The 268,657-nt window shown below is 42.1% G+C and overlaps 1 protein-coding gene across 3 annotated transcripts; it reads left to right on the forward strand.

Moving 5' to 3' along the window:
* Positions 1-29,755: 29,755 nt before the first annotated feature.
* ASXL2 (ASXL transcriptional regulator 2) lies at positions 29,756-151,522 on the forward strand. Of its 3 annotated transcripts, none has more exons than XM_068130963.2 (13): positions 29,756-29,853; positions 30,178-30,464; positions 38,994-39,073; positions 49,459-49,567; positions 70,252-70,558; positions 81,782-81,900; positions 92,100-92,202; positions 121,857-122,030; positions 132,811-132,974; positions 137,416-137,512; positions 138,493-138,598; positions 141,039-141,567; positions 148,019-151,522. In XM_068130963.2, the coding sequence occupies exons 2-13, from the start codon at positions 30,393-30,395 to the stop codon at positions 149,891-149,893; spliced, it is 3,735 nt and encodes a 1,244-aa protein (XP_067987064.2). In that variant the 5' UTR covers positions 29,756-29,853; positions 30,178-30,392; the 3' UTR covers positions 149,894-151,522. The 3 variants fall into 3 exon arrangements, with proteins under 3 accessions (XP_067987064.2, XP_067987065.2, XP_067987062.2); XM_068130961.2 differs by having other exon boundaries at positions 29,802-30,052; XM_068130964.2 differs by lacking the exon at positions 70,252-70,558 and having other exon boundaries at positions 29,800-30,052.
* Positions 151,523-268,657: the final 117,135 nt, after the last annotated feature.

Consider the following 268,657-nt stretch of genomic DNA (forward strand, 5'->3'; position numbering starts at 1 on the left):
TATAATCCTGTTATTGACTTCTTGCTGCGACAGACAATCAGTGACATGGTTCTTTTAACAAAGAAATCACCGAAGCGTAAAAGAAACTCACCAGATTGATATACCGAGTTCAGAAAGTAAACCCAAGTCAAGAAAAAATAATAATTCCATATTAAATGCCAAGTCTGTATATATATAGATATATATATATATTGTTACGGATCTCAGGGGTCGGCGCTCCCCTTGTCCTTTAAGCTGGCCGTCCCGAGTCCTGGAGCTATGACGTCACTTCCGGTCAGCGCTGAATAGGGTGGTAGGCCGAATTGTTCCTATTACCTAATTACCAGCACCTTCCGGGAAGCGAGGAAATGAGCCCCGCCCGAGCCGCGGCGTTAGTGGACACGCCGAGGGAAGCGAGCCGCGACTCAGGCCGTTAACAATGACTAACCCGATTGTAGCGGTTCCTAATCGTCCCACAGGTACTCAATTGAAAGAAAGGACGGATGCGATCGGATTAGGGAAAACCAAGAAAGAACAAGGTAATTTATTTACAAACCAAAAAGAAAAGGAAAGGAAAGAAATATACAAGAAAGGAAGAAGAAGAAGCAGGACACAGGGCAGTCTTAACTACGCAGTCTTAACTTACGACCCCAGACAAACATACGCACTCACACGGGGATTGTAGCTGGTAGGGTGGAAGGTCCAGGTAGATGGTCCGGGCTCCAGTCGACTCCGTCCAGTGGGCGAAAACCCGGCAGGCAGCTTCGCGTGTATCGCTGGACGCGAGCGGACCTTACATATAGCAGGGGGGCTGGGATGCTTCAGCGTACGTAATAATTGTATGGCTGTGCCAAACGCACCCTCTCCAAGGTTATCTTATAACGCCAGCGAGTGAGTCCTTACGCAATGTGCGCTCCTGGATCAGTCCCGTTACAAAGGTTCTTCTGCGCAGTACCATAGAAAGCAGTCCTTCAACAAGCGACTTTCCCAATACTCCTTTTCAATCAGCCGTCTCCGCGCAGTCCTGTGAAAGAAGTCCTCTTACAAGAGCGCCGCCGTATACCTTCTGTGAAAGGGCTCTGCGTTCGCGCTTTTATAACACGTGCCAAGATTACTACGCGCGCTCCAAAACTACGCCCGCCAGCGATCTTTCCTCAGCCCTGGTTGGCTGGTGGGGGCTTACTGGCCATGCCCTTATGGTGAGTTGACGTGGCCACACCTTTTCCTTGGCGTCCCGCCCCCTTCTTCCTCGAGCCGACCGCATGGTCAATGGCGGCGCCTGAGCGAACGCTAACCAAGGCGCGTAACAGAATTGCTTGGAGAGGGACGTCGCAAAATGAACAGAAGGGCCTACTACTTATTTGATTGATGCAACGCAGATTCAACTATTGGAAACACGGCCTTAACTAAAACACATAATAATGAAATAACTGGAATTTCTAAGGTGGCCTACGTGTTGCTGTGGCCTAACTAAGGGTGCTACCTTTAACCTTTAATGTCATGGGATATTTACAAGTAATTATTTATTTACAACAAGTGTGGGTTCTAAAACTGCAACAATATACTGTATGTGTGTGTATATATATATATATATATATACAGTATATATATATATATATATATATATTTCTAAAAGTAAAGAAACAGGAAATAAAAACTTTTTTTTAATGCAAAATGATGTAGGGATGTTACTCCAAAAATTATGGAAACAAGGTAGGTATAATCACATAAATGACCATGTAAATCCATCCCTATATCTTTCTCTGAATAATGATTGTCCATGGTCTTTTACACCAACTTATTTAACACGTTATATTAGTTTTGTGTCCGTGTTGCACATGTCCTTTATGAGTCCTTAAAAACTACGTTTGCTGTTTGGAATGATTTTCAATTTGTTTGACTGCCAGACAGGCAGATAGATGAAACCAATCACACCTGTGTCCAAAGGAAGTGGTGCAATTTGGTAGTATGTGTCCAATCTATGCAAGTTACAGAAATTTCAGATGCTGACAACGATAGAACCCTTGAGAATTACCTTTTAGAATTACCCTTTAGAACCCATTAGAATTACCCTTTAGAACCCATTAGAATTACCCTTTAGAACCCATTAGAATTACCCTTTAGAACCCATTAGAATTACCCTTTATAATCCTTTAGGACCCTTTAGAATTAACATTGGAATCTCCCACGATGAAGCTAACTCCGAGGGCCTTTCACTCACCCACCGCAGGCAGGTTGGTGGTCTTTCTGTCTTCTACCGACTCCTCTCCGGCCTTGCTCCCCCAGCTCTCTCTGTGCTCTGTCCCCCAAATATTCCTGTAGAATGCACAACATCTGCCAGCAACCCTCTTATGGTGAAACTGCCAAAATCAAGTTTCTCTGCTCACCTTCACTCTTTCATTCCTCTTTTCTTCCACCTCTGGAACAAACTCCCACACTCTCTTCAATGCCACTCCTCCCTCCAGGTCTTTACAACAGCTGTTCACCACCATCTCTTATCTTCCCCCAGCCAAAACGTTGATCTTTTCTACCCCCGCTAAATCACCTCAGATCCACTTTTTTGAAATACCGACTTCTTTCCTGGAGGTCGTAGCAGTGTCCATGTGTTTTCTACCTCTCCCCCCCTTCCCCCAAGCCTTCTCCCTCCCACAGATCTCCCGATGTCCCTGTTCTCTGCTGTTGTACTTGTGTGCTTCCCTCTCTCTCCCCATCCTGTCTGCCGCTCCCTTCATCTTATGTTTTATGTGTCAGTTTGTTTTTATGTGATTAATGTTAACTTTTGCATGAGCCTCGATCTTGTACACACAAAAAACCCCCATTAGAAACCATTATAATTATGTTTAGAACCTTTTATAATCACCCTTTAGAATTACCCTTTACAACCCTTTATAGTTACCCTTTAGAACCCATTAGAATTACCATAAAAATTACTCCCTCCTCTGGTATGATAGACCTGAGCCTCGCCCTGGCAGCGGAGTTGCTCTCTTTATCAAAAACTCTCTTCCTCACTCTCCATACACTGCCCTCACTCCACCCCATCCCCAGGAGTACCTCTGGCTATGGCTTCCCCTCCACTCCCTCTTTTTGTTCAAATGTGTTCTGTACCGTCCTCCAAATAGTGATGACTCAATTTACATCTCACTGTCTGACAACATGGACCAAATTCTATCCACTCATCGCAACTCTCTCTTCCTCATATGTGGCGACTTCAACTGTCATCATGCCAGCTGGCTGGGTGTGGGTTCCCTTTCTCACCAGCCATGGCTCCTCAGCAAAGGACTTCTGTGACTCAATGGGACTGACACAATTTGTCAATTTCCCGACCCGGATCTCAGTCAACGGAGCATCTTCTCTTCTAGACTTGGTTATGACAAACCAGAACACAAATGTCTGCTGCTCGTCTTCTGCTCCTATCGGCTCATCTGATCATGTGCTTGTTAAAGTGGACATCTCTCTGACCATTCTCAGAGAGCCTCCTCAGTGCCGACGAGTCTGGCATTTCACTCAGGCCGACTGGCACGGTCTTCAAGCAGCCATAAATCATCTGGACTGGTCTCCCATCTCTACTGCCTCTAACATCAACTCTTCCTGGGAATTCTTCCAAAGCAAACTGCTCTCTCTCATGCACAGATTCATCCCATCTTGTCTTCAATTGTCATCCCCTTCCTCCCGTCCATGGTACACTGAATCTTGTGGTGAGGCAGTTGGCCTGAAACAAATTGCCTTTGCCTCTTGGAAGGCTAATCCAACTGAAGGCAATCTCAGTTCCTTTCACAAAGCTCGGAACAAGTGTGTGTCGACCCTCAGGAGAGCCAGGAAACAATATCTCTCTAATCTCAAGATTGAACTCTGAAACCTGTTTCCCTCTTCTAAATCATGGTGGAGTCTGGTCAAATCTGTTTCTGGTGTTTGTTCCCCTTCCATCCCCTCCATTACTTCACATGACTACACAGCTGACACTGGATGTGAAAAAGCCAAATGCCTCAACTCTGTGTTTGCCTCAAAATCTTGTGTCCCAAACCCGTCTCTCCCTGTACCCACCTTCACAACCAGCTGCTCCTGGACTCTGTGGCCTTCTCTCCTGACAAGGTGGAGAAGCGGCTGTCAACCTCAACACCAGTACTGCAACCGGACCACACGGCATCAACCCACATGTCCTAAAACCCTGCTCTGCTGCTCTTTAACACCCTCTCTCAATTCTCTTCACCCTCTCTTTTGCTCAAGGTCATCTGCCATTTGTTTGGAAATCAGCCAACATTACCACTTTACACAAAAAGGTGCAAAAACATATCCTTGCAACTACAGACCAATCAGCCTGCGCCCAATAATCAGCAAGGTCATGGAATCGTTCATTGCTTCGGATATCAAATCCTTCCTCTTCTCCAATGGCTTGATCTCTGATCATCAATTTGGGTTCAGACCAGACCACTCTACTTTTGACATGCTGCTTCTACTGTCTCAACGATGGATGGAGGTCCTCCGTGCCAGACAGGAGATCAGAGCCGTCTCTCTTGACATATATTATACGTTTGATGCAGTCTGGCACCCCACACTGCTCACTAAACTTTCCTCTTATGGTATCCATGGCAATCTGCACTCATGGCTCATGGATTTCCTCTCCTGTCATAGTCAAAGTGTGTCTCTAATTGGAATTCTTTCATGTCCTCTTCCTGTCCAGGCTGGAGTTCCTCAAGGCAGTGTTCTGGGCCCTGTGCTTTTCCTGGTTACCCCTCCCCCCCTCCTCACCTCCGCTTCCTTCTCACCCTCCGCCCCCTCTCTTCCTCATTCCTCTTTCTCCTTCCCCTCCCTCTCGCCTTCTCTCGCTTCCACCCCAGTCCTCACACCCACTCTCTCCAGGAGAACACAGTATAGCAACATGTGCTGAGGCTTCGCTCTCCCCTCCTCTTCTCTCTCCTACCTCCCCTCTCTCTCTCTCTTCCATCCCCTTCCTGTCTCTCCCCTCCCCCCTCTCTCTCTCCCTCTGGACCCCAACTGAGTCCTTCCCTCTCCTCTCCCTCTCTCTTCTCCCCCCATTTCTCTATCCTTCCCCCATTTCTCTCTCTCCCACCTCTTTCTGCCCCCACTCTCTTGGAATCAGGGGGGAGGGAAGGGATTGGAAGAGGGAGAGGAAGGAGTGGGTAACAGGAGGAAGGAGGGGGGAGCAGAAAGGAGGGGAAGAGATGGGAGTCTGGAGGGAGGGGTTTGGGTGAGGAGGGAGGGGTAAGTGTGGGTGGGGTGGAAGGAGGAGAGGAAGCGATTGGAGTCTGGAGGGAGGGGTCTGGGGAGGACGGGAGCTCGTGTGGGATGAGGCAGGAGACAGGGTGGGATGAGGGAGGTGTTTCGGTGGGAGGAGGAAGGGGAAGTGGTTGGTGTGGGAGTCCAGAGGGAGGGGATGGGAGGATGTGGAAGGTGCGACGAGGGAGGGGAATTGGTGGGGTGGGAGATCGGAGTGGGTTGTGTGTAAGGAGGTGGGAGGAGGGAAGCGAAGGGGTGGGATTCTGGAGGGGGTGGGGGGGGGGGGTTATGAGGGTGGGAGGAGTGTTATAAAATCAAGTTGAGACCTCTTTTCCAGATATGAGGCTTTATTGAAATCTAATTCCACATACCCTATAACACAGAATATAAAGATACTGTTAGAACTACAGAGAACGAACGTAATAGCATTTACCACTAATCTATAAGCAAGCAAATAACCATTTAGCATTCCTCTTCATACCTTACTCAAGTGTCTGCTCACAGAATACAGAAACGAAGCCAACATTCTCCTCCTTCCTTCAAAGCATTCCTTTATATCCAGTTCTCAATACCATCCCACAACCGGATCATCTTCTTCATATTTCATCACAAGGAGGCAAGGGAAAGGGTGGGATGAGGGAGGGGAATTACTGGGTGGAGGGATGAAACACCAGGTAACTTTGCTATTCAACACTATTTCTTGATTTGAAGAACGAAGCAGTCAAAAAGCAGAAATTATCGTTCTCCTTTTTCTGGAAACAAGGCATACACCCACAGGAAGTGACAATAAATCCCGGTAAAATTGGAATGGCTACACAGATAGTTTTTAAAATGTGGAACACAACAGGTCTTTAAAAAATGGAACATGCACTTTGTTGTATTAATTATTGAAAACTAGAAGTGCTTGTTCCCTTCAAGAGTGGCCAGGGTGCTTATGTTATCCTAATTCAAACGTGTCACTCAAAATACCTCTCGCTACATAATTCAGAACACCTCACTGCACTGGAAGACATGGGAACAGGAAAACGACACTGTACTGTAAAGTGTAAAGGGTGGGGACTTGTAATACCCTCTGTTACCTTGGAGTGGCGCTTCATGATACACATTTACATAGATAATTTGCATCTCCCCTTTCCCCCTTCCCCTACCTGACGCTTTCCCCCTCCCAAGACCACCGACCAAATAAAAACACCCATATACACGAATTGGGGTCATGCTGATTCTATGTAGCAAGTCTGGATGTATTCGGCCAAGAACTGTAGGAGGAGTAGCTCAACAAGCAAACAATCACAGGTCCGTGAATTATAGTACAGTCGTGGCCAAAAATATTGGCACCCTTGCACTTTTTTCAAATAACTCACAATTTTCTCGAAAAATTAAGTTGAAATTGACAAAAGTATTTGGTCTCCACAATTCTTTATTTCACTGTTAATATTACAGAACCTTCGTTTTTGATTCAGAACTTAATATATCCTTTTAAATCAGAAAATAAAAACAAAATGGCGTTGACAAAATTATTGACACCCGAGACTTATTATTTGGTAGCAAATGTAAACATCCTTTGGACAAAATAACTGCAGTCAAGCGCTTCCTATAGCCATGAATAAGCTTCCTCCACCTCTCTACTGGCAGTTTGTCCCACTCTTCTTGTGTAAACTGCTCCAGGTCTCCCATATTTGAAGGGTGCCTTCTCCCAACTGCTGTTTCCAGATCTCCCCACAGGTGTTCAATGGGATTTAGATCTGGACTCATTGCTGGCCACTTCAGAACAGTCCAGCGTTTTGTCTTGAACCATTCCTGGGTGCTTTTTGAAGTGTGTTTGGGGTCTTTGTCCTGCTGCGAGATCCATGACCTTCGACAGAGACCCAGACTTCCTGACACCGAGTTGAACATTGCACTCCAAAATGCTTTGGTAATCTCCTGATTTCATGATGCCATGCACACATTCAAGGTACCCAGTGCCACAGGCAGCACAGCAACCCCAAAACATCACTGAACCTCCTCCATGTTTAACTGTAGGGAAGATGTTCTTTTCTTTGAAGGCTTCATTTTGTTTTCTGTAAACATAGCGATGATATGCTTTATAAAAAAGATCTAATTTGGTCTCATCTATCCACAGGACATTCTCTCAGAAGGATTTTGGCTTGTTCAGGTGTGTTTTGGTAAACTTCAGTGGGGCTTTCTTATGTCTTTCTCTCAGGAGTGGTGTCCGCCTGGATCTCCTACCGTAGAACCACCTTTCATTGAGTTGGTGAGGGATGGTGTGAGTTGAAACTGTTGTACCTTGTGTCTGAAGGTCAGCTTGAATCTGTTTGGCAGTCGATCAAGGTGCTTTCTCCATCATTTGAACAATCCTTCGCTGGAATCTTCGATCAAGTTTTCTCTTGCGGCCACGTCCAGGGAGATTGGCTACAGTGCCATGGGCCTTAAACTTCCTGATAACATTGCGTACGGTGTACACAAGAACATCAAGGTCTCTGGAGGTGGACTTGTAGCCTTGAGATTGTCCATGCTTGGCTACAATCTTGTGTCTGACCTCCTGAGACAATTCTTTGGTTTTCTTTTTTTTCTCCATGCTCATTGCGGTACACACAGTGACACAAAACAGCAGAATGACTACTTTTCACTATTCAAACTGGTTGAAGGAGTGATTTTTATATTGCAGGCACCTGCAACTTACCACAGGTGAGTTGAATTCCAAAGTAAAGGAGAATCACCTGCTTGAAATATAATTATTTCTAACAACTTCTAAAAGGTGCCAATAATATTGTCCGTGCCATTTTAGGATTTCTGTGTGGAATAAGCTAAGATTTAGTAATTTTTCACATTTTTTTGTTTTGTTCCACTTCAAACCAAAGATATACAAATGTGGATAACAAAAGATTTTTTCATTTCAACAATTTTCTGGAGAAAGGGTGCATTATTTGAAAAAAGTGCATGGGTGCCAATACTTTCGACCACGACTGTATAAGGATATCAATGCAAATTTAACTAGAACAGCACTCTGTAGAGAGCACACCTCCACCAAGCTGAGCAGTTTATGTACTAATAGGCCAGATATACACCGCACCAGAACCAAAATCGAATCGACTTGATCTAACCAACTCATCCACCAAATTTGTTACCAGTCATAACTTATCCACAACGTTTAGAGTTATCATGCTACATATTGTTTTTGGCCACATCTCTCAATGGTGAAGAATCGTTTAAAAATTCTCGTTTCCAGATAGGGATCTTCACCAAAATATAATCAAATCATCCTTGTCAAGCAAATAAACAAGAACCACGTGACCTTACAAGAACAATTGGCTTCCAGTGGGAACCTCACTAGAAGCCTAATCTATCTATAATTCCAGCAATCTCTGTGTGTCTGTGTGTCTGTGTGTTTGTCTGTGACCGCTGTTTCTCGACAACCACGGGTCCGATATACTTTAAACTTGCCAGGTATATTGCTGGGGACCCGAGGATGTGCCTTTTCAAGGTTTTAAATTAATCGGAGAAGTACTTACCGAGCTATGTCCAAAAAACGCTTCAACCAATCAGAGAGCAGCGAGCTATCACGTGTGCCGAACGTGGCGATCAGACTCTGCCTCGGACGGCACATTTGAGAGCGTATTCATTTATTTCACGTTGGAACACTATGTTGCCGTTAAACTATGTTTTAAAACGAATTCAAACTGCGATTAAATTAAAACGATTCATCCTAACTGCGATTTGCGACCTTCCGGACAGTGAAGACTTCACTTCCGGCAGCCAATCACAGAACGCTTTGTTGCGTAGGCGTGGCCGATGTGAGAGCGAGCGGAGCTGAGCGCGTTACGAGCTGACCGCCATTACGGTTCGTAATTCGATTTCTTATGCGCATTATTTCTCCCAATTCAGTCAGAGCGAAGGGCGGAAGCGAAGAGCGTTGTTTTTTTTGTTTACGGGCATACGGGCGGGGTAGAGCGTACGGGTAGCGTTTTTTTTTTTTTTGGCAAGGAACGGGCACCCACGTACGGGCAATGCCCTAGTCTATCTATAATTCCACTAATCTCTGTGTGTGTGTGTGTGTGTGTGTGTGTGTGTGTGTCTGTGTGTGTGTGTGTTTGTCTGTGACCGCTGTTTCTCGACAACCACGGGTCCGATATACTTTAAACTTGCCAGGTATATTGCTGGGGACCCGAGGATGTGCCTTTTCAAGGTTTGAAATTAATCGGACAAGTACTTACCGAGCTATGGCGATTTAGCCGTTCGCCGTTCGCTTTGGCGTTGCGAATGGACCAAACCATTGCATGTAAATAGAGGGGGGGGGGGGGGGTTCTGTGGTCGTTGCGAATGGACCAAACCATTCATGTAAATAGAGGGGGGGGGGGGTTCTGTGGTCGTTACTGCCACGTGGTTTCAAAGTTTTTTTTTGTTGTTGTTGTTTGCACGCATGTTTTTTTGCACCCACGTACGGGCACGCCCTAGGATGTTTACACACACACACCCCTACACAATTTTTTTTTTTTTTTTTTTTTGGCAAGGAACGGGCACCCACGTACGGGCACGTCCTAGCTTATATATAGTACGGGCATGCCCTAGTCTATCTATAATTCCACTAATCTCTGTGTGTGTGTGTGTGTGTGTGTGTGTGTGTGTGTGTGTGTGTGTGTCTGTCTGTGTGTGTGTGTGTTTGTCTGTGACCGCTGTTTCTCGACAACCACGGGTCCGATATACTTTAAACTTGCCAGGTATATTGCTGGGGACCCGAGGATGTGCCTTTTCAAGGTTTGAAATTAATCGGACAAGTACTTACCGAGCTATGGCGATTTAGCCGTTCGCCGTTCGCTTTGGCGTTGCGAATGGACCAAACCATTGCATGTAAATAGAGGGGGGGGGGGTTCTGTGGTCGTTACGAATGGACCAAACCATTCATGTAAATAGAGGGGGGGGTTCTGTGGTCGTTACTGCCACGTGGTTTCAAAGTTTTTTTTTGTTGTTGTTGTTTGCACGCATGTTTTTTTGCACCCACGTACGGGCACGCCCTAGGATGTTTACACACACACACCCCTACACAAATTTTTTTTTTTTTTTTTTTTGGCAAGGAACGGGCACCCACGTACGGGCACGTCCTAGCTTATATATAGTACGGGCATGCCCTAGTCTATCTATAATTCCAGTAATCTCTGTGTGTCTGTGTGTGTGTGTGTGTGTGTGTGTGTGTGTTTGTCTGTGACCGCTGTTTCTCGACAACTACCGGTCCGATATACTTGAAACTTGCCAGGTATATTGCTGGGGACCCGAGGATGTGCCTTTTCAAGGTTTGAAATTAATCGGACCAGTGGTTCCCAAGGTATGGTCACCGTACTCGCAAGCCGTTCGCTTTGGCTTTGCGAACGGACCAAACCATTTCATGTAAATAGAGGGGGGGGGGGGGGGGTTCTGTGGTCGTTACTGCCACGTGGTTTCAAAGTTTTTTTTTGTTGTTGTTTGCACGCATGTTTTTTTGCACCCACGTACGGGCACGCCCTAGTAATAATAAACAGAAGAAAACAATAGGGTACCGCAGGCTGTAAGGCTATTGCAACCCTAATAATAGAAGAAAAGCAATAACCCTTTGTTACCCTCGTACCCTTTGTTACCCTCGTACCCTTTGTTACCCTCGTACCCTTTGTTACCCTCGTACCCTTTGTTACCCTCGGCCCATACGTGGAATTCCTTGGTCATTACAGGGAGAAGCGTTTGACGGGTTCATGCCAGGATAGTAAATACCTTGATGGATGACATTGTCATTTGTCAAGCTGAATTATATAGCTCACAGACGAGCAAACAGAGGTGAAAACATAACCGAAGGTGGGCAGAAGGTAACGAAATCAATGCAGCACACAAAAGGGATTGAAATTCGGTCAAAAAGGTGAAAGAGTAAAAAAAAAAAGAAAAAAAAAGTGGGTCCTCAGGTATACTGTACTCTGAAACCTTCTCACTCTAAGCTCATTTTTCTGGGTTGTGTATTTGTGGTTTGTGAGTCACTCCCACTCGAGCACACATTGGATACAGTCATACGTCTGTTAGGCTGTTTAATGCAGTTTTGCCGTGCTCCTCACTTAACCTTTTAGTGCTGCTCAAAAAGAGTGGCGGTGTTTGTCTAGGTTAATGAGGGCCTTATTAAATGTTTGTTAAATGGGAATGTATATTGTGGTTGGGCATCAACACAACACCTAATGTGCATTTTCTAGAGGATTTCAAATACCTCAATCATATTGGAAATTAAACGGTGAGATTCGTGCAACTGTGATGGTGGAAATATGCGCAGGGATAATCTTGCACGTTTGTATTTTACGAGCATTAAAAGGATAGAGCACAGACAATCCCCATCAGTTGGCATCCATGGAGAGGAGGAAATTCCTCCTGAGGAAATGCCCCACTGAGTGTGGTGAGAAAATCTGAGTGCGGCGAGAAAATCTGAGTGCGGCGAGAAAAACTGAGTGCGGCGAGAAAATCTGAGTGCGGCGAGAAAATCTGAGTGCGGCGAGAAAATCTGAGTGCGGCGAGAAAATCTGAGTGCGGCGAGAAAATCTGAGTGTGGCGAGGAAATCTGAGTGCGGCGAGGAAAGCTGAGTGCGGTGAGGAAAGCTGAGTGCGGCGAGGAAAGCTGAGTGCGGTGAGGAAAGCTGAGTGCGGCGAGGAAAGCTGAGTGCGGCGAGGAAAGCTGAGTGCGGCGAGGAAAGCTGAGTGCGGCGAGGAAAGCTGAGTGCGGCGAGGAAATCGGAGTGCGGCGAGGAAATCGGAGTGCGGCGAGGAAATCGGAGTGCGGCGAGGAAATCGGAGTGCGGCGAGGAAATCGGAGTGCGGCGAGGAAATCGGAGTGCGGCGAGGAAATCGGAGTGCGGAGAGGAAATCGGAGTGCGGCGAGGAAATCGGAGTGCGGCGAGGAAATCGGAGTGCGGCGAGGAAATCGGAGTGCGGCGAGGAAAGCGGAGTGCGGCGAGGAAAGCGGAGTGCGGCGAGGAAATCTGAGTGCGGCGAGGAAATCTGAGTGCGGCGAGGAAATCTGAGTGCGGCGAGGAAATCTGAGTGCGGCGAGGAAATCTGAGTGCGGCGAGGAAATCTGAGTGCGGCGAGGAAATCTGAGTGCGGCGAGGAAATCTGAGTGCGGCGAGGAAATCTGTGTGCGGCGAGGAAAGCTGTGTGCGGCGAGGAAAGCTGTGTGCGGCGAGGAAAGCTGAGTGCGGCGAGGAAAGCTGTGTGCGGCGAGAAAAGCTGTGCCATTGTTATAACGTCGCTGGTACTTCGAGTATCACGGAAGTGACCGCAGGGATGGCACTTCCCCCAAGCTCAGTGGCTGTGTTAAGTGTTTACACGAGCTCTTACAATTCTTACAATTATTTTTAGCTCTTACACGAGCCTCGATCTTGTATACAAAAAAGGAAAAGAAAAGTTTGTCTCCTCAGTGTGTGTGTGTGTGTGTGTGTGTGTGTGTGTGTGTGTGTGTGTGTGTGTGTGTGTGTGTGTGTGTGTGTGTGTGTGTATCTGCATGTGTATGTTAGCTCCATTATGAGCCTGAGACCATGTATTCAAAATAAAAAAGGTACCCGGTGTTGCCGGGTAACACAGGTTTCCGACTCTCACCCCATTCCTCCTCCTACTCTCACCCCACCTCTTCCCCTCCCTCCTTCCTCCCCAGCCTCTCCCTCCTCCCACTCCTTCCCCTTCCTCTCCCAACCCCTCCCCCAACCTCTTCTCACCACACTCCTCCCTCCAGACTCACACCCTTCCAAGAGAGGGTGGCAGAGAGAGAGGTGGAGTAGACAGAGGGAGAGGAGAGAGAAGGATTAATTTGGGGTCCAGAGGGGTGGAGAGGGAAGGGGATAGACAGGGCTCATCACATGTCATGATAATGTACACCAGGGGGAGGAGGATGTGTGAGGAGGGGGATGGGAGTGAGAGAAAGGGAGAGTGTGGGGAGAGGCGAAGGGAGGGGAGCAAGGAGGGGTGGTGGAGCCAGGGGGCGAGGATGTGGGGGGTGAGAGAAAGAGGAGGAAGGGAGAGGTGACGCCCAGTTTATCGTCCATCCAAGGTACGTCACACACATTAATGAATCACTCTGCCTGTGAAACACCAGGATGACAGTTTATAGCTGGGTCAGGAGTCAAACCCAGGCTTGACGGCTTAGAGTGAGTGTGCATAATAACGTTTGTAATTTTATTTTCAAAAACGGCGTCCGCTGTGATAAAAAGCCAATTACACCGCTTGCGAGTTGCGACCACATCGCCATGGCTTACAAACATTGGTTGATAAGGAAGGGCTGGCTTTTATGGCATTATTTCACGAAGCTCTATATACGCCACGCGGCCAGACATAACAGCGATGAATGAAAAATCTCTTATGTAATCCATAATACTATATGGATTTCCCACTCTCTTTTTAAAATCATTACATGAAAATTGCATCATGTAATGCATAAAATCGCTCTAATCTCTTAATGTGAAAAGTATAGCACCTGCAAAAGCTATGTATGCAACGATTCGTAGATATGAAGATCAGACATTTGATGATGTGAGTGAGGAAAATGAAAAAATAATTTGGAGTGTTTAATCATGCAGAAACCGTTGCGGCCTGTTCCAAGGCAAGGCGTTTTTGAGCAGGCTGCAACATAAAACCCCTACGAGGGATAGCGGGCTGATCGAGGATAAAGCCTGATTTTGGTATAATTTGAAAGGCCATTTAATTACCTTGAAAAGGGGTGTTTGAATTTACCCAAACACCCGGTTTACGTTCTTGCACACATTTGGAGTTCTGGCATGCCAAGTTTGGGGCTGCTAGGTTTCATGGTTTTGGATTTATGGTAGAGACACACACATTAACTAGCCTGGTGTTGGCTTAGCGGTTAGGGTGCTGGCTTGGGATCCTAGGATCCTGATCCTGAGGTTGAATCCCGGTCAATTGTTGAATTAACGCCAGGGGGTTGACTCGGCCTGTCATCCTTCTGAGGTTGGCAAAATGAGTACCAACTCACTGAGTACTCTCTCAAGGAGGTTGGTGGCAGGATTTGCACTCTGGCTGCTGAAAAAAACACTTCATTCCGTAACACACACATTGGTGTGTGTCGGGATGGTGCTGATATGTCATCCAAGGATGCAGCGACGTACTGATCCAGCGCATGCTCCCATACGAGGACGATGATGACACACATTAACTGACTGACTGAGTGGCACACATTGCATTTTATTATTATACAGTAGTGGAGTACTCGCCCTAGGGGCAACCTTGTTCCAAGCATGCAACACGTTCTTTTATTTAGGCAGTGTATAGCTGACATCAGTGTATAGCAGTGTTTGGGCATAGCAGTATAGCAGTGTATAGTATAGTTTGGGCAGTGTATAGCTGTATAGTGTATTTGGGCTGGTTCAATCGCTCCCCCAAAAAAAAAATTACGTGCAAGAAGCTAAAACATGCCCACTGCTTATAATTCAAAAGACCTCACTGCACTGGAAAACGTGGGGACAGGAATACTGTACTGTAAAGGGGGAGTTGGGGATTTGGTGGGGTGGACTTGTAATACCCGCTCCCACCCGCAGGGGGTGCTATACGATACATATTAACACAGATAATTTGCGTTTCATCCTTCCCCCCCCCCCCCGCCCCCCCTTAACACCACCAGCAAAGGTAAAAACACCTCTATACACTAATTGAGGTCATGCTGATCCTATGTAGCAAGTCTGGATGCAATCGGCCCAGTGCTGTAGGAGTAATGCGCCAAAAACACACCAGTCCGTGAATTATAGTAAAGATATATTTAATGATAGTTTAGAACAGGTGCAGATTGAGAGAAAGATTTAGTGGTCACCCAATTGCACTCAGCAAAAGTTGTGACAGGTTTATCATAAATGTTGAAAATATATTCAACCTGCCTAACTGAGGATTCATTTGAAACTTTTTAATTCTCGAAGCACGTCCACTCTGGGCCAAACTTGCATGAGCTAGCTTGCAAATGATATTGACAGCAGGTACACCATAAAAGAGTTCCTGTAAAAAACAAAACGTCAACCACACAAACTTAAACTTCCTCCAAAACTAAATTTCTACGCACCAAGTGATTTTAACTGCTGTATAATTGTCTCAAAGAACCATATTTCAATTGTGCATCGAACAACCCAAAATGCTGCTTTTGGAACAGCACAGCCATCGTCAGACACAGCCACTGTTATTCAGGAAAATAAAGTGGGACAATATGTACCTGTAGGATAGGTAGGACAACATGTCCCTGCAGGAAAGATGTGGCAAACACCCTGCTGCCCCTGCCTGTATACTTACAACCTCCTCAGTTCTCTTGTTTAATCTAGGCGTTATGAGAGTCGCCAGACGGAAGCCACTCCTGAGAAAAAGGCACATGACAGCAGGTCGCTTCGAAGAAGTATTGACTCAGGGGGTTGAATACTTATGCAAATGAGATATTTCAGCATTTCATTTTTAATTGATTTGTAAAAAATTTGAAAAAAAAAATTCCACTTTGACATTATGGGGTATTTATGTGTATATCAGTGACAAAAAATTTCAAGTTAATTCATTTTAAATTCAGGTTGCAGCATAACAAAATGTGAAAAACGTCAAGGGGTGTGAATACTTTCTGAAGACTATAAATAATGTGGAAAAATAAATTGGGAAGAATGCAATAATTTTTTTAACTCAACTGGACTATGTCCAGCTGAGTTTTTGTCGACACCCAGTGTCCGTCGTCCGTCTGTCGTCTGTCTGTCTGTCATCTGTCTGTCGTCTGTAAACAATTCGACGTCTACGCTCTAAAAGTCACAAATATTGATAACATTAGATGAAACTTGTTATGCAGCATCTTTAAGACATAAACTAGTTTGGTATTGTATTTGGGCGTTGCACGCCCAAAAATGGGCGCGGCAGGGCGGCCATGTTGAAAAATCAATTTTTGTCAAATATTTTTAGCACATATAAAATATATAGTTTCTGGTTCTATTATGCATATTCTAACCATATTGATATAGACCAGTTGAGTTCAGGTTCCTTGGAACCTCTCTATTTTTAATATACTGCACAGTACTGTACCTCATATATTGATAGTTGGTTGGCAGGATAGATTAGAGGTATGTACATTGGCCACTTAGCTATCTAGCCTGGGTTCAAATCTGGACCCGGCTACGAAATGTCATCCTTGTGTTTCTCAGACACAGCAAGGCGTCAATGTGCATGCCAACCATCAGAAGGATGTCAAGCTGGAGGACTTTTTAAAGTGATTTGTCACCATTGAGAGAGAGGGCCAAAAATGGTATATATATCATGATATACATCAGAAGGATGTCAAGTTGGAGGACCCGTCTGCCAGCATTAGTGGCGTTGGTGGATGTTAAAGCTCCCTCATTGTCTTTTGCGAAGAGCGAGTTATCGCCAGCACCCTGAACCAATTACAAATTCCTGCACGGAGCTCACGGGGTTTTTATCCGAAACCCACGAACACAGAAAAATGACACAACAAATAAAAAAAAATGGCACAATAATGATTTAATGAAAGTAAAGCACGGATGGAAAATGAACATGAAGGTAAAATTAAATCCTGATATTTAATTTGAAATGTCTCCACTCAGACATGAAAACAGATAAGGGGAGAGATAATGAAAATAAAATGTTTTAAAGCTGGCCGGCACTCAGCTTTGCTCCAACGAGATCGCCAAATGAAGTCGCAGCGCAAGGCGGCCCGAAGCTGCCTGTGCCGGAAACGCACAAGATGGCACGAAGTTCCTCCCCGCGTCGCCATGAATGTTAGGAGTTTAGTGCGGCCAGTCCTCTTTCGCTCTTTTCTCACTCCGAAACGTGATGCGGCTCCAGCTCCCTCAAAAACTACCACTGGCAAACAACACCCCTGGCTCCAACGTTGCAAAGGTTCTCTGAGCTCCGAACAGTTTTCTTCATGAGTGCACACGAGACACGCAACCACCCCAGCCGAAAGCCAGACGAAGAGAGAGTGATTCTTCCTCGTCCTCTGCTTGAACCTTCTCGCTCTGATGTCAACCTGATGTCACCCCGACCAATCGCCAAGTTCCACTGAATCGCCCCATGGTCGAGCTCGATCAATGATGAACTTCGGGGCGTGGCCTTTTTCCTTGCTTGATTGGTGGGCGGGGTTAATTGTCTATCAAGAACAAATCTCAGGCTCTGCTTGGGAATGTTCTGTCGGCATGCATGTCGGTTATTGTTGTTTAATGGAGCGCTCATTTTTATGGCCGGCTTGTTATAATTGTAAAAACATAGGGAAAATCACAGGAGGCAATCACATACCGGGGAAACTAATCTTAACCCTACCTAGTTAACATAACACCATCCCCCATGTGGTGACACGTAAACGATCTTAAGCTCACAGTTTTTCTACTTAAATACATCGAGATTGGCTTCCTACTCACACGCGGTCCATGCTACCCTACACAGTTCTATCTCCATTATGGTATGTCATCACCTACCCCCACAAACGTAATAGTATTATCGATCATGATAAGTACATTTTATCGACACTTGATACGAAGTGTAATTTTACATGTGTACATCTATGGTAGTTACCTTACCTGTATAATATTCTGTCCTGGTTACATATTCATTATCCTGAACGTCCGCACCAGAAGATTTTCTGGCTGACAGTGCAACAGACAATTATTTTAAAAAGATCACTTTATTTGTGAAATGCTGCAGAGACTGTTGTCCTTTCGTCAGGTTCTCCCATCTCAGCCAAGGAACTCTGTAGTTCTGTCAGAGTGGTCATTGGGTTCTTTGTCACCTCCGTAACCAAGGTCCTTCTTGCCTGGTTGCTCAGTTTGTTCAGACGACCAGCTCTAGGAAGAGTTTGGATAGTTTCATGATCTCCTCCATTTCCTAATGATGGAGCTCACTGTGCTCTTGGGAACTTTCAACACTCTGGAAATTGCTTTATACCCTTCCCCAGATCTATGCCTCCTCACAATTCTATTTCTGAGTTTTACGAACAGTTCCTTGGACTTCATGGTAGAGTTTCTGCTCTGACACGCATTGTTAGCCGTGGGACCTCATAGAGAAAGGTGTGTTTCTTTATAAAGCATGTCTAATCAATTGAATTGGCCACAGGTGGACTCCAATCATATGATTTTTGAATTTTTCTGACTGATATTTTTGAAATACTCCCATACAGTCACACACACACACACACACACACACACACACACACACACACACACACACATACACATACACATACACACACACACACACACACACACACACACACACACACACACACACAATTACATTTTTACTGTGAGGAAACTTGCACAAGCAATTCTGACAACTCCTCAACAAAGACGCCTCAGCCCCCCCTCCACATTGTCCCATCTTTGCTCCCCGCCCCCTCCCCCATACCCAAAGCCTCAACCCCCCCTTCCAAAGCTGTCCCATTTTTACTCTCACCCTCCTCCCACTCATAAAAGCAAACGGGCATTCCCACGTCGAAACAACAGGATATGTAAAGCTTTCTGCTCCCCTCTCATGTTATCACCGACTCCACAGAAACCCATCATAATCTTAAGAGAAAATAGTCGGAAATAATAGCAAACCTACGTAACCTCCACAGTGAAGGTTTTGCTTCAGAGAGAGGGTTCTAAAGGGTAAATGCTAAAGGGTTCTAAGGAGTAATTCTGAAGGGTTCAAAAAGGTAAATTATATGGGGTTCTAAAGGGTAAATTTTAAAGTTATAAAGGGTTCTTAAGGGTAAAATATAGAAATTGTGGGCGGAGTCATGCAAACTGTCCAACCAATGGTGGATCCCTCATGGACGGATGCACACATGGCTCATGTTCATCATGTTGCTGAAAGTTTAAATTGCAACAATATTGTTGTAAAAACCAGAGTTACAACATTGTCTCAGATTTGTGAGTTTAATTCAGAATCGATCTCTAGCAATACCTGTAAGAAAACCAACAAGCAACATATGAATATTCAGCATTCATAGGAATCAGTAATGGATTTGCAACTAGTACAAGCAAGCCTGGAACAAGAGAGTAATACACACCATCTAAGTATGCACAACATTACACAGAATAAATGTCACAGGAATGATCGTAGCGCTGTCTGTCTGAGTTCTTATAACTGCCACGCAGCGGACAGAGGCCGCATAACACCTGGGTTCAACTAAGGCACAATTTCATTACAAATATATTGCTGCCTTTGAATCTTAAAGGTTGAATGGTCTACTCCATATTTAGAGCTGGAAAACCAAAAGAACTTTGACAGAGAGAAAATACACAAATACATACACAAATACACAAATGAACTCAAATTGTAGACATACACAAATTAACTAAAATTGTAGACATACACAAATACACAAATGAACTCAAATTGTAGACATACACAAATGAACTCAAATTGTAGACATACACAAATGAACTCAAATTAAGAAATTAACTGATATCAGTTATTAAAAAACATTGACATGAAAACTAGCAAGCTCGTTCACATTAATAGGTAGAACGTTCAGCCTTATAACGATTTTTCTAAAAAAGGAGTCAGGGTACATTTAACATGATAGGTACATTTATAGGTCTCACCATAAGCCATGCATGACCTCTCGTAGGCCAACTACATAGCAGAGCTGGCCTCCAAAGCCAGCCGCCAACTGGGCATCCTCCGTCGTACAAAGTTCTTCCTTGGCACACCTGAACTCCTATCCACCTGCAAGGCCTTCATCCACAGCTTGATGGAGTACTGCTCTTCCCTCTGGACTAGCTCACTTATTGGCCAGCTTGACACTGGAAACCAAGGCCTTCAAGATCATTGGAATCTCCCACGCTGAAGCTGAGTCTATGGGCCTATCACTTTGCCATCATAGATGGAAAGTTTTCCACATTTACTTTTGGAAAGCACAATGTGATATGCTAGGATCACTTTGAGCCTTGGTGCTTTGAAACAGAGTAGACCAAAAAGCATGACCTTACTCCAAACTTTGTAGAACAACTTTTGGTGGTGGAAATCTACCCTTCCGTCTTCTTTCTGAACACCTCAAGTAAACGACTCAATGGAGGCAAGGGAACTCAACAGGGAATTAAAAAAATATTATTTCAGGTTGGGTAAAGTAATTGAAACCATGATGATGTGGATGAAACCATGAAACCAAACTACGCTGAGCACTGTAGTTATTTTCACTAAGATTTTACGAATTAAATCCAAGATGGCGGCCTGTCGGAAGTCAAGTTTTAAAGCAAACCAGTAACAACCAGAAAAGGGAGCATGAGTGCTGATGTTGACAGACAGAAAAGAGCAATGAAAGGAAGAAAAGACAACAATTGTGGAAGTTGTATCTTGGTGGTAATGTACAATGACATGGTCATTGAATGTGCGTTGTGAAAATACTGCTGCCACTGCTCACGCCAGAATGTATCAAAGAGACGATATGATACCATCAATGAATTTGAAGACTCTGGAGCTTTGCACTGCAATGGTATTGCAGGACATGCAATTCTAATGCTGGGAACATGTTCAAGATTTTATTTTATTTTATGTTTAACACTACAGTCATGGACTATACGCTCCTCATCGAGGCCAGGCCATAAATAAAATAACTGCATTGCTAAATGTGGGGAAAGATAAATAAAAGAGAGACAATGTAAAGGTGAGGAGTGAAAATGAGAAAGAAAAGTGTATGATGAAAAGTATATGATGTTTGTTTGCAAGAAAGAGAGATTGAAGCTAGCCCGGTAGCTGTAGTTTGAGTGAGACAGAAAGTAAGAACAGCGATCCTGACACGGAGAGTGTAAGATGGTTCAGGGTTCCACTTTAGCGCTCCCAAGTCTCAACGGTAGTACTACCCTGCGGGGTTGCTATCGCCAACCTACTACCTAAAAATGTCAATGTCAACATTGCAGACCAAACAATCCAAAACTGAAACCGAGATGAAAGGCTTGAGAAATGAAATTAAAGAATTCAGAGCAGAGTTTGTTGAAAGCCAGTCACAGATAGAGAGGAAACTGGAGGAATTCAGGAAAGAAATACCTGCCAGAGAAGGAGTTTCACCCAGTAAGAATTCTGAGACAAAAGTGGAAAAGCTCATAGCAAAGAAGAACTAGAGGAGAGACAAAAGGAGAAACAACCTCATCTTCTTTGCACTACTGGAATCAATAATCCAGAATCCAGGAAAATGAATGATATGGACACGGTCAAATCAATTTTGATCCAATAACTTGATGTGAAGTTGCAGGAGATCAGTACACTGAGGAGACAGCTACACCACTGAAAGTTGTTATTGGGACTAAGTAGTAATCGCGTTAAAGTATTGAAGAAAACCTGGAGCACCAGACTTGAATTGGTGCAGATTTCCAGAGGTCGGACAAAAACAGAAAGAGAGGATCACAAGAAACTTATGAAGGAACTTAAAGATAGAGAGAGGAGAAAGGAGAGGAGAAAGGAGAGGAAAATCTTACGATATTAATGGAAGAATAATACAGGAGAGTTTTCATCGTGACAAAGGAACTGCCTACAGGAAAGTTACATTTTTAGTGCACATGCACCAGCACTAGACAGCAACAAGCACATAGTAACACACAGTGGATCACACTGAATCACAGAGTGATCAACAGAGTGACACCCACAGTGACGCACCCGATGATGCACACAGCGATATTGTTCGAGCACCAGAGATATATTTTTTGTATACAAGATCAAGGCTCGTGTAAGAGCTAACATTAATCACATAAAAACAAACCGACACAAAAACATATCATAAAGGGAGCGGGAGTCAAGATGGGGAGAGAGAGGGAAGCATCCAAGTACAACAGTAGAGAACAGGTACATCAGGAGATCTGTGGGAGGGAGAGGGCTTGGGGGAGGAGTCATGGGAAGGTGGGGGGGGGGGGGGGGTGGGAGAGGTATAAAACACATGGATACTGCTAGGACTTCAAGGAAAGAATTCGGTATTTCAAAAAAGTCTCTCTGGGGTGAAATTAACAGGGGTAGAAAAGAAGATCAAGGTTTTGGATGGGGGAAGATAAGAGATGGTGGTGAACAGCTGTTTTAAAGACCTGGAGGGAGGAGTGGGATTGAGGAGAGTGAGGGAGTTTGTTCCAAAGGTGGGAGAAAAGAGGAATGAAAGCGTGAAGGTGAGCAGAGAGTCTTGATTTTGGCAGTTTCACCAGAAGAGGGTTGCTGGCAAATCTTGTGCGAGTTGTAGGAATATTTGGGGGATAGAGCACAGACAGAGCTGGGGGAGCTAGGCTGGAGAGGAGTCGGTAGAAGACAGAAAGTCCACCAACCTGCCTGCGGTGAGTGAGTGAAAGGCCCTCAGAGTTAGCTTCATCGCTGGAGATTCCAACGATTCTGAAAGCTTTGGTTTCAACAGCGTGAAGCCGAGCTAGGTGTGAGGCAGGAGCACGAGCCAGAGGTGAGAACAGTATTCCATTGAGCTGCGGATGAAAGCCTTGTATGTGGTGATGAGCTCAGGTGTGCCAAGGAAGGACTTCACACGACGGAGGATACCCAGTTGGCATCTGGCTTTGGAGGCCAGCTTGGAGTGGTTTTCCCAGGAAAGATCATGGCAGATAGTGAGACCCAAAAGCTTGAATGACAGAACTTCTTGGAGAGGATTGTTGAGAAAGTAGATGGGAGGGTTGTCCAGTCGGTCTTTTCGGAGAGACTGTGAGCGTGTGAGATTTGTCTGGATTGAAAGACATGTTCCACTTGTTTGACCAGTCTGTGGTTTTGTCAAGGTCTGCAGAGAGTGAGGAGGCTGCAGACGGCCGATCTGAGGGATGAGGAATGGAGCGGCAGAGAGTGGAGTCATCAGCAAATAGATAGAGAGGATTTTCAAGAGAGTCAGAGAGATCATTGATGAAGACCAGAAAAAGCACAGGGCCCAGAACACTACCTTTGGGTAACTCCAGCTTGAACAGGAAGGGGAGATGAGAGAAATCCATTCAGGGCCACACGATGACTACGACCAGAGAGGAAGTCCGCAAGCCATGTGTGGAGGTTTCCATGGATACCATAAGAGGAGAGTTTGGTGAGCAGAGCAGGGTGCCAGACCGTATCGAAGGCACGTTATATGTCAAGGGAGACGGCTCTAATTTCCTGTTTGGCATTGAGGACCTCCATCCATTGCTGAGACAGCAGAGCAGCATGTCCAGAGTAGAATGACCTCGTCTGAATCCAAATTGATGATCAGAGATCAAGCCATTGGACAAGAGGAAGGATTTGATATCCGAAGCAATGATGAATTCCATGACTTTGCTGATAATTGGGAGAAGGCTGATTGGTCTGTAGTTGCAAGGATCTGTTTTTGCACCTTTTTTGTGTAAAGCGGTGATGTTGGCTGATTTCCAAGCTGATGGCAGATGACCTTGAGAAAAAGAGAGGGTGAAGAGAACAGAGAGAGGGAGTGAAAGAGTTCCAGGGCAGGATTTTAGGACCCATGGGCTGATGCCATCAGGTAAATAGATGACAATGTTGCTGTGTTGACAACGTTGCATATCGATGACAATGTTGCTCAAAGGTCAAGAGAGAGCAAGTCAGCTTTACGTTACCGTACACAAATTGTGATATACTTATAAACAAGGGAGAATAACTCAATGTGAAAATTTCATTTAAAAAACCTGATATAGTGGCACTGACGGAGATTTATCCAAAGAAAATGCAACGAGATCAACAAGTATCTGAGAGAAGGTATTTCGGGCACCTTTAAAGATTTAGATGAAAGTAATTTGAGGAGTCAGTTTGGATACAGATCAGAGAGAGAGAGAGAGAGAGAGACGAGACGAGACGAGACGAGACGAGACGAGACGAGACGAGACGAGACGAGACGAGACGAGACTATTGTGTGAATGAGTGTGCAAGAGTCCCTATGTACTACGGCCAATGACAAAGAGCTATGTGCACTCTTAAATACAGATTGCAGATGGAACTGCACGCATCTAATAGTTGTGGGTGACTTCAATTGCAGAGAAATCAATTGGCAACTGAACCACATCTCTGGATTTGATCCTAAGGACAGCCAATGCTTCCTGGACTGTGTAAATGATCTGTTTCTGTATCAACATATACAATAACCAACTAGATTCAGATAATGTCAGACGCAGAGCATTTAGGACCTGGTTGTTACTTGTGAGGAAGACGTGATCAGTGATATAGACATTGGTCCACCTATTGGCAGGAGTGACCACGTGACATTATCTTTTTACCTGTGACATGTCGCAGGTCTACAAGAGCTTCACCATACTGTAAGAATGCTTGCTGCGGGTCGATTTTTGAATGCTGGGGGTCGAATGTGCACCAATAGGTCGGACGGCCACACCTGTCGCTTAACTACACCCACCATAATACCGAGACAAAATTATATGGCCGCCATCTTGGTTTCCTGGTGGGTCGAACACATTCGGCCTGGAGGCCTCTGCTGATTATACACGTTTGTTGCATCAGATTTCCATTAGCCTTGTTGACGATGAGGGACTTCAGCGTGGAAGGAAAAGACGCCCATCGCGTTCATAATCTGAGTCAATCCTTCATTCCAACCACGACCAACCAAACCTGCTTGTCTCACTTCCGGTTGCACCTGGTTCCGGAAAACCCTCAATCAACCCGAGCGCAAGCATACTTACATATTATAACATGAAAGGCAAAATGATGCGACAACAGGACCCCGAAAAATATAATCATATGTTGAATAATAGTAAGGTTTATAATCACGTCCGTCAGAACTCACAGTAGTACGTAAGAAGGTACGTCAGACCACATGGTGAGGTGTCGAGTTAATTTTTTTATAGCGCATTAAATGTGTGTTTCCTAATTGCGCTGTTCATCTAAGAGTGCTTTATATAAATGCGCGTTTCCCAATTGGCCCAAACTGGATTTTTTTTGCAAGTTGTGATTGTGACCACTGTGCAGTCATTCTTGTTGTATGACAATTTAGTCAAACAAGACTGAGGAGGTACTCACCAGAAGTTACCATCATGCTGATTACAACAACATGAGAAGCAAGCTCAGGGAGACTGACAGTGAACACAAATTGATGAATACCATTGGTACGGAAGATTTTTGAAAGTATTCTGCAGAAATGTATAGAGGATTGCATTCCTATAAGAAGGAAGCAGACAAGGAATAGGCCCCATTGAATGAACAAAAACGTCCTCAAAGCTGTGAAGGTGAAATGTAGATGCATGGACAGATTCTTGGACTACAGAAGCGAAGACATATTGCTGGAATGCGATGAGTGAATTGAAGTGTTTGAGAACAACCTGGCAGAGGAGGTCAAAGACAATGACAAGAGTGCTTGAAAATATATGTGAAAAGTGAAAGTTATGTGAATAGCCAGACTAAGACAAAAACTGGCATTCCAGACCTGCAAATGTCAGATGGAGAATAGGAAAGGAATGACCAAGAGAAGGCAGAAGCTCATAGGTGCTCATAGAGAAGAGGTGCTCATAACAAAAAAGCGTTACCAAAATGGCGGCCCACCATCTTATTCAGCCCACTGTCACATCGCTGGGTTTTTAAGCCGCCATTTTGTTTTGGCCTATTGAAACGTGCCTTGCCTTGCAACCAGGATGACCTCTCATGGACTAATTAAAGCATAAAATCAAAATCTGGTTTCAGATTTGAGGATTGGATCCTGTCGACCAAATAAGTATCGAAATCTGGACTGAAATCTGAACAGTTTACCAACATTTGGGATTCTTCTAAGTGTATATATTTATTTATTTAAGCAAGGCTATCTTCCCTCCTTCTGCTATGTTCGGGTTTTCTTTTCAATCCAATTTTTATAATAATTTTTAACTTAATTAATGCCTCCATAGGATAGGGTGACACTCCACTGTACCTGCGATACTTATTGGAAACCGGAAACCGGAAACCTAACCGTTCCTTATCAATCCTTTCATTGGAGTGCTTGCTTAAGCCTCTTGGCGAGTGTTTTACAATCTGCTTGGTAATGGAACACACTGGTTTCTCACCATTCTCTTACCTTTCCATTTGCTTTATTTGTCGTTTTGCTTAAATATTTGTAACGACTTTGTTGCTCAACTTTGAGTGATATTATTCGATGTTTGTTCGTTTGCACAGGAAGGGGTGGGTTGGGAGTCCAGTCCAACAGGAGGCATGGGAGTGAGTGGGATGAGGGAGGGGATGTAGTGGGATGAGGGAGGGAAGGGATGGGAGCTGTGATTGCAGTTGCAGGTCGAGTCGCATCCATTAAAGGAAGCCCATGTTATAATGTCTTTTAAAATGGTACATGCTGTTTGAAAATGATGAGTAGTTTGCTATTATGTTTTAATGGGATGTCTGCGGAGACGCCCGAGACAGTTACATATTTATAATTAATTTCATCCTTTATCAATTATTTTGTTCTTTTGCGCCTGTTGTTAAGTTTGCCAAACCCTCATATTCTATGACACTGCTTCACGTTGCTGCCTTTACTTTCTTCCCCTCTCGCTGTGTTTGATTCCTTCCTCTCCACCCTTGCTGCTTTCGCTTCCTTCCCCCTGCCGTCTTGCTGCCTTCGCTTTCTTCCCCTCCCCTTTCGCTGTCTTCCCCTCTCCTCACACTACCTTCGCTTCCCCTCACAATGCCTTCCCTTCCCCTCTCCTCATGCTGCCTTCCCTTCCCTTCATGATACCTTTCTTCCCCTCCTCACCCTCTCTATCCTCCTCATTCTTCCCTCCCACCTCTCTCAACCTCCTTCCTCCTTATCCTCACACTCCCACCCTTCCTCTCTCTCTCCTCTTCTCTCCCCCCTCTTCTCCCTCCCCCACCCTCTCTCTTTCCCTAATTCCCACTCCCCTTCCTACTCTCTCGCTGCCTTCACTTTCTTTCCCTACCCTTTTTCTGCCTTCCCCTCTCCTCACACTGCCTTCACTTCCCCTCACACTGCCTCCCCACCCCTCTCGCTGCTTTCACTTCCCCTCACGCTGCCTTCTCTTCCCCTCCCCTCACACTGTCTTCTCTTCCTTCCCCTCTCCTCACACAGCCTTCGCTTCCCTTCATGCTGCCTTCCCTTTCCCTCCCCTCCTCACTCTTCCCTCCACTCTCCTCTTTCTACCTCGTCCCTCCTTATCCTCACACTCCCATCCTCCCCCTCCTACTTCTCCCTCCCCCACCCTCCACTTTCCCTCATTCCCACTCCCCACCTTGCACCACCCCACCATCCCAGAGTGTATACTATAGCGACACATGGTGAGGCTTTGCTCTCCCCCCACTCCATTCTCCCTCTCCTCTCTTCCCCTCCCCCCTCCTCCTTTCTCCCTTTCCTCTCTCTCCCCCACCCACTCTACCGTCTCCCCCCTTCCCTACCTCTTTCCCCCCCGTTCTCTCCCTCTCTTCTCCCTTCTCTTCCCTCTCTTCCCCCCCCCCTTCCCCCTTCCCTTTTCTCTCTCGACCTCCATCTCTGCCCCTTCCCTCCATCTCTCCTCCTTCCCTTCCATCTCCCCCACCCCTCTACCATCTCCCCCCTTCCCTTTTCTCTCTCCACTTCCATCTCTGCCCCTTCCCCTCCTTCCCTCCCCCTTTCCCTCCCTCTCTCCTTTCCCCTCACTCTCTTACTCTCTCTCTCCCCTCACCCCTCCCTCAATCTTCTCTTCCCTCTTCTCTCTCACCCCCCTCTTAATATTCCCGTCACAAAGCGACGGCGTTGCCCGGCAATGCCGGCTACTTTTGTGATGGTAAATAAACAAAGAAACACGGAAGCAATATAAAAAGCAAAGGGGAAATACCCCTGGTGCTCACCTGGTTGTATAAACAGTATACTGCACTGACTAAAGGTATTTTAAACCAATTTGAATGGTTTCTCGAAGACGGGGCAGTATGTAGAATCATACAAACATAATCGTAAGACTTTAAACAAACAAACAAAAAATACCTATTTTGAGGGGCAACCCCTACCCCCCCCACCCCTCCCATCCTGTATACTTCCTGAGACCCCAATTTTTCTAATGCCTTGAACAAACATTGGTACATCAGGGGTGATGAAGGTTGTGGTGAAGTTTCATTTAAATTGTGTATGTCGTTTCAGAGAAAAGAGCAAATACCTATTTTTGGGAGCAACCCCCCCAGTAGACCCCTCATGGCCCGATTTTCTTTTTAATGCCGTGAACAAACTTCGGTACATTACGGGTGATGAAGGTTGTAGAAAAGTTTCATCGAAATAGTTTGTGTAGTTTTAGACGAAAAAGCAAATTCCGATTTTGGGGGTCAAACCTGGACCCACTTTGACCCCAGGTAAACCCCCTTAGACCCCGATCTTTTTTAATGCCGTGAACAAACTTTAGTCACAACACAACAAATACTATTTGTGCCAAATTTGGTCGCAATCCCTTCAGCGGTTTCGGAGAAGAAGTTTCAAGTGTTTACGGACTGACTGACTCATTGACTAACTGAATGACGGGCTGACTGACTGACTGACCAATTGACTAACTGAATGACGGGCCAACGGACGGACTGACTGACTAATTGACTGACTGACTGGCTGACTGACTCATTGACTAACTGACTGACTGATTGATGGACTGACTGACTAATTGACTAACTGACTGATGGACTAATTGACTAACTGGCTGACTGACTAATTGACTAACTGACGGACTGACTGACTAATTGACTGACTGAGTGACTGACTAATTGACTAACTGACGGACTGACTGACTAATTGACTAACTGACGGACTGACTGACTAATTGACTAACTGATGGACTGACTGACATTGACTAACTGACTGACTGACTAATTGACTAACTGACTAACTAATTGACTGACTGACTGACGAATTGACTAACTGACTGACTAACTGATGGACTGATTGACTAATTGACGGACTGACTAATTGACTAACTGACGGACTGACTGACTGACTAATTGACTAACTGATGGACTGAGTGACTAATTGACTAACTAATTGACAGACTGACTGACTAATTGACGAACTGACTGACTAATTGACTAACTGACTGACTAATTGACTAACTGACTGACTAATTGACTAACTGACTGACTAATTGACTAACTGATGGACTGACTGACTAATTGACTAACTGACGGACTGACTAATTGACTAACTGACTAATTGACTAACTGACTGACGAATTGACTAACTGACTGACGGACTGACTGACTAATTGACTGACTGGCTGATTGAATAATTGACTGACTAATTGACTAACTGACTGACTAATTGACTAACTGACTGACTGATTAATTTAATTGACTGACTTGGCTGACTGAATAATTGACTGACTAATTGACTAGCTGACTGACTGACTAATTGACTAACTGACTGACGGGCTGACTAATTGATTGACTGGCTGACTGACTAATTGGCTGACTGACTGACTAATTGACTAACTGACTGACGGGCTGACTGACGGACGACGTGCCATCGCATCAGCTCACCTGAACTTCGTTCCAGGTGAGCTAAAACATAACTGGCCATCACACGTGCTGCGCGGGCGGATGGGCGGATCGGATGAAGAGTGCGTTTAATTGTGTTAACGCTCATTGGCGATTTCCGACCCCGTGGTACAGTCATAGACCTTGAATCGCGTGCCGGGACAATTCTTTGTTCCCTTTTGCTCATGTCAATCAATCAATAAGTCGTACTCACAGAGCGTGGATGTTTTTACGTCATTCATTTAGTCATTCAATCGTGGCATTCATTCATCTGTGAGTATCTTAGTGCGTGAAAAACAACGCTTTATTGTAATAAAGGCTGTTTAATCGAAGAACTATTTCGGATTTACTCAAATTTCCGACTGTGGTTTCCTTCGTTGAGTGACGACCCACGGTACACTCAGTCGCCGGGATCTGAGGTCTCACATCGACACGAGTCGCCGACAAGACCAGTACCTCTATATCCATGGCGGTACAGTAAGCGTTTGCTCAACCGTGGAACGTTTAACTCAACAGTTTTTTTCTCATTGATACCCTCAGCATCTATTTATATTTTTATTTGCATTCACTGACGGAAAGTGTGTATTTTGATCGCAGATGAATTGCCCTTCGCCGGCTCACGGAAGACGTTGAACAAAATGGCGGCCCGTGCGCGGAAGGGGGCGCTGTTCCGGCGATTTACCTGTCAAAACCGTCATGGCTGCCAAAGCTGTTCCGAGCTAGCGGCCGTTGGGCCGATCCTCCTTCCTCCTCTTCCTCCTTGGTCCTCCTCCGGTTTTTGTCCGTGAGAGCGACCCCGCCAGGGTGGCGTGATGAGGGAGCGGCAAAGGAAGAAGAAAAAGAAGAAGAAGAAGGGCCGGACATGGGCCGAGGCGGCTCGGATGGTGAGTTCGTTCTTTTACCATGAAGGATTCCCTTTTGTGGTTTAAGTACAATGTCTACGTGGAGTTGCCGGAAACGATCAATGTTAGTTAGGTAGTTAGTACCGCCCTGGACCGCACCAGCAAGATGGACTTCTTTAATGGTCTGCTTGTCACGCGTCCGGCGAGAGGCGATGTTTACAATTATGTGTACAGTGCCATCCGGCCACCGTGTCACAATTACCCTTCTCTGTCGCACACCTTCCTATTCTCGGTGATACGGTGTGAAAACCTTACCGGTCACGCTGTGTCGAAGGATTGTGAGTTGTCACCCTCCGTCACGTTCCCAGAGCTGTGTTCATGTCCTGACGATTGACGTTGCTTCTTCAACATATTGTGTAATAACTTTGTCCTTAAGGTTGCTCAGGTCGTACATCTTTCTCTGACGATGGGTTAACGTTGTAAATGTCTGCACCTCATAATCCACGCTTGTAGTACATGTTTGGTTAACAAGTTTTCATGATGGAGTCTTGTTTATCTTCTCCACCGATGCAGACCGAGCCTTTTTATACTTCTATATTCTTGATAACTCCTCACTAGTCTTACAATGTTTATTGCCCCCTACAATTTTCCTTGACTCACCGTGTCATTGCCCCATTTTTCCCTGCTACACTGTCACCCCCTGCCTCTCCTTTCCCCGCCACACCGTGTCACCCCCTGCCTCACCTTTCCCCGCCACACCGTGTCACCCCCTGCCTCACCTTTCCCCGCCACACCGTGTCACCCCTGCCTCTCCTTTCCCCGCCACACCGTGTCACCCCCTGCCTCACCTTTCCCCGCCACACCGTGTCACCCCCTGCCTCACCTTTCCCCACCACACCGTGTCACCCCCTGCCTCTCCTTTCCCCGCCACACCGTGTCACCCCCTGCCTCTCCTTTCCCCGCCACACCGTGTCACCCCCTGCCTCACCTTTCCCCGCCACACCGTGTCACCCCCTGCCTCACCTTTCCCCGCCACACCGTGTCACCCCCTGCCTCACCTTTCCCCACCACACCGTGTCACCCCCTGCCTCTCCTTTCCCCGCCACACCGTGTCACCCCCTGCCTCACCTTTCCCTGCCACACCTTGTCACCCCCTGCCTCACCTTTCCCCGCCACACCGTGTCACCCCCTGCCTCACCTTTCCCCGCCACACCGTGTCACCCCTGCCTCTCCTTTCCCTGCCACACCGTGTCACCCCCTGCCTCACCTTTCCCCGCCACACCGTGTCACCCCCTGCCTCACCTTTCCCCACCACACCGTGTCACCCCCTGCCTCTCCTTTCCCCGCCACACCGTGTCACCCCCTGCCTCACCTTTCCCCGCCACACCTTGTCACCCCTTGCCTCACCTTTCCCTGCCACACCTTGTCACCCCCTGCCTCACCTTTCCCCGCCACACCGTGTCACCCCTGCCTCACCTTTCCACGCCACACCGTGTCACCCCTTGCCTCACCTTTCCCCGCCACACCGTGTCACCCCCTGCCTCACCTTTCCCCACCACACCGTATCACCCCCTGCCTCACCTTTCCCCACCACACCGTATCACCCCCTGCCTCACCTTTCCCCGCCACACCATGTCACCCCTTGCCTCACCTTTCCCTGCCACACCTTGTCACCCCCTGCCTCACCTTTCCCCACCACACCGTGTCACCCCTGCCTCACCTTTCCACGCCACACCGTGTCACCCCTTGCCTCACCTTTCCCTGCCACACCGTGTCACCCCCTGCCTCACCTTTCCCCACCACACCGTATCACCCCCTACCTCACCTTTCCCCGCCACACCGTGTCACCCCCTGCCTCACCTTTTCCCGCCACACCATGTCACCCCTTGCCTCACCTTTCCCCGCCACACCGTGTCACCCCTGCACCACATTGCCCTGCTTCACCGTGTCACCCCTGCCCCACATTGCCCTGCTACACCATGTCACCCCTGCCCCACATTGCCCTGCTTCACCATGTCACCCACTGCCTCACTGCGCCCTGCTACACCGTGTCACCCCCTGCTTCACCTTTCCACGCCACACTGTGTCACCCCCTGCCTCACCTTTCTCCTCCACACCGTGTCACCCCTGCCCCACATTGCCCTGCTACACCATGTTACCCACTGCCTCACTGCTCCCTGCTCCCTGCTGCACTGTCACCCATGCCCCATATTGCTCTGCAACACCGTGTCACCCCTGCCCCCACATTGCCCTGCTACACCATGTCACCCACTGCCTCACTGCTCCCTGCTACACCGTATCACCCCTGCCCCACATTGCCCTGCTACACTGTGTCACCCCTGCCCCACATTGCCCTGCTACACTGTGTCACCCCTGCCCCACTTTGCCCTGCTACACCATGTCACCCACTGCCTCACTGCTCCCTGCTACACCGTGTCACCCTTGCCCCACATTGCCCTGCTACACCATGTCACCCACTGCCTCACTGCTCCCTGCTACAGTGCTACACCATGTCACCCTTGCCCCACATTGCCCTGCTACACTGTATCACTCCTGCCCCACATTTCCCTGCTACACCGTGTCACCCCTGCCCCACATTGCCCTGCTACACCATGTCACCCACTGCCTCACTGCTCCCTGCTACACCGTGTCACCCTTGCCCCACATTGCCCTGCTACACCGTATCACCCCTGCCCCACATTGCCCTGCTACACTGTGTCACCCCTTCCCCACTTTTCCCTGCTACATCATGTCACCCACTGCCTCACTGCTCCCTGCTACACCGTGTCACCCTTGCCCCACATTGCCCTGCTACACCGTATCACCCTTGCCCTACATTGCCCTGCTACACTGTCACCCCTTCCCCACTTTGCCCTGCTACATCATGTCACCCACTGCCTCACTGCTCCCTGCTACACTGTGTCACCCTTGCCCCACATTGCCCTGCTACACCATGTTACCCCTGCTCCACATTTACCTGCTACACCATGTCACCCACTGCCTCACTGCTCCCTGCTACACCGTGTCACCCCTGCGCCACATTGCCCTGCTACACCGTATAACCCCTGCCCCACATTGCCCTGCTACACTGTGTCACCCCTTCCCCACTTTGCCCTGCTACATCATGTCACCCACTGCCTCACTGCTCCCTGCTACACTGTGTCACCCTTGCCCCACATTGCCCTGCTACACCATGTCACCTCTGCCCCACATTTACCTGCTACACCATGTCACCCACTGCCTCACTGCTCTCTGCTACACCGTGTCACCCCTGCGCCTCATTGCCCTGCTACACCATGTCACCCCTGCCCCACATTGCCCTGCTACACCGTGTCACCCCTGCGCCACATTGCCCTGCTACACCGTGTCACCCCTGCCCCACATTGCCCTGCTACACCGTGTCACCCCTGCCCCACATTTCCCTGCTACACATTGTCACCACTGCCCCACATTGCCCTGCTACACCATGTCACCCACTGCCTCACTGCTCCCTGCTACACCGTGTCACCCCTGCGCCACATTGCCCTGCTACACCGTGTCACCCCTGCCCCACATTGCCCTGCTACACCATGTCACCCACTGCCTCACTGCTCCCTGCTGCACTGTCACTCATGCCCCATATTTCACTGCTGCACCATGTCACCCCCGTTGCACCACATTTCCCTGCTACACCATGTCACCCGCTGTCTCACTGCCCCTGCTGCACCATGTCACCCCATTCCCCACATTTCACTGCTCCCTGCTGCACCGTGTCACCCCCGTTGCACCACATTTCCTTGCTACACCGTGTCCTCCACTGCCTCACTGCTCCCTGCTGCACTGTCACCCCCTGCCTCATCTTTCCATGCCCCACGTTTTCATGCTGCACCGTGTCATTCCCTGCCCTATCTTTTCCCATCACACCCTGGCACACCCGTTGCACACCTTTCCTGGACACACCATGTCATGCCACCCCCACCTTTTCTCATCTTTTCCAGACACAGTGTGTCAATCTACCCGCCCCCAACCTCTCCCACATATTTTGGCACACCAATTCACCTCCCTCCCCTTTTACTCACCTTTCCTCAACAAATCATATCACCTCTTTTCCTACCTCTCCCAGACATAGAATGTACCCGTCTCCTCCCACACAACCTTTCTTAGACACTGTCACCCCAATCTTACATTTTGTGGACACACTGTTTCATGCCCTTCTCACCTCCCCCACCCCATTTTTTCTGTCCTCACCATGACACAATATTCTGATTGTTACATTACACCGTCATCCTGCACCAATATCACTGAACCATCTGCTGACTCTATTGCCCGGCTACCTGATTCGGAACAATTTATTTATGGCAAAATGTTTTTTCTGATCTTTTTGTTGTTTCAAAATGTTTTTGTTGTGCCCCATTCATGCCCCTTCCCTTTCTTCCATCTCCTCGCAAACTTCTGTTACCTCGAATGACAAAATAAAATAAATGGTCCTTTGTCAGTCTCCCATCCATGAAACACGTTATTTGTTCATAATGTTCTCCATCCTCGTGTCATTTGGTCGTTTGTCAAATGGAACCCAGCACAGGGTTACAGTTGTAGACAACATACAGTTATGCACAATATTTGGGATTTGAATCTGGGATCATCATTATCTTTGTGCCTAAATTGGGATACCAAACAAGGAGACCCCACTTTCCCTCTTTGTTGCTTGGCAAATCGTTCAGTGTTTTTGCGCGTGTCACACGGCCCCAAAAACAACCCGTACGGCCCCAAAAACATCCCAGACATTCTTGACCATCACACCAGCCGAGTACCATTGCCTCTGAGTCTCACTACGCCACATTGAACGTCGCATCCACCCTCTGAATGAGGGTTAATTTACTACAAACCATCTGACAGAATTGTGCAGTTGTGGCTTTCTGGTAGAGAACATCCCGGTTGGGCGGATCCAATCCGAAAGCCAGATGATGAGGAACAAACGGTTGTAATGAAACCCGAACGGAATAATATTCTCTTAAAATCTGGATGAATTTAACAGAGCACTCACCATGAGGTTTGTGTATTGCCAGAGATTATAGTTAGATGTAAAGTGGATTTATTAGTATTCTTATTATTATATAAAGACAAACACGTGACAAAATCGTTTTTTTATGTAATTCATTTCACCCACACAGTATGAAATGAAAATAGCTATTTATCACGTGTGACGTCAGCAGTGTTTCCATCATCAATATTGGATGAAGAAAAATTTATTTTGGTCTGAAAATTTAATGACTTGCTTACAAGCTCGAGGGCCGTCGTTTTATAATTCAAAATGTCCTAAATAATGGTTTTGGCTCGCTGTTTAAAACTGTTGTCATCTTGTTGACCTTTTAACATCACCTGTAATGACGGGAAGACAATTTTTTTTTGTCTAACCGGAGGTTGGTTATGTAAAAATTTGTCCTCATCTTCATCTTGGCCTGGGTACGCGTACGTCGCACACTTGAATCTTGAGTTGCGGTCCTTCCACTTTTCTCCAATCTTCTCCACTCTGTTCCATATCTCGATTGTTCAGTGTGATTGACGTCATCGTTTGGGTTTCAAAAATTACTTTATGATACTATAATATCCATAGATTTGACGTGCTTTGAAGCACCAATCAAATACATCCATACTGTTGTGTGCCTTGATGGAAAAACAATAGGCGGCATCTTGTGTGACAAAAAAACGATGCGCTTGGAGTGGATGTAAAATAGACCACTAGTCATCTTGGAGTGGATGTAAAATAGACGACTAGTCATCTTGGAGTGGATGTAAAATAGACGACTAGTCATCTTGGAGTGGATGTAAAATAGACAACTAGTCATCTTGGAGTGGATGTAAAATAGACGACTAGTCATCTTGGAGTGGATGTAAAATAGACGACTAGTCATCTTGGAGTGGATGTAAAATAGACGACTAGTCATCTTGGAGTGGATGTAAAATAGACGACTAGTCATCTTGGAGTGGATGTAAAATAGACCACTAGTCATCTTGGAGTGGATGTAAAATAGACGACTAGTCATCTTGGAGTGGATGTAAAATAGACGACGTCATCTTGGAGTGGATGTAAAATAGACCACTAGTCATCTTGGAGTGGATGTAAAATAGACGACGTCATCTTGGAGTGGATGTAAAATAGACAACTAGTCATCTTGGAGTGGATGTAAAATAGACCACTAGTCATCTTGGAGTGGATGTAAAATAGACAACTAGTCATCTTGGAGTGGATGTAAAATAGACCACTAGTCATCTTGGAGTGGATGTAAAATAGACGACTAGTCATCTTGGAGTGGATGTAAAATAGACCACTAGTCATCTTGGAGTGGATGTAAAATAGACGACTAGTCATCTTGGAGTGGATGTAAAATAGACCACTAGTCATCTTGGAGTGGATGTAAAATAGACGACTAGTCATCTTGGAGTGGATGTAAAATAGACGACTAGTCATCTTGGAGTGGATGTAAAATAGACGACTAGTCATCTTGGAGTGGATGTAAAATAGACGACTCGTCATCTTGGAGTGGATGTAAAATAGACGACTAGTCATCTTGGAGTGGATGTAAAATAGACCACTAGTCATCTTGGAGTGGATGTAAAATAGATGACGAGTCATCTTGGAGTGGATGTAAAATAGACGACTAGTCATTTTGGAGTGGATGTAAAATAGACCACTAGTCATCTTGGAGTGGATGTAAAATAGACCACCAGTCATCTTGGAGTGGATGTAAAATAGACCACTAGTCATCTTGGAGTGGATGTAAAATAGACCACTAGTCATCTTGGAGTGGATGTAAAATAGACCACTAGTCATCTTGGAGTGGATGTAAAATAGACAACTAGTCATCTTGGAGTGGATGTAAAATAGACCACTAGTCATCTTGGAGTGGATGTAAAATAGACGACTCGTCATCTTGGAGTGGATGTAAAATAGACCACTAGTCATCTTGGAGTGGATGTAAAATAGACCACTAGTCATCTTGGAGTGGATGTAAAATAGACCACTAGTCATCTTGGAGTGGATGTAAAATAGACCACTAGTCATCTTGGAGTGGATGTAAAATAGACCACTAGTCATCTTGGAGTGGATGTAAAATAGACCACTAGTCATCTTGGAGTGGATGTAAAATAGACAACTAGTCATCTTGGAGTGGATGTAAAATAGACCACTAGTCATCTTGGAGTGGATGTAAAATAGACGACTAGTCATCTTGGAGTGGATGTAAAATAGACCACTAGTCATCTTGGAGTGGATGTAAAATAGACGACTAGTCATCTTGGAGTGGATGTAAAATAGACGACTAGTCATCTTGGAGTGGATGTAAAATAGACGACTAGTCATCTTGGAGTGGATGTAAAATAGACGACTAGTCATCTTGGAGTGGATGTAAAATAGACGACTAGTCATCTTGGAGTGGATGTAAAATAGACGACTAGTCATCTTGGAGTGTAGCAAAACCAGGTGGGTTGATTCAGTCAGTCGTACTTCTGAGGTCGGTAAATTGAGGACCAGCTCACTGGAAATGGGGCACAGCATCAGCGGCACAGCAGCGTTCTTAGCGATGATGCAACACGCAGCTACAGGCTGCATACAAAATGCTGACCTGAGAGGATCACCAAGATGGTTACACACATGGTCGTACAGATTAGTACAGGAGACACAACACAGGACGGTTGGACATGACAAACAGAGCAATTGAGCTAGGGGGAATTGCCATCACTTCCCAGGGCACTCTGGGTACCGGCGACATCAAAACAATGGCGCCGCCTTTCTCACTGCACTCAGCAGGGCATTTCCTAAGGAGGAATTTCCTCCTCTCCATGGATGCCAACCTATCGTTGTTTGTCTGTGCTCTTATCCTTTTAAATGCTGAACATCAAGCAAGGAAGCAACACGTACCATTTAAAAAGAAAAATCTTCGGTATGATTCTTAAGGGTCATCTATTGGATTTGTGGATTTTGGTTGGGAAGATAAAGTAATTTGAATTTGGATAACCTGCTAACTCACTCGGTTGTGATGATCCCCGTGGAGCCCCCTGCCTCTCCCATGTAAGAGGAGTATCATAAAAGTCGGATCAAATTGGTGGCATATCAGCGTTGGTATCTTGCTGGTGGAATGTACCTTTGTATCTATCGACCATCAGTTATGACCCTTATGATGACGACATTCAAATGTTAAATACGTATTGATCACCAACATTTCCCACACATGTCAACCCATTCCCATCCCTTCAACTCAAACTTTTCCGTTTTAATTCAAATCCTTTTCACATGACTTCAGTGACTATCTCTCACTTTCTGGTAAGAAGTTCTGTAAAACTTTGTTGACTATTTTGGACAATCTTTCGATGAACTGTTTGTGTCCATCGCTGATCACATGACCATTGCCAATGTGGTATGAGCTAAGGAAATATAAATTTTGGATCTATAAATTGTCTAATGCTTATTTTACAGTAAGAGGTGCATCACTTTTGGTACTTGACTAATCTGAATTCCTTTGCTCTTCGTCTTTGTTTCAAATTGAGTAGAACATATAATACGATATACGTTCTCCGGTGTCTCCCCATGTATAGGTACTGACAAAGTACCCGCACCCTATGAGCCACAAGGAAATCCTGCAGGTGATCAAACGAGAAGGTCTCAAGGAGATCAGGTATTCTTTTTACAGCCCTTCCTTTATCTCGTTTTTATGTTCACGATTCCTAAGAGCCTCATGGGGCCCTTACAATGGTTATACTGTGTGAGCCATTGCTCTATTACTGGGTTTCAACCCCTGTAATTCTGTTGCTAAGAAACGAAATCGAACAAATATTTACAGGATGTAGGTACCTATTTCAAGTTTTTGTGGAAATTTTTAATTGAATTCAGAAGTGTACAAAATTAGTTATGAACTTTGACGTGATTTCCATCATTTTCAAGCAATGTGCATCCTTTCACGATACTCCAAGACCAATTTCTGTCGCATTCTGACAGTAATTTCTCCAAAAGCTGCTTGAATCCGCTCTTTCAGGTCTTGAATGTTCGCTGGTTGAGTTGCATAAACCTTGCCCTTAAGAAAGCCCCACAAGAAGAAATTGCACGGGCTGAGGTCTGGTGAACGAGGGGGCCAGGTGGCAGTTTTGATTTGATGCGATACCTGTAAAAATTGAACTCTGTCATGAGCATTCGACCAACTACCATCCTGCCACTAACTAGCAGTTTCACTTTCCAAATAACTATTTTGAACAAAATTGCATTTACATCTCTCTGATTCCGATGTACAGGGAGTCCCTGCAATAAGTATATGTGCTATCCATCATTTCGCGTCCATGTCCATAATTTACTTTGAAACATTTTCACTATACATCCAACAATTCCCACACCAATATCCATTGGATGGAAGACCAGTCACCAGGTGTCCTACCCACTGCACTGCGTCCAGATTTGCATAGCAGATTCTCAGCATTCCACCCCCCAATGCACTGCGTCTTCTCCCTGTCGGAGTCTATCTCACGATGTGCATTGTTTGACTTGTCATTGCCATGGACTGTGCAGTACTGTACTGTATTTTATCTGTGTATACTGCACCGCAGTAATCATTGAACCATGAGTGGTAAATGAAGTGGTAACGAAAGGGTGAACCTGCCTGTAAGCGGCAATGCAGTAGTTCGACTCTGGATGTCAAATTAGACATAATGAAATGAAATGAGAATGGTGCACGACCAGCTGATGTCACTCACTATCTTGGTTTGCCGACTGCGACTGTTGAAACTATTTTAAAGAACACCGACGAGGGCCATGGAGACGGCATGGTGTGCCAGTTGGGTAACGCAGCAGATTCTGCAGGCATGGACAAAGTGGCCGTTACGGCCGTTGTGGGAGTGGTGACCACGAGAGCTCTTCCTGAGTTCCCGTGTGGACACCACTGGGGATCGCAGCACAAGTGTCGGGATTTGCGGTATGAGTGTGGGTGCTGGCACAACGGCTGGAGCCGAGGTCCGTGGGGGAAACCACGTGGTTTAATGGGAAGGATGATTTAGAGGGTGAAGGACTGATGCAAACAGCTTGACAGAGAGGATTAGAAATGTTCAAGGTGCAAGACTGTTAAATTATCATTATAAAATAGTTAAAGATATGGTGAATGAATGATCATTTTAAGGCCATTTTCCCCGCCAGAGCGGGGGTTAGCCTTGCGGGCCCCATGACAATCATGGTTCCCTGTTTGAGGCAATGTTTTTATGGCCGGATGCCCTTCCTGACGCCAACCCTTGGTCGCGCTCTTACGATGCGCAGGGATACGGTGTACCTATTCTAAACCGGGGTACACACCGGGATCATTCATCCCAGCAAGCTGGTACTCGATTTGCCCACCTCGGAAGGATGACAGGCGGAGTCAACGCCCCTGGTGTTAATTCAGCGATCGACCGGGATTCGAACTCAGGATCCTAGGATCCCAAGCCGGCACCCTAACCGCTAAGCCAACACCAGGCTCAGTTAAAGATATGGTAAGTAAGATAAAAAGATGTTTGAACTTTGGATCTTAAAATCTGTGTTTTTTCGACAAAGTCGCCGGAGGCGTTTTTTTTTGGTCATCCAGTCCATCTGTCCATCCGTGATAGGTTTTTGTGACTGCGATAAATTGAGAATGGCCCAAGGGATCTAAGTCACACTTAGATAAAGGATGTACTATGATATAAAGACCAACTGATTCGATATTTTGGGGTCACGAGGTCAAAGGTCAGAGTCTGCAATAGGTTTGCGTTTCCGCGATAACTTAAGAACGGCTGAAGGGATGGATTCAAGTCAAACTTGGTCCAAGCATGTACGATTATGGCAAGATGAACTGATTCGATTATGGGATCAAGAGGTCAATGGTCAGAGGTGCTGTTCGGTAAAAATGTGTCCATTTTCTTGGTCTTCCTCTGCACCCAAAAGGGAGATTATAATTATGTAATGATTTATTTTCATTCTTCCAACACATCTGAATAAGCATGCAATCAGACAGGATTGAATTAACAATTTACCGCATACCATATTACCATATTACCGTATTGAATTTAACCGCATACCGCAGCAAAACATACCGCATATCACAACATACCAATAACAACAACGGGTACTGCATATCAAAAACATACCGCATATCACACACAACAACATACAACATACATACTGCAAACATACCGCAATTAAAGGCATAACGCATATCACAGAAACCGCAGCAAAATGAAGTGTACTGCACTGGTAAAGGTTTACACTGATGAGTGTCCAATTTGAGGTGTACAGAATGGGTGAGAGAAGAAACACATTGGTAGTGACGGAACACAGAAATTTGAAAGAAATGGAAGAAGGAAAGTGATGCACAGAAATGAGAGGCACACCATTCACGACAGATGTGCACTACCCCCCTGGCACAGATGTGCACTACACAAGAGAGTAGAGAATTAGAAAAGATAACAATTGTGATTGAAAAAATAGAAAGAGCTTGAGAAGATTGATTGATTGAGTGCTCCGCTTGAAGGCAGGTGTTCGGCTGCTTGGCAAAGGTGATACTGGGTGCTTTGCCATTGCCTTCCCAGCAATTTGTAAAGGCAGGAATTTGTGATTTGTTCACGATGCCGGTGATAACTCACCTACTCTTGGCGAAGGACACTGCTGGGTCCTTAACATACACCAACTAATGATAGGGGATGGAACACACACTAATGAATCACCCTGCCTGTGAATCATCGGCATGACAGTATGTCTATCTATCCTTGCCTGGTACTGTGCCGGGGTGTCGGTTATGCCGGCCCAGTGTGCATGTGATTAGCACTGTGGCTCTTGCACTTTATCATCAAACTTTCCCTGAATCTATGATGGTGATGAGATGATTTTAAAAGTTCATTATTCTGTTGATGCAGCATACCATAATATATGTCCACAAAGTCAATTTAGAGTTAGGGAGAGAAAAAGAAATGAAGATGGGCAAAGAAATGCAAGAAATAGAGGGGGAGTGATGAAAGTCAAGTGCTGGATAAACAGATGGAAAAATATTGACAGTGATCATGAGGAACTAGTGCAGAAAATAAATAATTATAAAGAGAAAAATAACAATGAAATAGAGCCAAGACTGCATTTAAATTGTATTTGGCCATCCAGAAAAAGGTCTTTCTCCCATGTTGATGTTTTTATCATATTTTGCCACCAAAACACCATTCAATCATGTCATATTCATTATTTTCTCACAGAATGGAACCGACCGATTTGTGATGAATGGAAACAAAATGGCGTACTCCGCCAACGTGACCAGAATTTCCGGCCACATCATATCGTAATTCTGTATGTGCAGGGACTCTACACACCCCTTCCCCTTCCTCCTCCGACCCCACACTCTGCCTCCTCCCACCCCTCCACCTGCCTCCTCTCACCCTACCCTCCCTCCTTCTAAACTCCCACCCATTACCTTCCCTCATCCCACCCCCCCCTTCTGCCTCCTCCCACCCCTCCACCTGCCTCCTCCCACACTACTCTCCCTCCCTCTGAACTCTCACCCATACCCTCCCTCATCCCACCCCTCCACCTGCCTCCTTCCACCCCACCCCCTCCCTCTGGACTCTCACCCCTTCCTTGCGACAGGCGGTGACCCTTGTGTTTCTAAGTTATGATGAACTATGAGAAAATGACTGTTTAAATCCCCGAGTAAGATGTATCATGGTAAAAAATGTGATCCTATAATGTTTTGGCATGATTATCCTTGGGAGCTCAGAGGAGTAGCGTCACAAACAGACGTCTCATTTGCTTTTAATATGGAAGATAATATTGCTCCAAGCTCCTAATTAAATAACATCCTAAATGAAAGCAGATTGCACAAAAAGGTGAACCAATTCAAACCTGATCTTGACAACTTGGATTGAGTGTTGGCTTAGTGGTTAGGGTGCCGGCTTGGGATCCTCGGATCCTGGGTTCGAATCCCGGTCGATCGCTGAATTAACGCCAGGGGGGTTGACTCAGCCTGTCATCCTTCAGAGGTCGGCAAATTGAGTACCTGTTCACTGATAATTCCCTGTGTGTCGCAAGAGGCGACTAACAGGGTTGGCGGCAGGAAGAGCATCCGGCCACAAAACATTGCTTCAAAAAGGGGACCAAGGTGCCCGAAAAAGGCCAATCCCTGCTCTGCAGGAAAAAATGGCCTCGAAAGGTGGTCTTGACAACTTGGATTGAGTGCGCACTCTAACCTCTCAGCCACCCTGTCGTGGTGTGGGGATTCATTGCTTTGTAGCCACTGAAAACGTTTTTCAATTTCCTCTTGAACTCATAGTTTGTGCTGTTGTTTGACTCATCCTGATCCTCTAATTAGGTTTACTCCATGAAATGGAGGGTAACCTATTATTACTGCTATAGTTTTTCTTATTAGGTTTACTCCATGAAATGGAGGGTAACCTATTATTATTCCCATAGTTTTTCTTATTATTATTCTTCCACCCTATTTTGCACCTCCGAAAACTTTAAAATTAAGTTTCTCAGCAACCGCTGGTCGGATTGACAGGAAATTTTCATCAAATGATCGGCTCGGCTCGTATAATTTTTTAATGCTAATTACGACGTCATAGGTCATGTGGTATTGGCGCCATCTTGAAACACCTTCAACTTTGCCCCTCTATATCTCAAACGGCTCAATGGAAAAATTGGAGTAATGGCTCATTCTAAAGAACTCTGCAATGGGACCAAAAAATGTGTTTATTTAGTATATCAAAAATGCTAACCTTTTAAGAGGTTAGAATTCGTCAAACGCATCTTTGCTCCCACGAAAATTATATATTTTTTCCCAGATCCTTTGTTTAAAAAATCTCTGAATGAAATTTTGTTCGAAGTCATACGTCGAATGGTTCAGCCGCCATATTGTTTTTCGTGAAGAACACGAAAACCCCTTTTTCATCCGCAACGGCTGAACAGATCAAGCCCAAACTTGGCATGCGTAATTGCATACCCATGACGAACAAAAAAGTCAGTGAGCATGACGTCATGCGTCACATGGTTTTGGAGTTATGACGTTTTTAAGCATAAACTAGAAATGCTATCTTCTCCATAATTTGTGAAGATATCGAGTGGAAACTTTACATAAATGTTCCCGGGGGGGGGGGGGGGGGGGGGAGTTTAAATCACACTTGAGACGTTTTGATAAGTCAAGTGGTTTGGCCGCAATAAATTAATTGAAGGAAAATCCTAAAAAGCTTCTAACTCTTGAGCCACTGCATTTATCGACTTGAATTTTTAAAGCAAGGTAGCTCCCATCAAGCGGAACAAGTGTGTAGAATTTCAACATGATTGGTTGTACAGTCTCGAAGCTAGAAGTCTTTATTGTTGAAAGAAGAAGAAACACAACATTTTTTCTTAGCAGGCCATGTGACTCAATGTGCTACTGCCATTTTTCAGAATTATTAGGTTTTCTTTAAAACCATTTTCTCTGCAATAATTGGACCGATTGAGAGCAAATTTTCACCATAGGAGGGACTCGGTCTGTAGAATATTTTAATGGTAATTATGACGTCTTAGGTCACGTGGTTTGGCCGCCATATTGTTTTGAGTGAAAAGTTTAAAAAAAACACTAAAATCCAATTTTCTCCAAAACGCCTGAACAGATCGAGGCCAAACTTTGCAGGCAAAATCGCATACCCATGATGAAAACAAAGTCAGCGAGCATGACGTCATGCATCACATGGTTTCAGAGTTATGACGTTTTAAAGCATGAACCTTTAAAACCTAGCTCCTCCCTCATTTGTGATCCAATCGAGGGGAAACCTCACAGATGTGTTCAGCATATCAGTCTACTAAAATGACCTTTTGGAATTTGCGATAGGTTACGTGGTTTGGCAGATGGCATTGATTAAACGGAAAAAAAAATTATATCTCTTGAGCCGCTTCATTGATCGACGTGAAACTTCATACTATAGTAGAAGTCATGAAGAGTAACAAGTGTGCAAAATTTCAAGATTGGATGTACAGTCTGGAAGCTATAAGTTGTTATTCCGTGAAGAAGAAGAGTCTTCGAGTGTGGGTAATTAATTATTTATCACAAGTACAGACGTAAAGAGGTGCAGGCATCGTTCAACACGATCTCACGGGGTAATTTGAACCTCAAATAAAATTCTAATTCCAGATTTGTCAATGGCTGGGGTATATTAACACACGAATGAAACGGATTTCGCAAAATTCCGACTATTTTTGAGCCGATCGCATTCCACACAGAGAAGCCACAAGGTGTCATTGGGTGAAGATGAAGAAACACTCGCTTGGCCTTCCCAGGCCACATCAATCATTCTGTCTCTGCGATGTTCAGGGTTATGTTCTATAAAAATCGCTTTTTCTGCAGTCATTGCACGGATTGACAGGGAATTTTCACCACAGGTGCGCCTGTGAATTAAGAATGTTTTCAGGATAATTATGATGTCTCATGTCACGTGGTACGGCTGCCATCTTGGGAAAACCGAAAAACTTTACATCTCTATATCTCCAAAAGTCCTGCGTAGAAAAGATTGAGACATATCTCATTGTAAAGAATTATCCATTGAGAATAAGCCTTGTGAATGATGATGTCATATGTGCCTCCATTATGATGTCATAATTCGACAAGTACAAAACTTCATCCGATCAGGATGAAATTTCTTGAGCATCATCAAGGGATAAATTGATGGAGAAAAATAATAATGTGCAAGCGGGGTTGTTATAAAGTATGGGGATGTGTGTGTAATGATGTTTGAGGTTTGTTTGAGGTTTACAATTTATGTTTGAGGTTTACAATTTTATTATGTTTGAGGTTTACAATTTAAATAAAGTTGAATATGGGATGTTGTGAAATTAACATCATTTACAACAATCCTTTAAATTATTTAAGTTTAGGGACAACTGATACTGTACAATTAATTGTGTGTGTGTGTGTGTGTGTGTGTGTGTGTGTGTGTGTGTGTGTGTGTGTGTGTGTGTGTGTGTGTGTGTGTGTGTGTGTGTGTGTGTGTGTGTGTGGGGGGGGGGGGGGGGGGGGGGGGGGATGGATGATATAATTGTGAGGAACAGAAATGAAAAAACGAGGTGTGTGTGTCGGTGGGGGTAGGGAGGGGTGTGTGGGTGTGTGTGTGGGGGGGGGGGGGCGGTGGGGGATGTGTGTGTGTGGGGGGGGAGGGGGTGGAGGATGTGTGGGGGGGGGAGGGGGTTGGGGATGTGTGGTGGTAGGGAGGTGTGGGGGTGGGGGTGGGGGATGTGTGTGTGCGCAGGGGGGGGGGTGTGGTGGGGGATGTGTGTGTGTGTGTTGGGGGGGGGGGGGAGAGGGGGTGTGTGGGGGTGTGTGTGTGTGTGTGTGTGTGTATCGGGGTTGTATCAAAGGGGGGTTGTATAAAAGCATGTCCAATGAAAGTGGGGTTGTATGAAAGCGGGAAGGCGGAGTAAACCGGTCATCACTGCCAGCAGTTGTAAAGTGGCAGTTCTAGTTTGTTTTGCTTTAACTCCATGGATATCCCCACAGGAGCCTTCACCTGCTTAGTTATCTTTGTTGCACTCATTACACTTTTGAAGTTATACTTTTGGAAAAACAGTAGAAAAAGTTTTCATGCTTTGGCAATTTCACATTTTCTTGTGTAAATATGGAGAAGGCAGGAGCACACACAGCCTTGCTTATTGCTAGCAAGATATATGCTTGGATTTAAGATTCGGTAATTTCTTTAAATTTTCAGATTTCACTCCAGATTTTGACACTTTAGTCCACCAGCTTCGATCGTCAAAGCTGAAGACAGATTTTGATTATACACGTACTTTAATTAGTCCATGAGAGGTCATCGTAGTTCCAAGGCAAGGCATTTTAAAAAGCCGAAACAAAATGGTGGATTAAGACTCTGGCGAGGTGAATGCTGGCTGACCAAGGATAAAGCCCGTTTTTGTTTTAATGTAATAAGGCTATTAATTATCTTCAAAAGGTATGTTTAAATCTACCAAAACACGAACCCTTTCCTTGGTATGCAAGCAAAGTTTCGGGTCGTTAGGATTCATTGTTTTAGAGTTATGGATGAGACACGCACACTCACATTTATTATTAGACATAGAGAAAAAATACTTGTCATGTACTTGGAAATTAACTTTGTACGCTGGTTGGTGCAGAGTTTTTGTTATGTTTTCTTTTTTATTTTGCTTAGCTTTTTGTTTGAGAGATGATCACTCATTGCCATTGCATTACTTTCTGAACATGTTTGTGTAGCTATCTTTTTGTATGTGTAAATTAAAAAAAAAAAAATCTTCCCTTTCATTCCCTCAACCCCTTTTAATCTTCTAGGGACCATGTCCATCTAAGCTCAGAGAAGTTTTTTTACTGCGTGGCCCATAGGGCAAAGCCGTCTAGAACAGTGTTTGCTCGTCTGTATGTATGTATGCATGTCCCCTCAAACGTTTACCAATCGGAGCTGAGGATCTGGTCACATGACAGGGTGATGTGATTACATCTGATGTTATTATGGCGGTAAGGCGGCTGACTCTCCACACACCGCCATTTTGATTTATATGCCGTTCATGCCGAACACATCGTCAAATCTGTCATATATCACAATCGCCATGCTCTACCTTTACGTTTTTCATTCTGTGTGAAACAAACAAACTGATTGTTAAAATGACCATCAAATATCGAAAGCATTGGCGTTATGTCTCTTCCAACAAAACGGTACGTACCCAACCCTTGTGGGGTATAATCTAGATTACAGTAGATCTTCCCTCAGTTCTGCAAGTAAAACTTACCTCATGGATGTCTGGATTCCTCCAAATTTCTTTGTTTAATGTTATAAACAGCACCAGCGACTGTTTAAAAAGCTAATCGTGTGTTTGTGGTTTATAATATTTTACAATCCCAGCTGCTCCGCTGTTAGACTTTTGGTCTGGTTTTTGTACCACTTAATTTAATGTTTTAAAAATAATAATTAAGTAATTTGAAAATAAACGGCATAATTAATAGTTGCACTGTTAGGTCGGAGTAATTTACAAATTACAGCGGCTGTTCTCTTCAATGATTACATTGTCTATAGTACAGTTTGTGGGAGGGGTTTTGTACACAAAGTCTAGGTTTATGAATGATCAAGGAAGGAAATCAACTTTTGGTGAAGATCTGTTTGGCATAAATTTTGAAATATTTTGCTTCAAAAATCACACTCTACTCCATTCTAACGTCGCTGTGGCAGCAAGATCTTGGTGCGATCAGAACCATATTCTCATGATGGAAATTGTCTATTGGACAAAAAATGGTACTCGACTCTGGGACAGACATGGAACATACACAAAATATATGCGTGCATGAGTGTGACGAGTGTGAACAGCTATAATAACAGACAAATGCTTTCACAGGCATGGGAGCAAAAAATGTACACGTTTATCTGCAGTTCGTTCATTATAGGAATAAAGGGAGTTCATGACAAAGCAGATTTACTTTTATCCAAAGTTTGGAGCATCACTCTTGTGCATTTAATTTCCACTATCTCCCTCTTCCCTCGAAGTGAAATGGATCACAAATTAAAAAGTACACATGCAAGTCATATGGATGATCGGAAGTAGTTTGCTTGCAAAAAAACCCCCCAAAACATTATTAAATTAAAAAAACACGTGCTACAAACACAAGACTTGCCTTATTCTTCTTCAGATACCCTTGTCTTTCCAAATATCCACCCGTATCCACAGCTATGTCACAGGAGAACTGTCTCACAACTGTCTATGCCCAGCTCACATTCCCTGTTAGTGGGTGAACCATCTCGATAGGCCGAAACAAAATGGCGGCTTAAGAACCCAGCAATGTGACAGTGGGCTTACCAAGATGGCAGACCACCATTTTGGTAAGGCTTTTTTTTTTTGGTTATGAGTACCTCGTTAATCATCTTCAAAAAGAGTGTTTTAACACACCCAAACACTCCCTTGGAGCTTGATGCGTATGCAAACAAAGTTTGGGGCCACTAGGTTTCATGGTTTTGGAGTTATGGAGGACACACGCACACATTGCCCTTTATTATTAGGCAAGATTGAAGTTGTGCATTTTTTTTTTCTTTGTGTCTTTTGCAGTGGTACTTCTCCATTGGCTTGTTTGAATGCTATGCTGCACACAAATTCTCGTGGCAGCAGTGGTATATTCTACAAGGTGCCAGGCCGGATGGGCGTTTATACTCTCAAGGTAACTCACTCATATCCCCCCTGCCCCCACTCCTTCCCCTTTCCTGTGGACTGTGAGGATATCAATCAGAGAGGTATAAGAAATGTGGAGCATATATAGTTGCTGTGCTATTTTGCTTTTTGTGGGGTTTTATTACCGAGGTGAGATACAGGCTAATTGTGACCTGCCAACACGGAATGGGTCAGAACTTGCAAAATATTATTTTTGAGACATCTACATTGTCTAAATCTGCAGAAAATTTGCTTTGAAATGATATTAAGTGAAATGATGAAACCATGTGTGTTTTTTGAGTAATAGGCAGATACGTTGGGAGTTTTCAGAATCTAGAATTAAAAAAAGATAAGCTCTCTGGATTTGAGCAGTCCTTCGTAACGGGCATCTATAACGCGGCTATCGCTATGGAGTTTTGCACAATTGAGACATTCTCTTTCCTCTTAGATTCTATCCAGTTTCATTGGGACGGGTTCCACCATCTATGGCTATGCTATTTCAGTTAATTAATCGTCACAACACACTGACAATTGTGTGTCCCATTTTTGGCTCTTATTTTCAATTTAATAAAAAGTCATTTTAATGAATTGAAATGGGTGGCTTGGGCTCGCATACTGTAAATCATGATTTAAGCAACCTTATCAATTAATCGGCATAATTACCCTGCGCTCGCGAAGCGAAAAGCGGGGTTAAGCATTCAGTTATGTGCGTGTGCCGTGTGCCGTACGTGTCTGCATTTTAAAAATTCATTTTCTCGGCAACCGTTGGTCCGATTGACATGTAATTTTCACCATAGGAGCGCTTCCTCCTGTAGAATATTTTAATGATTATTATGACGTCATAGGTCACGTGGTGCCGGCGCCATCTTGGAAAAACTTCGCACATCTATATCTCTGAAACCACTCCATGGAAACAAATTTGAAACCTGGCTCATTGTCAAGTGCTCCCCATGGGGAATAAGATATGTTAATGATGATGTCATCGGTGCTTTCGTTATGACGTCATAATTCGACAAGTACAACACCTATCCGATCATATCCATTTTTTATCCAGCATCTGTTGGTCTGATGGACACGAAATTTCACCATAGGAGTGCCTCCTCCTTTAGAATATTTTAATGATAATCTTGACGTCATAGGTCATGTGGTACAGGCGCCATCTCGGAAAAACCGAAAAATGTTGTACCTCTATCTCCAACACCGCTGCATGGAAAAATTTGAAACATGGTTCATTGTAAAGAACTCCATATGGGGAATAGGTGTTGTTAACGATGACGTCATTGGTGCCATAATTATGACGCCATAATTCGACAGGGACAATGCTTAGTCTGAGTTTGAAATGTATTGAGCGGTGATCTATGCAACAATTATATTAGAGAATATAAATTTATGATGTCATCGCTCACGTGGTCTGACAGCCATATTGGATCAAAGAAAAAAAAAAAGTTCAAAAACAGAAGAGTTGGCTCGCAACAAGTTGACTGTGCAGGGTAAGTATTCTATGAATACCATCTAGTTGATTAGGCTAACAGTTTCACATTGAGTGACGGCTGCTGCACCGGCAAACATAAGCGTGGTCCTTGGGAGTTACAAACTGCACACAGCAGATTCTTGAACAAAACCTTTTTCATGGCTACTGGCGTTTGCGTCACTCTTGCATCCATTGTCAATACATTAATTTATTTATTTAGCCCACCTGAAAGGAAGAGACTATTTGTACCAATTATGTGTGTGATTCCACATGCAGATCTACTTTAATATAGCACCCGGTGTGTGAAAGAGGTTGCCTAGACAACAACCACAGCGAGGATTTGCATTGTTAAATGCTCCGTTTTGTTTGTATTGTTTTGGAGAATTCACAAAGATCATTGCATTACTTGTAATAAAGAGTGTCACTGTGGTTACCAAAGCGAGAAATAATCCTCCAATGATTTTACATTTGCGCCATCATTTGAACATAAGGTAATCTGATTCTCTTTACTGAGACTTGCCTTTGTTTGACATTTGATCCGTTTTTCATACCGTAAGCATTGACAGGTCCATTCTACATAATGGCCATTAATTACTTTTTTGAGAACTCAAGGTCCGTCTTTAGGAATATTTGATCAAAACACAGGAATTTAAAAAAATGTAGAAACTCGGTGCGACATGAAAATAGTTCACGTAACTAGTGACGTTCACTACAAATTCAAATTATATACCTATGGTTTCTGTAGTTTATGGTGAAGCACATTATTATCCCCACGTTTTTTGGAGAAAAAAACCAGGGTGGAGGGCGGGGGGCTATTGTAATTGGGTCTGTCGGTCACCCATCTCCTCTTAAACGGTTGGGCAGAAATTCATCAAACTTAGTCGTTATGATCGCCACATGGCACGAAGGTGCAAGAGCAGTATAGTTTGCCATATATACGTATAGGTATAGTATACGTTTGCCATAGACGGCGATCAAAGGTGCAAGAGCCCCCTGGAGCAGTGGAGCAGGGTCAAAAGGTCAAATGCCGAAAAATGCAATTACAGGCATATTTTAAAACATTTTCAAAATGAAACTTTGTATATGCAATCAACATTGGAGAACGCATGAGATATGTAACAGTTTTTTGGATTTTACCCCCAGGTTCATATCCCAAGGGGTGGGGATTTTGGGTCTCGGGTCAAAATGGAAAACAAGTTTTTAACTCAAAAGTTGATATTTGGTCATTCCTGGTGGAACTTTTTTTTGCCATTTTTCAACTTTGTTTTAGGTGGGAAGTAGAGATTTGCGATGGCGTGCCATTGAGCACTCTTGGCCTGAATTGTTATTGTAGGAGCATAATCTAAGACTGTTTTGATTGTTGTTTTGATCATGTTTTGATCACCTAGTATGAGTTGTAAGTTGATAATTTTGGCGGTGGCGGTACATCATATACATCATATACAATTTTGGCGGTACATCATATACAGGCACTCCTCGCTATATGCACTCCCAGTTATATGCACTCCCAGTTAATGCATTTCCGCTGATACACAATGAATAAAGTAGGCTTGGTTGGAAGAAACGAGTACCTCGTTGTTTCCTTTGGTCAGAACCAGGAATTGAATACCAAATTCTACTGAGTTGATAACAGAATGCCACGAGTGTGTTCGACAGTTATATCTGCAAAAGATGGCTACTTTGCTGAGTCAAAAATTTAAATTAAATTTTGTTAAACAAAATGATTCTATGATTTCTTTTTTATCTCCAATTGTTTATTTGTTCTATGCTTAATTTCAGAGTACATTGAGACATTAAACTGCGTAAATTTCAATAAAAACTGGAAAAATTGAGGTGTTCTAAAACTTTGACCGACTGGCTTGGCAAGCGCTAGCTAGTTGCTTGGTAACTGAACACACCCCGGGTTTCCTCCCTTTCAGTTTTGTGTTGATCAACAGCGACTGTTTCAAAATGCCGACACAAAAACGGCACATTAGCAGCAGGAAGGGTCATGTTATTAACCCATTTGGAGTATATTGATTACAGTAGATCTTTGCTCAGTTCTGAAAGTAAAATTTTCCTTACGAATGTCGGATTCCTCCAAATTTATTTTAGTTTTGTGTTAAACAGCATTACTGAGTGTTTAAAAAGGTAAACATATGTTTGTGGCGTATAATATTTTTTACTTCTGGAAACCCCATGATAAGCTATTTATAAACGTGCACACGGTATTTGCTCTAAGAGGAAACACTCCTTGAGAAGGGGGAGATATTATTAGTATTAATTTTTTTTTGGAATAACATTAATATTATGCTTTTGTTATTAGAAATGTCCTTGGAAAACGTCACAATAAAGCTATCGTAACACTGATATACACCTCAACATGCAACCCCAATGGTGGGGAAAACCCTCTTGGGGAGGGGGTCAAATGAATTTGCTGCAACCTTCATTGTGTGACCCTTAGTCCTGCCAAGTTTGGTTGAGATTGGATAAGTATCGACCGAATGTATTGTGGTCAAAAATCATCGCAGACAGACACCAAATTGCGTATTATATTATTATTTGTGGTGGGTATTCATATAGTTATGCATTTAGTGATGTTCTGTATTGATTTACCGAGTTATTATCAGCCACCTAGGAACGCATCTTCGATTTCTAACACTATCTCAATGGGAAAATCTTTTTCGCTATGTGCAGTTTTGCGATACACACAACTTTTGTGGAGTGCATCTAATTCATATAGCGAGGAGTTCCTATATATATATTGTTACGGAAACGGAGTACGGCTCTTCCCCTTAGCAAGAGGGGGGTTAATCCCCCTTTTATTTTCACTGGCCGTCTCCGCTTTCCATACACTCCGGACCAGTCATACACCTCACCATTGGTCTTTCACGAACACCCGGGTCTACACCAACACCCAAGCCCACTGAATCTCCCGTCACACTATATACATTTCCGAGAATATCGCCACTCACCTCGGCACCTCGTCTTCGCTCCTCCTCCGCCACCTGCAAACTCTTTATTTGGTCAGTAAGCACATCATCACGATTTGAGCACAGACCTTGCACCAATTCCATCACTGCCTCCTTTATCTCCCTCTGAGTTTCCCTCCGTCTCTTCTTAATTTCACATACCCCCTCTTCCACTTCCTCTAATTTTTGTTTCACCTCTTTTATTTCCCAGTGCACTCCCTCAATTTCTTCCTCTAATGCCACCTTGGTCATTTCTATGTGCGTCCTTACTTCCCGTTCTTTCGTCTCCATTGCCTCTATCACCTCGTCCAACCTCTTTGTCAACCCCTCATGTACCATCTGACATTCCCTCTTTGTCGCTATGAGTTCCTTTTTTATCTCCTTCTGTGTCACCTTCAACCCCCCGATTACCGCAGTGTTCTTCTCCACTTGCTCCCCTAATTCCTTTTGTTCCACCGTCAGCTGCTCTACTCCCCTCGGCAGATCTTCTATGCCCCCCTGTAACCTAGCCGTACTATTTCTCACCTCTTTCTCCATACGCTCCTCACCCCGCTTTACCTCCTCGCGTACCCCCACGACCTCTTCACCCACACCTCGTCTGATCTCCTCCCCCATTTCTCCCATCTCTTTGGTAGATGCTGCCCTCATCTGTTCCAAATCATTCCTCTGGGCATCCAATTTAGTTTCCAACCCGATTTTCACCACCTCTATCTGATCTCCCATTTGTTTAATTTCCCGGGCGGATTGCTCCCCTATTTCCCTCAATTTGCCTTCCATGGTGTTTTCTAACCCCGTTAACCCATTCTTCACCCCTTTCAACCCGTTGTCTAAACCCTCAAATTTACTGTCTAAACCCTCAAATTTATTGTCTAAACCCTCAAATTTATTGTCTAAACCCTCAAATTTGGCTTCTAGCCCCCCAATTTGATTTCCCATGTCAGTTTTCAATCCCCCTATTTTATTTTCTAATCACTCCCCCATTCTGTTTTCCAATCCTACAATTTGGTTTCCCATTTGCTCACTGGTGCCCCTTGCTTCATCCCTCATTGCTCCCATCATTCTGCTTTCCATTTTCTCACTGTCAGCCCTCCTTCTGTCTTCCATTTCTTCACCCACTTAACCATAAGGGCCCTTATTTGTTCCATAAATAGGTTCAACCACATCCTCATTGCTCTCCTCCTCTCTCTCCCCCATATATATTTCCCTGGAGTCCTGGGTCGCTTCTACCCCTTCTATCTCCCCCACCGGCACCCGATCGCCTTGATTATCCATGGCACGATTTAAATTTAGGATGTCAAAATAAAATTTCGACCACTCGTAATTTTGAGTGCGCTAAGCGCACTTCAGGTCCGAATCTCGCTCCTGACACCAATTGTTACGGCCAATAGTACAATTGGTGTCCAAAATTTGGGCTAAATAAATTTAGTCCCAGGTTCGAATCCCACTCCTGACACCAATTGTTACGGAAACGGAGTACGGCTCTTCCCCTTAGCAAGAGGGGGGTTAATCCCCATTTTATTTTCACTGGCCGTCTCCGCTCCTGAAGCCACCCCGCTCCCTCCTGAGAGGCAGGTGGGCAACCTCGTTCGAGACCGCGGACAAGATGTTATTTGCCGAGCGGATTAGCAGCCCGCGGCTCGAACCATTAACAAAAACTAGACCCGATTCTAAACGTTGGCCAAATCGCGCCACAGGTATTCAATGGGGAAATCACAGACGATCGGACGAGCATGAAGAAGAAGACGAAGGTAGGAAATAACAGGATTTATTATTACTAATTATGTACAAAACCAAAGAAACCAAGGAGGAGGAAAGAAACGAAAATAATGACAGAAGGAGAAGACACAGTGCAATTCTACTTATTTATACAGGCTTACTTATACCCCAGGGACAAGACACACAAAACAAACTCACGTACACAAAAGGATGGAATGGCAGGAATGGATGGAGGGATGAGAAGGTTCAGGTCCGTGCAAACGGCAGGGCTGGAGGTGACAGCTCCGACTCCTCGCACTCTGGTTCACAGAACGGGCGACAGGGAGATCCGAAGACCGCGGCACGTCGAGGTTCGCGTGCCCGCACTGGTTGTTCTTCAGAGTGCTGGTTGGTATCGCGAGCAGGACGTGCCGATTCTCATTCGCTTTCCTCTCCAGAACTCACTCTCTCCTCCTCAACTGGGCTCCGGTGGACTCGGTGGGAGGCTCCGGGCGATGGGTTATATAACCACGCCCATGGAACTTTCGCGAACCTCCTCGAACGCGCTCTCTCCGCCCTCTCAGGCCAAACCCCTCATCCTTGGTTGGTTGATCGGGGGCTGGCTCACTCCGCCTCATGACGAGGTGGAGACACGTCTTTCTTCTCCGAGCTGACCGCGTGCGTAATGGAGTTTGGGGTGAAGAAAACCGCCCAATGCACTGGCACTTCGAAGAGATGATTGGGGGAAACTTGAAAAGGGAACTATCTTATGTCATTTGGTGCAATGCAGAGTCAACTAGTGGGAAACAGAGCCTTAAACTAACATATAATAAGAAATAACTATAGAGAGGTCTATGATGGCCTACGCGCTTGTACATGGACTAGCTAAGGGGACGACCTTTGACCTTTACACACAAAACGGAGGTATTTACAAGAATTACTACTAGAGGGTCATATTTACAAACAAAGGATTCTCAAATCCGCAACAATATATATATATATATTTATATATACAGTATATATATATATATATATATATATATATATATATATATATATATATATATATATATATACACATACATACACACACACACAGACTTGGCATTTTTTTTTTTTTTTTTTTTTGTATACAAGATCGAGGCTCGTGAAAGAGCTAACATTAATCACACAAAAAGACAAACCGACACACAAAAAACAAGGGGAGCGGCAGACAGGATGGGGAGAGAGGGGGAAGGACACAAACACAACATTTGAGAGCAGGGACATTGGGGGGAGGTGGGAGAGGAATAAAACATATTGTTACGCAACCGTGATTAACACCACAGTTACGGATGACCGATTTGCGAGACTTTAACTCCCGAGGCGAAAACTCAATGGCGGATTCAAGTTCAACACAAAGTTAAACGCGCGGAATGGCGCACGCAGCAAAGCTCCGCCCGCCGCCTTATCTACTAAAATCAAACACCCAGGAAAACTGCGTTCAGATATATATATAGAAAATAATATAAGGATTTATTATCGAATAGTAATACAGTGAAAAAGCCACGCCGGTAAATCTAATAACTCTAAATCGGGACGTCCCCACACGACTGACAGCAAACACGATACGAGGGAGATTATGAATACAAAAATAACACGTCACGTCGTTCAAATGTACGCGGATGCGGCTTATCTGTCTTTTGGTTGTCTTGGTGGCGGCCGTCCACACCGCTCCTTTTGGCCCGATCGCACACCACCAGGTCCTTCGCTCCAAGCTCCACGAGGCCCCGCTCCAAGCACCACGCGTCCGACGCGTGGCCAGCAGCTTCACACGAGGACGATCTCCACAAGGCCCGTGCACCAATGGTTCAACGGAGGGCTCGACTTGCAACGAACTGCTGCGAACTGCCGCGTGCTCTGTGTGCTTGGTGTTCTAACGAACTCTCCACCAACTGCCTTCGGGGAGCTTTTCCACCAACTGTCTTCGGGGAGCTTTTTCCACCAACTGTGTCTCCGCGTCGACTGTGTGCTCCAACGAACTCCCTGTGTACTCTCTGGACTGCCACGAACTCAACTCAACTCAACTCAACTGAAAAATGGCGTCCGACCGTCGCATATATTGGTGGCCGATCACGTCACATTGGCGCACTCCTCAGCCAATCATAGCCTCCCAACTCGCCCAGGTCACGCCCTCTGCGGCATGCGACTCCTGACATCTCCCGTCCGCGACCCCCCCCGCGGTCGTTTTGTAACACGTAACACGCGAGGTTGGTAGGCCTTTGAGGTGCGAACGGCGGCGGCCAACCGTGGCGGTGTTTTTGGCCTGGTTTCCTGTCTATTTATTACGAAGTCAATGTCAGGGAAAGGGAATTATTTAATGTTGCGCTAAGGACCTAACTAATGTTTATGTGGTTTGCAGTGCCATAATGGACAAAGGTTTGACTACCAGGTGAGACTCACAGGGGCGTTACCTTTAATCCCTCACTATTTAACACTCGGACCTCCAGGTAGATCCACAATCATACATCTTACCCCGACAAACGCCTAAACATCAAGAACTTATTACATGTAGAGTCCCTGTCACGACAGCCGAATACCTACCTATTCAGATCTACCTAGCTCTAGATATTGCTCTACCAAATTCATAACAATATAAACATATAAATAAAACGTATAAACATATAAAAATAAAACATATAAACATACAAATAAACGGATTGCGGTTAGATGTTATTTCGACCGAGCGGTGGTGTATTACCGCGACCTAACAGTTATTCCCCGACTAGACCCCGATTCCACCCAGACGTTGACCAAATCGCGCTATGCTGAATCAATGATGGAAAGGACACAATGACTGGGATAGATGAAACGACGCAAGGGGTACAGTTCTCAAGACCGGAGGAGGAGGATATAATTACAGTGGTGGAGAAAAGGGGTAGATTACAAGGTAGTGAGGTAAAGGCACAGAAGAGATAGGCACTTAATTACAGTCTTATCTTAGCCCAGACAGACCACAGACAAACGGAACAAGGCTGACTTACACAGGGATTGATGGCAGGAAGGGACAGGTAGTCGATAGCACAAGGTGCACCTTGGCTCGGGGACAGGATCAAGCACGGTCCAAGAGATGCAGGGAGGTCTCACTGCGCTCGGAAGGGACGTCTCTCTTGCTTCAAGCTCAGCGCGCATCTGACGTCACCTCCCTCTTCCTGCGCATGCTCAGCGGGGAGTGACACGCCCTCGGCTGGTTGGCTCCGCCCCAGATGGGACCGGTCCGCCGCTCCCATTGGGTGCGGGGGTTACCGGGCTCCGCCCTTGACGAGGAGCTGACAGGGAGCCCCTATTTGGTAACCCCGTCGAGCACATGTTCGATGGCGGCTCGCTGGGAAGGCCTCATGCCCTCCCAACACCCCCTACCAACCAAGCCGGAGTGAGGACGCGCACTCCCTGTGCACGCCGCCGCCGTTGCTGTTGCTGTTGTTGTTGTTGTTGTTGTTGTTGTTGTTGTTGCTGAACCGTGAGGAAGAGCTGCGGGGAGGTATTGGGAGGTCCTAAACTTCCTAACGGTGCCATACAATCACATTCTGGTGCAACGAAGGGTCAGAATTAATGGAAACGAGTCCTTAACTGACATAGACTAAGAATAACTAGCAAGATGTCCTATAGTTGTCTTACATGAGATGCGGTGAACCTGGGCACGACATTTAATGGGGGAAATAGGGGGAGGTCGGGTCTACAGAGTGTTGTTTACAGAAAATGGGACTAGGGAATGGGGGATTGGGGATAGTTGGGAAGTATTGAGGAAATAGGGGAATATTTCAAGCGGATATGGATGGATGCAAATCCCATATCCGCAACATTACCATCCATCGGCACGGTTATCTACCAAACAAAGATTATAGCTGCGGGTGAAGCATACGTATTCCAAATATGGGGCATCTTCCATAAACTGACGAGAGAAAATAATTGAGGGATTTTCAAGCTGGTCCTCACAGAAGGATGAAGTGAGATTATGCGCATTTTTTTTTTTTGTGAGATTGAGTGTGAGATTGAGTGTGAGTGTGAGATTTTTTTTTTTTTTTTTGTATACAAGATCGAGGCTCGTGAAAGAGCTAACATTAATCACACAAAAAGACAAACCGACACACAAAACACAAAAAACAAGGGGAGCGGCAGACAGGATGGCGAGAGAGGGGGAAGGACACAAACACAACATTTGAGAGCAGGGACATTGGGGGGAGGTGGGAGAGGAATAAAATATATGAACACTGCAAGGACTCTGGGGTGAATTACCGGGGGTAGAAAAGATCAAGGTTTTCGGGGAAGATAAGAGATGGTGGTGAACAGCTGTTTTAAAGACCTGGAGGGAGGAGTGGGATTGAAGGGAGTGGGGGAGTTTGTTCCAGAGGTGGGAGAAAAGGGGAATGAAAGAGTGAAGGTGAGCAGAGAGCCTAGACTTTGGCAGTTTAACCATAAGAGGGTTGCAGGCAGATCTTGTGCGACCTGAAGGAATATTGGGGGGACAGAGCACAGAGAGAGCTGGGGGAGCAAGGCCGGAGAGGAGTCGGTAGAAGACAGAAAGACCACCAACCTGCCTGCGGTGAGTGAGTGAAAGGCCCTCGGAGTTGACTACATCGCAGGAGATTCCAATGATTCTGAAAGCTTTGGCCTCAACAGCGTGAAGCCGAGCAAGGTGTGAGGCAGGAGCACCAGCCCAGAGGGGGGAACAGTATTCCATTGAGCTGTGGATGAAAGCCTTGTATGTGGTGAGGAGCTCAGGTGTGCCAAGGAAGGACTTCGCACGATGGAGGATGCCCAGTCGGCGACTGGCTTTGGAGGCCAGCTTGGAAATGTGGTTTTCCCAAGAAAGATCATGGCAGATAGTGAGACCCAAAAGCTTGAGCGACAGAACATCTTGGAGAGGATTGTTGAGAAAGTAGATGGGAGGGTTGTCCAGTCGGTCCTTTCAGAGAGACATTGTAAGAGTGTGAGATTTGTCAGGATTGAAAGACATGTTCCACTTGTTTGACCAGTCTGTGATTTTGTCCAGGTCTGCAGAGAGTGAGGAGGCTGCAGACTGCCGATCTGAGGGATGAGGAATGGAGCGGCAGATAGTGGAGTCATCAGCAAAGAGATAGAGAGGATTTTCCAGAGAGTCGGAGAGGTCATTGATGAAGACCAGAAATAGCACAGGGCCCAGAACACTACCTTGGGGAACTCCAGCCAGAACAGGAAGGGAAGATGAGAGAAATCCATTCAGGGCCACACGTTGCCTACGACTAGAGAGGAAATCCGCAAGCCATGAGTGGAGATTTCCCTGAATACCATAGGAGGTGAGTTTGGTGAGCAGAGCTGGGTGCCAGACCGTATCGAAGGCACGTGATATGTCAAGTGAGACAGCTCTGATTTCCTGTTTGGCATTGAGGACCTCCATCCATTGTTGAGACAGCAGAAGCAACATGTCCAGAGTAGAATGACCTGGTCTGAATCCAAATTGATGGTCAGAGATCAAGCCATTGGAGAAGAGGAAGGATTTGATATCTGAAGCAATGATGGATTCCATGACTTTGCTGATAATTGGGAGCAGGCTGATTGGTCTGTAGTTGCAAGGATCTGTTTTTGCACCTTTTTTGTGTAAAGCGGTAATGTTTGCTGATTTCCAAGATGCTGGCAGATGACCTTGAGCAAAAGAGAGGGTGAAAAGAACAGAGAGAGGGTGAGATAGAGCGGCAGAGCAGGATTTTAGGACCCGAGGGCTGATGCCATCTGGTCCAGTTGCAGAATCAGAGTCGAGGTTTGATAAAAACCTCTCCACCTTGTCAGGAGAGAAGGACACAGAGTCCAGGAGCAGTTGGGTTCGACTGGGAAAGGTGGGAACAGAGAGAGATGGGTTTGGGACACAAGATTTTGAGGCAAACACAGAGTTGAGGCATTCGGCTTTGTCACTTGCGGTGTCAACTGTGTAGCCATTTGAGGTAAGGGAGGGGATGGAGGGGGAACAAACACCAGAAACGGATTTGACAAGACGCCACCAGGATTTGGAGGAAGGAGACAGGTTTGAGAGTTCAATCTTGAGTGTGGAGAGATAGTGCTTCCTGGCACTCCTGAGGGTAGAAACACACTTGTTTCGAGCTTGGTGGAATGGAACTGAGATTGCCTTCAGTTGGATTTGCCTTCCAAGACGCAAAGGCAAGTTGTTTCAGGGCAACTGCCTCACCACAAGATTCAGTGTACCATGGACGGGAGGAAGGGTAAGACAACTGAAGATGAGATGGGATAAATCTGTGCATGAGAGAGAGCAGTTTGCTTTGGAAGAATTCCCAGGAAGAATTGATGTCAGAGGCATTAGAGATGGGAGACCAGTCCAGTTGATTGATGGCTGCTTGCAGACCGTGCCAGTCGGCCTGAGTGAAATGCCAGACTCGTCGGCGCTGAGGAGGCTCTCTGAGAATGGCCAGTGAGATGTCCACTTTAACAAGCACATGATCAGAAGAACCGATTGGAGCAGAAGAAGAGCAGCAGACATTTGCAGGGAAGTTAGTCATAACCAAGTCCAGAAGAGAAGATACTCCATTGACTGAGATCCGGGTCGGGAAATTGACAGATTGTGTCAGTCCCAATGAGTCGCAGAAGTCCTTTGCTGAGGTGCCATGGCTGGTGAGAGATGAACCCACACCCAGCCAGCTGGCATGATGACAGTTGAAGTCGCCACATATGAGGAAGAGAGAGTTTGGATGAGTTGATAGAAGTTGGTCCATGTTGTCCGACAGAGAAATGTAAATGGAGTCATCACTGTTTGGAGGACGGTACAGAACACATATGAACAAAAGGTGGGAGCGGAGAGGAAGCCGTAGCCAGAGGTACTCCTGTGGGTGGGGTGGAGAGAGGGCAGTGCAGGGAGAGTGAGGAAGAGAGTTTTTGATAAAGATAGCCACCCCACCACCAGGACGAGGATCAGGTCTATCGTACCGGAGGAGGGAGTAACCAGGAAGAGATATTAAGGAATCGGAGACATCTTGAAGGAGGAAAGTTTCTGTTAAGCAGATCAAGTCTGGATTTTCAGAAGCAACCTGAATGGAGAGATCAATCAGGTTTGAGTGAAGGCCCCGGATGTTTGAGGTCCATACCGTTAGCGAGGAGAGAGGGGGAGCCTCGGGTGCAGGACAGGGGAGGGGAGGGGTAGGGGTCAGATGAAGGGTGAGAGGGGGATGTAGGAAGAGCAGTTGATAGTGTGTCAGAGATTACAGAAGAGTTACAAGAAAGGGAAGGATGAGGAGGACGAAAGGTTTGATGGTGATGGAATGAGGCACAGTGAGAGTTTGTTTGAGGGGGGGCAGAGGAAATTAGAAGGTTGGGGGAGGTGGAGGTATGACATAGGAGGGAGAGGAAGTGGGGAGGAGGCAGCTTTGAGAAGGAGGTGGGAGGAGGGAGAATTTGGGAGGGATGGTTGGGGGGGAGATTTGAAGGGGAGGGGCAAGGGGGGAGTTTAGAAAGTGGATGATTAATGAAAGATGAACATATATAACAAATTGGGTTTGTTGTGATTTTCAAGTTAGCGATTCGTTTAAGAACGATGGAGGAGGGATGGAATGAATGAGAATTTAGAGCATGGAGTGATTTGGAATCATAAGAGATTGAATATTTTTTTGAAATGGAATGAGTTGAAGAGGAAATTGAAAGGAGCCTTTTAAATAAGAAGAAAAACAGCGTGTTGTAATAAACCACTGAATAAAACACTGAAGGGGATAGTTGAAACATATTTAAACAGAACTGTGAAGAACAATCTTATATTCACAAAAATACCAATGGGGAGAGGAAGCCTAGAGCGACGACCATGAGTCACTTGAACAGGGCAAAAGGTGGAAGGCAAGGGGAAAATGGGGGCGGGGCGAGACAGCGCACGTGGGCAGAGGCAAAAGCACACGAAGAGAAAGGGAAATAAAAGTTTTTTTTTGTTTGTTTTTTTGTTTGTTTTTGGGGGGGGGCGGGGGTGTGGGGGTTACAACGTTAGACAAATAGTAGATGTTTGGTGAAGCTTGGTGGAGAAGGGGAAATCAAAAAAGGTAGCAAAACAGCGAAGGAAGGAACAACCTTCGACGGGGGAAGCCTGAGGCTGCAAGGCCTTGCTCACGACGAGGCAAACAAACGATTAATTTATGAAAGATAAACACCGAGAAACTTCCAAGGGGGACACTATAAGTTCACACACCGAACGATAAATACAGTTTCGACAAAATACAATTGTGAACAGACTTAACTTTGAAAAACGTGGAGACCGTGTGGACCGTCGAAAACCCCTGCCACCGTCTCCAAGATCTCGCGAGATCTCCCCATTTAATATGGAATTTTTTTTTTTCTTGACTTGGGTTTACTTTCTGAACTCGGTATATCAATCTGGTGAGTTTCTTTTACGCTTTGGTGATTTCTTTGTTAAAAGAATCATGTCACTGATTGTCTGTCGCAGCAAGAAGTCAATAACAGGATTATATCACAGGTGGCATGACAAAATGTACGGACAGGTACATTTGACGATTGGCTTCACAATCGGGTATATAAGGGTTGTTGCGTTCTGTATTTGTGGAAAACAACTGCTGCACGTCGACAAAAGTTATTGCTGCTTCCCCTGGAGATGGTACGTCAACTCAACAATGCTGTTTGTCATTTAGTGGTGGCTTTACGAAATTCCGGCATGGAACAGCGTGCTATTGCTCGGCAGTATGGCATCACTCGAGGTCATGTGTCAAAGATCCTGAAACGAAATGCTCAGAGGGGTGGCCCTACTCCAATACCGAGGTCAGGACTTCCCCGCAGAACCACAGGGAGGGATGATCGCCAGCTGCACCGGTTAGTCCGCAATGGCCGTACCAAGTCAGCTAATCGGCTTAGGGCTGAGTGGCAGCAACTGACAAATGTGCCTGTATCCAGAAGGCTAGTCAACCAACAACTGGTTCAAGCAGGCTATCATGCCAGGCGTCCCCTGAGAAAGCCACGTCTGACCAGACAACACCGCCAGCGCCGATTGCAGTGGGCCAGAGAGCACCGTCAATGGCAGCTAGGACACTGGAATCACGTGACCTTCAGTGACGAGTCTAGATTTCTGGTCTATCATCAATATGGCCGTGTCCGAGTGCGCAGACAAGTGCATGAAGCCTACAACGAAGATTGTATAGTGCCAAGAGTCCAAGCTGTAGGTGGTGGGGTGACCGTTTGGGCTGCTTTTCATGCAGGGGGCAAAACTGACCTGGTTGTTCTGAATGGAAACCTGAACCAGTTCAAGCACAGGGCCATTCTGGAAGAAACATTGCTTCCATTTGTTCGTGCAGCCTTTCGAGGAAACTTTGTCTTCCAAGAAGACAATGCACGGCCTCATCGTGCTCGCATGATCCAACACTTTCTTGCTGACCGTGGTGTGGAGCATATGGAGTGGCCTGCCATGTCTCCGGATATGAATCCGATAGAGAACTTGTGGGCAGAATTAACGCATCAAATCGACAACTTGGACCAGCAGCCTGCCTCTGTGCGTGAATTGCAGCAGGCTATAGTCACTGCATGGCAAGCGATTCCTGTCCAAACCTTGGCAAATCTCGTGAACAGCATGCCTCAACGTGTACGTGCTCTCCTGAATGCTCGTGGGGGTTACACGAAGTACTGAACTGTAATTTTACTGTCCGTAATCCCAGTCGTAATTTAACTTTTGTTTTTGTTAAAAATTTTTTTTGCCTAATGTAAAAAATAGAGATACTTCTGGAAAACGCACAGAAGTTTAACACAGTACTGTCCGTGAATTGAGTTCGATATCAGTTTACATCACTTCCAAGGATCAATTTATTTGCTTCGAAATGTCAAATGTGGTTTTTGTTTCTTTTAAAGGTCACATAAACAAAATCTAGAAGAATTTCAACATAATTCCAATGAACTTTTGCTTCTCAGCCATCTTGAAAAGTAAGTTCACCCCCACAAAAAAAATATTCCATATTAAATGCCAAGTCTGTATATATATATATATATATATATATATATATATTGTTGCGGATATGGGATTTGGCCTCCATATCCGCTTGTAAATATTCCCCTATTTCCCCAATACTCCCCAACTATCCCCAATCCCCCATTCCCTAGTCCCATTGTCTGTAAACAACACTCAGTAGAACCGACCTTCCCCTTTTTCCCCCATTAAATGTCGTGCCCAGGTTCACCGCATCTCACGTAGACAACTTTCGGACATCTTGCTAGTTATTCTTAGTCTATGTCAGTTAAGGACTCGTTTCCATTAATTCTGACTTCGTTGCACCAGAATGTGATTGTATGGCACCAGTAGTGAGTTTAGGACCTCCCCATACCTCCTCCCATCTTCCTCATGAAACAACAACAACAACAACAACAACAACAACTACAACAACAGCGCGCGGGGAGTGTGCGTCCTCACTCCGGCTCGGTTAGCCGCCATTGCCCATGTGCTCCAGGTTACCTCCAGGTTACAGGGTTACCACGAAGGGGCTGGCTGTCAGCTCCTCGTCAAGGGCGGAGCCCGGTAACCCCCAGCACCCAATAAGAAGCGGCGGGCCGATTCCATCTGGGGCGGAGCTAACGAGCCGAGGGCGTGTCACTCCCCGCCGGATATACGCAGCGACTTACCGGACGTGACGTCAGATGCGCCCCCAGCTTGGAAAGACAAGTCGCCACCTCCGAGCGCTGAGAGACCTCCCGCATCTCTGGACCGGACCGTGTCGATTCTGCCCCTGAGCCAAGGTGCACCTTGAGCCTCGACTACCTGCCCTTCCTTGCCATCAATCCCGGTGTGAGTCAGTCTTGTCCTGTTTATCTGTGGTCTGTCGGGGTTACTATAAGACCGTGATTAAGTGCCTACCTTCCTATGCTGTCCCTCTTGTCCTTGTAATCTCAACGTTCCGAAATATTATAACCTCCTCCGGAGGTCTTGAGAACTGTACCCCTGGTGTCGTGTCATTTAACCCAGCCGTTGTGTCCTTTCCTCAATTGATTTAGCGTAGCGCGACTCGGCCAACGTTCGAGTATAATCGGGTAAACTGTGCAGACGCGGTCATACCAAGCCGCTCGGTAAACCAACATCCACAACCGCGTCTGTAACAATATATATATATATATATATATATATATATATATATATATATATATATATATATATATATATATATATATATATACATATACACACACACATATACATACATACAATACAGTTCCCGACCTACGGCGGGGTTACGTTCCGTCGGAAGTCGGACCCCCTTTTGTGGACCTGTATTTTTTCAGGTAGTAGTTAGGTCATAGCTCCAAAGTACGTGTACTATCATAGTATCATGTGTTAGTCTTATGACGTTAATTACATGGGACATGTATTTCAAGTTAGTATTATGTCTTGAATTACAGGTACCTATTATTGGCTTGAATTACATGTACCTATTCATATACGTGTACAAGTACGTATTCATGGATTATTTGGGACATTTTTCACGTCCGTTTTCCATCATACGAGTTTGGAATGGAATGTGAGATTTAGGCCAACGGCAAGGCACTGGGACCTATAGGGTCATTCAGCGCCGATATGACTTTATTATGTACCATGTATTGATACGTATTCAAGTACGTATCCGGGCATGGCTTTGCTTCTTGGTGGATGTACGTTCGCTCAGGCATCCTCTTCCAATAAAGTCCAGTTTCGTCGACGTTGAAGATTTGTCTGGTAGGTATCCTTTTTCAACGATCAACTTGTCGAATACCTCCCGGAACCTTGCAGCTGCACCTGCATCTGCACGTGCAGCTTCGCCGCTTACTCTCAAGTTATGCAGGTTATTTCGTCTCTTAAAACGACTAAACCAGCCTTTGCTGGCGGTAAACGTTTCCGTGTAGTCGGTGCCAGCCCGCACCTTCAAAACATCGAAGAGACTCTTTGCCTTAGCCTGTATCGTCATCAAGCTAAGAGGCACACATTTTTGCAGCTGGTCTTCCATCCACGTCATCAGCATCTTCTCCATTTCTTCAATAGGTCGTTTTCTCTTCTTGGTGATGATAGTAGCGCCCATGGGCGCCGCTTCCCTCACAGATTCTCGGATGCGAGTCTTGTCCTTGATGATGGTAGACACCGTTGAGTGGGAGAAGCCAAGGTCACGTGAGATGGCGGTAACGCTTTTACCGTTCTCATGCTGCACAATCATTTTGAGCTTGACTTCAAGATTGATTGCCTTCCTCTTCTTCTTATCGGCACCAGCCATGGGGAGACGTCTCTTGCTAGACATGATGCTTGCAGTAGGGTATAAACAGCGAAGAACTAGTAGGGCAGTAGTAGTAGTAGAGTAATCGTTGGTTTGGCTGAGTTACGGAGCGTAAGGGATGTTGCCAGTGTGAAACACAGAGCTACTAACTGAGACGCTGCCTCGTGTGGGAGAAGCTGCCTGGAGAGCGATGACGTCATAGCGTCTCTCGCCACCATGCTTTCTCACTCGCTTCTTCTTCTTTCCTTTTTTTTTTTTTTTAACGTATTATTTTTTTTCCCGTCGTCGTACGTCCGGGTCGTCGTAAATCGCGTACGTCGTAGGTCGGGAACTATCTGTATATATATATATATATATATATATATATATATATATATATATATATATATATATATATATATATATATATATATATATACTAGCTTGGCTCGGCGAGCGCGTCGTTAATGAGGAACGGGCTTATTTTAGCTGAGGCTAGTGACTGTACCTGAGTTGCTGTGTTGTCATGATTTACACCAATCATAATACAAACAATTACTTTGCACAAATGTATTTGTTGTGTTTGTGATATTACATTTTTATAGGCAATTTAGGTTGAAGATATAGGTTGAATGTTTTTTTTTCAAGAAAGAACCCGTCAGCGCACACATAGGGGAGGGGTAGGTGCAGACTGGAAGTTTGGGACGATTACACCTCACCACCACGTAATTCAAAACACCTCACCACCAAGTAATTCAAAACACCTCACCACCAAGTAATTTAAAACACTTCACAGCCATAAAACATGTAATAAAAACACCTCACCACCACAAAATTAAAAACACCTCACCACCACGAAATTGAAAACACCTCACAGCCATCAAACACGTATAAAAACACCTCACCACCACAAAATTAAAAACACCTCAGCCATAAAACACGTAATAAAAACACACTACCACAAAATTAAAAACACCTCACAGCCATAAAACACGTAATAAAAACACCTCACAGCCATAAAACACGTAATAAAAACACCTCACAGCCATAAAACACGTAATAAAAATACCTCACCACCACAAAATTAAAAACACCTCACAGCCATAAAACACGTAATAAAAACACCTCACAGCCATAAAACACGTAATAAAAACACCTCACAGCCATAAAACACGTAATAAAAACACCTCACAGCCATAAAACACGTAATAAAAATACCTCACCACCACAAAATTAAAAACACCTCACAGCCATAAAACACGTAATAAAAACACACGACCACAAAATTAAAAACACCTCACAGCCATAAAACACGTAATAAAAACACCTCACAGCCATAAAACACGTAAAAAACACCTCACAGCCACGAAATTAAAAACACCTCACCACCACATCATTTAAAAACACCTCACCACCAAGTAATTCAAAACACCTCACCACCAAGTAATTCAAAACACTTCACCATCACGTAATTCAAAATACCTCATCACCAACTAATTCAAAACACCTCACCACCACATAATTAAAAACACCTCACCACCACATAATTATAAATACTTCACCACCACGTAATTCAAAACACCTCACCACCATGTGATTTAAAAACACCTCACCGCCACGTCATTTAAAAACACCTCACCACCACATAATTCAAAATACCTCACCACCACGTGATTCAAAACCACCACGTGATTCAAAACCACCACAACGTTATTAAAAACACTTCACAACCACGGAAACAAAAGTTTGATGGAGTCGTCAAGTGACAACACAGACACTGCCCAGATGTGTAGATATATAGATAAATGCCTGTACCCGAGTTGCCGTTTTGTCATGGTTTAAACCAATCGTAATTCAAACAATTATTTTGCACAAATGTATTTGTAAATATACGTGATATCACATTTTATAAACAATTGAAGTTAAAAAAAAAATGTTTCCGGAAAAAAATTCCCACCCCCAAAAAAAACAAATTGGAAAAATTTTCAAAAACAATATCCTTAGGACATACCGACGGGAGAGATATGTGCATACCAGAAGTTTGGTACGATTTCACAAAAGTTTGAGAAAGTAGTTCAGTGACAAGACAAGACAACACAACACAGGACAGACGCTGCACAGATATATATATAGATATATATTAGACACACACACAGACACACTGGTTTTGTTGCAATGTACTTTCCCTTGGGTTTTCAAAAGTTTTCTTCATTGTATAGATCACAGTATTTGAAAGGATGTTCAGTCAACACTTCAAGCCAAACCCACCCCCCCCCCCCCTTCAAAAAAAATACCCCAATTTATTTGAACGTTTTAGTGCTCCATAATTGATCTTTAAGTCATTTAATAAACTCTTGTGCGTATTTAGACAGATTCGGCTGGTGTAGTTCCATTGGAAGAGGGCGACTGCGACCTGGAAGACGACGGCGACCTGGAGGAGGACGACGACGACGAAGAAGGAAGTGTAGAAGAAGAAGATGAGGAAGATGATGATGAAGAAGAAATTGAGGATGAAGAAGAGGGGTGTGAGGAACTTGATTTAGAGATGGAAATCGAGGAGGAGGAAGAAGTGAATGAAGATGAAGATGAAGATTGTGAGAGAGAGGATTTGGATCGAGGGAGTGAAAAGGATGAATCGAATGGCTCATCTTCTTCAGAGACAAACAGGAGTAAAGGTAAGTTAATTCTAAATATTTAAAGATTATTGGTGAGATTTTAATGAAGTATTTGGAAGTGGAAATTCAAGCAAATATGTTTCGGGAGATGTTGATTTAGATTACCTTTAGTGTGATAAAAATAAAAGGTGTCGCTACATTGGAAGGGAATAAATAAATATATGGTCTTTATTCTCATCACCACTCACATTAATTTTGTCCCGCTGCTCACAAAGTTTAGGACGTGGGCTCTCGGCCTGAAACGTGACTAGAAATTGATTCTTGTGACGCACCCAGGGAGACTACTTGAAATTAATTTTTCTACACCATTTCGACCTGTAGAATCCGAATCTGCTTGTTGTCATGTCGAAATCTTGCACATTACGTAGCAAGCATATAAGGCATTTAGCTATTAGCTATATATTCAGCTATAAGGCATTTTGGGTCAAAATAACCCATTTCTTAAATCGGCCTCTAATCCGATAAAATTGTTAATAGCGTCCAAGATACTGCTCATGAGGCCTTCAAACGTGGTCTGCTATACACAAACAACAACAACATGCATTTTAAAGGCCATTTTCCCTGCTAGAGCGGGGGTTAGCCTTGCGGTCCCCATGACAATCTTCTCCATTTTGCCCTATTTTCTGCATCTCTCCTTGTTAACCCCCTTGGCTGCATTTCTTCTTCCACCATCTTTAGCCAAGTCTTTCTCGGTCTTCCCCGTCCTCTGCTTCCTTCTACATTCATTTCCATCACTCTTCTCAACCAGTCACTTTCATCCTTCCTCAACACACGACCAAACCATCTCAACCTGTTCCTCTTCACAGCATCAATCACAGGCTCTATTCCCATCATCTTTCGCAATTCATCATTTGTCTTCCTCTCTCTCAACGATACTCTGCACATCCGTCGAACCATTCGCATTTCCACCCTTTCCAACCTTCGTTGCTGCTCTACGTTCATTACCCATGTCTCGCTCCCATAAATCATAACACTTCTCACACATGCAGCATACACCTTTCCCTTCAGCTTCAACGACACTCCCCTCATCATCAGCACGCCACTCAGTTCCCGAAACTTCTTCCATGCACATCTCACTCGAGCAACCGTTGCCGAGTCTGATCCACCTTCTCCATTCAGCATGTCTCCGAGGTAGCAAAATGTTTTCACACCTTCCAGCTTCACGCCGTCTCCAAGATCCAACTCAACATTTCCTCCATCTGCAGCTCCCTCTGTGCACACCTTACATTTGAATGTAGCTGCCACACTGGTTAATGACCCTCTCAGACCACTACATTTTTGATGAACCCACTCAGCGCACATTGTACATTGAATGGAGTTCACTCCGACACCCTTCCTACACACAGCACAGGGCCACTTCCCAGTTCTTTCCACCTCACCACATGCTTTACCACTTGCCATCACCTTCGTCTTTCCGATATTCACCTTTAGACCTTTTGTCTCCATACATTCCTTCCACGTGTTCATCTTTTCCTTCAGTCCATCCATACTTTCCGCAATCGACACCAGATCATCTGCATACAACAACTCCCACGGTAAACGCTCCTTTACGTTCTGAGCCAGCACCTCCATCACAGCTACAAATAGTAGTGGACTTAGTACCGACCCCTGATGCACTCCCACCTTCACCTCAAACTCACCACTGTTCCCGTCCTTCGTCCTTACAGCTGTGCGCGCTCTTTTGTACATTGCCATCACTACTCTGATCAACCATTCCTCCACTCCTAACTTCCTCAATGCCCATGTCAATACTTTGCGTGGAACCCGATCAAATGCTTTCTCCAGATCAACAAACCCAAGAAACAACTTCTTCCTCTTCTCCATGTACTTCTCCTGCAACTGCCTCACAATGAAAAGCGCGTCTGTCGTTCCTTTTCCTGGCATGAATCCAAACTGCATTTCGTCGATCTTCACTTTCTTCCTTATCCTCCTCTCCAACACCCTTTCCAATACCTTCATTCCATGCTCCAATAACTTTATCGCTCGGTACGAGCCACACTCCAGAGGGTCACCTTTCCCCTTGTATAGAGGGACGAGGGTACTCAGTTCCCAATCCACTGGAATGCGGCCTTCTTTCACCACCAGATTACAGATCTCTGTCATTCTCTTCACACCCCAACTTCCTGCTGCCTTCAACATATCTCCCACAACTCCCGTCGGCCCTCCCGCTTTTCTACCCTTCATTGCTTTTATCGCTTCCTCAACTTCCTTCTCAGTTATCTTCTCTGCCGCTCCTAAAACTGGGTTACTCTCTATGTTGCCATCCCATTCATTCTCTGTATTCAACAGCATTTCCATATATCTTTTCCATCTTCCTTTAATTCCATCTGGGTCGACAACGATTTGTCCCACTTCATCCTTCAAGCAACTCACCCCCATCACATCACACCTCTCTTTCGCTATCTGCTTTGCAATCCTGAATACTGCTTTCTGACCCTCTTCCGAATCCAAGCGTTCTCCGAACATTTTCCTACATGCCTCCTGCGCCTTTGCTACCTCTTTCTTTGCAGCCTTCCTGGCTGCCTTATAACTTTCATGCTCTGCTGTTTCTGCTCCCGTACCCTTCGCCTTCTGCCACTCCTTGAACTTCTTCCTCTTCTCGTCAATCCTCTTTCCAACTTCATCATCCCACCACCATGTTTCCGAGTGCCTCGGTGGTCCTTTTGTCCATCCACATACCTCACCAACGGCTCCCAACAGACTAGCTTTCATCGACATCCAACCACTTTCAAGCTCAACCACATCATCCTCGACCCTACTCAGCCTCTCTTTTAATGCCTCCCTTACTATCACCTCTTTCAACCTCCACACCTTCATTCTCGGTTGGTACTTCACCCGCCGAGCTCTCCTCGCACCTTTCACCCTTACGTCGCAGACAACCAAGTGGTGCTGTGAAACAGCCTCCTCCCCCGGGATCACCTTTGTGTCCCGGAGGTGCCCCCTATCTCGCCTACGCACCATCAGGTAGTCGACGGTTGTCGTCGACCCACCTGACGTGTATGTTACAAGCTTATTATCCTCTTTCTGGAACTGAGTATTACAAATCAACAAATCAGCTCCATCAGCAAACTCCAAAATCCTTTCACCTTCTCCATTTCTCACACCATATCCGTAACCCCCATGAACTCCCTCAAAACCATCCATACTCCTTCCCACATGTCCATTTAGGTCTCCTCCTACCACAACAACTTCCTCATCTTTCACGTTTTCCATCAGCTTCTCTATCGCACACCAGAACTTGGCCTTTTCTTCATCGCTTCGACCAACCTGTGGAGCATATCCCGAGATGACGTTCATCAAGAGCTTTCCACTCATCATTTTCACCATCATCAACCTATCACTCACTCTCGTCACACTCACCACACTGTCTACAAACTCCTCAGAAAACAGGACACCAACACCATTCACGCCCTCCAGGCACCCTTGCCACACAAACTTGTATTTCTGTCCCTGCCTACCCTTCACCATTCTCACACCACTTCCCTTCCATCTCGTCTCTTGCACACAACCTCTGTCCACTCTTCTTCTGACCAATACTTCCACCACTTCTCCTGATCTCCCTGTCATTGTCCCTACATTCCATGTCCCAAACCTCAGAAACCGATCTCCACTTCGGGCTGTACCCTGCCCATATGTAGTTGTAATTGTCATGGTTCCCTTTTTGAGGCAATGTTTTTATGGCCGGATGCCCTTCCTGACGCCAACCCTCATAGTCGTCTTTTACGACACGCAGGGATACGGTGTCCCTATTCTTATCCAGGGTACACACCGGGAAACGTTTAAAACATGGAAATTCTGGGGGGTGGGGTGGGGGGGGGGGGGGGGCGGCGTCAAGGGAAATATAAAATGAAAATAAACCCCTTCAGCCGGCACTTAGCTTGGCGTCCCAAAGAGTACTTTCAGGAGCTTGGCGGCTGTTGAAACTGGGGTAGCCACTCATGCGGGAAGTGGTCCAAAATGGCGGTGTAGAACACCGCGCGTCGAAGACACAACAAGCGTGAGGCGAGCAGATTAGACGGCCTCCTTTCGATTCTCTACCGTCAAGTCCAATGCGGCCTTCAGCTTCCAAGAGCCCAGCAGTTGTCCAAAACCTCGTGTGGGGAAATGTGGTATCTGTCCGTCGTCTTGTCCACCGTCCACACGTGGCTCCAAGCTCCGGCGCGAGGAAGCCCTCCATCCGCCCGCACGCTTCGGCAGGCCCCGATGCTTTATACGACTTGCTTTATACGCATTGTTAAAAGTAAATAATGACAGATGTTTTCTTTCACAATCTTGCGAGATTTCCAGAACTCCTCGGCGTCAAGGGAAAGATAAAATGAAAATAAACCCCTTCAGCCGGCACTTAGCTTGGCGTCCCAAAGAGTACTTTCAGGAGCTTGGCGGCTGTTGAAACTGGGTTAGCCACTCATGCTATGAGCTATGAGCTAATATATTCAGCTAGATGACAAAAAGGCAACACCTGTGCTAATTGTCGGTTTCAATGAGTGAAAATACGTTTTTTTGAAGAAAATGGCAAATTTCGTGATTTAAAAAAAAAATTTAATTTTAATTTTTTTAATTCAGAAAATGTACAGAATACAATGGTATGTTGCTTACTTTTTCCGCATGGAAATTTCTTTACCATCACTTATCAGTTATCACAGTATGAAGCATGGTCATGTCAAATTCAATATTGAATATAGGAAGCTTCAAAATATTGCTTGTAGGACCTTAAAACCTGGCAAACATCAAACCAAAGCATGTACTCCGACCCACCCATGGGTGTTTCTAACACAAAAAAAACCCAATTGCTCCCGTCTCTTTGGGGGCGCTGGATAGAGAATCGCAAAATCGGAAAACAAAGGATGGTTTAATCAGTTCTATACAGGGTGTTTATACAGTCGCTATCTATTTAGTCACCGGTTATTTCTCCGAAATAGATCTAGAGACTTTATAAACACCCTGCATATCAGAATCACTATTAGACTGATTGTCCATGAGGGACTGTTCTGGGAGTGTAGCAATGATGTTGAGGCAGTCACAGCAGTCACATAAATCTGTGCCTGATATGCTACTAGTGTGACAGGATCTGTTGTTCTGGCAGCGATTTTTGTTACACTTACTTGACACATGCTCAAGCAGGTCATTGGAATAGGCTCTTTATGGTGACCCATTAGATTTTTAAGCCATTTGCACCCTGCAGTCCATCCATGGCCAACAGGACTTGGAGCCTCAATAAACTGATTGATTCATGGCTCGACAATGCATAGCTGCCTGGTAATTAAATCTGTCAGAATGGAGTCAAAGAATATCGGACAAGGTTCGGCGATATATCGATTATACTGGTTGTACCGGTATAATTTTTCATTTCAAAACGAACGAGTGGATTCAGGTATAATTCATGTAATTTATAACGAAAAAAATCGGAACATTCATAAAAATATCAGTATATCACCAACAAATAGAAAGAAAGGTGTTTACAACCCTTAAATACCATACAATCCCTGTCTGGCACCCCGCTCTGCTCACCAAACTCTCTTATGGTATTCATGATAACCTCCACGCATGGATTGCGGACTTCTTCTCCGGTTGCAGTTGTCGAAGTTCGATGTCCGCTGTCCAACAAGAACTTTGGACGACGTCTGAGAATATAAGCCTTTTTATTATGGAGCCGTACAACACGTGCGGGAGATCGGAGGGCACAAATCTGGCCGGGCCTTTCTCAAAATAATGGTCAGCGCGCTCCGGTTATATACCCGGAGGTTCGCGCAGAAAAACAAGACACATCTCCGCTGAGAGCTTGCCCAGAGGGGTTGGTCACGTACCCATAGCACCGCACCACCCTCCTCAGAGCATCACCCTTATCAGTGTGCGAAGGTCATCATTTGAAAAGGGAGGGAAAGACATGCATTCTTGCGTTCAGTTTTACAATGAGGAGAGCAATAAAAAAAACCCAGCTGTAACAGCTCGGGAGAGAAAAGGGAGTACAATAATATTCGGAGAGAACACAGACTGAGAGACTGCGTCCTCAAAGGCTGCAAGGCCAGACACATGGTTATAATCCAATTTAAGTGGAAGAAAGAAATGAGTTATATAATCCTTTAAATATATTGTTGCAGTTTTGTGAAGCCCGTTCCCTTACCAAGGGGAGATTAAGCCCCTTGTTCTCCTTGGGTCTTCGAATCGCGAGACTGAGTCGCCACTTCCGGTCAGGCGCGGGAAAGGGTTTCGGGACAATTTTCGCACGTACCTAAGTACCCACACCGCTGCGGAAGTGGGGTTCGCGTCTTGCACGAACCATGCGTAATTGAGTACACCCGAGCGGATGGCGTACCACGTGGTCCGTGCCGTTACCTTGCTATTGGAACCCGATCAGAGCGATATAATTCGTACCATGCTAAGTCAATGATGGAGAGACGAAAGCGGTCGAATCAAAGGAATAACAGGTTTAATTATTATTTACACAATGTACACTGGTAGAAGAAGCAGAGACACAGGGCAGTCTTAAGCAGTCTTAACTTATTCCCCAGACAATGGGCGCACTCAGGGAGATGAAGGAAGAAATGTTCATGCGCCGAACGTGCCGGCTTTGGTCCTCCAGGAACAGCTCACCCGGCGTGGCCCTCTGGCGGTCACCGCACGTATCCCAGCAAAGGCGGGCAGGCAGGTGGGAAAATCCTCGCGGCACGTGTATTGGCAAAGGCAGGCAGTAGGAAATATACGCGTGTCTCTGGCCCGGCACGGCTCTTTCACAGCGCGATTAATACAACTGCGCGCTTTCACTCTCGTAACTGACACAGCGCAACTCGTCTGCCTCCTCGGGGATATGACTCCAGCTCAACTCCACTCATAACTCATTTGCCCCGTAAGTCAACTCTGCGCTTTCACTCTCATAACTGAACTCAGCGCAACTTGCCCTCCAACTCATAACTCGTAACTCAACAGAGGACTGAACACAGCGCATCCCTTTTCATAACTCATGGGCTCCTCTCTCATAACTGAGGTGGGGGCTCTGGGCACAGGGTTATATTGCCCCCACCCTAACCCGCATCGAATGTTCCAAACCCCGCCTTTTGCCGCAGTGGTAAGTCACTCCCCTCGAGCCCTGATTGGCGGCTCATGCTTACCGGTCACTCCCACTCCTCCTGACCTGCCTTCCTTCGGCCTTGATCGACTTGTTCAGGCCGGCCTCGTGGTATTTTGCGCCAAAACCCAAAGCATCGAGGCATCGTAAAGGACCTAACTCTCCTTGTCCTACTCAACGCAAAACTAAATACAGGAAAGGTCTACGCTTACATTTACGAAGAAATAACTGAGCTTTAACGATGCTACATGTTGTAGTGTAACTAAACTATGAGGGGAAATTAACCTTTATTGTAAAAACACAAAACTGCAACACTATGTATACTCAGACACAGTCAACGTGTGGCCCTGAATGGAATTCTCTCATCTCCCCTTTCTGTCCAGTCGAGTTCCTCAAGGCAGTGTTCTGGGCCCTGTACTTTTTCTCGTCTTCATTAATCTCTCCGATTCAGGAAAATCCTCTCTATCTCTTTGCTGATGACTCCACTCTCTGCCGCTCCATATCTCAACCCTCAGATTGGCAGCCTGCAGCCTCTTCACTCTCTGCAGACCTGGAAGAAATCACAAACTGCTCAAACACGTGGAACATGTCATTCAATCTTGACAAAACTCGCACTCTTTCTTTGTCATTCCGCAAAGACCGTCTGGAAAACCCTCCCATCTTTCTCAACAATCCTCTCGAAGAAGTTCTGTCATTCAAGCTCTTGGGTCTCACTATCTGCCATGATCTTTCCTGGGAAAACCACATTTCCAATTTGGCCTCCAAAGTCAGTCGCCGACTGGGCATCCTCCATCGTGTGAAGTCCTTTCTGGGCACTTCTCAGCTCCTCACCACATACAAAGCTTTCATCCGTAGCTCAATGGAATACTGCTCTCCCCTCTGAGCTGGTCCTCCTGCCTCACACTTAGCTCGGCTTCACGCTATGGAATCCAAAGCTTTCAGAATTGTTGGTGTCTCCTGCGATGAAGCTGATTCTGAGGGCCTTTCACTCGCTCACCGCAGGCAGGTTGGTGGGCTTTCTGTCTTCTACCGACTACTCTCCGGCTAAGCTCCCCCTGCTCTGTCTGCACTCTGTACCCCAAATATTTCTGCGGGACGCACAAGATCTGCCAGAAACCCTCTTCTGGTGAAACTACCAAAATCAAGACTCACTGCTCACCTTCACTTTTTCATTCCTCTTTTTTTTCCCCACCTCTGAAACAAACTCCCACACTCTCCTCAATCCCTCTCCTCCCTCCAGGTCTTCAAAACAGCTGTTCACCACCATCTCTTATCTTCCCCTATCCAAAACCTTGGTCTTTTCTACCCCCGTTAAAACACAGCAAATCCACCTTTCAATCTCCGACTTCATTCCTGAAATTCCTAGTAGTGTTCATTTGCTTTATACCGTGTACCCCTCCCCCCTCCCCCCAGCCCTTATCCCCGCCCCCACTCCCCCCTCCCCCCACAACCCTCTCCCTTCCACAGATCTACCGACGCCCCTGTTCTCTACTGTTGTGCTTATATGCTTTCCTCTCTCTCCCCCTCGTGTCTCCCACTCCCTTTATTGTATGTTTTATGTGTCCCTGCATGTTTTCATGTTTAATGTGTAAGCTCTTACACGAGCCTGGATTCTGTATCCCAAAAAAAAAATACATTTTTTTTCTGAACATGATTTTAAAAGTTTTGATGCACTCTGTTACACCTGGAACAGTGGAACATAGCAAGACGTCGGTCATGGTAAACACCCCCGGAGATGCCTGGAGACATGTTTTGAGCAAATTAACCCTTTTCTGGCATTCGGAATTGCTGCTGAGCTCAATTCTGCAGTTTAAATTTTGAAATTCGGTTCAGGTTAAGAGTTTGTAGAGCGTATCGCATTTAGTTGATAACTGTGCAAAAATTAAATGAAGTTACGAACACTGCCCGAAGAGCTGTATGAGGGTGGAGGGGGGGAGATCAGAGGGAAGGTTTTGGAGGGGATATGGGGACACAGCACCATAGAATGAGAGTTTGGTAAACCTAACAACTATTTTATCTCTGAACTTTGTCTGTCCTGATTACTAGTACGGCTATCCGCGACGGTGATACCGGTACAGTGATCCGCAATGGCGATACCGGTAAGGTGATCTGCGATAGCGATACCGGTAGGGCAAATCACAATAGTAATAGCGATACCGGTACGGTGATCCACGACGGTGATCTGCGATAGTGATACCGGTACAGTGATCCACAATGGCGATACCGGTACGGCGATCCACGATAGTAATAGTGATCCTGGTACGGCGATCTACGACGGCAATACTGGTATGGTGATCCGTGATAGCGACACCAGTACGGCAATCAGCGATAGTAATAGCGATACTGCGGTGATCCCCGATGGCAATACTGGAATGGTGATCCACGATCGCTATACCGGTGCGACGATCTGCGATACCGATACCTGTGCGACGATCTGCGACAGCGATACCGGTGCGACGATCTGCGATAGCGATACCAGTACGGCGATCCACGATAGTAATAGCGATACCGGTACGGCGATCCGCGATGGTGATACTGGTACGGTGATCCAAGATAGCGACGCCGGTGCGGTGATCTGCGATTGCGATACTGGTACGGCGATCTGTGATGGTGATACTGGTACGACAATAGCGGTACCAGTATGGTGATAGCGATACTGGTGTGGTGATCCGCGATACCGTTACAGCGATCCATGATGGCTATTCCGGTACGACGATTGCGACAGCGGTACCGGTACGGCAATCCGTGATGGTGATACCCATACGGCGATGGCGACAGCGATACTGGTACGGTGATCCGCGATAGCGATACCAGAAGGGCCAATCACAATTGTAATAGCGATCCCGGTACGTCAATCCGCGATAGTAATAGCGATACTACGGCGTTCCGTGATGGCAATACTGGTATGGTGATACGTGATAGCGACACCGGTGCGACGATCTGTGATAGCGATACCGGTGCGACGATCTGCGATAGCGATACCGGTGTGACGATCTGCGATAGCGATACCGGTGCGGCGATCTGCGGTAGCGATACCGGAGCGACGATCTGCGATAGTGATACCGGTGCGACGATGTGCGAGAGCGATACCGGTGCAACGATCTGCGATAGCGATACTGGTGCGACGATCTGCGATAGTAATAGCGATACTGGTACGGCGATCCAATATAGCGATACTGAAACGGCGATCTGTGATGGTGATACTGGTACGATGATAGCGGTACCAGTATGGTGATAGCGATACTGGTGTGGTGATCTGCGATAGTAATAGCAATACTGTTACAGCGATCCGTGATGGCGATCCCTGTACGGCGATAGCAACAGCTGTACCGGTACAGCGATCCATGATGGCGATACCAATACGGCGATTCATGATGGCGATACCGGTCGAGATATATCAAAATAAATTATCTGATAGTTAGGGCCTGCTTTCTTTTTCATTATTGTTTTGGGGAGAGGGGATGTTAAACAAAACATATTATTCCAACTTGACCCACGGCGGGAGTATGCGCTCTACTGAGTGGCGTTCCAGTTTTTGTTTTGTTTTTGAAGATATTTTTTCTGACAAAATGTGATGATGAACTGCTATATAACGAACATGTGCCAAAAATAAATGTGGATGTGCGGAGCAAGCTGGAAACGACGATGTGTCACTTGATGAATGGCACAGGGTGCACTGTACATCGCACACTCAGAGTGTATAGAGCAATAACATACACAAATGTGCGTAATATGTTATGTTGGTGATCATCCATCCCATGCAGCAATCGAGAGCCAGTTCGCATGCAAACAGACTTACTGGAAATCAAATTACCTTTCAGTGAGTGACTCAGGTTGACTGGTTGGGATTTCCTACTTGAGCCACCAACAAGCTACGAAAGGGGATACTGGGTAAATGAGCAGCTGGCCATTGACTCTTTTTGTACCTTGCCTCATCCATAGCCCTTTGCAAGGTTGACCGTGACCTTACCCTTTTGTGCTCACTTGGTCATGGCTTGACCTGGTTTGTTATATGCAGTACTTTGCAACAATGACCTATGCCTCGTGAATTAGGAAGGATTTTTAGAGGCTTGAGTGTATTCTATTTTTGTGTTGCACGGACGTTTTATTTTGCATAAATATGTCCGGCTAAGTCACTTTTTTTGGTAATTCTCTTACAGAGGGTAGCCAGGAGCTGTCTAGGCATCAATCCCCGCCATCATCTCCTGTATCGCATGCATTGAATCCAAGGAAGCCGGTGCCGCCTTGGCAAAGGCAAAGCAAAAGGACACTCAGACAGGTATGTTCCTATTGTAAGCTCTATTTCCGCATTCTGTGATCTAGATCGTGATACCACATCAGCTTGTTAACTCAACTGGACTACTGTCCAGTTGAGTTCATCACATACTGGTCCATCGTCGTCTGTCGTCTGTCGTCTGTCGTCTGCCGTCTGCCGTCTGTCGTCTGTCGTCCGTTAACTTTTCGACGTTAACACTCCAGCGTCCACAAATATCAACCGATTCTGATCAAACTTGACATGCAGCATCCTTACACGAAGGACCAGGTTGGTATTACATTTCAGCCCGATCCGTTGAAAAATGGCGGACTTAGGCGACCATTTTGTTTTTGGTCATGAAAACGACGTTAAATTAACACTCTAGCGTCCACAAATATTAACAGATTTTGATCAAACTTAGAATGTTTAACCCTTACCACACAAGGTAGGTTGCTATTGCATTCCAACCCGATCCGTCACAAAATGGCCGCCAAAGGCCGGCATATACAAGTATAAGGATACAAGGACCTTAAAATTATTACACAAGGTTGTTGGCTTTTCATTTAAGTCAAATCTAGTACAGACAACTGACCTACTTTAAAGTTGTCCAGTCAGTTCAGTTGAGTTCTGCTTCCCTGGAAGCTCTAGTTTCACTTGAGATATTGACATTATATCAAACAAATAAGCTGTAATTACCCCACACACACACAAAGCAAAAAAAGGGTTAAGCAATAATTGGTTCACTCTGTCTGTCTGCAAACATCAAATTATGATCTAGGAACAACTTTATTTCAATTGAATGTTATATTTTCAACACTAATCAGAAAACAAACCTGTAGTTTAGCAGTACAGTGGCTCTAAATTTATCCCGATCACACATACACAGAGAGGAGTGAGATGATATTTGTACTCTTTCTGTCTGTCTGGCAGTCAAACAAAATTGAAAATCATTCCAAACTGGAAACTTACTGTTTTTATGGACTATGTAAAGGACACGAAAACAGGCATGAAGAACTGATTTGACATGTGGTATCAACCGATTCTGATCAAACTTGACATGCAGCATCCTTACACGAAGGACCAGGTTGGTATTACAGTGGTAGTGGAAAGGTAGTGGAAATTATGCTGCATCAACGGCGGTAATCTTCTGAATTTCCTTTTCTTTTCTATGATCTTTAACTCGAACTGCATGGGGGTGAAGGGGCAATATAATTACACAATAATTGGACAAATTAATATATTGTTAGGTGTGTGGGGGTAGGTAATGAAATACCTTCGTCCAGATAGAATTGTGTCGGTTTAGAATGCTCTGATGACGCAGCCCACCTTCATGTAACTAAGTAGGGAACCCGTTTGGCCGAATGTCCGTGTAAGCGTTTGTGTGTCTCCATACAAGGGGTGGAGCTATTTTAATTAGGTAGGGCTTAAGAATAATCCCCAGTGTGTAATTGCCCTTGTGATTTTTCGCTTTGTTCTTATAACACTCACTCGGCAAGCCATGCAATTGGCACATAATTACAACCACCATAATCGCCGACAGTACCCAGACATTACGACCCCGCCCAGCCGAACATTCTCGATGGGCATCAAGAATGGCTGTGAGGTCACGCTCCGAATGAGGATTGGCTGAGGAGCGATGGGGTGATTGGAGCGAGCATGACGTCAGAGGGATCCTTCGAGAACGGGGGAAGAAAAAGCGAACGTCCTGCCATTTTCTCTCTCTGGTGCTGGCTGCTTGGTAGACGGTCGCATATTGCTCTCCCTTTGGTGGTTGCATTTTCCTGGCTGGTGTGCGCTCGGGTGCGCTTGTGAAAGAAAAGGTTGGGCAAGAGCGGTTCGGGGCAATTCGTGCCATCTTGTGCGCTCCCTTGCGGAGACTGGGACCATCCGTGCTTGTCATCGTTGGAGCAGGCTGAGTATCGACCACCTCACCGCACCATTCTCTTTTATTTTATTTCTCCCTGTGTCTGCATATGAGTCCGTCTGGAGGGTCCCTCATTTAGAAAGTTTAGTTTACTCTGCATTCATTTTTATTGCCTGCATTATTTTCATTAAACCCATTATTTATTGCATTTCTTTGTCGTGCCTGTCTTGTACGTTTATTTGTTCGTGGGTTCGGATAAGCCCCCGTCGCATCCGTCTGTGCAGTATTGTGGACCTCGGTATCCCTACCCCACGCGTGCCAGAGAGATAACACCGCCACATTTTGCGGTATACGCCTCGGAGTTAAAGCTCGTTTAGGCCATCCATCACCCTGAGGTCTTCACTACAGGGTAGACGTGACAATATTATGGAAAAAAATAATTTTACCATTGGTTCAATTCATGATGATCGATGCGTGTGTAAATGTTCAAGTTCGTCAGACCATCGACGGCCGAGATCAGTCAGGGAAAGCTCAAAATCACACCGTTCAGTTAGGGTTAAAACCTATATTTTATTTCAATTGAATTATATACTTGAACACTGTAGAACAGAAATCACCTTTTTGGTGCTTTCAAAACCCTTCCGTTTAGTCCCACTCCTCCCTCTGGACTCCCATCCTTTCACTGCGACAGGAGGTGGCTCGTGTGTTTACAAGTTATGAATTGTGAGAAAATTACTGTGCTAAAAGCCCTATTAAGGTGTATCGTGGTTTAAAAATGTGATCCTCTAGAGTTTCTTTGCGATTAACCTTGGGAGCTCAAAGAAGGCAGCCATTACCAAGCAGCTTCTAGAACTCTCGCCAAGTGGCTTAAGCATTCCAATGAACGGTTGATAAGGAATGGCTGATCGTGTATTTGTAAGATATTTGCGACAATCACTGTATCCAGCAGACAGAAAGTTACTGCGTTTGACATCCTAAAATGTGGCGCGGCTTTGTGTGATTACTGGCAGTTGGGTTTCTGGGCCGTTGGAGAGAAAGGCGTTTAAAAACAAGACCGGAAGTCTAACAGCGGCATAGCTGGGCTTGTAAAATATTATAAACCACAAGCACATATGATTAGCTTTTTAAACTGTCGTTAATTCTGTTTATAACATTTACAAAGAGATTTGGAGGAATCCCGACATCCGTGAGGTAAGTTTTACTTGCAGAACTGAGCGAAGATCTCCTGTAATCTATATACCCCACAAGGAATGGGTAAATAACACATGCCCCTTCCTGCATCTAAATGGGCGTTTTTCGTAGCGGCCTTTTGAAACCCACCAATTAAGGTTTTGTTTTGAAAACTACAAATGAAACCCACTTTTCTTGCTGTTTAACACGAAACTGAAATGGAGGAATACCGGGGTGTGCTCATTTAATAATAATAATAATAATAATAATTCATTTATTTTGTATAGCGCTTTTCATGAAGCCCAAAGGCGCTTTGACAGAGTGAAAAACATAATGCATAACAAAACATGAAAACAACAAGTGCAAAAAGACAAGAATCAATAGGGAAATATTTAAAGCAAAAGGAGGGAGAAGGAGAAGTGATATATAACCACCTTTAGAGGCCATTTTTCCCCGCAAAGCGGGGGTTGGCCTTTTTCGGGAACCGTGGTTGTTGTTTTTCGGTCCCCTATTTGAAGCAATGTTTTACGGCCGGATGCCCTTCCTGACGCCAACCCTTTTTGCCGCCTTTAACGACAAACAGGGAATTACCAGTGAACTGGTACTCAATTAGCCGACCTCGGAAGGATGACAGGCTGAGTCAACCCCCCTGGCGTTAATTCAGCGATCGACCGGGATTCGAACCCGGGATCCTTGGATCCTAAGCCGGCACCCTAGCCGATAGCCCAACACCAGGGATGAAGTGATAGTCAGTGATAGTCAGAAGGAGAAGTGATAAAAAAAAACAAAAAACCTTTAGAGGCCATTTTTTCCCCGCAAGCGGGGGTTGGCCTTTTTCGGGAACTGTGGTTGTTGTTGTTTTTCGGTCCCCTTTTTGAAGCAATGTTTTATGGCCGGATGCCCTTCCTGACGCCAACCCTTTTTGCCGCCTTTAACGACAAGCAGGGAATTACCAGTGAACTGGTACTCAATTTGCCGACCTCGGAAGGATGACAGGCTGAGTCAACCCCCCTGGCGTTAATTCAGCAATTGACCGGGATTCGAACCCAGGATCCTAGGATCCTAAGCCGGCACCCTAGCCGCTAGCCCAACACCAGGGACTCATAGGGGTTAAATAGGGGTCATAAGATAGTCAGGGGTTAAATGCTGTGGGTTGAATGTTGAATGCAGTGCTGAACAGGTGGGACTTGAGTGATGTTTTGAATGTGGTGAGTGAGGAGGAGTCTCTGATGGTGTGAGGTAGTGAGTTCCAGAGGGTGGGAGCAGCGATGGAGAAGGCCCTGTCCCCCCAGGATCTGAATTTGGTCCGGATGGTGGGGGGGGGGGGGGGGGGGGGGGGTCAGGAGGTTTGTACCAGCAGAGCGGAGGTTGTGGGTGGGAGTGTGTCTGGAGAGGAGGTCAGCCAGGTAGGATGGGGCCAGGTTATGGAGGGCTTTGTAGGTCAAGAGGAGGATTTTGTACTGGATTCTCTGGGAGATGGGGAGCCATTGAAGCTTGTAAAGGACGGGGGTGATGTGGTCACGGGTCCGGGAATGGGTGAGTAGACGGGCAGCGGAGTTCTGAATGTATTGGAGTTTATTGGTGATTGTTGAGGGTGAACCATAGAGGAGGCTATTGCAGTAGTCTAGACGGGAGGTGATGAAGGCGTGGATGAGGGTTTCTGCAGCCGTGGAGGAGAGGGATGAGTGGAGACGGGCGATGTTTTTCAGGTGAAAGAAGGCTGTCTTTGTGATCTGTTTAGTGTATTTGTCGAAGGAGAGGGTTTGGTCAAAGATGACGCCAAGATTCCGGATGAGAGGGGAGGTGGATACTGGGATACCGTCGATGTTGAGGGCAAAGTTATGGGTGTATTTTGTGAGCGTTTTTGGGCCAATGATGATTATTTCAGATTTATCACAGTTAAGTTTGAGGAAGTTGATTTGAAGCCAGGATTTTATTTCAGAGATGCAGTTTGTCAGGATAGAGTGGGTGTCGGTGGAGACGGACTTGGTGGAGATGAAAAGCTGGATGTCATCGGCGAAGCAGTGGAATTGGAGACCATGACGGCGGATTAAGTGACCGAGGGGGGACAGGTAAAGGATGAAGAGGAGGGGCCAAGAACTGAACCTTGGGGGACACCTTGGGGGAGGGGAGCAGTGGGGGATTTGCAGTTATTGATGGAGATGAACTGGCGTCTGTCAGAGAGGTATGATTTAATCCAAGAGAGGGCAGTGCCGGTAATATTAAAGGTGGATTCAAGTCGGGTGAGGAGGATGGTGTGATTGATGGTGTCAAAGGCAGCGCTGAGGTCGAGGAGGACGAGAATGTTGAGGTTGCCAGCGTCAGAGGAGAGGAGAAGGTCGTTGGTGATTTTGAGGAGAGCAGTTTCAGTACTGTGGTTGGAGCGGAATCCGGATTGGAATGTTTCATACAGGTTATTGGCAGAGAGGTGATGTTTGAGTTGAGTGGCTACAGCGCGTTCCAAAACTTTCGACAGAAAGGGTAGGTTGGAGATGGGTCTGAAGTTGTTTAGGGTGTCAGGGTTTAGACCAGGTTTTTTTAGAATGGGGGTAACAGCAGCAATTTTGAGGGATGGTGGGACGATTCCTGTAGACAGGGAGGAGTTTATTGTTGCAATGATAAGTGGAGAGAGAGCAGGGAGGGAGGCCTTGACAAAGCTGGAGGGGATGGGGTCAAGAGTGCAGGTGGCAGTTTTCATTCCTATGAGTTCAGAGAGGTCAGTAGGGGAGACCGGGGAGAATTGAGACAGGGGAAGGCAGGATAAGGGGGGGCAGGTGGTTGGAGGGGGAGCGGGTGCGGCGGTGGTCAAGCTGTTGTAGATGTTGTCAATTTTGTGTTGGAAGAAAGAAAGGAAGGAGATGCAGTTGTCTACTGTGAATGACTGGGTGGTGGTGGTGTCCAGGGGGCGGAGGAGTTTGTTTATTGTCGAGAAGAGTGCTTTTGGGTTTCCGGAGCCAGAGTGGATAATTTGAGAGTAGTAGGCGGAGCGGGCGTGGGAGAGGGCATCTTTGTAGTGTTGTAGGTGGTCCTTGTAGGCTTGGGAGTGAACTGTGAGACCTGTTTTATTGCGGAGTCTTTCAAGTTGGCGAGCACGAGTTTTCATCAGGCGGAGTTCAGGGGTAAACCAGGGAGCAGAATGGGTGAAAGAAACTGTTTTGGTTTTTACAGGTGCAATCTGGTCAAGGCAGGAGGAGAGAGTGTGGTTGTAGTAGTCAGTGAGGTCGGAAGGGGTGTGGAGGTCAATGAAGGGAGAAGTGGACATTTTTTCAGAGAGGGTGGATGAGAATGAGGTAGGTGAAAGAGCGTTTAGCTTACGGAAGTTGATAGTGCGATAATGTCTTGGTGTTGGGGTGGGGATGTTGATGGTCATAGTGATGGCTAAGTGGTCAGAGAGGGTGAGGTCGGAGCCAGGGCGATGGTGCAAAATTAATCCAGTGGAGCAGACAAGGTCCAGAATGTGACCACGGATATGCGTAGGAAAGTTGACATGTTGAGTGAGGTTAAAGCAGGTGAGTAAATCAGTGAAGTCAGTGGTTATTGTGGAGTCAGTGGAGTCCATGTGGATATTGAAATCACCAAGGAGGAGGATTGAGGGGGAGAGGGAACATAGCTGGGTCAGAAAGTAGGAGAAGTCAGACAGGAATAATGGGTGTGGTTTGGGAGGGCGGTAGACGACAGCCATGACTGACTGCGTGCGACCAGAGAGTTTAAAAGCCAGGTGTTCAAAGGATGAGGATGAGGCGATGGGGATGAGGCTGGTCCTGATGTCTTGACGGTGGATAACGGCAATTCCACCACCTCGGCCCTCCGAGCGTGGTTTATTGACGTAGGAATATCCATTGGGTGTGGTGAGGTTGAGCGTGTAGTAGTCAAGTGGTTGTTGCCAGGTTTCGGTGAGACAGAGAAAGTCCAGTTTGTTATCCAGGATGTATTCGTTCAGGATGAGGCATTTGTTGTTGAGGGACCGGGTGTTGAACAGGGTGAGCCTGATGTTGTTTTGAACAGCGGGGATGAATTCAGGTGATTTAGCCAGGGTTCGCAGGCAGGAGGTGCGATTTTGTGCGTTGCCGTGACTAGGTGCGCTGGGACGATGAGTGGGAGTGCGCTGAGCCGACCAGAGGACGGGGATGGAGTGACCTGATTGTACATATACAAACTTACGACCGGAGCCACGGTGAATGTACCTGGGTCGTCGGAGGAGTCCATTTGATTTGATGGCAGAGATGCATGATGGGGTGGAGCGGGTATTGAGCAGAAGGAGCCTTGCGGCGGAGTACCGCAGAGCCATGCCAGGCAGGAGCGGAGAGGCGAGCACGAGACCAAGGTTGAGGAGGTGAAACAATGGTCCCAATGCACGGGAGCAGGCCCAAGGAAACGAAGGAGACTAAGGAGCCAGGTAGGTGAAGCCAGGAGCAGAGTCCGGACCAAGCAGAGGGCAGACAGGAGCAAAGAGACGATCACGAGGCCAAGGTTGATCACGGCAAAGCGGGAAATGCAGCGGCAATCAACCGCCGCCGCTACAAATCAAGATCACGGCGGGAAAACCACCGCCACACCGCTGCGAAGGACACAACCCACGAGAGCGTGCCCGAGGAAACAGCGAGCAGGCGAAGGAGCCGGGTAGGCGAAGCAGGGAGCAGAGCCGGGACTATGCGGAGGGCAGACTCAATGGCCAAAAAATCCGCACGACCACCAAAAAAGCAAGCCACAGACAGTGGCCCAGTCGAAGAAGCGGCGAGCATGTGACGCCTGCGTCCTCTTCAGACCGGACCGGAAGCGGAAGCCAAGCCAGCCATTCCTTAATGGTTTTGAATGGAGTGCTTGCTCGAATGCTTAAACCACTTGACGATCTCTCCACAAGAAACTTGGTAAATGAACACACCCAATGTTCTTGAGACCCGACCATAGATCGACTGTAATCTATATACCCCAAAGAGGAATGACCCTTCCTGACGCTCCTGTAGTGAGCGGGTGTACTAATAAATTAAAATGTCGGTCGATGGAGTCAGCCGTCGTAATGACATCAAAGACGTAATGACGTAGCATGACGGCCGGACACAAAACTTCCGCTACTTTAATATATAGAAGATGATATATTTTAACCTCCAGTAACTTAGTGTTATGATTTATGATTAGATTTATGATATGATTTGATTAGAAGTAGTGTTATGATGAGATTTACTATAATATTAACGTTACGTTATCATTATTATGAAAATGATATTACGAAAAAAAACCGAGGTGAATTCCTTACTTCCACCTTACTTCCAACGCTCATCATTGATTCATGAACCATACACAGCTTCAATCTCGAAACTTTGCAATCACGACAAAGGGCTTGCAGTGTTACGATTATATTTACTATATTATCTATATAATAATAGCGTAAGGACTCGAGTTTGTTATCCCTTTTACGCCGCACCCAGTGACCCGATGCCCACGGCACTAATGGATTTACGATCTACGAACCGCGCTCTTTGTTTATCACGTACAGCCATACTCGAAAAATCTGAATTAGCCGACGTTGGGGCCCAAAAGCATCCGATTAACTGCCGATACGACGCCATCTTACGACGCCATCGTATTGGCGTCTGCTGGGCGAAGGCGAAGCGAGCCGTCCGCTGATTGGACAGTCGAGTGGTGTGAACATGGGTGGTGTGAACCAAATGGTCTTTTTATTCCCTTGAACATTTTAAATTAGGATATATAAGGAAACGTCTTTATCATCATTTTAATAAAGTTAAATGGAGTGACGTTGCGATACTCGGGGTGCGTTGCATAGATACTCGTAACTCAGAGAGGTGTAGCAGGTGGCGAGACGTAAGGAAGCTTAAAGATAACGAGCTGAAACAGACGAACGATATGTCAATCCCTTTCTACACCGAACGGCAATAAAAGTATGAGAGCGGGAAGGCATGGCCTGAGCACTTCGAGCATAGAGAAGGACTGATTGGACTTAACTTAAAGAGAAAAAATTGGAGCTTAACGGAAGAAGAAGATCCCATGAGCGCTCCCCTATGCCATCCATAATAGTACACTCTATCCATACACCACATCCTCCCTTCCGTGGATGTTCCACTGGTTTCACGTCTTTATCGTCATTTTAATAAAGTTAAATGGAGTGACGTTGCGATACTCGGGGTGCGTTGCATAAATCCTCGTAACTCAGAGAGGTGTTGCAGGTGGCGAGACGTAAGGAAGCTTAAAGATAACGAGCTGAAAACAGATGAACGATATGTCAATCTCTTTCTACACCGAACGGAAATAAAAGTAAGAGCGGGAAGGCATGGCCTGAGCACTTCGAGCAGAGAGGACTGATTGGACTTAACTTAAAGAGAGAAAATTGGAGGTAAACGGAAGAAGAAGATCCCATGAGCGCTCCCCTATGCCATCCATAATGGTACACTCTATCCATACACCACATCCTCCCTTCCGTGGATGTTCCACGGGTTTCGGCTAGTTATATATTATTATTACTTTATTATTATTATTATTATTTATTATATATGTATTTATTATTATTACTTGTATTAGTAATAACACTATTATCATTATTACAAAAACAACACTACTGTATTAAGAAACCTGGGATAATTTGTCTGAAGCGGCCTGAAGGTGAGTCATGAAGGCATGAAGCCTAAGGCCTGTACGTACTGTATTGTTGGAAGTGAAAATGCTTTCGATATTTGATGGTCATTTTAACAATAGGTTTGTTTGTGTTTCACACTGAATAAAAAGCGTAAAGGTAGAGCATGGCGATTGTGATATATGACAGGTTCGACGATATGTTCGGCCTGAATGACATTGGAATCAAAATGCCGGAGTGTGGAGTCGGCCATTGTACACCGTAATGACAATCAGACGTAATCACATCGCCCTGTCATGTGACCAGATCCTCAGCTCTGATTGGTATACGTTTGAGGGGACATACATGCATGCATACATACATACATGCATACATACATGCATACTTACAGACGGACAAACACTGTTCTGGACTGCTTTGCCCTATGGGCTACGCCGTAAAAATATCAACTTTGCTGCTCATAGCGAGAGGACTTTTTGCATCTTTTAATTATTATCAAGGAACATAGAAGACTGATGTGCATGGAAAAACCTCAAACATATCCAACTTCGATCGATCCGAAGATGATTAATTACTTTTTGTTTTACTAACCTCCATGCACAGGGTCGATCCTGCTCTGTCCTTGCTAGCAACGCAGCAAAGAGTGTTCCTCGCATTATTCTCAAGCCACTACAGACACCAGCAAACTTGGAGGAACATGGAGTAGGTAAGACTAGGATAAATTGTGTTTAGGTTTGTCTTAAAAATGTTTTTCAAATTGGTATTTCCAACCTTTTCATTTGTTTTGCATCAGCATATTGCAAGTGTCCGTATGTTCCGGGAAATTTATTCTTTGAAAAGTCTTGTCACTTTACTCATGTGTCAAGTTGTGCGATTGCTTGGCTGCACAAATAATGTAATTAAATGTTTAGTTATCCGAAGCTGAGATTGTACAACACCTCTTCAATGTGAGTGCAGGAACAACTTAAATTTTTAGTGGAATTTATATTTTTATACCAATGCTCTCCAATTGGAATAAAACGTTTTTGCCACAATAAATAAGGAGCAATGAGTAGGAGGAAGATTATTCAGGCAAAATCAAAGCAGAGCTTTTTAAGTCTTGGTTTAATTCTGCATTAGTTCCAGCTTCATGTGTGCAGGTATAACTAGAAGGGCACTCGGTAGAGCACATACCTCCACCAGGCTAAACAGTTTATGGTTTCTATCCCACTGATAGGCCGAATCTGGATTTGGACCTGAACCAAAATCGAATCGGCTTGTTCTTGTGACCTAACCAACTCGTCCACAACTTTAAAAAATATGTTGTTTATCGCTTTTCGCCCAGTCTCTCAATGGTGAAGAATCACTTCAAAAATTAAATAATCCTTGTATCCGAATCCATGTTCAGATCTTCCCCAAAATCGAATCTATTCGGTCTTGTCACACACCCAATCTGTCCACCAAGTTTCATCCAATCTGTCCATAACTTTTTGAGATATCGTGCTATGTATTGGTTTTAGCCCCTATCTCTCAATGGTGAAGAATCACTTTAATAATTGTAGTAGCCGGATCCGAATCTGGAACTTCACCAAAATCGAATAATGTTGTCCTTGTCACATACGCTACTTCTCTGCCAAATTTCATCCGAATCCTTCCACAACTTTTTGAGATATCTTGTTCACAAACAGACAGACAGGTGTGAAAACATAACCTCCACCCACCTTTCGTGGCGGAGATAATAAAAATCTCAGGAACATTGAGGAGGAGGAAGGCAAAAATTTGCATTCAGCTTTAGTGTAACCGATGATTGAACTTGATTCCTTGTCACATTTGTGTTGTGTATCGTCACAGATTTGAGTACACAGGAGACCTCTCTCTCGTCGTTCTTTGACTGGCCTTTACTTTTTAAAACCTCTCCCAGTGTATGCGAGTTATCACCAGCACACTGAAAAAGTACCAGAACTCCTGCCCTAATCTGCAGGGGCACTACATTTGAAGCACACAACCCCCAGAAATGACACAACCAGAAGCCAAATGCTGCACAATATTCGGAGCGAATTCTCTTTGTGGTATCGGATGTAATAAAAATTGACATTTCAAAGAGTTCCAAGTTGTTCATTTCGGATCATTTGAATTGGGTTGACCTGGTTGTTGTTGCCATCTGAGGACTCACTTCATGTGTAATGACCTAAATTCAAATCCCATGTGCTGTGTAATCATCGAAACTCTCAAACCCCACGATTTCTTTCCAAAGGACATACGTTTGACCACCTGAAGGTCTCAGACAGCTTGTGCCACATTTTGTATATATGCCACAGAGATGCCTGATTTTACATTTTATCCCTAGCACCTCTGCAAATTTAGTTTGTGCTTCTGAAATGAAGATGTTTCAAATGTCAGCGTTCTATTTAAAATGTGAAAGCATTATATTATGAAAGCCATTTGTGGCACGTTACTTGCTCATTCATTTTGCAATGATGAGCTCTGTAGTTGTGATTATTCTCCTTGTTTTAAAGTATTGTTACGGATTCGGAGCGGCACTCCCGTTACCAAGAGTGGGGGGGGGGGGGGGGGGGTTAGTCACCTTGTCCTTTAAGCTGGCCGTCTCCGTTCCTGGAAACTATAACGCTCCTTTGCGGGCGAGATTGGCCAGGGTGATTGGTCAATGGGTTCCCAAATACCTTTGCCAATCCCTCCGCAAAGCAGGGATATAATTCCCTGCTCGGACCCGGACAAGATGGAGTTTGCCGAGCGGTTAGCAGTCCAAAATCCGAGCCATTAGCAAACACTAACCCGATCCTGAGTGTTAGCCAAATCGTGCCACGTATATTCAATTGAAGGAAACAGACTAAGGCGATCGAATGGAGAAGAAACCAAAGTGAAAGGAAGAACACAGAATTTATTATACAATACCAGAAGAGGAGATGAAAGGTAATGTACAGTTGAAGAGGAAGAAGCAGTAATACAGGGCAGCCTTATACAGTCTTATTTAACACTCCCAAGACAACACAAACAGACTCACACTTAGAGGGAATGGATGGCAGGCAGGGAAGGTCCAATGCAGGGCACCGCGTGGCTCCGATCTTTCCCCAGGCTTTGGTTCACGGCGCCCGGCAGGCGGCACTGGTCGTAGCGCTGAACCGCGATCGGACCTTATCAAAAGGGGATTCGTATATCGGGGAGGGAGGTTGACAGTGTTCTGGACTCTGATAAACAGCAGGTGTCCTTGGGCAGCTTGCCTCAGCTCGTAGCAGCTCTCAAAGTTCAACTCCCCGTCTCCTCTCGCAACCACGCTTCTTCGGTCATCTGCCTCCTCTCCCCCGTCTCTCGTCTGCCAAAAGTAGTACGCCACGGCATTTATATGACGTTGGTACAAATCAATACGTGTACTCTTGGGCACGCCTACCGGTGAATATCACTTGGCCCTGATTGGTCGCGAGGACACGCTGATGGAGCCACGCCTTGGTTCCTGGGCTCCTCCCCCTTCTTCTCCAAACTGACCGTGTGTTCAATGGCGGCTTTCCAAAGGAAAACGTCGCCGCCGATGCTTGAATGGGGATGCTTTCGGGGCCTATGTTATTTTATTAATACAACGCAGATTCAAACTATTGGGAACAGATCCTTAACTGAAACATAGACTAATGAAATAACTAGAGAGGTTTCTGCGGTGTCCTACGTGTTGTACATGGCCTAACTAGGGTGCAACCTTTACAAAGGGGGATATTTACAGGGAATTATTTACAAGGCTTATTATTTTACAAGTGTGAAGGTTCTAAAAACCGCAACAGTATGTCTAATTTGGTTACGCATGGAAGGTTCAGCTTTGTAAAGCTAAATGAATAGTCTATACCAAAAACGATTTAATGCTGAGATCGCTCACGATGCTGGGATGACACGGCACAATTTTCCTGAAATTGTTCCTGATGCTGAATTTTGATACTGAAATGCTGGAAAAAAAAGATGGCATCTGTCTTTCAGTTTCCCACAGAGGGCAAGTGGAGGGAGGGTGGGGGGTAGGTGGTGTAAGTGCATGTCTTCAACAGTCCTATGGAACCCATATTTTTGTGAGTGAAACTGTAGTCAAATTGACCTTTGAACTTTGGCTCGTAATATCTCATCCAAACGCTACTTAAATGTGTGATAATATTGACCTCATTACCTTTGACTTTGGTCAAAATAACCTCCTGTCTTGTATTGTTGATTGTTCATTGTCGTAAGGCTGACGAGGGGCATTGTGACTTGATTTTGAGCTTTTAATCTAATGCTTGCTTTTAAGTTGATGAAATATTTAAAAACTTGAATGCGATAAATCAGACTATGTTGATCTTGTTGCCATGAAACAACTCTTGGGAAGAGCATTTTTTGTGGGTGACATCTTCATTAGCCAAAACAGAGTTACCAGGAAGATTCGAGCTAGCTGTTATTTTTGTACTTTAATGAAAAGCATCTGTAAGAAGTATCTGAGGATGTAATTTTCAAGCTAAACTACACTTCATGTTATTTTTCCCTCTTGAAAATGGAAGGACTTACTGCCATTGCCAGGGTGTCCATTTGTGCGATTGCTTGTCTGCACAAGCAATTGCTGTATATTGGTTTTTATTTTTTTGGTATACAGGAGTTGTAGTTTATTTTCCTTATTTCAAACAAATGGTAAAATAATGTTTTCATGTTAAACAGTGAAGAAAGGTGATGAAAAAGAAAAGGTCAAATAATGCTAGCAAGTCATACACAAAAACAGATACAAATCGTTACACAATTCATTTCATACATTATCATGCAGAGGAATCTAATAAAAAGCAAGCTTGTAGATTTTGTCCCTGATACAATTCTTAATTAATCACTGAAAACAATCAGACATGGGAAAGAGAAAATGACAAAGAAAAAAGGTGGAAAAAGTGCAGACGCATCACATTATTTCACGCACAGTAATTACCCCGTGCACGCGAAGCAAAGAGCAGGGTTAAACAATTTGGTTAATGTCCACCCGTCTGTCTGGCTTATCCGTATTATTAAACAGAAGTGGAAAATTATTCATATTATTAAACAGATCCATATTATTAAACAGAAGAAGTAGGAAATTTAATAAATTCCTCAATTAAATTACGATTTTGAAATCGACTCGATACGAACCTGCCCTGAATCCAGAAGTGGACAGATGACAGCAATGAGCTGGTTTGATTATATCTCAATACAATCGTCATTTAACACAGTATTGTGTTATCTTACTATAATTCACCAAATGTCCATCCGTCTGTCTGTTCGAAGGTACCGTAAAAACTGCTGAACCGATCTCAACGATATTTTGGGTGGATAATCCTGGGATCTCCAGGAGTAAAATAGGCTATTTAGTTTTCCCAATTTCAGCTTTAGTCTCGAGCATTCTCAGGTTTGGACTCACGCATAACATTCGCGTTCGCATAACGTTCATTGTTCTCATTGTGACGATGTTGTTTTCCCGGGTGCCGCACAAATGGCTGCACCGATCGCTGCACGGCTGCACCGATCGCTGCACGGCTGCACCGATCGAACTCGGTGACCTAGGACAAAGACCTTTTATAAGGACACGGGTTGAATCCCTGCTTGAGAGAATTCTAACCCATTTCAACTGAAGGAAACACGTATCGGGAGGACATACGACATAGCGATTGTGAACACGATTAGTTTAATCTCCACATGAGAGAATTCCACATCGCTATTTGGGTGGTGAATACACTAACAGATCGCTGTCTCCATCGATCTTGCCAAGGCCGTAACAGCTATCGGCTCAAAATCCTTTTAACTGTTGATTTGGAAGTTTTTACAATGAAGGAAACACGTATCGGGAGTACATACGACATCGGGAGGACTAACTGCACGCGTCTTCAGTATCAAGCTTAAATCTGTCATGGCGGATCTGAAGAGCGGAATGCTTGGAGAAGTGGTGGGCTACTTCGGCATGAAGGAGGATCAGAAACGTGGACTCCCACACTGCCACATCCTGCTGATACTTGCTCCCGCTTGACGTTATTTACCCGGGTGCCGCACAAACGGCTGCACCGATCGAGATTTAACCGATGTTTATATAAATCGTTTAAAAGAAAAAAAAAGCCTTCAATTTCTGATATTTAGCCTTTTCATTTGGGCCTCCCAATTGAAGCCCCGCCCATAGGGCGGGTACCGTTGCTAGTTGTATCAATTTATGATTGGAATGACATTTGGAATTGAGTGAATACAATTGTGATTTTGAATTTCCAACCGTACAGAACTACTCCATATCCGGATGTAACATCAGCATGGATTTAAATATTTTTTGTTATGTCATGAGTGTTCGTGAACATTTATTTTTTATATCGATGCTATTTAATTTGTGATTGGAGATATGCTGTTTGGAATGAAAATAGAGATATTGCGTTCAAATGAATGAGGAAATGCCGTGAGGGTTTCTACTTTCTAACCGTGACGATCACGGATTCACCATATGCAGATTCACCATTGACTGGGTATCGAACCTTTCAAACAGGTACGTTTTTCATGCAAGTCCTTCACGAACCTGCTGTCCATGCTTGATGTTCGACTACAGGTGGCACAGGAATGTGGAATTTATTGGTTCCATGCTTTAGCATTCAACATTTCCGCATTGTTTGTTTGCCTTCGGCTCCCGGCCCATGCAATCAGTTTATAATTTAGGAAAAACTTATTAAAATTGAATGTTATATTTTGGACAAGAATCGAAACGTGCATAGGAAGACAAGTTCAACATTTTGCCGTACTTTGCCTTTGAATTTGTCCCGACCGCAACATGCACAGAGAGGAGTGAGATAATGTTTTTACTCTGTCTACCTGACAGTCAAACAAAATTGAAAGTGCTTCCAGACAGGAAATATACTGTTTTTAGGGATGTTATAAAGGACACAAACCAACAGGCACGAATAACTAATGTAACATGTTAGATAGTGATGTAATAGACACTGGGTGAAACGGCAGTAAATCCCGGAATCAATTTATTTATATGCCTTTAAACTTCTTTAAACCTTTATTTAAATTGAATTTGACACTTAAGCACTTGAACACAAATCGCCTTCATAATACTTCTAAGAACTATGCAATGTATGTGGCGTGGCATACGAGAGGGTACAGTATCAGGGTGAAGAAGAGGCTGCTGATATGTCTATTTACAATTCCCATTGACACTGCATTCTATGATGATCAATAAAGCCTCCATCTCCTAAACTGTTATTCAACGTCGTCTTATTACAGTGTATGAGGATGATGTAAAAGACTGCTTCAGCAGCACTAAACTTCTGGATCTTTAAAATCATTATTTTATTAAAATTGAAGTACAGTATATACCTGGACACTGTGCGGAGTATCATCTTCACTGAACTCTGTAGTTGTGCTATATTTTAAATATGCATGTAAAAGATGAGGTAGGGAGTGAATTATATCGTTTCAATAACCCAGTGCTTACTAATTGAGTAGACAATATTAACTAAGGCTTTGACCGTGTTGGTGAACACAGAAAAAAATATATAAATGTGTGCAAAAATCTGTAAATTTGGACACATTCCGTTGCTAATCCATACTATAAAAGGAGCCGGCCTCTAAATCCAGTCTCCATGCATCTGTCCGTTCAGGGGGCAGTTATGCCACCAGCCTATCAGATTGGTTCCCTCAAGTGCTGGGTGGGATGAAGAGAGGCAAGACCTGCAAATATTTTTTTTATTGTTATGTGTCACCTGCAAATGTTATTTATATACGTTTTTTTCATTAATAATAATAATACATTTATTTTATATAGCGCTTTTCAAGAAGCCCAAAGACGCTTTGACAGAGTACAAAAAACAAGTGCAAAAAGACAAAAATCAATAGGTAAATAATCAAAGCAAAAGGAAGTGGAAGGAGAAGAGATAGTCAGGGGTTAAATGCTGTGGGTTAAATGTTGAATGCAGTGTTGAATATGTGGGTCTTGAGTGATGTTTTGAATGTGGTGAGTGAGGAGGAGTCTCTGATGGTGTGAGGTAGTGAGTTCCAGAGGGTGGGAGCAGCGATGGAGAAGGCCCTGTCCCCCCAGGATCTGAATTTGGTCCAGATGGGGGGGTGGGGGGGGGGGGAGGGGGGGAGGGGGGTTGTGGTTGGCAGGAGGTTGGTACCAGCAGAGCGGAGGTTGCGGGTGGGAGTGTGTCCGGAGAGGGGGTCAGCCTGGAGAGGTCATTCACATGTTGGTGCTGTTTTATGTTTAAAGATATATTGTTGGCTGTTTAGGGTTAAGTTACTTTGATTTTAATCAAAAATTGATGTCTTTTAAACAGACTGAAAGTAATATGAAATAAACTAGATGGTATTCAAAGAATACCCGGTGTGTACCCTGGTGAGAATAGGGACACCGTATCCCTGCGTGTCGTAAGAGACGACTAAGGGGGTTGGCGTCGGGAAGGGCATCCGGCCATAAAAACATTGCCTCAAAAAGAGAACCATGACAATTACAACTACATATGGGCAGGGTACAGCCCGAAGTGGAGATCGGTTTCTGAGGTTTGGGACATGGAATGTAGGGACAATGACAGGGAGATCAGAAGTGGTGGAAGTATTGGTTAGAAGAAGAGTGGACATATGTTGTGTGCATGAGACAAGATGGAAGGGAAGTGGTGTGAGAATGGTGAAGGGTAGGCAGGGACAGAAATACAAGTTTGTGTGGCAAGGGTGCCCGGAGGGCGTGAATGGTGTTGGTGTCCTGTTTTCTGAGGAGTTTGTAGACAGTGTGGTGAGTGTGACTCGAGTGAGTGATAGGTTGATGATGGTGAAAATGATGATTGGAAAGCTCTTGGTGAACGTCATCTCGGGATATGCTCCGCAGGTTGGTCGGAGCGATGAAGAGAAGGACAAGTTCTGGTGTGCGATAGGGAAGCTGATGGAAAACGTGAAAGATGAGGAAGTTGTTGTGGTAGGAGGAGACCTAAATGGACGTGTGGGAAGGAGTATGGACGGTTTTGAGGGAGTTCATGGGGGTTACGGATATGGTGTGAGAAATGGAGAAGGTGAAAGGATTTTGGAGTTTGCTGATGGAGCTGATTTGTCGATTTGTAATACTCAGTTCCAGAAAGAGGATAATAAGCTTGTTACATACACGTCAGGTGGGTCGACCACAACCGTTGACTACCTGATGGTGCGTAGGCGAGATAGGGGGCACCTCCGGGACACAAAGGTGATCCCGGGGGAGGAGGCTGTTTCACAGCACCACTTGGTTGTCTGCGACATAAGGGTGAAAGGTGCGAGGAGAGCTCGGCGGGTGAAGTACCAATCGAGAATGAAGGTGTGGAGGTTGAAAGAGGTGACAGTAAGGGAGGCATTAAAAGAGAGGCTGAGTAGGATAGAGGATGATGTGGTTGAGCTTGAACGTGGTTGGATGTCAATGAAAGATAGTCTCTTGGGAGCCGTTGGTGAGGTACGTGGATGGACAAAAGGACCACCGAGGCACTCGGAAACATGGTGGTGGGATGATGAAGTTGGAAAGAGGATTGACGAGAAGAGGAAGAAGTTCAAGGAGTGGCAGAAGGCGAAGGGTACGGGAGCAGAAAAAGCAGAGCATGAAAGTTATAAGGCAGCCAAGAAGGCTGCAAAGAAAGAGGTAGCAAAGGCGCAGGAGGCATGTAGGAAAATGTTCGGAGAACGCTTGGATTCCGAAGAGGGTCAGAGAGCGGTATTCAGGATTGCAAAGCAGATAGCGAAAGAGAGGTGTGGTGTGATGGGGGTGAGTTGCTTGAAGGATGAAGTGGGACAAATCGTTGTGGACCCAGATGGAATTAAAGGAAGATGGAAAAGATATATGGAAGTGCTGTTGAATACAGAGAATGAATGGGATGGCAACATAGAGAGTAACCCAGTTTTAGGACCGGCAGAGAAAATAACTGCGAAGGAAGTTGAGGAAGCGATAAAAGCAATACAACAACACAACAACATGCATTTTAAAAGGCCATTTTCCCTGCTAGAGCGGGGGTTAGCCTTGCGGTCCCCATGACAATCTTCTCCATTTTGCCCTATTTTCTGCATCTCTCCTTGTTAACCCCCTTGCCCGCATTTCTTCTTCCACCATCTTTAGCCAAGTCTTTCTCGGTCTTCCCCGTCTTCTACTTCCTTCTACATTCATTTCCATCACTCTTCTCAACCAGTCACTTTCATCCTTCCTCAACACATGACCAAACCATCTCAACCTGTGCCTCTTCACAGCATCAATCACAGGCTCTATTCCCATCATCTTTCGCAATTCATCATTTGTCTTTGTCATCATCATTCATTTCGCAGCGATAAAAGCAATGAAGAGTAGAAAAGCGGGAGGGCCGACGGGAGGTGTGGGAGATATGTTGAAGGCAGCAGGAAGTTTTGGTGTGAAGAGAATGACAGAGATTTGTGATCTGGTGGTGAAAGAAGGCCGCATTCCAGTGGATTGGGAACTGAGTACCTTCGTCCCTCTATACAAGGGGAAAGGTGACCCTCTGGAGTGTGGCTCATACCGAGCGATAAAGTTATTGGAGCATGGAATGAAGGTATTGGAAAGGGTGTTGGAGAGGAGGATAAGGAAGAAGGTGAAGATCAACGAAATGCAGTTTGGATTTATGCCAGGAAGAGGAACGACAGACGTGCTCTTTATTGTGATGCAGTTGCAGGAGAAGTACATGGCGAAGAGGAAGAAGTTGTTTGTTGATCTGGAGAAAGCATTCGATAGGGTTCCACGGGAAGTATTGACATGGGCATTGAGGAAGTTAGGAGTGGAGGAATGGTTGATCAGAGTAGTGATGGCAATGTACAAAAGAGCGCGCACAGCTGTAAGGATGATGGACGGGAACAGTGGTGAGTTTGAGGTGAAGGTGGGAGTGCATCAGGGGTCGGTACCAAGTCCACTACTATTTGTAGCTGTGATGGAGGTGGTGGCTCAGAACATAAAGGAGGGTTTACCGTGGGAGTTGTTGTCTGCAGATGATCTGGTGTTGATTGCGGAAAGTATGGATGGACTGAAGGAAAAGATGAACAAGTGGAAGGAATGTATGGAGCCAAAAGGTCTGAAGGTGAATATGGGAAAGACGAAGGTGATTGCAAGTGGTAAAGCATGTGGTGAGGTGGAAAGAACTGGGAAGTGGCCATGTGCTGTGTGCAGGAAGGGTATCGGAGTGAACTCCATTAAATGTACAATGTGCGCTGAGTGGGTTCATCAAAAATGTAGTGGTCTGAGAGGGTCATTATCCAGTGTGCCAGCTACATTCAAATGTAAGGTGTGCACAGAGGGAGCTGCAGATGGAGGAAATGTTGAGTTGGATCTTGGAGACGGCATGAAGCTGGAAGGTGTGAAAACATTTTGCTACCTCGGAGACATGCTGAATGGAGAAGGTGGATCAGACTCGGCAACGGTTGTTCGAGTGAGATGGGCATGGAAGAAGTTTTGGGGAACTGGGTGGCATGCTGACGAGGAGGTTGTGTCGGTGAAGCTGAAGGGAAAGGTGTGTGCTGCATGTGTGAGAAGTGTTATGATTTATGGGAGCGAGACATGGGTAATGAACGTAGAGCTGCAACGAAGGCTGGAAAGGGTGGAAATGCGAATGGTTCGGTGGATGTGTGGAGTATCGTTGAGAGAGAGGAAGACAAATGATGAATTGCGAAAGATGATGGGAATAGAGCCTGCGATTGATGCTGTGAAGAGGAACAGGTTGAGATGGTTTGGTCATGTGTTGAGGAAGGATGAAAGTGACTGATTGAGAAGAGTGATGGAAATGAATGTAGCAGGAAGAAGAGGACGGGGAAGACCGAGAAAGACTTGGCTAAAGATGGTGGAAGAAGAAATGCGGGCAAGGGGGTTAACAAGGAGAGATGCAGAAAATAGGGCAAGATGGAGAAGATTGTCATGGGGACCGCAAGGCTAACCGCCGCTCTAGCAGGGAAAATGGCCTTAAAATGCATGTTGTTGTTGTTTTGTTGTATTCAAAGAATACTTACCCTGCACAGTCATCTTGGTGCGAGCCAACACTTCTGTTTTGAAGGTTTTTTTTCTTTCTTTGATCCAATATATATGGCTGCCAGACCACGTGAGCGATGACATCATAAATTTGTATTCTCTAATATAATCGTTGTGAAGATCACGCTCAAGAAATTTCAAACTGATCAGACTGATCAGACTAAGCATTGTACCTGTCGAATTACGACGTCATAATTAAGGCTCCAATGATGTCATCATTAACGCCACTTGCAGAGTTCTTTACAATGAGTCACGTTTCAATTTTTTCCATGGAGCGGTTTCGGAGATTTCGAGGTGCGAAGTTTTTCCAAGATGGCGCCCGTACCACATCATCTATGACGTCATAATTATCACTAAAATTCTACAGGTGGAGGCGCTCCTATGGTGAAAATTTTGTGTCCATCAGACTAACCGTTGCATAGAAAAAAAAATCATAGATTAGATCAAGCATTGTACTTGTCGAATTATGACATCATAATTAAGGTATCGATGAAATCATCATCATTAACATGTCTTATTCCCCATGGGGAGTACTTGACTACGCACCATGTTTAAATTTGTTCCATGGAGCGGTTTTGGAGACATGGAGGTGCAACGTTTTTCGATTTTTCCAAGATGGCGCCTGCACCACGTGACCTATGATATCATTATTATCATTGCAAAATTCTACAGGAAGAGGTGCTCCTATGGACAAAATTTTGTGTCCATCAGACTATCTGTTGCAGAGAAAAAGATTTTTTCATACTGATTAGATCAAGCGTTGTACTTGTCAAATTATGACCTCATAATGAAGGCACTGATGACCATCATTAACATATCTTGTTCCCCATGGGGAGTACTTTATGATGAGCCTTATTTCAATTTTTTCCATTGAGCGGTTTCGGAGATATAGAGGTGTAACGTTTTTCTATGATGGTGTCCGTACCACGTGACTTATGACGTCATAGTTATGAATAAAAAATTCTACAGGCGGAGGTGCTTCTATGGAAAAATTCCGTGTCAATCGGACCAACGGTTACCGAGAAAATGAATTTTAAAAATGCAGATACGCCACACGTACGGACGCAACCGAATGCTTAACCCTGCTTTTTGTCCCCCGTCGCACCGCGGAGCGAAAGGGGGACTATGGTTTTCCCCTCTGCCCGTGTGTCCATCCGTCCGTCCGTGCGTGCGTACGTGCATGCGTGCTTAAGCGAAGGACCGCATTCAAATTTGGTGTGTGGGTGCAACCCACGTCAAAATCCAAGATGGCCGCCGCCATGTATGTCTGATGCCATGTATGTCTGAACCTTGTGAGCGGAATATCTTGAAAAATAAGCGAAGTACCAACTTCTAATCTGGTGTGTGGGTGTATCTAGGCACAAGGAAGAACCCTATTGAAAATTGGGTCGCCACGTCAAAATCCAAAATGGCCACCGCATGTATGTCTGAACCTTGTGAGCGGAATATCTTGAAAAATAAGCGAAGTGCCAACTTCTAATCTGGTGTGTGTGTATCTAGGCACAAGGAATAACGCTATTGAAAATTGGGTCGCTACGTCAAAATCCAATATGGCCACCACCATATATATATATATGTCTGAACCTTGTGAGCGAAATATCTTGAAAAATAAACGAACTACTAACTTCTAATCTGGTGTGTGGGTGTATCTCGGCACAAGGAAGAACGCCATTGAAAATTGGGTCGCCACGTCAAAATCCAAGATGGCCGCCGCCATGTATCTCTGAACCTTGTGAGTGGAATATCTTGAAAAATAAGCGAAGTACCAACTTCTAATCTGGTGTGTGGGTGTATCTAGGCATAAGGAAGAACGCTATTGAAAATTGGGTCGCCACGTCAAAATCCAATATGGCCGCCTCCATGTATGTCTGAACCTTGTGAGCGAAATATATCATAGCATGTTTTCTGCATCTTCCACTTTGTCAACTCACATCACTTCCCTGACGGGGGACCTAGGCGTAACGCTTGTCACTTCGAAAGCGCAAGGTAATAACTCTTCAGCATGCCAGTCTAGCAAGATAAGCACTGTATAATAATAATAAGCACACTTCGATGATGCCTCTTTAAAAAAAAAGTTCTTTCAATATTTTTTTATGTATACGTCTTTATTCTTTCTTAATAAGGTTATTCTTTACTCTTTCTCACAACAGATTATTTCGTCAGTTAAAGCTGCAAGACAAATGGAACGTACTTACTACATTTACTGGTTGTTGTTGATTGATGTAACATAATAAATCTTGAAGAAATATTTAACTTACTTTGCACTAAATGTTTTTCTAGTGAGTTGGTAGATTTTAACGTTTACACGTGTCCATGATCAGCGAATGGTCGTGTACACATTTAGCAAAATACACGGATATGCACAGACCTTGTCGTGGAAATCAATCGGATCCACAACTTTGTCCCATAGGTAGGTTTAATCTCAATTAGATCTCTGGCATCATCCTGTAAAAATACAATCATGCAATAGATATCAGGATCTAGGTATCATACAGAGAGGACCGATAATAATAGTCAAAGCAAGCGAGTCTAGCATATATGTGTGAGTCTAGCATATACGTACCATTCAATACTACATGTAAAGTAAATGTCACAGGAGTGGCTCAGCGTCGCGGATGTTCCAGGTTTTTATAGACGCCCTTCAGTGGCTGAAGCGAGTATCTCTCCTGGGTTCAACTTTGGTATAATTTCACTACATTCTCCCCGCCGTTAGAACTATACTGCCGCTAGGCAGATCGCAAGCGTGCGTCAGCATTAATTGATTGGGTACGTCATTCCATGTCAGTCGGTCCACCCGTAGCGGTCGGGGTGGCGAACTACCCTGCCAGCCCGTGTCCGGAAACTACCGGGTACGGCGTCCCCAAGCCCGGAGTCCCCTGCGTCGGAGTAGCCGCTGGAGGCAGGTGTCGGAGGGGGCACCTCAGAGCTTTCAGGCAGGGGTGTAGGTGACGACAGAGGTGACGGCAAAGGTTCCATAGAGGAAGCTTCGGTAGAGTCCATAGACTCGTAGATCGGTTCGTCGATATCCCTATAAGGGTCGATGACCCCACAAGGGGCGAGATGGCGTACGGAGACAGTGGACTCGCGTCCATCTGCCGTCATCACACGAGCATGCTCGGGATTAGCCTGGAGTACCTGCACCTTATCCACAAAGGGGTCGTACTTGCTTGTGCGCACCGCTCGTTTGAGATAGGCCGGCCCCGGCTCAGCAAGCCAGCTGGGTAAAGATCGGATACTACCCGAGCTTCTAGGGTGGTGGAACAGTCTTTCGTGAGGAGTCTGGTTGGTGGCCGTACATAGGAGAGCCCTGATCGAGTTCAGAGCCGCAGGTAGCGACCAAGCCCATTTATCGAGACCCCGGCCGAGGGTCCGGAGGCTTAGCATGACGGCCCTCCATATAATCCCATTGAAGCGTTAGATCTGCCCATTCGCCTGGGGTCTGTACGGTGTGGTGTAACTCGAAGCAACATTATTTTGGAGCAAATAACCTCTCACCTCCTGCGACAGGAACACCGCACCCCGATCGGTATGCACGTAGGCCGGATACCCAAACATAGAAAACAAATTCTGCAGGCACCGTATGACCGTGGCAGCCGTCATATCCCCGCACGTGTAAGCAAAAGGGAATCGCGAGTACTCATCAACGATAGTGAGCAGATAACGAGAGTTGCTCGACACCGGCATTGGTCCTTTGAAATCCATTGCCAATCTCTCCCACGGTCTAGTAGCCCTAACCAGCGTCCCCATGGGAGGGTTGTAAAAATGCGGCTTGAGTTCCGCACATATAGCGCAGTCTCGGCAGATCCGGCGGATTTCTTCAATCGAGTACGGCAGATTACCACTACGCACAAAATGAGCGAAACGCGCCACCCCTGGATGACATAGCGTCGTGCAAAGCGCGCAGCCCCTCCAAAGTTACGATCCCCGCGCACGTAGCCGGCCTCGATAAGGCGTCGGCGACCAGGTTATCCTTCCCCGGGCGGTATTTGATGGTGTAGCAGAAGTCGGCGAGTTCGATACGCCAGCGAGTGATTTTCTCATTCTTAATATGTTGAGCATGTAAGGTGTCGTACATGAACGCAACGCTTTGTTGGTCCGTGATGATTTGGAAGCATCGCCCGAGTAAGTACGGTCACCATCGCCGAATCGACTCGACGATCGCGTACGCTTCCTTTTCGACAGACGAATGCCTCCGCTCAGCGGAGGTGAGAGTCCGCGAAAAGAAAGCCACAGGGCGCCCCCCCTGGGAGAGAGTCGCCGCTATCGCATGATCCGAGGCATCACTTTCTAAGACGAAAGATTCGCTCTCGTCGATCGTCGCCACAGCGGCGCCAGCGATGTCGGCTTTAAGGCCCCCGAAGGCCGCCAAGGCGGCCGGGCTCATGGGGAACGTGTCGCAGGCCACGAGGGGGCGGAGCTTCGCGGAGAAATTTTGCACCCACTTCGAATAGTGGGCGAATAGCCCGAGAGCTCGCTTCAGCGAAGCTCGATCGCCGGGCGGGGCCATATCGAGCAAAGGTCGCAGACGCTCCTTATCCAGAGAGACTGAGCCATGGGTCACGGTGTACCCCAGAAGATCTATCGTGCGTTGAGAGTAACGACACTTAGCCTCAATCATGGTTAGGCGATACCTATGCGTGACCTCGAGGAAGCGCTTCAGATTAGCATCGTGATGCTCCTGGTCATACCCACAAACCGTAAGATTGTCCAGATAGACAAAGACATCTGTCAAGTTCTCCTTAGTAACGAGGTCGTCCATAGCCCTCTGAAAACAGGCGACCCTGTTCGTCACCCCAAAAGGTAATCGGGTGAACTGGTATAACCTTTGACCCGATTCAAAGGTGGTATAGATGCGATCAGCCCTAGAGATGGGGATCTGATGATACGCACTACGCAGATCGAGAGTGCTGTAGACGGAGTACTGGGCCACCTGCCGTACTAGCGCGTCCATCCCCGGTAAGGGGTAGGCGTCCAGCTGTGTAAAGCGATTAACCGTCTGTGAGTAGTCGATTGCCATGCGCCGGCGATGGGCCTCACTTCGCACCACTAAGACCTGGGCCCGCCACGGCGACCGGCTAGGTCCGATAACACCGTCCTTTAAGAGTTGGGCCGTTTCTTCCGCAATGAATTGCGCGTCCGCTCGTGAGTAGCACCGCAATTTTACTGCTACAGGAGTGCAGTCAGTGGTCAGGTTGGGGAACAGCGAAAGAGGCTCAATTTCCATTTTCGTGAGTGCACACACAGCAAGCATGTCCGTCCCACCGAATTCAATTTCCAAACGTCCATGTCGCTTAAGAAAATCGTGTCCTAACAGAATGTCCGCACATAATGTAGGCAAGACCATGAGATGTACATCGGAAAACATGCGTCCCTTTATCACAAGTTTCAATCGACATTCCCCCTTTGTGCTGAGCCTAAGTCCCTGGGAGGCCATGAAGATCCGTCGTGTAGTCCCGATGACCGGCCACCCATGTTGACACACCAGCCGCTGATCGATGAAACTATCCGTAGATCCTGTGTCGACTAGGGCCCGTGCAAAAATGCCTTCGACCAAGAGCGGGATAATGGCCTGATCAAGGCCAGAAGATCCGGCAGGTATTGCGCCGTCCGAGCGAGAAGATCGCGCCTCGCGCGTGGATCCCACACCGGCTGCAGTTTTTCGGTCGTTTGAGGAGCCTCCGGAGGGCCCCCGTGCCAAACGCATAGTTGGTCGTGCCGGAGCAAGAGCGTGTAGTTCGTACGAGCTGCCGTCAGATGGCGCTCGTGTCACGTGCGAAAGATCGCAGTCAATTGTACTTTCACGTGCTGGAGCAAGAGCGTGTAGTTCGTACGAGCTGCCGTCAGATGGCGCTCGTGTCACGTGCAGCGTTTGTTGCACAACAGGAGGAGCTTTCAAAGCCGGAACTTTTTGTTTGTTTGAGGAGGGCGTTCGAATGCCAGTCAAGGTCGGTCGCTCCGCGGCCGGTCGCTCCGCGGCCGGTCGCGTTTGCGCCATTTGTTTTGGCGGCCCGGTGTATCTCACCAAGGACGTGCGTGCAGCCAGGGGCCCGCGAGGAGGAGGACCGCTCATCAAGGCCGGGTGAGGCGCCCCGCTCTGTGCTCGGTCCGTTGGCTCGGTGATAAGCCCATTCAAGGTCGCGTGTGCTCGTGTGCCCCGCGCGGCCTTCTTGCAGACTTTTGCGAAATGTCCTTTTGTAGAACACAAATGGCATATGGCTTCCCGAGCCGGACACGCTGACCTGGGATGCTGTCGGTTGCCACAGAAGTAACACGTCGCGTTCCGGTCAGGCCTGGGCCTGGCTGCTGTAGCTGCTGCCAGGCCGGAATCCGAGTCCACCTCGGGAGCGGCCAGGGGCTCGGCTGTAGTCGAGCCCGCTCCCGTATCCTCGGCGGTAGCCCTCTCCGGTCGCGCGAGTTGAGAAGTCCCCGCGACGACCCGTGCGTGGTCATAAGCGGTGGATTGTTCCCGGGCCTCAGTGTAAACGTTGGCCAACCGTAGGGCCTCCGTGAACGTCAGGTCAGCTGTCTCCAAGAGCCTGAGTCTCAGATTTGTAGAGCTGATCCCAGAGACGAAAGCATCTCGGACAAGATCGTCCTGGACTTGCTCGTGTGTCCGTACCTCTTGAGTACTGTCCGCGAGGAGGTGCCGCAGCTCCTGAGCGAAGCGGTCGATCGACTCGGTTGGCTGTTGACGCCGCGTGGCGAGCAGATGCCTGTTGTACACCATGCTCCGTTTCTTAATGTAGAGTCGCTTTAGCTCTTCCACGGCGGCATCGTACGTCGTACATCGTGCGATGCTCCTGTGGACGTGGTGGTCGACTTTGGTCTGTAGCACAGACAGCTTCGTTTCAGCGGTGGGTACGGCATCCTGGGCGCCGAACTGGTTCTCCAGCGTTACGAGCCAGTGAGTGAACACCGAGCCCGACTCCTCAGCTTGTGGGTCGGCATCGAGTGTCGGTACATTGATCATCTTGTGTCCCACCATTTCCGTAGATCTTAATTGAGATTAAATGTCGTGGAAATCAATCAGATCCACAACTTTGTCCCATAGGTAGGTTTAATCTCAATTAGATCTCTGGCATCATCCTGTAAAAATACAATCATGCAATAGATATCAGGATCTAGGTATCGTACAGAGAGGACCGATAAATATAGTCAAAGCAAGCGAGTCTAGCATATATGTGCGAGTCTAGCATATACGTACCATTCAATACTACATGTAAAGTAAATGTCACAGGAGTGGCTCAGCGTCGCGGATGTTCCAGGTTTTTATAGACGCCCTTCAGTGGCTGAAGCGAGTATCTCTCCTGGGTTCAACTTTGGTATAATTTCACTTCAGACCTAATATGAATGTAAGATAAATCTTTTATGATTTTTTAAAATTTAGATCTATGCTAGCTATTAATTTATTTCACATGTGATTTCAAACAATTCCGGATTTTAGGACCATTAAAAAGAAACGTCCTATTTGCAAAGAGTTATTGTAAGAATTGGATGATTAAAATTGGCCTGTCTCATTGAGTAAATGAGACCTGGTGTTGGGTGTTGGGCTAGCGGCTAGGGTGTCAGCTTAGGATCCTAGGATCCTGGGTTCGAATCCCGGTCAATCGCTGAATTAACGCCAGGGGGGTTGACTCAGCCTGTCATCCTTCCGAGGTCGGCTAATTGAGGACCAGTTCACTGGTAATTTCCTGTTTGTCGTTAAAGGTGGCAAAAAGGGTTGGCGTCAGGAAGGGCATCCGGCCGTAAAACATTGCTTCAAAAAGGGGACCGAAAAACAACAACAACCACGGTTCCCGAAAAAGGCCAACCCCCGCTTGCGGGGAGAAATGGCCTCTAAAGGTGGTTTTTTTTTTGTTTTTTTTTTTCATTGAGTAAATGTGATATTAATTATTCTTCGTAAACATTACTCGTCAACACTTGTCGCAACTCATTTCTATTTAGTTTAAACATTAACAATCCTAAATGAAACGGGTATAAATCAATCACTTTTATAAATAACAAGTACAAAAAGTTTTGATTAAAACAAAAGCCGCGTCGATGTTACACATTGCCTAGATGCAGCTGTGCCTATAACGTCGATGTTATAGGCACAGGACATTCCTATTGATTCGATTACTTAATGTTATTTTTGTGCAAAGTGAAAATATATCTCGGCAATTTCCCGTGTGTGGCGACGAATTTTTAATATATCTCGGCATTTTCCTGTCTGTTATTTCAGGCGGTGTATGACTGACCATGCCGCGATTTAAAAAATATATATCTCGGCAATTTCCCGTGTGTGGCGACACGTGAACGAAGCTATGTTCCTCTCTCCACATTATTGTGACGACGTATAAATTAAATATTTTATCGTGACGATTGTCATCAAATGGACGAATTTTTAATATATCTCGGCATTTTCCCGTCTTATTTCGGGCGGTGTATGACTGACCATGCCGCGATTTAAACAAAATATATATATATCTCGGCATTTTCCCGTCTGTTATTTCGGGCGGTGTATGACTGACCATGCCGCGATTTAAAAAAAAATAATCTCAATGGACTTGAAGTTACAGGCCTTTGAGAATTCATTTCGTTCTATAAAGGGCAACTTTCATCGGATTTTCTTCCCGTTTTTTTTCAACCGAGTCTAAAACTATGTTAGCGATTGTGAAAAATGAAATGATATATCGAATTTGATTTGAAATAAAACTGTGTGAGAGAGGAAGACACCACAGGCCTACAAAACAGGCCTCAAAGCTATGCGAGTTAATAAAATGGTGGATATTTGTTTATATGAAGCCTCTCCCAGAATGGGTGGAGCTATGGTTCCCAGAATGGGTGGAGCTTTGAGGTTTTGTCTTCTCTGCAAGAACAAGAACAAGAAGAACAACAACAACAGCAGAGGGCACTCTATGACCAGCGTCTGCGACGCGGCTAAAAATGTAAATACCGGTATGAGAACTTATTCCAGCATTACAAATAATTATCATTGCCTTTCTTGGAATCAATAAGATTCAAAGCAATTGAGTTTTTGGTGAGTTGCCCATGTGAGATACCATCAAACTAAAATACGCAATTTGGTGTCTGTCTGTATTTTTGATCAAAATGCATTCGGTCATTACTTATCCAATCTCAAACAAACTTGACAGGAGGACAAAGGGTCACATGATGGAGGTTGTAGCAACTTAATTTGCCCCTTTCCCCATGGGGGGTTACCGTGTTGAGTGAAATCCGTGTCAAGGTGCATATCTATGTTAAGGTAGCTAATTGTGGCGCTTTTCCCAGGCCGCTTCTTATACCAAAAGTCTAGAAAGCATCCTAAAATGCAAAGCCCATCAGCGTTTGCTTTGGATTTTGACTCATTTTTCTTCTTCCTTATGCTAAACATGACGAAAACAGCTAAAAACTAGAACAGCACTGAGTAGAGTGTGTACCTCCACCAGGCTGAACAGTTTACGTTTTGTATTCCACTGATACGCCGGATCTGCTGACCTGAGCCAAAATCTAATTGCCTTGTTATTGTCATCTAACCAACTCATCCGCCAGTATTTGTCATTAACCATCAACAACCTTTTGAAATATCGTGCTATAGTTTGTCATTAACCCCGATTTTCGCGGGGGATTTTTTTTCCTGAAAAATGCCTCGAGTGTTGAATCCACAAATGTGGGGGCAATGTTTGAAAATGGTCAGGGGAGGGATTTTTTTTTTTAAACTGCATGGTCTATGCTCTTGGAAGAGCTATGACACAGAACAAATCAGGACACAACATATAGAGAACAGCAGGTGAAAGGGGAAGCGCCAACAGCAGGGCAGAGGGAAAAATAGATTGAGATGGACAAACAAGGGATGGAGGTAATGATGAGAGGTAAGCACTCAGCAGAGAGCATACCTCCACCAGGTGAACAGTTTCTGTTTTGTTTGCCTCAAAATAAAAATATTGCCTCAAAACAGGGAACCATGATTGTCATGGGACCCGCAAGGCTAACCCCCGCTCCAGCGGGGAAAATGGCCTTAAAACGATCATTTATTCATTCATCCCAGAGTAGACCAGAAAATCACAATACAGAATCACATTTAATCAAAATCATCCGTCCACAACTTTTTGCGATATCCTGCTGTATATCATTTTTGGCCCCATCTCCCAATGGTGAAGAATCACTTTAAAAATTCTACCAGTTGGATCCGTATCTGGATCTTCACCAAAATTGAATCGATTCTTCCTTGTCACACACACAACCTGTCTAACAAGTTTTGTCCAAATCCGGCCATAACTTTTTGAGATATCCTGTTATGTGTCGTTTTGTCCCCATCTCCCAATGGTGAAGAATCACTTAATAAATTAAATAATTCTCATATCCAAATCCATATTCAGATCTTCACCAAAATCGAATGGAATCGTCCTTGTCAGACACCCAACCGGTCCATCAAGTTTCGTCCAAATCCGTCCACAACTTTTTGAGATATCCTGCTATGTATCGTTTTTGGCCCCATCTCCCAATGGTGAAGTGACTTTAAAAATTCCAGTATCCGGATCTTTACCAAAATCTAATCATTTTGTCCTTGTCACATACGCTACATCTCTGCCAAATTTTGTCCGAATCCGTCCACAACTTTTTGAGATTTTTGTTCACAAACAAACAAACAGATAAACAAGAAAACGTCATGCGTAGCACGATACTTGCAAAATCAACCCTCCCCCAAAAGTTTTCCAATGATACATGATGGCCTATGTTGACCTTTTGGCCTATGGTGACCTCAAAAATACTTGGTGGTTGAATTCAGTAACCAGATATGCAAGTCCTCTTCAAATTTCACATCAATTAGATGAAAATTTAGGATTTTAGAAATGTGGCCTATGTTGACCTTCCGATGTTGACCTCAAATATACTTGGTGGTTGAATTCAGTGACCAGATATGCAAGTCCTCTTCAAATTTCAAGTCAATTGGATGAAAATTGAGGATTTTAGAAATTTGGCCTATGTTGATCTTTTGGCCTATGTTGACCTCAAAAATACTTGCTGGGTGAATTCAGTGAGCAGATATGCAAATGCTGTTAAATTTTCAAGTCAATCGATGAAAATTGAGGATTTTATAAATTTGGCCTATGTTGACCTTTTGGCCTATGTTGACCTCAAGAATACTTGGTGGTTGAATTCATTGACCAGATGTGCAAGTCCTCTCCAAATTTCAAGTCAATTGGATGAAAATTGAGGATTTTAGAAATTTGGCCTATGTTGACCATTTGGCCTATGTTGACTTCAAAAATTCTTGGTGGTTGAATTCAATGACCAGATATGCAAGTGGTCTTCAAATTTCAAGTCAATCGGATGAAAATTGAGGATTTTAGAAATTTAGCAAAGTTGGTGACCTTTGGTCTATGTTGACCTTTTGACCTCTTGACCCCCAAAACAATAGGCTTCTGGCTTTTGACCAACTCCACCATTTGGTGAAGTTTCGTGAAGATCGGTTGAAAATTGTGACCTGTAGGCCGGTGACAAACTAACAGAGTCACAAACACAACCGACCAATATACTTGAAAAATCTTCGATTTTGCAAGTAACAAATAGACACAAACAGACAGGGGTGAGAACATAACCTCCATCCACCTTTGGTGGCAGAGGTAAAAAAAAAAAAAATTTGGGAAGTGTATAGAATGGTTGAGCAAGTATATAAAATATCATGATTTTGGATGGGGATGACTTGAGATGGTGGTGAACAGCTGTCTTGAAGACCTGGATGGAAGAATGACATTGAAGAGAGTATGGAAGGTGGTTCCACAGGTGGGGAATAAGAGGAATAAATGAGTGGAGGTGAGCAGTGATTTTGGATTTAGACAGTTTCACTAGGCAAGAGTTGCTGCTGGACCATGTGCGTCCTGCAAATACCTGAGGGGGACAAAGCAAGGAGAGGGCAGAGGGTGCAAGTCTTGACAAGGCGCCACCAGGTTTTAGAGAGGGAGACAAGTTTTGAACGCTCATTCTTGAGATTGGACAGATGTTGTTTTCTGGCTCCCCAGAGAGTAGACATAGACTTGTGAACTTTGTGGAATGATCTGAGGTTGTCTTCAGTTGTATTTGCCTTCCAGGAGGAGAATGCAAGTTGTTTCAAAGCAACTGCCTCACCACAGGATACAGAGTACCAAGAGCAGGAGGATGGGTAAGATAATTGAAGACAAGATGGGATGAATCTGCACATATGAGAGAACAGGTTTATGTGGAGGAATTCCCATGCTGAATTAATTTCAGTGGCAGTGGATGTCGGAGACTAGTCCTGATCTCCATATAAAACACAGTCAGTTTGTGTGTTTGTACTGATGTCTGTCCCCCTTCATAAGGACGATTTGAGTGGGGTTTTAAAGGCCAATCTTTTAGCATGAATGTGTGTTCACTTCAGTTTATTTTTGAGGATAAATCAAACTCAAAAAACATTTTCCATAAAAGGGTAATTATGTATACTAGTGAGATACCCGTGCTTCGCACAGGTGGGAGGCCAGAAGCAAACAGGCAATGCAGATACGGTGAATGCTAAAGCATGAAACCAATAAATTCCACATTCCTGCAGCACCTTCAGGTGCATGTCAGACATGGACAGCAAGTTCGTGAAGGACTTCCATGAAAAACGTACCCGTTCACAAACAAACGGGTACGTTCATGCATAGAAACATCGATCGTGGGTACTTGGCGAATCTGCATATGGCGATCCGCGAAGTTCACGTTTGGAAAGTAGAAACCATCACGGCATGTCGTCATTCACTTGAACTCAATATCTCTTTTTTTGCATTCCAAACAACATAACTCAAATCACAAAATAAACTTTTAACAACATTGTTAATGTTTCCTTAATTGTAAAAACAACCAAGTCAACAGTTAAAAGGATTTTGAGCCGATAGGTGCTACCGCCTCGGCAAGATCGATGGAGGGAGCGATGTGTTAGCTTATACACCGCCCAAATAGCTGTGTGGAATTCTCTCACGTAGAGATTAAACCCACGTTTGAACTTTGGCCGATGTCATTATTTAATGATGTTTATATACGAATCAAAAAGAAGATAATTGGTTTTGGGTCGTCCTTTCCGCATATCTCGTAGGATTGTGATTTGTGAGTTGGAGAGACGGCCGTGATGGCGGGGAGGAGGGGGTTGGCATTCTCTCAAGCAGGGATTCAACCCATGTCCTTATAAAAGGTGTTTGTCCGAGGTCCCCGAGACTGATTGGTGCAGCTGATCGGTGCAGCTGTGCAGCGATTGGTGCAGCCGTTTGTGTGGTACTCAGGAAAATAACGTTATGCGGGAGTCCAAACCTGAAAATGCTGGAGGCCAAAGCTGAAATTGGAAAAACAATATCGCCTATTTTACTCCCGAGGATCCCAGGATTACCCACCCAAAATATCGTTGCGATCGGTTCAGCCGTTTTTGCGGTACCTTCGAACGAACGGATGGGCAGACGGACACACACACAGACAGATGTACGGACATTTGGTTAATTATAGTAAGAATCTATTGGAATTGTAGATGGTGGCTTGCAAACCGAGCCTCAAGGGTGGTGTAAGGAAGCGTTTCATTTTCATTTTTAATAACAACAAATGCAAGGTGCAGGGAGGTGAAATTTGCTGCATTCATTGCAACACGCTAGAGTAAAACAAATGTTCATTTACATCTGTAGGATTTCTAATAAATAAAGAAGATATAAGGACACCTGAGACCTGACACTAGGCCGAGGCTTCAGACTTTGGCACGCTCACAAGGCTGGACTGTCGAATAAGCTTTTCCCACCTATGTTTTTTATACTTGTGTGTAATAAAAAAAAAAAAAAACAAACCACGAATAGCTGAAGCGCTAATGTAGAAGCAGGTCATGTGTTACTGTTATGAACCATGAATACGCTGGGTCCATGGATGTTGGGCACACACACACACACACACACACACACACACACACACACACACACACACACACACACACACACACACACACACACACACACACACACACACACACACACACACACACACACACACACACACACCTGTATGAGCACTTTTGAGTGGACCAAGGCACCGTGGCCTGTTCAAAGTACTATTGCAGTAAAGCATTAACATGCACATCGTGTTCATCAAAATGACAACCCCAAAACACCAAAGGTTTACTTCTGTTTATGATCTTCAAAAATTGTGTTTTGAGAACCTAAACACCCAGTTTACATTCATGCAATCCCTTGGAGGTCGATAAGTATGCATGCAAAGTTTTGGGCTGCTAGGTTTCATGGTTTTGTAGTTGTGGAGGAGACTGACACACACACACACACACACACACACACACACACACACACACACACACACACACACACACACACACACACACACACACACACACATTGTCTTTTATTATTATAGATATAATCACCATGCAAAGCCAATTCATTTATATCATTAGCTCACCTGGAACGAAGTTCATGGGAGATTATGCGATGGCACGTCTGTCCGTCCATCTGTCCGTAAACACTTGCAACTTCTTCTCCGAAACCGCTGAAGGGATTGTGACCAAACTTGGCAGAAATTATATTTGTTGTGTTGTGACTAAAGTTTGTTCACGGCATTAATAAAGTCGGAGTCTAAGGAGGTCTACGGGGGTCAAAGTGGGTCTAGGTTTGACCCCCCCCCACACCCTCCCCCACCCTCCCAAATATGTATTTGCTTTCTTCTCAGAAACTTACACACGCAATTTCGATGAAACTTTACCACAACCTTCATCACCCGTGATGTACCAATGTTTGTTCAAGGCATTATAAAAATTGGGGTTGGGGGAGGAAGGGAGAGGTGTTTTCCTCCCAAATTGGTATTTTTTAAAGTCTTATGATTATGAGTTTGTTTAAAGTCTCATGATTATGTTGGTATGATTCTACATGCTGCCCTGTCTTCTAGCAACCATTGAAATTGGTTTAAAATACCTTTCGTCAGTGCAGTATACTGTTTATTCCACCAGGTGAGGGCCAGGGGTATTGACCCTATGTTTAATCATTATGCCGTTGTTTATTAAGTCGCCGGAGGCATTAAGTTTTGGGGTTGTCCTTACGGCTGTCCATCCATCTGTACGTGATAGGTTATTGTTACCGCGATAACGTAAGAATGGCTGGAGGGATCGAAGGCAAACTTGGTACAACTACAAGTGTGTATAATGATGTAAAGATGAACTGATTATATTTTGGGGTCAAGAGGTCAGAGGTCCCGTTCGGTAAAAATTCTGTTACTGAGCTAAATTGTGACCCAGTGATGGGATTTCCACCAAACTTGGTGCAAATGCAGAGATGAACTGATTCAATCTCGTCATCAAGAGGTCAAAGGACACAGTCTGTAATAGGTTTTTGTTACCACGATAACTTAAGAGCGGCTGAAGGGAACCAAGTCAAACTTAATACACGTATGTATAATGATGTGAAGATAAACGGATTAGATTATGGGGTGAAGAAGTCAAAGGTCCCTTTTGGTAAAATAAATACTGTTACTGCACTAACTTGTGAACCAGTGATGGGATTTTTCAACAAACCTTGTACAAGGATATTGTCGTGTTCCTGGCGATAAAAATCTTTCCAAGGAACGGATAGCCCAATAGCGAGCTTTTAACTCTGAGGCAATGATCAAATGCGGATTTTACTGTATGCGCCGGAGGAAGAAAGAGAAGGGGAAAACTGAAGCGCTTACCTGTGGTCCCGCCGGCAGTTCCCAAACCTGCAGAAAATAAACCCAAACGAACCGGATTTAAAATGAACAAAAATAAACAGGTTTATTAAAATGGAATGCCGGGACTAAGAAAAGCGCCACGATAAATACATTTCCTTTATGGAGCGCTCCCGCACACAGAACCAAACACAGACAAAAGGGATTGAAGAACTGGAATGAAAATAAAGATGTGTGGTTTATTGTGCACTTAGCTCTGATCAGCTCGTGGGGCCTCGTCAGTCTGCGAACGGCCCTCGGAGGTTCGTGCGCCTGAACACGCCTTGGCGCGGAACCAGGCCTCAAGCGCACAGGCCCGAGCGTTCATCCACACATCGTTTCTGCCTGGCAAAACTGCAGCTCTCCGTCCGCGGCTCTTCCTCCTCACATCAGACGAACAGGGGAACGAGGAGAATCGTCAGCGCACAGCCATTCACCGTCACCCAGAACGCGCGCAGGCCACTAGGATCAGGAGAACAAGCAGAAGAAGACCAGAGCGCAAGAACGACAATGGAGCAAGAGAGAAAATGCAGGTTTTAGAGTTCATTTATTCGTCGGGTCATGACGTCCTCGGTGCTTCTCCTCCAATCCCTGCCGGCCAACACCACAGGCTTGGCTCTCCACCACTCAACATGCAGTCTGCCTCTGACATCATCGGTCGTACTTTGCCATTCAGCGTGTCCCTTCTTACCCCGGCCTTCCTGTTGGTCAACTCCCGCCCAACCACTGTCCTCGGCGTGGCTGTCGGCCTGCTCGACCTTTGTGGTGTGGTGTAGCTGGTGGTGTCCATTGGCAGTGCTCAGAACTGGCATCCGGTTGGTTTTATTGTTATTTAGTGTAGTTAATGGGCATTTCCTGCGCTACTGTCTATGGTGCGGTGCCAAAAGAGATGAAGGATAAATCACATAGGGAACGACGAACAGGGAATTAGTCAGGCAGCTAAGCTAAATATAGCATAACAATTGTGCATTTTGTGAGGAAAGCATCAAATTTGGCACACTAGTAGACTATCATATTATGAAAAGATCTGGATATTGGGCCATCTCAGATTCAGAGATTTGATTTTTGCAAGATTTGCAGATTTTGCAGATTTGCAAGCTGAGATTGCAATGCCAGGGACGGCCGACTCCTTCCTGCGAGCTGCCAACGTCACCCGCACAAGAAGAGCTCATCAAATCACTGCAGCGGCACTGCACATCCTGCAACACCGTGCGTATGAACGCCACTGTATGACATATGCTGATGATGCAGAAGACCTGCCTGAGTTCGAAGACTGGTGTCACCAGAGAGGAGAAGACATTCCCAACTTTCAGTACTGGGCAACTGTGCTGGAACTAGAGATGTTGGTACTGGTCTACGTGCGTTCTCTGCAGCAGGCTTCATTCACGATGTACCTTGATGCCCTGACGGAACTGGTCCCATGGTTCCATGCCTTAGACCACACACACTATGCCAGGTGGGTCCCTGTTCACCTGAGGGACATGGTTGCACTCCCAATGAAGCACCCAGATGTAGCCAGAGAATTCAGGGCTGGCAACTTCACTGTACAGAAGACGAAGAAGGTGTTCTCTTCGATCCCAATCGACCAGGCGCATGAACAGAATAACGCCTGCATCAAAGGAGATGGTGGAGCAGTCGGCCTCACTGACAACCCAAGTGCCCTGCGGCGTTGGATGATTGCCGGGCCAGAAGTTGCCAGGGCCATAGAAGAGTTCCAAGATGGCCATCAACACTGGGGGAGGCGAGAGGACACACATCATCACGACCAGACACCAAGTGTGCAGACCTCTTTCGCCAAGGATGTCCGCGCCCTTGTCAGCGTCATAGAAGAGCTTGGCAACCCCTTTGAGGAAGAGAGCATGGATCTGGTTGTCCTTGACACAAAGGAAATTGCAGGTCCTGCTGCAGTTGAGACTGTCAGGAATGTGAAGAAGATTGGCCAAGAGCAGTTCCAGGCTTTCACCAGAGAATGCCTGGTGGAAAGGACCAAGCCAATTGATGATGCAATTCGTCGGAACAAGCTGAAGGTGTCATTTTGGAAAATGGCTGCCACAGCCATCAGGGGCTGAATTTGAGATGGCCCAATATCCAAATCTGTTCATAATAGGATAGTCTACTAGTGTGCCAAATTTGGTGCTTTCCTCACAAAATGCACAATTGTGATGCTAAGTTGCCCCACTAAATTCCTCAACCTAATCCCTGAGCTAAATAACATGCCCTGCCCCCTCGACGGGGACAAATATACAACTTCATCCGACATTCGAGCTAAACTGGTCCTCTACTTATTTACATGGTGGTGGTTCTTCTTCTTCTTCTTCACGACAGTCGGAGCATGCTACCTACACAAATCTACCTAGTCCAAAGTCATCTCTACCCCACCGACATAACAATATATTATGATGTAAAGATAAACGGATTTGATGTCAGTATCAAAGGTAGCCGTTACCTTCATAAGGACCCTAACATAAGGACCTCATATTTACTAACCATAACAACTCGGTCATGTCAGGTAATAATGTGATACTTGAGAACAACTGAAGGGATTTAAATCGATATTGCTTCAAGTATGCGTAATGATGTAATAATGTGGGTGGAAGCATATCGGTTGACATCGCGATGTCAAAGAGTGCCATTTTTGTTATCTGTAGTAGTCAGACCTTCAAGCCAAATGTGTTATCCTGCCTTACTCTCTCGCTCTACCTTAGACTGTGAGTTGCAGCAAGCCACAGCCAAAGCAGGAACATTGAATATGACAGCCCCAACCAGGGAACGTTTAAATTCCAATCCAGAGGCAGAGGTTGTCCGGAAAGAGGCAAAGGTTCGACCAGCAGTGGGCCTCACCCGCAAACCCCGACAACGGACGCGGCGACTGAGCTCTGGTAAGCTAGTTGTGAATTTGACATTTATGGAAATGAATTAAAGCACATGATGTGCTCACAAAGCTATCCACCTTTCTCTTTCATTCATTCAGTTGTAACATGAGAATGGCTTGCCACTTGGAGGACTTTTTAGTTTAACTATGTGTGTACTATAACCGTTCACCGCTACGTGGAGTGAGAGGCATTTCCTGGTGGTTTTGCTTAGGAGAACAGGATACGTTTTTGTCGTAAAAGTCCATGTTATGAAAGATAATTGTCAGCGTGATTTTAACCTGGAGGGCAAGTCATTTGTCTGCTTGATGTGATGTGTATCCTTCGCACTGGTGATCTTGCAAATTAAGGTTTGGCCCATTCCATGATAATTTGTTCCGGAACAAAGAAAGCAATGAAAAGGTAATGTTATCAAACTAGACAGACAACCATTTTTAACAACTGCTCCTGCACACTGAAGCACGTAGTATACACACCAGGCGGTTGAATTGCGATGCTGAATTTGCAATCGACATATTGAGCTGCTTTGTCAAACTACGATCAGTGGCTCCATCTTCAAGAGAAAAATTTCTGCCTTGTAGTCGATGACGTCTCGGTTGTTCTGGCCGCGTCTAGAGACCACAACACAATTATTTTTTAACATTCAAGCCAACACACACCTCTCGAGGAAATTTCTCACCCCGATATTGGACAATACCCCATTCTCATGCATTTACCTTCAAATTAGGTTGGGACGTAAGCAAACTTCAGTTCCTTTCCATCACTCTTCTAATATGAATTTTACTGTTGCGTTTTACCACCTCAACATTATCCCAAAGGTTCTTTACTGTAGATTGTGGAAGACTGTTATTTTATGCCCTGTGTTATGCACGTGTTGCGATGGGAATTGTTTGCTGCACAGCAGAAAATAATTCTACTGCTTGTGAGCGATCGTTGCATCTATGCTATCGTTGCATCTCTGCTGATTATAATTGGCCTCAAACGGGACTTGCCAGATTCCCCGATCCTTTCTACAACCCCTTTTCCATGTGAGGTAATGAAGTATTTGCACTGCATCTTCCACAGAACATCAGTTAAATGACCCTTCCAGCAAATCTCTTCCTTCCAGGAAATCTCTTGCTTCCAGCAAATTTCTTCCTTCCAGCAAATTTCTTCCTTCCAGCAAATCTCTTCCTTCCAGCAAATCAAATCACCCTCTGGTATTTCGGACAAACATTATCCAATTTCTGGCAACCCTTTTTGGCCATTTGTGTAGCATTAAACCATCTCGGTTTGTATTACTCAAACCAACGACGCATTGACCCGGCATATTTGAAGAAATTCGAAAATTATTCACCGTTTCAGTTAAATTGTACCACAATAAAACCCCTAGACAGTACGGATATGGCGGTGGCTAATCGTGAAGAAGACTATATTTATTTTGTAGGGTATGAAGGGATAGATTAGTGACGAGGTGGTCTGAGCATTTGGGTTTCTCTTTTAAAGTTAAAAAAAATAGCAATCGTGTCTGAAGGAAGCTGTTCAGTGTGGCATTTTTAATACTAGTGAGATACCCGTGTGCCACGCACGGGTGGGAGACCAGAAGCAAACAGGCAATGCAGATACGGTGAATGCTAAAGCATGAAACCAATAAATTCCACATTCCTGTAGCACCCTCAGTCGCACGTCAAACATGGACAGCAAGTTCGTGAAGGACTTCCATGAAAAACGTACCCGTTCGCAAACAAACGGGTACGTTCACGTATAGAAACATCGATCATGGGTCCGTAGGGAATCTGCATATGGCGATCCGCGAAGTTCACGTTCAGAAAGTAGAAACCATCACGGCATGTCGTCATTCACTTGAACTCGATATCGCTTTTTTCATTCCAAACAACATAACTCCAATCACAATTTAATCACAAAATAAACTTTTAACAACATTGTTAATGTTTCCTTCATTGTAAAAACTACCAAGTCAACAGTTAAAAGGATTTTGAGCTGATCGGTGTTACGGCCTCGGCAAGATCGATGGAGCCAGCGGATCTGTTGGCTTATACACCGCCCAAAAAGCTATGTGGAATTCTCTCATGTCGAGATTAAACTCACGTTGTTTGAACTTTGGCCGAGGTCATTATTTACTTTTAATGATGTTTATATACGAATCAAAAAGAAGATTATTGGTTTTCGGTCGTCCTTTCCGCATATCTCGTGGGATTGTGAGTTGGAGAGACGGCCGTGATGGCGGGGAGGGGGTTGGCATTCTCTCAAGCAGGGATTCATCTCAATTCCTTATAAAAGGTCTTTGCGCGATGTCACCGAGTCCGATCGGTGCAGCCGTGCAGTGATCGGTGCAGCCGTTTGTGCGGCACTCGGGAAAATAACATTATGCGGGAGTACAAACCTGAAAATGCTGGAGGCCAAAGCTTAAATTGGAAAGACAATATAGCCTATTTTACTCCAGGAGATCCCAGGATTACCCACCCAAAATATCGTTGCGATCGGTTCAGCCGTTTTTGCGGTACCTTCGAATGAACGAACGGACAGACGAACGGACAGACGAACGGACAGACGGACATTTGGTGAATTATAAAAAATTTAAAAAAACACCTTTAGAGGCCATTTTCCCCCGCAAAGCGGGGGTTGGCCTTTTTCGGGCACCGTGGTTGTTGTTGTTTTTGTTGGTCCCCTTTTTGAAGCAATGTTTTACGGCCGGATGCCCTTCCTTCCACCAACCCTTTTTGTCGCCTTTTACGACAAACAGGGAATTACCAGTGAACTGGTACTCAATTTGCCGACCTCGGAAGGATGACAGGCTGAGTCAACCCCCCTGGCGTTAATTCAGCGATCGACCGGGATTCGAACCCAGGATCTTTGGATCCTAAGCTGGCACCCTAGCCGCTAGCCCAACACCAGCCTATTTGGTGAATTATAGTAAGATGAAATAGGCAAAGCCAAGAAACGAACGAAACCCTTTAGAATTAACCTTTACCAATTACCCTTTAGAATTACCCTTTAGAACCCATTATAATTACTTTTTTAATTACCCTTTAGAACGCATTAGAATTTCTCTTTACAATTACCCTTTAGAAATACCCTTTATAACCCATTAGAATTACTCTTTAGAACCCATTGGAATTACTCTTTAGAACACATAATTATTCTTGAGAACCCATGCGAATTACTCTTTAGAACCCATTAGGATTACTCTTTAGAACCCATTCGGATTACTCTTTAGAACACATTAGAATTACTCTTTAGAACCCATTAGAAATCCTCTTTAGAACCCATTAGAATTACTCTTTAGAACCCATTGAAATTACTCTTTATAACCCATTAGAATTACTCTTTATAACCCATTAGAATTACTCTTTAGAACCCATTAGAATTACTCTTTCGAACACATTGGAATTACTCTTTAGAACCCATTGGAATTACTCTTTAGAACCCATTAGAATTACTCTTTAGAACCCATTCGAATTACTCTTTAGAACCCATTAGAATTACTCTTTAGAACCCATTAGAATTACTCTTTAGAACCCATTAGAATTACTCTTTAGAACCCATGAGAATTACTCTTTCGAACCCATTAGAAATCCTCTTTAGAACACATTAGAATTACTCTTTAGAACCCATTGGAATTACTCTTTAGAACCCATTAGAATTACTCTTTATAACCCATGAGAAACCCTCTTTAGAACCCATTAGAAATCCTCTTTAGAACCCATTGGAATTACTCTTTATAACCCATTAGAATTACTCTTTGGAACACAGAATTACTCTTTAGAACCCATTCGAATTACTCTTTAGAATCCATTAGAATAACTCTTTTGAACCCATGAGAATTACTCTTTAGAACCCATGAGAATTACTCTTTAGAACCCATGAGAATGACTCTTTAGAACCCATTAGAATTGCTCTTTAGAACCCATTGGAATTACTCTTTGGAACACAGAATTGCTCTTTAGAACCCATTAGAATTGCTCTTTAGAATCCATGAGAATTACTCTTTAGAACACATTAGAATTACTCTTTAGAACCCATTAGAATTACTCTTTAGAACCCATTAGAATGACTCTTTAGAACCCATGAGAATTACTCTTTGAACCCATGAGAATTACTCTTTGGAACCCATTAGAATTACTCTTTAGAACACATTGGAATTACTCTTTAGAACCCATTAGAATTACTCTTTATAACACATTAGAATTACTCTTTAGAACCCATTAGAATTACTCTTTAGAACACATTAGAATTACTCTTTAGAACCCATTAGAATTACTCTTTTGAACACATTAGAATTACTCTTTAGAACCCATTAGAATTACTCTTTAGAACCCATTATAATTACTCTTTCGAACACATTGGAATTACTCTTTAGAACCCATTAGAATTACTCTTTCGAACACATTTGAATTACTCTTTAGAACCCATTAGAATTACTCTTTAGAACCCATTAGAATTACTCTTTAGAACCCATTAGAATTACTCTTTGGAACCCATTATAATTACTCTTTAGAACCCATTAGAATTACTCTTTAGAACCCATTAGAATTACTCTTTCGAACACATTGGAATTATTCTTTAGAACCCATTAGAATTACTCTTTCGAACACATTGGAATTACTCTTTAGATCCCATGAGAATTACTCTTTAGAACCCAATACAATTACTCTTTAGAACCCATTAGAATTACTCTTTAGAACCCATTAGAATTACTCTTTAGAACCCATTAGAATTACTCTTTAGAACCCATTAGAATTACTCTTTGGAACCCATTAGAATTACTCTTTCGAACACATTGGAATTACTCTTTAGAACCCATTAGAATTACTCTTTAGAACCCATTAGAATTACTCTTTCGAACACATTGGAATTACTCTTTAGAACCCATTGGAATTACTCTTTAGAACCCATTAGAATTACTCTTTAGAACCCATTAGAATTACTCTTTAGAACCCATTAGAATTACTCCTTAGAACCCATTGGAATTACTCTTTCGAACACATTGGAATTACTCTTTAGAACCCATTAGAATTACTCTTTCGAACACATTGGAATTACTCTTTAGAACCCATTAGAATGACTCTTTAGAACCCATTAGAAAGCCTCTTTAGAACCCATTAGAATTACTCTTTAGAACCCATTAGAATTACTCTTTAGAACCCATTAGAATTACTCTTTAGAACCCATTAGAATTACTCTTTAGAACCCATTAGAATTACTCTTTAGAGCCCATTAGAATTACTCTTTAGAACCCTTTAGAATTACTCTTTCGAACCCATTAGAAATCCTCTTTAGAACACATTAGAATTACTCTTTAGAACCCATTGGAATTACTCTTTAGAACCCATTAGAATTACTCTTTAGAACCCATTAGAATTACTTTTTAGAACCCATTAGAAAGCCTCTTTAGAACCCATTATAATTACTCTTTAGAACCCATTGGAATTACTCTTTATAACCCATTAGAATTACTCTTTAGAACCCATTAGAATTACTCTTTAGAACCCATTAGAATTACTCTTTAGAACCCATTAGAATTACTCTTTAGAATCCATTAGAATTACTCTTTTGAACCCATGAGAATTACTCTTTAGAACCCATTAGAATTGCTCTTTAGAACCCATTGGAATTACTCTTTGGAACCCATTGGAATTACTCTTTATAACCCATAAGAATTACTCTTTGAACCCATGAGAATTACTCTTTAGAACCCATTAGAAATCCTCTTTAGAACCCATTATAATTACTCTTTAGAACCCATGAGAATTACTCTTTGAACCCATGAGAATTACTCTTTAGAACCCATTAGAAATCCTCTTTAGAACCCATTAGAATTACTCTTTAGAACCCATTAGAATTACTCTTTAGAAACCTTAGAATTACTCTTTAGAACCCATTAGAATTACTCTTTAGAACCCATTAGAATTACTCTTTAGAACCCATTAGAATTACTCTTTCGAACCCATTAGAAATCCTCTTTAGAACACGTTAGAATTACTCTTTAGAACCCATTGGAATTACTCTTTAGAACCCATTAGAATTACTCTTTATAACCCATGATAATTACTCTTTAGAACCCATTAGAAATCCTCTTTAGAACCCATTATAATTACTCTTTAGAACCCATTGGAATTACTCTTTATAACCCATTATAATTACTCTTTAGAACCCATTAGAATTACTCTTTAGAACCCATTAGAATTACTCTTTTGAACCCATGAGAATTACTCTTTAGAACCCATTAGAATTGCTCTTTAGAACCCATTGGAATTACTCTTTGGAACACAGAATTGCTCTTTAGAACCCATAAGAATGGCTCTTTAGAATCCATGAGAATTACTCTTTAGAACCCATTAGAATGACTCTTTAGAACCCATGAGAATTACTCTTTGAACCCATGAGAATTACTCTTTGGAACCCATTAGAATTACTCTTTAGAACACATTGGACTTACTCTTTAGAACCCATTAGAATTACTCTTTAGAACACATAAGAATTACTCTTTAGAACCCATTAGAATTACTCTTTAGAACACATTAGAATTACTCTTTAGAACCCATTAGAATTACTCTTTAGAACACATTAGAATTACTCTTTAGAACCCATTAGAATTACTCTTTAGAACCCATTAGAATTACTCTTTAGGACCCATTAGAATTACTATTTAGAACCCATTAGAATTACTTTTTAGAACCCATTAGAATTACTCTTTAGAACCCATTAGAATTACTCTTTAGAACCCATTAGAATTACTCTTTAGAACCCATTAGAATTACTCTTTCGAACACATTGGAATTACTCTTTAGAACCCATTGGAATTACTCTTTAGAACCCATTAGAATTACTCTTTAGAACCCATTAGAATTACTCTTTAGAACCCATTAGGATTACTCTTTAGAACCCATTGGAATTGCTCTTTAGAACCCATTGGAATTACTCTTTAGAACCCAATATAATTACTCTTTAGAACCCATTAGAAATACTCTTTAGAACCCATTAGAATTACTCTTTAGAACTCATGAGAATTACTCTTTAGAACACATTAGAATTACTCTTTAGAACCCAATAGAATTACTCTTTAGAACCCATTGGAATTACTCTTTAGAACCCATTATAATTACTCTTTAGAACCCATTAGAATTACTCTTTAGAACCCATTAGAATTACTCTTTCGAACCCATTAGAAATCCTCTTTAGAACCCATTAGAATTACTCTTTAGAACCCATTGGAATTACTCTTTAGAACCCATTGGAATTACTCTTTAGAACCCATTAGAATTACTCTTTAGAACCCAATAGAATTACTCTTTCGAACCCATTAGAATTACTCTTTAGAACTCATGAGAATTACTCTTTAGAACACATTAGAATTACTCTTTAGAACCCAATAGAATTACTCTTTAGAACCCATTGGAATTACTCTTTAGAACCCATTGGAATTACTCTTTAAACCCAATAGAATTACTCTTTAGAACCCATTGGAATTACTCTTTAGAACCCATTGGAATTACTCTTTAGAACCCATTAGAATTACTCTTTAGAACCCAATAGAATTACTCTTTCGAACCCATTAGAATTACTCTTTCGAACACATTTGAATTACTCTTTAGAACCCAATAGAATTACTCTTTAGAACCCAATAGAATTACTCTTTAGAACCCATTGGAATTACTCTTTAGAACCCATTGGAATTACTCTTTAGAACCCAATAGAATTACTCTTTAGAACCCATTGGAATTACTCTTTAGAACCCATTGGAATTACTCTTTAGAACCCATTATAATTACTCTTTCGAACACATTGGAATTACTCTTTAGAACCCATTAGAATTACTCTTTAGAACCCATTAGGATTACTCTTTAGAACCCATTGGAATTGCTCTTTAGAACCCATTGGAATTACTCTTTAGAACCCATTAGGATTACTCTTTAGAACCCATTGGAATTGCTCTTTAGAACCCATTGAAATTACTCTTTAGAACCCAATAGAATTACTCTTTAGAACCCATTAGAAATACTCTTTAGAACCCATGAGAATTACTCTTTAGAACACATTAGAATTACTCTTTAGAACCCATTGGAATTACTCTTTAGAACCCATTAGAATTACTCTTTAGAACCCATTAGAATTACTCTTTAGAACCCATTAGAATTACTCTTTAGAACCCATTAGAATTACTCTTTCGAACCCATTAGAAAGCCTCTTTAGAACCCATTAGAATTACTCTTTAGAACCCATTGGAATTACTCTTTAGAACCCATTGGAATTACTCTTTAGAACCCATTAGAATTACTCTTTAGAACCCAATAGAATTACTCTTTAGAACCCATTAGAATTACTCTTTAGAACCCATTAGAATTACTCTTTAGAACCCATTAGAATTACTCTTTAGAACACATTAGAAATACTCTTTAAAACCCATTAGAATTACTCTTTAGAACCCATTAGAATTACTCTTTAGAACCCATTAGAATTACTCTTTAGAACCCATTATAATTACTCTTTAAAACCCTTTATAATTACTCTTTAGAACCCATTGGAATTACTCTTTAGAACCCATTGGAATTACTCTTTAGAATCCATTAGAATTACTCTTTAGAACCCATTAGAATTACTCTTTAGAACCCATTAGAATTACTCTTTAGAACCCATTAGAATTACTCTTTCGAACCCATTAGAAAGCCTCTTTAGAACCCATTAGAATTACTCTTTAGAACCCATTGGAATTACTCTTTAGAACCCATTGGAATTACTCTTTAGAACCCATTAGAATTACTCTTTAGAACCCAATAGAATTACTCTTTAGAACCCATTAGAATTACTCTTTAGAACCCATTAGAATTACTCTTTAGAACCCATTAGAATTACTCTTTAGAACACATTAGAAATACTCTTTAAAACCCATTAGAATTACTCTTTAGAACCCATTAGAATTACTCTTTAGAACCCATTAGAATTACTCTTTCGAACCCATTAGAAAGCCTCTTTAGAACCCATTATAATTACTCTTTAAAACCCTTTATAATTACTCTTTAGAACCCATTGGAATTACTCTTTAGAACCCATTGGAATTACTCTTTAGAACCCATTAGAATTACTCTTTAGAACCCATTAGAATTACTCTTTAGAACCCATTATAATTACTCTTTAGAACCCATTAGAATTACTCTTTAGAACCCATTAGAATTACTCTTTAGAACCCATTAGAATTACTCTTTAGAACCCATTAGAATTACTCTTTCGAACCCATTAGAAAGCCTCTTTAGAACCCATTAGAATTACTCTTTAGAACCCATTGGAATTACTCTTTAGAACCCATTGGAATTACTCTTTAGAACCCATTAGAATTACTCTTTAGAACCCAATAGAATTACTCTTTAGAACCCATTAGAATTACTCTTTAGAACCCATTAGAATTACTCTTTAGAACCCATTAGAATTACTCTTTAGAACACATTAGAAATACTCTTTAAAACCCATTAGAATTACTCTTTAGAACCCATTAGAATTACTCTTTAGAACCCATTAGAATTACTCTTTAGAACCCATTATAATTACTCTTTAAAACCCTTTATAATTACTCTTTAGAACCCTTTATAATTACTCTTTAGAACCCATTGGAATTACTCTTTAGAACCCATTGGAATTACTCTTTAGAACCCATTAGAATTACTCTTTAGAACCCATTAGAATTACTCTTTAGAACCCATTAGAATTACTCTTTAAAACCCATTAGAATTCTCTTTAGAACCCTTTAGAATCACTCTTTAGGACCCTTTAGAACTCTCTATAATTACAATTTAGAACCCTTTTAAAACTCTTTAGAATTAAACACGTTCGATTAGAAAGGTTCTCCTTCATTTTTGACAGATGGATGGACGGAAAGACAGCCAAATATTGAAGCGTTCCCAGTGCTTAAAAATCAACAGACAGATTTACCGTGCTGATTTTTGTGACGCGGTAGATGAAAGTTTAAAAAGCCACAGCACGGATCGTACAGAGACTGAGAGGTTTAGAGGTGGTGGAGAACCTCACCAAAGGAACACAGATTCTTTCATCAGCATGCATCCATGTGATCTAAATAATACATATTATTCGATCGCGGCATTGTGTGAGAAACAGTCACTCGATCCCTGAACACGGAAATGTGATAATAAACCTGTGTGAAGCAATATTTTAAATAATAGTTGCATGTGTAAGCACTATAATGATAAAATTTGTGTTGTTGACAACAAATCACAATATACAACGTCAACAAAACACATTATTCGTTCACTCCTGGGGGAAAAAACACAGGCAGTGTATTAGTACATGACCTGGTCGAGGTCTGAAGGCCAATGATTTGATGATTTTTTTTTTTTTAATCCAAACATAACCCTCCACCTTCCTCTGGATGAAAGAGTAGGCCATGCAAAGTTTGGTTGCATTGGCTCGTGCTTAAACGAATGCATAAATGAACAAACAAACAAACTTTCTTATTTATATACAGGTATTAGATATAGCATGAGAGGGTGTGGCATGTGAGAGGGTGAAGAAGAGGCTGCCACAGGAAATTGAACTTTAGGCTTGAACACTGCGCAAGGTATTGTGTTCTATGAACTCTCTAGTTTAGTCATGTGATGTCCTTCCCCTTGGGAAGTTTATAAACTGGTGTACATTGAGGTTTTTTTGTGAGTTTTGATTGAATTGCTCTTCCTAATAATAACTGTGTTAAATTGGATTTTGTGCAATACAGTATTTGAAAAATTGTGCACAGGAGACATTTTGTTATTGTTTGAGGACATGTTTATTTGTTGACAAACAGGACAGTTGCGGCATGCACGTGAGGGTGATATAGACGTAGAAACACCTGATTCTATTCTGGTGAACACAAACCTGCGTGCACTCATCAACAAGCACACTCTGTCGGTGCTTCCATTCGGCACTCAGTGTCAGCTCCTTGCACTGCTGCCTGAGGTCGACAGGCAGGTGAGAGAGAATAAAATTTCGTAGCATAGGTAGACGTCATTGGAGGTGTGTGTGTGTGTGTGTGTGTTTGTGTGTGTGTGTGTGTGTGTGTGTGTGTGTGTGTGTGTGTGTGTGTGTGTGTGTGTGTGGGTGTGTGGGTGTGTGTGTGTGTGTGTGTGTGTGTGTGTGTGTGTGTGTGTGTGTGTGTGTGTGTGTGTGTGTGTGTGGGTGTGTGGGTGTGTGGTGTTTGTTGTTTTTTTAGGGGACGTTGGCACGCAGTCTTGATTAAATATGGGTTGTTGGACATATGCATATTGTAGAGGTGGTTATATACAGTGTAATGGTGGATTTGGCAGGCAAAGTGCAGACTTTTTATTTGAAGTAGGTGTTAGTCAGCAAACTATGGAAGATGCTGTTTAACAATTTGAAATTTATTTGCAGTAACACTTCCAGTAGATACAACAAACAAGCTGTTAAGCGTCTATAAATGCAGTTTAATCACATTTGGCTCCTTCCTGACTGTTAACTCAATTGGAGGGATGACAGGATGGCCAAGAGGTGTGCGCACTCACCTCGAAGCTGTCTAGTCTGGGTTGGAATCCCGACCCAGCAATAAACTGTCATCCCAGTGTTTCACAGGCAGGGTGGTCCCAGTGTTTCACAGGCAGGGTTTTTTTTTTTTTTTTTTTTTTGTACACTGAATCGAGGCTCGTGAAAGAGCTAACATTTACTTCACAAACAAATCAACCAGACAAACAAAATATATAAAAAGAGGGAGCGGAAGACAAGATGGGGAGAGAAGGGGAAGCACACAAACACAACATTTGAGAGCAGGGAGATGTGTGGAAGGGAGAGGGCTTGGGGGGAGGAGGCGTGGGAAGGGGGGGCGGGGAGGGTGAGGGGGGGGAGGGAGGGGGTGGAGGGAGAAGTATAAAACACAAGGACACCAAGGACTTCCAGGACAGAAGTTGGTATTTAAAAAAAGTGGAATTGGGGTGAAATTAGCGGGGGTAGAAAAGATCAAGGTTTTGGATGGGGGAAGATAAGAGATGGTGGTGAACAGCTGTTTTAAAGACCTGGAGGGTGGAGTGGGATTGAAGAGAGTGAGGGAGTTTGTTCCAGAGGCGGGAGAAAAGAGGAATGAAGGAGTGAAGGTGAGCAGAGAGTCTTGATTTTAGCAGTTTAACCATAAGAGGGTTGCAGGCAGATCTTGTGCGACGTGTAGGAATATTTGCAGGACAGAGCCCAGAGAGAGCTGGGGGGCAAGGCCAGAGAGGAGTCGGTAGAAGACGGAAAGACCACCAACCTGCCTGCGGTGAGTGAGTGAGAGGCCCTTGGAGTTAGCTTCATCGCGGGAGATTCCAATGATTCTGAATGCTTTGGTTTCAACAGCGTGAAGACGGGCTAGGTGTGAGGCAGGAGCACCAGCCCAGAGGGGAGAGCAGTATTCTATTGAGCTGCGGATGAAAGCCTTGTATGTGGTGACGAGCTCAGGTGTGCCAAGGAAGGACTTCGCACGACGGAGGATGCCCAGTCGGCGACTGGCTTTGGAGGCCAGATTTGAAATGTGGTTTTCCCAGGAAAGATCATGGCAGATAGTGAGACACAAAAGCTTGAGTGACAGAACTTCTTGGAGAGGATTATTCAGAAAGTGGATAGGAGGGTTGTCCAGTCGGTCTTTTCGGAGAGACATCGTAAGAGTGTGAGATTTGTCAGGATTGAAAGACATGTTCCACTTGTTTGCCCAGTCTGTGATTTTGTCCAGGTCTGCAGAGAGTGAGGAGGCTGCAGACTGCCGATCTGAGTGATGAAGAATGGAGCGACAGAGAGTAAGTCATCAGCAAAGAGATAGAGAGGATTTTCAAGAGACTCAGGGAGATCATTGATGAAGACCAGAAAAAGCACAGGGCCCAGAACACTGCCTTGGGGAACTCCAGCCTGAACAGGAAGAGGAGATGAGAGAAACCCATTCAGGGCCACACGTTGACTACGACTAGAGAGGAAGTCCGCCAGCCCTGCGTGGAGATTTCCATGGATACCAAAAGAGGAGAGTTTGGTGAGCAGAGCGGGGTGCCAGACCGTATCGAAGGCATGTGATATGTCAAGGGAGACTGCTCTAATTTCCTGTTTGGCATTGAGGACCTCCATCCATTGTTGTGAAAGCAGAAGCAGCATGTCCAGAGTAGAGTGTCCAGGTCTGAAACCAAATTGATGATCAGAGATCAAGCCATTGGAGAAGAGGAAAGATTTCATATCTGAAGCAATGATGGATTCCATGACTTTGCTGATAATTGGGAGAAGGCTGATTGGTCTGTAGTTGCTGGGATCTGTTTTTGCACCTTTTTTGTGCAAAGCGGTGATGTTGGCAGATTTCCAAGCAGATGGAAGATGACCTTGAGCAAAAGAGAGGGTGAAGAAAACAGAGAGAGGGAGTGAAAGAGCGGAAGAACAGGATTTTAGGACCCGTGGGCTGATGCCATCAGGTCCAGTTGCAGAATCTGAGTCGAGGGTTGACAGAAACTTTTCCACCTTGTCAGGAGGAAAGGACACAGAGTCCAGGAGCAGCTGGGTACGACTGGGTACGGTGGGTACAGAGAGGGATGGGTTTGGGACACAAGATTTAGAGGCAAACACAGAGTTGAGGCATTCAGCTTTTTCACGTGCGGAGTCAGCCGTGTGGCCATTTGAGGTGAGGGAGGGGATGGAGGGGGAACAAACACCAGAAACAGATTTGACCAGACGCCACCAGGATTTGGAAGAGGGAGACAGATAAGAGTTCGGTCCTGAGAACGGAGAGATATTGTTTCCTGGCTCTCCTGAGGGTGGACACACACTTGTTTCGGGCTTTGTGAAAGGAAATGAGATTTCCTTCCGTTGGATTTGCTTTCCAGGAGACGAAAGCAAGTTGTTTCTGGGCATTAGCCTCACCACAAGATTCCGTGTACCATGGACGGGAGGAAGGGTATGACAACTGAAGACGAGATGGGATAAATCTGTGCATGAGAGAGAGCAATTTACTTTGGAAGAATTCCCAGGTTGAGTTGATGTCAGAGGCGGTAGAGATGGGAGACCAATCCAGATGATTGATGGCTGCTTGAAGACCGTGTGATCAGGGTGAGGCAGGGTGATCCCAGTGTTTCACAGGCAGGGTGATCTCAGTGTTTCACCGGCAGGGTGATCCCAGTGTTTCACAGGCAGGGTGATCCCAGTGTTTCACAGGCAGGGTGATCCCAGTGTTTCACAGGCAGGGTGATCCCAGTGTTTCACAGGCAGGGTGATCCCAGTGTTTCACAGGCAGGGTGATCCCAGTGTTTCACAGGCAGGGTGATCCCAGTGTTTCACAGGCAGGGTGATCCCAGTGTTTCACAGGCAGGGTGATCCCAGTGTTTCACAGGCAGGGTGATCCCAGTGTTTCACAGGCAGGGTGATCCCAGTGTTTCACAGGCAGGGTGATCCCAGTGTTTCACAGGCAGGGTGATCCCAGTGTTTCACAGGCAGGGTGATCCCAGTGTTTCACAGGCAGGGTGATCCCAGTGTTTCACAGGCAGGGTGATCCCAGTGTTTCACAGGCAGGGTGATCCCAGTGTTTCACAGGCAGGGTGATCCCAGTGTTTCACAGGCAGGGTGATCCCAGTGTTTCACAGGCAGGGTGATCCCAGTGTTTCACAGGCAGGGTGATCCCAGTGTTTCACAGGTGGGGTGTGTTGTCTTTCAAATGGACATTAAACGGGAATCCCTTCTGTAGGCATTAGTTGGTGGACGTTAAAGATCCCATGGTGTCCTTCGCAAAGAGTAGACAAGCTATCCCTGGCAAACTGACCAAATCCCAAATTCCTGCCCGAACCAGCAGAGGGCATTGTGCCTTCAGCCATTGATGCTACCCTGCAGCCTTGTGCTGCATACGTATGAAGAAGAAGAAGACTCCATTATAAACTTGAAACTATCTCTGCAGACTGGTTATCTGTGACGCATAATTTTTCTATTCATTTATATACATTTCACGTTACTAGAAGCACCTGCTCCCTCTGGGAGCAGCCAGGGAGATTGTGTTGTTATTCTTATTCAAACGTGTAATTCAAAATAACTTTCCAAAATACCTCTCGCTGTGTAATTCAAAACCCCTCACTACACTGGAAAATGTTGGGACATCAATACTGTACTGTAAAGGGTGGGGAGATGTAATACCCTCTCCCACCTGTTGCAGCGCTATACGATAAACATTTACATAAAGAAAATGAACGGGACATAGAGAGCTTCTGTATTTTCTCCAGAATAGCTCAATCTATTTTGAAAAGAATAAAAAGCCTGCATTTTGCTGTTCATTATATAAGAATTGAAATGCATTAATTAAGATGGAATACAACTGTTTCTTGTATGAATTGATGGTATGCTTTCTTGATTGATGAATCTGTAAAATGACTGATGAATACTGGCTGCATCTGTCCAATGCCTATTGTGGCAGATTGGGACCGACGGGCTACTCCGAGCCAATGCCTCAGCCCTTAACAACGAGTTCTTCACACTGGCGGCACAAGAATGGAAGGAAAGACTGGCAGAGGGTAAGTGGAGTCAGAAACATGGCTGCAGTTGGATATTTTGGGCATTTCAACACTCAGAATATTGAAGAATAAATAGAAGTGGTGGAAGTTGAGCACAAATATATTTCCACTTAACCACACTTACCAACAAGGTGTTAGTGTAGCTCTATCAACAAATATATCAGCTTCCTTAGGAAAGTGTGAGTCAAGGCCAGCTCATTGTTTGTCTGAGGCCCATTGGATGGTCTTTTATTTGAGTCCTAGTTAGCTGAATCTGTACTTACAAATATGTTGGTGGTGGTGTTGCTTGGGTGTGGGAGGCAAGGCTGGGTCGAGAGGGCTGGGTCCATGTCAGCCTGCTCGGATCGATGTGTTAGGTTATAAGCCCTTGAGTGGTGTTAAGTGATCACGCAAGCAGTACTGTGTATGATTTGCCATGCTGAAGCACCAACATCTCACAAGTTTTAACAGTCCATTACAGAACTAGCAATATTTCAAGTCAAGTAGATCTAACAGAGATAGAGTGGAACAAATTGAACTTGTTGCAATGGGGTAGCACCATGTGGAGTATGACCTATGGTAGATGATTCTGAGGGTCACACTGTTTTTTGGGAGGGATAAGGAAGGTGCAATCAGACTCGGTGGTGTAATTGTTAGAGCACCTGCTCTGAGACTGAGAGGTCGGTGGTTCAAACCCCGGCTGAGCCATACCAAAGGCCTTTTAAAATGGCGCGTGCTGCTTTCTTGCTTTATGCTCAGCATTTAAAAGGATAGAGCACGGACAAGCGACACTGGGAAGGCAATGGCAAACTACCCAGTGTAACTTGCCAAACTAAGTTTACTTGCCAGGAAACTGCTTTGGCAGCACCATCGCTCTGTAAAGAGTATGGTTCATGGAATCAAAGTAAGGTGCAGGATCATTTCTTAAAGGGGGAAAAAGTTACACAAAATATGGTATAAAGGAGCATAAGGAATTGATATTATCAACACTATTCCCACAGGAGAGTTCACCCCTGAGATGCAGCTGCGCATACGACAGGAGCAAGAGAAGGAGAAACGCATGCAGCAATGGAAAGAATGTTTCTTTGAAGTCTATTGTGGAGAGAGGTACACTTGCCTCCTGATATTGACACACTTTTCTTGCAGAGATGAAAATACAGTACAGTCAGACCCCGACATTCGCCGTCCCATCATTCGCGGGTTCCATCGTATTCACGGTTGGTAAAATGTGACCTGCTTCTACATTCGTGGCCCTGTACCCCACATATTCGTGGTTTTTCACGGGAGCACAAACAATTCCCCACCCACCCACGGACTTAGTTTGTGCCTGATTGATTATCCCTTTTCACCGATGGGTAGGGATCTCAGGTTAATGTTTAGTACTTGCTGCTTGGAAAAAGCCTGGTTCACAGATATGATTGGAAACTCTCCGCACGGAGAGGAGGAGGAGGGGGAGGGGGAAGAGGGTTTATCGATGGGATATGACAGGGCAGTGGGCTTCCTTGGTTTCTTAAATAATAGTTTTATCATTTATTTTTGATTGGGAAACATGAGTGATTATTTATATATTGATTGTTTAGTTTTAAGTCTCATGATTCCTTTAGTCTGCACACGGTCAATGTGTAACTCTTTCCCCTGTAATATGGTGTAAATGTTGCACCGGTCAGCGAGGCTGGCTCATGGAACGCAAGGAAAAATGAACTTTTATTTTGAATCTAAAATAAAATGAAATTCTTGTGGAATTTTTTTTCCTTTTTCTAAAATGTGGAAATCTAAAATAACCTTTTGGAATTTTATTTGTAAGCATTTAATGAAAACTGTAATCATGTACATTTGTGTTCGTATGCGCACATCACTTCTAAAAGCATCGTCCACATGTCACGCATAAGACCACTTCTAGCCATGCAAAAACCATTTCCCACCAGCTGTGCACATAACAATTCTAAAAGCATCTTCCACTCCTCACAGCATGCATAAAACAGCCGTACATGCGCGTAAACCATCCCCCATCATGCCATTTGACATTTGCAGTTTTTTGTGGGTGTTTTCTCGGTTTGCTTCGCCATTCTTCGCGGTTTGCTTCGATTTTTCCCTTATGAATCACAACCCAGCGAGAACCTCTCCCCCTTCTTCCACTGGGGTGGACAAGATGGATACAGAAGCAAACTCTCAGGAAGGAAAAACTGTAAATTTGGAAGAAGGTAGGCTTGGGGTGGTGGGGAGAGAGGGAGGGGCTTAGGTGGGCTTTGAAAAAACGCTAATGCTGTAATGAGCAAGATTTTCATATTGATTCTAAATGCATGCACATCATTTTACATGACCCAAACCCCGCTCTCATTTCTGCATTTGTAATGGGAGTAATGAAATCTGCCCTGATGCTTAGAACAGGAAGATTGTGTATGTAGTACGGTGTCTGCTTCTCTTTCTATCCAATGGAAATTCCTTGTTTGTCAGACCCAGGCACAACAAGTATTTCTGCTTTTCCCTGACATCTCATTTAGACCGATATAATTTTCTTTTCTTCTTCTTTCGTATGCACTGCACATGGCTGCGGGTACATCGTTTTATTGGGGTGCAGCTGTGTCGCTGGTGCAGCACCCTCTGTAGGTTAGATCAGGATTATGCAATTTGTTCATGGTGCTGTCAATAGCTCACCTACTCTTCACAAAAGACACCTTCCACCAACTAATGCCGGCAGATGGAACGGAACGCCCAGTTTAACATCCATCTGATGAACGGCATACACATTGATGAATCACCATGCCTGCAAAACACCAGGATGACAATTTATAGATGGGCCGAGACTCAAACTCAGGTTGCACGGTTGAGAGGCGAGCGTGTGTACCTCTCGACTATCTATCCTGCCAGCCCACCAAGATGTTCTGAACTGAAATGGGCCAAAATCCTCATAATGTCATATTCAGCTGATGATCCTGTGAACTTTTGAACACCGTTATCAAATTTCTCAGTAATTCTTACACAGAATGGTTAGTACATGTAGTCACTTTCACAAATCCAGTTAATAAGTTAGGCCATTCGGAGAACTTCAACATCACCCATCACCCAACGTGAAACATCCAAGGAAAGTTCCGTTAGTCTGTGAGTCACATCAAGTTATTACTCATTTCTCATTGCAGGTGCGCACACACACTCGGTTTGTTTTCGTGCTTGGTTATAAGCTAATAGTTTGGGATCTGGTTAATCGGTAAACATGGCAGTGATTGTTGTGGGATTTCTTTCTTAAGACACAGTGATATTCGGTATAATTTGAAGGACTGATTATTGTCTGTTGTTTGGCTGAAATATGAATCAAGCCTAATTTGCTACAGTAATAGCTGTTTGTTTTATGTTTTTGAATTCGTTTGACTTTTCTTTTCTTCAAAAATGATGCCACTGCTTTAGACAGCATATAGTCATTAATTGCTGCAGTTATAATATTTTTATAAGTTATTGTATGTGAGCATGTGTTGTGTGTGCTTCATCATCTTTGTTTGCATGTATATCTGTTCACTTCACATGTGTGCATTTCTTGTGTTCTGATGCCCAGGATCGGATTGACTGAAGCAGAATCCTTGCGATTGACCAGCTGTGAGCCAGAAGACGATATATCCATTGATGAAGATCGTCAAGAGAACACAGTTGATCTCAACCAGGACCTTGCACTTAAAAACAACGTTCAAGTCCTTGACACCACTGAAGTCAAGAGTGAGGGGCAGAGTCAGCAAGATGAAGAACTGGAGATGGACCCAAAGAATCATGACCAGGAACCTGTCTCTCAAAGGCTTCAAGAGTCATTATCACCAGACACTAAATCTCCAGGGCCAGTGACTGATGCGAAAGAAATGCACAATAACTCTGTGAAGCATAAACCCCAACTGGGAGTGCCACGGTGTGAGCTTACTCTGTCGCGCCTGCGTGAAAGGCTTAGGGTCCTCACGGGGAGGCACCATGTTGACTCCTCGCATGAAAGAAGAACCTCCGTGTCGAGAGTCGACGACTCGAGTCCAGAACGAAAGCACGCGAGGAAAGAGGAATGCTCAACACCACAGCAGCAGTTGAGAGTTCCACCTATTAAGGTAATGGGCCATTGCAAGTTGATGGCTACGATTTGAATGAGAAAATGAAATGTGGGACTTCGAATAGAAACAAAATTGTGAAAAACGGCTCGTTCGTGAGCAGTGCGATACAGATGCATTCAATGTTTGTGTGGTACCGGTAGTTAAAGCATCCAGTGGCTGGTGGTATTATCTGTAGTTTAAAGAATATTTTGTTTTCTCCGCAAGTGAGCAAAAAGGAAAGAACACAATTGGCTGTAAATTGGTTGCAAGGACAAATGCCCAGTTGCATAAAATTCCCTTATCCTTAAAAAAAAGATTCCCCTTAAGGTACGCTGTAATTCCTTAGCGAATGATTTCCTTAAGGGCTGTTGTATTAAAAAAAACTCTCAGAAAATCTTTAAGTATTTCCTTAAACAACAACAACAACAGGCATTTTAAGGCCATTTTCCCTGCAAGAGCGGGGGTTAGCCTTGCAGTCCCCATGACAATCTTCTCCATTTTGCCCTATTTTCTGCATCTCCCCTTGTTAACCCCCTTGCCTGCATTTCTTCTTCGACCATCTTTAGCCAAGTCTTTCTCGGTCTTCCCCGTCCTCCTTAAGTATTTCCTTAAGATTGAGGAAATCCTTCGGAGCTGTTGTTCTGCTAGGCAACCAATTGGATTAGAGATAGGAAGAGGTGTCCGAAAGCAATAACACGTAATGAACACGGAATTTTAAATGACGCTTGTTATATGATAGTGCTACATACACGCTTCTTATATGTTGCATGGGGAACACGTGCTTCCGGATGAATAAAATGATCTACCATATAAAATACAATGTCTGTTTGCGTGTTTGTGCAGATGTCTGTCCCCCTTCATACGGGTAGGTTTCAAAGGCCAATCTTTTAACAACAAGACCGAAAGTCTAACAGCGGCATAGCCGGGCTTGTTTGATACTTTAGTTGAAGAGGATAGTATGACCTGGGTGGGGATACCAGTTAGCAAATAATGTAAGTATTAAATTATTTTGAAGTACTATAAGTCTGTAAGCTGTCTGCCACCATGGAAGTGAAGAGATTGCATTGAGACACTGGTTTATTCTATATGTTTTGAGTCGACCATGAACCATACACCGCTTCAATCCAGTAACTTTGCAGTCACGCCAAAGGGATTGCAGTGTTACAATTATATTTACTATATTATTAACGTTGTTATAATTATTATTATTACGAAAATTATGATGACTATATTAAGAAACCTGGGCTAATTTGTCTGAAACGGCCTGAAGGTGTGGCATGAAGCCTCAAGGTCTATGCATACAGGGTCGTTGGAAGACTTGTAATGCCTATGCTTTTGATATTTGATGGTCATTTTAACAATCAGTTTGTTTGTGTTTCACACTGAATGAAAAACGTAAAGGTAGAGCATGGTGATTGTGATATATGACAGGTTTGATGATATGTTTGGCATGAACGGCATATAAATCAAAAGTGGCGGTGTGTGCAGGCCGTAATGACGTCACCAACGTAATCGCTTCCCATCATCCCTGCCATGTAACCAGATCCTCAGCTCTGATTGGTGTACATTTGTGAGGGACATGCATACATATATACATACATACATACAAACACTGTTCGAGATGGCTTTGCCCTAAGCGCTACGCCGTAAAAATGTGTGTTCACTGCAGTGTATTTTTGAGAATAAAACAAAGTCGAAAAACATTTTCCATAAGAGTAATTATGTCTCTTCTATTGGAATTGTAGATGGTGGGTTGCAAACCAAGTCTCAAGGATGGTGTATTGAAGTGTTTTTTTTTTTTTGTTTTTTTTTACGTTGTAGCCAATAGGGCAAAGCCATCTATAATAGTGTTTGGCTGTCCTTATGTGTGTATGTTCCTCACAAACGTACACCAATCGGAGCTGAGGATCTGGTCACATAACAGGGGCGATGTGATTACATCGGTGATGTCATTATGGCGTACGACGGTTGACTCCACACACTGCCAGTTTTTATTTATATGCCGTTCAGGCCGAACATGTCGTCGAACCTGTCATATATCACAATCACCCTGCTCTACCTTTACGTTTTTCATTCAGTATGAAACGCAAACAAACCAATTGTTAAAATGATCATCAAATATCGAAAGCATATACGTTACGGATCTTCCAATGACCCAGTACACATAGGCCTTAGGCTTCATGCCTTCATCCCTCACCTTAAGGCCACTTCGGACAAATTAGCCCAGGTTTCTTAATAGTGTAGTATCATTCTCGTAATAATAATAAAGTTAATAATATAATAAATATAATCGTAACACTGCATTCCCTTTGTCTTAACTGCAAAGGTAATGGATGGAAGCAGTGTATGGTTCATGGATGACTCAATGATAAGCGGTGTACTAATTATCGCGGAAGTAAGGAATTAGCCTCGGTTTATTAATATAGTAACATCGTCTTCGTAATAATAATAATAATAATAATCATAACGTTAATTTGAACTGCCACTTTGTAACTGCTGGCAGTGATGACCGGTTTCCTCCGCTTTCCCGCTTTGATACAACATCGTTTTCATTACCTCCGCCACCAAATGTGGATGGAGGTTATGTTTTCACCACTGTCTGTTTGTCTGTCTGAACAGGATATCTCAAAAAGTTGTGAACGGATTCTGATGAAACTTGGTGGATGAGTTTGTTGGCTAGGTGACAAAAAGAGCTGATTTGGTTTTGCTGAAAATCCGGAATCGGATCCAGATAGTAGAATTTTAAAAATGATTCTTTACCATTGGGAGATAGGGCCAAAAACGATACATAGCAGGATATCTCAAAATGTTGTGGATAGATTGGGACGAAACTTGTTGGACATGCTTTGATACAACCCTGCTTTTTTACAACCACACTTTCATCGGACACGCTTTGATACAACCTTGCTTTCATACAACCCCACTTTCATCATAATTAAAGCTACACCGAAAAGTCACATGGCTGGAGAAGATTAATGTAGAGTTTCTTCTTCTTCACACATTAACAACTGCTGCCTTCCAGACCGTACAACCATTCATGTTGAAATTTTAAACGCTTGCTCCCCTTGATGACAGCTACATAACATTAAAGTTTCATGTCGATCAATGCAGCAGTTCAAGAGATAGAAGGTTTTTAAGATTTTCGTTCAATTATTTATTGCTGCCAACCATATGACTTGTCGCAAATTCCAAAATAAAGTTTTACCTTCCAGACATGGGGAACATATGTGTGAAGTTTGCTCTCGATATCTTCAAAAATGAGGGAGGAGATAGGTTTTAAAGTTTATGCTTCAAAACGTCATACCTTCTAAACCATGTGACCAATGACATCATGGTCGCTGAACTTTTTGTTCGTCATGGGTATGCGACCATGCATGAAACGTTTGGGCTCGATCTGTTCAGCCATTTAGGAGAAAAAGGGTTTTTAGTGTTTTTCATGAAAATGGTGGTCGAACCACGTGACCTATCACGTCAAAAAAAATTCATTTCTGAATTTATTTTTTGTCAGATCATGCACAAAAAATATCATTCATGGGATCGAGGGTTCTATTTGTCGAATTTTAACCTCGAAGCGGAAGCACTTTTGGTTATCTCGATTAATATACTTTTTGGTCCCAATGCAGAGTTCTTTAGAATGAGCCATGATTCAATTTTTTTCTGTTGAGCCATTTCGGAGATATGAAGTGGCAAAGTTGAAGTTTTTTTTCCAAGATGGCACCCATACAATGTGATCTATGACATCATTATTAGCAGTATAATTTTTTTTTTTACATTTCTAGCCAATCAGTTGGTGAAAATTTCGTGTCAATCGAAATTATTTAAGTTTTTTTTCATTAATTTTTTTTCATTAATTTTTTTAATTAAAATTCATTTTAATTCAACTTTTTAAAATGAATTAATAAATCATTAATTTGAAAGTTTTCGGACATGAAAACAAGGGGGGAAGAGATGAAGAATAAACTAGCAGTTTTTAAAGAATAAACAAATAATAATAGAGTAAATATAATCGCAACACTGCAATCAATGCCACGCTCCTGTCGGATTGACAGGAGGAAAGTTCCTGGCCCAAGTCCTTCACGAACCAGGCTAGGGGAGTCCTCCATGAACACACATCAACAATGCATTGGCAAGTCCTCCACGAACACACATCAACAATGCAATTAAAGGTTTAACTCAGACAAGAACAAAACAAAGCATGGAAAAGTCTCGGAAAAAAAACAACACAACTCTCACATGTCTCAGCCCCCAAATCAGGAGGAAAATGCGAGGGAGAAAGAAGTCAAACCCGCCTCCGGAAGGAAGCGGGAATGGGTGACGTCGAGGCCTCACCCACAAACTGGCACAATATCAATTTGGATTTAATTTAGCGATATCATTATAGATGGTCAAAAAAACAAGCAATTGGCCCAGTAGTTTTCGCGTGATTGGTGTTTCACAGACAGACGCACAGAAAATGTCTTTTATTTATTTGATGTATCAAAATATCATTTCACATTAACAAGTTTACACACATCAAAACATTTGCATTTTAATTGGCATAATGAATAGACTAAGACAGGTGTGTATAGACTGGTAGTAGGATCGCAAACTTGAATATACTTCATCGTGGCAGAATGACGTGAGCAAGAATTTCTTTGAGTTAACATCGACTATGGCCTGAATTGGCCAACATGCTCTCAAACTTTGTCAGGGGGGCCTTTCAATTAGAAGGTAGAGTTTCCGACTTCGACTTTCCCACCTCCCACCCCCAAGAAAACTGTTTTTAAGGATGACATAAAGGACATAGGCAAGAAAAACTAATGTAACGTGTTAAATAAGGTGCTGTAAAAGACCAATGTAAAGATAGTGCATCACCTCGTTTTTTTTTTTTTTGTTTCACCCCACCTCCTCAGCCTGAACAGGCTGCTCTGACTACACTGGCTCAGAGCTAGCAACCAAAACCTTGTTACCCTCCCAAAACATTGTATTTGATCATTTTCATCAAAAATTGTATTTAATTGATTTTATAATTCCTTTCTTTGCTTCCTTTTGTCTCTTTTTGCCAACAGGGCTGACTATAGTTTAAAGAGGAAACCCATCCATCACATGTCCGTTAGGCTGTTAATAACATAAATATTGTTAAAATAGGGGTGGCGGGGTATCCATAGATAGAATGTGGTAAGAATGGTATGGACCATGTGTTTGAATGGGTTAAATTTACTCTCGTATCAGGGATTTGTCAGAGGTAAGTCGTATGTAATGTGTATTGATGGGTCAGTGGCGGTTTTTTATAGAGCAGAATATGTTAAGGTCGTATCGTGTAAAACCTCCTGTATAAGCAAGATCAGGTGGAGGACTTGTCGGTACAAAGGCACCGAAAAGTGCTTCGCTCATTATGATGGAAATAACTCGGGCCGTTTGGCTAGAAGACTGTAAGCCATGGCTGAGAAGTAGCATATGGAGCCCTGGAAAGGGTGGAACACTTTTACGAGAAGATGGTGTTACCCACAGACAGTGGGTGGCCAATGATGGGACCATCCCCATGCTGGAAAGGTGGTGCCTAAAGTGGTAAAGGCTGTGTACGTGCATGTGTGAGATAGTTGGACTTCTGGACAGATGAGATTGACATCTCTCTGTTTTGTCATTCTCCGAGTTGGACCTTGAGTGAAGACGCAAACCTGCACAACCACAGTCAGCCTGCACCAGAGACCAGATGGTGCCTGCATAAGTCCCCACCTGCCCCTTTGTTTCTCGTTGAATCCAGTATTGTCAGTGCCATTACCAGGGGCTACCTACTGTATTTATTTTCTTGCATACAAGTGCATGTGCCTCCCTACTCGTTTGTGCTTTGAACACCTGGTCGGTTGCGGTTATTTATTAATACGTCTTGTTGCTCCCCTCCCCTCCCCATACACATTTGAATAAAACATTTATCGATAAGAGGCATTTCCCCACATTTTGCCTTCCTGCACGTGAACCAGTCTTGGCTTTATTTGAACGATCCAAGTGGGGGATTGTAAATCATAAGAGTAATCCTGAATGCAGTATGGTGTAAGTTCAAATATTGCTTCGGTCATTCGCAGATGCCTTTATTGGACATCCGGCGCATAGCGTACTCATTATCCGAGCCTCTGATGCGACAATATGTAAACCTTATATATTTTGCCGTTTAGCTGGTATACAAATCTTGACGTAAAGATTAAAACCTTTCAAGGTTCACCAGTGGCAATTGCTTTTCAAAAACTATGCTTACATCGCCAATATGGATGTATTTGACCAATTTAAGAGAAACAATTTAAGTTTGAGAAACAAATTGTAAACAATGCAGTGGATCAAAAGGGAACTGGTTAAATTATTTTCACCTTGAATCTGTTGCCTTTCTTTTTACTTGCACATACTCTCACTTCATGCCATGAACCATGAACAGTCTTTCTGTAGTAAACCACTGTTTTTGTCTAATTTGTTTTCTTCTTTCTCCAAACCCTGACAGATCCAACTGAAGCCCCCTCTTGTGACAGTAGTTGGAAGTTCTTCTCCCAACAACCGACTTTCCAACACACCACCAATGGTGACTCCAGGGCCACTGCCTCATCGACCTTCTCGAACGAGACGGGCGCGGACTCTTGCAGATATCAAAGCACGAGCCCAATGGGTTCGTGAAGCAAAGCGATTCACTGCCTCAATGCAGCGCTTGCCACGTGTTAGGACAAATTCCTCTCCGCAAGCACTCCAAGCAGGCTCACTGGACCAGAGACCTGAGCTGTCACGAAATGTGGTTTCCACAGCAATCACCCCAAGCACCAAATCTGTATTCTCCCTGGCCAAACAACAAAGCACTTTATTGTCCAACCCCCCTTCCCCAGACTCACTTTTGTCTGTTTCTTCATCCTGCATCATGCCAGTTTCTCCTATTGTAACAAATCTTGCACCTGCTATTACCAGTAATTCTCCAAGTACAGCAGAAGGAGGTGTAGTTAACCACACCTCTACAGCAGGACAAAACTCTGGGGGTGATGGGGAAGGAATTGGAGCAAGAGAACCAGAGATTCAGAATGACTCCTCACTAATCCCGCCCTCTTCTCATGGTCTCGGTGAGAATGTGAATAATTCGCTTAACTTATCCAGGCAGCAAGCTGTCCTCAAGCTTGAGGATCCTGTGTCTCAACCCCAAAATCTTAGCTCTCAACACTGGGGACAAAGTCCTCAAGTAACAGCACTTGGATTTCAAATGGAAGGTTTCAAAACTGAATTTCCATCTTCAAATCACCAAACTCCACCTTCCTTACCAAATTCTTCCACCGTAAACCATTTGCCCAATGTGGAGAGGCAAAGTGAAATTGACTCTTCAAAAGGAGCTTTTCTTGAAGCAGACAGAGGTGATAAACATTTGCCTATCGAGGATAAAAATAAGGGACTGTTAGAATCAAGGAAAAGAGAGGAAGTGGGTCAAGAGAAAGAATTACTGTCTCGTGAGTATTCACGGGAGTCTACGATCCCAGAATGCAATCCACTTGCACAGCAACTCTTGCATGATTGCATACCATCGCTGTTCACGACACCAAGCACTTGGTCCAGACTGCATTACCAACCCAGTTGTGATCACAGTTTGGATCATAGCCCGCTGTCTTTATCCTCCCCTCGCACCATGTCACCTTCATCACCAGATAGTCACCCGGCTTTAGTAAAGGCGGATGCTTTAGAGCAACAAACGAATGGTGGAACATTACAGCTTATCGGGCCTGAGGGATTTGGATTACGACGGCCATTGAAACGAGAGCTCAGTCCAGATTGGGATGGTGAAGGAGAAAGAGTGCTTGGTATGAGTCCAGAGGATGAGCGGGGTGGAAGCTGGGTGTTGGATTTGAACCAAGAGCATGGCGAAGCGCCCAAGAGCGTCGTAGTTTGCAACAGTAGTGTAAAAGTTGAATTGACACTTCCATGTGCACGGTGGTCCACTGAGGACCCAACATTTCTTCCAGTGTCTGTTGCTTCCACACAACTTGTCAGCTTTGTGGCAATTGCTCACGAGAAGCAGCAAGCAGCATTGCACCCAGTTTGTACTAGTCCATCTCGCTTCGAATGTCCACTTCGCGCTCCAGCCGATATAATCGGCTCTGGTCAGCCTCCTTCATCACTCGTCACTTCAGTGATGGGCAATGCAACAGAGGGTGCCGCGAAGGACAGTGTGCTCCCTACTGGGACTAGTAGCTTGGTGTATGGAGATGCCAAGGTGGGAAATAGTGTGGCAGAGCCTTGTCCCTGCCGATTGCGGGCTCTCATTGTGTGCCGTGGCTGTGGCGCATTTTGCCACCATGACTGTATAGGGCCATCTCGCCTCTGTGTTTCTTGCCTCCTTGTGCGGTAGTAGGGACACTAAAACCTATCATGGGGCATCTAAAAGGAAGCGGTTGCCTGTACTTGTATGACCTGAAATGCCTTGCCTGGCCTTGCTAGATCTATCTTGGCTTGCATGCTACGATATTGGATGGGGTGGCAGAGGGAGGGTGGGGGGGGTGGGGGAAGGGGAATCAAGCCAACAACAGATCAGGCCAAAGAATTGGTACTATCCATAATGAAATTTTAAAAATCTACGGGGGGTTTTTAATGCTCCATATACAAGGGGTAATCAGGAGGTTTTGTCTGTGGAGCTATTAGGTGTGGCAACCTTTGCTTAATGCTGATTCCAGACCGATTTTAAAATTATTCAATTATGATGATTCTGTATAATTCAGTGCGGGGTGGGAGAGAATGGGGTGGGTGGTGCAGTGGAATGGGCATAGGAATGAAGACTGATAGGCCATTGTGGAATCCAAGATGGCTGGGCGCAGCCTTTTACATCATATCAAGCAGATTAGCCAAAGTAGCGTAGCACTCACCCCCTTGTGTCAGATGGGATTATAGATGAAAAAAATTAAATAACAATAATATGATATTATGGACAAAATCGGCCAAGGAAACATAAAAACTATTTATTTTGGGGATATAATTTTTGTCTTTTAATAAGATGGTTTTTGTTTTATTTTTCTGTTTTGTACTTCATGGTATTGTGCATAGTTGTGCATTCGCTTTATCTATTGGTATGCAGGTCAACGGGAACTTTGCCTCACCCGCTCATCCCGCCATTCGTCACGCATCCCGTGGCACTTTGTGTTCTGCACTTCAGGATGTGCCGAAACACACACTCGTCTGCAAACGAAACAGTTGGGCCTTTAATCCTCGACATTGTCATCCACAACCATTTGTTGAAAGTGAGGGCATTAACCTTCACAAAACCCCATCACTTCAACTTGACTCATGGGACGCAAGCCCCAAAATCCAGCCTAAATCTCGAAAGAAAAAATAATCAGCTGCACAAACGCAGGCCACGTTAATGGTAATACGGATATGTCCGCCCAAAGTTTCACGCGACAGTTTCTAGGGGCATTCTTGTGGGCATGACGTACATATCAAATATTCCAAAGATTATGTTGACTGTCTTGGCCACTTTGCACCAACACCACAGCTCTGGACATGAGGCTTGTTTTCTGCTCGATGACCCAATTCTTACCTGCCACTTTCCACATTTTTGTGTCCTTTCCCTGTGATATTTATTACCCTTCCACTTTCTCTGCCTAATCATGTTGGACCTTTGTCCCATTCCTTATTTTGGCCAATCATGTCTGCCTGCGTAGATTTCCGAACTTAAATCCTTGGACTTGCTCCTTCCTTTGAGGTATGGTGTTTTTTTTTTTGTTTTTTTTTTAAATGTCTGTACATTTGGGGAAAGTTGACTTTCAAAATATCCTTTTCCCTGTTAATCGACCTTTTTGTTCATAATTCTTAATTTGTTCTTTCCAGCTGTTCCATTTTATCCCTTTTACTGCAAATGTGCTTGGCCAGCCCGAGGCTGTTTATTACATCATGGTCTATTGAATTCAGACATGTACAAAAAAGAGTTTCTAGTTTTATCCGTTTTACGACAATAATAATAATAATAATAAAAAAAATACTTGCAGCCTTTGGTACTGTGGTATTGAAAGCATCCTCCCTTTATGGGAAATTAATTTGTACACAAACTGGTAATGCTCGACATGCTGGTGCTTATATAGGGTGTCCATAAAGTCCTTGTGCAACTTTAACTTCTGATGATGTACACATGATAGAAACAAAGTATAAATGATACATGAAAGCATAATCCATAAAGTTTTTATGTCGCCGGAGGCATTGTTTTCAGGTTGTCCGTCTGGCTGTCCTGTCCGTCCGTCCATCCGTCCGTGATAGGTTTTTGTTACCGCGATGACTTGAGAACGGCTGAAGGGATCTTCGTCAAACTTGGTGCAGGTACGTATAATGAGGTACAGATGAAATGATTAAATTTTGGGGTCAAGAGGTCAGAGGTCATGCTAGGTAAAAATGTGATAACGTGAACAGCTGAAGGGATTTAAATTAAAACTTCGTACAGGTATGTATAATAATATAAACATGAAATGATTAAATTTTGGGGTCAAGAGGTCAAAGGTCATGTCAGGTAAAAATGTGATAACTTGAGAACAGCTATATGGATTTAAAGCAAACTTGGTACAAGTATTATAATGATGTAATAATGTGGGTGGAGGCATATCGGTCGACGTCGTGACGTCGAAGAGTGCTGTTCTAGTTAATCAATATAGTTCAAAAATTTAGGCTTCAACATAACCGCCATCTTTTGTAATACATCATTCAATCTGATTTTCCCCAAATTGTTGAAAATGTTCTCCAGTTGCTGTAAAGTAATTCCTTGAATTGCATTTGTCATCGTAGCCCTAAGTTCATCCAAATAATGTGCTTTTGATGAGTAAACAACAGATTTACATACCTCCATAAAATGTAGTCCAATGGGGACAGGTCAGGCGAGTGAGGTGGCCAAGCAAATGGTCCACGTCCACCTATCCACTTGTCTGGGAAGACATCATTCAAGAACCATCACACATTCGAAGCATGATGGCTGGGAGCCTCCTCTTGCTGGTACAGGTGATATGTAAAATATTTAATTGTCTTAGTTCATGAACCAAATGCGGTAATTGTGGTAGTTGAATTTACCACTAATATAGAAGGTGTTGGTAACCCTGGTGTTGGGCTAGCGGCTAGGGTGCCGGCTTAGGATCCAAAGATCCTGGGTTCGAATCCCGGTCGATTGCTGAATTAACGCCAGGGGGGTTGACTCAGCCTGTCATCCTTCCGAGGTCGGCAAATTGAGTACCAGTTCACTGGTAATTCCCTGCTTGTCGTTAAAGGCGGCAAAAAGGGTTGGCGTCAGGAAGGGCATCCGGCCGTAAAACATTGCTTCAAAAAGGGGACCGAAAAACAACAACAACCACGGTTCCCGAAAAAGGCCAACCCCCGCTTTGCGGGGAAAAATGGCCTCTAAAGGTGGTTTTTTTTTTTGGTTTTTTTTTTTATAGAAGGTGCCTCATCAGAAATTGTCAGCTCTCGAGTAAGGTGTGTGAGGCAGGAGTGCCAGCCCAAAATAAAGAGCAGTACTCCATCAATATGTGAATGATAGCTTGTAGGTAGGTATATAGGAGTTCAGGTGTGCCAAGGAAAAACTTTGCACCATAGAGGATGCCCAGCAGCTTGATCATGCCCAAGAAAGATCATGGCTGATAGTGAAACCCAGAAGTTTGAATAACGGAACTTCTTAAAGAGGATTGTCAAGAAAGTAGATAGGAGGGTTTTCCGGATGGTACGAGTGTGACATTTGTCAGGATTGAAAGTCGTATTCCAAGTGTTTGACCAGCTTGTGATTTTGTCAAGGACTGAAGAGGCTACAGCCTGCCTGTCTGACAGATGAGGGATGTCATGGCAGAAGGTGGTCGAGTCATCAGCAATGAGAGAGAGTATTTTCCAGAGCCAGAAAGATTTTTGATTCATTAATTACGTATGCCGCCTGTGGCTGCTGGTTGCATCATTGCTGTGATTTCAGCTGTGCTACTGATGCAATGCCCCCTGCTTGTTGCAGCAGGAATTTGGGATTTTACCAGGGTTCTGGCCATAGCTTTCCTACTCTTCATGAAGGACACTGTGGGTTGTTTAACATCCACCAACGAATTATGGCAAATGGGATGCCCAGTTTAATGTCTGTCCTAGAATGACACACATGTTGATGCCTCACGATGCCTGTGAAACACCAGGGTGACAGTTTATAGCAGGGTCGGGATTCGAACCGAAGATCGACGGCTTAGAACAAGTATGAATACATCCTGCCTGTGCCGAAATATTTGATAAAGATAAGGAACTGAGCTGAGCCAAAGATACTGCTTTGGGGCATCACAGCCTTGACGGGGAGATGAGAGGATCCCATTGAGAGCCATGCTTTGATTACGAGAGTAGAGGAAGTCATTCATCCAAGGGGTGTACTTTGATGCCATAGGCAAATAATTTGGAGATCAAGGTGTGGGGTGCCAGAATGCATCAAATTATTGAGATATGTCTCATCTGATGACTGAGATTGAGGGCCTCCATCCAGTGTTGTTTGGCTGGACTGAGTTCGGCCCTAGAGCCGACTTAAAGACAAGTCTGCAGTGTTGTGAGAGTAGAAGCAGCCTGTCTGGGTAGATTGACCAAGTCTGAAAATGAACTGATGCTCTGAGATCAGGCTGGTGGAGAAAGGGAAGGATTTTACATTAATTGGATCTGGATCAACTCGATGAAAAGGATCTCAAGGTCATCTGCCATCTGCGTGGAAATCAGCCAACATTACCGCTTTACACAAAAAAATGTGCAAAAACAGATCGTTGCAACTACAAACCAATCATCCTGCTCCCAATCATCAGCAAGCTCATGGAATCAATCATCAAATCCTTCCTTTTCTCCAATGGCTTAATCTCTGATCATCAATTTGGATTCAGACCAGGCCACTCTACTCTGGACATGCTGCTTCTGCTGTCTCAACAATAGATGGAGGTCATCAATGCCAAACAGGAAATTAGAGCTGTCTCCCTTGACATATCTTGTGCCTTTGATACGGTCTGGCACCCCGCCCTGCTCACCAAACTTTCCCTTATGGTATCCATGGAAACTTATACGCATGGTTTGCGGAATTCCTCTCCGGTAGCAGTCAACGTGTGGCCCTGAATGGAATTCTCTCATCTCCTCTTCCTGTTCAGGCTCGAGTTTCCCAAGGCAGTGTTCTGGGCCCTGAGCTTTTTCTGGTCTTCATTAATGATCTCTCAGACTCTCTGGAAAATCCTCTCCATCTTTTTTGCTGATGACTCCACCCTCTGCTGCTCCATATCTCAACCCTCAGATCGGCAGGCCTCCTCACTCTCTGCAGACCTGGACAAAATCACAGCCTGGTCAAACAAGTGGAACATGTCTTTCAATCCTGACAAATCTCACACTCTTACTATGTCTCAGAAAAGACCGACTGGACAACCCTCCCATCTACTTTCTGAATAATCCTCTCCAAGAAGTTCTGTCACTCAAGCTTTTGGGTCTCACGATCTGCCATGATCTTTCCTGGGAAAACCACATTTCCAAGCTGGCTTCCAAAGCCAGTCGCCGACTGGGCATCCTCCATCATGTGAAGTCCTTTGTTGACACCTCTGAGTTCCTCACCACATACAAGTCTTTCATTCGCAGCTCAATAGAATGCTGTTCTCCCCTCTGGGCTGGTGCTCCTGTCTCACACCTAGCTCGGCTTCACGCTGTTGAAACCAAAGCTTTCAGAATCATTGGAATCTCCCGCGATGAAGCTAACTCTGAGGGTCTCTCTCTCTCTCTCTCTCTCTCTCTCTCTCTCTGTCTGTCTCTGTCTCTGTCTCTGTCTCTGTCTCTGTCTCTGTCTCTGTCTCTCTCTCTCTCTCTCTCGCTCTCTCTCTCTCTCTCTCTCTCTCTCTCTCTCTCTCTGCAGGCAGGTAGGTGGTCTTTCTGTCTTACGCTGACTCTTCTCCAGCCTAGCTCCCCCAGCTCTGTCTGTGCTCTGTTCCCCAAATATTCCTTCAGGATGCACAAGATCTGCCAGAAACTGCCAAAATCAAGACTCTCTGCTCACCTTCACTCTTTCATTCCTCTTTTTTCCCGACGCTGGACAAATTCCCTCACTCTTTCCCCATCCAAATCCTTGATGTTTTCTACCCCCGTTAATACACCCTAAATCCACCTCCTTCAAATTCCGTTTTCTTTCTTGAAAGTCCTACAATGTCGATTTGTTTATACCGTATACCCCGCGCCAGGCCTCCCTTCCACAGATCTCCAATGTCCCTGTTCTCTGCTGTTGTTGTGCTTCCCTCTTTTCCCCGCTCTTGTCTCCCACTGCCTTTATTATATGTTCTCTGCGTTCACTCTTACAGGAGCCTCGACTAAGTGTACAAAAAAAAAGTGCAATGATGGTTTCCATGACTTTGCTGTTGATTCAAAGTAATGTGATGAGTCTGTAGTTAAGGGGTACAGTTTTTGCACCTTTTTGTGTAATGGAGTGGTGTGCCTCAGTCACTCCAAGCAGATGGAAGATGACCTCCTGACAAATTTCACACTCACATCGCACTCTCTCTGAAAGGACCTTAGGCAAGCCCCCTCGTCTTCAGATAGTGGACAAAAAAAAATGGAAACACCAATCTAAAGTCACAAGTCACTTAATAAGGGCGTTGGGCCACCACGTGCAGCCTGTACGGCCTGTATGTGCCATGGCATAGATGCCACCAGGGTCTGGAATTTTGCTGGAGGGATGCGGCACCATTCTTCAACGAGAAAGTCAATTAACTCACACCTGTTTGATGGAGGTGGAAAGCGCTGTCTTAGGTGTTGTTCCAGAATATTCCATAAATGCTCGATTGGATTCATATTTGGTGACTGAGAAGGCCATGACGTAAGACATCAGTGTCATGCTCGTCAAACCATTGGGCGACCCACCACACATGCTCTGCGGATGGGGGTATTCGGGGTGTCTCCTTGCAGCCACGCCAGCTGTAAGGATGGGCAACCAGGCCTGTGCAACATTTTAATATTTGATCCTCATGCTGGGATGTTATTTGCTTTTATATTTGACCCTAATGCTGGCAACCAGGGCTGCATGCTGGGATGTTATTTGCATAATTAACATGTTTTATTTTTATTTTTGGGGGGGATGTTAGCATTAAGTGTTGTAGTTGTCTTTATGACGTCATAATGAAGGCACCTCTGACATCACAATTTATATATGTTATTCCCCGGGGAGTACCTTGCAATGAGCCACCTTTCAATTTTTTCCATGACGTGGTTTCGGAGATATAGAGGTGCAAAGTTTTTCGGTTTTTCAAAAGTGCCTCTCATAGCATGTAACCTATGACCTCATAATTATGAAGCAAGACCGATAGTCTAATAACGGCATAGCCAGGCTTGGATCTGCTGAGTGGAGGAGCTGCTGTCTCCCTGTCATGTGACCAGATCCTCCGCTCTGATTGGTGGTGTTACGTGGTCCTCCCGGTGACTACCTGGTCTCGGTGACCCCCGGACCGTGAGAGGAACTCAGCCAGAAAGATCTATTATTTATGCGCTTTCGTACCGCAATCAATATGAACTCCAATCAATAAGAAACCCCACACCAAGGATCCAGAATAATCAATGATATATTCCCCGAGCAATCAACCATCAACAATCAGCAATCAATAGTACAAAGATGTAAACTCATCTACATTAACTCTAAGATGGCCATCTTATACATTCCTCACGTGAGCCCCACTCCCGACTCCCTCCGTGGTCAATGTCTCTCACAATGTCTCCGTACTCCTGTAGTTCGATCTCCGCACGTGGGCGGTTGAACGGACCCTTCCTGACATGCTTTCACCGGGCACGTCCCGTACCGGGAACAACGGCTGCAGCGCGCACCTCCTGGCCAAGCAAAGCGGGTAATGTAAAGCAGGCAACGCAACACGCGGCTTGCCCAGCGCGCGCGGCCCAAGGTGCGACCCGTACGCGGCCTTGTAGACGGCGAGGCGAACTGTGCCAGCTGCTTGGTTCCGTGCACGAACCCACAGTGACTTGACGTGTCAAAGGGTAGTTACACGTCCCGGTAACTCCTCTCGCCAGACGGGCTTTGAAACGCCGATTCTCTTACGTTGCTCAATCGATACCGCTCGCGTCCGAGCTTGGCGAGGAAGAAGAAGAATCGTCGCGTCTCCAGGACCTCGTGTCTTTTTCTTCTTCCGTTTCCGGTCTCCTTTTTCTCAGAAGGGCTCCTGACCCTTTAATCACAACAACCTTTAATCGACTACACATTGATAAGCAAAGCCCGGAATAGTAATTCACATACATTCACATAAATATGTAACAGTGGACATATGTGAGGAACATACATACATGCACCGGACGGACAGACAAACGCCGTTTCAGACGACATTGCCCCCACAGACTACTCTGTCAAAATTGTTTTCTTGTGTGAACGATTCACTACAATGCAGGATGATATCCAGAGGAAGGGAAGAGAAATCTCGAGTTCCACCACACGGTGGCGTTTTCCTCCCAATAAATTTACGACACGGGAACTACCAAGTGACACCAGCAGACATCATGCGATTGGGTTAGTCACGACAATAACACTGGACAACAAAGATTTTGCTACTGGGGTAGAAACATATGTTCTGGACTAAATCGAGTTTGCTGAATCTGAAGTCTGAATTTTCTCATCACGTCAGGATTTTGAGTTATACATACCAGCAATAGTGCAGCGGCATAGCAAACCAATTGTGCATTTTGTGATGGAAGCACCAAATTTGGCAGAATGATAGAATATTATATGGAGAACATTTTCAGATATGGAACCACTTTGGAATTCACCCCAATGTGGCCGCCATATTGGATTTCAAAATGGCGGCTTAAAAATCTTTAATTACAAATATTTCTGGTTCTATACCAGCTACAGCCTTGATTTTAGTGTCTGGATGTACAATCTTGAGGTCAAGGAATTGAATGGTTCTACTTAGAAGTTGATTTACTGACGCCATATTGGATTCCAAGATGGCGGCTTCCGAAAATCTGCTGACCGATATCTCTGGTTCTATGCCAGCTAGATACTTGATTCTGGTGTCTAGATGTACATTTCTGAGGTCAATGAATTGAATGGTTGTATTGAAATATGTTTTAATGCACATAAGCAACTGATAATCCCATGTTACGTACATTGTATACACACGTTCAGCAAGAGAACTAGCGAGTGTATTGCATCAAGTCATGCCAAGTGTCACAGTTCCAACTCAATGTGAGCAGTCACCATCACAGGCACACAGTGCTGTGCATTTCAGAGCCGCTTTCTTGCACTTGCATCTCTCACTGCAACCGTTTTCGCACCCACAACAGATGAGTTCATAGCAGGATTTGGCAGCTTCTGGTAGTGTTGTCCACAGAGGATCGAACTGTCCGTCATTGTCCACCCACCCCCAGTCGCATGGTGATGGGAGATAGCAGTGTGGGACAAGAGACTGTCCCCAACAATGTCCACCCTGGTAAGTTGCTCTCTTCACGTGTTGTACTAGGGCGGCCTGTGTTGGAGGTATTGCTTCAATGGATCGAGATTTCTTTGCAAAGAGTTTCTTTCTTGCCAGATTCACCTCAGAACATGTGCATGTGCGGTCGTACAGAAGCACTACGTATCTCTCCAGGGTTGCCAGTGTATCCTCAGAGATCTCACTTGGTGCAGATGCCAGGTCCAGGAATGCATTGGTCACTTCTGGAAAAGTTTCCCATACTGCCCATGCTGTTTTCTTGCCACGACCTGCAAAGCTCGAGACGGTATCACACCCTGTGATTGCATGGAAGATTGGCAGTGCCTTGGCTTTGTCTGGTCCCAGGGTAGCAGACAGCTCGTGTGCTGCTATGTAGCGGAAGTTCTTTCCGGTTCCAAGCGCTAACCAGAGTTCGTCCACTACCTCATTAAGCTCCTGGGCCATCGACACAGCGAGAACCACCACATCTGTGTCCACGGTGCGGATGAGTACTCTGCGGTGTCCAGATTTCATAGCAGCTGCTGCGTGGAGCATCATGCGCGTGTCTGCTTCCTCGTGATTGCACGGGGCCAAAGCGGCTGTGTCTGCACATGGTGGTACAGCAATGACCTGTTGGTGTAAGCATGAACAATACCGTGATGTAAATTAAATGTGAATTCCTTTGGTGTAGGTGGTCACGAATAAAACCTGACATGAATCTGCATAACATTTATTAATTTATTTCAGTACATTATTTCAAGTACATAAATACAGGGCAATTATTATTATTATTATTATTATTATTGTTATTTACTTGGCATCAAACACATGAAATCATACAATATGACATTGCACATATAACAGTAGCCTGTTCATGTACACTCCCCCAAGATGCCAGGAAAGAAAAAAGCAATTCAAGAACACTATGGCCAATAGGCCTTTCTTAACAATTTGAGGGAGTGTACCGTGGACAGCTAAAGATTATATATACAATACAAAATATTATTCCGAATAGATAATACAAATCGGGATTATATAATCAAAATTAAATTATATGAAAAGAATACACATATGTGGGTAAGAATTTACTCTACAACAGCATAAATCAATAATACATTGTATAATATGTACTGAAACCACAGAAGATTGTACACACACTCTCAAACACACAAGCAGGCACGCACCCACTCTCACCACCCAGACACATACACACACTTTCACTAACACACACTAACATACATCATGCACATTACCTGTTCACCGTCAGTAGCAATCAGCTGTTTGTCTGGCACATCGATGGACTCCGTGACCTGCTTAGACAGAAAGCTGAAGAGTTCCTCCTTGTTCTCGTCGACACGGAGGAAACTGTGCCAGTTGCCTGGTAGGAGGGCAGAGCCAGTGACACGTCTGCGTATTCCCTTGCCTCTGTTGGTCCTTGCAGTTGCCTTCAGGCTGCCTGACTTTGCATAGCGGTCCCACACTAGATCGAGACGAGATCGATGTTGAAGCTGTGACATAATGTATGGAACGAATACTTTTGTGGCATAGTCAAGAAATGTTTTGGTCTGGCCTGGGCTCAGCATTTGAACTATTACAGCTCCATCGAGGATCACAGAAGATACTTGTGGTGGGTCCGACTTTGTTTCGACAAGCTGTTCTAAGGGCTGCAACAAGTCAGCTTTGGAACCAAAGCGGAGCTGTCCATTTTGCGAGAGTGCTGGCGGATGTGCGCTGTTCTCATGTTTGAAGAACTGCTCGAGACCCCCATCTCTGGTTTGGCATGCGATGTATAGTCTGGAGAAGAGCTCTGAATCACTCTTTGCAGAGGCTACTTGTTGTTTGCTCTTCTGGGCAGCTTTGACCTTGATGGATGAAAACAACGGGAGTTTGTTGCGTTTGATGACATCATTGAGTGGCTTGGATCTGTCTGCCAGACGTTCCTTCTCAAATGAATGGAACTGATCTCTCCCAATCTGTACAGCTGTACGCACAGTATCTACAACAGCTGGGCCCAAGATCTCCAGTGTGCCCAGGACCAGCAAATCTGTGCTTTCTTCTTCAAAGGGGCTGCCCATCTCTTCGATGACTGTTGTCAGTGCACGGACATCTTGGACGAACTTCTTCTGCACACTGTCAGTTTGCTCATGGTGGTGGGTGTGCTCTCCCCTTTGGCGCAGTTGCTGTGAGGTCTCAAATTCTGTGATGACCCGAGCAACTTCGGGGCCAGCCACCATCCACCGTCGAAGGGCACTTGGATTTTCAGTTAGGCCCACTGCCCCGCCATCGCCTTTGACCGTGGCATTGTTTTGTTCATGAGCCTGGTCTAGGGAGATGGCGGAGAAAGCATGCCTAGTCTTCTTGGATGTGAAGTGCCCCGCATGGAACTTGGCAGCAACATCTGGGTGTTTCTCTGCAATGCCAACCATGTCCCTGATGTGGACTGGTAACCAGCGAGCATAGTGGATATGGTCCAATGCAGCGAACCATGCAGCTAGCTCTGGTAGGGTGTCCATGTACAGCGTGAAGTTGGACTCTCTCAGTGAACGTATGTAGAGGAGTATACAGAGCTCCAGGTTAAGTACAGTGGCCCAGTACTGAAACTGTGGACATGCCGCTGCTCTCTGGTCACACCATGCCTCGAACTCCAATGGTTCCTCATCTCTTGCAGTTGCTCTTTCGTTGTATATGTCATATGCACGATGCTGCAGTATGTGTAGGGCAGCAACAGTTACTTGGTGGGCGCGTCTTGTACGGCTGACGTGAGCTGCACGCAAGAAGGAGTCTGCTGTGCCAGCTGTTGCTATCTCTGCCTGAACCAATGCCTGTGTCCAACCGCTGTCTTGCAGCCAGTCTCCTGCTGTCTTCAAAGCTGCCACCTCTGTGTGTAGACCACCCAGCATGACCACAAAGAGATCTTCACCATGTGTGTCTGGCCAGTTCCATTGCACCTGCTTGGCGATCACATAAAGTGGTTGGTCCAGTGTGACGACGGGTATCTGTCCAGGGTTTAGCTCATTGATCGCTGCTTTCACGACATCCATGGCATGGCAGATCATTGCCACTGAGTGGGCTTGGTCATGGAAGAGGGGAAGCAAGGCAGTGGGTGTGACTGTGATACTAGTATCCTTGGCCGATTGGTTCTCTGCGTGATGTGCAGCCCAAGAAATGTTTCCTGGATTCTGTGTGTCACCACTGTCACATGCATCCTTCACAGTCTGGAGCCACCTCTTCTCTTTATCCAGTTCAGCTTGTGCAGGATTCCTCTGCAGCGACGCCTGGGTTCCAGCTGGTACAGGGTGGCTTTTGGCAAGTGAACTAACTGGTTGTACATCTGTGTAATACCGTGGAAGGTCCTCCACAGTCTTGACATTTGAGACACCCCCGATGATGACAATACCTCGGTCTGTGCCTTGATTGTCATAGTCTGGATGTTGTATCAATGAAATACCAGCTCCGTGGAAGGAGTTGTGTGCTGTCGTGGAACTGGGATTGTGGTCTATATTATCCACAGCTGATGTGGTGAACACTCCACCGCGGAGCTTTGGGGGACAGACCACCTTCTCCGCCCGAAAGCGCTGACAGACCCCGTTCCCCAGCTCTGCAGAGATCCATAGCACTCTATCATAGGCAATGCTGATCCCTAGTCCAGATAATGTGTCAACCAGTTCCCTCTTTCTCGTATGGGCTTGAAGCATCAAGCCAAGATATATTGGCAAAGGAGTCTCTTGACTAATGCTGTGTCGTACGTCTGTGCCTGCACCTCTCCTCTCATGCTTCACACTGTTGTATTTGAGAAGTTGAGCTATTGTCACAGACGCCGATGCCGATGACTGACATGCCTGATCTTTGATGCCTGCGCCCTCTAAAATCATGGAGACCATTGTCAGCAGCAGTTGTGGCACAGACTCTTCTTGACATTTGTTTGAGAAGGACCCATTGAAAGGCTGAGATGACTGGAACATATCCTTCCTTATAATCCCTGCAGCTCGTGCCAGGTGCACAACATCACTGTCAATATCATGTTGACATGCCTTGGCTAATGCACTGCCAATGTCTTCCTGAAACACCAGCAGGACATCTCTTCCCTGCCTGTGCTCCTGCAGATCAGGGAAGTGTGCCAGGATACGCTCCTTGAGTCTGGTTGTATGGACTCGTGTTTCCAGCACAACTCCGAACTGTTCCATTCTCATTGTGTAGAGCTTGGTGAGGTCTGCCATCTTGAATACAGGAGCAGTGTCTTCTTCGTTAGCAGTTTCCTCTATGTACGTTACCAGTTCAGCAAGGACTATTGCAGAAATGACATCTACTGTGCTCTGGCTTTGCTCAGCAAGCTTTTTTGCTGCCCTCACACGGTTGTATAGGGATGTCAAACATTTCTTATGGTACTTGGCCTCTCTTGCGACCATGTCCCCAGCACTCAGTTGGGCTAACAAAGTGGTATCCTGAAGAAACTCTGCAGCCTTGCGAACGTGTTTATCTAGTTCCAATGTCGCTGCTTGATGAAACTCCAAACCAAGCTCTTGCTGGCAGAAGAAGCACAAATTGTCGCATATGCTATCAACACAAGCTGCCTGAGACCTAGTAAGCTTGTACTTATCTGTGATTGTACTGGGGATAGGGCTTCCCTCTGGATGACTTCTCTTCTGTACCCGCTGTAGCTTGGTAGTGTTATATTTCACCCTGCATGACTTGTGCCACTTGGCTTGGTGGGCAGCTAGAGTGGCAGCTATCCCTTGGCCTTCATCCAGTCGTTGCAAGTCCACGTCTTGTGGCAGCTTGCCTAGTTTATTGAATGCTGATAGATTGTCTTCAAGTGTCTTGTATCCAGCACCTGCATCAGTTCTTTTCGTGACAGCAGGACACTGTAGGGACTCTCCTATATCAACTTGACACAGAACACAGAGTTCCCAGTCCAGTGGCGTCTTTGGCGTTGAAGTTACATGCTTGGTAACATGAACTAACTTGAACTGCTTTGACATGATTGAAACCTGGATGGAGCAAACAAACAAAAAAGTCGTTTAATTAGGGGTTAATCAACGGACCAGCATGTTTTATCTACAGGACAATACACGACCCCCCCTGAAATTTGACACCAAATGACCTCTTTTAGGGGTATTTTTGGCCGAAATTTTCAAATTTTTCACTCCCCAGACCCCTAGATGTTCCCTTGAGCTCAGAATCGCCGCTGTAATGTGTCTACTGATGTTAGAAAAGATATAGGGTGAATGGGGCAATAATTGTGCCTGTAGGATTTGTTTCCGCCACCCCCCCTAAGGGTTACAGATTTTTAAAGCCGCCATTTTGAAATCCAATATGGCGGCGACCTTGGGTGAATTTCAAAGTGGTTCCATATCTGAAAATGTTCTAAATATAACATTCTATCATTGTGCCAAATTTGGTGCTTCCATCACAAAATGCACAATTCTTCTTAAATTTTTGCTATGCCGCTGCACTACAACGCCCAAATGAAAAGGCAAAATATCAGAAATTGAAGGCTTTAAAAAAAATTATTTTAAACGATTTATGTAAACATTCGTTAAATCATATCACACGCAAATCATCAAAATCTAAACGGTATTTGTAGAATTTAAATAAAAGCCACATCACTTCATATCAATAAATATTATTCCATCGTGTTTGGAAAAACTGGAAATTTTGGAAAATTTGGAAAACAATATAGCCTATTTTACTCCAGCGGGTCCCAGGATTACCCACCCAAAATATCGTTGTGATCGGTTCAGCCGTTTTTGCGGTACCTGGGAACAGCCGGACGGACATTTGGTGAATTATAGTAAGACTAGCCGAAACCCATGGAACATCCACGGAAGGGAGGATGTGGTGTATGGATAGAGTGTACCATTATGGATGGCATAGGGGATTTGCTTGTCCGAGTAAGAGTTTGGAAGAAAGATGAGAATGAAGAGTGCGTATATGAACAACGTATTTATTGCAATCTACTTAAATGACAACGCTACGATATACTTTTGAAAAATGAATGGATTCGTAATCGGAATCGGCATAGCACCACTCTGGGATTGTCCACTCAGTGGACGGCTTGCTGTCGCCTTCGACTGTCCAATCAGCGGACGGCTTGCTTCGCCTTCGCCCAGCAGACGCCAATACGATGGCGTCGTAAGATGGCGTCGTATCAGCAGTTAATCGGATGCTTTTTGGCCCCAACGTCGGCTAATTGAGATTTTTCGAGTATGGCTGTACGTGATAAACAAAGTGCGCGGTTCGTAGATCGTAAATCCATTAGTGCCGTGGGCATCGGGTCACTGGGTGCGGCGTAAAAGGGATAACAAAGTCGAGTCCTTACGCTATTATTATATAGATGGTCCAATTACAGTTGCTTGCTCTGGTGGGTGATTTTGAGTGATCATAAATTATTATTTTTGTTTAAATTATAGCAATACAACTGTTGTCGAATATTATTTCTCATAAAAGGAGCTTTTAGAATGCACTTTAAATTATTGAAAATAGATGAAAACTGAACACATCGTTGGGAGGTACAATGTGCATCATACGCCATTAGTAGACCCATAAAAAGTCTACCTTCCTCCGCTTCACATCAAACTTGGCCTTATGAAAAACTTTGTGAAGGCATTGGATCACGACGGTAATGGCTTCCGATATCTCAGAGAGAAGTTTGGCGCAGAGAAAACTGATGCTAAACTCAAAGCAGGCATTTTCGTTGGGCCCCAGATCCGAGAACTGATGTGTGATCCCGAGTTCAAAAATAAACTGAACCCACTTGAGTTTGCAGCATGGGAAGCATTTGTGTTGGTTGTGTAGAACTTTCTTGGGAACCATAGAGCTGAACAGCATGCTGAATTAGTGCTAAACATGCTAAAGGCCTATCAGCGAATGGGCTGTAGGATGTCTCTTAAAATGCACTTCTTGCATTCTCATCTTGATATTTTCCCACCTAATCTGGGTGAGGTAAGCGATGAGCATGGCGAAAGGTTCCACCAAGACATTTCGGTCATGGAAACGAGGTATCAAGGCCGGTTCAACCCTAACATGATGGGTGATTACTGCTGGTTCCTACAACGGGAGAACAATTCCACATACAAGCGCAAGAGCAGGTGTCTCACACACTTCTGAACACGTCTGAACAGTGGGGCCTACGCTGACTATATTACAAGGAAGAGTGTAAACTTGAAGTGTTGTTTCTGAATCACTCAAAATGGGGCAGATTTCCCTGTCAAGTTTACACCCTTCCTAAGATTACCATGTTCTAATGTTTTATTAACTTCTTTTTCTGCAACTTGTTTATGTTCTTGGTTTATATACTGCACATTATACACGGAGATCAATCATTGTTATCTCAATATGACATGAAAGTAATTACTAAGCACTGATATTAGATGTACAATGTGGAGATCTGCAATAATAAAGTATCTAATATTGCATGCCGGGTATCATTAATACATATACATATTTTGAGAACCTGACGTGCTGTCTAAATTCTGACTACACATTTGAAATCAGCGGCCCAGATTTAGCCAAGAACATCTGCATTTCCCTTAGTAGCAGACGAAAAGTTTTTTTTTTTTGTTGTTTTGTTGCCCAGTGTAATCGATCACTTCATTGGGATTGTCACCTGAGCCTGAAACAGCTTCACTATCTGGTCCCCACACTCACCGGGCTGGCAGGATGGTCTAGGTAGACCAGAGGTACACACACTCGCTCTAAGCTCTCTAGCCTGGGTTTCAATCCTGACCCAGATATAAACTATCATCCTGGTGTTTCACAGGCAGGGTGATTCATCAATGTGTGTGACGTCCCTCGCATGGACGTTAAGGTGGGTGTCCTACCTGGTAGCATTAGTCGGTGGATGTTAAAGATCCCACGGTGTCCTTTGCGAAGAGTAGGCGAGCTATTGTCGGCACCATGAACAAATTACAAATTCCGACAGGCCCGATTGAACCTTACTACTAATTTTTATTCGATTTTTGTCGGGGTACATCATCGTGAGTAACATCGAGCCAGTGCCAATAGAAATATGAAGCAACAAACCCACACAGTGCATAATCAGCAATGACCTACAACAGGCCTGATATCTTTTACTGTTTTAGGCCCACCAAAACGCCAATATGGTGGCTATATTAATTTGGCTGGGTGCCATGGTGGGTGGAGTCAAGCGACAACTGTGGGTGGAGCCTGACAGCTGTCTGACCAATGGGTGCACATTTCAAAAATCGACCCCCAACAAAAACCACAACAACCATGTGGAGTTCTTGTAGACAGTAGACTTAGAACATGATGCTGATAAAGAGCATGGATAGACAACCAGAGGTGGGCAATCATAGCACAGGCTTTGTTTGGCTTGTTGTCATCTTCTGGTATTGAAGTTCCTTTGTAAGGAAACTCGTATTATGACTAGAACGGCACCTGTAGTGCGCATCGTCTTGCCTCACATGTTCATTCTGAACAAAAATTTCACTGAACTTTCACTGAATGCCATTCACTGAACACGCTGCCATTATGGCCCATATGCCCCATCCGTGCACCCTATTATGTCACATCGTTTCTTGGCATGGGTTATGAACGTCATAAATTAAATTATTCACTCACATCGGGTCATACATCAGACATATGAAGTTTCAGATTTTTCGGATAAGAATTTAGATTAAAATAATTATACCTGGGATACCACTTCTCGGCTGATGTCATCATTGTCACCCTAAAACCCCACGGAGAGTTGAAGACATATTATGCCAAGTTTCAATTTTTCCGTTTGGCGGTTTCGGAGAAAATGATGTCCAAATGTTTTGCTTAAATCAATTACTGGAATAGAAGACCTGTCGCTTCACTGACGGTAATACCAATATTTGCTGCGATGACTAATCTATGGGGGAAGAAAAAAAAGGATTTCTGGGAGATCCTGCTCTCCGTGCAGGGAGCGCATACCTCTGCCACAGCCAATGTGTTGGCATTTGCAGTTTTGACAAGCGTGTCCATGTACCTGTAAAAAAAAAAAGGAATAATAATAATAATTTTTTTGGATCACAAACATTCCCGGGAATTACCTGAATCCACCACAGTTGAATTTATTGAAATCCGTTCTCAAGTTATAACATGACAAACAAACAGACAGACAGGGCTCCTTTTATAATGACCAATGACATCAGAGTTAGCGATTACGTATTCTCCATGGGGAATGCTTAAAGTTTCGCATCGATCGGATAAACAGTTGCAGAGAAACCGGTTTTAAAGCGAAAATACATAGAGGTGGACACACACACAGACAGACAAGGGGGTTTAATTTTGCACTTTTGCACTTGTATTAGTGTTGAAAAACCACTTTTCGCACTTGTGTTAGTGTTGAAAAACCACTTTTCGCACTTGTGTTAGTGTTGAAAAACCACTTTTCGCAATTGTGTTGGTGCAGGAAACCACTTTTGCACTTGTATTAGTGTGGAAAAAACACTTTTTGCACTTGTGATAGTGTTGAAAAACCACTTTTCGCACTTGTGTTAGTGTTGAAAAACCACTTTTCGCACTTGTGTTAGTGTTGAAAAACCACTTTTTGCACTTGTGTTGGTGCAGGAAACCACTTTTGCACTTGTATTAGTGTGGAAAAAACACTTTTTGCACTTGTGATAGTGTTGAAAAACCACTTTTCGCACTTGTGTTAGTGTTGAAAAACCACTTTTCGCACTTGTGTTGGTGCAGGAAACCACTTTTGCACTTGTATTAGTGTGGCAAAACACTTTTTGCACTTGTGATAGTGTTGAAAAACCACTTTTCGCACTTGTGTTAGTGTTGAAAAACCACTTTTCGCACTTGTGTTAGTGTTGAAAAACCACTTTTCGCACTTGTGTTGGTGCAGGAAACCACTTTTGCACTTGTATTAGTGTGGAAAAAACACTTTTTGCACTTGTGATAGTGTTGAAAAAACACTTTTTGCACTTGTGATAGTGTTGAAAAACCACTTTTCGCACTTGTGTTAGTATTGAACAACCACTTTTCGCACTTGTGTTGGTGAAGGAAACCACTTTTCGCACTTGTGTTAGTGTTGAAAAACTACTTTTCGCACTTGTGTTAGTGTTGAAAAACCACTTTTTGCACTTGTGTTAGTGTTGAAAACCACACTTTTCGCACTTGTGTTGGTGAAGGAAACCACTTTTGCACTGGTATTAGTGTGGAAAAAACACTTTTTGCACTTGTGATAGTGTTGAAAAACCACTTTTCGCACTTGTGTTAGTGTTGAACAACCACTTTTGCACTTGTATTAGTGTGGAAAAACACTTTTTGCACTTGTGATAGTGTTGAAAAACCACTTTTCGCGCTTGTGTTAGTGTTGAAAAACCACTTTTCGCACTTGTGTTGGTGCAGGAAACCACTTTTGCATTGGTATTAGTGTGGAAAAAACACTTTTTGCACTTGTGTTAGTGTTGAAAACCCACGTTTCGCACTTGTGTTGGTGCAGGAAACCACTTTTGCACTTGTATTAGTGTGGAAAAAACACTTTTTGCACTTGTGATAGTGTTGAAAAACCACTTTTCGCACTTGTGTTAGTGTTGAAAAAAACCACTTTTCGCACTTGTGTTGGTGCAGGAAACCACTTTTGCACTTGTATTAGTGAGGAAAAAACACTTTTTGCACTTGTGATAGTGTTGAAAAACCACTTTTCGCACTTGTGTTAGTGTTGAAAAACCACTTTTCGCACTTGTGTTGGTGCAGGAAACCACTTTTGCACTTGTATTAGTGTGGAAAAAACACTTTTTGGACTTGTGATAGTGTTGAAAAACCACTTTTCACACTTGTGTTAGTGTTGAAAAACCACTTTTCGTACTTGTGTTGGTGCAGGAAACCACTTTTGCACTTGTATTAGTGTTGAAAAAAACTTTTCGCACTTGTGTTAGTGTTGAAAAACCACTTTTCGCACTTGTGTTGGTGCAGGAAACCACTTTTGCACTTGTATGAGTGTGGAAAAAACACTTTTTGCACTTGTGATAGTGTTGAAAAACCACTTTTCGCACTTGTGTTAGTGTTGAAAAACCACTTTTCGCACTTGTGTTGGTGCAGGAAACCACTTTTGCACTTGTATTAGTGTGGAAAAAACACTTTTTGCACTTGTGATACTGTTGAAAAACCACTTTTCGCACTTGTGTTAGTGTTGAACAACCACTTTTCGCACTTGTGTTGGTGCAGGAAACCACTTTTGCACTTGTATTACTGTGGAAAAAACACTTTTTGCACTTGTGATAGTGTTGAAAAACCACTTTTCGCACTTGTGTTAGTGTTGAAAAAAACTTTTCGCACTTGTGTTAGTGTTGAAAAACCACTTTTCGCACTTGTGTTGGTGCAGGAAACCACTTTTGCACTTGTATGAGTGTGGAAAAAACACTTTTTGCACTTGTGATAGTGTTGAAAAACCACTTTTCGCACTTGTGTTAGTGTTGAAAACCCGCTTTTCGCACTTGTGTTGGTGCAGGAAACCACTTTTGCACTTGTATTAGTGTGGAAAAAACACTTTGCACTTGTGATAGTGTTGAAAAACCACTTTTCGCACTTGTGTTAGTGTTGAAAAACCACTTTTCGCACTTGTGTTGGTGCAGGAAACCACTTTTGCACTTGTATTAGTGTGGGAAAAACACTTTTTGCACTTGTGATAGTGTTGAAAAACCACTTTTCGCACTTGTGTTAGTGTTGAAAAACCACTTTTCGCAGTTGTGTTGGTGCAGGAAACCACTTTTGCACTTGTATTAGTGTGGAAAAAACACTTTTTGCACTTGTGATAGTGTTGAAAAACCACTTTTCGCACTTGTGTTAGTGTTGAAAAACCACTTTTCGCACTTGTGTTGGTGCAGGAAACCACTTTTCGCACTTGTGTTAGTGTTGAAAAACTACTTTTCGCACTTGTGTTAGTGTTGAAAAACCACTTTTCGCACTTGTGTTGGTGAAGGAAACCACTTTTGCACTGGTATTAGTGTGGAAAAAACACTTTTTGCACTTGTGATAGTGTTGAAAAACCACTTTTCGCACTTGTGTTAGTGTTGAACAACCACTTTTGCACTTGTATTAGTGTGGAAAAACCACTTTTCACACTTGTGTTGGTGCAGGAAACCACTTTTGCACTTGTATTAGTGTTGAAAAACCACTTTTCGCACTTGTATTAGTGTTGAAAGACCACCTTTCGCACTTGTATTGGTGCAGGAAACCACTTTTGCACTTGTATTAGTGTGGAAAAAACACTTTTTGCACTTGTGATAGTGTTGAAAAACCACTTTTCGCGCTTGTGTTAGTGTTGAAAAACCACTTTTCGCACTTGTGTTGGTGCAGGAAACCACTTTTGCATTGGTATTAGTGTGGAAAAAACACTTTTTGCACTTGTGTTAGTGTTGAAAACCCACTTTTCGCACTTGTGTTGGTGCAGGAAACCACTTTTGCACTTGTATTAGTGTGGAAAAAACACTTTTTGCACTTGTGATAGTGTTGAAAAACCACTTTTCGCACTTGTGTTAGTGTTGAAAAACCACTTTTCGCACTTGTGTTGGTGCAGGAAACCACTTTTGCACTTGTATTAGTGAGGAAAAAACACCTTTTGCACTTGTGATAGTGTTGAAAAACCACTTTTCGCACTTGTGTTAGTGTTGAAAAACCACTGTTCGCACTTGTGTTGGTGCAGGAAACCACTTTTGCACTTGTATTAGTGTGGAAAAAACACTTTTTGCACTTGTGATAGTGTTGAAAAACCACTTTTCGCACTTGTGTTAGTGTTGAACAACCACTTTTCGCACTTGTGTTGGTGCAGGAAACCACTTTTGCACTTGTATTAGTGTGGAAAAAACACTTTTTGCACTTGTGATAGTGTTGAAAAACCACTTTTCGCACTTGTGTTAGTGTTGAAAAAAAACTTTTCGCACTTGTGTTAGTGTTGAAAAACCACTTTTCGCACTTGTGTTGGTGCAGGAAACCACTTTTGCACTTGTATGAGTGTGGAAAAAACACTTTTTGCACTTGTGATAGTGTTGAAAAACCACTTTTCGCACTTGTGTTAGTGTTGAAAAACCACTTTTTGCACTTGTGTTAGTGTTTTGAAAAACCACTTTTCGCACTTGTGTTGGTGCAGGAAACCACTTTTGCACTTGTATTAGTGTGGAAAAAACACTTTTTGCACTTGTGATAGTGTTGAAAAACCACTTTTCGCACTTGTGTTAGTGTTGAACAACCACTTTTCGCACTTGTGTTGGTGCAGGAAACCACTTTTGCACTTGTATTACTGTGGAAAAAACACTTTTTGCACTTGTGATAGTGTTGAAAAACCACTTTTCGCACTTGTGTTAGTGTTGAAAAAAACTTTTCGCACTTGTGTTAGTGTTGAAAAACCACTTTTCGCACTTGTGTTGGTGCAGGAAACCACTTTTGCACTTGTATGAGTGTGGAAAAACACTTTTTGCACTTGTGATAGTGTTGAAAAACCACTTTTCGCACTTGTGTTGGTGCAGGAAACCACTTTTGCACTTGTATTAGTGTGGAAAAAACACTGTTTGCACTTGTGATAGTGTTGAAAAACCACTTTTCGCACTTGTGTTAGTGTTGAAAAACCACTTTTCGCACTTGTATTAGTGTGGAAAAACCACTTTTCGCACTTGTGTTAGTGTTGAAAAACCACTTTTCGCACTTGTGTTGGTGCAGGAAACCACTTTTCGCACTTGTGTTAGTGTTGAAAAACTACTTTTTGCACTTGTGTTAGTGTTGAAAAACCACTTTTCGCACTTGTGTTAGTGTTGAAAACCACACTTTTCGCACTTGTGTTGGTGAAGGAAACCACTTTTGCACTGGTATTAGTGTGGAAAAAACACTTTTCGCACTTGTGTTGGTGCAGGAAACCACTTTTGCACTTGTATTAGTGTTGAAAAACCACTTTTCGCACTTGTGTTAGTGTTGAAAAACCACTTTTCGCACTTGTATTGGTGCAGGAAACCACTTTTGCATTTGTATTAGTGTGGAAAAAAACACTTTTTGCACTTGTGATAGTGTTGAAAAACCACTTTTCGCGCTTGTGTTAGTGTTGAAAAACCACTTTTCGCACTTGTGTTGGTGCAGGAAACCACTTTTGCATTGGTATTAGTGTGGAAAAAACACTTTTTGCACTTGTGTTAGTGTTGAAAACCCACTTTTCGCACTTGCGTTGGTGCAGGAAACCACTTTTGCACTTGTATTAGTGTGGAAAAAACACTTTTTGCACTTGTGATAGTGTTGAAAAACCACTTTTCGCACTTGTGTTAGTGTTGAAAAACCACTTTTCGCACTTGTGTTGGTGCAGGAAACCACTTTTGCACTTGTATTAGTGAGGAAAAAACACTTTTTGCACTTGTGATAGTGTTGAAAAACCACTTTTCGCACTTGTGTTAGTGTTGAAAAACCACTTTTCGCACTTGTGTTGGTGCAGGAAACCACTTTTGCACTTGTATTAGTGTGGAAAAAACACTTTTTGGACTTGTGATAGTGTTGAAAAACCACTTTTCGCACTTGTGTTAGTGTTGAAAAACCACTTTTCGCACTTGTGTTGGTGCAGGAAACCACTTTTGCACTTGTATTAGTGTGGAAAAAACACTTTTTGGACTTGTGATAGTGTTGAAAAACCACTTTTCGCACTTGTGTTAGTGTAGAAAAACCACTGTTCGCACTTGTGTTGGTGCAGGAAACCACTTTTGCACTTGTATTAGTGTGGAAAAAACACTTTTTGCACTTGTGATAGTGTTGAAAAACCACTTTTCGCACTTGTGTTAGTGTTGAACAACCACTTTTTGCACTTGTGTTGGTGCAGGAAACCACTTTTGCACTTGCATACGTGTGGAAAAAACACTGTTTGCACTTGTGATAGTGTTGAACAACCACTTTTCGCACTTGTGTTGGTGCAGGAAACCACTTTTCGCACTTGTGTTGGTGCAGGAAACCACTTTTGCACTTGTATTAGTGTGGAAAAAACACTTTTTGCAGTTGTGATAGTGTTGAAAAACCACTTTTCGCACTTGTGTTAGTGTTGAAAAAAACTTTTCGCACTTGTGTTAGTGTTGAAAAACCACTTTTCGCACTTGTGTTGGTGCAGGAAAGCACTTTTGCACTTGTATGAGTGTGGAAAAAACACTTTTTGCACTTGTGATAGTGTTGAAAAACCACTTTTCGCACTTGTGTTAGTGTTGAAAACCCACTTTTCGCACTTGTGTTGGTGCAGGAAACCACTTTTGCACTTGTATTAGTGTGGAAAAAACACTTTTTGCACTTGTGATAGTGTTGAAAAACCACTTTTCGCACTTGTGTTAGTGTTGAAAACCCACTTTTCGCACTTGTGTTGGTGCAGGAAACCACTTTTGCACTTGTATTAATGTGGAAAAAACACTGTTTGCACTTGTGATAGTGTTGAAAAACCACTTTTCGCACTTGTGTTAGTGTTGAAAAACCACTTTTCGCACTTGTGTTGGTGCAGGAAACCACTTTTGCACTTGTATTAGTGTGGAAAAAATACTTTTTGCACTTGTGATAGTGTTGAAAAACCACTTTTCGCACTTGTGTTGGTGCAGGAAACCACTTTTCGCACTTGTGTTAGTGTTGAAAAACTACTTTTCGCACTTGTGTTGGTGCAGGAAACCACTTTTGCACTTGTATTAGTGTGGAAAAACAACGTTTCGCACTTGTGTTATTGATGAAAAACTACTTTTCGCACTTGTGTTAGTGTTGAAAAACCACTTTTCGCACTTGTGTTAGTGTTGAAAAAACACTTTTCGCACTTGTGTTGGTGCAGGAATCCACTTTTCGCATTTGTGTTAGTGTTGAAAAACTACTTTTTGCACTTGTGTTAGTGTTGAAAAACCACTTTTTGCACTTGTGTTAGTGTTGAAAAACCACTTTTTGCACTTGTGTTAGTGTTGAAAAACCACTTTTCGCACTGTGTTGGTGCAGGAAACCACTTTTGCACTTGTATTAGTGTGGAAAAAACACTTTTTGCACTTGTGATAGTGTTGAAAAACCACTTTTCGCACTTGTATTAGTGTTGAAAAACCACTTTTCGCACGTGTTAGTGTTGAAAAACCACTTTTCGCACTTGTAATAGTGTTGAAAACTCACTTTTCGCACTTGTGTTGGTGAAGGAAACCACTTTTGCACTGGTATTAGTGTGGAAAAAACACTTTTTGCACTTGTGATAGTGTTGAAAAACCACTTTTCGCACTTGTGTTAGTGTTGAAAAACCACTTTTCGCACTTGTGTTGGTGCAGGAAACCACTTTTGCACTTGTATTAGTGAGGAAAAAACACTTTTTGCACTTGTGATAGTGTTGAAAAACCACTTTTCGCACTTGTGTTAGTGTTGAAAAACCACTTTTCGCACTTGTGTTGGTGCAGGAAACCACTTTTGCACTTGTATTAGTGTGGAAAAAACACTTTTTGCACTTGTGATAGTGTTGAAAAACCACTTTTCGCACTTGTGTTGGTGCAGGAAACCACTTTTCGCACTTGTGTTAGTGTTGAAAAACTACTTTTCGCACTTTTGTTAGTGTTGAAAAACCACTTTTCGCACTTGTGTTAGTGTTGAAAAACCACTTTTCGCACTTGTGTTGGTGCAGGAAACCACTTTTGCACTTGTATTAGTGTGGAAAAAATACTTTTCGCACTTGTGTTAGTGTTGAAAAACCACTTTTCGCACTTGTGTTAGTGTTGAAAAACCACTTTTCGCACATGTGTTGGTGCAGGAAACCACTTTTGCACTTGTATTAGTGTGGAAAAAACACTTTTTGGACTTGTGATAGTGTTGAAAAACCACTTTTCGCACTTGTGTTAGTTTTGAAAAACCACTGTTCGCACTTGTGTTGATGCAGGAAACCACTTTTGCACTTGTATTAGTGTGGAAAAAACACTTTTTGCACTTGTGATAGTGTTGAAAAACCACTTTTTGCACTTGTGTTAGTGTTGAACAACCACTTTTCGCACTTGTGTTGGTGCAGGAAACCACTTTTGCACTTGTATTAGTGTGGAAAAAACACTTTTTGCACTTGCGATAGTGTTGAAAAACCACTTTTCGCACTTGTGTTAGTGTTGAAAAAAACTTTTCGCACTTGTGTTAGTGTTGAAAAACCACTTTTCGCACTTGTGTTGGTGCAGGAAACCACATTTGCACTTGTATTAGTGTGGAAAAAACACTTTTTGCACTTGTGATATTCTTGAAAAACCACTTTTCGCACTTGTGTTAGTGTTGAAAAACCACTTTTCGCACTTGTGTTAGTGTTGAAAAACCACTTTTCGCACTTGTGTTGGTGCAGGAAACCACTTTTGCACTTGTATTAGTGTGGAAAAACAACGTTTCGCACTTGTTAGTGTTGAAAAACCACTTTTTGCACTTGTGATAGTGTTGAAAAACCACTTTTCGCACTTGTGTTAGTGTTGAAAAACCACTTTTCGCACTTGTGTTGGTGCAGGAATCCACTTTTCGCATTTGTGTTAGTGTTGAAAAACTCCTTTTCGCACTTGTGTTAGTGTTGAAAAACCACTTTTCGCACTTGTGTTAGTGAAGGAAACCACTTTTCGCACTTATGTTAGTGTTGAAAACCCACTTTTCGCACTTGTGTTGGTGCAGGAAACCACTTTTGCACTTGTATTAGTGTGGAAAAAATACTTTTCGCACTTGTGTTAGTGTTGAAAAACCACTTTTCGCACTCGTGTTAGTGTTGAAAATCCACTTTTCGCACTTGTGTTGGTGCAGGAAACCACTTTTGCACTTGTATTAGTGTGGAAAAAATACTTTTCGCACTTGTGTTAGTGTTGAAAAACCACTTTTCGCACTTGTGTTAGTGTTGAAAAACCACTTTTCGCACTTGTGTTGGTGCAGGAAACCACTTTTGCACTTGTATTAGTGTGGAAAAAATACTTTTTGCACTTGTGATAGTGTTGAAAAACCACTTTTCGCACTTGTGTTAGTGTTGAACAACCACTTTTCGCACTTGTGTTGGTGCAGGAAACCACTTTTGCACTTGTATTAGTGTGGAAAAAACACTTTTTGCACTTGCGATAGTGTTGAAAAACCACTTTTCGCACTTGTGTTAGTGTTGAAAAAAACTTTTCGCACTTGTGTTAGTGTTGAAAAACCACTTTTCGCACTTGTGTTGGTGCAGGAAACCACTTTTGCACTTGTATTAGTGTGGAAAAAACACTTTTTGCACTTGTGATAGTGTTGAAAAACCACTTTTCGCACTTGTGATAGTGTTGAAAAACCACTTTTCGCACTTGTGTTAGTGTTGAAAAAACACTTTTTGCACTTGTGTTAGTGTTGAAAAACCACTTTTCGCACTTGTGTTCATGCAGGAAACCACTTTTGCACTTGTATTAGTGTGGAAAAAACACTTTTTGCACTTGTATTAGTGTTGAAAAACCACTTTTCGCACTTGTGTTGGTGCAGGAAACCACTTTTGCACTTGTATTAGTGTTGAAAAACCACTTTTCGCACTTGTGTTAGTGTTGAAAAACCACTTTTCGCACTTGTGATAGTGTTGAAAACTCACTTTTCGCACTTGTGATAGTGTTGAAAAACCACTTTTCGCGCTTGTGTTAGTGTTGAAAAACCACTTTTCGCACTTGTGATAGTGTTGAAAAACCACTTTTCGCACTTGTGTTGGTGCAGGAAACCACTTTTGCACTTGTATTAGTGTGGAAAAAATACTTTTTGCACTTGTGATAGTGTTGAAAAACCACTTTTCGCACTTGTGTTAGTGTTGAAAAACCACTTTTCGCAGTTGTGTTGGTGCAGGAAACCACTTTTGCACTTGTATTAGTGTGGAAAAAACACTTTTTTGCACTTGTGATAGTGTTGAAAAACCACTTTTCGCACTTGTGTTAGTGTTGAAAAACCACTTTTCGCACTTGTGTTGGTGCAGGAAACCACTTTTCGCACTTGTGTTAGTGTTGAAAAACTACTTTTCGCACTTGTGTTAGTGTTGAAAAACCACTTTTCGCACTTGTGTTAGTGTTGAAAAACCACTTTTCGCACTTGTGTTGGTGTTGGAAACCACTTTTGCACTTGTATTAGTGTGGAAAAAATACTTTTCGCACTTGTGTTAGTGTTGAAAAACCACTTTTCGCACTTGTGTTAGTGTTGAAAAACCACTTTTCGCACTTGTGTTGGTGCAGGAAACCACTTTTGCACTTGTATTAGTGTGGAAAAAACACTTTTTGGACTTGTGATAGTGTTGAAAAACCACTTTTCGCACTTGTGTTAGTGTTGAAAAACCACTGTTCGCACTTGTGTTGGTGCAGGAAACCACTTTTGCACTTGTATTAGTGTGGAAAAAACACTTTTTGCACTTGTGATAGTGTTGAAAAACCACTTTTCGCACTTGTGTTGGTGCAGGAAACCACTTTTGCACTTGTATTAGTGTGGAAAAACAACGTTTCGCACTTGTGTTATTGTTGGAAAACTACTTTTCGCACTTGTGTTAGTGTTGAAAAACCACTTTTCGCACTTGTGTTAGTGTTGAAAAAACACTTTTCGCACTTGTGTTGGTGCAGGAATCCACTTTTCGCATTTGTGTTAGTGTTGAAAAACTACTTTTTGCACTTGTGTTAGTGTTGAAAAACCACTTTTTGCACTTGTGTTAGTGTTGAAAAACCACTTTTTGCACTTGTGTTAGTGTTGAAAAACCACTTTTCGCACTGTGTTGGTGCAGGAAACCACTTTTGCACTTGTATTAGTGTGGAAAAAACACTTTTTGCACTTGTGATAGTGTTGAAAAACCACTTTTCGCACTTGTATTAGTGTTGAAAAACCACTTTTCGCACATGTTAGTGTTGAAAAAACCACTTTTCGCACTTGTAATAGTGTTGAAAACTCACTTTTCGCACTTGTGTTGGTGAAGGAAACCACTTTTGCACTGGTATTAGTGTGGAAAAAACACTTTTTGCACTTGTGATAGTGTTGAAAAACCACTTTTCGCACTTGTGTTAGTGTTGAAAAACCACTTTTCGCACTTGTGTTGGTGCAGGAAACCACGTTTGCACTTGTATTAGTGAGGAAAAAACACTTTTTGCACTTGTGATAGTGTTGAAAAACCACTTTTCGCACTTGTGTTAGTGTTGAAAAACCACTTTTCGCACTTGTGTTGGTGCAGGAAACCACTTTTGCACTTGTATTAGTGTGGAAAAAACACTTTTTGCACTTGTGATAGTGTTGAAAAACCACTTTTCGCACTTGTGTTGGTGCAGGAAACCACTTTTCGCACTTGTGTTAGTGTTGAAAAACTACTTTTCGCACTTTTGTTAGTGTTGAAAAACCACTTTTCGCACTTGTGTTAGTGTTGAAAAACCACTTTTCGCACTTGTGTTGGTGCAGGAAACCACTTTTGCACTTGTATTAGTGTGGAAAAAATACTTTTCGCACTTGTGTTAGTGTTGAAAAACCACTTTTCGCACTTGTGTTAGTGTTGAAAAACCACTTTTCGCACTTGTGTTGGTGCAGGAAACCACTTTTGCACTTGTATTAGTGTGGAAAAAACACTTTTTGGACTTGTGATAGTGTTGAAAAACCACTTTTCGCACTTGTGTTAGTTTTGAAAAACCACTGTTCGCACTTGTGTTGGTGCAGGAAACCACTTTTGCGCTTGTATTAGTGTGGAAAAAACACTTTTTGCACTTGTGATAGTGTTGAAAAACCACTTTTTGCACTTGTGTTAGTGTTGAACAACCACTTTTCGCACTTGTGTTGGTGCAGGAAACCACTTTTGCACTTGTATTAGTGTGGAAAAAACACTTTTTGCACTTGCGATAGTGTTGAAAAACCACTTTTCGCACTTGTGTTAGTGTTGAAAAAAACTTTTCGCACTTGTGTTAGTGTTGAAAAACCACTTTTCGCACTTGTGTTGGTGCAGGAAACCACATTTGCACTTGTATTAGTGTGGAAAAAACACTTTTTGCACTTGTGATATTCTTGAAAAACCACTTTTCGCACTTGTGTTAGTGTTGAAAAACCACTTTTCGCACTTGTGTTGGTGCAGGAATCCACTTTTCGCATTTGTGTTAGTGTTGAAAAACTACTTTTCGCACTTGTGTTAGTGTTGAAAAACCACTTTTCGCACTTGTGTTAGTGAAGGAAACCACTTTTCGCACTTATGTTAGTGTTGAAAACCCACTTTTCGCACTTGTGTTGGTGCAGGAAACCACTTTTGCACTTGTATTAGTGTGGAAAAAATACTTTTCGCACTTGTGTTAGTGTTGAAAAACCACTTTTCGCACTCGTGTTAGTGTTGAAAATCCACTTTTCGCACTTGTGTTGGTGCAGGAAACCACTTTTGCACTTGTATTAGTGTGGAAAAAATACTTTTCGCACTTGTGTTAGTGTTGAAAAACCACTTTTCGCACTTGTGTTAGTGTTGAAAAACCACTTTTCGCACTTGTGTTGGTGCAGAAACCACTTTTGCACTTGTATTAGTGTGGAAAAAACACTTTTTGCACTTGTGATAGTGTTCAAAAACCACTTTTCGCACTTGTGTTAGTGTTGAAAAACCACTGTTCGCACTTGTGTTGGTGCAGGAAACCACTTTTGCACTTGTATTAGTGTGGAAAAAATACTTTTTGCACTTGTGATAGTGTTGAAAAACCACTTTTCGCACTTGTGTTAGTGTTGAACAACCACTTTTCGCACTTGTGTTGGTGCAGGAAACCACTTTTGCACTTGTATTAGTGTGGAAAAAACACTTTTTGCACTTGCGATAGTGTTGAAAAACCACTTTTCGCACTTGTATTAGTGTTGAAAAACCACATTTCACACGTGTTAGTGTTGAAAAACCACTTTTCGCACTTGTAATAGTGTTGAAAACTCACTTTTCGCACTTGTATTAGTGTGGAAAAAACACTTTTTGCACTTGTGATAGTGTTGAAAAACCACTTTTCGCACTTGTGATAGTGTTGAAAAACCACTTTTCGCACTTGTGTTAGTGTTGAAAAAACACTTTTTGCACTTGTGTTAGTGTTGAAAAACCACTTTTCGCACTTGTGTTCATGCAGGAAACCACTTTTGCACTTGTATTAGTGTGGAAAAAACACTTTTTGCACTTGTATTAGTGTTGAAAAACCACTTTTCGCACTTGTGTTGGTGCAGGAAACCACTTTTGCACTTGTATTAGTGTTGAAAAACCACTTTTCGCACTTGTGTTAGTGTTGAAAAACCACTTTTCGCACTTGTGATAGTGTTGAAAACTCACTTTTCGCACTTGTGATAGTGTTGAAAACTCACTTTTCGCACTTGTGTTGGTGCAGGAAACCACTTTTGCACTTGTGATAGTGTTGAAAAACCACTTTTCGCACTTGTGTTCGTGTTGAAAAACCACTTTTCACACTTGTTGGTGCAGAAAACCACTTTTGCACTTGTATTAGTGTGGAAAAAACACTTTTTACACCGGTGATAGTGTTGAAAAACCACTTTTCGCACTTGTGTTAGTGTTGAAAAACCACTTTTCGCACTTGTGTTAGTGTTGAAAAACCACTTTTCGCACTTGTATTAGTGTTGAAAAACCACTTTTCGCACTTGTGTTTGTGTTGAAAAACCACTTTTCGCACTTGCGATAGTGTTGAAAACTCACTTTTCGCACTTGTGTTGGTGCAGGAAACCAATTTTGCACTTGTATTAGTGTGGAAAAAACACTTTTCGCACTTGTGTTAGTGTTGAAAAACCACTTTTCGCACTTGTGTTAGTGTTGAAAAACCACTTTTCGCACTTGTGTTGGTGCAGGAAACCACTTTTGCACTTGTATTAGTGTGGAAAAAGCACTTTTTGCACTTGTGATAGTGTTGAAAAACCACTTTTCGCACTTGTGTTAGTGTTGAAAAACCACTTTTGCACTTGTATTAGTGTGGAAAAAACACTTTTTGCACTTGTGATAGTGTTGAAAAACCACTTTTCGCACTTGTGTTAGTGTTGAAAACCCGCTTTTCGCACTTGTGTTGGTGCAGGAAACCACTTTTGCACTTGTATTAGTGTGGAAAAAACACTGTTTGCACTTGTGATATTGTTGAAAACTCACTTTTCGCACTTGTGTTGGTGAAGGAAACCACTTTTGCACTGGTATTAGTGTGGAAAAAACACTTTTTGCACTTGTGATAGTGTTGAAAACCCACTTTTCGCACTTGTGTTGGTGCAGGAAACCACTTTTGCACTTGTATTAGTGTGGAAAAAACACTGTATGCACTTGTGATATTGTTGAAAAACCACTTTTCGCACTTGTGTTAGTGTTGAAAAACCACTTTTCGCACTTGTGTTAGTGTTGAAAAACCACTTTTCGCACTGTGTTGGTGCAGGAAACCACTTTTGCACTTGTATTAGTGTGGAAAAAACACTTTTTGCACTTGTGATAGTGTTGAAAAACCACTTTTCGCACTTGTATTAGTGTTGAAAAACCACTTTTCGCACTTGTGATAGTGTTGAAAACTCACTTTTCGCACTTGTGTTGGTGAAGGAAACCACTTTTGCACTGGTATTAGTGTGGAAAAAACACTTTTTGCACTTGTGATAGTGTTGAAAAACCACTTTTCGCACTTGTGTTAGTGTTGAACAACCACATTTCGCACTTGTGTTGGTGAAGGAAACCACTTTTGCACTGGTATTAGTGTGGAAAAACACTTTTTGCACTTGTGATAGTGTTGAAAAACCACTTTTCGCACTTGTGTTAGAGTTGAACAACCACTTTTTGCACTTGTGTTGGTGCAGGAAACCACTTTTGCACTTTCATACGTGTGGAAAAAACATTTTTTGCACTTGTGATAGTGTTGAAAAACCACTTTTCGCACTTGTGTTGGTGCAGGAAACCACTTTTGCACTTGTATTAGTGTGGAAAAAACACTTTTTGCACTTGTGATAGTGTTGAAAAACCACTTTTCGCACTTGTGTTAGTGTTGAAAAACCACTTTTTGCACTTGTGTTAGTGTTTTGAAAAACCACTTTTCGCACTTGTGTTGGTGCAGGAAACCACTTTTGCACTTGTATTAGTGTGGAAAAAACACTTTTTGCACTTGTGATAGTGTTGAAAAACCACTTTTCGCACTTGTGTTAGTGTTGAAAAACCACTTTTCGCACTTGTGTTGGTGCAGGAAACCACTTTTGCACTTGTATTAGTGTGGAAAAAACACTTTTTGGACTTGTGATAGTGTTGAAAAACCACTTTTCGCACTTGTGTTAGTTTTGAAAAACCACTGTTCGCACTTGTGTTGGTGCAGGAAACCACTTTTGCGCTTGTATTAGTGTGGAAAAAACACTTTTTGCACTTGTGATAGTGTTGAAAAACCACTTTTTGCACTTGTGTTAGTGTTGAACAACCACTTTTCGCACTTGTGTTGGTGCAGGAAACCACTTTTGCACTTGTATTAGTGTGGAAAAAACACTTTTTGCACTTGCGATAGTGTTGAAAAACCACTTTTCGCACTTGTGTTAGTGTTGAAAAAAACTTTTCGCACTTGTGTTAGTGTTGAAAAACCACTTTTCGCACTTGTGTTGGTGCAGGAAACCACATTTGCACTTGTATTAGTGTGGAAAAAACACTTTTTGCACTTGTGATATTCTTGAAAAACCACTTTTCGCACTTGTGTTAGTGTTGAAAAACCACTTTTCGCACTTGTGTTGGTGCAGGAATCCACTTTTCGCATTTGTGTTAGTGTTGAAAAACTACTTTTCGCACTTGTGTTAGTGTTGAAAAACCACTTTTCGCACTTGTGTTAGTGAAGGAAACCACTTTTCGCACTTATGTTAGTGTTGAAAACCCACTTTTCGCACTTGTGTTGGTGCAGGAAACCACTTTTGCACTTGTATTAGTGTGGAAAAAATACTTTTCGCACTTGTGTTAGTGTTGAAAAACCACTTTTCGCACTCGTGTTAGTGTTGAAAATCCACTTTTCGCACTTGTGTTGGTGCAGGAAACCACTTTTGCACTTGTATTAGTGTGGAAAAAATACTTTTCGCACTTGTGTTAGTGTTGAAAAACCACTTTTCGCACTTGTGTTAGTGTTGAAAAACCACTTTTCGCACTTGTGTTGGTGCAGAAACCACTTTTGCACTTGTATTAGTGTGGAAAAAACACTTTTTGCACTTGTGATAGTGTTCAAAAACCACTTTTCGCACTTGTGTTAGTGTTGAAAAACCACTGTTCGCACTTGTGTTGGTGCAGGAAACCACTTTTGCACTTGTATTAGTGTGGAAAAAATACTTTTTGCACTTGTGATAGTGTTGAAAAACCACTTTTCGCACTTGTGTTAGTGTTGAACAACCACTTTTCGCACTTGTGTTGGTGCAGGAAACCACTTTTGCACTTGTATTAGTGTGGAAAAAACACTTTTTGCACTTGCGATAGTGTTGAAAAACCACTTTTCGCACTTGTATTAGTGTTGAAAAACCACATTTCGCACGTGTTAGTGTTGAAAAACCACTTTTCGCACTTGTAATAGTGTTGAAAACTCACTTTTCGCACTTGTATTAGTGTGGAAAAAACACTTTTTGCACTTGTGATAGTGTTGAAAAACCACTTTTCGCACTTGTGTTAGTGTTGAAAAAACACTTTTTGCACTTGTGTTAGTGTTGAAAAACCACTTTTCGCACTTGTGTTCATGCAGGAAACCACTTTTGCACTTGTATTAGTGTGGAAAAAACACTTTTTGCACTTGTATTAGTGTTGAAAAACCACTTTTCGCACTTGTGTTGGTGCAGGAAACCACTTTTGCACTTGTATTAGTGTTGAAAAACCACTTTTCGCACTTGTGTTAGTGTTGAAAAACCACTTTTCGCACTTGTGATAGTGTTGAAAACTCACTTTTCGCACTTGTGATAGTGTTGAAAACTCACTTTTCGCACTTGTGTTGGTGCAGGAAACCACTTTTGCACTTGTGATAGTGTTGAAAAACCACTTTTCGCACTTGTGTTCGTGTTGAAAAACCACTTTTCACACTTGTTGGTGCAGAAAACCACTTTTGCACTTGTATTAGTGTGGAAAAAACACTTTTTACACCGGTGATAGTGTTGAAAAACCACTTTTCGCACTTGTGTTAGTGTTGAAAAACCACTTTTCGCACTTGTGTTAGTGTTGAAAAACCACTTTTCGCACTTGTATTAGTGTTGAAAAACCACTTTTCGCACTTGTGTTTGTGTTGAAAAACCACTTTTCGCACTTGCGATAGTGTTGAAAACTCACTTTTCGCACTTGTGTTGGTGCAGGAAACCAATTTTGCACTTGTATTAGTGTGGAAAAAACACTTTTCGCACTTGTGTTAGTGTTGAAAAACCACTTTTCGCACTTGTGTTAGTGTTGAAAAACCACTTTTCGCACTTGTGTTGGTGCAGGAAACCACTTTTGCACTTGTATTAGTGTGGAAAAAGCACTTTTTGCACTTGTGATAGTGTTGAAAAACCACTTTTCGCACTTGTGTTAGTGTTGAAAAACCACTTTTGCACTTGTATTAGTGTGGAAAAAACACTTTTTGCACTTGTGATAGTGTTGAAAAACCACTTTTCGCACTTGTGTTAGTGTTGAAAACCCGCTTTTCGCACTTGTGTTGGTGCAGGAAACCACTTTTGCACTTGTATTAGTGTGGAAAAAACACTGTTTGCACTTGTGATATTGTTGAAAACTCACTTTTCGCACTTGTGTTGGTGAAGGAAACCACTTTTGCACTGGTATTAGTGTGGAAAAAACACTTTTTGCACTTGTGATAGTGTTGAAAACCCACTTTTCGCACTTGTGTTGGTGCAGGAAACCACTTTTGCACTTGTATTAGTGTGGAAAAAACACTGTATGCACTTGTGATATTGTTGAAAAACCACTTTTCGCACTTGTGTTAGTGTTGAAAAACCACTTTTCGCACTTGTGTTAGTGTTGAAAAACCACTTTTCGCACTGTGTTGGTGCAGGAAACCACTTTTGCACTTGTATTAGTGTGGAAAAAACACTTTTTGCACTTGTGATAGTGTTGAAAAACCACTTTTCGCACTTGTATTAGTGTTGAAAAACCACTTTTCGCACTTGTGATAGTGTTGAAAACTCACTTTTCGCACTTGTGTTGGTGAAGGAAACCACTTTTGCACTGGTATTAGTGTGGAAAAAACACTTTTTGCACTTGTGATAGTGTTGAAAAACCACTTTTCGCACTTGTGTTAGTGTTGAACAACCACATTTCGCACTTGTGTTGGTGAAGGAAACCACTTTTGCACTGGTATTAGTGTGGAAAAACACTTTTTGCACTTGTGATAGTGTTGAAAAACCACTTTTCGCACTTGTGTTAGAGTTGAACAACCACTTTTTGCACTTGTGTTGGTGCAGGAAACCACTTTTGCACTTTCATACGTGTGGAAAAAACATTTTTTGCACTTGTGATAGTGTTGAAAAACCACTTTTCGCACTTGTGTTGGTGCAGGAAACCACTTTTGCACTTGTATTAGTGTGGAAAAAACACTTTTTGCACTTGTGATAGTGTTGAAAAACCACTTTTCGCACTTGTGTTAGTGTTGAAAACCCACTTTTCGCACTTGTGTTGGTGCAGGAAACCACTTTTGCACTTGTATTAGTGTTAAAAAAACACTGTTTGCACTTGTGATAGTGTTGAAAAACCACTTTTCGCACTTGTGTTAGTGTTGAAAAACCACTTTTCGCACTTGTGTTGGTGCAGGAAACCACTTTTGCACTTGTATTAGTGTGGAAAAAACACTTTTTGCACTTGTGATAGTGTTGAAAAACCACTTTTCGCACTTGTGTTAGTGTTGAAAAACCACTTTTCGCACTTGTGTTGGTGCAGGAAACCACTTTTGCACTTGTATTAGTGTGGAAAAAACACTTTTTGCACTTGTGATAGTGTTGAAAAACCACTTTTCGCACTTGTGTTAGTGTTGAAAAACCACTTTTCGCACTTGTGTTGGTGCAGGAAACCACTTTTCGCACTTGTGTTAGTGTTGAAAAACTACTTTTCGCACTTGTGTTAGTGTTGAAAAACCACTTTTCGCACTTGTGTTAGTGTTGAAAAACCACTTTTCGCACTTGTGTTGGTGCAGGAAACCACTTTTGCACTTGTGTTAGTGTGGAAAAAATACTTTTCGCACTTGTGTTAGTGTTGAAAAACCACTTTTCGCGCTTGTGTTAGTGTTGAAAAACCACTTTTTGCACTTGTGTTGGTGCAGGAAACCACTTTTGCACTTGTATTAGTGTGGAAAAAACACTTTTTGGACTTGTGATAGGTTGAAAAACCACTTTTCGCACTTGTGTTGGTGCAGGAAACCACTTTTGCACTTGTATTAGTGTGGAAAAAACACTTTTTGCACTTGTGATAGTGTTGAAAACCACTTTTTGCACTTGTGTTAGTGTTGAACAACCACTTTTCGCACTTGTGTTGGTGCAGGAAACCACTTTTGCACTTGTATTAGTGTGGAAAAACCACTGTTCGCACTTGTGTTGGTGCAGGAAACCACTTTTGCACTTGTATTAGTGTGGAAAAAACACTTTTTGCACTTGTGATAGTGTTGAAAAAACACTTTTTGCACTTGTGATAGTGTTGAAAAACCTCTTTTTGCACTTGCGATAGTGTTGAAAAACCACTTTTCGCACTTGTGTTAGTGTTGAAAAAAACTTTTCGCACTTGTGTTAGTGTTGAAAAACCACTTTTCGCACTTGTGTTGGTGCAGGAAACCACATTTGCACTTGTATTAGTGTGGAAAAAACACTTTTTGCACTTGTGATATTCTTGAAAAACCACTTTTCGCACTTGTGTTAGTGTTGAAAAACCACTTTTCGCACTTGTGTTAGTGTTGAAAAACCACTTTTCGCACTTGTGTTAGTGTTGAAAAACCACTTTTCGCACTTGTGTTGGTGCAGGAAACCACTTTTGCACTTGTATTAGTGTGGAAAAACAACGTTTCGCACTTGTGTTAGTGTTGAAAAACCACTTTTTGCACTTGTGATAGTGTTGAAAAACCACTTTTCGCACTTGTGTTAGTGTTGAAAAACCACTTTTCGCACTTGTGTTAGTGTTGAAAAAACACTTTTCGCACTTGTGTTAGTGTTGAAAAACCACTTTTCGCACTTGTGTTGGTGCAGGATTCCACTTTTCGCATTTGTGTTCGTGTTGAAAAACTACTTTTCGCACTTGTGTTAGTGTTGAAAAACCACTTTTCGCACTTGTGTTAGTGTTGAAAAACCACTTTTCGCACTTGTGTTAGTGAAGGAAACCACTTTTCGCACTTGTGTTAGTGTTGAAAACCCACTTTTCGCACTTGTGTTGGTGCAGGAAACCACTTTTGCACTTGTATTAGTGTGGAAAAAATACTTTTCGCACTTGTGTTAGTGTTGAAAAACCACTTTTCGCACTTGTGTTAGTGTTGAAAATCCACTTTTCGCACATGTGTTAGTGTTGAAAACCCACTTTTCGCACTTGTGTTAGTGTTGAAAACCCACTTTTCGCACTTGTGTTGGTGCAGGAAACCACTTTTGCACTTGTATTAGTGTGGAAAAAACACTTTTTGCACTTGTGATAGTGTTCAAAAACCACTTTTCGCACTTGTGTTAGTGTTGAAAAACCACTGTTCGCACTTGTGTTGGTGCAGGAAACCACTTTTGCACTTGTATTAGTGTGGAAAAAATACTTTTTGCACTTGTGATAGTGTTGAAAAACCACTTTTCGCATTTGTGTTAGTGTTGAACAACCACTTTTCGCACTTGTGTTGGTGCAGGAAACCACTTTTGCACTTGTATTAGTGTGGAAAAAACACTTTTTGCACTTGCGATAGTGTTGAAAAACCACTTTTCGCACTTGTGTTAGTGTTGAAAAAAACTTTTCGCACTTGTGTTAGTGTTGAAAAACCACTTTTCGCACTTGTGTTGGTACAGGAAACCACTTTTGCACTTGTATTAGTGTGGAAAGAACACTTTTTGCACTTGTGATAGTGTTGAAAAACCACTTTTCGCACTTGTGATAGTGTTGAAAAACCACTTTTCGCACTTGTGTTAGTGTTGAAAAAACACTTTTTGCACTTGTGTTAGTGTTGAAAAACCACTTTTTGCACTTGTGTTGGTGCAGGAAACCACTTTTGCACTTGTATTAGTGTGGAAAAAACACTTTTTGCACTTGTGATAGTGTTGAAAAACCACTTTTCGCACTTGTGTTAGTGTTGAACAACCACTTTTCGCACTTGTGTTGGTGCAGGAAACCACTTTTGCACTTGTATTAGTGTGGAAAAAACACTTTTTGCACTTGCGATAGTGTTGAAAAACCACTTTTCGCACTTGTGTTAGTGTTGAAAAAAACTTTTCGCACTTGTGTTAGTGTTGAAAAAACACTTTTCGCACTTGTGTTGGTACAGGAAACCACTTTTGCACTTGTATTAGTGTGGAAAAAACACTTTTTGCACTTGTGATAGTGTTGAAAAACCACTTTTCGCACTTGTGATAGTGTTGAAAAACCACTTTTCGCACTTGTGTTAGTGTTGAAAAAACACTTTTTGCACTTGTGTTAGTGTTGAAAAACCACTTTTTGCACTTGTGTTGGTGCAGGAAACCACTTTTGCACTTGTATTAGTGTGGAAAAAACACTTTTTGCACTTGTGATAGTGTTGAAAAACCACTTTTTGCACTTGTATTAGTGTTGAAAAACCACTTTTCGCATTTGTGTTAGTGTTGAAAAACCACTTTTCGCACTTGTGATAGTGTTGAAAACTCACTTTTCGCACTTGTGTTGGTGCAGGAAACCACTTTTGCACTTGTATTAGTGTGGAAAAAACACTTTTCGCACTTGTGTTAGTGTTGAAAAACCACTTTTCGCACTTGTGTTGGTGCAGGAAACCACATTTGCACTTGTATTAGTGTGGAAAAAACACTTTTTGCACTTGTGATATTCTTGAAAAACCACTTTTCACACTTGTGTTAGTGTTGAAAAACCACTTTTCGCACTTGTGATAGTGTTGAAAACTCACTTTTCGCACTTGTGTTGGTGCAGGAAACCACTTTTGCACTTGTATTAGTGTGGAAAAACAACGTTTCGCACTTGTGTTAGTGTTGAAAAACCACTTTTTGCACTTGTGATAGTGTTGAATAACCACTTTTCGCACTTGTGTTAGTGTTGAAAAACCACTTTTCGCACTTGTGTTAGTGTTGAAAAAACACTTTTCGCACTTGTGTTAGTGTTGAAAAACCACTTTTCGCACTTGTGTTGGTGCAGGAATCCACTTTTCGCATTTGTGTTAGTGTTGAAAAACTACTTTTCGCACTTGTATTAGTGTTGAAAAACCACTTTTTGCACTTGTGTTAGTGAAGGAAACCACTTTTCGCACTTGTGTTAGTGTTGAAAACCCACTTTTCGTACTTGTGTTGGTGCAGGAAACCACTTTTGCACTTGTATTAGTGTGGAAAAAATACTTTTCGCACTTGTGTTAGTGTTGAAAAACCACTTTTCGCACTTGTGTTAGTGTTGAAAATCCACTTTTCGCACTTGTGTTGGTGCAGGAAACCACTTTTGCACTTGTATTAGTGTGGAAAAAACACTTTTCGCACTTGTGTTGGTGCAGGAAACCACTTTTGCACTTGTATTAGTGTGGAAAAACCACTTTTCGCACTTGTGTTAGTGTTGAAAATCCACTTTTCGCACTTGTGTTGGTGCAGGAAACCACTTTTCGCACTTGTGTTAGTGTGGAAAAACCACTTTTCGCACTTGTGTTGGTGCAGGAAACCACTTTTGCACTTGTATTAGTGTGGAAAAAACACTTTTTGCACTTGTGATAGTGTTGAAAAACCACTTTTCGCACTTGTGTTAGTGTTGAAAAACCACTTTTCGCACTTGTGTTAGTGTTGAACAACCACTTTTCGCACTTGTGTTGGTGAAGGAAACCACTTTTGCACTGGTATTAGTGTGGAAAAAACACTTTTTGCACTTGTGATAGTGTTGAAAAACCACTTTCGCACTTATGTTCGTGTTGAAAGCCACACTTTTCGCACTTGTGTTGGTGCAGGAAACCACTTTTGCACTTGTATTAATGTGGAAAAAACACTTTTTGCACTTGTGATAGTGTTGAAAAACCACTTTTCGCACTTGTGTTAGTGTTGAAAAACCACTTTTCGCACTTGTGTTCGTGCAGGAAACCACTTTTGCACTTGTATTAGTGTGGAAAAACCACGTTTCGCACTTGTGTTAGTGTTGAAAAACCACTTTTTGCACTTGCGATAGTGTTGAAAAACCACTTTTCGCACTAGTGTTAGTGTTGAAAATCCACTTTTTGCACTTGTGTTGGTGCAGGAAACCACTTTTGCACTTGTATTAGTGTTGAAAAACCACTTTTTGCACTTGCGATAGTGTTGAAAAACCACATTTCGCACTTGTGTTAGTGTTGAAAAACCACTTTTCGCACTTGTGTTAGTGTTGAAAATCCACTTTTCACACTTGTGTTGGTGCAGGAAACCACTTTTGCACTTGTATTATTGTGGAAAAAACACTTTTTGCACTTGTGATAGTGTTGAAAAACCACTTTTCGCACTTGTGTTAGTGTTGAAAAACCACTGTTCGCACTTGTGTTGGTGCAGGAAACCACTTTTGCACTTGTATTAGTGTGGAAAAAACACTTTTTGCACTTGTGATAGTGTTGAAAAACCACTTTTCGCACTTGTGTTAGTGTTGAAAAACCACTTTTCGCACTTGTGTTGGTGCAGGAAACCACTTTTGCACTTGTATTAGTGTGGAAAAAACACTTTTTGCACTTGTGATAGTGTTGAAAAACCACTTTTCGCACTTGTGTTAGTGTTGAAAAACCACTTTTCGCACTTGTGTTAGTGTTGAAAAACCACTTTTCGCACTTGTGTTGGTGCAGGAAACCACTTTTGCACTTGTATTAGTGTGGAAAAAACACTTTTTGCACTTGTGATAGTGTTGAAAAACCACTTTTCGCACTTGTGTTAGTGTTGAAAAACCACTTTTCGCACTTGTGTTAGTGTTGAACAACCACTTTTCGCATTTGTGTTGGTGAAGGAAACCACTTTTGCACTGGTATTAGTGTGGAAAAAACACTTTTTGCACTTGTGATAGTGTTGAAAAACCACTTTCGCACTTATGTTCGTGTTGAAAGCCACACTTTTCGCACTTGTGTTGGTGCAGGAAACCACTTTTGCACTTGTATTAATGTGGAAAAAACACTTTTTGCACTTGTGATAGTGTTGAAAAACCACTTTTCGCACTTGTGTTAGTGTTGAAAAACCACTTTTCGCACTTGTGTTCGTGCAGGAAACCACTTTTGCACTTGTATTAGTGTGGAAAAACCACGTTTCGCACTTGTGTTAGTGTTGAAAAACCACTTTTTGCACTTGCGATAGTGTTGAAAAACCACTTTTCGCACTAGTGTTAGTGTTGAAAATCCACTTTTTGCACTTGTGTTGGTGCAGGAAACCACTTTTGCACTTGTATTAGTGTTGAAAAACCACTTTTTGCACTTGCGATAGTGTTGAAAAACCACGTTTCGCACTTGTGTTAGTGTTGAAAAACCACTTTTCGCACTTGTGTTAGTGTTGAAAATCCACTTTTCACACTTGTGTTAGTGTTGAAAAAACACTTTTTGCACTTGTGTTGGTGCAGGAAACCACTTTTGCACTTGTATTAGTGTGGAAAAAACACTTTTTGCACTTGTGATAGTGTTGAAAAACCACTTTTCGCACTTGTGTTAGTGTTGAAAAACCACTTTTCGCACTTGTGTTGGTGCAGGAAACCACTTTTGCACTTGTATTAGTGTGGAAAAAACACTTTTTGCCCTTGTGATAGTGTTGAAAAACCACTTTTCGCACTGGTGTTGGTGAAGGAAACCACTTTTCGCACTTGTGTTAGTGTTGAAAACCCACTTTTCGCACATGTGTTAGTGAAGGAAACCACTTTTCGCACTTGTGTTAGTGTTGGAAAAACACTTTTCGCACTTGTGTTAGTGTTGAAAATCCACTTTTCGCACTTGTGGTGGTGCAGGAAACCACTTTTGCACTTGTATTAGTGTGGAAAAAACACTTTTTGCACTTGTGATAGTGTTGAAAAACCACTTTTTGTACTTGTGTTAGTGTTGAACAACCACTTTTCGCACTTGTGTTGGTGAAGGAAACCACTTTTGCACTGGTATTAGTGTGGAAAAAACACTTTTTGCACTTGTGATAGTGTTGAAAAACCACTTTTCGCACTTGTGTTAGTGTTGAAAAACCACTTTTCGCACTTGTGTTGGTGCAGGAAACCACTTTTGCACTTGTATTAGTGTGGAAAAAACACTTTTTGCACTTGTGATAGTGTTGAAAAACCACTTTTCGCACATGTGTTAGTGTTGAAAACCCACTTTTCGCACTTGTGTTGGTGCAGGAAACCACTTTTGCACTTGTATTAGTGTGGAAAAAACACTGTTTGCACTTGTGATAGTGTTGAAAAACCACTTTTCGCACTTGTGTTAGTGTTGAAAAACCACTTTTCGCACTTGTGTTGGTGCAGGAAACCACTTTTGCACTTGTATTAGTGTGGAAAAAACACTTTTTGCACTTGCGATAGTGTTGAAAAACCACTTTTCGCACTTGTGTTAGTGTTGAAAAAAACTTTTCGCACTTGTGTTAGTGTTGAAAAACCACTTTTCGCACTTGTGTTGGTACAGGAAACCACTTTTGCACTTGTATTAGTGTGGAAAGAACACTTTTTGCACTTGTGATAGTGTTGAAAAACCACTTTTCGCACTTGTGATAGTGTTGAAAAACCACTTTTCGCACTTGTGTTAGTGTTGAAAAAACACTTTTTGCACTTGTGTTAGTGTTGAAAAACCACTTTTTGCACTTGTGTTGGTGCAGGAAACCACTTTTGCACTTGTATTAGTGTGGAAAAAACACTTTTTGCACTTGTGATAGTGTTGAAAAACCACTTTTCGCACTTGTGTTAGTGTTGAACAACCACTTTTCGCACTTGTGTTGGTGCAGGAAACCACTTTTGCACTTGTATTAGTGTGGAAAAAACACTTTTTGCACTTGCGATAGTGTTGAAAAACCACTTTTCGCACTTGTGTTAGTGTTGAAAAAAACTTTTCGCACTTGTGTTAGTGTTGAAAAAACACTTTTCGCACTTGTGTTGGTACAGGAAACCACTTTTGCACTTGTATTAGTGTGGAAAAAACACTTTTTGCACTTGTGATAGTGTTGAAAAACCACTTTTCGCACTTGTGATAGTGTTGAAAAACCACTTTTCGCACTTGTGTTAGTGTTGAAAAAACACTTTTTGCACTTGTGTTAGTGTTGAAAAACCACTTTTTGCACTTGTGTTGGTGCAGGAAACCACTTTTGCACTTGTATTAGTGTGGAAAAAACACTTTTTGCACTTGTGATAGTGTTGAAAAACCACTTTTTGCACTTGTATTAGTGTTGAAAAACCACTTTTCGCATTTGTGTTAGTGTTGAAAAACCACTTTTCGCACTTGTGATAGTGTTGAAAACTCACTTTTCGCACTTGTGTTGGTGCAGGAAACCACTTTTGCACTTGTATTAGTGTGGAAAAAACACTTTTCGCACTTGTGTTAGTGTTGAAAAACCACTTTTCGCACTTGTGTTGGTGCAGGAAACCACATTTGCACTTGTATTAGTGTGGAAAAAACACTTTTTGCACTTGTGATATTCTTGAAAAACCACTTTTCACACTTGTGTTAGTGTTGAAAAACCACTTTTCGCACTTGTGATAGTGTTGAAAACTCACTTTTCGCACTTGTGTTGGTGCAGGAAACCACTTTTGCACTTGTATTAGTGTGGAAAAACAACGTTTCGCACTTGTGTTAGTGTTGAAAAACCACTTTTTGCACTTGTGATAGTGTTGAATAACCACTTTTCGCACTTGTGTTAGTGTTGAAAAACCACTTTTCGCACTTGTGTTAGTGTTGAAAAAACACTTTTCGCACTTGTGTTAGTGTTGAAAAACCACTTTTCGCACTTGTGTTGGTGCAGGAATCCACTTTTCGCATTTGTGTTAGTGTTGAAAAACTACTTTTCGCACTTGTATTAGTGTTGAAAAACCACTTTTTGCACTTGTGTTAGTGAAGGAAACCACTTTTCGCACTTGTGTTAGTGTTGAAAACCCACTTTTCGTACTTGTGTTGGTGCAGGAAACCACTTTTGCACTTGTATTAGTGTGGAAAAAATACTTTTCGCACTTGTGTTAGTGTTGAAAAACCACTTTTCGCACTTGTGTTAGTGTTGAAAATCCACTTTTCGCACTTGTGTTGGTGCAGGAAACCACTTTTGCACTTGTATTAGTGTGGAAAAAACACTTTTCGCACTTGTGTTGGTGCAGGAAACCACTTTTGCACTTGTATTAGTGTGGAAAAACCACTTTTCGCACTTGTGTTAGTGTTGAAAATCCACTTTTCGCACTTGTGTTGGTGCAGGAAACCACTTTTCGCACTTGTGTTAGTGTGGAAAAACCACTTTTCGCACTTGTGTTGGTGCAGGAAACCACTTTTGCACTTGTATTAGTGTGGAAAAAACACTTTTTGCACTTGTGATAGTGTTGAAAAACCACTTTTCGCACTTGTGTTAGTGTTGAAAAACCACTTTTCGCACTTGTGTTAGTGTTGAACAACCACTTTTCGCACTTGTGTTGGTGAAGGAAACCACTTTTGCACTGGTATTAGTGTGGAAAAAACACTTTTTGCACTTGTGATAGTGTTGAAAAACCACTTTCGCACTTATGTTCGTGTTGAAAGCCACACTTTTCGCACTTGTGTTGGTGCAGGAAACCACTTTTGCACTTGTATTAATGTGGAAAAAACACTTTTTGCACTTGTGATAGTGTTGAAAAACCACTTTTCGCACTTGTGTTAGTGTTGAAAAACCACTTTTCGCACTTGTGTTCGTGCAGGAAACCACTTTTGCACTTGTATTAGTGTGGAAAAACCACGTTTCGCACTTGTGTTAGTGTTGAAAAACCACTTTTTGCACTTGCGATAGTGTTGAAAAACCACTTTTCGCACTAGTGTTAGTGTTGAAAATCCACTTTTTGCACTTGTGTTGGTGCAGGAAACCACTTTTGCACTTGTATTAGTGTTGAAAAACCACTTTTTGCACTTGCGATAGTGTTGAAAAACCACATTTCGCACTTGTGTTAGTGTTGAAAAACCACTTTTCGCACTTGTGTTAGTGTTGAAAATCCACTTTTCACACTTGTGTTGGTGCAGGAAACCACTTTTGCACTTGTATTATTGTGGAAAAAACACTTTTTGCACTTGTGATAGTGTTGAAAAACCACTTTTCGCACTTGTGTTAGTGTTGAAAAACCACTGTTCGCACTTGTGTTGGTGCAGGAAACCACTTTTGCACTTGTATTAGTGTGGAAAAAACACTTTTTGCACTTGTGATAGTGTTGAAAAACCACTTTTCGCACTTGTGTTAGTGTTGAAAAACCACTTTTCGCACTTGTGTTGGTGCAGGAAACCACTTTTGCACTTGTATTAGTGTGGAAAAAACACTTTTTGCACTTGTGATAGTGTTGAAAAACCACTTTTCGCACTTGTGTTAGTGTTGAAAAACCACTTTTCGCACTTGTGTTAGTGTTGAAAAACCACTTTTCGCACTTGTGTTGGTGCAGGAAACCACTTTTGCACTTGTATTAGTGTGGAAAAAACACTTTTTGCACTTGTGATAGTGTTGAAAAACCACTTTTCGCACTTGTGTTAGTGTTGAAAAACCACTTTTCGCACTTGTGTTAGTGTTGAACAACCACTTTTCGCACTTGTGTTGGTGAAGGAAACCACTTTTGCACTGGTATTAGTGTGGAAAAAACACTTTTTGCACTTGTGATAGTGTTGAAAAACCACTTTCGCACTTATGTTCGTGTTGAAAGCCACACTTTTCGCACTTGTGTTGGTGCAGGAAACCACTTTTGCACTTGTATTAATGTGGAAAAAACACTTTTTGCACTTGTGATAGTGTTGAAAAACCACTTTTCGCACTTGTGTTAGTGTTGAAAAACCACTTTTCGCACTTGTGTTCGTGCAGGAAACCACTTTTGCACTTGTATTAGTGTGGAAAAACCACGTTTCGCACTTGTGTTAGTGTTGAAAAACCACTTTTTGCACTTGCGATAGTGTTGAAAAACCACTTTTCGCACTAGTGTTAGTGTTGAAAATCCACTTTTTGCACTTGTGTTGGTGCAGGAAACCACTTTTGCACTTGTATTAGTGTTGAAAAACCACTTTTTGCACTTGCGATAGTGTTGAAAAACCACGTTTCGCACTTGTGTTAGTGTTGAAAAACCACTTTTCGCACTTGTGTTAGTGTTGAAAATCCACTTTTCACACTTGTGTTGGTGCAGGAAACCACTTTTGCACTTGTATTAGTGTGGAAAAAACACTTTTTGCACTTGTGATAGTGTTGAAAAACCACTTTTCGCACTTGTGTTAGTGTTGAAAAACCACTTTTCGCACTTGTGTTGGTGCAGGAAACCACTTTTGCACTTGTATTAGTGTGGAAAAAACACTTTTTGCCCTTGTGATAGTGTTGAAAAACCACTTTTCGCACTGGTGTTGGTGAAGGAAACCACTTTTCGCACTTGTGTTAGTGTTGAAAACCCACTTTTCGCACATGTGTTAGTGAAGGAAACCACTTTTCGCACTTGTGTTAGTGTTGGAAAAACACTTTTCGCACTTGTGTTAGTGTTGAAAATCCACTTTTCGCACTTGTGGTGGTGCAGGAAACCACTTTTGCACTTGTATTAGTGTGGAAAAAACACTTTTTGCACTTGTGATAGTGTTGAAAAACCACTTTTCGCACATGTGTTAGTGTTGAAAACCCACTTTTCGCACTTGTGTTGGTGCAGGAAACCACTTTTGCACTTGTATTAGTGTGGAAAAAACACTGTTTGCACTTGTGATAGTGTTGAAAAACCACTTTTCGCACTTGTGTTAGTGTTGAAAAACCACTTTTCGCACTTGTGTTGGTGCAGGAAACCACTTTTGCACTTGTATTAGTGTGGAAAAAACACTTTTTGCACTTGTGATAGTTGAAAACCCACTTTTCGCACTTGTGTTGGTGCAGGAAACCACTTTTGCACTTGTATTAGTGTTGAAAAACCACTGTTCGCACTTGTGTTGGTGCAGGAAACCACTTTTGCACTTGTATTAGTGTTGAAAAACCACTTTTCGCACTTGTGTTAGTGTTGAAAAACCACTTTTCGCACTTGTGTTAGTGTTGAAAAACCACTTTTCGCACTTGTGTTAGTGTTGAAAAACCACTTTTTGTACTTGTGTTAGTGTTGAACAACCACTTTTCGCACTTGTGTTGGTGAAGGAAACCACTTTTGCACTGGTATTAGTGTGGAAAAAACACTTTTTGCACTTGTGATAGTGTTGAAAAACCACTTTTCGCACTTGTGTTAGTGTTGAAAAACCACTTTTCGCACTTGTGTTGGTGCAGGAAACCACTTTTGCACTTGTATTAGTGTGGAAAAAACACTTTTTGCACTTGTGATAGTGTTGAAAAACCACTTTTCGCACATGTGTTAGTGTTGAAAACCCACTTTTCGCACTTGTGTTGGTGCAGGAAACCACTTTTGCACTTGTATTAGTGTGGAAAAAACACTGTTTGCACTTGTGATAGTGTTGAAAAACCACTTTTCGCACTTGTGTTAGTGTTGAAAAACCACTTTTCGCACTTGTGTTGGTGCAGGAAACCACTTTTGCACTTGTATTAGTGTGGAAAAAACACTTTTTGCACTTGCGATAGTGTTGAAAAACCACTTTTCGCACTTGTGTTAGTGTTGAAAAAAACTTTTCGCACTTGTGTTAGTGTTGAAAAACCACTTTTCGCACTTGTGTTGGTACAGGAAACCACTTTTGCACTTGTATTAGTGTGGAAAGAACACTTTTTGCACTTGTGATAGTGTTGAAAAACCACTTTTCGCACTTGTGATAGTGTTGAAAAACCACTTTTCGCACTTGTGTTAGTGTTGAAAAAACACTTTTTGCACTCGTGTTAGTGTTGAAAAACCACTTTTTGCACTTGTGTTGGTGCAGGAAACCACTTTTGCACTTGTATTAGTGTGGAAAAAACACTTTTTGCACTTGTGATAGTGTTGAAAAACCACTTTTCGCACTTGTGTTAGTGTTGAACAACCACTTTTCGCACTTGTGTTGGTGCAGGAAACCACTTTTGCACTTGTATTAGTGTGGAAAAAACACTTTTTGCACTTGCGATAGTGTTGAAAAACCACTTTTCGCACTTGTGTTAGTGTTGAAAAAAACTTTTCGCACTTGTGTTAGTGTTGAAAAAACACTTTTCGCACTTGTGTTGGTACAGGAAACCACTTTTGCACTTGTATTAGTGTGGAAAAAACACTTTTTGCACTTGTGATAGTGTTGAAAAACCACTTTTCGCACTTGTGATAGTGTTGAAAAACCACTTTTCGCACTTGTGTTAGTGTTGAAAAAACACTTTTTGCACTTGTGTTAGTGTTGAAAAACCACTTTTTGCACTTGTGTTGGTGCAGGAAACCACTTTTGCACTTGTATTAGTGTGGAAAAAACACTTTTTGCACTTGTGATATTGTTGAAAAACCACTTTTTGCACTTGTATTAGTGTTGAAAAACCACTTTTCGCATTTGTGTTAGTGTTGAAAAACCACTTTTCGCACTTGTGATAGTGTTGAAAACTCACTTTTCGCACTTGTGTTGGTGCAGGAAACCACTTTTGCACTTGTATTAGTGTGGAAAAAACACTTTTCGCACTTGTGTTAGTGTTGAAAAACCACTTTTCGCACTTGTGTTGGTGCAGGAAACCACATTTGCACTTGTATTAGTGTGGAAAAAACACTTTTTGCACTTGTGATATTCTTGAAAAACCACTTTTCACACTTGTGTTAGTGTTGAAAAACCACTTTTCGCACTTGTGATAGTGTTGAAAACTCACTTTTCGCACTTGTGTTGGTGCAGGAAACCACTTTTGCACTTGTATTAGTGTGGAAAAACAACGTTTCGCACTTGTGTTAGTGTTGAAAAACCACTTTTTGCACTTGTGATAGTGTTGAATAACCACTTTTCGCACTTGTGTTAGTGTTGAAAAACCACTTTTCGCACTTGTGTTAGTGTTGAAAAAACACTTTTCGCACTTGTGTTAGTGTTGAAAAACCACTTTTCGCACTTGTGTTGGTGCAGGAATCCACTTTTCGCATTTGTGTTAGTGTTGAAAAACTACTTTTCGCACTTGTATTAGTGTTGAAAAACCACTTTTTGCACTTGTGTTAGTGAAGGAAACCACTTTTCGCACTTGTGTTAGTGTTGAAAACCCACTTTTCGTACTTGTGTTGGTGCAGGAAACCACTTTTGCACTTGTATTAGTGTGGAAAAAATACTTTTCGCACTTGTGTTAGTGTTGAAAAACCACTTTTCGCACTTGTGTTAGTGTTGAAAATCCACTTTTCGCACTTGTGTTGGTGCAGGAAACCACTTTTGCACTTGTATTAGTGTGGAAAAAACACTTTTCGCACTTGTGTTGGTGCAGGAAACCACTTTTGCACTTGTATTAGTGTGGAAAAACCACTTTTCGCACTTGTGTTAGTGTTGAAAATCCACTTTTCGCACTTGTGTTGGTGCAGGAAACCACTTTTCGCACTTGTGTTAGTGTGGAAAAACCACTTTTCGCACTTGTGTTGGTGCAGGAAACCACTTTTGCACTTGTATTAGTGTGGAAAAAACACTTTTTGCACTTGTGATAGTGTTGAAAAACCACTTTTCGCACTTGTGTTAGTGTTGAAAAACCACTTTTCGCACTTGTGTTAGTGTTGAACAACCACTTTTCGCACTTGTGTTGGTGAAGGAAACCACTTTTGCACTGGTATTAGTGTGGAAAAAACACTTTTTGCACTTGTGATAGTGTTGAAAAACCACTTTCGCACTTATGTTCGTGTTGAAAGCCACACTTTTCGCACTTGTGTTGGTGCAGGAAACCACTTTTGCACTTGTATTAATGTGGAAAAAACACTTTTTGCACTTGTGATAGTGTTGAAAAACCACTTTTCGCACTTGTGTTAGTGTTGAAAAACCACTTTTCGCACTTGTGTTCGTGCAGGAAACCACTTTTGCACTTGTATTAGTGTGGAAAAACCACGTTTCGCACTTGTGTTAGTGTTGAAAAACCACTTTTTGCACTTGCGATAGTGTTGAAAAACCACTTTTCGCACTAGTGTTAGTGTTGAAAATCCACTTTTTGCACTTGTGTTGGTGCAGGAAACCACTTTTGCACTTGTATTAGTGTTGAAAAACCACTTTTTGCACTTGCGATAGTGTTGAAAAACCACATTTCGCACTTGTGTTAGTGTTGAAAAACCACTTTTCGCACTTGTGTTAGTGTTGAAAATCCACTTTTCACACTTGTGTTGGTGCAGGAAACCACTTTTGCACTTGTATTATTGTGGAAAAAACACTTTTTGCACTTGTGATAGTGTTGAAAAACCACTTTTCGCACTTGTGTTAGTGTTGAAAAACCACTGTTCGCACTTGTGTTGGTGCAGGAAACCACTTTTGCACTTGTATTAGTGTGGAAAAAACACTTTTTGCACTTGTGATAGTGTTGAAAAACCACTTTTCGCACTTGTGTTAGTGTTGAAAAACCACTTTTCGCACTTGTGTTGGTGCAGGAAACCACTTTTGCACTTGTATTAGTGTGGAAAAAACACTTTTTGCACTTGTGATAGTGTTGAAAAACCACTTTTCGCACTTGTGTTAGTGTTGAAAAACCACTTTTCGCACTTGTGTTAGTGTTGAAAAACCACTTTTCGCACTTGTGTTGGTGCAGGAAACCACTTTTGCACTTGTATTAGTGTGGAAAAAACACTTTTTGCACTTGTGATAGTGTTGAAAAACCACTTTTCGCACTTGTGTTAGTGTTGAAAAACCACTTTTCGCACTTGTGTTAGTGTTGAACAACCACTTTTCGCACTTGTGTTGGTGAAGGAAACCACTTTTGCACTGGTATTAGTGTGGAAAAAACACTTTTTGCACTTGTGATAGTGTTGAAAAACCACTTTCGCACTTATGTTCGTGTTGAAAGCCACACTTTTCGCACTTGTGTTGGTGCAGGAAACCACTTTTGCACTTGTATTAATGTGGAAAAAACACTTTTTGCACTTGTGATAGTGTTGAAAAACCACTTTTCGCACTTGTGTTAGTGTTGAAAAACCACTTTTCGCACTTGTGTTCGTGCAGGAAACCACTTTTGCACTTGTATTAGTGTGGAAAAACCACGTTTCGCACTTGTGTTAGTGTTGAAAAACCACTTTTTGCACTTGCGATAGTGTTGAAAAACCACTTTTCGCACTAGTGTTAGTGTTGAAAATCCACTTTTTGCACTTGTGTTGGTGCAGGAAACCACTTTTGCACTTGTATTAGTGTTGAAAAACCACTTTTTGCACTTGCGATAGTGTTGAAAAACCACGTTTCGCACTTGTGTTAGTGTTGAAAAACCACTTTTCGCACTTGTGTTAGTGTTGAAAATCCACTTTTCACACTTGTGTTAGTGTTGAAAAAACACTTTTTGCACTTGTGTTGGTGCAGGAAACCACTTTTGCACTTGTATTAGTGTGGAAAAAACACTTTTTGCACTTGTGATAGTGTTGAAAAACCACTTTTCGCACTTGTGTTAGTGTTGAAAAACCACTTTTCGCACTTGTGTTGGTGCAGGAAACCACTTTTGCACTTGTATTAGTGTGGAAAAAACACTTTTTGCCCTTGTGATAGTGTTGAAAAACCACTTTTCGCACTGGTGTTGGTGAAGGAAACCACTTTTCGCACTTGTGTTAGTGTTGAAAACCCACTTTTCGCACATGTGTTAGTGAAGGAAACCACTTTTCGCACTTGTGTTAGTGTTGGAAAAACACTTTTCGCACTTGTGTTAGTGTTGAAAATCCACTTTTCGCACTTGTGGTGGTGCAGGAAACCACTTTTGCACTTGTATTAGTGTGGAAAAAACACTTTTTGCACTTGTGATAGTGTTGAAAAACCACTTTTTGTACTTGTGTTAGTGTTGAACAACCACTTTTCGCACTTGTGTTGGTGAAGGAAACCACTTTTGCACTGGTATTAGTGTGGAAAAAACACTTTTTGCACTTGTGATAGTGTTGAAAAACCACTTTTCGCACTTGTGTTAGTGTTGAAAAACCACTTTTCGCACTTGTGTTGGTGCAGGAAACCACTTTTGCACTTGTATTAGTGTGGAAAAAACACTTTTTGCACTTGTGATAGTGTTGAAAAACCACTTTTCGCACATGTGTTAGTGTTGAAAACCCACTTTTCGCACTTGTGTTGGTGCAGGAAACCACTTTTGCACTTGTATTAGTGTGGAAAAAACACTGTTTGCACTTGTGATAGTGTTGAAAAACCACTTTTCGCACTTGTGTTAGTGTTGAAAAACCACTTTTCGCACTTGTGTTGGTGCAGGAAACCACTTTTGCACTTGTATTAGTGTGGAAAAAACACTTTTTGCACTTGTGATAGTTGAAAACCCACTTTTCGCACTTGTGTTAGTGTTGAAAAACCACTGTTCGCACTTGTGTTGGTGCAGGAAACCACTTTTGCACTTGTATTAGTGTTGAAAAACCACTTTTCGCACTTGTGTTAGTGTTGAAAAACCACTTTTCGCACTTGTGTTAGTGTTGAAAAACCACTTTTCGCACTTGTGTTAGTGTTGAAAAACCACTTTTCGCACTTGTGTTCGTGCAGGAAACCACTTTTGCACTTGTATTAGTGTGGAAAAACCACGTTTCGCACTTGTGTTAGTGTTGAAAAACCACTTTTTGCACTTGCGATAGTGTTGAAAAACCACTTTTCGCACTTGTGTTAGTGTTGAAAAAACACTTTTCGCACTTGTGTTAGTGTTGAAAATCCACTGTTCGCACTTGTGTTGGTGCAGGAAACCACTTTTGCACTTGTATTAGTGTGGAAAAAATACTTTTTGCACTTGTGATAGTGTTGAAAAACCACTTTTCGCACTTGTGTTAGTGTTGAACAACCACTTTTCGCACTTGTGTTGGTGCAGGAAACCACTTTTGCACTTGTATTAGTGTGGAAAAAACACTTTTTGCAATTGTGATAGAGTTGAAAAACCACTTTTCGCACTTGTGATAGTGTTGAAAAACCACTTTTCGCACTTGTGTTAGTGTTGAAAAACCACTTTTCGCACTTGTGTTGGTGCAGGAAACCACTTTTGCACTTGTATTAGTGTGGAAAAAACACTTTTTGCACTTGTGATAGTGTTGAAAAACCACTTTTTGCACTTGTATTAGTGTTGAAAAACCACTTTTCGCACTTGTGTTAGTGTTGAAAAACCACTTTTCGCACTTGTGATAGTGTTGAAAACTCACTTTTCGCACTTGTGTTGGTGCAGGAATCCACTTTTGCACTTGTGATAGTGTTGAAAAACCACTTTTCGCACTTGTGTTAGTGTTGAAAAACCACTTTTCACACTTGTTGTTGCAGGAAACCACTTTTGCACTTGTATTAGTGTGGAAAAAAACACTTTTTACACTGGTGATAGTGTTGAAAAACCACTTTTCGCACTTGTGTTAGTGTTGAAAAACCACTTTTCGCACTTGTGTTAGTGTTGAAAAACCACTTTTCGCACTTGTATTAGTGTTGAAAAACCTCTTTTCGCACTTGTGTTTGTGTTGAAAAACCACTTTTCGCACTTGCGATAGTGTTGAAAACTCACTTTTCGCACTTGTGTTGGTGCAGGAAACCACTTTTGCACTTGTATTAGTGTGGAAAAAACACTTTTCGCACTTGTGTTAGTGTTGAAAAACCACTTTTCGCACTTGTGTTAGTGTTGAAAAACCACTTTTCGTACTTGTGTTGGTGCAGGAAACCACTTTTGCACTTGTATTAGTGTGGAAAAAACACTTTTTGCACTTGTGTTAGTGTTGAAAAACCACTTTTCGCACTTGTATTAGTGTTGAAAAACCACTTTTCGCACTTGTGTTAGTGTTGAAAAACCACTTTTCGCACTTGTGATAGTGTTGAAAACTCACTTTTCGCACTTGTGTTGGTGAAGGAAACCACTTTTGCACTGGTATTAGTGTGGAAAAAACACTTTTTGCACTTGTGATAGTGTTGAAAACTCACTTTTCGCACTTGTGTTGGTGCAGGAAACCACTTTTGCACTTGTGTTGGTGAAGGAAACCACTTTTGCACTGGTATTAGTGTGGAAAAAACACTTTTTGCACTTGTGATAGTGTTGAAAAACCACTTTTCGCACTTGTGTTGGTGCAGGAACCACTTTTGCACTTGTATTAGTGTGGAAAAAATACTTTTTGCACTTGTGATAGTGTTGAAAAACCACTTTTCGCAATTGTGTTAGTGTTGAAAACCCACTTTTCGCACTTGTGTTGGTGCAGGAAACCACTTTTGCACTTGTATTAGTGTGGAAAAAACACGGTTTGCACTTGTGATAGTGTTGAAAAACCACTTTTCGCACTTGTGTTAGTGTTGAAAAACCACTTTTCGCACTTGTGTTGGTGCAGGAAACCACTTTTGCACTTGTATTAGTGTGGAAAAAAACACTTTTTGCACTTGTGATAGTGTTGAAAAACCACTTTTCGCACTTGTGTTAGTGTTGAAAAACCACTTTTCGCACTTGTGATAGTGTTGAAAACTCACTTTTCGCACTTGTATTGGTGCAGGAAACCACTTTTGCACTTGTATTAGTGTGGAAAAAACACTTTTTGCACTTGTGTTAGTGTTGAAAAACCACTTTTCGCACTGTGTTGGTGCAGGAAACCACTTTTGCACTTGTATTAGTGTGGAAAAAACACTTTTTGCACTTGTGATAGTGTGGAAAAAACACTTTTTGCACTTGTGATAGTGTTGAAAAACCACTTTTCGCACTTGTATTAGTGTTGAAAAACCACTTTTCGCACTTGTGTTAGTGTTGAAAAACCACTTTTCGCACTTGTAATAGTGTTGAAAACTCACTTTTCGCACTTGTGTTGGTGAAGGAAACCACTTTTGCACTGGTATTAGTGTGGAAAAAACACTTTGTTGCACTTGTGATAGTGTTGAAAAACCACTTTTCGCACTTGTGTTAGAGTTGAACAACCACTTTTTGCACTTGTGTTGGTGCAGGAAACCACTTTTGCACTTGCATACGTGTGGAAAAAACATTTTTTGCACTTGTGATAGTGTTGAAAAACCACTTTTCGCACTTGTGTTGGTGCAGGAAACCACTTTTGCACTTGTATTAGTGTGGAAAAACCACTTTTCGCACTTGTGTTAGTGTTGAAAACCCACTTTTCGCACTTGTGTTGGTGCAGGAAACCACTTTTGCACTTGTATTAGTGTGGAAAAAACACTGTTTGCACTTGTGATAGTGTTGAAAAACCACTTTTCGCACTTGTGTTAGTGTTGAAAAACCACTTTTCGCACTTGTGTTGGTGCAGGAAACCACTTTTGCACTTGTATTAGTGTGGAAAAAATACTTTTCGCACTTGTGTTGTGTTGAAAAACCACTTTTCGCACTTGTGTTAGTGTTGAAAAACCACTGTTTGCACTTGTGTTGGTGCAGGAAACCACTTTTGCACTTGTATTAGTGTGGAAAAAAACACTTTTTGCACTTGTGATAGTGTTGAAAAACCACTTTTTGCACTTGTGTTAGTGTTGAACAACCAATTTTCGCACTTGTGTTAGTGTTGAAAAAACACTTTTTGCACTTGTGTTAGTGTTGAAAAACCACTTTTTGCACTTGTGTTGGTGCAGGAAACCACTTTTGCACTTGTATTAGTGTGGAAAAAACACTTTTTGCACTTGTGTTGGTGCAGGAAACCACTTTTGCACTTGTATTAGTGTGGAAAAAACACTTTTTGCACTTGTGATAGTGTTGAAAAACCACTTTTTGCACTTGTGTTAGTGTTGAACAACCAATTTTCGCACTTGTGTTGGTGCAGGAAACCACTTTTGCACTTGTATTAGTGTGGAAAAAACACTTTTTGCACTTGTGATAGTGTTGAAAAACCACTTTTTGCACTTGTATTAGTGTTGAAAAACCACTTTTCGCACTTGTGATAGTGTTGAAAACTCACTTTTCGCACTTGTGTTGGTGCAGGAAACCACTTTTGCACTTGTGATAGTGTTGAAAAACCACTTTTCGCACTTGTGTTAGTGTTGAAAAACCACTTTTCACACTTGTTGTTGCAGGAAACCACTTTTGCACTTGTATTAGTGTGGAAAAAACACTTTTTACACTGGTGATAGTGTTGAAAAACTACTTTTCGCACTTGTGTTAGTGTTGAAAAACCACTTTTCGCACTTGTGTTAGTGTTGAAAAACCACTTTTCGCACTTGTATTAGTGTTGAAAAACCACTTTTCGCACTTGTGTTAGTGTTGAAAAACCACTTTTCGCACTTGTATTAGTGTTGAAAAACCACTTTTCGCACTTGTGTTAGTGTTGAAAAACCACTTTTCGCACTTGTGATAGTGTTGAAAACTCACTTTTCGCACTTGTGTTGGTGAAGGAAACCACTTTTGCACTGGTATTAGTGTGGAAAAAACACTTTTTGCACTTGTGATAGTGTTGAAAACTCACTTTTCGCACTTGTGTTGGTGCAGGAAACCACTTTTGCACTTGTGTTGGTGAAGGAAACCACTTTTGCACTGGTATTAGTGTGGAAAAAACACTTTTTGCACTTGTGATAGTGTTGAAAAACCACTTTTCGCACTTGTGTTGGTGCAGGAACCACTTTTGCACTTGTATTAGTGTGGAAAAAACACTTTTTGCACTTGTGATAGTGTTGAAAAACCACTTTTCGCACTTGTGTTGGTGCAGGAAACCACTTTTGCACTTGTGATAGTGTTGAAAAACCAATTTTCGCACTTGTGTTAGTGTTGAAAACCCACTTTTCGCACTTGTGTTGGTGCAGGAAACCACTTTTGCACTTGTATTAGTGTTGAAAAAACACGGTTTGCACTTGTGATAGTGTTGAAAAACCACTTTTCGCACTTGTGTTAGTGTTGAAAAACCACTTTTCGCACTTGTGTTGGTGCAGGAAACCACTTTTGCACTTGTATTAGTGTGGAAAAAACACTTTTTGCACTTGTGATAGTGTTGAAAAACCACTTTTCGCACTTGTGTTAGTGTTGAAAAACCACTTTTCGCACTTGTGATAGTGTTGAAAACTCACTTTTCGCACTTGTATTGGTGCAGGAAACCCACTTTTGCACTTGTATTAGTGTGGAAAAAACACTTTTTGCACTTGTGTTAGTGTTGAAAAACCACTTTTCGCACTGTGTTGGTGCAGGAAACCACTTTTGCACTTGTATTAGTGTGGAAAAAACACTTTTTGCACTTGTGATAGTGTGGAAAAAACACTTTTTGCACTTGTGATAGTGTTGAAAAACCACTGTTCGCACTTGTGTTGGTGCAGGAAACCACTTTTGCACTTGTATTAGTGTGGAAAAAACACTTTTTGCACTTGTGATAGTGTTGAATAAACACTTTTTGCACTTGTGATAGTGTTGAAAAACCACTTTTTGCACTTGCGATAGTGTTGAAAAACCACTTTTCGCACTTGTGTTAGTGTTGAAAAAAACTTTTCGCACTTGTGTTGGTGCAGGAAACCACATTTGCACTTGTATTAGTGTGGAAAAAACACTTTTTGCACTTGTGGTATTCTTGAAAAACCACTTTTCGCACTTGTGTTAGTGTTGAAAAACCACTTTTCGCACTTGTGTTAGTGTTGAAAAACCACTTTTCGCACTTGTGTTGGTGCAGGAATCCACTTTTCGCATTTGTGTTCGTGTTGAAAAACTACTTTTCGCACTTGTGTTAGTGTTGAAAAACCACTTTTCGCACTTGTGTTAGTGTTGAAAACCACTTTTCGCACTTGTGTTAGTGTTGAAAAACCACTTTTCGCACTTGTGTTAGTGAAGGAAACCACTTTTCACACTTGTGTTAGTGTTGAAAACCCACTTTTCGCACTTGTGTTGGTGCAGGAAACCACTTTTGCACTTGTATTAGTGTGGAAAAAATACTTTTCACACTTGTGTTAGTGTTGAAAAACCACTTTTCGCACTTGTGTTAGTGTTGAAAAACCACTTTTCGCACTTGTGTTGGTGCAGGAAACCACTTTTGCACTTGTATTAGTGTGGAAAAAATACTTTTCGCACTTGTGTTGTGTTGAAAAACCACTTTTCGCACTTGTGTTAGTGTTGAAAAACCACTGTTTGCACTTTTGTTGGTGCAGGAAACCACTTTTGCACTTGTATTAGTGTGGAAAAAACACTTTTTGCATTTGTGATAGTGTTGAAAAACCACTTTTTGCACTTGTGTTAGTGTTGAACAACCAATTTTCGCACTTGTGTTGGTGCAGGAAACCATTTTTGCACTTGTATTAGTGTGGAAAAAACACTTTTTGCACTTGTGATAGTGTTGAAAAACCACTTTTTGCACTTGTATTAGTGTTGAAAAACCACTTTTCGCACTTGTGTTAGTGTTGAAAAACCACTTTTCGCACTTGTGATAGTGTTGAAAACTCACTTTTCGCACTTGTGTTGGTGCAGGAAACCACTTTTGCACTTGTGATAGTGTTGAAAAACCACTTTTCGCACTTGTGTTAGTGTTGAAAAACCACTTTTCACACTTGTTGTTGCAGGAAACCACTTTTGCACTTGTATTAGTGTGGAAAAAACACTTTTTACACTGGTGATAGTGTTGAAAAACTACTTTTCGCACTTGTGTTAGTGTTGAAAAACCACTTTTCGCACTTGTGTTAGTGTTGAAAAACCACTTTTCGCACTTGTATTAGTGTTGAAAAACCACTTTTCGCACTTGTGTTAGTGTTGAAAAACCACTTTTCGCACTTGTATTAGTGTTGAAAAACCACTTTTCGCACTTGTGTTAGTGTTGAAAAACCACTTTTCGCACTTGTGATAGTGTTGAAAACTCACTTTTCGCACTTGTGTTGGTGAAGGAAACCACTTTTGCACTGGTATTAGTGTGGAAAAAACACTTTTTGCACTTGTGATAGTGTTGAAAACTCACTTTTCGCACTTGTGTTGGTGCAGGAAACCACTTTTGCACTTGTGTTGGTGAAGGAAACCACTTTTGCACTGGTATTAGTGTGGAAAAAACACTTTTTGCACTTGTGATAGTGTTGAAAACCCACTTTTCGCACTTGTGTTGGTGCAGGAACCACTTTTGCACTTGTATTAGTGTGGAAAAAACACTTTTTGCACTTGTGATAGTGTTGAAAAACCACTTTTCGCACTTGTGTTGGTGCAGGAAACCACTTTTGCACTTGTGATAGTGTTGAAAAACCAATTTTCGCACTTGTGTTAGTGTTGAAAACCCACTTTTCGCACTTGTGTTGGTGCAGGAAACCACTTTTGCACTTGTATTAGTGTTGAAAAAACACGGTTTGCACTTGTGATAGTGTTGAAAAACCACTTTTCGCACTTGTGTTAGTGTTGAAAAACCACTTTTCGCACTTGTGTTGGTGCAGGAAACCACTTTTGCACTTGTATTAGTGTGGAAAAAACACTTTTTGCACTTGTGATAGTGTTGAAAAACCACTTTTCGCACTTGTGTTAGTGTTGAAAAACCACTTTTCGCACTTGTGATAGTGTTGAAAACTCACTTTTCGCACTTGTATTGGTGCAGGAAACCCACTTTTGCACTTGTATTAGTGTGGAAAAAACACTTTTTGCACTTGTGTTAGTGTTGAAAAACCACTTTTCGCACTGTGTTGGTGCAGGAAACCACTTTTGCACTTGTATTAGTGTGGAAAAAACACTTTTTGCACTTGTGATAGTGTGGAAAAAACACTTTTTGCACTTGTGATAGTGTTGAAAAACCACTGTTCGCACTTGTGTTGGTGCAGGAAACCACTTTTGCACTTGTATTAGTGTGGAAAAAACACTTTTTGCACTTGTGATAGTGTTGAATAAACACTTTTTGCACTTGTGATAGTGTTGAAAAACCACTTTTTGCACTTGCGATAGTGTTGAAAAACCACTTTTCGCACTTGTGTTAGTGTTGAAAAAAACTTTTCGCACTTGTGTTGGTGCAGGAAACCACATTTGCACTTGTATTAGTGTGGAAAAAACACTTTTTGCACTTGTGGTATTCTTGAAAAACCACTTTTCGCACTTGTGTTAGTGTTGAAAAACCACTTTTCGCACTTGTGTTAGTGTTGAAAAACCACTTTTCGCACTTGTGTTGGTGCAGGAATCCACTTTTCGCATTTGTGTTCGTGTTGAAAAACTACTTTTCGCACTTGTGTTAGTGTTGAAAAACCACTTTTCGCACTTGTGTTAGTGTTGAAAACCACTTTTCGCACTTGTGTTAGTGTTGAAAAACCACTTTTCGCACTTGTGTTAGTGAAGGAAACCACTTTTCACACTTGTGTTAGTGTTGAAAACCCACTTTTCGCACTTGTGTTGGTGCAGGAAACCACTTTTGCACTTGTATTAGTGTGGAAAAAATACTTTTCACACTTGTGTTAGTGTTGAAAAACCACTTTTCGCACTTGTGTTAGTGTTGAAAAACCACTTTTCGCACTTGTGTTGGTGCAGGAAACCACTTTTGCACTTGTATTAGTGTGGAAAAAATACTTTTCGCACTTGTGTTGTGTTGAAAAACCACTTTTCGCACTTGTGTTAGTGTTGAAAAACCACTGTTTGCACTTGTGTTGGTGCAGGAAACCACTTTTGCACTTGTATTAGTGTGGAAAAAACACTTTTTGCATTTGTGATAGTGTTGAAAAACCACTTTTTGCACTTGTGTTAGTGTTGAACAACCAATTTTCGCACTTGTGTTGGTGCAGGAAACCATTTTTGCACTTGTATTAGTGTGGAAAAAACACTTTTTGCACTTGTGATAGTGTTGAAAAACCACTTTTTGCACTTGTATTAGTGTTGAAAAACCACTTTTCGCACTTGTGTTAGTGTTGAAAAACCACTTTTCGCACTTGTGATAGTGTTGAAAACTCACTTTTCGCACTTGTGTTGGTGCAGGAAACCACTTTTGCACTTGTGATAGTGTTGAAAAACCACTTTTCGCACTTGTGTTAGTGTTGAAAAACCACTTTTCACACTTGTTGTTGCAGGAAACCACTTTTGCACTTGTATTAGTGTGGAAAAAACACTTTTTACACTGGTGATAGTGTTGAAAAACTACTTTTCGCACTTGTGTTAGTGTTGAAAAACCACTTTTCGCACTTGTGTTAGTGTTGAAAAACCACTTTTCGCACTTGTATTAGTGTTGAAAAACCACTTTTCGCACTTGTGTTAGTGTTGAAAAACCACTTTTCGCACTTGTATTAGTGTTGAAAAACCACTTTTCGCACTTGTGTTAGTGTTGAAAAACCACTTTTCGCACTTGTGATAGTGTTGAAAACTCACTTTTCGCACTTGTGTTGGTGAAGGAAACCACTTTTGCACTGGTATTAGTGTGGAAAAAACACTTTTTGCACTTGTGATAGTGTTGAAAACTCACTTTTCGCACTTGTGTTGGTGCAGGAAACCACTTTTGCACTTGTGTTGGTGAAGGAAACCACTTTTGCACTGGTATTAGTGTGGAAAAAACACTTTTTGCACTTGTGATAGTGTTGAAAAACCACTTTTCGCACTTGTGTTGGTGCAGGAACCACTTTTGCACTTGTATTAGTGTGGAAAAAACACTTTTTGCACTTGTGATAGTGTTGAAAAACCACTTTTCGCACTTGTGTTGGTGCAGGAAACCACTTTTGCACTTGTATTAGTGTGGAAAAAACACTTTTTGCACTTGTGATAGTGTTGAAAAACCAATTTTCGCACTTGTGTTAGTGTTGAAAACCCACTTTTCGCACTTGTGTTGGTGCAGGAAACCACTTTTGCACTTGTATTAGTGTTGAAAAAACACGGTTTGCACTTGTGATAGTGTTGAAAAACCACTTTTCGCACTTGTGTTAGTGTTGAAAAACCACTTTTCGCACTTGTGTTGGTGCAGGAAACCACTTTTGCACTTGTATTAGTGTGGAAAAAACACTTTTTGCACTTGTGATAGTGTTGAAAAACCACTTTTCGCACTTGTGTTAGTGTTGAAAAACCACTTTTCGCACTTGTGATAGTGTTGAAAACTCACTTTTCGCACTTGTATTGGTGCAGGAAACCCACTTTTGCACTTGTATTAGTGTGGAAAAAACACTTTTTGCACTTGTGTTAGTGTTGAAAAACCACTTTTCGCACTGTGTTGGTGCAGGAAACCACTTTTGCACTTGTATTAGTGTGGAAAAAACACTTTTTGCACTTGTGATAGTGTGGAAAAAACACTTTTTGCACTTGTGATAGTGTTGAAAAACCACTGTTCGCACTTGTGTTGGTGCAGGAAACCACTTTTGCACTTGTATTAGTGTGGAAAAAACACTTTTTGCACTTGTGATAGTGTTGAATAAACACTTTTTGCACTTGTGATAGTGTTGAAAAACCACTTTTTGCACTTGCGATAGTGTTGAAAAACCACTTTTCGCACTTGTGTTAGTGTTGAAAAAAACTTTTCGCACTTGTGTTGGTGCAGGAAACCACATTTGCACTTGTATTAGTGTGGAAAAAACACTTTTTGCACTTGTGGTATTCTTGAAAAACCACTTTTCGCACTTGTGTTAGTGTTGAAAAACCACTTTTCGCACTTGTGTTAGTGTTGAAAAACCACTTTTCGCACTTGTGTTGGTGCAGGAATCCACTTTTCGCATTTGTGTTCGTGTTGAAAAACTACTTTTCGCACTTGTGTTAGTGTTGAAAAACCACTTTTCGCACTTGTGTTAGTGTTGAAAACCACTTTTCGCACTTGTGTTAGTGTTGAAAAACCACTTTTCGCACTTGTGTTAGTGAAGGAAACCACTTTTCGCACTTTTGTTAGTGTTGAAAACCCACTTTTCGCACTTGTGTTGGTGCAGGAAACCACTTTTGCACTTGTATTAGTGTGGAAAAAACACTTTTTGCACTTGTGATAGTGTTGAAAAACCACTTTTTGCACTTGTGTTAGTGTTGAACAACCAATTTTCGCACTTGTGTTGGTGCAGGAAACCATTTTTGCACTTGTATTAGTGTGGAAAAAACACTTTTTGCACTTGTGATAGTGTTGAAAAACCACTTTTTGCACTTGTATTAGTGTTGAAAAACCACTTTTCGCACTTGTGTTAGTGTTGAAAAACCACTTTTCGCACTTGTGATAGTGTTGAAAACTCACTTTTCGCACTTGTGTTGGTGTTGAAAAACCACTGTTTGCACTTGTGTTGGTGCAGGAAACCACTTTTGCACTTGTATTAGTGTGGAAAAAACACTTTTTGCACTTGTGATAGTGTTGAAAAACCACTTTTTGCACTTGTGTTAGTGTTGAACAACCAATTTTCGCACTTGTGTTAGTGTTGAAAAAACACTTTTTGCACTTGTGTTAGTGTTGAAAAACCACTTTTTGCACTTGTGTTGGTGCAGGAAACCACTTTTGCACTTGTATTAGTGTGGAAAAAACACTTTTTGCACTTGTGTTGGTGCAGGAAACCACTTTTGCACTTGTATTAGTGTGGAAAAAACACTTTTTGCACTTGTGATAGTGTTGAAAAACCACTTTTTGCACTTGTGTTAGTGTTGAACAACCAATTTTCGCACTTGTGTTGGTGCAGGAAACCACTTTTGCACTTGTATTAGTGTGGAAAAAACACTTTTTGCACTTGTGATAGTGTTGAAAAACCACTTTTTGCACTTGTATTAGTGTTGAAAAACCACTTTTCGCACTTGTGATAGTGTTGAAAACTCACTTTTCGCACTTGTGTTGGTGCAGGAAACCACTTTTGCACTTGTGATAGTGTTGAAAAACCACTTTTCGCACTTGTGTTAGTGTTGAAAAACCACTTTTCACACTTGTTGTTGCAGGAAACCACTTTTGCACTTGTATTAGTGTGGAAAAAACACTTTTTACACTGGTGATAGTGTTGAAAAACTACTTTTCGCACTTGTGTTAGTGTTGAAAAACCACTTTTCGCACTTGTGTTAGTGTTGAAAAACCACTTTTCGCACTTGTATTAGTGTTGAAAAACCACTTTTCGCACTTGTGTTAGTGTTGAAAAACCACTTTTCGCACTTGTATTAGTGTTGAAAAACCACTTTTCGCACTTGTGTTAGTGTTGAAAAACCACTTTTCGCACTTGTGATAGTGTTGAAAACTCACTTTTCGCACTTGTGTTGGTGAAGGAAACCACTTTTGCACTGGTATTAGTGTGGAAAAAACACTTTTTGCACTTGTGATAGTGTTGAAAACTCACTTTTCGCACTTGTGTTGGTGCAGGAAACCACTTTTGCACTTGTGTTGGTGAAGGAAACCACTTTTGCACTGGTATTAGTGTGGAAAAAACACTTTTTGCACTTGTGATAGTGTTGAAAAACCACTTTTCGCACTTGTGTTGGTGCAGGAACCACTTTTGCACTTGTATTAGTGTGGAAAAAACACTTTTTGCACTTGTGATAGTGTTGAAAAACCACTTTTCGCACTTGTGTTGGTGCAGGAAACCACTTTTGCACTTGTATTAGTGTGGAAAAAACACTTTTTGCACTTGTGATAGTGTTGAAAAACCAATTTTCGCACTTGTGTTAGTGTTGAAAACCCACTTTTCGCACTTGTGTTGGTGCAGGAAACCACTTTTGCACTTGTATTAGTGTTGAAAAAACACGGTTTGCACTTGTGATAGTGTTGAAAAACCACTTTTCGCACTTGTGTTAGTGTTGAAAAACCACTTTTCGCACTTGTGTTGGTGCAGGAAACCACTTTTGCACTTGTATTAGTGTGGAAAAAACACTTTTTGCACTTGTGATAGTGTTGAAAAACCACTTTTCGCACTTGTGTTAGTGTTGAAAAACCACTTTTCGCACTTGTGATAGTGTTGAAAACTCACTTTTCGCACTTGTATTGGTGCAGGAAACCCACTTTTGCACTTGTATTAGTGTGGAAAAAACACTTTTTGCACTTGTGTTAGTGTTGAAAAACCACTTTTCGCACTGTGTTGGTGCAGGAAACCACTTTTGCACTTGTATTAGAGTGGAAAAAACACTTTTTGCACTTGTGATAGTGTGGAAAAAACACTTTTTGCACTTGTGATAGTGTTGAAAAACCACTGTTCGCACTTGTGTTGGTGCAGGAAACCACTTTTGCACTTGTATTAGTGTGGAAAAAACACTTTTTGCACTTGTGATAGTGTTGAATAAACACTTTTTGCACTTGTGATAGTGTTGAAAAACCACTTTTTGCACTTGCGATAGTGTTGAAAAACCACTTTTCGCACTTGTGTTAGTGTTGAAAAAAACTTTTCGCACTTGTGTTGGTGCAGGAAACCACATTTGCACTTGTATTAGTGTGGAAAAAACACTTTTTGCACTTGTGGTATTCTTGAAAAACCACTTTTCGCACTTGTGTTAGTGTTGAAAAACCACTTTTCGCACTTGTGTTAGTGTTGAAAAACCACTTTTCGCACTTGTGTTGGTGCAGGAATCCACTTTTCGCATTTGTGTTCGTGTTGAAAAACTACTTTTCGCACTTGTGTTAGTGTTGAAAAACCACTTTTCGCACTTGTGTTAGTGTTGAAAACCACTTTTCGCACTTGTGTTAGTGTTGAAAAACCACTTTTCGCACTTGTGTTAGTGAAGGAAACCACTTTTCACACTTGTGTTAGTGTTGAAAACCCACTTTTCGCACTTGTGTTGGTGCAGGAAACCACTTTTGCACTTGTATTAGTGTGGAAAAAATACTTTTCACACTTGTGTTAGTGTTGAAAAACCACTTTTCGCACTTGTGTTAGTGTTGAAAAACCACTTTTCGCACTTGTGTTGGTGCAGGAAACCACTTTTGCACTTGTATTAGTGTGGAAAAAATACTTTTCGCACTTGTGTTGTGTTGAAAAACCACTTTTCGCACTTGTGTTAGTGTTGAAAAACCACTGTTTGCACTTGTGTTGGTGCAGGAAACCACTTTTGCACTTGTATTAGTGTGGAAAAAACACTTTTTGCACTTGTGATAGTGTTGAAAAACCACTTTTTGCACTTGTGTTAGTGTTGAACAACCAATTTTCGCACTTGTGTTGGTGCAGGAAACCATTTTTGCACTTGTATTAGTGTGGAAAAAACACTTTTTGCACTTGTGATAGTGTTGAAAAACCACTTTTTGCACTTGTATTAGTGTTGAAAAACCACTTTTCGCACTTGTGTTAGTGTTGAAAAACCACTTTTCGCACTTGTGATAGTGTTGAAAACTCACTTTTCGCACTTTTGTTGGTGCAGGAAACCACTTTTGCACTTGTGATAGTGTTGAAAAACCACTTTTCGCACTTGTGTTAGTGTTGAAAAACCACTTTTCACACTTGTTGTTGCAGGAAACCACTTTTGCACTTGTATTAGTGTGGAAAAAACACTTTTTACACTGGTGATAGTGTTGAAAAACTACTTTTCGCACTTGTGTTAGTGTTGAAAAACCACTTTTCGCACTTGTGTTAGTGTTGAAAAACCACTTTTCGCACTTGTATTAGTGTTGAAAAACCACTTTTCGCACTTGTGTTAGTGTTGAAAAACCACTTTTCGCACTTGTATTAGTGTTGAAAAACCACTTTTCGCACTTGTGTTAGTGTTGAAAAACCACTTTTCGCACTTGTGATAGTGTTGAAAACTCACTTTTCGCACTTGTGTTGGTGAAGGAAACCACTTTTGCACTGGTATTAGTGTGGAAAAAACACTTTTTGCACTTGTGATAGTGTTGAAAAACCACTTTTCGCACTTGTGTTGGTGCAGGAACCACTTTTGCACTTGTATTAGTGTGGAAAAAACACTTTTTGCACTTGTGATAGTGTTGAAAAACCACTTTTCGCACTTGTGTTGGTGCAGGAAACCACTTTTGCACTTGTATTAGTGTGGAAAAAACACTTTTTGCACTTGTGATAGTGTTGAAAAACCAATTTTCGCACTTGTGTTAGTGTTGAAAACCCACTTTTCGCACTTGTGTTGGTGCAGGAAACCACTTTTGCACTTGTATTAGTGTTGAAAAAACACGGTTTGCACTTGTGATAGTGTTGAAAAACCACTTTTCGCACTTGTGTTAGTGTTGAAAAACCACTTTTCGCACTTGTGTTGGTGCAGGAAACCACTTTTGCACTTGTATTAGTGTGGAAAAAACACTTTTTGCACTTGTGTTAGTGTTGAAAAACCACTTTTCGCACTTGTGTTAGTGTTGAAAAACCACTTTTCGCACTTGTGATAGTGTTGAAAACTCACTTTTCGCACTTGTATTGGTGCAGGAAACCCACTTTTGCACTTGTATTAGTGTGGAAAAAACACTTTTTGCACTTGTGTTAGTGTTGAAAAACCACTTTTCGCACTGTGTTGGTGCAGGAAACCACTTTTGCACTTGTATTAGTGTGGAAAAAACACTTTTTGCACTTGTGATAGTGTGGAAAAAACACTTTTTGCACTTGTGATAGTGTTGAAAAACCACTGTTCGCACTTGTGTTGGTGCAGGAAACCACTTTTGCACTTGTATTAGTGTGGAAAAAACACTTTTTGCACTTGTGATAGTGTTGAATAAACACTTTTTGCACTTGTGATAGTGTTGAAAAACCACTTTTTGCACTTGCGATAGTGTTGAAAAACCACTTTTCGCACTTGTGTTAGTGTTGAAAAAAACTTTTCGCACTTGTGTTGGTGCAGGAAACCACATTTGCACTTGTATTAGTGTGGAAAAAACACTTTTTGCACTTGTGGTATTCTTGAAAAACCACTTTTCGCACTTGTGTTAGTGTTGAAAAACCACTTTTCGCACTTGTGTTAGTGTTGAAAAACCACTTTTCGCACTTGTGTTGGTGCAGGAATCCACTTTTCGCATTTGTGTTCGTGTTGAAAAACTACTTTTCGCACTTGTGTTAGTGTTGAAAAACCACTTTTCGCACTTGTGTTAGTGTTGAAAACCACTTTTCGCACTTGTGTTAGTGTTGAAAAACCACTTTTCGCACTTGTGTTAGTGAAGGAAACCACTTTTCGCACTTGTGTTAGTGTTGAAAACCCACTTTTCGCACTTGTGTTGGTGCAGGAAACCACTTTTGCACTTGTATTAGTGTGGAAAAAACACTTTTTGCACTTGTGATAGTGTTGAAAAACCACTTTTTGCACTTGTGTTAGTGTTGAACAACCAATTTTCGCACTTGTGTTGGTGCAGGAAACCATTTTTGCACTTGTATTAGTGTGGAAAAAACACTTTTTGCACTTGTGATAGTGTTGAAAAACCACTTTTTGCACTTGTATTAGTGTTGAAAAACCACTTTTCGCACTTGTGTTAGTGTTGAAAAACCACTTTTCGCACTTGTGATAGTGTTGAAAACTCACTTTTCGCACTTGTGTTGGTGCAGGAAACCACTTTTGCACTTGTGATAGTGTTGAAAAACCACTTTTCGCACTTGTGTTAGTGTTGAAAAACCACTTTTCACACTTGTTGTTGCAGGAAACCACTTTTGCACTTGTATTAGTGTGGAAAAAACACTTTTTACACTGGTGATAGTGTTGAAAAACTACTTTTCGCACTTGTGTTAGTGTTGAAAAACCACTTTTCGCACTTGTGTTAGTGTTGAAAAACCACTTTTCGCACTTGTATTAGTGTTGAAAAACCACTTTTCGCACTTGTGTTAGTGTTGAAAAACCACTTTTCGCACTTGTATTAGTGTTGAAAAACCACTTTTCGCACTTGTGTTAGTGTTGAAAAACCACTTTTCGCACTTGTGATAGTGTTGAAAACTCACTTTTCGCACTTGTGTTGGTGAAGGAAACCACTTTTGCACTGGTATTAGTGTGGAAAAAACACTTTTTGCACTTGTGATAGTGTTGAAAACTCACTTTTCGCACTTGTGTTGGTGCAGGAAACCACTTTTGCACTTGTGTTGGTGAAGGAAACCACTTTTGCACTGGTATTAGTGTGGAAAAAACACTTTTTGCACTTGTGATAGTGTTGAAAAACCACTTTTCGCACTTGTGTTGGTGCAGGAACCACTTTTGCACTTGTATTAGTGTGGAAAAAACACTTTTTGCACTTGTGATAGTGTTGAAAAACCACTTTTCGCACTTGTGTTGGTGCAGGAAACCACTTTTGCACTTGTATTAGTGTGGAAAAAAACACTTTTTGCACTTGTGATAGTGTTGAAAAACCAATTTTCGCACTTGTGTTAGTGTTGAAAACCCACTTTTCGCACTTGTGTTGGTGCAGGAAACCACTTTTGCACTTGTATTAGTGTTGAAAAAACACGGTTTGCACTTGTGATAGTGTTGAAAAACCACTTTTCGCACTTGTGTTAGTGTTGAAAAACCACTTTTCGCACTTGTGTTGGTGCAGGAAACCACTTTTGCACTTGTATTAGTGTGGAAAAAACACTTTTTGCACTTGTGATAGTGTTGAAAAACCACTTTTCGCACTTGTGTTAGTGTTGAAAAACCACTTTTCGCACTTGTGATAGTGTTGAAAACTCACTTTTCGCACTTGTATTGGTGCAGGAAACCCACTTTTGCACTTGTATTAGTGTGGAAAAAACACTTTTTGCACTTGTGTTAGTGTTGAAAAACCACTTTTCGCACTGTGTTGGTGCAGGAAACCACTTTTGCACTTGTATTAGTGTGGAAAAAACACTTTTTGCACTTGTGATAGTGTGGAAAAAACACTTTTTGCACTTGTGATAGTGTTGAAAAACCACTGTTCGCACTTGTGTTGGTGCAGGAAACCACTTTTGCACTTGTATTAGTGTGGAAAAAACACTTTTTGCACTTGTGATAGTGTTGAATAAACACTTTTTGCACTTGTGATAGTGTTGAAAAACCACTTTTTGCACTTGCGATAGTGTTGAAAAACCACTTTTCGCACTTGTGTTAGTGTTGAAAAAAACTTTTCGCACTTGTGTTGGTGCAGGAAACCACATTTGCACTTGTATTAGTGTGGAAAAAACACTTTTTGCACTTGTGGTATTCTTGAAAAACCACTTTTCGCACTTGTGTTAGTGTTGAAAAACCACTTTTCGCACTTGTGTTAGTGTTGAAAAACCACTTTTCGCACTTGTGTTGGTGCAGGAATCCACTTTTCGCATTTGTGTTCGTGTTGAAAAACTACTTTTCGCACTTGTGTTAGTGTTGAAAAACCACTTTTCGCACTTGTGTTAGTGTTGAAAACCACTTTTCGCACTTGTGTTAGTGTTGAAAAACCACTTTTCGCACTTGTGTTAGTGAAGGAAACCACTTTTCGCACTTGTGTTAGTGTTGAAAACCCACTTTTCGCACTTGTGTTGGTGCAGGAAACCACTTTTGCACTTGTATTAGTGTGGAAAAAATACTTTTCACACTTGTGTTAGTGTTGAAAAACCACTTTTCGCACTTGTGTTAGTGTTGAAAAACCACTTTTCGCACTTGTGTTAGTGTTGAAAAATCCACTTTTCGCACATGTGTTAGTGTTGAAAAACCACTTTTCGCACTTGTGTTGGTGCAGGAAACCACTTTTGCACTTGTGTTGGTGCAGGAAACCACTTTTGCACTTGTATTAGTGTGGAAAAAACACTTTTTGCACTTGTGATAGTGTTCAAAAACCACTTTTCGCACTTGTGTTAGTGTTGAAAAACCACTGTTCGCACTTGTGTTGGTGCAGGAAACCACTTTTGCACTTGTATTAGTGTGGAAAAAATACTTTTTGCACTTGTGATAGTGTTGAAAAACCACTTTTCGCACTTGTGTTAGTGTTGAACAACCACTTTTCGCACTTGTGTTGGTGCAGGAAACCACTTTTGCACTTGTATTAGTGTGGAAAAAACACTTTTTGCACTTGCGATAGTGTTGAAAAACCACTTTTCGCACTTGTGTTAGTGTTGAAAAAAACTTTTCGCACTTGTGTTAGTGTTGAAAAACCACTTTTCGCACTTGTGTTGGTGCAGGAAACCACTTTTTCACTTGTATTAGTGTGGAAAAAACACTTTTTGCACTTGTGATAGTGTTGAAAAACCACTTTTCGCACTTGTGATAGTGTTGAAAAAGCACTTTTCGCACTTGTGTTAGTGTTGAAAAAACACTTTTTGCACTTGTGTTAGTGTTGAAAAACCACTTTTCGCACTTGTGTTGGTGCAGGAAACCACTTTTGCACTTGTATTAGTGTGGAAAAAACACTTTTTGCACTTGTGATAGTGTTGAAAAACCACTTTTTGCACTTGTATTAGTGTTGAAAAACCACTTTTCGCACTCGTGTTAGTGTTGAAAAACCACTTTTCGCACTTGTGATAGTGTTGAAAACTCACTTTTCGCACTTGTGTTGGTGCAGGAAACCACTTTTGCACTTGTATTAGTGTGGAAAAAACACTTTTTGCACTGGTGATAGTGTTGAAAAACCACTTTTCGCACTTGTGTTAGTGTTGAAAAACCACTTTTCGCACTTGTGTTAGTGTTGAAAAACCACTTTTCGCACTTGTATTAGTGCAGGAAACCACTTTTGCACTTGTATTAGTGTGGAAAAAACACTTTTTGCACTTGTGATAGTGTTGAACAACCACTTTTCGCACTTGTGTTGGTGAAGGAAACCACTTTTGCATTGGTATTAGTGTGGAAAAACACTTTTTGCACTTGTGATAGTGTTGAAAAACCACTTTTCGCACTTGTGTTAGTGTTGAACAACCACTTTTCGCACTTGTGTTGGTGAAGGAAACCACTTTTGCACTGGTATTAGTGTTGAAAAACCACTTTTTGCACTTGTGTTAGTGTTGAAAAACCACTTTTCACACTTGTTGTTGCAGGAAACCACTTTTGCACTTGTATTAGTGTGGAAAAAACACTTTTTACACTGGTGATAGTGTTGAAAAACTACTTTTCGCACTTGTGTTAGTGTTGAAAAACCACTTTTCGCACTTGTGTTAGTGTTGAAAAACCACTTTTCGCACTTGTATTAGTGTTGAAAAACCACTTTTCGCACTTGTGTTAGTGTTGAAAAACCACTTTTCGCACTTGTATTAGTGTTGAAAAACCACTTTTCGCACTTGTGATAGTGTTGAAAACTCACTTTTCGCACTTGTGTTGGTGAAGGAAACCACTTTTGCACTGGTATTAGTGTGGAAAAAACACTTTTTGCACTTGTGATAGTGTTGAAAACTCACTTTTCGCACTTGTGTTGGTGCAGGAAACCACTTTTGCACTTGTGTTGGTGCAGGAACCACTTTTGCACTTGTATTAGTGTGGAAAAAACACTTTTTGCACTTGTGATAGTGTTGAAAAACCACTTTTCGCACTTGTGTTAGTGTTGAAAACCCACTTTTCGCACTTGTGTTGGTGCAGGAAACCACTTTTGCACTTGTATTAGTGTGGAAAAAACACGGTTTGCACTTGTGATAGTGTTGAAAAACCACTTTTCGCACTTGTGTTAGTGTTGAAAAACCACTTTTCGCACTTGTGATAGTGTTGAAAACTCACTTTTCGCACTTGTATTGGTGCAGGAAACCACTTTTGCACTTGTATTAGTGTGGAAAAAACACTTTTTGCACTTGTGTTAGTGTTGAAAAACCACTTTTCGCACTGTGTTGGTGCAGGAAACCACTTTTGCACTTGTATTAGTGTGGAAAAAACACTTTTTGCACTTGTGATAGTGTGGAAAAAACACTTTTTGCACTTGTGATAGTGTTGAAAAACCACTTTTCGCACTTGTATTAGTGTTGAAAAACCACTTTTCGCACTTGTGTTAGTGTTGAAAAACCACTTTTCGCACTTGTAATAGTGTTGAAAAGTCCCTTTTCGCACTTGTGTTGGTGCAGGAAACCACTTTTGCACTTGTATTAGTGTGGAAAAAACACTGTTTGCACTTGTGATAGTGTTGAAAAACCACTTTTCGCACTTGTGTTAGTGTTGAAAAACCACTTTTCGCACTTGTGTTGGTGCAGGAAACCACTTTTGCACTTGTATTAGTGTGGAAAAAATACTTTTTGCACTTGTGTTGTGTTGAAAAACCACTTTTCGCACTTGTGTTAGTGTTGAAAAACCACTGTTTGCACTTGTGTTGGTGCAGGAAACCACTTTTGCACTTGTATTAGTGTGGAAAAAACACTTTTTGCACTTGTGATAGTGTTGAAAAACCACTTTTTGCACTTGTGTTAGTGTTGAACAACCAATTTTCGCACTTGTGTTGGTGCAGGAAACCACTTTTGCACTTGTATTAGTGTGGAAAAAACACTTTTTGCACTTGTGATAGTGTTGAAAAACCACTTTTTGCACTTGTATTAGTGTTGAAAAACCACTTTTTGCACTTGTATTAGTGTTGAAAAACCACTTTTCGCACTTGTGTTAGTGTTGAAAAACCACTTTTCGCACTTGTGATAGTGTTGAAAACTCACTTTTCGCACTTGTGTTGGTGCAGGAAACCACTTTTGCACTTGTGATAGTGTTGAAAAACCACTTTTCGCACTTGTGTTAGTGTTGAAAAACCACTTTTCACACTTGTTGTTGCAGGAAACCACTTTTGCACTTGTATTAGTGTGGAAAAAACACTTTTTACACTGGTGATAGTGTTGAAAAACTACTTTTCGCACTTGTGTTAGTGTTGAAATACCACTTTTCGCACTTGTGTTCGTGTTGAAAAACCACTTTTCGCACTTGTGTTAGTGTTGAAAAACCACTTTTCGCACTTGTGTTAGTGTTGAAAAGCCACTTTTCGCACTTGTGTTAGTGTTGAAAAACCACTTTTCGCACTTGTGTTAGTGTTGAAAAACCACTTTTCGCACTTGTGATAGTGTTGAAAACTCACTTTTCGCACTTGTGTTGGTGAAGGAAACCACTTTTGCACTGGTATTAGTGTGGAAAAAACACTTTTTGCACTTGTGATAGTGTTGAAAACTCACTTTTCGCACTTGTGTTGGTGCAGGAAACCACTTTTGCACTGGTATTAGTGTGGAAAAAACACTTTTTGCACTTGTGATAGTGTTGAAAAACCACTTTTCGCACTTGTGTTGGTGCAGGAACCACTTTTGCACTTGTATTAGTGTGGAAAAAACACTTTTTGCACTTGTGATAGTGTTGAAAAACCACTTTTCGCACTTGTGTTGGTGCAGGAACCACTTTTGCACTTGTATTAGTGTGGAAAAAACACTTTTTGCACTTGTGATAGTGTTGAAAAACCACTTTTCGCACTTGTGTTGGTGCAGGAAACCACTTTTGCACTTGTATTAGTGTGGAAAAAACACTTTTTGCACTTGTGATAGTGTTGAAAAACCAATTTTCGCACTTGTGTTAGTGTTGAAAACCCACTTTTCGCACTTGTGTTGGTGCAGGAAACCACTTTTGCACTTGTATTAGTGTTGAAAAAACACGGTTTGCACTTGTGATAGTGTTGAAAAACCACTTTTCGCACTTGTGTTAGTGTTGAAAAACCACTTTTCGCACTTGTGTTGGTGCAGGAAAGCACTTTTGCACTTGTATTAGTGTGGAAAAAACACTTTTTGCACTTGTGATAGTGTTGAAAAACCACTTTTCGCACTTGTGTTAGTGTTGAAAAACCACTTTTCGCACTTGTGATAGTGTTGAAAACTCACTTTTCGCACTTGTATTGGTGCAGGAAACCCACTTTTGCACTTGTATTAGTGTGGAAAAAACACTTTTTGCACTTGTGTTCGTGTTGAAAAACCACTGTTCGCACTTGTGTTGGTGCAGGAAACCACTTTTGCACTTGTATTAGTGTGGAAAAAACACTTTTTGCACTTGTGATAGTGTTGAATAAACACTTTTTGCACTTGTGATAGTGTTGAAAAACCACTTTTTGCACTTGCGATAGTGTTGAAAAACCACTTTTCGCACTTGTGTTAGTGTTGAAAAAACTTTTCGCACTTGTGTTGGTGCAGGAAACCACATTTGCACTTGTATTAGTGTGGAAAAAACACTTTTTGCACTTGTGGTATTCTTGAAAAACCACTTTTCGCACTTGTGTTAGTGTTGAAAAACCACTTTTCGCACTTGTGTTAGTGTTGAAAAACCACTTTTCGCACTTGTGTTGGTGCAGGAATCCACTTTTCGCATTTGTGTTCGTGTTGAAAAACTACTTTTCGCACTTGTGTTAGTGTTGAAAAACCACTTTTCGCACTTGTGTTAGTGTTGAAAACCACTTTTCGCACTTGTGTTAGTGTTGAAAAACCACTTTTCGCACTTGTGTTAGTGAAGGAAACCACTTTTCGCACTTGTGTTAGTGTTGAAAACCCACTTTTCGCACTTGTGTTGGTGCAGGAAACCACTTTTGCACTTGTATTAGTGTGGAAAAAATACTTTTCACACTTGTGTTAGTGTTGAAAAACCACTTTTCGCACTTGTGTTAGTGTTGAAAAACCACTTTTCGCACTTGTGTTAGTGTTGAAAAATCCACTTTTCGCACATGTGTTAGTGTTGAAAAACCACTTTTCGCACTTGTGTTGGTGCAGGAAACCACTTTTGCACTTGTATTAGTGTGGAAAAAACACTTTTTGCACTTGTGATAGTGTTCAAAAACCACTTTTCGCACTTGTGTTAGTGTTGAAAAACCACTGTTCGCACTTGTGTTGGTGCAGGAAACCACTTTTGCACTTGTATTAGTGTGGAAAAAATACTTTTTGCACTTGTGATAGTGTTGAAAAACCACTTTTCGCACTTGTGTTAGTGTTGAACAACCACTTTTCGCACTTGTGTTGGTGCAGGAAACCACTTTTGCACTTGTATTAGTGTGGAAAAAACACTTTTTGCACTTGCGATAGTGTTGAAAAACCACTTTTCGCACTTGTGTTAGTGTTGAAAAAAACTTTTCGCACTTGTGTTAGTGTTGAAAAACCACTTTTCGCACTTGTGTTGGTGCAGGAAACCACTTTTTCACTTGTATTAGTGTGGAAAAAACACTTTTTGCACTTGTGATAGTGTTGAAAAACCACTTTTCGCACTTGTGATAGTGTTGAAAAAGCACTTTTCGCACTTGTGTTAGTGTTGAAAAAACACTTTTTGCACTTGTGTTAGTGTTGAAAAACCACTTTTCGCACTTGTGTTGGTGCAGGAAACCACTTTTGCACTTGTATTAGTGTGGAAAAAACACTTTTTGCACTTGTGATAGTGTTGAAAAACCACTTTTTGCACTTGTATTAGTGTTGAAAAACCACTTTTCGCACTCGTGTTAGTGTTGAAAAACCACTTTTCGCACTTGTGATAGTGTTGAAAACTCACTTTTCGCACTTGTGTTGGTGCAGGAAACCACTTTTGCACTTGTATTAGTGTGGAAAAAACACTTTTTACACTGGTGATAGTGTTGAAAAACTACTTTTCGCACTTGTGTTAGTGTTGAAAAACCACTTTTCGCACTTGTGTTAGTGTTGAAAAACCACTTTTCGCACTTGTGTTAGTGTTGAAAAACCACTTTTCGCACTTGTGTTAGTGTTGAAAAACCACTTTTCGCACTTGTGTTAGTGTTGAAAAACCACTTTTCGCACTTGTGTTAGTGTTGAAAAACCACTTTTCGCACTTGTGATAGTGTTGAAAACTAACTTTTCGCACTTGTGTTGGTGAAGGAAACCACTTTTGCACTGGTATTAGTGTGGAAAAAACACTTTTTGCACTTGTGATAGTGTTGAAAACTCACTTTTCGCACTTGTGTTGGTGCAGGAAACCACTTTTGCACTTGTGTTGGTGAAGGAAACCACTTTTGCACTGGTATTAGTGTGGAAAAAACACTTTTTGCACTTGTGATAGTGTTGAAAAACCACTTTTCGCACTTGTGTTGGTGCAGGAACCACTTTTGCACTTGTATTAGTGTGGAAAAAACACTTTTTGCACTTGTGATAGTGTTGAAAAACCACTTTTCGCACTTGTGTTGGTGCAGGAAACCACTTTTGCACTTGTATTAGTGTGGAAAAAACACTTTTTGCACTTGTGATAGTGTTGAAAAACCAATTTTCGCACTTGTGTTAGTGTTGAAAACCCACTTTTCGCACTTGTGTTGGTGCAGGAAACCACTTTTGCACTTGTATTAGTGTTGAAAAAACACGGTTTGCACTTGTGATAGTGTTGAAAAACCACTTTTCGCACTTGTGTTAGTGTTGAAAAACCACTTTTCGCACTTGTGTTGGTGCAGGAAAGCACTTTTGCACTTGTATTAGTGTGGAAAAAACACTTTTTGCACTTGTGATAGTGTTGAAAAACCACTTTTCGCACTTGTGTTAGTGTTGAAAAACCACTTTTCGCACTTGTGATAGTGTTGAAAACTCACTTTTCGCACTTGTATTGGTGCAGGAAACCCACTTTTGCACTTGTATTAGTGTGGAAAAAACACTTTTTGCACTTGTGTTCGTGTTGAAAAACCACTTTTCGCACTGTGTTGGTGCAGGAAACCACTTTTGCACTTGTATTAGTGTGGAAAAAACACTTTTTGCACTTGTGATAGTGTGGAAAAAACACTTTTTGCACGTGATAGTGTTGAAAAACCACTGTTCGCACTTGTGTTGGTGCAGGAAACCACTTTTGCACTTGTATTAGTGTGGAAAAAACACTTTTTGCACTTGTGATAGTGTTGAAAAACCACTTTTTGCACTTGCGATAGTGTTGAAAAACCACTTTTCGCACTTGTGTTAGTGTTGAAAAAAACTTTTCGCACTTGTGTTGGTGCAGGAAACCACATTTGCACTTGTATTAGTGTGGAAAAAACACTTTTTGCACTTGTGGTATTCTTGAAAAACCACTTTTCGCACTTGTGTTAGTGTTGAAAAACCACTTTTCGCACTTGTGTTAGTGTTGAAAAACCACTTTTCGCACTTGTGTTGGTGCAGGAATCCACTTTTCGCATTTGTGTTCGTGTTGAAAAACTACTTTTCGCACTTGTGTTAGTGTTGAAAAACCACTTTTCGCACTTGTGTTAGTGTTGAAAACCACTTTTCGCACTTGTGTTAGTGTTGAAAAACCACTTTTCGCACTTTTGTTAGTGAAGGAAACCACTTTTCGCACTTGTGTTAGTGTTGAAAACCCACTTTTCGCACTTGTGTTGGTGCAGGAAACCACTTTTGCACTTGTATTAGTGTGGAAAAAATACTTTTCACACTTGTGTTAGTGTTGAAAAACCACTTTTCGCACTTGTGTTAGTGTTGAAAAACCACTTTTTGCACTTGTGTTAGTGTTGAAAAATCCACTTTTCGCACATGTGTTAGTGTTGAAAAACCACTTTTCGCACTTGTGTTGGTGCAGGAAACCACTTTTGCACTTGTATTAGTGTGGAAAAAACACTTTTTGCACTTGTGATAGTGTTCAAAAACCACTTTTCGCACTTGTGTTAGTGTTGAAAAACCACTGTTCGCACTTGTGTTGGTGCAGGAAACCACTTTTGCACTTGTATTAGTGTGGAAAAAATACTTTTTGCACTTGTGATAGTGTTGAAAAACCACTTTTCGCACTTGTGTTAGTGTTGAACAACCACTTTTCGCACTTGTGTTGGTGCAGGAAACCACTTTTGCACTTGTATTAGTGTGGAAAAAACACTTTTTGCACTTGCGATAGTGTTGAAAAACCACTTTTCGCACTTGTGTTAGTGTTGAAAAAAACTTTTCGCACTTGTGTTAGTGTTGAAAAACCACTTTTCGCACTTGTGTTGGTGCAGGAAACCACTTTTTCACTTGTATTAGTGTGGAAAAAACACTTTTTGCACTTGTGATAGTGTTGAAAAACCACTTTTCGCACTTGTATTAGTGTTGAACAACCACTTTTCGCACTTGTGTTGGTGAAGGAAACCACTTTTGCACTGGTATTAGTGTGGAAAAAACACTTTTTGCACTTGTGATAGTGTTGAAAAACCACTTTTCACACTTGTGTTAGTGTTGAAAAACCACTTTTCGCACTGTGTTGGTGCAGGAAACCACTTTTGCACTTGTATTAGTGTGGAAAAAACACTTTTTGCACTTGTGATAGTGTTGAAAAACCACTTTTCGCACTTGTGTTAGTGTTGAAAAACCACTTTTCGCACTTGTGATAGTGTTGAAAACTCACTTTTCGCACTTGTGTTGGTGCAGGAAACCACTTTTGCACTTGTATTAGTGTGGAAAAAACACTTTTCGCACTTGTGTTAGTGTTGAAAAACCACTTTTCGCACTTGTGTTAGTGTTGAAAAACCACTTTTCGCACTTGTATTGGTGCAGGAAACCACTTTTGCACTTGTATTAGTGTGGAAAAAACACTTTTTGCACTTGTGATAGTGTTGAAAAACCACTTTTTGCACTTGTATTAGTGTTGAAAAACCACTTTTCGCACTTGTGTTAGTGTTGAAAAACCACTTTTCGCACTTGTGATAGTGTTGAAAACTCACTTTTCGCACTTGTGTTGGTGCAGGAAACCACTTTTGCACTTGTGATAGTGTTGAAAAACCACTTTTCGCACTTGTGTTAGTGTTGAAAAACCACTTTTCACACTTGTTGTTGCAGGAAACCACTTTTGCACTTGTATTAGTGTGGAAAAAACACTTTTTACACTGGTGATAGTGTTGAAAAACTACTTTTCGCACTTGTGTTAGTGTTGAAAAACCACTTTTCGCACTTGTGTTAGTGTTGAAAAACCACTTTTCGCACTTGTATTAGTGTTGAAAAACCACTTTTCGCACTTGTGTTAGTGTTGAAAAACCACTTTTCGCACTTGTATTAGTGTTGAAAAACCACTTTTTGCACTTGTGATAGTGTTGAAAACTCACTTTTCGCACTTGTGTTGGTGCAGGAAACCACTTTTGCACTTGTGTTGGTGAAGGAAACCACTTTTGCACTGGTATTAGTGTGGAAAAAACACTTTTTGCACTTGTGATAGTGTTGAAAAACCACTTTTCGCACTTGTGTTGGTGCAGGAATCCACTTTTGCACTTGTATTAGTGTGGAAAAAACACTTTTTGCACTTGTGATAGTGTTGAAAAACCACTTTTCGCACTTGTGTTGGTGCAGGAAACCACTTTTGCACTTGTATTAGTGTGGAAAAAACACTTTTTGCACTTGTGATAGTGTTGAAAAACCACTTTTCGCACTTGTGTTAGTGTTGAAAACCCACTTTTCGCACTTGTGTTGGTGCAGGAAACCACTTTTGCACTTGTATTAGTGTGGAAAAAACACGGTTTGCACTTGTGATAGTGTTGAAAAACCACTTTTCGCACTTGTGTTAGTGTTGAAAAACCACTTTTCGCACTTGTGTTGGTGCAGGAAACCACTTTTGCACTTGTATTAGTGTGGAAAAAACACTTTTTGCACTTGTAATAGTGTTGAAAAGTCCCTTTTTGCACTTGTGTTGGTGAAGGAAACCACTTTTGCACTGGTATTAGTGTGGAAAAAACACTTTTTGCACTTGTGATAGTGTGGAAAAAACACTTTTTGCACTTGTGATAGTGTTGAAAAACCACTTTTCGCACTTGTATTAGTGTTGAAAAACCACTTTTCGCACTTGTGTTAGTGTTGAAAAACCACTTTTCGCACTTGTAATAGTGTTGAAAAGTCCCTTTTTGCACTTGTGTTGGTGAAGGAAACCACTTTTGCACTGGTATTAGTGTGGAAAAAACACTTTTTGCACTTGTGATAGTGTTGAAAAACCACTTTTCGCACTTGTGTTGGTGCAGGAAACCACTTTTGCACTTGTATTAGTGTGGAAAAAACACTTTTTGCACTTGTGATAGTGTTGAAAAACCACTTTTCGCACTTGTGTTAGTGTTGAAAACCCACTTTTCGCACTTGTGTTGGTGCAGGAAACCACTTTTGCACTTGTATTAGTGTGGAAAAAACACGGTTTGCACTTGTGATAGTGTTGAAAAACCACTTTTCGCACTTGTGTTAGTGTTGAAAAACCACTTTTCGCACTTGTGTTGGTGCAGGAAACCACTTTTGCACTTGTATTAGTGTGGAAAAACCACTTTTTGCACTTGTGTTAGTGTTGAAAAACCACTTTTCGCACTGTGTTGGTGCAGGAAACCACTTTTGCACTTGTATTAGTGTGGAAAAAACACTTTTTGCACTTGTGATAGTGTGGAAAAAACACTTTTTGCACTTGTGATAGTGTTGAAAAACCACTTTTCGCACTTGTATTAGTGTTGAAAAACCACTTTTCGCACTTGTGTTAGTGTTGAAAAACCACTTTTCGCACTTGTAATAGTGTTGAAAAGTCCCTTTTTGCACTTGTGTTGGTGAAGGAAACCACTTTTGCACTGGTATTAGTGTGGAAAAAACACTTTTTGCACTTGTGATAGTGTTGAAAAACCACTTTTCGCACTTGTGTTAGAGTTGAACAACCACTTTTTGCACTTGTGTTGGTGCAGGAAACCACTTTTGCACTTGCATACGTGTGGAAAAAACATTTTTTGCACTTGTGATAGTGTTGAAAAACCACTTTTCGCACTTGTGTTGGTGCAGGAAACCACTTTTGCACTTGTATTAGTGTGGAAAAAACACTTTTTGCACTTGTGATAGTGTTGAAAAACCACTTTTCGCACTTGTGTTAGTGTTGAAAACCCACTTTTCGCACTTGTGTTGGTGCAGGAAACCACTTTTGCACTTGTATTAGTGTGGAAAAAACACTGTTTGCACTTGTGATAGTGTTGAAAAACCACTTTTCGCACTTGTGATAGTGTTGAAAAACCACTTTTCGCACTTGTGTTGGTGCAGGAAACCACTTTTGCACTTGTATTAGTGTGGAAAAAATACTTTTCGCACTTGTGTTGTGTTGAAAAACCACTTTTCGCACTTGTGTTAGTGTTGAAAAAACACTTTTCGCACTTGTGTTGGTGCAGGAAACCACTTTTGCACTTGTATTAGTGTGGAAAAAACACTTTTTGGACTTGTGATAGTGTTGAAAAACCACTTTTCGCACTTGTGTTAGTGTTGAAAAACCACTGTTCGCACTTGTGTTGGTGCAGGAAACCACTTTTGCACTTGTATTAGTGTGGAAAAAACACTTTTTGCACTTGTGATAGTGTTGAAAAACCACTTTTTGCACTTGTGTTAGTGTTGAACAACCAATTTTCGCACTTGTGTTGGTGCAGGAAACCACTTTTGCACTTGTATTAGTGTGGAAAAACCACTGTTCGCACTTGTGTTGGTGCAGGAAACCACTTTTGCACTTGTATTAGTGTGGAAAAAACACTTTTTGCACTTGTGATAGTGTTGAATAAACACTTTTTGCACTTGTGATAGTGTTGAAAAACCACTTTTTGCACTTGCGATAGTGTTGAAAAACCACTTTTCGCACTTGTGTTAGTGTTGAAAAAAACTTTTCGCACTTGTGTTGGTGCAGGAAACCACATTTGCACTTGTATTAGTGTGGAAAAAACACTTTTTGCACTTGTGGTATTCTTGAAAAACCACTTTTCGCACTTGTGTTAGTGTTGAAAAACCACTTTTCGCACTTGTGTTAGTGTTGAAAAACCACTTTTCGCACTTGTGTTAGTGTTGAAAAACCACTTTTCGCACTTGTGTTGGTGCAGGAATCCACTTTTCGCATTTGTGTTCGTGTTGAAAAACCACTTTTGCACTTGTATTAGTGTGGAAAAAATACTTTTCGCACTTGTGTTAGTGTTGAAAAACCACTTTTCGCACTTGTGTTAGTGTTGAAAATCCACTTTTCGCACATGTGTTAGTGTTGAAAAACCACTTTTCGCACTTGTGTTGGTGCAGGAAACCACTTTTGCACTTGTATTAGTGTGGAAAAAACACTTTTTGCACTTGTGATAGTGTTCAAAAACCACTTTTCGCACTTGTGTTAGTGTTGAAAAACCACTGTTCGCACTTGTGTTGGTGCAGGAAACCACTTTTGCACTTGTATTAGTGTGGAAAAAATACTTTTTGCACTTGTGATAGTGTTGAAAAACCACTTTTCGCACTTGTGTTAGTGTTGAACAACCACTTTTCGCACTTGTGTTGGTGCAGGAAACCACTTTTGCACTTGTATTAGTGTGGAAAAAACACTTTTTGCACTTGCGATAGTGTTGAAAAACCACTTTTCGCACTTGTGTTAGTGTTGAAAAAAACTTTTCGCACTTGTGTTAGTGTTGAAAAAACACTTTTCGCACTTGTGATAGTGTTGAAAAACCACTTTTCGCACTTGTGTTAGTGTTGAAAAAACACTTTTTGCACTTGTGTTAGTGTTGAAAAACCACTTTTTGCACTTGTGTTGGTGCAGGAAACCACTTTTGCACTTGTATTAGTGTGGAAAAAACACTTTTTGCACTTGTTATAGTGTTGAAAAACCACTTTTCGCACTTGTGTTAGTGTTGAACAACCACTTTTCGCACTTGTGTTGGTGCAGGAAACCACTTTTGCACTTGTATTAGTGTGGAAAAAACACTTTTTGCACTTGCGATAGTGTTGAAAAACCACTTTTCGCACTTGTGTTAGTGTTGAAAAAAACTTTTCGCACTTGTGTTAGTGTTGAAAAAACACTTTTCGCACTTGTGTTGGTACAGGAAACCACTTTTGCACTTGTATTAGTGTGGAAAAAACACTTTTTGCACTTGTGATAGTGTTGAAAAACCACTTTTCGCACTTGTGATAGTGTTGAAAAACCACTTTTCGCACTTGTGTTAGTGTTGAAAAAACACTTTTTGCACTTGTGTTAGTGTTGAAAAACCACTTTTTGCACTTGTGTTGGTGCAGGAAACCACTTTTGCACTTGTATTAGTGTGGAAAAAACACTTTTTGCACTTGTGATAGTGTTGAAAAACCACTTTTTGCACTTGTATTAGTGTTGAAAAACCACTTTTCGCACTTGTGTTAGTGTTGAAAAACCACTTTTCGCACTTGTGATAGTGTTGAAAACTCACTTTTCGCACTTGTGTTGGTGCAGGAAACCACTTTTGCACTTGTATTAGTGTGGAAAAAACACTTTTCGCACTTGTGTTAGTGTTGAAAAACCACTTTTCGCACTTGTGTTGGTGCAGGAAACCACATTTGCACTTGTATTAGTGTGGAAAAAACACTTTTTGCACTTGTGATATTCTTGAAAAACCACTTTTCACACTTGTGTTAGTGTTGAAAAACCACTTTTCGCACTTGTGTTAGTGTTGAAAAACCACTGTTCGCACTTGTGTTGGTGCAGGAAACCACTTTTGCACTTGTATTAGTGTGGAAAAAACACTTTTTGCACTTGTGATAGTGTTGAAAAACCAATTTTCGCACTTGTGTTAGTGTTGAAAACCCACTTTTCGCACTTGTGTTGGTGCAGGAAACCACTTTTGCACTTGTATTAGTGTTGAAAAAACACGGTTTGCACTTGTGATAGTGTTGAAAAACCACTTTTCGCACTTGTGTTAGTGTTGAAAAACCACTTTTCGCACTTGTGTTGGTGCAGGAAAGCACTTTTGCACTTGTATTAGTGTGGAAAAAACACTTTTTGCACTTGTGATAGTGTTGAAAAACCACTTTTCGCACTTGTGTTAGTGTTGAAAAACCACTTTTCGCACTTGTGATAGTGTTGAAAACTCACTTTTCGCACTTGTATTGGTGCAGGAAACCCACTTTTGCACTTGTATTAGTGTGGAAAAAACACTTTTTGCACTTGTGTTCGTGTTGAAAAACCACTGTTCGCACTTGTGTTGGTGCAGGAAACCACTTTTGCACTTGTATTAGTGTGGAAAAAACACTTTTTGCACTTGTGATAGTGTTGAATAAACACTTTTTGCACTTGTGATAGTGTTGAAAAACCACTTTTTGCACTTGCGATAGTGTTGAAAAACCACTTTTCGCACTTGTGTTAGTGTTTAAAAAACTTTTCGCACTTGTGTTGGTGCAGGAAACCACATTTGCACTTGTATTAGTGTGGAAAAAACACTTTTTGCACTTGTGGTATTCTTGAAAAACCACTTTTCGCACTTGTGTTAGTGTTGAAAAACCACTTTTCGCACTTGTGTTAGTGTTGAAAAACCACTTTTCGCACTTGTGTTGGTGCAGGAATCCACTTTTCGCATTTGTGTTCGTGTTGAAAAACTACTTTTCGCACTTGTGTTAGTGTTGAAAAACCACTTTTCGCACTTGTGTTAGTGTTGAAAACCACTTTTCGCACTTGTGTTAGTGTTGAAAAACCACTTTTCGCACTTGTGTTAGTGAAGGAAACCACTTTTCGCACTTGTGTTAGTGTTGAAAACCCACTTTTCGCACTTGTGTTGGTGCAGGAAACCACTTTTGCACTTGTATTAGTGTGGAAAAAATACTTTTCACACTTGTGTTAGTGTTGAAAAACCACTTTTCGCACTTGTGTTAGTGTTGAAAAACCACTTTTCGCACTTGTGTTAGTGTTGAAAAATCCACTTTTCGCACATGTGTTAGTGTTGAAAAACCACTTTTCGCACTTGTGTTGGTGCAGGAAACCACTTTTGCACTTGTATTAGTGTGGAAAAAACACTTTTTGCACTTGTGATAGTGTTCAAAAACCACTTTTCGCACTTGTGTTAGTGTTGAAAAACCACTGTTCGCACTTGTGTTGGTGCAGGAAACCACTTTTGCACTTGTATTAGTGTGGAAAAAATACTTTTTGCACTTGTGATAGTGTTGAAAAACCACTTTTCGCACTTGTGTTAGTGTTGAACAACCACTTTTCGCACTTGTGTTGGTGCAGGAAACCACTTTTGCACTTGTATTAGTGTGGAAAAAACAATTTTTGGCACTTGCGATAGTGTTGAAAAACCACTTTTCGCACTTGTGTTAGTGTTGAAAAAAACTTTTCGCACTTGTGTTAGTGTTGAAAAACCACTTTTCGCACTTGTGTTGGTGCAGGAAACCACTTTTTCACTTGTATTAGTGTGGAAAAAACACTTTTTGCACTTGTGATAGTGTTGAAAAACCACTTTTCGCACTTGTGATAGTGTTGAAAAAGCACTTTTCGCACTTGTGTTAGTGTTGAAAAAACACTTTTTGCACTTGTGTTAGTGTTGAAAAACCACTTTTCGCACTTGTGTTGGTGCAGGAAACCACTTTTGCACTTGTATTAGTGTGGAAAAAACACTTTTTGCACTTGTGATAGTGTTGAAAAACCACTTTTTGCACTTGTATTAGTGTTGAAAAACCACTTTTCGCACTCGTGTTAGTGTTGAAAAACCACTTTTCGCACTTGTGATAGTGTTGAAAACTCACTTTTCGCACTTGTGTTGGTGCAGGAAACCACTTTTGCACTTGTATTAGTGTGGAAAAAACACTTTTTACACTGGTGATAGTGTTGAAAAACTACTTTTCGCACTTGTGTTAGTGTTGAAAAACCACTTTTCGCACTTGTGTTAGTGTTGAAAAACCACTTTTCGCACTTGTGTTAGTGTTGAAAAACCACTTTTCGCACTTGTGTTAGTGTTGAAAAACCACTTTTCGCACTTGTGTTAGTGTTGAAAAACCACTTTTCGCACTTGTGTTAGTGTTGAAAAACCACTTTTCGCACTTGTGATAGTGTTGAAAACTCACTTTTCGCACTTGTGTTGGTGAAGGAAACCACTTTTGCACTGGTATTAGTGTGGAAAAAACACTTTTTGCACTTGTGATAGTGTTGAAAACTCACTTTTCGCACTTGTGTTGGTGCAGGAAACCACTTTTGCACTTGTGTTGGTGAAGGAAACCACTTTTGCACTGGTATTAGTGTGGAAAAAACACTTTTTGCACTTGTGATAGTGTTGAAAAACCACTTTTCGCACTTGTGTTGGTGCAGGAACCACTTTTGCACTTGTATTAGTGTGGAAAAAACACTTTTTGCACTTGTGATAGTGTTGAAAAACCACTTTTCGCACTTGTGTTGGTGCAGGAAACCACTTTTGCACTTGTATTAGTGTGGAAAAAACACTTTTTGCACTTGTGATAGTGTTGAAAAACCAATTTTCGCACTTGTGTTAGTGTTGAAAACCCACTTTTCGCACTTGTGTTGGTGCAGGAAACCACTTTTGCACTTGTATTAGTGTTGAAAAAACACGGTTTGCACTTGTGATAGTGTTGAAAAACCACTTTTCGCACTTGTGTTAGTGTTGAAAAACCACTTTTCGCACTTGTGTTGGTGCAGGAAAGCACTTTTGCACTTGTATTAGTGTGGAAAAAACACTTTTTGCACTTGTGTTAGTGTTGAAAAACCACTTTTCGCACTTGTGATAGTGTTGAAAACTCACTTTTCGCACTTGTATTGGTGCAGGAAACCCACTTTTGCACTTGTATTAGTGTGGAAAAAACACTTTTTGCACTTGTGTTCGTGTTGAAAAACCACTTTTCGCACTGTGTTGGTGCAGGAAACCACTTTTGCACTTGTATTAGTGTGGAAAAAACACTTTTTGCACTTGTGATAGTGTGGAAAAAACACTTTTTGCACTTGTGATAGTGTTGAAAAACCACTGTTCACACTTGTGTTGGTGCAGGAAACCACTTTTGCACTTGTATTAGTGTGGAAAAAACACTTTTTGCACTTGTGATAGTGTTGAATAAACACTTTTTGCACTTGTGATAGTGTTGAAAAACCACTTTTTGCACTTGCGATAGTGTTGAAAAACCACTTTTCGCACTTGTGTTAGTGTTGAAAAAAACTTTTCGCACTTGTGTTGGTGCAGGAAACCACATTTGCACTTGTATTAGTGTGGAAAAAACACTTTTTGCACTTGTGGTATTCTTGAAAAACCACTTTTCGCACTTGTGTTAGTGTTGAAAAACCACTTTTCGCACTTGTGTTGGTGCAGGAATCCACTTTTCGCATTTGTGTTCGTGTTGAAAAACTACTTTTCGCACTTGTGTTAGTGTTGAAAAACCACTTTTCGCACTTGTGTTAGTGTTGAAAACCACTTTTCGCACTTGTGTTAGTGTTGAAAAACCACTTTTCGCACTTGTGTTAGTGAAGGAAACCACTTTTCGCACTTGTGTTAGTGTTGAAAACCCACTTTTCGCACTTGTGTTGGTGCAGGAAACCACTTTTGCACTTGTATTAGTGTGGAAAAAATACTTTTCACACTTGTGTTAGTGTTGAAAAACCACTTTTCGCACTTGTGTTAGTGTTGAAAAACCACTTTTCGCACTTGTGTTAGTGTTGAAAAATCCACTTTTCGCACATGTGTTAGTGTTGAAAAACCACTTTTCGCACTTGTGTTGGTGCAGGAAACCACTTTTGCACTTGTATTAGTGTGGAAAAAACACTTTTTGCACTTGTGATAGTGTTCAAAAACCACTTTTCGCACTTGTGTTAGTGTTGAAAAACCACTGTTCGCACTTGTGTTGGTGCAGGAAACCACTTTTGCACTTGTATTAGTGTGGAAAAAATACTTTTTGCACTTGTGATAGTGTTGAAAAACCACTTTTCGCACTTGTGTTAGTGTTGAACAACCACTTTTCGCACTTGTGTTGGTGCAGGAAACCACTTTTGCACTTGTATTAGTGTGGAAAAAACACTTTTTGCACTTGCGATAGTGTTGAAAAACCACTTTTCGCACTTGTGTTAGTGTTGAAAAAAACTTTTCGCACTTGTGTTAGTGTTGAAAAACCACTTTTCGCACTTGTGTTGGTGCAGGAAACCACTTTTTCACTTGTATTAGTGTGGAAAAAACACTTTTTGCACTTGTGATAGTGTTGAAAAACCACTTTTCGCACTTGTATTAGTGTTGAACAACCACTTTTCGCACTTGTGTTGGTGAAGGAAACCACTTTTGCACTGGTATTAGTGTGGAAAAAACACTTTTTGCACTTGTGATAGTGTTGAAAAACCACTTTTCACACTTGTGTTAGTGTTGAAAAACCACTTTTCGCACTGTGTTGGTGCAGGAAACCACTTTTGCACTTGTATTAGTGTGGAAAAAACACTTTTTGCACTTGTGATAGTGTTGAAAAACCACTTTTCGCACTTGTGTTAGTGTTGAAAAACCACTTTTCGCACTTGTGATAGTGTTGAAAACTCACTTTTCGCACTTGTGTTGGTGCAGGAAACCACTTTTGCACTTGTATTAGTGTGGAAAAAACACTTTTCGCACTTGTGTTAGTGTTGAAAAACCACTTTTCGCACTTGTGTTAGTGTTGAAAAACCACTTTTCGCACTTGTATTGGTGCAGGAAACCACTTTTGCACTTGTATTAGTGTGGAAAAAACACTTTTTGCACTTGTGATAGTGTTGAAAAACCACTTTTTGCACTTGTATTAGTGTTGAAAAACCACTTTTCGCACTTGTGTTAGTGTTGAAAAACCACTTTTCGCACTTGTGATAGTGTTGAAAACTCACTTTTCGCACTTGTGTTGGTGCAGGAAACCACTTTTGCACTTGTGATAGTGTTGAAAAACCACTTTTCGCACTTGTGTTAGTGTTGAAAAACCACTTTTCACACTTGTTGTTGCAGGAAACCACTTTTGCACTTGTATTAGTGTGGAAAAAACACTTTTTACACTGGTGATAGTGTTGAAAAACTACTTTTCGCACTTGTGTTAGTGTTGAAAAACCACTTTTCGCACTTGTGTTAGTGTTGAAAAACCACTTTTCGCACTTGTATTAGTGTTGAAAAACCACTTTTCGCACTTGTGTTAGTGTTGAAAAACCACTTTTCGCACTTGTATTAGTGTTGAAAAACCACTTTTTGCACTTGTGATAGTGTTGAAAACTCACTTTTCGCACTTGTGTTGGTGCAGGAAACCACTTTTGCACTTGTGTTGGTGAAGGAAACCACTTTTGCACTGGTATTAGTGTGGAAAAAACACTTTTTGCACTTGTGATAGTGTTGAAAAACCACTTTTCGCACTTGTGTTGGTGCAGGAATCCACTTTTGCACTTGTATTAGTGTGGAAAAAACACTTTTTGCACTTGTGATAGTGTTGAAAAACCACTTTTCGCACTTGTGTTGGTGCAGGAAACCACTTTTGCACTTGTATTAGTGTGGAAAAAACACTTTTTGCACTTGTGATAGTGTTGAAAAACCACTTTTCGCACTTGTGTTAGTGTTGAAAACCCACTTTTCGCACTTGTGTTGGTGCAGGAAACCACTTTTGCACTTGTATTAGTGTGGAAAAAACACGGTTTGCACTTGTGATAGTGTTGAAAAACCACTTTTCGCACTTGTGTTAGTGTTGAAAAACCACTTTTCGCACTTGTGTTGGTGCAGGAAACCACTTTTGCACTTGTATTAGTGTGGAAAAAACACTTTTTGCACTTGTAATAGTGTTGAAAAGTCCCTTTTTGCACTTGTGTTGGTGAAGGAAACCACTTTTGCACTGGTATTAGTGTGGAAAAAACACTTTTTGCACTTGTGATAGTGTGGAAAAAACACTTTTTGCACTTGTGATAGTGTTGAAAAACCACTTTTCGCACTTGTATTAGTGTTGAAAAACCACTTTTCGCACTTGTGTTAGTGTTGAAAAACCACTTTTCGCACTTGTAATAGTGTTGAAAAGTCCCTTTTTGCACTTGTGTTGGTGAAGGAAACCACTTTTGCACTGGTATTAGTGTGGAAAAAACACTTTTTGCACTTGTGATAGTGTTGAAAAACCACTTTTCGCACTTGTGTTGGTGCAGGAAACCACTTTTGCACTTGTATTAGTGTGGAAAAAACACTTTTTGCACTTGTGATAGTGTTGAAAAACCACTTTTCGCACTTGTGTTAGTGTTGAAAACCCACTTTTCGCACTTGTGTTGGTGCAGGAAACCACTTTTGCACTTGTATTAGTGTGGAAAAAACACGGTTTGCACTTGTGATAGTGTTGAAAAACCACTTTTCGCACTTGTGTTAGTGTTGAAAAACCACTTTTCGCACTTGTGTTGGTGCAGGAAACCACTTTTGCACTTGTATTAGTGTGGAAAAACCACTTTTTGCACTTGTGTTAGTGTTGAAAAACCACTTTTCGCACTGTGTTGGTGCAGGAAACCACTTTTGCACTTGTATTAGTGTGGAAAAAACACTTTTTGCACTTGTGATAGTGTGGAAAAAACACTTTTTGCACTTGTGATAGTCTTGAAAAACCACTTTTCGCACTTGTATTAGTGTTGAAAAACCACTTTTCGCACTTGTGTTAGTGTTGAAAAACCACTTTTCGCACTTGTAATAGTGTTGAAAAGTCCCTTTTTGCACTTGTGTTGGTGAAGGAAACCACTTTTGCACTGGTATTAGTGTGGAAAAAACACTTTTTGCACTTGTGATAGTGTTGAAAAACCACTTTTCGCACTTGTGTTAGAGTTGAACAACCACTTTTTGCACTTGTGTTGGTGCAGGAAACCACTTTTGCACTTGCATACGTGTGGAAAAAACATTTTTTGCACTTGTGATAGTGTTGAAAAACCACTTTTCGCACTTGTGTTGGTGCAGGAAACCACTTTTGCACTTGTATTAGTGTGGAAAAAACACTTTTTGCACTTGTGATAGTGTTGAAAAACCACTTTTCGCACTTGTGTTAGTGTTGAAAACCCACTTTTCGCACTTGTGTTGGTGCAGGAAACCACTTTTGCACTTGTATTAGTGTGGAAAAAACACTGTTTGCACTTGTGATAGTGTTGAAAAACCACTTTTCGCACTTGTGTTAGTGTTGAAAAACCACTTTTCGCACTTGTGTTGGTGCAGGAAACCACTTTTGCACTTGTATTAGTGTGGAAAAAATACTTTTCGCACTTGTGTTGTGTTGAAAAACCACTTTTCGCACTTGTGTTAGTGTTGAAAAAACACTTTTCGCACTTGTGTTGGTGCAGGAAACCACTTTTGCACTTGTATTAGTGTGGAAAAAACACTTTTTGGACTTGTGATAGTGTTGAAAAACCACTTTTCGCACTTGTGTTAGTGTTGAAAAACCACTGTTCGCACTTGTGTTGGTGCAGGAAACCACTTTTGCACTTGTATTAGTGTGGAAAAAACACTTTTTGCACTTGTGATAGTGTTGAAAAACCACTTTTTGCACTTGTGTTAGTGTTGAACAACCAATTTTCGCACTTGTGTTGGTGCAGGAAACCACTTTTGCACTTGTATTAGTGTGGAAAAACCACTGTTCGCACTTGTGTTGGTGCAGGAAACCACTTTTGCACTTGTATTAGTGTGGAAAAAACACTTTTTGCACTTGTGATAGTGTTGAATAAACACTTTTTGCACTTGTGATAGTGTTGAAAAACCACTTTTTGCACTTGCGATAGTGTTGAAAAACCACTTTTCGCACTTGTGTTAGTGTTGAAAAAAACTTTTCGCACTTGTGTTGGTGCAGGAAACCACATTTGCACTTGTATTAGTGTGGAAAAAACACTTTTTGCACTTGTGGTATTCTTGAAAAACCACTTTTCGCACTTGTGTTAGTGTTGAAAAACCACTTTTCGCACTTGTGTTAGTGTTGAAAAACCACTTTTCGCACTTGTGTTAGTGTTGAAAAACCACTTTTCGCACTTGTGTTGGTGCAGGAATCCACTTTTCGCATTTGTGTTCGTGTTGAAAAACCACTTTTGCACTTGTATTAGTGTGGAAAAAATACTTTTCGCACTTGTGTTAGTGTTGAAAAACCACTTTTCGCACTTGTGTTAGTGTTGAAAATCCACTTTTCGCACATGTGTTAGTGTTGAAAAACCACTTTTCGCACTTGTGTTGGTGCAGGAAACCACTTTTGCACTTGTATTAGTGTGGAAAAAACACTTTTTGCACTTGTGATAGTGTTCAAAAACCACTTTTCGCACTTGTGTTAGTGTTGAAAAACCACTGTTCGCACTTGTGTTGGTGCAGGAAACCACTTTTGCACTTGTATTAGTGTGGAAAAAATACTTTTTGCACTTGTGATAGTGTTGAAAAACCACTTTTCGCACTTGTGTTAGTGTTGAACAACCACTTTTCGCACTTGTGTTGGTGCAGGAAACCACTTTTGCACTTGTATTAGTGTGGAAAAAACACTTTTTGCACTTGCGATAGTGTTGAAAAACCACTTTTCGCACTTGTGTTAGTGTTGAAAAAAACTTTTCGCACTTGTGTTAGTGTTGAAAAACCACTTTTCGCACTTGTGTTGGTACAGGAAACCACTTTTGCACTTGTATTAGTGTGGAAAGAACACTTTTTGCACTTGTGATAGTGTTGAAAAACCACTTTTCGCACTTGTGATAGTGTTGAAAAACCACTTTTCGCACTTGTGTTAGTGTTGAAAAAACACTTTTTGCACTTGTGTTAGTGTTGAAAAACCACTTTTTGCACTTGTGTTGGTGCAGGAAACCACTTTTGCACTTGTATTAGTGTGGAAAAAACACTTTTTGCACTTGTGATAGTGTTGAAAAACCACTTTTCGCACTTGTGTTAGTGTTGAACAACCACTTTTCGCACTTGTGTTGGTGCAGGAAACCACTTTTGCACTTGTATTAGTGTGGAAAAAACACTTTTTGCACTTGCGATAGTGTTGAAAAACCACTTTTCGCACTTGTGTTAGTGTTGAAAAAAACTTTTCGCACTTGTGTTAGTGTTGAAAAAACACTTTTCGCACTTGTGTTGGTACAGGAAACCACTTTTGCACTTGTATTAGTGTGGAAAAAACACTTTTTGCACTTGTGATAGTGTTGAAAAACCACTTTTCGCACTTGTGATAGTGTTGAAAAACCACTTTTCGCACTTGTGTTAGTGTTGAAAAAACACTTTTTGCACTTGTGTTAGTGTTGAAAAACCACTTTTTGCACTTGTGTTGGTGCAGGAAACCACTTTTGCACTTGTATTAGTGTGGAAAAAACACTTTTTGCACTTGTGATAGTGTTGAAAAACCACTTTTTGCACTTGTATTAGTGTTGAAAAACCACTTTTCGCACTTGTGTTAGTGTTGAAAAACCACTTTTCGCACTTGTGATAGTGTTGAAAACTCACTTTTCGCACTTGTGTTGGTGCAGGAAACCACTTTTGCACTTGTATTAGTGTGGAAAAAACACTTTTCGCACTTGTGTTAGTGTTGAAAAACCACTTTTCGCACTTGTGTTGGTGCAGGAAACCACATTTGCACTTGTATTAGTGTGGAAAAAACACTTTTTGCACTTGTGATATTCTTGAAAAACCACTTGTCACACTTGTGTTAGTGTTGAAAAACCACTTTTCGCACTTGTGATAGTGTTGAAAACTCACTTTTCGCACTTGTGTTGGTGCAGGAAACCACTTTTGCACTTGTATTAGTGTGGAAAAACAACGTTTCGCACTTGTGTTAGTGTTGAAAAACCACTTTTTGCACTTGTGATAGTGTTGAATAACCACTTTTCGCACTTGTGTTAGTGTTGAAAAACCACTTTTCGCACTTGTGTTAGTGTTGAAAAAACACTTTTCGCACTTGTGTTAGTGTTGAAAAACCACTTTTCGCACTTGTGTTGGTGCAGGAATCCACTTTTCGCATTTGTGTTAGTGTTGAAAAACTACTTTTCGCACTTGTATTAGCGTTGAAAAACCACTTTTTGCACTTGTGTTAGTGAAGGAAACCACTTTTCGCACTTGTGTTAGTGTTGAAAACCCACTTTTCGTACTTGTGTTGGTGCAGGAAACCACTTTTGCACTTGTATTAGTGTGGAAAAAATACTTTTCGCACTTGTGTTAGTGTTGAAAAACCACTTTTCGCACTTGTGTTAGTGTTGAAAATCCACTTTTCGCACTTGTGTTGGTGCAGGAAACCACTTTTGCACTTGTATTAGTGTGGAAAAAATACTTTTCGCACTTGTGTTAGTGTTGAAAAACCACTTTTCGCACTTGTGTTGGTGCAGGAAACCACTTTTGCACTTGTATTAGTGTGGAAAAAACACTTTTTGCACTTGTGATAGTGTTCAAAAACCACTTTTCGCACTTGTGTTAGTGTTGAAAAACCACTGTTCGCACTTGTGTTGGTGCAGGAAACCACTTTTGCACTTGTATTAGCGTGGAAAAAATACTTTTTGCACTTGTGATAGTGTTGAAAAACCACTTTTCGCACTTGTGTTAGTGTTGAACAACCACTTTTCGCACTTGTGTTGGTGCAGGAAACCACTTTTGCACTTGTATTAGTGTGGAAAAAACACTTTTTGCAATTGTGATAGTGTTGAAAAACCACTTTTCGCACTTGTGATAGTGTTGAAAAACCACTTTTCGCACTTGTGTTAGTGTTGAAAAACCACTTTTCGCACTTGTGTTGGTGCAGGAAACCACTTTTGCACTTGTATTAGTGTGGAAAAAACACTTTTTGCACTTGTGATAGTGTTGAAAAACCACTTTTTGCACTTGTATTAGTGTTGAAAAACCACTTTTCGCACTTGTGTTAGTGTTGAAAAACCACTTTTCGCACTTGTGATAGTGTTGAAAACTCACTTTTCGCACTTGTGTTGGTGCAGGAAACCACTTTTGCACTTGTGATAGTGTTGAAAAACCACTTTTCGCACTTGTGTTAGTGTTGAAAAACCACTTTTCACACTTGTTGCAGGAAACCACTTTTGCACTTGTATTAGTGTGGAAAAAACACTTTTTACACTGGTGATAGTGTTGAAAAACCACTTTTCGCACTTGTGTTAGTGTTGAAAAACCACTTTTCGCACTTGTGTTAGTGTTGAAAAACCACTTTTCGCACTTGTATTAGTGTTGAAAAACCTCTTTTCGCACTTGTGTTTGTGTTGAAAAACCACTTTTCGCACTTGCGATAGTGTTGAAAACTCACTTTTCGCACTTGTGTTGGTGCAGGAAACCACTTTTGCACTTGTATTAGTGTGGAAAAAACACTTTTCGCACTTGTGTTAGTGTTGAAAAACCACTTTTCGCACTTGTGTTAGTGTTGAAAAACCACTTTTCGTACTTGTGTTGGTGCAGGAAACCACTTTTGCACTTGTATTAGTGTGGAAAAAACACTTTTTGCACTTGTGTTAGTGTTGAAAAACCACTTTTCGCACTTGTATTAGTGTTGAAAAACCACTTTTCGCACTTGTGTTAGTGTTGAAAAACCACTTTTCGCACTTGTGATAGTGTTGAAAACTCACTTTTCGCACTTGTGTTGGTGAAGGAAACCACTTTTGCACTGGTATTAGTGTGGAAAAAACACTTTTTGCACTTGTGATAGTGTTGAAAACTCACTTTTCGCACTTGTGTTGGTGCAGGAAACCACTTTTGCACTTGTGTTGGTGAAGGAAACCACTTTTGCACTGGTATTAGTGTGGAAAAAACACTTTTTGCACTTGTGATAGTGTTGAAAAACCACTTTTCGCACTTGTGTTGGTGCAGGAACCACTTTTGCACTTGTATTAGTGTGGAAAAAATACTTTTTGCACTTGTGATAGTGTTGAAAAACCACTTTTCGCACTTGTGTTAGTGTTGAAAACCCACTTTTCGCACTTGTGTTGGTGCAGGAAACCACTTTTGCACTTGTATTAGTGTGGAAAAAACACGGTTTGCACTTGTGATAGTGTTGAAAAACCACTTTTCGCACTTGTGTTGGTGCAGGAAACCACTTTTGCACTTGTATTAGTGTGGAAAAAACACTTTTTGCACTTGTGATAGTGTTGAAAAACCACTTTTCGCACTTGTGTTAGTGTTGAAAAACCACTTTTCGCACTTGTGATAGTGTTGAAAACTCACTTTTCGCACTTGTATTGGTGCAGGAAACCACTTTTGCACTTGTATTAGTGTGGAAAAAACACTTTTTGCACTTGTGTTAGTGTTGAAAAACCACTTTTCGCACTGTGTTGGTGCAGGAAACCACTTTTGCACTTGTATTAGTGTGGAAAAAACACTTTTTGCACTTGTGATAGTGTTGAAAAACCACTTTTCGCACTTGTGATAGTGTTGAAAAACCACTTTTCGCACTTGTGTTAGTGTTGAAAAAACACTTTTTGCACTTGTGTTAGTGTTGAAAAACCACTTTTTGCACTTGTGTTGGTGCAGGAAACCACTTTTGCACTTGTATTAGTGTGGAAAAAACACTTTTTGCACTTGTGATAGTGTTGAAAAACCACTTTTTGCACTTGTATTAGTGTTGAAAAACCACTTTTCGCACTTGTGTTAGTGTTGAAAAACCACTTTTCGCACTTGTGATAGTGTTGAAAACTCACTTTTCGCACTTGTGTTGGTGCAGGAAACCACTTTTGCACTTGTATTAGTGTGGAAAAAACACTTTTCGCACTTGTGTTAGTGTTGAAAAACCACTTTTCGCACTTGTGTTGGTGCAGGAAACCACATTTGCACTTGTATTAGTGTGGAAAAAACACTTTTTGCACTTGTGATATTCTTGAAAAACCACTTGTCACACTTGTGTTAGTGTTGAAAAACCACTTTTCGCACTTGTGATAGTGTTGAAAACTCACTTTTCGCACTTGTGTTGGTGCAGGAAACCACTTTTGCACTTGTATTAGTGTGGAAAAACAACGTTTCGCACTTGTGTTAGTGTTGAAAAACCACTTTTTGCACTTGTGATAGTGTTGAATAACCACTTTTCGCACTTGTGTTAGTGTTGAAAAACCACTTTTCGCACTTGTGTTAGTGTTGAAAAAACACTTTTCGCACTTGTGTTAGTGTTGAAAAACCACTTTTCGCACTTGTGTTGGTGCAGGAATCCACTTTTCGCATTTGTGTTAGTGTTGAAAAACTACTTTTCGCACTTGTATTAGCGTTGAAAAACCACTTTTTGCACTTGTGTTAGTGAAGGAAACCACTTTTCGCACTTGTGTTAGTGTTGAAAACCCACTTTTCGTACTTGTGTTGGTGCAGGAAACCACTTTTGCACTTGTATTAGTGTGGAAAAAATACTTTTCGCACTTGTGTTAGTGTTGAAAAACCACTTTTCGCACTTGTGTTAGTGTTGAAAATCCACTTTTCGCACTTGTGTTGGTGCAGGAAACCACTTTTGCACTTGTATTAGTGTGGAAAAAATACTTTTCGCACTTGTGTTAGTGTTGAAAAACCACTTTTCGCACTTGTGTTGGTGCAGGAAACCACTTTTGCACTTGTATTAGTGTGGAAAAAACACTTTTTGCACTTGTGATAGTGTTCAAAAACCACTTTTCGCACTTGTGTTAGTGTTGAAAAACCACTGTTCGCACTTGTGTTGGTGCAGGAAACCACTTTTGCACTTGTATTAGCGTGGAAAAAATACTTTTTGCACTTGTGATAGTGTTGAAAAACCACTTTTCGCACTTGTGTTAGTGTTGAACAACCACTTTTCGCACTTGTGTTGGTGCAGGAAACCACTTTTGCACTTGTATTAGTGTGGAAAAAACACTTTTTGCAATTGTGATAGTGTTGAAAAACCACTTTTCGCACTTGTGATAGTGTTGAAAAACCACTTTTCGCACTTGTGTTAGTGTTGAAAAACCACTTTTCGCACTTGTGTTGGTGCAGGAAACCACTTTTGCACTTGTATTAGTGTGGAAAAAACACTTTTTGCACTTGTGATAGTGTTGAAAAACCACTTTTTGCACTTGTATTAGTGTTGAAAAACCACTTTTCGCACTTGTGTTAGTGTTGAAAAACCACTTTTCGCACTTGTGATAGTGTTGAAAACTCACTTTTCGCACTTGTGTTGGTGCAGGAAACCACTTTTGCACTTGTGATAGTGTTGAAAAACCACTTTTCGCACTTGTGTTAGTGTTGAAAAACCACTTTTCACACTTGTTGCAGGAAACCACTTTTGCACTTGTATTAGTGTGGAAAAAACACTTTTTACACTGGTGATAGTGTTGAAAAACCACTTTTCGCACTTGTGTTAGTGTTGAAAAACCACTTTTCGCACTTGTGTTAGTGTTGAAAAACCACTTTTCGCACTTGTATTAGTGTTGAAAAACCTCTTTTCGCACTTGTGTTTGTGTTGAAAAACCACTTTTCGCACTTGCGATAGTGTTGAAAACTCACTTTTCGCACTTGTGTTGGTGCAGGAAACCACTTTTGCACTTGTATTAGTGTGGAAAAAACACTTTTCGCACTTGTGTTAGTGTTGAAAAACCACTTTTCGCACTTGTGTTAGTGTTGAAAAACCACTTTTCGTACTTGTGTTGGTGCAGGAAACCACTTTTGCACTTGTATTAGTGTGGAAAAAACACTTTTTGCACTTGTGTTAGTGTTGAAAAACCACTTTTCGCACTTGTATTAGTGTTGAAAAACCACTTTTCGCACTTGTGTTAGTGTTGAAAAACCACTTTTCGCACTTGTGATAGTGTTGAAAACTCACTTTTCGCACTTGTGTTGGTGAAGGAAACCACTTTTGCACTGGTATTAGTGTGGAAAAAACACTTTTTGCACTTGTGATAGTGTTGAAAACTCACTTTTCGCACTTGTGTTGGTGCAGGAAACCACTTTTGCACTTGTGTTGGTGAAGGAAACCACTTTTGCACTGGTATTAGTGTGGAAAAAACACTTTTTGCACTTGTGATAGTGTTGAAAAACCACTTTTCGCACTTGTGTTGGTGCAGGAACCACTTTTGCACTTGTATTAGTGTGGAAAAAATACTTTTTGCACTTGTGATAGTGTTGAAAAACCACTTTTCGCACTTGTGTTAGTGTTGAAAACCCACTTTTCGCACTTGTGTTGGTGCAGGAAACCACTTTTGCACTTGTATTAGTGTGGAAAAAACACGGTTTGCACTTGTGATAGTGTTGAAAAACCACTTTTCGCACTTGTGTTGGTGCAGGAAACCACTTTTGCACTTGTATTAGTGTGGAAAAAACACTTTTTGCACTTGTGATAGTGTTGAAAAACCACTTTTCGCACTTGTGTTAGTGTTGAAAAACCACTTTTCGCACTTGTGATAGTGTTGAAAACTCACTTTTCGCACTTGTATTGGTGCAGGAAACCACTTTTGCACTTGTATTAGTGTGGAAAAAACACTTTTTGCACTTGTGTTAGTGTTGAAAAACCACTTTTCGCACTGTGTTGGTGCAGGAAACCACTTTTGCACTTGTATTAGTGTGGAAAAAACACTTTTTGCACTTGTGATAGTGTGGAAAAAACACTTTTTGCACTTGTGATAGTGTTGAAAAACCACTTTTCGCACTTGTATTAGTGTTGAAAAACCACTTTTCGCACTTGTGTTAGTGTTGAAAAACCACTTTTCGCACTTGTAATAGTGTTGAAAACTCACTTTTCGCACTTGTGTTGGTGAAGGAAACCACTTTTGCACTGGTATTAGTGTGGAAAAAACACTTTGTTGCACTTGTGATAGTGTTGAAAAACCACTTTTCGCACTTGTGTTAGAGTTGAACAACCACTTTTTGCACTTGTGTTGGTGCAGGAAACCACTTTTGCACTTGCATACGTGTGGAAAAAACATTTTTTGCACTTGTGATAGTGTTGAAAAACCACTTTTCGCACTTGTGTTGGTGCAGGAAACCACTTTTGCACTTGTATTAGTGTGGAAAAAACACTTTTTGCACTTGTGATAGTGTTGAAAAACCACTTTTCGCACTTGTGTTGGTGCAGGAAACCACTTTTGCACTTGCATACGTGTGGAAAAAACATTTTTTGCACTTGTGATAGTGTTGAAAAACCACTTTTCGCACTTGTGTTGGTGCAGGAAACCACTTTTGCACTTGTATTAGTGTGGAAAAACCACTTTTCGCACTTGTGTTAGTGTTGAAAACCCACTTTTCGCACTTGTGTTGGTGCAGGAAACCACTTTTGCACTTGTATTAGTGTGGAAAAAACACTGTTTGCACTTGTGATGGTGTTGAAAAACCACTTTTCGCACTTGTGTTAGTGTTGAAAAACCACTTTTCGCACTTGTGTTGGTGCAGGAAACCACTTTTGCACTTGTATTAGTGTGGAAAAAATACTTTTCGCACTTGTGTTGTGTTGAAAAACCACTTTTCGCACTTGTGTTAGTGTTGAAAAACCACTGTTTGCACTTGTGTTGGTGCAGGAAACCACTTTTGCACTTGTATTAGTGTGGAAAAAACACTTTTTGCACTTGTGATAGTGTTGAAAAACCACTTTTTGCACTTGTGTTAGTGTTGAACAACCAATTTTCGCACTTGTGTTAGTGTTGAAAAAACACTTTTTGCACTTGTGTTAGTGTTGAAAAACCACTTTTTGCACTTGTGTTGGTGCAGGAAACCACTTTTGCACTTGTATTAGTGTGGAAAAAACACTTTTTGCACTTGTGTTGGTGCAGGAAACCACTTTTGCACTTGTATTAGTGTGGAAAAAACACTTTTTGCACTTGTGATAGTGTTGAAAAACCACTTTTCGCACTTGTGTTAGTGTTGAACAACCAATTTTCGCACTTGTGTTGGTGCAGGAAACCACTTTTGCACTTGTATTAGTGTGGAAAAAACACTTTTTGCACTTGTGATAGTGTTGAAAAACCACTTTTTGCACTTGTATTAGTGTTGAAAAACCACTTTTCGCACTTGTGATAGTGTTGAAAACTCACTTTTCGCACTTGTGTTGGTGCAGGAAACCACTTTTGCACTTGTGATAGTGTTGAAAAACCACTTTTCGCACTTGTGTTAGTGTTGAAAAACCACTTTTCACACTTGTTGTTGCAGGAAACCACTTTTGCACTTGTATTAGTGTGGAAAAAACACTTTTTGCACTTGTGATAGTGTGGAAAAAACACTTTTTGCACTTGTGATAGTGTTGAAAAACCACTGTTCGCACTTGTGTTGGTGCAGGAAACCACTTTTGCACTTGTATTAGTGTGGAAAAAACACTTTTTGCACTTGTGATAGTGTTGAATAAACACTTTTTGCACTTGTGATAGTGTTGAAAAACCACTTTTTGCACTTGCGATAGTGTTGAAAAACCACTTTTCGCACTTGTGTTAGTGTTGAAAAAAACTTTTCGCACTTGTGTTGGTGCAGGAAACCACATTTGCACTTGTATTAGTGTGGAAAAAACACTTTTTGCACTTGTGGTATTCTTGAAAAACCACTTTTCGCACTTGTGTTAGTGTTGAAAAACCACTTTTCGCACTTGTGTTAGTGTTGAAAAACCACTTTTCGCACTTGTGTTGGTGCAGGAATCCACTTTTCGCATTTGTGTTCGTGTTGAAAAACTACTTTTCGCACTTGTGTTAGTGTTGAAAAACCACTTTTCGCACTTGTGTTAGTGTTGAAAACCACTTTTCGCACTTGTGTTAGTGTTGAAAAACCACTTTTCGCACTTGTGTTAGTGAAGGAAACCACTTTTCACACTTGTGTTAGTGTTGAAAACCCACTTTTCGCACTTGTGTTGGTGCAGGAAACCACTTTTGCACTTGTATTAGTGTGGAAAAAATACTTTTCACACTTGTGTTAGTGTTGAAAAACCACTTTTCGCACTTGTGTTAGTGTTGAAAAACCACTTTTCGCACTTGTGTTGGTGCAGGAAACCACTTTTGCACTTGTATTAGTGTGGAAAAAATACTTTTCGCACTTGTGTTGTGTTGAAAAACCACTTTTCGCACTTGTGTTAGTGTTGAAAAACCACTGTTTGCACTTGTGTTGGTGCAGGAAACCACTTTTGCACTTGTATTAGTGTGGAAAAAACACTTTTTGCACTTGTGATAGTGTTGAAAAACCACTTTTTGCACTTGTGTTAGTGTTGAACAACCAATTTTCGCACTTGTGTTGGTGCAGGAAACCATTTTTGCACTTGTATTAGTGTGGAAAAAACACTTTTTGCACTTGTGATAGTGTTGAAAAACCACTTTTTGCACTTGTATTAGTGTTGAAAAACCACTTTTCGCACTTGTGTTAGTGTTGAAAAACCACTTTTCGCACTTGTGATAGTGTTGAAAACTCACTTTTCGCACTTGTGTTGGTGCAGGAAACCACTTTTGCACTTGTGATAGTGTTGAAAAACCACTTTTCGCACTTGTGTTAGTGTTGAAAAACCACTTTTCACACTTGTTGTTGCAGGAAACCACTTTTGCACTTGTATTAGTGTGGAAAAAACACTTTTTACACTGGTGATAGTGTTGAAAAACTACTTTTCGCACTTGTGTTAGTGTTGAAAAACCACTTTTCGCACTTGTGTTAGTGTTGAAAAACCACTTTTCGCACTTGTATTAGTGTTGAAAAACCACTTTTCGCACTTGTGTTAGTGTTGAAAAATCACTTTTCGCACTTGTATTAGTGTTGAAAAACCACTTTTCGCACTTGTGTTAGTGTTGAAAAACCACTTTTCGCACTTGTGATAGTGTTGAAAACTCACTTTTTGCACTTGTGTTGGTGAAGGAAACCACTTTTGCACTGGTATTAGTGTGGAAAAAACACTTTTTGCACTTGTGATAGTGTTGAAAACTCACTTTTCGCACTTGTGTTGGTGCAGGAAACCACTTTTGCACTTGTGTTGGTGAAGGAAACCACTTTTGCACCGGTATTAGTGTGGAAAAAACACTTTTTGCACTTGTGATAGTGTTGAAAAACCACTTTTCGCACTTGTGTTGGTGCAGGAACCACTTTTGCACTTGTATTAGTGTGGAAAAAACACTTTTTGCACTTGTGATAGTGTTGAAAAACCACTTTTCGCACTTGTGTTGGTGCAGGAAACCACTTTTGCACTTGTATTAGTGTGGAAAAAACACTTTTTGCACTTGTGATAGTGTTGAAAAACCAATTTTCGCACTTGTGTTAGTGTTGAAAACCCACTTTTCGCACTTGTGTTGGTGCAGGAAACCACTTTTGCACTTGTATTAGTGTTGAAAAAACACGGTTTGCACTTGTGATAGTGTTGAAAAACCACTTTTCGCACTTGTGTTAGTGTTGAAAAACCACTTTTCGCACTTGTGTTGGTGCAGGAAACCACTTTTGCACTTGTATTAGTGTGGAAAAAACACTTTTTGCACTTGTGATAGTGTTGAAAAACCACTTTTCGCACTTGTGTTAGTGTTGAAAAACCACTTTTCGCACTTGTGATAGTGTTGAAAACTCACTTTTCGCACTTGTATTGGTGCAGGAAACCCACTTTTGCACTTGTATTAGTGTGGAAAAAACACTTTTTGCACTTGTGTTAGTGTTGAAAAACCACTTTTCGCACTGTGTTGGTGCAGGAAACCACTTTTGCACTTGTATTAGTGTGGAAAAAACACTTTTTGCACTTGTGATAGTGTGGAAAAAACACTTTTTGCACTTGTGATAGTGTTGAAAAACCACTGTTCGCACTTGTGTTGGTGCAGGAAACCACTTTTGCACTTGTATTAGTGTGGAAAAAACACTTTTTGCACTTGTGATAGTGTTGAATAAACACTTTTTGCACTTGTGATAGTGTTGAAAAACCACTTTTTGCACTTGCGATAGTGTTGAAAAACCACTTTTCGCACTTGTGTTAGTGTTGAAAAAAACTTTTCGCACTTGTGTTGGTGCAGGAAACCACATTTGCACTTGTATTAGTGTGGAAAAAACACTTTTTGCACTTGTGGTATTCTTGAAAAACCACTTTTCGCACTTGTGTTAGTGTTGAAAAACCACTTTTCGCACTTGTGTTAGTGTTGAAAAACCACTTTTCGCACTTGTGTTGGTGCAGGAATCCACTTTTCGCATTTGTGTTCGTGTTGAAAAACTACTTTTCGCACTTGTGTTAGTGTTGAAAAACCACTTTTCGCACTTGTGTTAGTGTTGAAAACCACTTTTCGCACTTGTGTTAGTGTTGAAAAACCACTTTTCGCACTTGTGTTAGTGAAGGAAACCACTTTTCACACTTGTGTTAGTGTTGAAAACCCACTTTTCGCACTTGTGTTGGTGCAGGAAACCACTTTTGCACTTGTATTAGTGTGGAAAAAATACTTTTCACACTTGTGTTAGTGTTGAAAAACCACTTTTCGCACTTGTGTTAGTGTTGAAAAACCACTTTTCGCACTTGTGTTGGTGCAGGAAACCACTTTTGCACTTGTATTAGTGTGGAAAAAATACTTTTCGCACTTGTGTTGTGTTGAAAAACCACTTTTCGCACTTGTGTTAGTGTTGAAAAACCACTGTTTGCACTTGTGTTGGTGCAGGAAACCACTTTTGCACTTGTATTAGTGTGGAAAAAACACTTTTTGCACTTGTGATAGTGTTGAAAAACCACTTTTTGCACTTGTGTTAGTGTTGAACAACCAATTTTCGCACTTGTGTTGGTGCAGGAAACCATTTTTGCACTTGTATTAGTGTGGAAAAAACACTTTTTGCACTTGTGATAGTGTTGAAAAACCACTTTTTGCACTTGTATTAGTGTTGAAAAACCACTTTTCGCACTTGTGTTAGTGTTGAAAAACCACTTTTCGCACTTGTGATAGTGTTGAAAACTCACTTTTCGCACTTGTGTTGGTGCAGGAAACCACTTTTGCACTTGTGATAGTGTTGAAAAACCACTTTTCGCACTTGTGTTAGTGTTGAAAAACCACTTTTCACACTTGTTGTTGCAGGAAACCACTTTTGCACTTGTATTAGTGTGGAAAAAACACTTTTTACACTGGTGATAGTGTTGAAAAACTACTTTTCGCACTTGTGTTAGTGTTGAAAAACCACTTTTCGCACTTGTGTTAGTGTTGAAAAACCACTTTTCGCACTTGTATTAGTGTTGAAAAACCACTTTTCGCACTTGTGTTAGTGTTGAAAAATCACTTTTCGCACTTGTATTAGTGTTGAAAAACCACTTTTCGCACTTGTGTTAGTGTTGAAAAACCACTTTTCGCACTTGTGATAGTGTTGAAAACTCACTTTTCGCACTTGTGTTGGTGAAGGAAACCACTTTTGCACTGGTATTAGTGTGGAAAAAACACTTTTTGCACTTGTGATAGTGTTGAAAACTCACTTTTCGCACTTGTGTTGGTGCAGGAAACCACTTTTGCACTTGTGTTGGTGAAGGAAACCACTTTTGCACCGGTATTAGTGTGGAAAAAACACTTTTTGCACTTGTGATAGTGTTGAAAAACCACTTTTCGCACTTGTGTTGGTGCAGGAACCACTTTTGCACTTGTATTAGTGTGGAAAAAACACTTTTTGCACTTGTGATAGTGTTGAAAAACCACTTTTCGCACTTGTGTTGGTGCAGGAAACCACTTTTGCACTTGTATTAGTGTGGAAAAAACACTTTTTGCACTTGTGATAGTGTTGAAAAACCAATTTTCGCACTTGTGTTAGTGTTGAAAACCCACTTTTCGCACTTGTGTTGGTGCAGGAAACCACTTTTGCACTTGTATTAGTGTTGAAAAAACACGGTTTGCACTTGTGATAGTGTTGAAAAACCACTTTTCGCACTTGTGTTAGTGTTGAAAAACCACTTTTCGCACTTGTGTTGGTGCAGGAAACCACTTTTGCACTTGTATTAGTGTGGAAAAAACACTTTTTGCACTTGTGATAGTGTTGAAAAACCACTTTTCGCACTTGTGTTAGTGTTGAAAAACCACTTTTCGCACTTGTGATAGTGTTGAAAACTCACTTTTCGCACTTGTATTGGTGCAGGAAACCCACTTTTGCACTTGTATTAGTGTGGAAAAAACACTTTTTGCACTTGTGTTAGTGTTGAAAAACCACTTTTCGCACTGTGTTGGTGCAGGAAACCACTTTTGCACTTGTATTAGTGTGGAAAAAACACTTTTTGCACTTGTGATAGTGTGGAAAAAACACTTTTTGCACTTGTGATAGTGTTGAAAAACCACTGTTCGCACTTGTGTTGGTGCAGGAAACCACTTTTGCACTTGTATTAGTGTGGAAAAAACACTTTTTGCACTTGTGATAGTGTTGAATAAACACTTTTTGCACTTGTGATAGTGTTGAAAAACCACTTTTTGCACTTGCGATAGTGTTGAAAAACCACTTTTCGCACTTGTGTTAGTGTTGAAAAAAACTTTTCGCACTTGTGTTGGTGCAGGAAACCACATTTGCACTTGTATTAGTGTGGAAAAAACACTTTTTGCACTTGTGGTATTCTTGAAAAACCACTTTTCGCACTTGTGTTAGTGTTGAAAAACCACTTTTCGCACTTGTGTTAGTGTTGAAAAACCACTTTTCGCACTTGTGTTGGTGCAGGAATCCACTTTTCGCATTTGTGTTCGTGTTGAAAAACTACTTTTCGCACTTGTGTTAGTGTTGAAAAACCACTTTTCGCACTTGTGTTAGTGTTGAAATCCACTTTTCGCACTTGTGTTAGTGTTGAAAAACCACTTTTCGCACTTGTGTTAGTGAAGGAAACCACTTTTCGCACTTGTGTTAGTGTTGAAAACCCACTTTTCGCACTTGTGTTGGTGCAGGAAACCACTTTTGCACTTGTATTAGTGTGGAAAAAACACTTTTTGCACTTGTGATAGTGTTGAAAAACCACTTTTTGCACTTGTGTTAGTGTTGAACAACCAATTTTCGCACTTGTGTTAGTGTGGAAAAACCACTTTTCGCACTTGTGTTGGTGCAGGAAACCACTTTTGCACTGGTATTAGTGTGGAAAAAACACTTTTTGCACTTGTGATAGTGTTGAAAAACCACTTTCGCACTTATGTTCGTGTTGAAAGCCACACTTTTCGCACTTGTGTTAGTGTTGAAAAAAACTTTTCGCACTTGTGTTGGTGCAGGAAACCACATTTGCACTTGTATTAGTGTGGAAAAAACACTTTTTGCACTTGTGGTATTCTTGAAAAACCACTTTTCGCACTTGTGTTAGTGTTGAAAAACCACTTTTCGCACTTGTGTTAGTGTTGAAAAACCACTTTTCGCACTTGTGTTAGTGTTGAAAAACCACTTTTCGCACTTGTGTTGGTGCAGGAATCCACTTTTCGCATTTGTGTTCGTGTTGAAAAACCACTTTTGCACTTGTATTAGTGTGGAAAAAATACTTTTCGCACTTGTGTTAGTGTTGAAAAACCACTTTTCGCACTTGTGTTAGTGTTGAAAATCCACTTTTCGCACATGTGTTAGTGTTGAAAAACCACTTTTCGCACTTGTGTTGGTGCAGGAAACCACTTTTGCACTTGTATTAGTGTGGAAAAAACACTTTTTGCACTTGTGATAGTGTTCAAAAACCACTTTTCGCACTTGTGTTAGTGTTGAAAAACCACTGTTCGCACTTGTGTTGGTGCAGGAAACCACTTTTGCACTTGTATTAGTGTGGAAAAAATACTTTTTGCACTTGTGATAGTGTTGAAAAACCACTTTTCGCACTTGTGTTAGTGTTGAACAACCACTTTTCGCACTTGTGTTGGTGCAGGAAACCACTTTTGCACTTGTATTAGTGTGGAAAAAACACTTTTTGCACTTGCGATAGTGTTGAAAAACCACTTTTCGCACTTGTGTTAGTGTTGAAAAAAACTTTTCGCACTTGTGTTAATGTTGAAAAACCACTTTTCGCACTTGTGTTGGTACAGGAAACCACTTTTGCACTTGTATTAGTGTGGAAAGAACACTTTTTGCACTTGTGATAGTGTTGAAAAACCACTTTTCGCACTTGTGATAGTGTTGAAAAACCACTTTTCGCACTTGTGTTAGTGTTGAAAAAACACTTTTTGCACTTGTGTTAGTGTTGAAAAACCACTTTTTGCACTTGTGTTGGTGCAGGAAACCACTTTTGCACTTGTATTAGTGTGGAAAAAACACTTTTTGCACTTGTGATAGTGTTGAAAAACCACTTTTCGCACTTGTGTTAGTGTTGAACAACCACTTTTCGCACTTGTGTTGGTGCAGGAAACCACTTTTGCACTTGTATTAGTGTGGAAAAAACACTTTTTGCACTTGCGATAGTGTTGAAAAACCACTTTTCGCACTTGTGTTAGTGTTGAAAAAAACTTTTCGCACTTGTGTTAGTGTTGAAAAAACACTTTTCGCACTTGTGTTGGTACAGGAAACCACTTTTGCACTTGTATTAGTGTGGAAAAAACACTTTTTGCACTTGTGATAGTGTTGAAAAACCACTTTTCGCACTTGTGATAGTGTTGAAAAACCACTTTTCGCACTTGTGTTAGTGTTGAAAAAACACTTTTTGCACTTGTGTTAGTGTTGAAAAACCACTTTTTGCACTTGTGTTGGTGCAGGAAACCACTTTTGCACTTGTATTAGTGTGGAAAAAACACTTTTTGCACTTGTGATAGTGTTGAAAAACCACTTTTTGCACTTGTATTAGTGTTGAAAAACCACTTTTCGCACTTGTGTTAGTGTTGAAAAACCACTTTTCGCACTTGTGATAGTGTTGAAAACTCACTTTTCGCACTTGTGTTGGTGCAGGAAACCACTTTTGCACTTGTATTAGTGTGGAAAAAACACTTTTCGCACTTGTGTTAGTGTTGAAAAACCACTTTTCGCACTTGTGTTGGTGCAGGAAACCACATTTGCACTTGTATTAGTGTGGAAAAAACACTTTTTGCACTTGTGATATTCTTGAAAAACCACTTTTCACACTTGTGTTAGTGTTGAAAAACCACTTTTCGCACTTGTGATAGTGTTGAAAACTCACTTTTCGCACTTGTGTTGGTGCAGGAAACCACTTTTGCACTTGTATTAGTGTGGAAAAACAACGTTTCGCACTTGTGTTAGTGTTGAAAAACCACTTTTTGCACTTGTGATAGTGTTGAATAACCACTTTTCGCACTTGTGTTAGTGTTGAAAAACCACTTTTCGCACTTGTGTTAGTGTTGAAAAAACACTTTTCGCACTTGTGTTAGTGTTGAAAAACCACTTTTCGCACTTGTGTTGGTGCAGGAATCCACTTTTCGCATTTGTGTTAGTGTTGAAAAACTACTTTTCGCACTTGTATTAGTGTTGAAAAACCACTTTTTGCACTTGTGTTAGTGAAGGAAACCACTTTTCGCACTTGTGTTAGTGTTGAAAACCCACTTTTCGTACTTGTGTTGGTGCAGGAAACCACTTTTGCACTTGTATTAGTGTGGAAAAAATACTTTTCGCACTTGTGTTAGTGTTGAAAAACCACTTTTCGCACTTGTGTTAGTGTTGAAAATCCACTTTTCGCACTTGTGTTGGTGCAGGAAACCACTTTTGCACTTGTATTAGTGTGGAAAAAATACTTTTCGCACTTGTGTTAGTGTTGAAAAACCACTTTTCGCACTTGTGTTGGTGCAGGAAACCACTTTTGCACTTGTATTAGTGTGGAAAAAACACTTTTTGCACTTGTGATAGTGTTCAAAAACCACTTTTCGCACTTGTGTTAGTGTTGAAAAACCACTGTTCGCACTTGTGTTGGTGCAGGAAACCACTTTTGCACTTGTATTAGTGTGGAAAAAATACTTTTTGCACTTGTGATAGTGTTGAAAAACCACTTTTCGCACTTGTGTTAGTGTTGAACAACCACTTTTCGCACTTGTGTTGGTGCAGGAAACCACTTTTGCACTTGTATTAGTGTGGAAAAAACACTTTTTGCAATTGTGATAGTGTTGAAAAACCACTTTTCGCACTTGTGATAGTGTTGAAAAACCACTTTTCGCACTTGTGTTAGTGTTGAAAAACCACTTTTCGCACTTGTGTTGGTGCAGGAAACCACTTTTGCACTTGTATTAGTGTGGAAAAAACACTTTTTGCACTTGTGATAGTGTTGAAAAACCACTTTTTGCACTTGTATTAGTGTTGAAAAACCACTTTTCGCACTTGTGTTAGTGTTGAAAAACCACTTTTCGCACTTGTGATAGTGTTGAAAACTCACTTTTCGCACTTGTGTTGGTGCAGGAAACCACTTTTGCACTTGTGATAGTGTTGAAAAACCACTTTTCGCACTTGTGTTAGTGTTGAAAAACCACTTTTCACACTTGTTGCAGGAAACCACTTTTGCACTTGTATTAGTGTGGAAAAAACACTTTTTACACTGGTGATAGTGTTGAAAAACCACTTTTCGCACTTGTGTTAGTGTTGAAAAACCACTTTTCGCACTTGTGTTAGTGTTGAAAAACCACTTTTCGCACTTGTATTAGTGTTGAAAAACCTCTTTTCGCACTTGTGTTTGTGTTGAAAAACCACTTTTCGCACTTGCGATAGTGTTGAAAACTCACTTTTCGCACTTGTGTTGGTGCAGGAAACCACTTTTGCACTTGTATTAGTGTGGAAAAAACACTTTTCGCACTTGTGTTAGTGTTGAAAAACCACTTTTCGCACTTGTGTTAGTGTTGAAAAACCACTTTTCGTACTTGTGTTGGTGCAGGAAACCACTTTTGCACTTGTATTAGTGTGGAAAAAACACTTTTTGCACTTGTGTTAGTGTTGAAAAACCACTTTTCGCACTTGTATTAGTGTTGAAAAACCACTTTTCGCACTTGTGTTAGTGTTGAAAAACCACTTTTCGCACTTGTGATAGTGTTGAAAACTCACTTTTCGCACTTGTGTTGGTGAAGGAAACCACTTTTGCACTGGTATTAGTGTGGAAAAAACACTTTTTGCACTTGTGATAGTGTTGAAAACTCACTTTTCGCACTTGTGTTGGTGCAGGAAACCACTTTTGCACTTGTGTTGGTGAAGGAAACCACTTTTGCACTGGTATTAGTGTGGAAAAAACACTTTTTGCACTTGTGATAGTGTTGAAAAACCACTTTTCGCACTTGTGTTGGTGCAGGAACCACTTTTGCACTTGTATTAGTGTGGAAAAAATACTTTTTGCACTTGTGATAGTGTTGAAAAACCACTTTTCGCACTTGTGTTAGTGTTGAAAACCCACTTTTCGCACTTGTGTTGGTGCAGGAAACCACTTTTGCACTTGTATTAGTGTGGAAAAAACACGGTTTGCACTTGTGATAGTGTTGAAAAACCACTTTTCGCACTTGTGTTAGTGTTGAAAAACCACTTTTCGCACTTGTGTTGGTGCAGGAAACCACTTTTGCACTTGTATTAGTGTGGAAAAAACACTTTTTGCACTTGTGATAGTGTTGAAAAACCACTTTTCGCACTTGTGTTAGTGTTGAAAAACCACTTTTCGCACTTGTGATAGTGTTGAAAACTCACTTTTCGCACTTGTATTGGTGCAGGAAACCACTTTTGCACTTGTATTAGTGTGGAAAAAACACTTTTTGCACTTGTGTTAGTGTTGAAAAACCACTTTTCGCACTGTGTTGGTGCAGGAAACCACTTTTGCACTTGTATTAGTGTGGAAAAAACACTTTTTGCACTTGTGATAGTGTGGAAAAAACACTTTTTGCACTTGTGATAGTGTTGAAAAACCACTTTTCGCACTTGTATTAGTGTTGAAAAACCACTTTTCGCACTTGTGTTAGTGTTGAAAAACCACTTTTCGCACTTGTAATAGTGTTGAAAACTCACTTTTCGCACTTGTGTTGGTGAAGGAAACCACTTTTGCACTGGTATTAGTGTGGAAAAAACACTTTGTTGCACTTGTGATAGTGTTGAAAAACCACTTTTCGCACTTGTGTTAGAGTTGAACAACCACTTTTTGCACTTGTGTTGGTGCAGGAAACCACTTTTGCACTTGCATACGTGTGGAAAAAACATTTTTTGCACTTGTGATAGTGTTGAAAAACCACTTTTCGCACTTGTGTTGGTGCAGGAAACCACTTTTGCACTTGTATTAGTGTGGAAAAAACACTTTTTGCACTTGTGATAGTGTTGAAAAACCACTTTTCGCACTTGTGTTGGTGCAGGAAACCACTTTTGCACTTGCATACGTGTGGAAAAAACATTTTTTGCACTTGTGATAGTGTTGAAAAACCACTTTTCGCACTTGTGTTGGTGCAGGAAACCACTTTTGCACTTGTATTAGTGTGGAAAAACCACTTTTCGCACTTGTGTTAGTGTTGAAAACCCACTTTTCGCACTTGTGTTGGTGCAGGAAACCACTTTTGCACTTGTATTAGTGTGGAAAAAACACTGTTTGCACTTGTGATAGTGTTGAAAAACCACTTTTCGCACTTGTGTTAGTGTTGAAAAACCACTTTTCGCACTTGTGTTGGTGCAGGAAACCACTTTTGCACTTGTATTAGTGTGGAAAAAATACTTTTCGCACTTGTGTTGTGTTGAAAAACCACTTTTCGCACTTGTGTTAGTGTTGAAAAACCACTGTTTGCACTTGTGTTGGTGCAGGAAACCACTTTTGCACTTGTATTAGTGTGGAAAAAACACTTTTTGCACTTGTGATAGTGTTGAAAAACCACTTTTTGCACTTGTGTTAGTGTTGAACAACCAATTTTCGCACTTGTGTTAGTGTTGAAAAAACACTTTTTGCACTTGTGTTAGTGTTGAAAAACCACTTTTTGCACTTGTGTTGGTGCAGGAAACCACTTTTGCACTTGTATTAGTGTGGAAAAAACACTTTTTGCACTTGTGTTGGTGCAGGAAACCACTTTTGCACTTGTATTAGTGTGGAAAAAACACTTTTTGCACTTGTGATAGTGTTGAAAAACCACTTTTCGCACTTGTGTTAGTGTTGAACAACCAATTTTCGCACTTGTGTTGGTGCAGGAAACCACTTTTGCACTTGTATTAGTGTGGAAAAAACACTTTTTGCACTTGTGATAGTGTTGAAAAACCACTTTTTGCACTTGTATTAGTGTTGAAAAACCACTTTTCGCACTTGTGATAGTGTTGAAAACTCACTTTTCGCACTTGTGTTGGTGCAGGAAACCACTTTTGCACTTGTGATAGTGTTGAAAAACCACTTTTCGCACTTGTGTTAGTGTTGAAAAACCACTTTTCACACTTGTTGTTGCAGGAAACCACTTTTGCACTTGTATTAGTGTGGAAAAAACACTTTTTGCACTTGTGATAGTGTGGAAAAAACACTTTTTGCACTTGTGATAGTGTTGAAAAACCACTGTTCGCACTTGTGTTGGTGCAGGAAACCACTTTTGCACTTGTATTAGTGTGGAAAAAACACTTTTTGCACTTGTGATAGTGTTGAATAAACACTTTTTGCACTTGTGATAGTGTTGAAAAACCACTTTTTGCACTTGCGATAGTGTTGAAAAACCACTTTTCGCACTTGTGTTAGTGTTGAAAAAAACTTTTCGCACTTGTGTTGGTGCAGGAAACCACATTTGCACTTGTATTAGTGTGGAAAAAACACTTTTTGCACTTGTGGTATTCTTGAAAAACCACTTTTCGCACTTGTGTTAGTGTTGAAAAACCACTTTTCGCACTTGTGTTAGTGTTGAAAAACCACTTTTCGCACTTGTGTTGGTGCAGGAATCCACTTTTCGCATTTGTGTTCGTGTTGAAAAACTACTTTTCGCACTTGTGTTAGTGTTGAAAAACCACTTTTCGCACCTGTGTTAGTGTTGAAAACCACTTTTCGCACTTGTGTTAGTGTTGAAAAACCACTTTTCGCACTTGTGTTAGTGAAGGAAACCACTTTTCACACTTGTGTTAGTGTTGAAAACCCACTTTTCGCACTTGTGTTGGTGCAGGAAACCACTTTTGCACTTGTATTAGTGTGGAAAAAATACTTTTCACACTTGTGTTAGTGTTGAAAAACCACTTTTCGCACTTGTGTTAGTGTTGAAAAACCACTTTTCGCACTTGTGTTGGTGCAGGAAACCACTTTTGCACTTGTATTAGTGTGGAAAAAATACTTTTCGCACTTGTGTTGTGTTGAAAAACCACTTTTCGCACTTGTGTTAGTGTTGAAAAACCACTGTTTGCACTTGTGTTGGTGCAGGAAACCACTTTTGCACTTGTATTAGTGTGGAAAAAACACTTTTTGCACTTGTGATAGTGTTGAAAAACCACTTTTTGCACTTGTGTTAGTGTTGAACAACCAATTTTCGCACTTGTGTTGGTGCAGGAAACCATTTTTGCACTTGTATTAGTGTGGAAAAAACACTTTTTGCACTTGTGATAGTGTTGAAAAACCACTTTTTGCACTTGTATTAGTGTTGAAAAACCACTTTTCGCACTTGTGTTAGTGTTGAAAAACCACTTTTCGCACTTGTGATAGTGTTGAAAACTCACTTTTCGCACTTGTGTTGGTGCAGGAAACCACTTTTGCACTTGTGATAGTGTTGAAAAACCACTTTTCGCACTTGTGTTAGTGTTGAAAAACCACTTTTCACACTTGTTGTTGCAGGAAACCACTTTTGCACTTGTATTAGTGTGGAAAAAACACTTTTTACACTGGTGATAGTGTTGAAAAACTACTTTTCGCACTTGTGTTAGTGTTGAAAAACCACTTTTCGCACTTGTGTTAGTGTTGAAAAACCACTTTTCGCACTTGTATTAGTGTTGAAAAACCACTTTTCGCACTTGTGTTAGTGTTGAAAAACCACTTTTCGCACTTGTATTAGTGTTGAAAAACCACTTTTCGCACTTGTGTTAGTGTTGAAAAACCACTTTTCGCACTTGTGATAGTGTTGAAAACTCACTTTTCGCACTTGTGTTGGTGAAGGAAACCACTTTTGCACTGGTATTAGTGTGGAAAAAACACTTTTTGCACTTGTGATAGTGTTGAAAACTCACTTTTCGCACTTGTGTTGGTGCAGGAAACCACTTTTGCACTTGTGTTGGTGAAGGAAACCACTTTTGCACTGGTATTAGTGTGGAAAAAACACTTTTTGCACTTGTGATAGTGTTGAAAAACCACTTTTCGCACTTGTGTTGGTGCAGGAACCACTTTTGCACTTGTATTAGTGTGGAAAAAACACTTTTTGCACTTGTGATAGTGTTGAAAAACCACTTTTCGCACTTGTGTTGGTGCAGGAAACCACTTTTGCACTTGTATTAGTGTGGAAAAAACACTTTTTGCACTTGTGATAGTGTTGAAAAACCAATTTTCGCACTTGTGTTAGTGTTGAAAACCCACTTTTCGCACTTGTGTTGGTGCAGGAAACCACTTTTGCACTTGTATTAGTGTTGAAAAAACACGGTTTGCACTTGTGATAGTGTTGAAAAACCACTTTTCGCACTTGTGTTAGTGTTGAAAAACCACTTTTCGCACTTGTGTTGGTGCAGGAAACCACTTTTGCACTTGTATTAGTGTGGAAAAAACACTTTTTGCACTTGTGATAGTGTTGAAAAACCACTTTTCGCACTTGTGTTAGTGTTGAAAAACCACTTTTCGCACTTGTGATAGTGTTGAAAACTCACTTTTCGCACTTGTATTGGTGCAGGAAACCCACTTTTGCACTTGTATTAGTGTGGAAAAAACACTTTTTGCACTTGTGTTAGTGTTGAAAAACCACTTTTCGCACTGTGTTGGTGCAGGAAACCACTTTTGCACTTGTATTAGTGTGGAAAAAACACTTTTTGCACTTGTGATAGTGTGGAAAAAACACTTTTTGCACTTGTGATAGTGTTGAAAAACCACTGTTCGCACTTGTGTTGGTGCAGGAAACCACTTTTGCACTTGTATTAGTGTGGAAAAAACACTTTTTGCACTTGTGATAGTGTTGAATAAACACTTTTTGCACTTGTGATAGTGTTGAAAAACCACTTTTTGCACTTGCGATAGTGTTGAAAAACCACTTTTCGCACTTGTGTTAGTGTTGAAAAAAACTTTTCGCACTTGTGTTGGTGCAGGAAACCACATTTGCACTTGTATTAGTGTGGAAAAAACACTTTTTGCACTTGTGGTATTCTTGAAAAACCACTTTTCGCACTTGTGTTAGTGTTGAAAAACCACTTTTCGCACTTGTGTTAGTGTTGAAAAACCACTTTTCGCACTTGTGTTGGTGCAGGAATCCACTTTTCGCATTTGTGTTCGTGTTGAAAAACTACTTTTCGCACTTGTGTTAGTGTTGAAAAACCACTTTTCGCACTTGTGTTAGTGTTGAAAACCACTTTTCGCACTTGTGTTAGTGTTGAAAAACCACTTTTCGCACTTGTGTTAGTGAAGGAAACCACTTTTCGCACTTGTGTTAGTGTTGAAAACCCACTTTTCGCACTTGTGTTGGTGCAGGAAACCACTTTTGCACTTGTATTAGTGTGGAAAAAACACTTTTTGCACTTGTGATAGTGTTGAAAAACCACTTTTTGCACTTGTGTTAGTGTTGAACAACCAATTTTCGCACTTGTGTTGGTGCAGGAAACCATTTTTGCACTTGTATTATTGTGGAAAAAACACTTTTTGCACTTGTGATAGTGTTGAAAAACCACTTTTTGCACTTGTATTAGTGTTGAAAAACCACTTTTCGCACTTGTGTTAGTGTTGAAAAACCACTTTTCGCACTTGTGATAGTGTTGAAAACTCACTTTTCGCACTTGTGTTGGTGCAGGAAACCACTTTTGCACTTGTGATAGTGTTGAAAAACCACTTTTCGCACTTGTGTTAGTGTTGAAAAACCACTTTTCACACTTGTTGTTGCAGGAAACCACTTTTGCACTTGTAATAGTGTGGAAAAAACACTTTTTACACTGGTGATAGTGTTGAAAAACTACTTTTCGCACTTGTGTTAGTGTTGAAAAACCACTTTTCGCACTTGTGTTAGTGTTGAAAAACCACTTTTCGCACTTGTATTAGTGTTGAAAAACCACTTTTCGCACTTGTGTTAGTGTTGAAAAACCACTTTTCGCACTTGTATTAGTGTTGAAAAACCACTTTTCGCACTTGTGTTAGTGTTGAAAAACCACTTTTCGCACTTGTGATAGTGTTGAAAACTCACTTTTCGCACTTGTGTTGGTGAAGGAAACCACTTTTGCACTGGTATTAGTGTGGAAAAAACACTTTTTGCACTTGTGATAGTGTTGAAAACTCACTTTTCGCACTTGTGTTGGTGCAGGAAACCACTTTTGCACTTGTGTTGGTGAAGGAAACCACTTTTCGCACTTGTGATAGTGTTGAAAACTCACTTTTCGCACTTGTGTTGGTGCAGGAAACCACTTTTCGCACTTGTGTTAGTGTTGAAAAAACACTTTTTGCACTTGTGATAGTGTTGAAAAAACACTTTTCGCACTTGTGTTAGTGTTGAAAACCCACTTTTCGCACTTGTGTTGGTGCAGGAAAACCACTTTTCGCACTTGTGTTAGTGTTGAAAAACCACTTTTCGCACTTGTGATAGTGTTGAAAAACTCACTTTTCGCACTT

Source organism: Myxine glutinosa, chromosome 11 (assembly GCF_964187855.1).
Source record: "Myxine glutinosa chromosome 11, kmMyxGlut1.1, whole genome shotgun sequence".
NCBI classification, from domain to species: domain Eukaryota; kingdom Metazoa; phylum Chordata; class Myxini; order Myxiniformes; family Myxinidae; genus Myxine; species Myxine glutinosa.

Bases quoted from the DNA above. Each gene is read 5' to 3' on its own strand.
- ASXL2 (XM_068130963.2), top strand. From the start codon at position 30,393: ATGAGGGAGCGGCAAAGGAAGAAGAAAAAGAAGAAGAAGAAGGGCCGG. The intron at 70,559-81,781 runs GTAAGTTAATTC...ATTCTCTTACAG, and splicing joins AGAGACAAACAGGAGTAAAG to AGGGTAGCCAGGAGCTGTCT. The intron at 132,975-137,415 runs GTGAGAGAGAAT...CTATTGTGGCAG, and splicing joins TGCCTGAGGTCGACAGGCAG to ATTGGGACCGACGGGCTACT.